Source organism: Pipistrellus hanaki (assembly GCF_964339955.1).
Source record: "Pipistrellus hanaki genome assembly, chromosome: X".
NCBI lineage: Eukaryota > Metazoa > Chordata > Mammalia > Chiroptera > Vespertilionidae > Pipistrellus > Pipistrellus hanaki.
In genome coordinates, this window is record NC_140524.1 from 13,518,214 (window position 1) to 13,806,571 (window position 288,358).

The following is a 288,358-nucleotide window of genomic DNA, read 5'->3' on the forward strand; positions in this document are numbered from 1 at the left end:
ATTAGGGCGTCATCAACTTCAACTGGACGACCAGAGCGTCTTTCATCTTTGAGTGAAAAATTACCAGAACGAAATTTGGCAAACCAATTTTGACACTGCCGTTCTTTTAAGGCTTCGTCACCATAAACAGCACATAACTTTTTATGAGCTTGTGATGCGTTTTTCCCTTGCGGAAATAAAAAAGCAAAATATGACGAAAATGTTCCTTTTGATTTTCCATTTTTCAACGAACGCCAAACAAAAACTACAAAACAGATCAAAAAACTTTTTTTACTGATTAACAGCTGAATAGCCAACTATCAAATACAAAATGTGTTTTACATTTGTACTACGTCTGCAAACCTAAAAATTCAACTGAAGCCATATATGTGTGAAACCCGCAATTACTTAGTTGCCGACCCAATATATATATATTTCTTGATTTCAGAGAGGAATAGAAAGATAGAAACATAAATGAGAGCGAATCATTGATTGGCTGCCTGCTACAGGCTCCCACTGGGGATCAAACCCACAACCCAGGCATGTGGCCCAACTAAGAATTGAACTAGTGACCTCTTGGTTCAAAGGTCCATGTTCAGCCACTGAGCCATGCCAGCTGGGCCACATGCCTCTTCTCTCAGCTACCTGAATCCTGGATGGAGCCCAGGCTTACCAGAGCTAAGGCACTGGGGATGAGATAACACTGAAGGGTTGAGGGAGTGAAGAGGCCCCAATAGCGTGGAAAGTGGGAACTTGTTACATTTTAAAAACAGTGTTCACCAAAATACACAAATGCTATGGGGTGAATTATATCTCCCTCACACCTTTATGTTGAAGGGTGACTTTATTTGAAAATGGGGTCACTGTGGATGGAATTTGATATGTTAAGATGAGGTCATAGTGGAGTAGATAGTCCCAAATCCAATATTACTGGTAACCTTATCATTTGGACACAAATTCAGGAAGAAGATGGCACTGTGAAGCTGAAGGCAGAGATTGGGGAGATGCTTCTAACAAGCAGGAATGCTAAAGATTGCCTGTAAAACACCAGAAGCTGGGGGAGAGGCATAGAACAAATTTTTCCTCACGGACCTCAGAATGAGTCAATCATGCCAATACCTGGATCTTGAACTTCTAGCCTCTAGAAATGGCAGACAATACATTTCTGTTGTTTAAGCCACCAGCCTATGGTACTTTGTTATGGCAACCTCAGCAAACTTATACATCTGAATGCATGCAAGCACATACCTGCACATCTCACACCATGCCTACAGTACAAATTCCCTTTTCCAGGTCTGCAAAAAAGAGGAGACTTATTCCTGGAGAAGCAGAGCACAGCATGATCTGTGTGAGTGCAAATCATTAGTTGGATTTAAATCAATTTTCCATTTATATTTTATGTTAATGGAGATGCATAATAGAAACAAACACCTATCTTTTTATAAAATGTCCTGTGGACTTAAAGGCACTTTCACATTCATAATGTTGCTTAAGCCCCTAACAGCACAGAGTGGTGGGTGCTACTATCCTGAGTTTGCAGACAAAATGACAACCCTGAAAGGTGGAACATAATGTGACTAGAAAACCAGGGGCAAAAAGCAGTCTCCTTTCTGCCAGCCCAGCCCAGCATGTGAATATTCTTGAGCCCTGGTGTGCATGCAAAGGTAATGGGCACTTGCTAAAAGATGGAAGGACTCATTGTTGAAAAAAAAAACAACCCACTTGACTTCTTAGTATTTCTCCCTTAGTGTCCTCCTTGCCAGCATGATGGCATTCTGTCTATTTCAGTTGTGATCATTTCTTGCCATCTTGGCTCATTACGCATTTTTTCCCACTGTGTCCAATAGTCCTAACTTAATCCCATTGGGGCAACACTTGATAAGAATCAAAGCTTTTCGTGTTCTTTATTTAATTTTCAACTCACTGGGTTCAAAGGATGGAGGCAGAGTGTGTGCTATTTCTCCTTCCTATTGAACTAAAAAAGAAGAGGGGAGTGCCCTAGCTGATTTGGCTCAGTGGATAGAGCATTGGACTGTGGACGAAAGGGTCCAGGGTTTAATTCTGGTCCTGTGTTCGATTCTGGTCAAGGGCATGTACCTCGGTTGCAGGATCCTTCCCAGCATGGGAGGTAACCAATTGGTGTGTTCTCTCACATAGATATTTTTTTTTGTCTTTCCCTCTCTCACTCCCTCTAAAAGATCAATGGAAAAATATCCTCAGATGAGGGTTAACAACCAAAACAACAAAAAAAGAGGTATGATTTGCTTCTCATTACTGAGGTAGTTGGGGCTCCAAGTCCAATGTTATTTTTACAACAACGAGTTTTGATTACTATGAGCAAAGCACTGCCATAGGTGCTTTGTGGATAGTTTTATTTACTGCTTCCATTTCCCATATGATAAGATAAAGACTGAGAAAAAGGAGGCAACCTGCTCAAAGTCAGAAGGCAAGTAGGTAGTGAAACCAGGATGCAACTGCAGATCTTATTGACTCTGTAGCCTGGCTTGACAATCACCCAATGCTATACCCTGAGTCACCTCCATTGATAAAGACTTGAACAAGCAGCCAGGCTGACAACTTGTTCCCACCCCTGAGTAGATGCTCATAAGAAATGGTCCCAAATGTCCATCACACAGCTGGTAGGCTAGTAGTCCATGCAGAAAGTCCCCTGGCTCAGGTCCCAATTTCTGGGGACTATTTAGAGAAAATTCCATTCTCTTCTTATAAATTCTGAAATCAAAGGGTCAGACCTGGTGAACAACAACCACCCAGAAATGCTCCAGTAGTAATTTCCCTCCTGTCCAGAACTGACCTGGAGCCCAGCTGGCACAAACCATTACTCAATGTAGGTAACAGGACCCCTTGCAAATGAGTCATCCTTGGAACCATTCTGGGTTTGACATAAGAGGGTCCAGGGAAACAGCAGTCACTCTGATCTAGGACACCTCCCTCTGTTGAGGGGAGGGGGGCACTCAATGGCCCCATTGCTGGAGTTGGTAGCACAGCTCACTCACCTGTGGCACAAGAGTTTAGCCCTAAAAGATAGTTAAAGGGATAGAGGAAAAGCTTCCTAGAGATAAAGAAACAATTTCCTCTAAGAATTGTAATCTCTAGAGATTTGCAAGGGAACAGCACAGATGCTAAACTAACACACTGGAGAAGAAGGCAGGTGCCAGGCTAAATAAAGAAATGTGAGTACATACACAGAGAACATGCACCTTCATATCCTCAGGGAAGCACACATGTATATTAATGAGGATGATGAATGCCAAGAAATCAAATAATGACATAACCATCACATTAAACACCAAAGCCACAGAGTTGGCTGCAATAATTTACTATGGAAAGTGCAGAGGACTTTGACTGTTTGCCCTTCTCTGCAGCCTTTAAAGCTTCATAAGAAATAATGACTCTGCTTGTAGCACTAGGACTTGATGCTCTATAAATAAGAGCAGCTCCTGGTTTAAGCCCTTGTTAGTGGAGACAAACCCTAGAAAAGCACTGTGTGGGCTAAAAGGCAGGGATTCATGCTATAGGCAATGAGCTCTGTATTAAGACTTGGGATAAGTTGACTTCCAAAACCCAAGAGGCACACATATCCAAAGATGTGGTAGGAAATGTGGTGGGAAGAGGAAATTTAAAGAAGACAGCCCTTTTGTATGATCCCCACACAAAAAGGAAAGATTCTTAGTGCATGGAATGGGAAGGCATAGATATGAATGGCTGCTCCCATCTAGGCCTATGGCCACAAATCCTGATTTAGGCTTGTAGTGGATATTCCTTTTTGGTTGCCCATCTTAACACCATTCCCAAGTTTGAAGAAACTCAAAGCACCAGTTATTTACTCTTCTAGCTTCCATTTGAATCTAGGGTACAGTATTTGAAGCTTGGACCATTAAATTCTGGGTTGATGCTAGTGATGAAGAGAAGCAGGGCCGATACAGCATCTGCCACAGCATCCCATTTACTAGAGCAGTTGTACCAGTGGTGCCAGAAGCAATCAATGGTGATGTTAGTTGACAAACTAAAAAGTTTACCTTTCAGTGGTGCCAACAGAGGTTTCTAACCAGATTAATTCTCTACCATGATGGGGAAATCAGAGTTAAAAAGTTGGAACTTTCATTTTTGATAATGGAATATTAGATATTGCATTAAAGAGAAATCAAAAATTTAGTTAAAACATTAAAAATAGTCTCTCTAAAATATTAAAAGTCTACTAAGATAATAAGGATTATGGCAATAAGATCAGTAGGAACACAAAATCAGAAAAACGATTGCAACATTTAGGGCCTTTAGATAAAAAAAAAAAAGTATAGGAAAGATATTGGGTAGCTCACTGGCTAGGAAAATTAGAGAATTAGGCTTATTGGCCATATGACCAAATCCACAGACAAAATCGTGGTACATAGTCTTATGTATTGGTGATTAGAACTTCAACATATGAATTGGGAGGAACACCATTCAACATAAGAATCAAGGTGGAATTCCCTGAAAGTTTTTTGGATGAGTTTGGGCTATAAGTTGGGAGGGCAAGATATCATCTGTGAGGTCAAGTATATAAGAAAAATTTTACTACACATTTAAGAAACCATAAAATTGTAAAATAAGTAGTTAATTGAAACCAAATCCTAGATGGTCCAGATGTTGGATTTAGGAAAGGTTTTAAAACAACCATGAAAAATATAAGAATAAAAGAAAAATATGATGAGTGAACAGATAAGGAATCTAAGCATAGAAATGAATCTAAGCAAAGAACCAAATGAAACTCTAAAAATGAAAAGAACAATAATTGAAATGAATAATTCACTGAATGGGCTTAATACTATTTTGAAGAAGGCAGAAGACCAACTCAATAACATTAAAGAGAAATTAACAGAATTTATCCAATGTGAAGAACAGAGATAGAGAAAAAATTAGGGAAAAATAAGAGAACTTCAGGACCTGTAAGTATTATACAATATTCAAATAGTACAATATAAATGCCATTGTAGTCTCAGAAGGAGAAGAGAGTGAGAATGAAGTAGAAAAATATACTAAGAAATAAAGGAAAAATTTTCCCAACTTTGATGAAAGTTAGAATTTAACAAACAAAGAAGCTCAGTGAATCTCAAACAGACTAGATACCAAAAAATTATGCCTAGCCACATCATAGTCAAACCATTGGAACCCAAAAATAGAAGAGAATCTAAAAAAAATAAAAAATAAAAAAAAAATAAAAAACCACCACACAAAAAACATAATATACAAAGGAAAAAGAATACAAACAATGCTGGAGTAATTGAATATCCATAGGAACCCCCACCCCAAAATCTTCATACATATCCCTCATGTTTTGCTTTTATAGCCACATCCATTTCCCTCTTTCCCCTACCCCTCCTTAACCATGAAAACCACCAATTTAGTCTCCATTTCCATAATTTTGACATTTTAAGAATGTCATATAAATGAAATAATACCGTTTCCCTGAAAATAAAACATCCTCCGAAAATAAGACCTACTCACAGGGTTCCTTCTGAGTGAAATATAAGGCATCCTCCCGAAAATAAGCCCCCCCCCAGGCTCTGTCTCAGAATGAAAATTAATTTACCGTAAACTGGTCTCTAGGGCCGCCCTGACTGGCGTCTAGCAACCAGTGACCTTACTCGGAGTCCTGACATCACTGCTGTGTGGAGGCTGAGCGGAGGTCAGAGTGAGCTGTGAGCATGGGGCAGGAGAGAGGAGGAGACTTTCGCAGATGCGTGTAGAAGAACAGGAGGATTAGAGCGGATGGACTCAGCGAAGGTGGTGAATGCTGGTCTTTCTCTGGTGATGCTACCTGATGCTCGCAGCCACCCTCATGATGACTGAAGGTTCTCAGTCAGTGGCAGACCCTGCTCCAGCCCAGATCCAGGCCCCAGCAAACCCAATGACAATCCCCAGGCAGGCCCCAGGGGTAAATGTCTGATAAAGGCATAGGGGGGATGTCTGGTGAAGGTGTTCAGTGGCACAGGGCTGGGGGGAGGGGGATCACTTAAAATGACACAGGAGGATTAGAGGGGGCAATCAAAATGACACAGGAGGATCAAAAGGGGTTACTAAAATGGTAATCCCCCCTCTGATTCTCCTGTGCCATTTTGATTCCCCTCTTTGATCCCCCCCCTGTGTCATTTTGAGTGATCCCCTCCCCCCACTTTGATACCCCAATTCCTTTTCTTTACCCCTAGAAATGAGCGCAAAAAGAAAAAGCTACTCCATGGAGTACAAGAAAGGAATCGTGGAAGACTCTTGGGGCCAAAATCTTACTGCTTTCTGCAAACAGAAGATGTTGAGTATCTGATTGGTCCGAAAATGGCGAGCAGAGTATGGTAACCTCATTGAACAAGTGGACAAGGGAAATGCTAAAAAGTGCAAGTGTGGATCAGGTTGGCAACCATTATTTTCCGAGCTGGAAGACCTGATCTGTGAATGGGTTGTTGACAGGAGAGCAGAGGCTTTGGTTGTGAATAGGGCTCAGATTCAAGTATTTTCCCTTGCAATGGCACCACAGTTTGACATAGCCCCCGAAGTCTTCAAAGCATCACAACACTGGCTGGATAATTTCCTTCAGCAAAGTGAATTGTCTTTAAGAAGATCTATTATACAACATTGTTTAGGTTGGAAGATACTCAAGTTATTAAGCGAGCACTTTCATTCAAGTCCTTTATTGATGATGCTGACTTCTCTAAATACAATCTTTCCAACATGATTGCTATGGATGAAACTACAGTGTTTATGGGCCAATCATCTCAAACAACAATTGAACAGTGGGGTGCCTCTTTAGTGTACATTCCCTCCACTGCTTACGAAAGTGCACGTGTTCCCTGTATTTTGGCAATTCGTCTGGATGGCACTAAAATCCCACCTTATTTCTAAGGGCAAGAAAGAAAAGATTGAACATGTTTTGGGCGTTTTTATTCTTGAAACTGAAAAAGCCTGGGCCACACAAGCAGTTATAAGGAAGTGGGTAGATTTAATGTTGCCGCTTGTTATGCAAGGGAGCCATTGAGGTCTGCTAGTCTGGGATGCAGCCAGCACTCACCGCACTAAAGACATAAAGACATTTCTTCACGAAAGAAAAATAGATCAGATAATGATTCCCGCAGGAATGACAGCCTATCTCCAGATTCTTGATATTGCAATAAACAAGCCATTCAAAGACAATTTGTGCATGAAAATTAATGACTACATTGAAAATAGAATGGAGAGAAATCAGCGTGGAAACTTTGTGAAACCTAAACTGCAAGAAGTTGTGACTTGGGTGAAGAATTCATGGGAGAAAACCACTGACAGTTGCATTGCAAATGCACTGCGAGCAGGATACCTTGACAAGAAGTACTCATTTAAAGACAGTGCTATTGCTAAACATGAGAGATTTGGTCCACTGATTCTCAAAGAAATGGAGTCACAAGAAATTCACCAGGAAATTCAGGAATTGGATTGTTATGATGATGTTCCAGAATATGGTGACATGATTGTCATTGAATAAATGAGTAAATTCTTGATACTGTAGGATTCACAGTTTGTCTGGTTTGTGTTGACAACTACTGTACTACCGTACACAGGTAATAAATTTCCTTTATTTTCATTTAACAATAAATGTGTACCGTATTCTTCTTCATGGAAAAATAAGACATCCCCTGAAAATAAGACCGAGCGCATCTTTGGGAGTAAAATTAATATAAGACACTGTCTTATTTTCGGGGAAACAGGGAACATAAAAAAAAAATCAAATGGGATCGACAGTTTTCACTTAGCATAATTCTCTAAAGATTGACTCAGGTTTATTGTGTGCCTCAAATAGCTTCTTCTCTTTATTGTTATATAATATTTCAGGGTATGGATCTTCTGTTTGTTTAATAAATAAGCTGCTATAACATTTGTGTATAGGTTTTGTATGGATATAAGTTTTTATTTCTCTGGGATAAATGTCAAAAGTGCAATTGTTAGGTTGTATGGTACTTGAATGTTTAGGTTTTTCTTTTTTAAAACTGACAAACTATTTTCCAGAATGTCTGTACCATTTTATGATTCCACAACATGGAGTGATCCAGTATCTCTGTATCCCCCCACCCCCCGCACTGGTATTGTCGCCATTTTTATTTTAGTTATTATAACATGTTTGTAACAATATTTCACTGGGGTTTTAATTTTGTATTTTCCTGTTGGCTAATGATGCTAAATGCCCATTTTGATTCACCTGTAGTCTCTTACTGTATCTTTTTAATATATTTTTAGGTAGTTGCTCTAGGTATTACATTATACATATGGTAATATAATGACATTATATAGTCATATAAATAGGCAAAAATGTATGTACACATATATATAATATATTAAATATATACGTTAAATATATTTACATATAAAAAATATAAACTCATAAAAATATATAAATTAAATACATCTATATCAAATTATGTATATAATTAATCAGAATCTGCAGGTGTCAGTATTATCAGTTTGAGTGAAGTATAAACACTTTATTTTCCTTTTTTTTAAAAAATCCAAGCTTTGCTTTTTTTTTAAAAAAAAATATTATATTGATTTTTTTACAGAGAGGAAGGGAGAGGGATAGAAAGTTAGAAACATCGATGAAAGAGAAACATCAACTACTTGCCTCCTGTACACCCCCTACTGAGTTTGTGGCTGCAACCAAGGTACATGCCCTTGACCAGAATTGGACCTGGGACCCTTCCGTCCGCAGGTTGATGCACTATCCACTGAGCCAAACAGGTTATGGCAAAACTTTATTTCCCTTTACACTCCTTTATTGTTCCCCATTCATAATGTCAAATATTTCCACCACATGCATTTAGCACCACATCAGACTATTATAATGGTTGCTTTAACTATTTAACTCTATCACTAATCATTTGATAGATGCAAACTAAAATGACAATGAAGTATCACCTCACACCTCTCAGAATGGCTATCATGAACAAATGACAAGTGTGGGTGAGGGTGTAGAGAAAAGGGAATCCTAGTACATTGCTGGTTGGAATGCAGACTGGTGCACCCACTATGGAAAACAATATGGAGTTTCCTCAAAAAATTAAAAATGGAACTCCCATTTGACCCAGTAATCCCACTTCTAGGAATACATCTCAAGAAATCAGAAACATCAATCAGAAAGGACATATACACACCTATGTTCATGGCTGCACAGTTTACAATAGCTAAGATTTAGAAACAGCTCAAGTGCCCACCAAGAGATTATAAAAAAGCTGTAGTACATCTACACAATGGGATACTATGCAGTGGCAAAAAAGAAGGAACACTTACCATTCGCAACAGCATGGATGGACCTGGAGAATATACTAAGCGAAATAAGCCAGTCAGAGAAAGATAGGTATCACATGATTTCACCCATATGTGTAATCTAATGAACAAAACAAACTGATGAATAAAATATATGCAGAGATACAGAACCAAGCAACAGACTAATGAATTTCAGAGGGAATGTGGGAATGGGGGAGGGGGGAGAGATTAACCAGGGATCTTATATGCATATACAGTAATGTGGTGAAGGCTTGGGAGGGGTGAGTACAGGGAGGGTTTGGTCAAGTGGGAAAAAACAACCACAATCTGTAATACTTTTAACAATAAAGATACTTAAAAAGAAAAGAATATATATATTCTTAAAGGCTGAATTTTGATGCAGATGGATATATATATATATATATATATATATATATATATATCCATCTGCATCAAAATTCAGCCTTTAAGAAGGGCCAGTGCAGTTAAGTCTTGAAGTAGAAACACAAAAGGGCTCAACTTAAGGCAGCCAATTTGTCCACCCCAACCTGTGTGTCCCTGGGTGTAACTGTTTTTGAGTATGAATTAACATGATGATGTGAGGGATTGCATACTAGCTAGTGCAAGCCGAATATCTAAAAAAGTGCCAGTTACAAAGGGAGTATCAGAAATCAGGAAGTGGGGAGACATTAAAGCCAAATGCTTTGAATATGCTAACTTCATTGTACACAGTCTCAAGGTATAGTTACCTATGTGTCAAGGTTGGAGGTGGAGGTAAGTGGCCCAAGGCTGATATCTGTCAGGCCAAGCAGAGCATAGCACCAAAGGTCTGTGCATTGCATATGTATCACATCTGCTGCCTCTAAAACATCTCTGTCACATACTCTGCTACCTCTGAGCTAAAAAGGGCCCTGTTTGTAACAGTGGTTGGGGAGCTCTCTTGCCAGGTAACATGACAAAACCAATGGACATTCAAACTTGGAACTCTGGAACTTCTTTCTCCTGTTTGGGGAAGAGTGCCCACATCCTTTTGTTCATCAGAGAGAAAGGTTCGGGATTTACCCCCATTTACTGATAGGCAAGTGCTACTTGCTAATTAAAGACTTAAGATGAGGGCTGACTGGCAATATAAGAATGGCAACAATGGAGCAGATGCTATAGCCTTATCCATTTCAAAGGTTCATGAATAGCCAGCTGTGCCATGGAAGGCTCCTCTTTAATAATATGCCATGGTTCTGATCTTCTGATCATGCATCAAATGGTGCCAGCACCTGTTTTTTCTTTTTCTTATCCCTGTTCCATATATATATATATATATATATATATATATATATATATATATATATATATATATAATTCTCAAGTAGGTGTAGGAATCACTGCAAGTAGAATTATCTTTGGGGGGAAATTATGTGCTGACCCCCCCCACATATACACACTTCCATTAGGAAATATGAAAACAATATAATTATGATCAAAACATTTTAAAAAAAGAAATCACCCACATCCCATCACCCTAACAGAGCTCTTTATATGTGGGTATTTACTGTGCACAGAGTGTTTGCAAATTGCAAGATCACAATGTAAATACAATGGCACCTTTCCCTTTACAAAACCTTCTGTTTCTTGTATTTATTCCTTAGGCTGCTTCAGATTTCAGAATGAGCATATTAAATGGCTTCATAATATGCAATGTAATGGATAGGGCATAATTTAATTAACCATTCCTTATTGTTGGGACATTCATTTGTTCCCAGTGTTATCTTACTACAGCCAATCACAGCATGAACATCTTCATGCATGCATCTTCTCAATTCCATTGAAATGCTTTCTAAGGAATAAAATATCAGGAGTAGGAATTATTGAATTAAAAGGGTAGGAATAGCCCCAGACCTCCTGCTTCATTCAACTGGGATGCCTTCCACAGGGGTGGAACCCTTTTTGAAATGTGCACACCCTCAATACTAGCCAGCCTTCCCCGTTGGCCCCCCAAAGCTGTCCCATGCACCCTTGGGGCCTTAGTTACTGCCTGTTGTGTGGGGATCAACTTCTATTTGCTCTCTGAGTGCCCTGCACCATGGTTTCAAAACAATGGAGACTTGTTTTGGGAAACAGACTGAGCCAGTGTGGAATATGCTCTGAGCTACAACAGCTGAGAGCCCACAGTAATTATCTTTGGGGGGTGCCAACCTTGGGAACTAAGGAGCAGATGCACTTGCTTCTCTGAGCCTACATGGGAGAGAACCCTCCCTATAGCCTTGACAAGGGAACATCAATGATCTAAGGCAGATAGTCCTGCACTGACTGCCAGGCTCCCATCAGCATAATGCAACAGATCCTCCCACTAAACAAACATAGCTCTTGCCCTAAAAGAGCCCACCACATCTGGTAGAGCCAAACAAATAAACAACTAAAAAGGATACAATGTGATATCATTGTAGTAGTCAAGAACAGGTGCATTGCAAATCAGGCTGACTTGGGTTGAATTCCAAGCTTTGCCATCTTCTTGCTGTGTGACCATGCACAAGTTAATTTATATCTTTTTTTTTTTTGCCTTGGTTTTGCCATCTACAAAATAGGGATAATATCAATACTCACCCCTGTTGGGTTATTATGAGGAGCTAATGAGCCAATACATCAAAACCATGCAACATAGTGTCTTACATGTAGTAAAGTAACTGTTCAATAAATTTTAGCTACTAGTAGTGACATTGTATTACTAAAACAGGGTAGAAAGTGAAATGCTTCCTAAGAGAAACTCCAATAAACAAAGCCCCAGTCTTCCTGGTTGGGGAATCAGGAAATGCTTTGTGCCTCCCTCTCTTCCAAGCAGTGAGAGGTGCTAGGAGACAGCTGCAGGCAAGAGGATCCAGTCTCTCCTACCAGCTCCAGGATAGAAAGGTCTATGGGTGAACCTCAGTGAGCAGCCTTGGAGTGGCTGGAAAGGAGAGGGCCTCAGTAATGTGAGGCTGCCTATAAAAATTTGCAGAAGCTTCCACCATCTCTGCCTACCTTATTTCTACCAGGAAGAGAAATTAATGTGGTCCAGCTGACCAGTCTTTCCGAAGTATTAGACTGGACTCCTTGATTAGAAAAACACAGCCTTGGACCAACAGTCTTGCCAACAATCACTGCTAATGTAAGGCCCAGCTGAGGAATACAGCAGGTCAGGCCCCATGCCTAATGCCACGAAGCCTAGTGCCTTGTCCAAAATGGTTCAGAGGCATAAAAGAGCTTATTTAATAGTACAGCTACTTAGAGTCAATATTTACAAGTACCAGCAATGCCTTATATGCAATGAAAGAAACATGAGTGGGATAGCTTCTCTTCCTGTCACCTCAGAGTCCCTGGGTAAACTTTCCCAGAGGAACTGTCAATTGAAAATGCTCTTGAACTGACAAGGCCAGCAGCACAGCAGATAGGCCACAGAAGTGTCCATCATTACCATGGTTAGCATGCTTTCCCCATCAAGCCTGGCATTCATTTTTTTTTTTTTTCTGGGAACAATCTGCTCTCTTCTCATAGCTGAAAATCTATTGTCTGCATCCAAAACTAGCTACTCTTTTTTGTTTGTTTATTTTGTTTTGTTAATCCTCACCTGAGGATATTTTTTCATTGATATTTTAGAATGAGTGAAGAGAGAGGGAAAGACAGAGAGAAACGTTGATGTGAGAGAAACACACAGATTAGTTACCTCCTGCAGGCACCCTCAGTAGGGTCCACGCTTGGAGAAATCTGCAACCAAGGTACGTCCCCTTGACCAGAATCAAATCCAGGACCTTTTGATCCGCAGGCTGATGCTCTATCCACTGAGCCAAACTGGCTAGGGCTAAATCAGTCACTCTTTTAATCCAATTATTACAACCCCAGTTTAATATCCATTGTCAGAGCACAAACTGTGGCAGAGGCATACCTGAGGCAGATATTAGTGATCATTTCCCTCAAATAGTAACTTCAGTGGAATCACCACCTATCAAAGCAAGGTGAATGCTGGGTAATCATCCACTCCAGCATTTCAGAAAGCATGTTCCACAGATGGTGGTTCCAAATAATCTAGTATATTCTTAGCTCCAAAAAGGCTATGTGGTGACAAAAGTTACAGTAAAGCTGAGTAGAGGAAAGTTAGTGAGGCTTTTTTGATTGTCAGACTTCCTAGAGCCTGTGACACTCCAAGGTACATTGTGATTCTCTGGTAGGGGCTTGAGAACCCAGCATGCCTCAAACATAATAGTCTCCAGACCCATGTGGAAAAACCATTTCATGAGACTATCAGACCAAACAATACCTCTTGGAAAACGCAGAACTATTCCAACTTGTGTTTTAGATAAAAAGACTGAGGCCTTGTAAGTGAAAGAAACTTGTCTAAGCTCACCCAGGGAGTCTGGTAGGTTCATACTAATTCAGCTTGTAGTACTTTTAAAGAGCTATCTCAAAAAATCTCCAGTTTTTCAGATTGGGATGCCTTTAGAGAGCTTTAAGCATGGGGGTGATGTGGTTGAATTAGCATTTTAGGTAAACTACTGGCTAATGCACAGATAATGAATTAGACAGAGTCAGTGAGGGGACAATTAAAGTAATATAGGCGAGGGATGATAAAGACCCGAATTAGAGCAGTGGTGGGAGTGCTTTTGAGGAGAGAAGTTGAAAGAGGTATATCCAAGGTCTGAGGTACCATGAACTCTCAAGCAGGTCTATGAGGAGATGATGAGAAATCTGGTCTGGAAACTAGGTAGATGCTGGTGCCATGTGCTTAAGAAAGAGCTAGTCAGAGTTAGTTAGAAGGTGCTGGAGACTTCCATTCTGGTGGTTGTGGAATGTTCACTGTAGCTATTCAACAAGCATTTGACTTTAGGGGAAAGGTTCAGGCTAGAGGCAATGATAAGGGAGATAAATGTATATAGATAAAAGTTAAAGCAGAAGAATGGAATAAATGGCCCAGGGAGGACCTGTACAGGGAGTAAAAACAAAGGGTTGGGAAACTCAATCTGGCCTCCTCCAAAGAGCTCACCATCTGAACTTGAACCATTTTATTAGGTTCCCCTCAAGTAGCACCTCTTCTAGGCAAAAAATGTTACCAGAAGATAAATACAAGGTGCTAAGTAGATTTATGGACAGACAATTTGTATTTTATTGACAAGATTAAATGTCTTGTGATGGCACACTGGATTCTGAGGAGGGGCTAAGTAAACTTATAGGAAGAAAAGATTCTCTCCTGGTAGATGTGTGTGTTTATCCCTTTCCTCCCTGGAGTCTAGTTATATGCACATGTCTTATCTTCTCAATAGACAGTTGTATCCCTGAAGGGAAGGGATAGTAAATCCTTAGAAGCCCCCATGGGACCTGAAGAGTGCCTGGCATGTGGTACTCAATATTAATTTGTTGAACACTTCAATGGGAGTGGAGGTAGGGAAGGCATCCCTGGCCAAAGAAACATTGTGAGCAAGTGGCCCATGAATGGGAAACTTCTAGAAAAGCAGAATGATTAAGTGTGGCCCATGCATAAGGTGTATTAGTATTGGATAAAGTGAAACATGGGAGACTAAAGAGATAGAGTGGGACCAGGCACTGTGGCCTTAAACACCTCATTGGAGAAGCTGAATATCTTTAAGAACCATGGAAAGTTGGACAGGTGCCAAAGCTCTGGAAAATCTGAGCAGAGCTGAGATTCCCCCAAGAAGCTCTTTCTGTTTTACATCTCACTGTCAAGAAAGCAGTGCTAAGGGCTTTGTCAGCTCCTCCCAGCTTTCTCTTGCTAGAGTTGCATGCATTACTCAATGAAGTCACCATGAGCAAAGTCACTATCATTTGCAGGAGCCAACCTATCCCTTTCATTTAATTACTACTGTACCCAAGAAAGAAAGAGGCATGTCCAAGGTCTGAGGTACCATTAACTCTCAGGCAGGTCTATGAGAAGGAAACTTAATGAGAAACAGTCTCATTATGTCATATACAAAGTTGTGAGTTTGTCATTCCAACTACTTTTTGTGGCTCCTGAATACATAGGCTTGATTCAACTTATTCTCAGAATCCATTACCTTGAGATGATTTTTTTTTTAGCATCCTCAACATCTGTGGTCTTCTACTTCTGCATGGCCAAATCCTCTTCAGCCTATAAGGCTTAGTGACAGAGTCCCTCTTACAGGAAGTCTATCTGCAGAAGTTCTTCAGCGGAAAATGATTATTTCTTCAGAATGACTGTATCACGTTAACTGCAGTACTCAACCTTATTTTCTAATTACATGTTTTCTATCCTGCACTCCCTACCCCCAAATATGTAAGGGCCTATAGGGGAGAAATTATGGTTGAGTCAACAGGAGACACCCTGTACACCAGACTCAGGTAGACATGGATATAAAGTCCAGCTCTACTACTTCCTAGCTTCATTACCTTAGGCAAGTCCCTTAACTTCTCAGAGACTCAATTTCATTATCTGTACACATGCATATACAATAGAGTGTTGATATGATTGTTGAAATGATTAAGTAAGAAAAAAGTAAATAAAACATCTATAATAATACCTGACATGCATTTGGCCTTAGTAATCCTTCCTTCCTCCCCTTTGCCTTTAGTATCTTTCACAGTCTAGTACAGAAGTTTCATTCATCAATCCAGCCTGTTACTAATCAAAGCATTACTGTGAAATAAAGATATTATATAAAAATTAATGGAAATAAATCTAATTTATTATTAAATAATTAAATAGGTCTATGTAAGAGGAAAAATGTACCATGTTCATGAATAGTAAGATGCAATATTATAAAATGTCAATAGCCTCCACACTGATTTATTAATTCAATGCCATATCCCAAGAGTTGTGTGTGTATGTGTGTGTGCATACACAACTTGGCAAACTGCTTCCAAAGTGTATATGGAATAGGTAAGGAATAACCATGGTTTTTTTGTGGTTTTTTTTGGGGGGGGAGAGATTGGAGAACTTGTTATACTAGGCATCAAGTTTTATTATAAAGCTATAATAAAACATAAAACAAAATAAAAATAAATTTCATGAGAAAGATTTCAGACAAGCTCAAACTGATGGATAATTTACAAAGTACATGAATAATTCACATAAAAACGTATAAGGTCATGCAATGTGGCACCCTGAATGAGATCCTGAAACAACAGAAAAGAACAAGTTAAAAACTAATAAAATATGAATAAAGTATGAATTTTAATTAATAAAAATGTATCAATATTGGTTAACTGTGACAAATGTACTATACTAATGTAAGATGATAATAGATAAAATTTGGTGCATGTTAACATGGTAATTCTCTGTCTATATTTCACTTATCTGTAAATCTAAACATTTTAATATTTTTAAAAGTTTATTTTAAAATAAGTTAAATATCACTTCAAATAGAATTAAATAAACTAAATTTATAAGGCAAATTATATGAAAGATCATACAGAACAATGTATGAATGACCTTGGGTTTGGAAATGCTTTTTTATATAAAATATAAAAGAAATTATTCATAAATGAAAAGATAGATTTCACTACATTCAAATTAAGATTTCATGTTAATAAAATAATGGCTAAGAGTAAAATAAAACCCATAGATTCTATTTTCAGCAATGGACAAGTAAACTCTTACTTAACCAATCCTATTGCAGGTAAAAATTAAAATCTATATGATCCTATTAACCCAGTGGTCAGCAAACTCCTTAGTCAACAGAGCCAAATATCAACAGTATTTGTGGCTCCTGAATACATAGGCTTGATTCAACTTAGGCTTGATTGAAATTTCTTTTGAGAGCCAAATTTTTTAAACTTAAACTTCTTCTAATTCCACTTCTTGAAAACAGACTCACCCAGGCCATGGTATTTTGTGGAAGATCCACACTCAAGGGGCCAAAGAGTCGCATGTGGCTCACAAGCCAGTTTGCTGACAATGGCATTAACCAATGTCACCCCAATAGATTTAAGAAAAACATAAAATAATAAAGTTGGAAAAATAAAAATAATAAGAGGCAACTGCGTAAAAGATATATGGGAATATTCTGTATTATCTTCTCAATTTTTAATAACTTTAAAACTGTTCTAAATAAAAAATTCTATTTTTAAATAGACATCATTAAGAAAATGTAGATATGAGTCACAGATTGAGAAAAAGTATTTTCAAAATATGTATCTGACAATAAACTATTACTCAGTATATTTAAGGATATATTCTTAAAACTCAATAAAAACAACTCAAATAACTCAATGAAATGGACAAACTACTTAAACAGATAGACTATTAAAGATGATATACAGTTGGTCAATAAGGATGTAAAAAGATGTTCAAAATCATTAGTCATTAGGGAAATGCAAATCAAGACCACAGTAAAATATCATTATGTCTTCATGAACAGCTAAAATTAAAAAGAATAAAGATAAATGTTGACAGGGATATGGATCAACCAGAGCTCTTACGTAGTGTTGATGTGAATATTAAATGTTCACACTTTTCACTATGATCTAGCTCACATTTTCTTATAAATCTAAACATGCATCTACCCTATGACCAAACAATTACATTACTAGGTATTTATCAGAGAAATGAAAATAAATGTCCACAAAAAGTTTAATGAAAGAATAGTCATAATAGTTTTATTCACAAAAGCCAATACTTGCTAACAGCCCAGATGCCCATCAATAGAATAGATGAACAAATTATAATTTTCTCTCATAAACTTAATTCATACAATGGAATACCACTCTACAAAAAGAAGAAGAAGAAGAAAAAGAAGAAGAAGAAGAAGAAGAAGAAGAAGAAGAATAAGAAGAAGAAGAAGAAGAAGCAAGTCAATGGTATATGGAACAACATGGCTGATTTTCAAAATCCTTATGTTGAGTGAAATAAGACATGAAAAAATGATATACTGTATGAATCCACTTACATCAAATTATAAAATAAGCCAATCTAGTCTACAATGGAAAAAAATTAGAACATTAGTTGTCAACTGAATGTGGGAGCAGGGATTGACTTGAAAAGAACATGAGGGAACTTGCCAGGATGATGGGAATGCTCTAATTCTTTATCAAGATTTGGTTACACAGGTGTATGTATTTTCCAAACTTATCAAATGAAACACTTATGGTTAGTGTATTTCATTATATGGAAATTTTATTTTTGAATTAAAAATGAACTATAAGCAAATATTAATGGTATTTATACTAATGCTAATTTGAAATCCATCAAAAATAAGATGGACTGACAGTTAGGTAGGATGATAAATAAATGGTAAACCATATAGAGTAAAATCTTAGTTATCAAATCTAGAAGGTACACAGATGAATATTGACTGTAAAAGTCAGCTTTTCTGTATGTTTGAAATTTTTCATAACAATGTTTTGAAAAATAAAAGTCAATCCACAGTTTGGAAGAACATATTAAAGGAACAAAGAGTAGCATTCCAGAACATATAAAAACTCCTATAAATTAATAAGAAAAAGGCAAACAACTCAATATGAAAGGAAGCAAAACAATGTAAAAAACATATTACAAAAAGAGGGTATTAAAATGACTAACACACAAATGAAAATATGCTGTGGCGGATCCTGTGATGGACTGGAAAGACTTCTTCAGGAGTTATTCCTGCAGCTGCATGGGTGCTGCTGGCAGACATTTCAAGTATGAGATTCTCAGCCCAATTCAAATCCTACTGAGGGATCCAGAGCAGAGCCTTAAATGTCACTCCCTCACCTCACTACAACTCCAGCTAGAAAGCAATGCATAATAGAAATAGCCTTGTTCTACCTGCTGCCCAAACTGTCCTGAGGGTAAAAAAACAATGCTGGAAGTTTTCTCTGACCTGTAGGGTGCTAGCTACATGTAAGTTATGTTCAGTAACAAGAGCAGCAAATGACAGAACTGGAAATCAAAGCCAAGACTCTAATATACTCTCTAGCACCACTGTCCTTAGAGCAGATCCTCTGATTTATCTCACAGTGGCTTCTTAAATGCTACCTTATTGAAGTTGTTATGATAATAAAATCCGTTTCCTTAATAACGGAAATTATATCAAAGACAGAAAAATGTTACAGTTCTTTCTACCCCCAGATAATGATGCATTGTCATGTATTCAGAGTGGAAAGTTGTAGCTAATAAGGAATAGATAAGCTGGAAGCCCTTAGGTGGTTTTAGTTATGGGAAATTCTAGAATGCTACAAATATGCATATATAGGTGATTTGATATATAGGTGTGTATACGATATATACATATATAGGTGATTTGATAGATACACAAAGCTCATGATTATATGAAGAAGCCTCTATCACCCCACTAGTTAGCAGGTGAGTTTCCCAAGTTGTGGAATTCTGTTTGTGACCAGGGTTGGGAGAGTCTTCCTTGAAGATATTTCCTTGTGCTTGTGTCACTCATTAACTCATGATTATAACAATAATTGGCACAATTGCATTGGTGACATCTCTGAGGGTGAAACATGCCATAATCAGACTGATCCAACATTTCGCCTCTGGTGTAGTCCAAGAATACACTGGGTTACATATACCTAATATGCAGGAATCAATTCTCAAAACAGCCCAAAGAGAGAGTTCTTATTATTCTTACTCATTAAATAAGTAAATGGAGGCTTGGGTAGGCAAAGAGTTACCCAAGTTCACAAAGCTGGCCAGTGTCAGGGCCAGGACTTGAATGTGCTTATGGTCTCCCTCTTTAATGTAGAGCAAGTGTTCTTTCTCCCATACTATGTAGCAAACACGAATATATTCTGCTGAAGGCAAACAAGATGAGCTTGGCCTCAAAGTTTGTGGTTAAAAGGGACCAAATGCTATCCATTCACTCACTGACCCCATCTTTAGGTAAACTCTGGAAGCACAGTGTTGTCCTGCCCTTTCTGGGACTACTGGCAGGAAACATGGAAAGATACTTGTCTTGCATCTTTCCCTAGGTCCCTGCACATGTTTAGCAGTTTGATTAGTTATTCATGGAGGTCATGCTAATCTAAATGGAGAAGAGTGGCAAGTCACAAGACCCTGTTGCATTCATTAACAGGCTCTCAACTTTGGAGTGCTTGCTGCATGCCAGCCAGCTAGTGCAATAAAAGCTGTTCTGAAGCCAGGAAGGCCACCTGCCTGGGACAATGGCCTGGGAGCTGGTGCCCAGAAATGCTGGGTATGAGGCCAAGGAACCAATGTAGCAGCCTATCAGCTGCCTCGTTTCTTTATTTCAACTTCCATTCTCATTCCACACAAGCTGAAGCTACAAGAACCCTCAAATTGATCAGAATGGAGAAATGCTAATGCATAGCACAGAAGAAAAGTCCAATAAAAGACTCCCAGCTAAGTAAAGGTGGGTGAGTAATGGACAAAATTTAACCCTTTTACTTCCCTTATATGCCCTCCTAATTGCTAACCCTGTCTGTTACTTTCCAGCAATGAGCCTCCCCCTGAGGGACCAGAAAGCAGCAAGGACTAAGGATTGGCTCAAGAGTCAGACCAAGGCTACTTCCAGGTTCAGAGCAGTCTAGCTGAGGAAGAGATAAAAAGAAGTCAATAAATACATAAGAATTTCATAATGTGCTATGAATAATTCTATAATAAATGTTATTAAGACAAAATCCAGGATAATATGATGGTGACCATAGGGTGCTGGGTGTTGGCAATCCAAGTAAGGAGGTTCAGGGAAGATGACACAGAATCAACACACTTACACATCCCCAGCGCACAGGTAATATACAAACATGCCAGAATATATCACACTCTCTCCCTCTAACATACACACACACACACACACACACACACACACACACAATGCACATGCACATGCATGCACAATCATGGGATATCAGGGATGGAGAGGCCCTTGGAAATCATCCAGTTCAGTGACATTCAATCTTCTAAAAAGGAATCTTTTTCTTAAAAGAAGACAACCTTAGCATCATCCTTGCACCCCCAAGATACTACCCGTGTGAATGCAAGAAAACATGGTTTGAATACCACTGCTCTAGTTCAAGCCCCTTGATTTATACAACCACACTCCAAGGCCCAGGACTGAGAACGGCCCTGGCTAAGGTCAGGTCAGGATTTGGTGACAAAGCTGGGGCTGAGGGTTGGGGCTCTAATTCTTCCCCTCCATGCTCTGTAAAGGCTTCTCCAAACTCTCATCTGTGGCTTCCTGACAAGTGTTTTGTCTGTACCTAGGATAATCAATGTCCCCCTTAAGGAATGAGGGAGTCTATGGGCCTCAGGTACCACTGAAAGCAGAAAAGAAGCTAGATGGGAATTGGAACTTCCATACCAAGCCTCCACCTCTACTGTGGGTATAGCACTGCAGCTAATAAGCAAGGAGAGAAGGTAGGGAGAAGGGTGATGTGTGTGTATGTGTGTTGTGCACATGTGTGCACATGCAGAAAAAGTCCATGCTACCCAGAAGCCTGGCACCAGCTTCAAGGTGGGCATAGACTAAGGGTGTTCAGAGACAAGGGCTGGCAAAGACAAACTTCTCTTGGGGAGCTTCTGTTGGGACCAATACATACTTTGAAAATTAATGATACTAGCAAATCTTTAACTGGAATGAGTTTTTTTTTTTTAATTTATTTATTTCAGAATCAATCTAAAGTAATGTAGAGCCCAATGGTATGAGGAAAAGTGCATTGGGTCAGAAGTCAGTCCAGCCTGATTGAGAATCTGAGTTTTGCCATTGTTTCTTTGTGATCTTAGACAAGTGACTATAACCTCATTGGGACTCTATTGTCTTATCTGGAAAATGGAGCAAATAAAAGCTATCATTTGTGGAGCAGCTGCTTGGGCCAGGCTCTGGACATATAAAGAAATTATCTCATTTCAGCCCACAACAGTCTTGCAAGGTGCATTGTTTCAATGCTGCTTCTCACTTTAACCTCACAGCCTGAGAGTCTCCAGCAGGAATAATATTCACATGGCTCCTGCTTAATCCTGTCTCCTCACGGTGTTTGTCTGTGCCAACTTCTGATGGATGTATAAGCGATTTCTGCACTCAGATCAGAAACATCTAGTTACTGGGCACTTTATAGAGATGACTGTCAGAGCCCAAGGTACATATGCAGCTTCCGGATGCTTGTTGTACATGCCAGTTGGCCCAGGAAACTCATAACTAACCCAATGCTGGCATAGAGACCACTTCAATAAATGTATGTTGAATTGATAATGATGTACTCTTGCTCTGTTATAGATACTTTCTTTGGTGGATCAAAAAAGTTAGGATTGCCTCAGGTCCCTGACTGAGGTGGGAACAGAGATCCTAGAATTAAAAATATCACAACTATTCCTTAGCTGGTTTGGCTCAGTGGATAGACTGAAGGGTTCTGGTTCGATTCCAGTCAAGGGCACATGCCCAGGCTGTAGGCTTGATCCCCAGTAGGGGGCAAGCAGGAGGCAGCCAAGCAATGATTCTCTCTCATCATTGATGTTTCTCTCTCTCTCTCTCCCTCCCTCTCTCTCTCTCTCTCTCTCTCTCTCTCTCTCTCTCTCCCTCTCTCTCTCTCTCTCTCCCTCTCTCTCTCTCTCTCTCCCTCTCCCTCTCCCTCTCCCTCTCCCTCTCCCTCTCCCTCTCTCTCTCCCTCTCCCTTTCTCTCTGAAATTAATAAAATATATTTAAGAAATTGTCACAGCTATAAAAAAACATCATGGCAAAAAACAACAATGAAAACACAACAATCCAAAATCTATGGGACACAGTGAAAGCAGTCTTAGGAGAGAAGTTCATAGTTCTACAAGCTATTGAAAAAAAAAACCCACAAGAAATAATGGTAATAAATTACCTAATCCTACAACTCAAAGAGTTAGAAAAATAGCAACAAGGAAAACCCAGTGTAAGCAGAAGGAAGGAAATAATAAAAATCAGAGTGGAGTTAAACGACATAAAGAATAAAGACAAAACAAACAAACAAACAATACAAAAGATCAACAAAACCAAGAGCTGGTTATTTGAAAAGATAAACAAAATTGATGACCCTCTAGACAGGCTCACCAAGAAGCAAAGAGAGAGAACCTAAATAAACAAAATGAGAAATGAAAGATAAATAACAACAGACCTCACCAAAATACAAAAGATAAAATTAAAAATTATTATGAACAACTCTATTCCAACAAACTGGACAACCTGAAAAAAATGGACATATTCCGAGAAAAATACAACTTTCCAAAACTCAATCAGGAAGAATCTAACTAGCTCAATAGGCCAATCACTATGGAAGAACTTGAAGCAGTCATCAAAAAGCTTCCAACAAACAAAAGCCTGGAGCTAGACGGCTTCACAGGGGAGTTTTACCAAACATTCAAGGATGAACTAAAACCTATCCTCCTCAGACTATTCCAAAAAATCCAAGAAGAAAGAACTCATCCAAGCTCCTTCTGTGAAGCCAGCATCACCCTAATACCAAAACCAGATAAAGACAACACAATAAAAGAGAATTACAGGCCAATATCCTTCAAGAACACAGATGCCAAAATCCTCAACAAAATTCTAGCAAATTGGATCCAGCAGTACATCAGAAAGATCATACACCATGACCAAGTAGCATTTATCCCAGGGATGCAAGGGTGGTACAATATCCGCATATCAATAAACGTGATACATCACATAAACAAATTGAGAGATAAAAATCACATAGTCATATCAATTGATGCAGGAAAAGCATTTGACAAAATCCTACACCCTTTCTTGATAAAAACTCTCAACAAAGTGGGAATAGAAGGATCATACCTCAACATAATAAAAGCCATATATGACAAACCCACAGCAAACATCATACTCAATGGCCAAAAGCTAAAACCATTTCCCCTAAGAACAGGAATAAGACAGGAATGCCCACTCTTACTACTCCTGTTTAACATTGTACTGGAAGTATTAGCCATTGCAATTAGACAAGAAGAATAAATAAAAGACATCCAAATTGGAAAAGAAGAAGTAAAGCTGTGCTTATTTGCAGATGACATGATACTGTACATAAAAAACAAAACTCGAAAAACTCCATCAAAATACTATTAGACTTAATAAATGAATTTGGCAATGTAGCAGGATACAAAATTAATGCCAAGAAATCTATGGCATTTCTATACACCAATAGTTAACTTACAGAAAGAGAGACCAAAAAAGCAATCCCATTTACCATCTCACAAAAAAAAATAAAAAAATAAAAAAAATTAAGATACCTAGGAATAAACTTAACTAGAAAGGTAAAAGACCTAAATGTAGAAAACTACAGGACACTGAAAAGAGAGATAGAGGAAGACATAAACAGATGGAAAAACATACCATGTTCATGGATTGAAAGAATCAACATCATTAAAATGTCCATACTACCCAAAGCAATCTATAGATTCAATGCACTCCCCATTAAAATACCAATGGCATATTTCACAGACCTAGATAGAACTCTCCAAAATCATCTGGAATAAAAAAAGACTCCGAATAGCTACAGCAATCCTGAGAAAGAAGAATAAAGTAAGTGGGATCTCAATACCAGATTTCAAGCTGTATTACAAAGCCACTGTTCTCAAAATAGCCTGGTACTGGTACAAGAACAGACATACAGACAAATGGAATAGAATACAGAACCCAGGCATCGACCCAAACCACTCTGCTCAATTAATATTTGACAAAGGAGGCATGAACAAATAATGAAGTCAAGACATTCTCTTCAATAAATGGTGTTGGAAAAATTAGACAAACACAAGCAAAAAAAAAAAAATGAAACTAGATCACCAACTTACACCATATACAAAAATAAACTCAAAATGTATACAGGACTTAAACATCATATGGGAAACCATAAAAATACTAGAGGAATCCACAGGCAGCAAAATCTCAGACATATGCTGAAGCAATTTCTTCACCGATATTGCTCCTAGGGCGATGGAAACTAAAGATAAAATAAACAAATGGGGCTGCATCAAAATAAAAAGCTTTTGCACAGCAAAAGAAACCATCAACAAAATAACAAGAAAGCCCACTGTATGGGAGAACATATTTGCAAATGTTATCACTGATAAAGGTTTAATCTCCAACATCTACAGGGAACATATACAACTTAATAAAAGGAAGATAAATGATCCAATAAAAAATGAGCAATGGACCTAAATAGAATCTTTTGTAAAGAAGATAGTAGGAAGGCCAAGAGACATATGAAAACATGCTTAAAGTCACTAATTATCGGAGAGATACAAATCAAAAGGGCAATGCAGTACCATATCACACCTGTCAGAATGACAATCATCAACAAATCAATAAAGGACAAGTGCTGGTGAGGATGTGGAGAAAAAGGAACCCTTGTGCACTGCTGGTGGGAATGCAGACTGGTTCAGCCACTGTGGAGAACAGTATGGAGTTTCCTCAAAAAACTGAAAATGGAATTCCCATTTGACCCAGTAATCCCACTTCTAGGAATATATCCCAAGAAACTAGAAACACAAATAAGAAAGGATATATGCACCCTATGTTCATAGCAGCACAATTCACCATAGCTAAGATTTGTAAACAGCCTAAATGGCCATCAACAGATGAGTGGATTAGAAAACTGTGGTACATCTACACAAGGGAATACTATGCTGCTATAAAAAGAAGAAATTCTTACTATTTGCAGCAGCATGGATGGACCTGCAGAGCATTATGTTAAGTGAATTAAGCCAGACAATTAAATAAAAATACCACATGATATCACTCATTTATGGAAAATCAAGATTATAACCTGATGAACAAAAAGATAGAATCAGAGGCAGTAAAGCATTGAACAGTCTGTCAAATTACAGCGGGTAGGCTGGGGAGTGTTTGGGTGTGTGTGGGGGGAAAGATCAACCAAAGGACTTGTATGCATGCATATAATCACAGTCAATGGACACAAGACACTAGGGGGCAGCGGATGAGGGCATGTGACAGGGGGTAGGGGAAGCTGAGGGAAGGTCAATGGGAGGAAAAAGGAGATATGTGTACTACTATATGTAATATTTTAAACAATAAAAAAATAAATTAAAAAAATGTCACAGCTATGGAGAGGCCCTTGGATATGGCCTACTTATTGTACAAATAGAAGCCTGCAGCCCAGTGACAGGAAGGGATGGACCAATGTCACCCAATAAGTTAGGGGTAAAGCCTGACCCAGTCCTAATGCCTCTTGATCTTGGGTGATTTTGTACCCTGTCTAGTCTGCTGACCTCCCTCAATTCAGCCAAGATAACTCCAGCAATGCCAGAGTCAACAAAGGCCACAGCCCTTCCCTGGCAGTTGTGTGATGGGTGTGGGGCTGGAAGAGTAGAGTTTTCCCCAATAAGACCCCAGATTCCGCCCTGGCTTCAAGTCCTCCACACTGACCTGGCAGGCACCTCAGGAAATCCCATTCTGTTCACTATCTGCTTCCTCCCAGCATCCGGGTCCCTCTGCTCTGAAAGGCTTGCTGCCAGCCCATCCCCCAGCCACTCTACCTTTGTGCCAAAGCTCAGGATCAGGGTCTCTAGTGTCCTGGCCAGCAACCAGCATTGCTTCCCAAATTGCTTCCCAGAGTGCTGAAGAGATAGCCAGGGTCACTACTGTTCTGTTGTAGCCAATTCTTCATTTGCAGGGCCCACGTCTCTAGCTTGTCAGCTTCTAAAGCAAGAGCTATGGAAAACAAGGGCTTTCAAGATTGAGGGGAAAGGCTACCAGTGCCCACCAGCTGTGTAACTTAGAACACTCTGTGAAAGGTCTGCTTCCCGATGTTCTGAGAGAGTTCAATGAGACAAAGTATTTAAAAGGCCCTGACATTAGGACTGGCTCCTGCAAAGGGTTTTGTAAGTGCTAGCTTTCCTTCCCGGGGGAGGGCTTCTTAACAAGGGAACCAAGATAGGCTTCAGGCGTGCCCTGAACCTTCATAGATTATCCACAATGTAAGTGCATGAGTATTTTTTCTGGGGAGAAGCTCCCCTGGCTTTCATGGGAGACTCAAAAAGGTTTCATGATCCACAAATGTTTTAGAAACTTTGATAAAGAGGGTTCCCTCTCAGGTGGACATGTGTGGAACTGAGTTGAGAATCTGCTACCTTCTCTTATGTGAGCCAAGCATTGAGCCAGTGCAGCAGGTTATGAGGCTCTGAGATATAAAAATCCAAATATCCACGCGGCTCCTGAGCTCCAGAGACCCAGACGGAAGTAGCTCAAGCTGAAGTGCAAAATGACCCAAAGATGCACTGACTGTGAGGACCAGAGGAAAAAACAGTGGGGTTAGGGGTGGAGAGAGTGAAGGCAGAGGTGACTGTACCTTTAAAGAGAAACTGGCTCCCCAAAGGTCAGAACTGCAAAGCAAAGACAAAGTCAACAGAGGAAAGAGAACACAGAGGCAAAATATATTTTAAGAGGTGGTATAATGGTTAAATGGTTAAAAACCATGGGCTCAGAAGCTAAACCACCCACATTGGAATCCTGGCCCTGGTTGCTGTTAACTCGCCATGAATCGGGGTAAGTTACTGCACTGCTCCACTCCTGTTTCCTTATTTATAAAATGGAGATGATCATAGTACCTATCTATAGGACTGTTATAAGGATTAAATGAGTTAATATAGATAAAGCCCTCAGAACAGGGCCTTGAACTTGGCAAGCACCCTGCACATTAATTCTACTATTATTTCTATTCAATTCAGTGAGGCTGGAGGGTGGGGCTTATGGATTAGTGCAGAGTAGTGAAGCTGGACCAGTAAGCTGGGGCATGATAGGCCAGGCAGAGGAGTCTGGAATTGAATCTGAACATTCAGCGTTGCCACTGACTATTTCTGTAGAGAGAACTAATATGTGAGATGAGTGTTACATGAAGGTCACATGAATATGATGGATGTGGCAGAAGGGCACTCAGTCAGCCAGCCAGTCATTCATTCCTTAAATTCTTACTCAGGTCAGGTCCATACTAGATCTAAAAGAAGAGTTTCTAGAAACCAGAATCCTCAAATACCATGTATGTGGCTGATTATGTGCTCTGGAGTTGCTTTCACTTTATTTCCTTCCCCTTTGTAGTGCAGCACCACTCTGTGAGGAGAAACTGGCGGCTAGGTGGGCACGGGTGTGTGTGTGTGGAATCTCTAGGTAAATCTATTCACGGTCAACAAAGCCCATCTTGCTAACATCATGACCTTGCAGGCAGGAGTCTGTGTGAGGCAGAATAACAACCCCCTAAAGATGCCCACATCCTAATCCCTTCAACCTGTGAATATGTTGCCTTACACAGAAAAGGGTATGTTTCAGAAGTGATTTAATTAATGATCTTGGCATGGGAGATTTTCTGGATAATCTGGGTAGATTGAATGTAATCACAAGGCTTCCTAGTAAGTGAAAGAGGGAAGTAGAAGAGTGGGTCAGAGTAAGATGTCATGATCAAAGCAGAGTCAAATAGAGAGAAGATTGAAATTTGAAGATGCTATGTTGCTGGACTTGAAGATGGAAGAAGGGGCCATAAGCCAAGGAATAGGGGTGGCTTCTAGAAGCTGGGAAAGGCAAGGAAGCAAACTCTCCCCTAGAGCCTTCCAAAGGAACACAGCCCTGCCCACACCTTGAATGTAGCCAGGTGAAACCCATTATGGGCTCTTGGCCTCTTCATCTATCTATCTATCTATCTATCTATCTATCTATCTATCTATCTATCTATCTATGCCAAGCAACTGGAACGATGGAACAACCGGAACAACTGGTTATTTTGATGCACACTGTGGTGGCCAACTGGCCTGATCAGGGCCTGATTGCCCTCCCCAACCTCCTATGGCTACTACCCCCTGCCAGCCTGGCCCCCCCAACCTGACCAACTGCCCACAGCACCTTCCCTAGGGCCAGCTAGACCCCTAATCGACCCCCTTTGATCAGGGACAGGGTCAGTGGCCATCAGGGTGGGCAGGTTGGACCCCACCCATACACAAATTTGTACACTGGGCCTGTAGTAAGATAATAAATGTGTGTTGTTTTAAGCTACTAAGTTTGTGGTATATTGTTACAATTGTCATGGGAAATTTATACAGAATCTGAGGGAAAAAGGGAAACATAAGCCAGGTATGAAACCTATTTTATTTTATTTTTAAAAAATAAATCTTTATTGTTCAGATTATTAATTGTTGCTTTCTACCCAATAGCTACCCTCCACCTGGTTCCCAGCCCACCCCATGCCCTTACCCCCCCTCATTGTCCTTCTCTGTAGGTGTAATATTTTTGTCCAATTTCTTCCTGCATCTCTCACACCCCCATCTTGTCTGTGAAGCTCTTCATCTCTCCTTCAATTCTGAATGATATCTTTGCTGGGTAGAGTAATCTTGGTTATAGGTTCTTGCTATTCATCACTTTGAATATTTCTTGCCACTCCGTTCTGGCCTGCATAGTTTCTGTTGAGAAATCAGCTGACAGTCGTATGGGTACTCCCTTGTAAGTAACTAACTGTTTTTCTCTTGCTGCTTTTAGGGTTCTCTCTTTGTCTTTTGCCCTTGGCATTTTAATTATGATGTGTCTTGGTGTGATCCTCTTTGGATTCCTTTTATTAGGGGTTCTCTGTGCTTCCTGGACTTATAAATCTATTTCTTTCACCAGGTAGGGGAAGTTTTTTGTCATTATTTCTTCAAATATGTTTTCAATATCTTGTTCTCTCTCTTCTTTTGGCACCCCCATAATTCTGGCACCCCCATAATTCTGATGTTGGTACACTTGAAGTTGTCCCAGAGGCTCCTTACACTATCTTCATACTTTTGATTCTTTTTGCTTTTTGCTTTTCCAGTTGGGTGTTTTTCACTTTTTCGTATTTCAAATCTTTGACTTGATTCTTGGGATCCTCTAGTCTGCTGTTGAATCTCTGTATATTATTCTTTATTTCAGTCAGTGTATGCTTAATTTCTGATTGATTCTTTTTCATATCCTTGAGGGTCTCACTAAATTTCTTGGAGGTTTCTAGAAGATTCTTGACTAACCTTATAACTATGGTTTTGAACTCCATATCCAGTATTTTGCTTTCATCCATTTCTTTCATTTGTGACTTGTTTCTTTGTCTCCACATTTTGGCTGCTTCCCTGTGTTTGTTTCTATGTACTGGGTAGCTGCTAAGTCTCCTTGAGTTGATAGAATGGCCTTGTGTGGTTGGTGTCCTACAGGTTCCAGTGGCTCAGCCTCCCCAGTCACCTGAGGTGGACACTCTTGGTACACCCCTTTGTAGGCTGTTTGCAGTCTTGTTGTAGTTAACCCTTGATTGCTATTGGCATCACTGGGAGGAATTGACCTCTAGGCCAATTGGTTGTGAAGACCAGTTGTGTCTTCACTGGAAGATCTGTTGCACAGGATAAGCCCTTATGGGGCAGGACTTGCTTCAGTAGGGCTTTGGTGCTCACTGAGTCTGAGTCTGTCCCTTGAATGTGTCTCTTATGGATGTGAAGAGTTGTAATCAGGTATGGTATCACTCTGACCACTGGGTACACTGGTTCTTTGATCTCCAATGAGGTGCAAGGTCAGGCAAGGAAGGAACTGGAAGAATACAGATCCACATCAAGTTTAGCCCTGACCTTGAGCCTTGTGGTATAGCAGAGGAGACAAGGCAAAGACTTAAATAATCAAGTGGAATGTGATCACAGTGCCCAGGAACATCAGAACATCAGGCTGGAGGTTGCAAGGAGGAGCAGAGGACTGGTAGCTAGAAAAAGATTTTAAGAGATCTGCCCAACTCCTGGCTTCTCATGATGGCCAATAAAGGAATTTATGCCTGCCAAGCAACATGGATCAGAAAGAGACTGGCTTTCTAGTACCAGCTTGACAGAGGGTAAAGTGTGTGGCCTGGGGTGAGTCCCTGTTTTTTCAAGTATGAGCTAAGAATTTTTATTTTATTTTTTTCTCACAAGCCCTATAGGTGTTTCCAGTGTTAGGTGCCTGTGATTCAAGTTTCTGGCCTCTCAACCATCCTTTTGTTCTTTCCAACTACATACCAGCTCCTATTAGCTTAGCCTTTGAGTGGGAACCATGGAGCCTACGAAGGAGGGCTGAACTTAGTAGGTGACCCTCAAGTTTTGAGAATCAGTCAAAGACCCCTGTCCCCAATATATACCAAGGTAAGAACAATGACACTGCCAATAATGTCAGCATGTCTAGCAAACAAATATACTCCTCTCCAATACTCCCTCCTTTCCTCCCCTTCCCCTTTAACAATTTCCAAATAAAATATTACAGAAGAGATGAAATGCAGCTTAAGTGAGCTGAGCGGTAAATTAACTGGAATGCAGGAGCCCTCTTGAGAGCCATTATGACTGGCCTCTCATGGGGTTTCCTGGATACTGCTGGAAACCAAGGCCTCTCTTGAGTAGCTCAGCAGACAGATGGCTATGCCACTCATCATGGCCTCTGAGCATTGGACTGGAATCCTCTGAGTGGAGAGGGCTATAGGCCCTTAAAGAGCCAATCTCACTCTCTACAAATCTTCTGGGCACTTCCAAAGGGTTTGTAGTAGTGATGCCCACCCCCTTAATGGACCATCAAATGCCTTTGAGGAGCGATGGTGCATCAAGACTCCTCCTAAGGGCTCACACCCTATATTTGTTTCCTGGGGCTGCCATATAATTTGCCACAAACTAGATGATTTAAAACACAGAAATGTATTTCTTCAGTGTAGGTTAGAAATACAAAATCAAGATATAAGCAGGGCCAACTCCTTCTGAAGGAGTAGAATCTAGTTTCTGGTGACTATCAGCGATCCTCGGCAATCCTTGATTGTAGCCACATTGCTCTAATTTCTACATCCAATTATCACATGGCCTTCTCCTATGCATATCTTCTCTTCTGTCTCTCATAAAGATATTTGCCATTAGATATAAGGCCCAACCTACATCCAAGATGTTGCCATCTCAAGATCCTTAACTTTATCCCCAATGACCCTTTTTTCAAATATCACATTCATAGGTCCTAGATGGATATATCTTTGGAGGGGCACACCACTTAAAGTACTATTCCACACTCAGAGCTGTTGTATTTTCAAGAGCCAAGGGGTAGCACTCAGAGGGAGATTCTGGCCTGGACAATTGGTGCTCTCATCATTTCTATTGTATTAGATCATTCTGGAAGAATCAGCTCACAATGCCCCCTACAATAGAGTAAATCATGAATTCTGGAGCCAGGGTCTCTGAGTTTGCATCCTGGCTCTACCACTTCCTAGCTGCTATGTGACCCTAGGCCAATCATTTCACCTCTCTTCCTCAGTTTCCTCATCTGTAAAATAGGTATTATAACAGCATCTACCTCTTGGAAAGAGTAAGGCTGTATTATTCCCAGTATTTTGTTGTGATCACTACTGAGGCAAGTTCGTATCAGCCCACCTAGAAGCAGAAGCAGAACTGGAACACATAGCAACTCTGGAGGCCATTGACTCCCCAACAGCCTCAGTGAATTGAAAAATGGAGGCTCACAGAATACAACTGACTAGGCATTTACAGTAGATGCTCTTTTATACAGGAGCTCATGTAATGAGAGTTTTTAAACAAACGAACCAAAATTACACCATCAAGAAAATGTCTGCCTTCAAAGTCATCTACTTAAGAAGCTTTACACATTTTCTCACAACTGCTATTGCTTAAACTCTGTGGGGCTGTGGAGGTGACCCTTAAAGACAGTTTATGAATCACACCACCCTTTTTAGCCAAATCCAGCCTTTCCTGATGTAACCATTCACTTTCTCCATGTTGTCTCAGAAAAACCTTTGGATTACTGATAATCAAACCCACCCTCAATTGATAAAAAGCTGTTCCAGGAATGGTTGGCCATTTCTAAAGGCAGACCCCCAAAACAAGTCCCACAAATACTGTGAGCTCCAAGAACCCACCTAAAGCCCCACATGGGAGGTTTGATGATGGTGAGTCTGCTGCCGTTTCCCAGTATTGCCACATCTCTAACTTCATGTTTTTGTGGTTAGATGCTTTACCATACCTTTTCTAATAAGGTAATGGAGGACCAAAGAGAGTGACTAGTCTTCCTAAGGTCACACAGCTAGGCCATGGTAAAGGGGAGACTTGAACACAAACATTCTGCCTCCAAATTTATCAAACCTTTTACCATACAGGAATGAACAAAAATGAGTCATATTATGTTAGAGGCATTTCTAATATATTTAAAGTGATTTTATGATTATCTACTATGTCCTTATTCAAAGTCTGAACTTGGAAAAAAACAGGAATAGGCCTGCTGTATGCTCCAAGCTGATCCCAGCACTTTATTTTGCAATCAATAACAGTGTGTGCAAATATTGAGATCTGGTGCAGTTTGGTGCCACTGGCTTTTCAGATGTCCTGGTCTTTGTGACTGGAGACTTTCCTATAACTACCTGTAAAACTGGAACAGTAATAACAGAACAGAGAGGGCTGGTCTCAAATGTATTTTGTGGATGCTTTGTTTCCTAGGACCAGCAATTGGAAGTGTTCTCCAGTGGGTATACACTGGGTTACTTTTGTGCTCTCCTACAAATTAGAGCACTGACCCAGGAAGGAGTTTGCTCTCAGGGTCTTGCCAGCCAAGTAAATGGGCCTGCATGAGTCACTAGCAGAAGATTCTAAAGAGCAGATGGCCACAGAGTTGTGTGTGTAATTCCTGAGGCTGAACCAAGGCTGCTCCTCACAATGGCCTTATGAAACTGGAACAAAGTGAGACAGGGAGGGAGGCAAGAGGGAGAGGGACAAGTGAATTTTCTTATTCTATATAGAAAAATAGGACATTTTAGGATGGAAAGAGGCCAGAAAGCCCACTGAGAGCTCTATGTTCTTTTCTAAGCCCTAGGTTCTGACGTATAATTTTCCTCCCAATACTTGTCGTACCATTTTTAAAAGCAAAAACAGCCATTTCTACTAGTGACCTCTATTACAGCGTTGCCTTTGGTGAGGAGATGTCTGCTTTTCCTTGGATGCTAAGCTGCCCTAGTGATGCTATTCTTCCACAAGAGTCTGAGCTAGGGTGTTACTGTCCTTTCCTGAATTTCTGGGGCCCTGTGGTTCTCACTCCCTAGCAAGCTATGCTTGCCATTCTCCATCCCACTTCAGAATAAAATACTTGTCATCAGATAATTAAAAGGGAAATCTTTTCTCCCAGAAGTATCTAGGGCCTTGGCATATCCTCCTGAGGAAAACTCCCCTTTACCCAGGGGGGAAAATGGGACTATGTCTCCCTGGGAGTTTCATTTTCCCATGAGGCTTTGTTGCAAACTTGGAGAAAATTCCTTAATTCCAAGTGAAATTAGCTAATTCTATTTTCCCCCTCCAAGTTCTTTCCCATCCTGCTAGTTTCTGACCTGTGTTAGAACTAGTCCATAAAGACAAATTGTTTTTTAATCATCAGTTATCTTTTGGAGTGTTTGGGGTTACTTCCTTGTCCAACCCATGAAAATTAAATCAAACCAGTCATGATGAAGAGTCTATAATTTCTGATACTTTGCCCTGACATGTCCACCCCTACCCCTTAAAGTTCTGTGTTTGAGAAGACTCTGCAAAGGTACAGATCAACTTCACTACTTCATTATGGCCAGAAGTGTGCTGGTGAGCTGTCGCTTGTCCCCAAGGTGCCTCTCCCAAGTTGGGCATCCTCTACTGCACTCTAGTGTTGCCCTGTGCAAACTGTAATATCACCCTTGCCACACTGTGCTCTGTCTACTGCCAACCCCAGTAGACAGAAGGAGGTCTCTGAGAAGAGAGCCATGGTCTCAATGTCACTAGTCTGCTCAGAATAGAGCAAAGGGACTAACTGAAGCAGGTGCATAGTAAATAAGCACTGGTTGAATGAATTAAGAGAAATGTAACCAAGTAAAAGCTAATGTGGTGATAAAAATGAAAAGAAAACAAAGTGAAAATAAACAAAGAACTAACACAAAATTTGGCCATCTAGTCTATTGGTCCCTGCCAGGACTTGCCCCTCATAGCTAGGTTTCAGAGCTTCTCCTCATAGTTCCAGCCATGACCTTACCCTATCCTAGCAGAGCCCACTTAGCATCTTGTATCTCGCTGCAAAGAGCAGGCAATCAATGGGGCTGGGAGAATCCAATTCCCCTGTGCCTACAAAGCCACAGCCTTTTCCCCCCATCCCAGCCATATTAATCAAGTACACATAGATGGGCTTCTGCCTTGGTTTGTCTGCTGAGTACTTCAGCTCTTTGCTGGATCTAAAGCCCTGCTCTAAGATACAGTATCTTTAGAGCCAGTCCTGTCCTGCTTTTGTCTGGCCCTTCCACTAGAGGCAATAGACAGTCCCCTCTTCTTACCAGCTGTGAGCAGGCTATGAATGGCTGAACTGTTCAGCATCTGGCCATGTACCTACCTCCAAACCCCAGACTCCCATTGACATGCTGCCCTAAAAAGATGAACCCTGCCTCAGATACTAGCACCCGCAAAATCCATACCCACAATTTCTTGCCACTTTTGACAATGCCTGAGCCTTCTCAGCAGCTTTTGAATGCTCTACAACTCCAGGTCTCTTTGTCTTCACCAGTCCAACTTGCTAAGGAAATAGTCCAGCCCACAACTGAGTGCATTTAGGATGCTTCCAAGGGACTGGAAATGGGCTGGTTCCAAAAATCCACAGAGGACAAAGCGCTAAGTTTTATGTGGAAGCTCTGCCAAAATTGTCCCTATGTCAGATTTAATAGGGCACCTAAAACCCTCCTCATTGCCTACTATCACCATCCAATCATACTTGTCAAAAGCAGCTCTATCTGGAAGAGATACACTTTTCCTTACACACTATTGAGATCTGAGCAGACAGCTTTCACCAGATTACTAAATGCAATAATCTCAAACTGACTTCACATCAATATATCCCCACTCATGCCACTGTTTCCAATATGGCCTCTCTGAACTGCTCTACTCAGGGCCCATGTCTCATGGTAGACTAGTGGGAAAAGGCTTCATTGTGGAAAAAGTATTTAGCACTTCAGGATATAAGTTCTTTTGAATGGTTTCTCTGCTGAGTACTTCAGTTCTTTGCTGTATCTAAAGCCCTGCTCTATGACACAGTATGTTTAGAGCCAGTCCTGTCTCCCAACGCTGCTTTTGTCTGGCCCTTCCACTAGAGGCAAGAGACAATCCATATAGGAAAACCCTTCTATGTTGTAGTACCCTCGCTGGTGGTGGGACAAAAACCACTAGTACAATAATGACTTTTTATTGACCTATCATGCACTTCACCCTGTGCATGGCCCTTCCCATTTATTTCTCAGAAACACTTTGCAGCAAGGTGAAGTGACTTGTCCTAGGTCACACAGCTAGTAAGGAGTGTGTGTGTGTGGGGGGGCGTTGGGAGTGAAAGAGAATCAGGATTATGACCCAGGTCTCTTTGACCCAAACATTTTAGGTCTCATTGCCACATAGATTATGTCAATGTCCTTGGGTTGGCTCAACCTGTCTGAATTAGATGCTTCAAAACAACATAGAAAGATAAAGTCTGTGATTATTTAAGATGTTGTAATATGGGGAGAAGGCATCCCTCATAGTTTCTGGCTTCCCCAAACAGGACAACTTGTGGGTCTTTCTGTGAGTAGGCAAGCATGAGGCATCTACTTAGCATCCAAACTTAGATATGCTGCTAGCAGTAGCCCTGTTTCAACAGACTGAGCTCCTTAAAGATAGGTACAGGGTTGTATTCACTTCAGGAATCACTATAGCACTAGTACAGGGCTTGAAACAGAGTAGTGGTTTTGGCTGGAATTATGATTACACCACAAGGGAGGATTGAAGGGCTATAAGGACTCAGAAGAAAAATTATCACCTCAGGCTGGAGGTCCAGATGGACTTTCTTAGGGCTGAAACTTGAAGTATAGATCTTATTTTAGACAGGTGAATACAAGGGGGAAAAGTTCTAGGTGAAGGTATGAGCATAAGCAAAATCATGAAGTCAAAGCAAAGGCTCAGACAGTCTTAGTTAATAGAAAAGTGTAAATATGGCTGGAGCACAGTCTGTGTGGAGATGATAAGATGAAAGGTTGGAGGGGAGGTTGGGGCCAGATTGTGCATGATAGAATTGCAGTGTTCATGGCCACTGACAACCGAGCAGCCATCATGGGTCAAGCACTGGGCCAGATGATCTGATTTATTATTATCTCATCAATTTTCATAACAGCTCCATGAGGTATTTTTACCTCCCTTTGACAGATGAAAAAACAGAGGCTCAGAAAGAAAAGTACAATAATTGTCTAAGGTCAAATATGTGATAAAGCTGGCACTCAAACTCAGATCTGCTTGGAACTAAAGCCAACCATCTTTCCTACTGTTCTACACTGAAGGGGTGAATTGAAGAAGGCTTTGGCCGAGACCTGTTTGGTTCAATGGATAGAGCGTCTGCTTGGGGACTGAGGGGTCCCGGGTTCGATTCCGGTCAAGGGCATGTACCTTGGTTGCGGGTATATCCCCAGTAGGGAGTGTGCAAGAGGCAGCTGATCGATGACTCTCTCTCATCGATGTTTCTAACTCTCTAGCTCTCTCCCTTCCTCTCTGTACAAAATCAATAAAATATATTAAAAAAAAAAAGAAGGCTTTGAATGTCAGATGGCGGAGATCCTGATCATGGGAGGTGATAGAAGGCGGAGTAGTAGGTTGAAAGAGTGAAATCTCAGAATGGGGAGACTCCCAACTTTTAGCAGTGGCAACTGTTCTAACTGCACCATCAAAGTGGCTTCACCTTGGGTAACATCTTGGATCCTGGGTTTTATGAGAACCTGGAGGATATGAAGCGCACAAGCCTCTAGGAAGTCAAATTCAACAGCAAGGATAAGAGGTGTCCCAACATAAAAGTTCTGTAGAACTACCTGTTTCTAGCATGGTCTAATAGCAGCCAAATAGAAGAAAAGAACATAGATCCTTAAGACATGCTTCACAATGGCCAGCAATGAGTTTCCTGCATAATTAAATCAGGCCTAGTGGAAATATGTCAATTTTCATCTCAATGCCTTGATCCTTCTAAGATCTTCTTTGAAAAATTGTCTTGAGTCTGTGGCATTGTACCTATTGGATCTCAGGGCTGTTTGGGCCAGGAAAACTGCCTCTAGAATTACCCCAGGCAGAGGCCCCCATGTGATGGCATTTGTTTATCCTGTGATCAAGATGGTTGAGGCTTAGAAGACTGTGGGACAGAATCCCATGGCAGCTCTTCCTCCAGATCTCATGCTATTCACCTACAACACTGGTTTATTCTCTAGCAAATGCTATTGTATTTAGGCTCAAGTAGACCAGAGCTACAAATGAACCTGCTATTCAAAAGGCTGGGCCTACAAAAAAGTGGAAGTTCCTACCAGTAAATGTCCTTTGAAATGTGAAATCTGTGGAGACTGTGTTCAATCTGCACCATAGTACAGACTGACTTAGACTAAAGGGGCTGGAGAGAGTGTCTAGGTCAACCACACATGGTGCATATGAGAAAAGTGAGAGGGTCCAGGGAGGGCAAAAGCCCCCGCCCCAAGTCATGGATATGTCAAAATACCAGGGCACATAAGTTCCAAATACAATTCTACATGTTCCAAAAGACTTCCTTCAGATGAACTGTTTTGAGTCCAAATCACCTAAAAACAAAACTATTGACTTATGTTTTCTATTGACATTTTCTAGCTTCCTCACCTAATAACAATAATCATCATAATAATACCTCACATTCCCCAAACATTTGACAAGAGCTTGCATATGTATTTTTCCCTGAAATTGTCACAACAACCCTATGAGAACAGGTATTTTTTAAAATATATTTTATTGATTTTTTACAGAGAGGAAGAGAGAGAAGATAGAGAGTCAGAAACATCGATGAGAGAGAAACATCCACCAGCCACCTCCTGCATACCCCCCACCGGGGATGTGCCCACAACCAACGTACATGCCCTTGACCGGGACCTTTCAGTCCGCAGACCGACGCTCTACCACTGAGCCAAACCGGTTTCGGCAGAACATGTATTTTTAAGTCAATTTTTAGCAAGGAGAAAACTGAGGCTCCAAAGAGCTAAGAAACTCACCCAAGTTCAAGTAGTAGTACTCAAACTTGAATTGAGTAATTCTCTTCCAAACTCAGTTCTCTTTTCACTCCCATGGCCTTCTCTGTGAGAAGCATCAGTGAAATGGTTTTCTACAAAACTAAACTGTGATCTTTTCCAAGCTGCTCTCAGTTGAGATAAAATATTTGCCTATGACATTTTTCCTTCAGCAGCTTCCTAGTGACCACACCTCCAGCTACCCAAAGCCCAGCATAAATGCTCTAAGTCTCAGCTAATGCCTCATTCTGCTCCAAGACCACTTGGGACTTGAGCTGGCTCTCCCACTGTTCCCTCTGTGGAAGAAAAGATTCACATGCAAATAAAATGGGACATTTGTATTTGCATTTGGGGACATGTTGCCAAATCAAATATGATGACCACATTAACTAAATATTATAGGCATTTCCTTTCCAGTTTTCCTTCCTGTCACCCACTTAATCTGGTGTAGAATGGCCATGCAAGAATGTGATAAATATTTTTTTCCTTCCTAAACTTGGATTTAGCATGAATAGAAAAAGATTGGAGTGAGAAAGTTAACTCTTGAGAGATTTACTTTCACTGGGCCAAGTATCTGTGGGAAGGAGTTAGGGTCATTCATAATTGAGCTATCTTGCATAGGAGCTGTGGGATCTGAGCATGATGCAGATTTTTAAAGCAAGCTTAGTTCAAAATCCATGGCTGTGCCACATACTATCTTTGTTATGCTTCAGGTTACTCAGAAGCATATGGGCAAAGAGGTGGAAACTCTATGTAAAGAAGTAGGTTTGTGACTAGTTGCTGCTTGGCTTCTTAAAAACAACATATATTTCCCACCTGAATTTTGTCTCTCAGGACAATGCATGTGCATCTGCTCTGGGCTTATGAAGTGGTTGATCAGCAGTAGGTATGAGGCAGGCATGGGCAAGACCCACATTAAATCTTTAAATGGGCTGGCAAAACAAAAATCCCTACCCTGGCCAGAAGGACCAAGCTCAAATTATAGTCTTGGATGCAAGGAGATTTTGCGTGAGAAGGGAGCTCAGAGATGGGATGGTTTAACTCTCTCAGTCTGAAGCCAGAAGAACCAAGGCCCAGAGAGCAGTAGGGAGTTGTGCACAACCAAGATAAAGGCAGGGCAAAGCTGTGGCCAAACACTGGGGCCACAGTTGTTTTTGCTGCACCAAGCTCCTTCTCACCACTTGGGCCACAGAGCTAGGGATGGACAAGCTGCCTCCCTTAGCTCTTGCAGCTTGCCTGGGGGTGGGGGGGAGCTCTTTCCCAGGGCTTAGGAAGAAGAAACTGATGGCACGGATGACAATGTCCCCAGCAAAGAAGAGTTCTGTACATATTTATAACTTGTTTGCAATAGAAACAAGAGAAGAGACACTTCTTGATAAACCCTTTCCCACTAGACTGGCTCTTCTTTCTCAGATTTTGTTCTATTCAAAGTTCATCAGTTTGGCTCTTCACTAATGGGACCCAGCTTAACCAAGCCTTTCAGTTGGTATTTTGGTATCACGCAGCCACATTTAATTCCAGTTAACAACCTTCTAAGAGAAGAGCAAATGGGTGGCAGTTGGAATGTTGTTTTTGACTTAGTAACTGACAAACTGGGCCTATATTTCTGGAGCACGCGCACGTATGTGTGTGTGTGTGTGTGTGTGTGTGTGTGTGTGTGTGTGTGTGTGTGAGAGAGAGAGAGAGAGAGAGAGAGAGAGAGAATGAGTATGAGTATGAGTATGAGTATGAGTGTGAGTGTATGAGTATGAGTATGAGTATGAGTATGAGTATGAGTATGAGTATGAGTATGAGTATAAATGAGGTAGAAATATAGGCCCAGTTTGTCAGTTACTAACTCAAAAACAACATTCCAACTGCCACCCATTTGCTCTTCTCTTAGAAGGTTGTTAACTGGAATTGAATGTGGCCCCATAATACCAAAATACCAACTGAAAGTTTTGAAGGGAAAACCTGACTGAACTCTGAGAGGGCAGGGGTTCTCAGGCTTTCTAGTATGAAGTGACTTAAAATGAGGTGGGACTTTCACAAAAGAAGTTAGGTAGCACCTGAAAGTTTCCCTGTGTACCAATAGGGCACAGGGCTGTGGGTTAACTTGGGGAATGTACACTTTACAAAGTACTTCCTGACATGCTACCTCATTTACTTTTCCCAGTGACCATGAATGGATGTACATGCATGTGTGTTGGAAGGTATTACCCCCACTTACCAGATGATGAAACTGAGGCGCAGAGTATTTAAGTAACTCTCCATGGTCATGCAACCAGTGTGTAGCAGAGCTAGGTATTCAGCCTCCCTTATCCATTCTCTTTTCATTACACAGGGTATAGCTTAAGAGATGGGAAGCAGGTTCTAGAATCCAAGAGACCTTTCTAAGGGCAAGTCAGAGAGAAGTATGACTGTTGACGCTACCTTCAGCCTTCAGCCTCCCAGCATGTACAATCTGGCTACTCTTTGCTAAAGCACGAGGTGGGGTTGTAAATTGGGGAGATAGCTCTTGTTACTCCCCTTTTTCCCTTAAAACCTAAGCCTTCTGCTTGCCTTACCTCTGACAGCACCCTGAACTGCAGGCTCCTGGCCTATTATTCTGCTCCCTCACCCCCAGCCATGGCCCAATGTTCAGCTCTTCAGACTGACCCTGGTTGGGCCACTCCACATGGACACTAATGAGAAGCAGGTCAGTGATATTTCCTGAGCTTCTTCTACCCACATCCCACACCCAACCTTTTGGTTTTTTCTGTTCCTTTCAAAAAGGAAGGAAATCTTTTCTCCTTCAGCTCTGAGTATAAAAGAAACACCTAGACTCTCCCTCTGAATATATGGGCACAGCTGGAAGAAGAACTTGCAGTGGAAAAACACTGCTCCCCTTGAGCAATTTATTCAGTCACTTACACACCATCCATTAGACCTTTATTGAATGAGTGCGGTCCCAGACAAGTCCTACATACCAGGTTCTGCCAGAAAACAAAGATCAAGAAACCCCAAGCTAGGCTGGCTCCTCTTTCCCCAGATGTTCTTGTTTTAGTTCCATAATCACACCTGACAAGAATTATTATCCCATTTTAGGAAAGAAGGAACTGAATCTAATGGATGGATGTTACTTATCTGTCCATAACCACAGAGCCAGTAAGTAGCTGAGCTGAGATTTGAATTCAGTTCTCCTGGTGTCCTAAGTCTATTTTCCTTTGACTCACCAAATTAGATCTGTTCCAGCATCATTCCCTCACAACCCTCAAAAGGAAACTCCTCTGCCAACATTTTTGTTTTGGACTTCAAGCTTCCAGAACCAGAAGACAAAAAATTTAGTTGTTCAAAATACCCGGTATGGCCATAGCTGGTTTGGCTCAGTGGATAGAGAGTTGGCCTGTGGACTGTAGGGTCCCAGGTTTGATTCTGGTCAAGGGCATGTACCTTGGTTGCGGGAACATCCACAGTAGGGGGTGTGCAGGAGGCAGCTCATTGATGTTTTTTTTTTTTCCTCATCATTGTTTCTGACTCTCTATCCCTCTCCCTTCTTCTCTGTAAAAATCAATAAAATATAATTTTTTAAAAATACCCGGTATTTGGTAGTTTTTTTTATGGTAGTCTTAGCAAATGTGCATACCCATGTACAGAGCTATAGCTTCCCTACTATACTGTAATCTCCTTAAAGTCCAGTACTAACCAGCCTGGTGCCTGGTGCCCAGTAGATGGTCACTCATGAGTTGCTGAAGTGACTTTGCCCAGAGTGGGCAGGGAAGGTTATTAGCCTAGGAACCTGGCTGTCCCATTCCTCTCAGGTCAAGTCTGGGGGGGGGGGGGGGGGGGCTGCCTGCTGGCCCTTTCCTCCCTAGATTTTCTGCCACTCAAAATGGACATCCTTCCTCATAGAAGAGGTTGTGAGAAGCTGCAGCCATCTGTTGAACAAGCAGCCTGCAAAGAGCTTGGTATCTCATATTCCTAGAGATTCAAGGTCACTGTGGGAAATATTCAGTGCCAGTTGTCTTCATCAAATAACATGGATTGAAGGTCTTGAGAATTAGGTTCTAGTCTCTACCCTAAGCTGAAAGGATGCAAATTCTCCAGCTATTGAAGAAGGCTTTAAAATTTTTCATGATATTGGAGCTGCAGTGTGAAGAAGGCATAGGAAAGGAAGGGAAGAATAATTCCAGACAATAGGAATTGTATGGACAAGGTAAAGCAATGTGCAGGTACATGGGATGCTCAGGAACAGAAGCAAATCTGGGATTGTTGAAACAAATGGATTTTGTGAAGAGTGTGGCCAAGACCTTAGAGAGCTAAGTTGGCAGTAGAATAGAATGTTGAGGTGAAGTTCCAACATCAAGCCTAAGTTGGAACTTCATTCTTAAGCTAGTGGAGATCCAAGCATTCTTAATGGGATGAATGACTAAGGGTAGTGTAAGGTACAGTCTGGAGCAAAAAAGATATGCAAGGGAGCATCTGCCAGAACCCTTGTGAGACAAACTTGTTTGAACTTCAGAAGTCAAATGGTGAGTGGTGGCCAAGCGAGAGTGAGAAGTTTCTAACTGGGCAGCTGGGTATATAGTAGGCCTCCTGGCCAAGACCTAAAAATGCCCAGCCCTGCCTGTGTGCCCCCCAAGTTCAGAGGAACCTCCATTTTCTCCACAGAGCCCATTGTCAAGCTTATCCCAAGGGCCCAGCATATAATGAAGACTCTCTCAGGAAAGGTTTGTGGATCAAATTAATTTTCAGAAGAAACAAATGCTAAGCTTCTGTTTTAACACTATAGAAAGGCTCTCTGCCCCACAAAAGTCACAGGAAATAAAGAGTGGGGAGACTTCATTTTGAAAAACAGCTAATATTTAAATTCAAAACTTTAGAAGCACTCGTGGAATACAGTTCCTGATAGCAAAGAAAGGGTAAGCTTAGGAAGTGCAATAGCTCATTGTGATTTACACCGTCATGTAGAAGGGGAGGAGAGTTTATCTAAAGTGACCCAGCTTCATCTAGCAGCATTAATCATCAATGGCTTTGCATACATTTTGGCCTAATAATACAGGAAGAAAAGGCTTTTTCAGGGCCAAGGAAAATGCTGATTCAAAATGTCACCTTTTGCCTATCTCCAACTGGCCCCAAGATGAGTATACACCTTTCTCTGTGAAAGTTCTCAGGGGCATGCATCATGAGCTCCATACACATACAAGAAGTTAAGTCTCAGCAAAATGCACACAGGACAAAGGGTATATCTATGAATCCTTGGTCTTGTTGCCCTAGTATAAATGTTATGACATATAAATAGCATCCCATGCCTCAGATGAGTGCATTGGTCAGTATGGAGAACTTGCAGCTATTCTGACATTCATGCTCAGTAGAGTATGCAAAGCCTTCAAAAACTGGGGTTTTTGAGGGGAGTAGCTAGCACAGATTAGTTAAAAAGCTGAGAGTATAATCCAGAGCTCTTGACTCCTGGGCTCAGTCTCCTTCTGATGGACCATGTTGTCTGCCTCTCAAGCTAAACCCATTGATGCAATCAATTTGAAAATCTTGATAGAACTGTCTGGACAAGTCAGTGAACATAAATTTGGCTTATGCCTTTTCTTACCCAAATAATCAGTTGTTTGCATTGGCCATGAAATGAGTATAAATGGACTGGTTGTTCAAACAGGTTCTTGACTATGACTGGCATGAAGGGTTCTGTGATTTAGAGTTGGGGTTGTCTGCCACAGTTAAATGGTCCATCAAACAGTAAGAGATTCAGAATAGACCTAAGTTGTACATCCATACAATGGAATACTATTCAGAAATAAAACAAAATAAGCTATTAAGCCATGAAAAGACCCAGAGGAGAGCACTTCTCCCAGGCTCTATGGGACACTGGGGGATGGCCTTCCTTTTCCATGTCAGAGGGGCTTGCACTGACCTGGGCACTGGGAGTCATGCAGAAGGAAACCATGCCATATTGAAGGGGAAAGTGGATGATATTGGATGCCTGAAAAGCCCAGGGAATCTACAAATACGGCATCCACCAAACAGCTATGAACCTGAGAACACTGGTCCCCAATTGTCACAAGCATGCGGATTCAGAGGAGCTCTACACTCCACCACGGAAAGGAGAGAGAGAACTACATAACCAGACACCAGGAGAAAAGAGACTATGGAAAGACAAAAAAACAACAAAAACAAACAAAACACACACACACACACACACACACACACACACACACACACACACACAAAACACACACACACAAAACACACACAAACAAAAAACAAACAAACAAACAAACAAAAACAGTCTGCGTATGAAAGGAAAGCAGGCATCTCCAGAAAGGGAAGTAAATGAAATGGAGGCAAGCATCATGTCAAAGAAAGAATTCAGATAAATGGTATAAGGTGGATGAAAAGAATGAAAGACAAATTACACAATATGTGTAAGAACCAAGAGGAAATGAAGAAGAACCTAGATGAAATGAAAAATGACATTACTGCTGTAAAGAAGTCAATAGAATGCATCAAGAGTAGACTAGAAGAAGCAGAGAAACACATCAATGAGCTAGAAGACAAGAAAGGAAAAAATAACCAAGTAGAGCAGCTTCTAGAAAAAAAAAATTAAAAAACAGGAGGAGAGTCTGAGGGAACTTTGGGACAACAGGAAAAAAACCATCTGCATTATAGGGGTTCCAGAAGGAAAGGAAACTGAGCAAGGAATAGAAAACCTGTTTGAAGAAAAAATGACAGAAAACTTCCCTGATATAGGGAAGAAAAACCCACACAAATCCAAAAAGCTCGCAGAGTCCCAAGCAAAATGAACCCCAAAAGACCAAAACCAAGGCACATTATACTTAAATTGGCAAACACCAATGACAAAGTAAGAATCTTAAAAGCAGTCAGATAGAGACAGGAAGTTACATACAAAGGAACCTCCATCAGACTAGCAACTGATTTCTCAACAGAAACTCATCAGGCCAGAAGGGAATGGATTGAAATTTACAAAGCCATGCAAAGGAATGGTCTGAATCCAAGAATACTGTACCCAGCAAGGCTATCAATCAAAATTGAAGGTGAAATCTCAAGCTTCACAGACATAAAAGGACTAAGGGAATTTATTACCATCCAACCAACAATGCTAGAAATGTTAAAGGGTCTGCTGTATAAAAAAGGAAGCGAAGAAGGAAAGCAGGGGAAAAGAATAAAAATAGCAACGAATAAGTACCTATAAATAATAACTTCAAATGTAAATGGATTAAGCACCCCAATCAAAAGACATAGGATAACAGGTTGGATAAGAAAACACGACCCATATATCTGTTGTCTACAAGAAACCCACCTCAGAAAAAAGACGGAGACAGACTGAGGGTGAAGGAATGGAAAAAAGTTTTTCAGGAGAATGGAAATAAAAAAAATTAAAAAAGCTGAGGTAGCAATACTTATATCTGACAAATTAGATCTCAAAGTGAAGGACATAAAAAGAAATAAAGAAGGCCACTTCATAATACTAAAGGGAGCAATCCAACAAGAATAAATAACTCTGGTAAATATGTACACACCCAATACAGGAGCACCCAAATACATAAAAAAAAAAACCCTGGAGGATATTAAGGGAGATACTGACAGCAATACAATAATAGTAGGAGATTTTAATACACCCCTATCACCATTGGACAAATCCTCTAAACAAAAAATCAGCAAAGAAACATGAAACCTAAATGACTCACTAGACCAGATGGAATTAATTGACATCTTCAGAACATTTCACCCCAAATCCACAGAATATACATTCTTCTCAAGTGCACAATGGTCATTTTCAAAGATAGACCATATATTGGGTCATGGGCAAAGTCTCTTCAAATTCCAGAAGATAGAAATCATATCAAGCCTCTTCTCAGATAACAATGGCATAAAACTGGAAATCAACTACAATAAAAACAATCCAAAAAAAATCGAACATATGGAGACTAATCAGCATGCTATTAAATGATGACTGCGTTACCAGAGAGTTCAAAGAAGAAATAAAAAACATCATGGCAACGAACGACAATGAAAATACAACAACCCAAAATCCATGGGACACAGCCAAAGCAGTCCTGAGAGGGAAGTTCATAGCTCTACAAGCCTACTGCAAAAAACAAGAAACAATGGTAATGAATTATCTAACCCAACAACTCAAAGAGTTAGAAAAAATAGCAACAAGAAAAGCCCAGTGTAAGCAGAAGGAAAAAAATAATAAAAATCAGAGCAGAGATAAACGACATAGAGACAAAAGAAAAAAGTACAAAAGATCAATAAATCCAAGAGCTGGTTCTTTGAAAGGATAAACAAGATTGATGAACTTCTAGCCAAGCTTATCAAGAAGCAAAGAGAGAGTACCCAAATAAACAAAATGAGAAATGAAAGAGGAGAAATAACAACAGACCCCACTGAAATACAAAGGATCATTAAAAAATACTATGAACAACTCTATTCCCACAAACTGGACAACCTGAAGGAAATGGGCATATTCCTAGAAAAAATATAACCTTCCAAAACTCAATCAGGGAGAATCTAAACAGCTCAATAGGCCAATAACTATGGAAGAAATTGAAACAGTCATCAAAAAGCTTCCAGCAAACAAAAGTCCGGGGCCAGACGGCTTCATGGAAAAGTTTTACCAAACATTCAAGGAAGAATTAAAACCTATCCTTCTCAGACTATTTCAAAAAATGAAAGAGGAAGGAGCACTTCCAAGCTCATTCTATGAAGCCAGCATCACCTTAATAACAAAACCAGATAAAGACAAGCTGATGAAAAAGAATTACAGGCCAATATCCCTCATAAACATAGATGCCAAAATCTTCAACAAAATTCTAGCAAATCATACTCCATGGGCAAAAACTAAAACCATTTCCCCTAAGAACAGGAACAAGACAGGGATGCCCACTCTCACCACTCCTGTTCAACATAATACTGGAGGTATTAGTCATTGCTATCAGACAAGAAGAATAAATAAAAGGCATCCAAATTGGAAAAGAAGAATTAAAGCTGTCCTTATTTGCAGATGACATGATAGTATACATAAAAAACCCCAAAGGACTCCATCAAAAAACTATTAGTCTTAATACATGAATTTGGCAATGTAGCAGAAAGGTGTCAGAAAAGCAAAAAGAAATCCAAAACAGTTTGGTCTCAGAGGTTAAAGAAGGAAAGAATTTCAAGGAAAGTGTGGTCAACAGTGTTAAGCCCTAGAACAAAACTGAGGAGGATGAAGCCTCAGAAATGGGACAGTGTCCAAATCATATGACCTGGAAACTGTGTGTGAGAGGAATGGGTGAGGGAGAGAGGCCAAGGATAAGGTGACCAGACGTCCCGCTTTTGGCGGGACAGTCCCGATTTTTAACAATTTGTCCCGTGTCCTGAGGCATTTTAAAAACTCCTGATTTTTGGAAAGAATGCACAACAAGCTAGGGAACAGCGGGAGAACGGGAAGGGAATATACGGTTTTCGGCGGTCATGTGGCTATTTAGCCAGGATATGAGTTTTATATTATTTTTGTTAATTTTATAATGTTAAACTTTAATAATAACAAATAATTGTTGAGAACTGATTATTGAGAACTGCTTATCAAAGTTCACAACGACGAAACATTTTGTAACTGTACACATCGTACTGCGTGCTAGTAAGCTAGTTAAACAAGTGATGTCATTACAAATCAGCTATTCAGATAATTTAGGTAAGTAATTTATTAATTTATTTCATAAATACATAAATTTTCTTGAATTTAGCAGACAGTACTCATATTATTTATATTTTATAGTGGCTGCAAAAAGTCTAGCGCTGGCCTTGAAAGTGACACTTACGACTTACGTTACAATTAAATGTTGAGACTTTGAAAGCCATTTTATGTGTGAAATATAATTTAACAAATTCTTGTGAAAAATTTCATGACCTTTTAAACAACGACAGCAATCTACTAAAAAAATTTTCACTCAAATGAGAAATATGCCAAAGAATAAAATAATACTATACATATTTTTTATTTATTATATTTGTAAATTGTACTTATGTTGAAATTAAAAAAAATATTACAATACTATTTTTGCGTTCTATGAAAATTTTTGTTGCTCCATATAGACCAAATTTTTAATCAAGAACCATCCCCCCCCCCCGCTCCCCGCCACGTCAATGATGTCCTGCTTTACCAATGTTAAAATCTGATCACCTTAACCAAGGAGGAGGCTTGCCTGGATGGGGCTAAAAGAGAGGCTCTCTTTGCAGACACTGTCTGAGTCAGCCCAGTCAGTAAAAATACCTGTGGAACAGCCTAAGTCCACAAGCCAGAGAAAATTCAAGTGCATTTCTCAGACCGAGGGGCCAAATACAGCAGGCATTAAGGTGATGATGGTGTTTGTAGAACAAAGCAGTGAAAACGAGAGTAAGTCTATGGGGCCAGGAGGGAGTGCCCTGGGCCAGTTGCCAAGTCTTGCTATTCTTTGAGTCTAGTTTTGAAGTGCTGCTCATGGCCTGGCATGTGAATAGGCCAACCCCACCTAAAGATTCAGGCAAAGGGCAAAATAAGCCCCCTGCTTGCTTACCTGTAGAGGAAATGCAGTGGGCTAAATGAGCTCTGAGTGCACCAAGTCAGCAGGTCTGCAGAGCTGGGCTCCTCCACGACTCTGAGCAGCAAAAAACTGCTCTTGCTAAATCATTGTTCTCTCTAGAATGTGACCCTCAGTCACTGAGATGCTAGCTTTCTATTTTTATTAGGTCAGGAGCTGCAGTCTCTCCTGCCTCACCACATTCCTCTCACCCCCAATGATGCAAACTGCCCAGTTGCCTTCCTGCTCTCTGCAAATGCTTGCCAGGGTGGCTCTACCATCAGGGAAAGTGGTATCTGCAGCCTTTGGAAGGTTGTTCTACCATGCACAGTTCCAAGATTTTTGTGCCTCTGCTTTATTCACCCAAACCTGCTGCTTTTCTAAACCATACCAGTGCTTTTCCCTACCTCTGCTCATTCTTGGAACTGCCCAGCCCAAGAGAGAATAGTCTGCTTTTTCAAACTTCAGTTGTTAGAATTGGATCCTTGTACTAACATGGGGCTTGTGCACCTGAAATAATGGGTTCAATGGCAGAAGCAGACCAGTCAGTGAGGAGAGGGACTGAGCATTAGTATTAGGTATGATTATTGGGCCAGAACACATGCTTGGGGAAGTGGCTTTGATATGGGCAGAGGCAGGTAAATGGGTAATAATGGTCTCTAAGCAGGCCTGGGTGCCACAATGACATTCTGGGAAATTATCAACACTGTGCTAAGCCCTTAACATGGATTCACTCTTTTAATATTCACAGCTATCCTATGAGGTAGCAATTCTTTCCCCAGTTATATATAAGGCAACAATGACACAGAACTGTTAAGTAACCTGCTCAAGATCATACACAACTACGGGGTGGATATATAAGTATTGCTTGGATAATGAGCCAATCATAATCAAGACCTCTCTTTAATTGCCAAACCATTACTTGGTTAAGGTGCCAGTTCCAGAGAGAAGGGTGAACAAGAACAAGTCAGGGCAGAGTGGTCATCCACCTAGCAGTCATGCATAGAGGACTATCCTTTATGCCATGTATTGGGGAAAGAGACACGTAAAATACTATGTCATTCAGTCAGGGCCCAAATTATAAAGGAAGTTGAGCTAGTAGGCAGGATAACATATAGGATTTAGGAGTTGGGATCAAGGCACAAGGCCAGCTGTTAAGAATGGAGAGTATAAGAGATGGGTTTGTGAAGTTTGGGTCTGGGAGCATCACAGCTTCTCAGTTGTTCAGGGGATACTAGATTCAGGAGGGCTGAGGCTATGAATTGATCCTGGGCCTGTGGATGGATTGGTCTGGGAATTGGATTGGGCCTGTGACTCTGGATGAAAGGATCAGTGATTCCAGCTGTGAGGATCTGATTGGGGTGGGGGAATTGAATTAGAGACTAAGAGAACAGAATTCAAGAATGATATCCTAGTTCCTATGGAGACTGTTTTCCTCCTACTATCCCTCTGAAAGCATTGGCCCTACCCGGGGTAGAAAGGGAAATGAATTTAGAGCCATGAGATCTGGGCTCCATGTGTTAGTAGAAGCTGTGATGTGTGAACATTCTTATTAGGATAGCTGAAATTCTTAGTAGAAATTCCAGGAAGACCAGTGGACATCTGGGAAATATATGTGAATTAAAGTGGAGAGAAATACTTAATCTTCTGGGGAAGATCTCCAGGTTCAAGAACCAGCTTTAAAAAGTATATTATTTCCAAAGTGACATGTTAATCAAGTAATGTATGTGAAAGGCTCTGTAAACTATAGGGCTGGACCCCTGTGCAAGGCCTTGTAATATTTTCATTGTTAGAGATCAGGAAATTGTCAAACTCAACAGATCACAAGAGAAGCCTAAAACATTGTCCCTCCTGTCCCCAGTACCTTCTCTCTGAAACCCAAAAGAATCATTTGGAGCAGATATTTAGTTCTCCACTGTGCCCACTAGTATCCTGTGTAGCCATCAGGTAGTGCAACTGCTACCTGCAGGCACAGCTTGAATAGGTACAGAAAGATGAAGGTAGCGAGCTTAGTTCTTCTCAGTAAAACACTGAGACTCATTAAAATATAGTGGATTACAGCACTGACTGCAGTGGGTGGAGGTCAGGCTGCCTAAGTTAAAATCCTGGCTCTGTGTTCTCAAGTACAATAAGTTACTTAACATCTCTGGGGAATATCTATTGTATGGGGCAGTTCATATGAGTAGCTGACTCATAGAATAGTTGTGATGGTTATCTGACTGCCTATAAAGCACTCAGCTCAGCACCTGGCCCACCATCAGAATTTGGTAAATGTTAATTGCTACTATTCTTCATTTCCCCTATTCACTTTGTATTCTCTGTCATCTACACCTCCTCCTTCCTTCTCTCCCTTCCTTCACCCCCTCTTTTTCCTCCCCTTCCATATTGATAGGGCTTTATGGAGCCTCAAGCAAATGGCTTGGCTGACTCAGGACCAAGTTGGCCTGATGGTTGTTGGTATTTTACCTGGTGGCTCAATTTAAGTAACTAGATCTGGATCTCTAAACCCCTGCATTCAGAGCATGAGCACTCTAGGATTGTAACTTTGCCTGGCTCTTTCCACTTCCCCTCCAAGCCCTTGTGACTGAGGCTCTATATCCTGTTTTCAGAGCTTCCTGATGCCAATCATACTTATACCAACACACAAGTTGGACATGTCTTCTCTTGTGGTAATAGTGGCCCATACAGCATAGATCCTCTGTCTTTACCTGCCACCCTACACAGTGACCTCTAATGAGCCCAGTATTCATCTCAGTGAACCCTTCCAACAACCCTGTTATGTTGTATAGTTTATTAATTAATTCAGCACTCATTGAGCACCTGTGTTGTGTTCCTACAGATGGGACCAGGGTAGTGTTGAGGAAAGAGAATGGAGAGTCTTGGAAGAAGTATTAGGCTATATAACCTAGTGGGTCAAACACGAACTCCTGAGTCTCACAAACCCAAAATTGAATTCTGGCCCTGCTACTCACAGTTGCATGGTTTTAAGCAAGTCACCTCACCCTTCTATACTTCAAATTCCTTTTATGTAAAATGAGTGTATGAATAGTCCCTATCTCACAGGACTTCCTCACAAGCTTCATTTCCTGCTCTGTACTCTCACATACATTCATTTTCTTTCTAGTTCATATCACAATACAATGTAATTCTGTCTGCCTTCTAATCTATATTCTAAACTCCAGTGAGCAGGAACCAGTTGTTTATGTTTGAATCTGTAGTGTCTTTCATATTTTCTGGCCCATGATATACAATCAATAAGTGTTTGCTGAAATATTAACAGTATATGTGGTTATTATTTTTCCATGTCTGTCTTTCTCATTAAGATGTGAAGTTCTAGTGCAGCTGGTGTGGTTCAGTGGTTGAGCACTGACATATGAACCAGGAGATCACAGTTCAATTCCTGGTCAGGATACATGCCTAGGTTGCAGACTTGATCCCCACTGGGGGACGTGCAGGAGGCAGCTGATCAATGATTTTCTCTCAACATTGATGTTTCTATCTCTCTCTCCTTCCCCTTCCTTTCTAAAATAAATAAAAATATTTTTAAAAATCCATAATTTAATCTTAAAAAAAAGATGTGAAGTTCTAGAGGGAAAATACTCAGTGTCCCCAAACATGTACATATAGTTTAATAGCTGTTAAAATGAAATGATTTAATGAACACTGCCTTTATAATTATTCAAAATGTGTGTATACATTTGTTGGGACACCCTATATTTTGCCTCAGTTTCTGCACAATGAAACAGAGGTTTGGCTTGAAGCAGAGACTCAGTGAATGGTGGTTAAATGAGTGGCTAGATGAGTGGATAAGGGAGGAATGAAGGAAGGAACAGATGGAGAATGATAATTAAGGCAGTTTCTTACAGGCTCACTGTTATTAGTGAGGTCATTATGTTCAGCTCGAAATTAATTTGTGCAAATAGTAGGAATGTGGGATGTTTTTAACTTTTAAAATAAAGAACAGAACTCTGATACAAATCTGGGTGTCAGCTCTCTCTAGCTACATGCTCTGGGCAAGTTGTACAACCCTCTTGAACTTCAGTTTCCTCATCCATTAAATGGAAATTAAATGGGATATTATACAACTGCCTGGCAATAGGAAGAGCTCACTAAGTTGTAGCTAATACTGGTATTAACAGAAAATCTAATAACCTCTACATCTTCTCCATCTATTAATCTGGTGCTCCAGTGCAATTGCAAGTAAGTGCTGAGTCAAAAAAAATATTTCCTTACCTGATCAGTACAACCACTAGCTGAGGAAAGTAGAAAAGACACTGGTCTTCCCATAGATGGAGACGTGAGGCTTGGTGGTTAAGTGACTTGTCTCAAGTCACAGTTAATAAGCAGCAGAGCCTGAATGAGGAACTTCTATTTCATGACTGCCTGTTTTATGTTTACTGCTTTGATGTCGCCTAAGCAAATTCAGGGCTGGGAAAGTATTTAAATGATCTTGTATCATTCTATCACTTCAAATTTGAACACTAAAGCCATAAAAACCAAGAACATTTCCCAAGGCCAAATACCTAGTCAGATAGAAAATATAGCCCAAGTCTCCTGACACCTAGCTTAGTGCTCTATCAACAACACACAAATTTATTTTGCAAAAATCACCTCCATTTCTACTTCAGCAAACATAGGCATCTTAGGTTCAAAGCCACCACAGCTCTTCAGAAAACACCCAAGTGGTAAGTGCAAAGGCCTCCCCCAATGATAGGCTCACCCTCAGAGTACCAGATTCATCTTTACAGAGGGTACACTTCTCATGTGATTTAAAAGAATGTGCCAATATGAAGTGGGTGATGATCAAGAGTGAGCCAAAAATCACAAGCTTGGTGGTGTGAAGTACCATCTTTGAAGTGGACATTATAGTACTTCTAGAATGTCAGCCATGAGTTTTGAGAAACAACCTACTTAGCCTTTTCCTTCTAAAGCAACAAAGACAGTTAAATGAGGCAAAAGTAACATAGGATACTATTATTACACTAGAGGCCCAGTGCATGATTAAATTGTGCACAGTTAGGGTCTCTGGGCCTAGCTGCAATCAGGGCCATGTCGGCTGTTCAGCGAAGCTCCTCCACCTCCGTGGGCCCTGCCCCATGAACCTCCATGCTCACAGCCCCAGTCCCACAAGGCTCCTTGGTCTCAGCCACCCCCACCCCGCGAAGCTTCATGCTCACAACCCCCACCCCATCACAAGGCTCTGCTGCCACACCCTGTGACACTCTTCTACCTCAGCAGCCTACAGAGCTCCAGGCTCACAGCTCCCGCCCTGCCTCTGCCACCCTGCCATGCTCCACACTCACTGCTCCCGCCCCGAGACACTCCTCTGCCTCAACTAACCTGAGAAGCTCCACACTAACAGCCCCTGCCCTGAGAGGCTCCTTGGCCTCAGCCGCCCCTATGCCATACTGCTCCTCTGCCTCAGCAACCCTGCGAAGTTCCACGTTAACTACTCCCACCTTACGAGGCTCCTCAGCCTCTGCTGCCCATGCTCTTCCACCTTAGTAGCCCCGCAAAGCTCCACACTTGCCGCTCTCACCCCATTATGCTCCTCCACCTCAGCCACCCTGCAAAGCTCCATGTGAATGGCCCCTGCCATAGCCTCACTCTACCATGCTATGAGAGCTGGACCGGTCCTTTGGTCATTTGGGCCCACAGCTCCCTCCTCTGGCTGCCATGCTGTGGGCTGCCAGAGGTCCACAGCTCCTGCTCCCTCAGCTCCCTAGCCTGCTATTTGGTCGTCCATCCAATCACTTAGGTTGTGACACCACCTGGCTTTTTATATATTAGGATATGACTCTTATTCCATGGCTGTGGGAAATGGAGCCAAATTCTATAATCTCATTTTTTGCAAGAGATGCTTCACAAAACATAGAAGACCAGCATTGCTGCTTAGTCTGCTGTTCTTTCTTCAAGTCAGCATTATTTGAAAATGAAAAATGATGTCCTCAGAATTTAAGCTCAAATACTAGGGAGATGTATTAGGTTGTTCCACTTGTAGTTAATCTGAGGATGCAAAAGTTAAATGAGCATTGTGTTTGCCTCAAATGAAGAACATAATGAGGAGGTGGCAGAGGTGAATAACTCATTCATTCATAAATGTAACTAAAAAGGCATCTCTGATACTTCTAATTTAAAAAGGTCTCAAAATTCAAAGTGTTTCTGATGAAACAGAAAGAAAATCAACATCTTCGAGTCTAATAGCACTTTTTTCCCTCTTGAAAATATCACCAAAACATGTTTGATATCCGCCCCTGAGATGTTGGAAAACAGTGGCATGTGATTGATGGAACAGGCCTATCTCCATGCCCATGGCATGACCTGGCCAAGCACACAAATCAGAACTATTTTGCTTTATTCCATAAGCTCAAGCAAGTTAACACCAGCATTCACAGGCTCAGTAAATGCCATACTTTTTGGTTCCCTCAGACAAGCATTCTGTCTTAGTATGCTTGCTTTGGTCTTAAAAGCACCATCTTTGTGGCCAATCTAAAAAATGTAAACATTTCCATTTGTTTTACTATTATTGCATTCACCTAACATTTACTATAGGCAAGGTTTTAGGTTAGATGTTAGAGAATAATAAAATAAAGGAAGCAATCAATTCTGTTTTGTAGAGAAGGGATTGGCTTGGATAATATTTATACTGGTTCTGGAGGACATGAATGGTGTTTCAAAAGGCATTGGGGTGGGGATGAAGTACTAATGAGAGAACAGATGTAAGAAGGAAAGAAGCTTTCTAATGGCTCATGTACTCATTTGCTTAAACAGTTGGAATTACTAGATTGTAAATGGTTGGAGCTGTTTTCTCAATGTGAATTGGTATATTCAGAGAACACATAAGTGTTATTAAAATGATGCAATGTCTTTTGCAAAGGATTGCATGGAGTAGAAAGCAATGAACTCCATAACTATGTTAGCACTCATTTATAAGACTTTACAAGCTTCTAATAAGCAGGAATTTGCTCTGTGTCTAATTGGGTTTTAATAGCTCAGACAAAATTAAAAACTAGAGGAATTTGATATGGCTTTTTTCATTCAAATTTTCTATCATCCTAATCTCTTTTAGAAGCTATAAGTTATAGCTTAATCTCATAAAACTATAAGTAAAGCTCACAGCAAAGAAAAAATAATTAATCAGAAATCATTAGTTTTTATTAGATAACAAATATTTCAACTAAAGCCCTATATCTAATCAATAATGTCACAGAATAAGCCATTCATTACTTTACAGACTATTGATTAAATGTTAGTAAAAATAAAAACTGTCTCCTATCCTGTTAGAATATATATCTGTAAAGGTGCATTTTAATTTATATTCTGGATGATAATATTATGTCTATGTTATTACTGATCCTGATGCTCAAGGAAGCACCCAAAGCTGAAGATCAATTATGCCTCATTGTTTGAAATTCTCAAGGGTTCAGGAGGAATCTCTAGTTCTTCAAGTTTCAATGCCCTGAAATATGTACCTACAGGATTTTAATTATTTTCATTTTTTATACAAGGAGTATTATCCAAGTTCTTATTAAGTTGAAAAATTACAAACTAGACCTCTTTCTAGGACCCAACCCTGGATATTCCTCATAGAATCCAGCAATGGATGGTTCTATCAAAAAAGCAGTGGAAAAACCTCCTGGAAAACAAAAGGCAGATGAGTCAGGGAGATGGGTAGTGTAAGTATTAAGTGAATTAGATAGCCCAATAAAGTACAATAACAATGAATAAGAGTTAAGGGGAAGTTTGTATAAATATATTCCCTGTTCTCTCCTTATCATTGCCCCTAGAAGACCATTTATTTGCCCCTTTGCCTCTGGGAGGCATATAAATGGTATACAAGTGCCCACAAAGGGTGGCTTGGTAACTTCATGGCTGGCTGAGATGATGAATGCCAGGTAGCAGGTGCATGTGAATTGGCTGTACCTTAAGAGTTTTTACTTACCTGCATCCACACACACCAGTACCTTGAAAGCTAGAGGACTACACATGGGGAAGCTTCTCTTGAAGGACAGCAATGCCAAGGCTGAGTTACCATTTGTAACACTAGAGGTTTCCTCCCAGAGGCATATCTTTTCCTTCAAACTCATGGACAGGGAACCAGCCAATGCTTAAGGTTTAGTTTTTCCCTCATAATTATATATTACAATACAAGATAGCCAATAACTCTGGTAGAACAGGAACTGACAAGGAAACACTCCCCATGGGTATTCACTAGAAAGCACAGTGGAGAAATTGAGAATAGCATTTGAAAATGGGGGTTGTATATCAAGTGGGTGCAAGGGGCCTGAAGTAAGAAGGACAGAAAGGGTGGGATAAATCAAGCCCCCATAAAATCTCAAAGCTGACCTTCCTTGTCTCCCATCCAAGAAAAAATCCCACATTATGAGCAAACTGGTGAGAGTGAAATCAAAATTGAGCTGGATAGTTTCTTTTGCTTCTTATATGGCTGAGTAAATTATTGATTCTGATGCTCCAGTGGACAGCAATTATAAACTGGAAAAAGACATAAAGAAACAACTATATAAATGACTAGAAAGCAAACAGAAGCAGGCATATTCACAAGAGGAGTTGTCATAAAGTGAGTTACTCATTTTTACAGATTTTAGACTGAGGGCAAACTAAAACTTACAAGTAGTTAAGGCACCAAGAGTAAGACACCAATAATAAATCCACAATCTTCCTGGTATGAAGAACTCTAGGACAGAGCTGAGGAAAAGCACTATCATTGTAAATTAAATGGGGGAATTCTGGAAAAGAGACAGCCAGAGGAGATCCAATTTGTATAGCCTCTGTCTCAAACCCAACTGAAACCTGCACCACACATACATGATACAGATCAAAGCCCTGAACTAAGATTTCAAATACCATACAAGAGGCAGAGTTTAGAATCAAATCTAACCACAATCTTCTAAAACAATAAATTCAATATTATAGGTGAGTAAATTTGAATCCAGAGTCTCCATAAGATAACATTTAAAATATCCAGGATATAATCCAAAGCTAACCAACTTCTGAAGAATTGGGAAATTGTGACCCATTAGCAAGAGCTAAAAAATTAAAAGAGAACAAAACTGAGATGATTCAGATGTTAGAATAAGGCAACTAGAAATTTAAAGCAATTATTATAACTATGTCCAAAGAAGTAAGAGAAAATATGCTCACAATAAACGAAAAGATAGAAAATCACATCTAATAATAGGCACCATTAACAAAATATCGAAATAAAAATTGCAGAATTAGAAAATATGTGAATTTTAAAAATATATCACTGAATAGGCCCGACAGCAGAGTGGAAATGAAAGAGGAAGAGTTTCAATAAACTTAAGATAGAATAATAGAAATATCCAATATGAATAACAGAGAAAAAATATTTTAGAAAACAAAAACATAAATAAAAACTCAGAGACACATGGTACAATACCAAAGGTCTAACATACATGAAATTTGAGATCTAGTAGGAGAGGAAGGAGAGAAAGGAATAGAAAAAAAAAGTTTTCAATGTGCGTGTAGGCTAGAAAGAAGATGACTGCCAATCAGAAGGCAGACTGCAAGATAGTGTGTGAGTGAGAAAACAAAGAGAGAGTGTGTGGATGCATGGGGAGTGTTTTTTGGAGAGAGATAACTACATAACCAGACACCAGGAGAAGAGAGACCACGGGGAGACAAAGAAACAGCCCAAATCAGGCATCCTCAGAAGAGGAAGTAATGAAATGGAGGCAAGCAACCTGTCAGAGAAAGAATTCAGATAAATGGTCTAAGGTGGATGAAAAGAATGGAAGACAAATTTGATAATATATATATAAGAACCAATAGGAAATGAAGAAGAACCACAAAGAAATGAAAAATGACACCGCTGCTGTAAGAACTCAATAGAAAGCATCAAGAGTAGACTAGAAGAAGCAGAGGAACACATCAGTGAGCTAAAAGACAAGACAGGAAAAAATACCCAGGTAGAGCAATTTCTAGAAAAATAAAAAATAAAAAGCAGGTGGAGATCCTAAGGGAAATTTGGGACAATAGGAAACAAAACAACATCTGCACAATAGGGATTCCAAAAGGAGAGAAAACTGAACAAGGAATAGAAAACCTATTTGAAGAAATGACAGAAAACTTCCCTGATATAGGGAAGAAAAACACACACAAATCCAAAAAGCTCACAGAGTCCAAAGCAAAATGAACCCCAAAAGACCAAAACCAAGGCACATTATAATTAAATTGGGAAACACCAACGACAAAGTAAGAATATTAAAAGCGGCCAGAGAGATAGAAAGTTACCTACAAAGGATCCCCCATAAGTCCAGTGACTAATTTCTCAACAGAAACACACCAGGCCAGAAGGGAACGGAATGAAATATACAAAGTCATGCAAAGGAAGGTTCTGAATCCAAGAATACTGTACCCAGCAAGGCTATCAATCAAAACTGAAGATGAAATCAGGAGCTGAGAAATAACAACAGACCCCACTGAAATACAAAAGATCATTAAAAAATACTATGAACAACTTTATTCCAACAAACTGGACAACCTGGAGGAAATGGGCATGTTCTTAGAAAAATATAACCTTCCAAAACTCAATCAGAAAGAATCTAAACACCTCAATAGGCCAGTAACAATGGAAGAAATTGAAACAGTCATCAAAAAGCTTACAGCAAACCAAAGCCCAGGGCCAGATGGCTTCACAGGGAAGTTTTATCAAACATTTAAGGAAAAACTAAAACTTATCCTCTTCAGACTATTCCAAAAAATGAAAGAGGAAGGAGCACTTCCAAGCTCATTCTATGAAGCCACCATCACCTTAATACCAAAACCAGATAAAGATAACACAATGAAAAAGAATTACAGGCCAATATCCCTCATGAACAAAGAGGCCAAAATCCTCAACAAAATTCTAGCAAATAGGATCCAGCAGTACATCAGAAAGATCGTACACCATGACCAAGTAGGGTTTATCTTAGATGTGCAAGGATGGTACAATATCCACAAATCAATAAATGTGATACATCACATAAATTGAGAGATAAGAATCACATAGTCATATCAATTGATGCAGAAAAAACATTTGACAAAATCTAACACCCTTTCTTGATTTAAAAAAAAACAAACCTCTCAGCAAGGTGGGAATAGAAGGATCATATCTCAACATAATAAAAGCCATATATGATAAATCCACAGCTAACATCATACTCAATGGGCAGAAAGTAAAACCATTTCCCTTAAGAACAGGAACAAGATAGGAATTCCCACTCTCACCACTCCTTTTCAACATATTACTGGAAGTATAAGCCATTGCAATTAGACAAAAAGAATAAATAAAAGACATTCAAATTGGAAAAGAAGAAGTAAAGCTTTCCTTATTTGCAGATGACATGATATTGTACATAAAATCCTGAAAGATTCCATCAAAAAACTATTAGACATAACAAATGAATTTGGCAATGTAGCAGGACACAAAATTAAAGCCAAGATATCTATGGCATTTCTATACACCAATAGTGAACTTACAGAAAGAGACTAAAAAAGCAATCCCATTTACCATCGCACCAAACAAATTAAGATACCTAGGAATAAACTTAACTAAAACGGTAAAAGACCTATATGCAGAAAACTACAGGAAACTGAAAAAAATACACAGAGAAGATGTAAACAGATGGAATAACATACCATGTTCATGGATTGGTAGAATCAACATCATTAAAATGTCCACACTACCCAAAGCAATCTATAGATTCAATGCACTCCCCATTAAAATACCAATGGCATATTTCACAGACCTAGAAAGAACTCTCCAATAATTCATTTGGAATTTAAAAAGACCCAGAATAGCTACAGCAATCCTGAGAAAGAACAAAGTAGGTGGGATCTTAATACCAGATTTCAAGCTATATTAAAAAGACACTGTTCTTAAAAAAGCCTGGTACTGGCACAAGAACAGATATATAGACCAATGGAATAGAATATATAACTCAGATATTGACCCAAACCACTATGCTCAATTAATATTTGTCAAAGGAGTCATGAACACACAACGGAATCAAGACATTCTTTTCAATAAATGGTGTTGGGAAAATGGGACAGATACATGCAAAAATAAAAAAATAAAAAAGGAAAGAAACTTGACCATCAACTTACACTATACACAAAAATAAACTCAAAATGGATAAAGGACTTAAACCTCAGATGGGAAACCATAAAAATACTAGAGGAATCCACAGGCAGAGAAATCTCAGACATATGCTGAAGCAATTTCTTCACCGATACCACTCCTAAAGCAATGGAAACTAAAGATAAAATAAACAAATGGGACTACATCAAAATAAAAAGCTTTTTCACAGCAAAAATAAAAATCAACAAAACCACAAGAAAGCCCTCTGTATGGGAGATCATATTTGCAAATGTTATCACTGATAAAGGTTTAATCTCCAACATCTACAGGGAACATATACAACTTAATAAAAGGAAGATAAATGATCCAATAAAAAATGGGCAATGGACCTAAATAGAAACTTTTGGAAAGAAGACAGAAGGTAGGCCAAGAGACATATGAAAACATGCTCAAATTCATTAATTATCTGAGAGTTGCAAATAAAAAAGACAATGTGGTACCATCTTACACCTGTCAGAATGGCTATCATCAACAAATCAAGAAGTGACAAGTGATGGGTAGGATGTGGAGAAAAAGGAACCCTCCTACACTGCTGGTGGAATGCAGACTAGTGTAGCCACTGTGGAGAACAGTCTCAAGTTTCCTCAAAAAACTAAAAATGGAACTCCCATTTGACCCAGTAATCCCACTTCTAGGAATATATCCCAAGAAACTAGAAACACAAATCAGAAAGGATATATGAACCCCTATGTTCATAGCAGCACAATTAACAATACTAAAATTTGGAAACAGCCTAAATGGCCATCAGCAGATGAGTGGATTAGAAAACTATGGTATATCTACACAAGGGAATACTATGCTGCTATAAAAAAAAAAAAGAAGGAATTCTTACCATTTGCAACAGCATGGATAGACCTGAAGAACATTATATTAAGTGAAATAAGCCAGGAAATGAAAGAAAAATACCACATGATCTCACTCATTTATGGAAAATCAAGATTATAACCTGATGAACAAAAAGATAGATACAGAGGCAGTAAAGCACCAAACAGACTGTCAAATTACAACAGGAAGGCAAGGGAGTATTGGGGAGGGATGGAAGAGATCAACCAATGGACTTGTATGAATGCATATAAGCACACCAATGGACACAAGACATGGGGGGGATGAGGTCATGGGACAGAAGGTAGGGGAGGCTGGGGGAAGGTCAATGGGGAAAAAAGGAGATATGTGTACTACTACTATATGTATTACTTTAAACAATAAAGAAAAAAGAAATAAAAAAGAAAAGAAGAAAATTAATAATTGTATTCCAAAGAGAAAAAAAGAAAGAATGTGTATGCAATGTTTTAAATTTCCCTAAATTTATAGAAAGACATAAATTTAAAGATTTAAGAAGCTCAACAAATCCCAAGTGGATAAAAAATGAAATCCTTGCCAAAACCGGTTTGGCTCAGTGGATAGAGCGTCGATCTGTGGACTGAAAGGTCCCAGGTTCGATTCCGGTCAAGGGCATGTACATTGGTTGCGGGCACATCCCCGGTGGGGGGGGTGCAGGAGGCAGCTAGTCGATGTTTCTCTCTCATCGATGTTTCTAGCTCTCTATCCCTCTCCTTTCCTCTCTGTAAAAAATCAATAAAATATATATTTTTTTAAATGAAACCTTGGAAGATCACAGTCAAACTGCTGAAAACCAAATATAATTAGAAAATCATAAAAGTAGCCAGAGAAAAACAATTCTTATATGAGGAGGGAGGGGAGTAAAATATGGCCAACATCAAGAAACAGTGGAGGTCAGAAGACAAATAAATGATCAACATATTTAAAGAATGAAAAAATGCCAACCCAGAAATCTATACTCAGTAAATATATTCATCAAAAATGAAGGCAAAACAAAGACATCTATATATATATATATATATATATATATATATATATATATATATATATATATATATATATATATAATAGCCTAAGCAACTGTAAGACAGAAAGACTGAACAACCGGTTGACAGGTCACTATGATGTACACTGACCACCAGGGAGCATATGCTCAATGCAGGAGCTGTAGTATGCTTTCATAGCCAATCTCTCACAGCTCCCCCCCACCCCGGCTGGCTGGCCTGATGGCCCCAATCTACCCTGTTTCCTCAAAAATAAGACATCCTCCGAAAATAAGACCTAGCACAACTTTGGGAGAAAAAATTAATATAAGACACTGTCTTATTTTTGGGTTAACAGGGTAGGTGGCCAATCTCCCTCAGCCCCTCCACCCAGCCAGCTGGCCTGGATGACCCCAATCAGGCCAGCTGGCCAATCTCCCGTGGCCCCTCTCCTCAGCTGGCCAGCCAACCTCCTACTACCCCAATCAGCCGTGATCACTGGCCAGGCAGAGGGACCCCACCTATCCATGAATTTGTGCACCGGGACTCTAGTTTTCATATAAAACAAAGTTAAAAATAATTTGTCACCAGAGCAAAACTACAAAAATTTCTAAATGTGAAAGAATACCTGCTCCACACAGTAACCTAATGACATTCTTGACTCCATATGGGCCACTTTGTCAAAGCTTGACCATAATTTGTCCTCAGTCTAGGGAGATCACCCTGCAATTCCTTCAGGAGAAAGGAAAATAAGCAACCAGGTGAGGAGCTATCACAATACTATTCTCATTCATTTCCCTAATGTCAGTTGACCACAGGAGTTTCCACCTTGTCCCCCCAAATTAATGTGCAATTCAATGCTATTCCAATTAAAATTCTAGCATTGCTTTTTAAAACTTTTTCTTTTCAGATAATTATAGACTAACAGCATCTATCAAAATAGTTCATAGAGTGCATTGAGTGCATCCCCCTGTTTTTCCCAATGTTGACATCTTATTTGACTACTAGTACCCTGTGCAGGAACCTATGAGCCAGTAGCTCGCCAGTAGCTCACTGCAGCCCTCCAGTAGCTCTCTGCCTGCTGCCACACCCACCTGAAGCTCCCTCCACCCCTCTCCCCCCTTCTCACAGCTGGCTGTCCTGCCCCCTCCTGTAGCTCTCTGCTGCCCTCTTGTAGACAGTAGCTTGCTGCCACCCTCCTGTAGCTCCCTGCCCACTGTCCCTCCCTCAGGTAGCTCCCTCCACCTTTCACTCCCCTACCTTCATAGCTTGCTGCCTGCCCCCTCCTGTAGCTCTCCACTGTCCACTTGTAGCTCGCTGCCCCTTCCTCCTGCTGATCCGTGATCTGGTCATTACGTGGTCGGTCATTACGCTTCACAGCGTAACGATCATTTGCATAATATATCTTTATTATATAGGTTAGCAAAATAAAGTTAACTAGATTACACACTTATTGAGTTTTCACCAGTTTTTATAAGCACTCACATGTATGTGTGACAGGATTATAGTTCTATGTAATTTTATTACACATGCATATTCATGAAATTGTAATCACAATCAAGATAAAAGACTGTTACATCACCATGAAAGTACTCCTCATGCTACTCATTTATGATCACATCTACCTCTCACTCCTGTCCTGTACCCTAGCAACCACTAATCTATTTCTATGTATATATTTGTTATTTCAGGAAGGTTATGTAATTGGAATCATACATTTATTAACCTTACGAGATTGGCTTTATAAACTAAGCATCAAGTCCTTAATATCCATACAGCATTTCGTATATGTAAGGTTCCAGCTGAGAGGTTTGGGATGCAGAAGCAAGACAGAATCCAGGCGATTAAAAAAAGGGGGGGGAGGGGAGGTTTTAATCTGCGCTCCTCACTGTGGGCTGGGGAAGTTGGCTCCAAAAAACGGAATAGGTATTTCTTTTATACAGCTGTTTAGTGAGGGGAGGGTGGAGGGCATGAGAGGTGTGGAATTCCTGCCTAGGGCCAGGGGTCTAGGAAGGCGCCAGCTAGCCAGCTATCTTTGTCACCATCCACCTTGCAGATGCTTGCATCAGCTCTGGGCTTCCCCGCTGCCTCTAACAGTATATATCAGTGTTTCATTATTTTTATTGCTGAGTAGTATTCCATGGAATGGATGTACCATAGTTGGTTTATTTATCACCCTTTGAAGTACATTTGGGTTCTTTCCAGTTTGAGGTTATTATGAATAAAGCTATAGTAAGTTCTCACTTAACATAGCTATTAGGTTCTGCCACTTTCCATGGCTAAAGTAAGTAAAACAGATTTGGGGCGAAAACAGCACTTGCCTGGGAATTGGTAGACCTAAGCTTCAACTACAACTCTGTTGCTAGCTGTGTGATCTTGGACATATAACCTTATTCTCTAGATTTCAGTTTCCTCATTTGTAAAATTAGGTTTGAACTACATGATCTCTAATATCCCTTCAAGTTGAACAAATTTATCATTCAGTTTCATAAGGATACACTCCAAACATCTGTGTAGAAGAATCTATTGCTTTAGAACAAACAAACAAAAAAGTAAATAAATGTACTTTTACATGTAAAACATGCAATCTCATACAGATCAAGAAAAGCAGAAAGCCTAAATGCAGAGTCCAATTTATAACTTACTCTGCAATGAAGGTGTTTCTAACCATTTCCTATGTTAATCTTACTCCAAACCATAGGTTGCCTCAGGGCATTTTCACAGGATTTACCAATCTGTTCCTGTTTAGTTTTAGCTGTTAAATCTATAGACTCCAAGTGCTAAATACTAGATTAATAGGTCCTTACTGAGAGTTTCAATATCTCAGCTAGCTCTTGGGCTCCCAGATTAATCTTCTCTCTTGTATTCCCCAACAATCAGCCTTTACATAGTTCCCAAATATCAGTCCCTTTCTCCAATTCCCATTATTTTTCTCCTTGCAATGGAGTTTCTGAGCTGCCTTTTATGCTAGAAGCACATGATGTCATTGTGTCTACCCCCAGCTGTTCTTAATTTTCTCTCAGATCAGCTCTCAGCAGGCCCAAAGACACAGCCCTCCCTTTCTAAGATGCAGATGAAAAGCTGGGGTGGAAGGGAGAAAAGGGCAGTTCACCAACCCATAATGACTAATCCTAGCAAATAAAAGGCAGGGCCCTTTTAATAAACAGAGCACTCCAGGAAGAGGGTGGAGCCAATGGAATAAGCCCCAGGCTCTGATGAGACAAGTGTGATTTGGAAGCTGTCATAGCAACAGGAATTTACTATCCAAGATGTTGACTATCTCTACCTAAGGCAGCTCTCTGAAACCTGATTATCACTCTCTGAGACCACTGTCTTGAAGCACCTGGCTCTAACCACCCACAATGCCAGCCTCCTGCCTCCAACCAAGGGCTGGCCTTCCCTGTTTTTCTGGAAAGAGTTAAAGTGGATTATGGGGACTCAGACAAATTTAACTCTCTTCTCCACAGATACTCAATGTTTCATAGTGTTACAAAAAAGGTCCAATATACTAATTCACAACTAATAATTTTTATTGAGTGAATATTCCCACATCCATAAGTGCTGCTTGAAAAATTATGATGTAATGGTGCTTTATGCAAAGGAATGAATCTCTGAGGTGGAAATTCTTACTATAGATTGGCACCTGGTTAGAGCAGATAGATAGTGTCTATGCTAGTAACTTTGGAATGAGTTTCCCACTGAGATAGTAGTAGAAACATTTTTTTGTCTCATCTTATTTATGCCAGCAGCCAATTGAGAACAAATCCCTTCAGAGCAGGGCAATTTTGATGGAGAAAGGGCGAGCTAGCCTTGGCTGGTGTGGTTCGGTGGTTGGAATGTCAGCTTGTACAGCGGAGAGTTGTGGGTTTGATTTCTGGTCGGCGCATAGGGGCAAGTACCTGGGTTGCAGGTTCCATCACTGGCCCTGGTCAGGGGTTGCATGCGGGAGGCAACCAATTGTGTCTTTCTCATGCCAATATTTTTTCTCTTTCCCTCTCTCTTTCTTTCTCCCTCCCTCCCACCCATTGTAAAAATCAATGAAAAAAAAATCCTCTGGTGAGGATTTTAAAAAATAAAAAAAGGGCAGGCTAGAGAGTATGGGAATACAGTAGAAAACCATGAGACAGGACTTAATGGATGAATTAGCAGCAGTTCTCAGCCCTGGTATCACATTATAATCTCCGGGGGGGGGGGGGGAGGGGGCGCTTTGTTTTTTAAGTTTATTCTAAAATAAATTTAAAATCACAAAAAGTTGCAAAAAACAGCACAGCCAGCTGCCATGCACATTGCACCCATGACTCCACATATCAAAAACTTACATAACCACGGTATAGTTATCAAAACTAAGAAATTAACTTTGGTACAAAACTATTTACTAAACTATAGATTTTATTTGAATTTTCTGTTCCAGAATATATTCCAAGAAATCAGAAACACCAATCAGAAAGAACATATCCACCCCTATGTCATAGCAGCACAATTTACAATAGCCAAGATTTGGAAAAACCTAAGGGCCCTTCAGAAGATATGTGGATTAAAAACTGCGGTACATCTACACAATATAATACTATACTTCTGTAAAAAAGAAGGAACTCTTAATGTTTGCAACAGCATGGATGACCTGGAGATCATTATGCTAAATGAAATAAGCTAGTTGGAAAAAGAAAAATATCACATGATCTCACTCATTTAAGAATACTATGCTGCTGTAAAAAAGAAAGAACTCTTAACATTTGTAACAGCATGGATGACCTGGAGAGCATTATGCTAAATGAAATAAGCTAGTCCGAGAAAGAAAAATATCACATGATCTCACTCATTTATGGAATATAATGAACATAAACTGATGAACAAAAATAGATCCAGAGACATAGAAGCATTGGACGGTCCATCAATCTTCAGAGGGAAGGCAGGGGAGTGTGGGGGTGGAGGAGAAGAGATCAACCAAAGGATTGATATAAGCATAACTAATGGACACAGACACTAGGGGGATGAGAGCATGTGCTAAAAGGTAGGGGTGGCCAATGGGGAAAAAATGAGACATATATAATACTACTATATGTAATACTTTAAACAATAAAGAATTTAAATTTTTTTTTTTAAAAAATAGAGATGGCTGAAGCCCTATACAATTTCAATAAGGTTGGATGAATCTATATGTTTTAAGTATACATACAGGCAAGATTGGGGGCAAAATTTGTGAAGTACATGAAAAATGAAAATGTGGGCCGGCACCAGTTTGGCTCAGTAGATAGAGCCTCGGCCTGTGGACTGAAAGGTCCCGGGTTCGATTCCAGTCAAGGGCATGTACCTTGGTTGCGGGCACATCCCCAGAGCAAGAGGCAGCTGGTCGATGATTCTCTCTCATCGACGTTTCTAACTCTCTATCCCTCTCTCTTCCTCTCTGTGAAAAATCAATAAAATATATATTTTTTAAAAAAAATGTGGGTTCCTTTATTTAAAAAAGCTGGAAAATATGTCTTTAAAGAAAAAAAATATATAAAGACTTTTCCTTTTTAATGCAGTCTCTCATTCAATTTGTTATTGTGATTTCTATCGATATTTGCTGTTCAATGACATTATTAGTCAAGAAAAAGTAAGATTTTAAATTGTTAACATGCATTTTACAATTCATCTTTATGCTGTTCAATGTCACTTTAATATAAAAATATCAGAGCATTTAACTCATATGCAGAATTGCCAAAGGATTAGCAAACAAATAATTTTGAACAAGTTATTTCACTACACTCTGAACCTAAGTTTCCACATTTGTGAAGTGAAATTCATTTAACAAATCAACCCTAGCAGGATTAACTAAGCTTCTATTATGTGCTTGGAACTCTTCTGAATAGTGAGTTAAGACTATCTGTCTTGCCTACTTCATTAAGATAAAAAAAAGACAATGAGTCTAGAAATATCACAAACTACTAAAAACCAAGATGAAATATACTGGAGTGCTATAATCATTAAAGAAATTAATTTTGTAGATGTAACCTTGAATTAATAATCTTCAGGTTCAGATAATTTGCCTAGCAAATTCTACAAAGCATTTAAAGAAGAAATAACAAACTCTTCCAAAAAAATAAAAAGGAGAAAATGATTCCCAAAATATTTAATGAGGCAAACCTAATACTGATAAAAAAACAAAACAAAACAAAACAAACAAAAAAAACACACAGATAAAATCAGGTAAAAAAATAGTTCCCCAAAAAAGCAAATTATAGATCAATATCCTCATGAATATAGACATGAATCTGGTAATGAATATTATCATATAAAATTCATCAATATATAAATAAATGATACACCACAACCAAGTAAGATTTATCATGAGATTACAATGTTGGTTTAATAATAGAAAAATGAATCAATTTAACCCATCATATTAACAGTCTGGAGAATAAAAACTAAATGATTATATTAATTAACTAGAGACATGGTGCACAAATTTGTGGACCAGTGGGATCCTTCAGCCTGGCCTGTGGGGATTGAGCTGAAACTGGCTCTCTAACATCCCCTGAGGGGATCCTGGAGTGCCAGAGAGTGCAGGCCAGGCCAAGGGACCCCATCAGTGCACAAACAGGGCCAGAGAAGGATGCAGGAGGTTAGCCAGCTAGGGAGGGACCACAAGAGTGCTCCAGGGCGTGTCTTGCTCAGTCTGAATTGGCAGGACCCCAGCAGCAAGCTAACCTACCAGTGGAGAGTCTGCCCCTTGATGGTCAGTACACATCATAGCAAGCAGTTGAGCAGCCTTAGCATATCATTACCATATTATGCTTTGATTGGTTGAACGGCTGACCAGACGATGGGACACTTAGCATATTAGGCTTTTATTATATAGGGTACAGAAAAAGCATTTGAGAAAAGTCAATATAAATTAATAATAAAAATTCTCAGCAAATAGGAATAAAAAGAAATTTCCTCAACCTAATAAAAAACATTGCCAAAAAACCTACAGATAACATCAAACTTAATGGCAAAAGACTAAATTCTTTCTCCCTAAAAACAAGAAAAATGCAAAGCATCCTCTCTCACCAATCCAACATCATACTGAAGGTCTTAACCAATGCAATAAGGCAAGGAAAATACTTAAAAGGCAGAAATATTGAAAATAATAAAATAAAATTGTATTTTCTGTAAATTTAACCATGTACTGAAAATAGCAAAGAATTTACAAAAACAAAACCTTCGTGGAAATAAAAGTGATTTTATTAAGGTGGTAGGCCACAGGTTCAACATATAAAAATTAATCATATATAAATATAGAACAGATTGACAGTTTTCAGAGTGGAGGGTGTTTGTGGGGCTGGGTGAAAGAGGTGAAAGGATTGAGCAAAAAGAAAAAACTCATATACATAGACAATTGTATGATTATTACCAGAGGGAAAGGGATTGAGGGAAGGTAGAGGTGGTTAAAGGGGGAATAAATGGTGATGGAATGAGACTTGACTTGGGGTGGTGAATAGAATAGAATAGAATAGAATAGAATAGAATAGAATAGAATAGAAGACAGATGATGTATTATAGGACATCTGACACCTACATAATATTACTAATCAATGTCATCAAATTACAGCGGGAAGGCTGGGGAGTGTTGGGGAGGGGGGAAAAGAGATCAACCAAAGGACTTGTATGCATGCATATAAGCACAACCAATGGACACAAGACACTGGTGGTAGGGAGATGAGGGCATGCAACAGGGGGTAGGGGAAGCTGGGGGGAAAAAAGGAGATATATGTACTACTATATGTAATACTTAAAACAATAAAAAAAATTGGAAATAAAAATGTGAAAAAATACATTCAATTTATAATAGCTAAAACAAAATGAAATACTTAGTGTAAATCTAACAAAATATATATAGACACTATATACCGAAAACCATAAATCGCTGATGAAATTTTAAAAAGATCTAAATACATAGATATACTGTGTTCTTGGATTAAAAAAACAGTAAAAATGTCAATTATTTTCAAACTGATCTACAGATTTAATGCAATTCTTATGAACATCCGAACAGAATGTTTTGTATTTTCAAATAAATGGGTTTTTAAAAAGCAAAGAAATTAAAAGAGCTAAAACAATTTTCAAAAAGAAAAATATAGTCGAAAGGTTAACACTACTTGATTTTAAGAATTATTGTAGACCTACACTAACCAAGACAGTGTGGTATTGCCAAAGGAAAGGAACCACAAATCAATAAAACAAAACAGTGTCCAGAAATAGACTCACATAAATATGACCAATTGATTTTTGAGTACTGTGCAAAAACAAGTCAATGGAGAAAAGATATTATTTTCATCAAATGGTGCTAAAATAATTTTACACGCATAGGTACAACATGTAACCTTGACCTAAAGCTCACAACTTACACAAAAATTAACTCAGCATGGATAAATAATCCACATGTAAAACATAAAACTGTATTTAAAAAAAGACATAGGAGAAAAATCTTCATGACTTTGGATTAGGTAAAAGGTTCTTAGATATGACACCAAAATAATGATCTATACAAAATAAATTGATAAATTGGACTTAATCAAAATTTAAAAGTTTTGTTTCATGAAAGACACTGTTAAGAGAATGAAATACACTGGGAGAAAATACCTCTTGGTCAGCCCTTTTTCCCCCTAACCATAAGATCATTCTGATTCTACCTGATAATGTGTCTGGACCAGATCTAGAGGTAGATACTTTCACATCCCATGTCTCACTAAATCCTTATACCAACCCTTAGAGGTAGCTAATGATTATTATCTCCATTTTAGAATGAGAACACTGAAACATCAATTGTAAACAGAGAATAAATAATAAACTCGATGTGAAATTGAATAGTAAAGCACTTCAATCTTAATCTAAGCTTACAACATTTTGATTTCTCAGTATGAGGCCAGGTTATGATTCATGAAGTTAGAGTTTTTAGGAAAAAAAAAACAAAAAAACAAAAAAACTTTTTTTGGACTAAGTAGCACCCTAGATAGGAGCCAAAAGATATAGGAGGAGAGACATTAGGTGATTAACTGAAAGACCTACTGACTGACTAGGGGCCTCTATGTTCCAAAGTATGGGCGGGTTAGCTCATGGGTAAGCTCTGAAGGAGAAGAGAAGTCTCAAGAGTTTTTTATTTAGTGGTAAGAGAGAGTGGGAAAAGAAAAACAGAAAAGTGGAAGAAGGAAAATATATTCAAAATGCCATTTCTTCTACCTTAGCAAGTTTAGCTCAATATGCTATCTTGTTTTACCTCTTGTCTTCTTCCTAATTACACTCTTTAAAGAGTTAGCTTCATTACTTTCCTTAAGATACCCTCATTAGTGTGAACCACAGGTTCAAAAGGCCCAAGTGCCCATAGGGAAATCCAACTAAACCAGGTTTTTCTTCCTCAGCTTCATAATATCAACATTGGTGGGGTGATGGATAATGTCTATTCAGGATCAACTCCACCGCACCTTTTAACCATCTATCAAAACTTGATAAATGAAAATACTGTCTTTAGTTTTAAATAGACCATATGGCTAAAATAACCCAACATCAGATGTCATTCTAGTAACCAGAAGTCAAGCCAAATGGATGATACAAATATAAAGTAGGCTCCTGTGTTAGGAAGAATTTAAACCACATATCATTCAGTGCTTAGGTTTCCCATTTGACAAGAGTGGTTTTAATACCATCAATTCAAAACAGTCTCTGCAGCTAATTGGGCACCTACTGGTAAAGAAAGATGAAAAAATTTAAACAGACACACTTCATTCTAAAAACCCTTTGTTGCACACCTGTACACATACAAAGACAGCAACCAGTAGCAAGAATAAAGGTTTTATCTCATTTCCACAGTACATTTGTCTTAATATTCCTCCAATCACCAGTGCTCTACCTCTGGAATTCCAAGCTCAATTTGTATCTAAGCACATCAAATGAAAAGGAGATAATAAAATTACTAGTGTGTTGCAAGGTGATTAAATTTACATAATGACTCTGAATTTGATTAAATGCCAGATCCTTCCTCCAAAAAAAAAAAAAAATTACCTGTAGAGGCATTCAATCTTACAGTCACACACACTTCACTGTGTTTACACTTTATTCACAGAAGCACCAAATTATCTTAGCAGAGGTTACTGCCATCCCTCCATAGGAACATGGCATGCAGGAAATGCCTGGAAGCTTATTCAGGAGTGCAGTAGGGGCTCATGGAGCTGATTTGCAGAATAAATATTAGAAAAATGTGAGAAAGACAGTCATTGTGTTCATCTTGAAAAAAAAAAAAAAGGCTCAGAGGTATGAATTTTCTACTCTACCAAAAATGGAATAGCTTCTTTAAATGCCATCTAAATACTTTATCCCAGCTGAAACTGGTTTGGCTCAGTGGATAGAGCATCAGCCTGTGGACTGAAAGGTCCCAGGTTCAATTCTAGTCAGGGGCATGTACCTTGGTTGTGGGCACATCCCCAATAGGTGGTGTGCAGGAGGCAGCTGATCAATGTTTCTCTCTCATTGATGTTTCTAACTCTATCTCTCTCCCTTCCTCTTTGTAAAAAATCAATAAAATATATTTTAAATACTTTATCCTGAAACCTATGGCTTTCCTTCCACTAACAAACTCTAAGTTGTCCATCATGGTCTTGCCCTTTAGGAGCATGAGGCCATGGTATGTCAGATTTGGAATCCATTCCTGTCAAGCTGGTAGATAACTTATGCATGTTCTCTCATCCTAAATATTATCCCAGATTGTGATTGAATAGTAGGTGATTTTCTCATTTCTCAGTTGCAGTCTTTGAAATAAAAATATTCACACAAACAAGTAAAAAAACAAACACCTATGCACTATACTATGACAGGCACCAAAGCAAAACACACCATGATACAGCTTCCAGAATACCTGTCATAACCATTGAAAAAGATTATACAACAAAATTCTTCTTAAACACAATTTGCCTCTATACCAACATATTGGAAAAAGGCTGGTACTGGCTCAGAAAGGAGAGTGTCTTACCACTTTTCAATGAAACATTAAGTAAAGGGGGACTATAGCATCAGCATGTTGCTCTTCATTGGGCCCAAACTGCTTTAGTTGGAGAAAATCATTTATTTCTCTCCCATGACTCATGTAAACTAGTCATTCCACACATTCTTAGCTGCAGTAGCAGGCAAGTCTTGGCTGGGAAACTACAGAAATCTAAACTTGACCAAACTCTTGGTGTTGTTTAATGTTCTATGCATCCACCCCCTTCAAAGCACTCTACAAATTGCTATCAAATGTGCATCAATCCCTTCCCAGTCATTTCCAAATTCTGGAGGTAGCTATGGTCAACCCACAGTGCATTGCACTATATTCAGTGAATGTTAAGACTCAGGTCACAGGTTAGTGCATTGTAGTTAAATTGTAAATAGTTAACCACAATAGTGGCAAGCAGGTTGCCTCAGAAACCTGAAACAGTACTTTAGCATATGTCCAACCAACAGTACTTAAAAAATAACCTTTTAAAAAAGTGCCATTATTGAACTCTCCCTCCTACGGGCATGCTCCTGATTGCCCCCTCTTTCCTCTCTCAAAGGCATGCATCTCCTAAATGCTAAGGGAACCCACAAGATTTGGCGGGCAGCAGGAGCTAATCCTGGGCTAACCCCCTGAACCTGTCTTCAAGGCCCCCGTTTTTCTGACTTAGTGAGCCAAAGCAGCCCAGTGTCGGCTCATTTCTCCCCCTAGTCCCTTTCCTGTTGCCTCCTCTATCCTAGACCCTTCCTTGTTTCACTGTCCCCAGCTTTCATAAACATCCTCTAAAAAACAAACAAAATAATCTGTATGTATAATAGTAAAAGGCTAATATGCAAAGTGTCCCCTTGGGAGTTTGACCGGGAGACCGGGAGTTCGATCATTCGCTATGATGTGTGCTGACCACGAGGGGGTGGTGCGGAATGAAGGAAGACTCTGACTGGCAGCCCTATTGCCAGTCAGGCCTAGGGACCCTACTGGTGTACGAATTTCATGCACTGGGACTCTAGTAGTAATAATAATAATAATAATAATAATAATAATAATAATAGCCGAAACCGGTTTGGCTCAGCGGTAGAGTGTTGGTCTGTGGACTGAGAGGTCCCAGGTTCGATTCCGGACAAGGGCATGTACGTTGGTTGAAGGCACATCCCCGGTAGGGGGTGTGCAAGAGGCAGCTGGTCGATGTTTCTCTCTCATCGATGTTTCTAGCTCTCTATCTCTCTCCCTTCCTCTCTGTGGAAAATCAATAAAATATATTAAAAATAATAGTAATATAATAATAGTAAGTGCCATTATTGTCCAGCCAGTGTAGCTCAGTGGTTGAATGTTGACCCATGAACCAAGAGGTCCCTGGTTTAATTCCCAGTCAGAGCACATGCCTGGGTTGCAGGCTCAATCCCCAATAGGGGACATGCAGGAGGCAGCCGATTGATGTCTGTCTCTCATTGATGTTTCCATTTCTCTATCCCTCTTCCTCTCTCTCTCTAAAATAAATGAAAACATTTTTCATAAGTGCCTTCATTGGGCTATTTTTAGATGTGTAAAAATATGCCTAAGCTACCATCCGACCATTCAACCATCTGACTGGTAGCTATGACATTCAATGACCACCACGGGGCAGATGCTCTGACCAGTAGCTATGATGTGCACTGACCACCAGGTGGCAGACACTCAACGCAGGAGTTGCCAAGCTGTGGTGACTTGGCAGCTGTGGTTCTCAGGTGATGCACCCGGAACCAGAGAAGTGGGAGCCTGATTCTGGGTTGCATCACCCAAGAACCACCCTCTCACAATCTGGGACCCCTCAGGGGATATTGGAGAGCCGGTTTTGGCCCAATCCCCACAGGCCAGGCTGAGGGACCCCACTGGTGCACAAATCTGTGCACCAGGCTTCTAGTTTGAATATAAAAAGACCAAATTTCACAAAATAAGGACTTTAAACTAGTGGATAAGCATTTTATAACCATTTATTATGGTCCTTAAAAATACATGTAAGTACAATGAATAAATAGTTTTAAAGGTCACAGGACGCCTTTTAGTATTTCAAAAATTTGTAATATTTGTTAATCTTTATAATAATAATTTGGAAGGCTAAACCTGAAATTTGTCTCCTTGCAAAATGTTTTTCTTTAGCATACTGGCTTATTATAGAAGAGTTGCTGTGAGTCACGGAACTGTCTTGTTCCATTTTTCTTTAAAAGAAAACCCCAGGGAACTCAGAGAATTAAACTCATAAATTTAATTTCAATATCTGGTAAGCTGTGATGACAATTATTAAGGCAGTCATTTATGAGTACCGAGGGGAAACCCAAATGATAAACAGTAGTCAATATGAATTCTTCAAACACAAATCGTGCCAAACAAAGATAATTCCTGTTTTTGATAAGATGACAAGCTGAATAGTGAAAGAGGATGGTGCAAAGTTAACATATCTTAGAGAGAGAAGCATCTGATATAATTTAATCTGTCATTCTTATAAGAATACCAGAGAAAGATAATAAATAGAGCTAGTAAAAGAGAAAACTGATGGAATAGCTAGAATTGGTTTGATATAAGCTCAAAATGAGTGGAACCTATGACAGAGTAGGATACACTTAAAATGCAATACATCTCAGATCATGAATAATTACATTTGGATTATAGTAGCATGTATGGTAATTTTAGTCAATATAATCAAAATACCTGTAGCTACATATACTATTAGGGAAAGAAATAAATTAAATGCATTATTATTATATTGACATGGTTTAAATCAATCCCATGTGGGGTGTTTTTTTAAATTCAAGTATTTTTCATATAGAGTATCTTCATAAAATGAGTAACGAATGTAAATGGAATGTAAATCTCTTCCTCATCATCACATCACCAGAGGCTGTGATGATGAGGAAGAGATTCCTCTGTGATTTGGGGATTGGGTGCTAATCCAAGACTTCTTTTAGTCTACAGAGCAAATCCAAACACTTAGCCTAGTATCAAGGTTCTTCATAAGCTGGGTCAGACTCTCCCCTCCAGTTGTATTTTATACTGCTATTCACCCTATCAAAACAATCACCATTCCCTAAGCTTTCACATCTAGAGTGTATGTGGCTGAGCAGCCTAAACTATCTTTCACTTAAATGTCTTCCTGTAAATAGTTTCATCAATACTTTAATACCAAACTCAAATTATTTCTTCAAACATAATCTTTCCAGACCTCCTAATTAAATTAAATTTTCACTCTTCCAGTACTCCCATAGAAACCTCTTTAAATTTCTATATATACCGTATTGTTGTCTTCCTTGTATGAGAATTAACATTGTACATATTGATTTCCCAGTTAGATTGAACTCCTAGAGGGTGAGTCATGTCTTATTCATTCTTAACCTTTTCAACAGGACACATTCAACAGATATTTGTTGGATTGGAACTGAAATAAACATACCATCTAGATACTTATTATTGAGAAAGCCCTATAATTCCAGGGAAATGACTATTGGTTTGGTCTTTCCCTTTCCAGAATTTCATGATTATTTTTCAGTGCTGGGAATAAAATAAAACAGAACAAAACTAAAAACCTGAAAATAAGTAAATACATAAATACTCTCCAAACTATTCAATTTCTATCAGATAGTGAAAAATAAAAAACATTTGCCTGACATCTGGAATGACCTTTCTTTTGGATTCTGAAGGATTTTGCAATGCTCAATTCAGCAACTGGACTATGGCCACGCCCATATTCTGAATCCCTAAAGCATTAAGGCAAAGCCATTGGAGAATCAGGATTGAAGACCACAACAAGGAGACTATTATGGAAATCATTTCCTAGTTACCATGTACCTTCTCTTAGACACCTCATTCAGATAAATGTGAATTCAAAGAGGAACAATTCAGGGAGGGCAGGAATGACAGGGAACTGGAGGACCCTGATCTGGAAAATAATAATAAAAGACTGCTTCCTTCTAGAATATTGGTGTTTTGGGTCAAAATAGAGGTTTCAAGCCTGTATCTGAGGTGGAACATGAAGATATTTTTTCTTTTTTATTGCTTAAACAGCTTTATTATAGTATACTTATATTTATAAACATATATAATATCTACAACTAGTTGAACTTAGACATATGCATACACCCATAAAATCATTTTGGAAATTCAAGCTTCCAAGAGACCAATGTAGAGTTGCCAGTATTCTTAAAGGCAAATATTACTTTTGCCATAAATTGATGATAAAAGCAGTTATAGGACAGACCAACTCAAGGGGAGAGGAAATGAAAATCAATTTTCTATTGGAGTCTTACAGAATTTAAATTTGTCTCTTTTTTTATTTGTCGGTTTATTTTGTTCGTTAGAGTCTCCATTCTTTTTTCCAAGAAAAATTATTTTAAAAGTAATAAAGTTACATGCAATAAACCTTAATATTTCAAGAAAAACCATTTTAAATATAACAATATTACCAAAACTGTACTAACATAGTATAATATCACAAAAGTTGTAGGAAATATTAAAAATGTAAAAATAACAGGATTACTTCTATTATATTCTAAAATATATTTTTCCTCTGGCCCTATTTTGGTTCATCAGTTCATTATATTCCACAAATGAGTGAGATCTTGTGATATTTTTCTTTTTCCAATTGGCTTATTTCGCTTAGCATAATGATCTTCAGATCCACCCATGCTGTTGCAAATGGTAGGAGTTCCTTCCTTTTTCAGCAGCATACTATTCCATTGTGTAGATGTGCCACAGTTTTCTAATCCATTCATCTGCTGATGGGCAATTAGGCTGTTTCCAAATCTTAGCTATGGTAAATTGTGCTGCTATGAACATAGGGGTGCACATATACTTTCTGATTGGTGTTTCTGATTTATTGGGATATAGTCCTAGAAGTGGGTCAAATGGGAGCTCCATTTTTAATTTTTTGAGGAAATTCCATACTGTTTTCCACAGTGGTTGCACCAGTCTGCAATCCCACCAACATTGCAAAAGGGTCCCTTTTTCTCTACATCCTCGCCAGCACTTGTCATCTGTTGATTTGTTGATGACAGCTATTCTGACATGTGTGAGATGGTACCTCATTGTTGCTTTGATTTGCATCTCTGGATGATTAGTGACTTTGAGCATGTTTTCATGTCTCTTGGCCTTCTGTATGTTTTCTTTCACAAAGTGTCTATTTAAATCCTTTCCCCATTTTTTGATTGTTTTTCTTCCTTTTGTTCCCTGTAAATTTTGGAGATTAAACCCTTATCAGAGATAACATTGGCAAATATGTACTCTCATGCAGTGCACTTTCTTGTTGTTTTGCTGATGGTTTATTTTTCTGTGAAGAAGCTTTTTATTTTGCTGTAGTCCCATTTGTTTATTTTATCTTTAGTTTCCATTGTCCTAAGAGCTGTATCAGTAAAGATATTGCTATAACATATGTCTGATATTTTGCTGTCTATGGTTTCTTTTAAAATTTTTTATGGTTTCCCAGTCTTATGTTTAAGTCCTTTATCCATTTTGAGTTTATTCTTGTGTATGGTGTAAGTTGATGGTCTAGTTTCATTTCTTCCATGTATCTGTCCAATTTCCCAACACCATTTATTGAAGAGACTATCTTGACTCTTGCCTCCTTTGTCAAATATTAATTGAGCATAATGTCTTGGGTCAACTTCTGGGTTCTCTGTTCTGTTCCATTAGTCTATATGCTTGTCCATGTGCCAGTACCAGGCAGTTTTGAGAACAGTGGTTTTGTAATATAGCTTGATATCTGATATAGTGATCCCTCCAACTTTGTTTTTCTTTCTCAGGATTGCTATGGCTATTTGGGGTGAGATTTTTTTTTAATGCCCAATAGCTATTGATTCTGCCTAAGGTCTTTTCACAGTACTTTATAGGAAGGACTGTGTGCCTTCATAATGTGGAAATCTCTTCTCACCTTGAATTATAATATAAGCAGGAAGAGCTTCTTTCCATCCAAGACCCCTCCGATGGTTTAGCTTATAATAAAATGTTATTCCAGCATGCGAGAACTCTCAATAGAACCCTCTTACAGAGCCTGTCATGTACCACATACTCGGGAAGTAGCTGTTGTGGCATGACCTTAGAGAATCATAGGCTCACAGAAAGGCTAGGGCTGCTCTGTGTGGTTGGCTAACTAACAAACACTTGCTGATTTAAGGGAGACAGTACATATGCTGGTTAAAAACACAGCTTCTAGGCTCAGATAAACTTGGGTTCAAATTTCAGCTCTTCCAACTACTAGCTGTGTGACCTTGGACAATGTCCTTAACATTTCTGTGCCTCATCTGTCAATAACTATGAACATAGGTAATTATTATACCACTCTCATTAGTTTTTTGAACTAAAGGAAATGAGGTTCAAAATATCTAATGTATATTAAATGCTCAAATAAGGGTTAACTAGAATTAAAGCTCTTTGAGAGAGGAGTCACAACACACAAAGGCAAATGAAATCTATTGAGGGCAGAACATTCTATCTAATAAAAGAGTAATATACAAATTAACCTTCACTCCACACACAAGATGGCTGCCCCTATGTGGTCAAAGATGGTTGCTCCCATGTGGACACAACATGGCCATCACAAGATGACCAGCAGAGGAGGGCAGTTGGGAGGGACCAGGCCTGCAAGGGAGGGCTGTTGTGGGTGATCAGTACAGCAGGAGAGGGCAGTTGGGGGTTACCAGGCCGGCAGAGGAGGGAAGTTCCGGGCAACCGAATCTGCAGGGAAGGGCAGTTGAGGGAGACCCAGGCCTGCAGGGGAGAGTAGGTGGGGGGGACCAGGCCTGCAGGGGAGGGCAGTTAGGGGTGACCAGGCTTACAGGGGAGGGCAGTTAGGGACAAACAGTTTGGCAGGGAGTAGTTAGGCATTAATCAGGCTGGCAGAGGAGTGGTTAGGGGGTGATCAGGCTGGCAGGCAGAAGCAGTTAGGGGCAATCAGGAAGGCAGGCAAGCGAGCAGTTGGGAGCCAGCAGTCCTGGATTGTGAGTGGGATACCTACCTGGATCGGGCCTAAACAGGCAATCAGACATCCTTTGAGGGGCCCCATATTGGAGAGGGTACAGGCTGGGCTGAGGGATACACACCCTTGTGCATGAATTTCATGCACTGGGCCTCTAGTGTCCAAAGAAGCAAGAACTTTATAGCCAACTAGAGGCCTGGTGCACTGATTCACATACCAATGGGGTTCCTTGGCCTGGCCTGTGGGGATTTGGCCGAAACTGATTCTCCAACATCCCCCGATGGGTCCTGGATTGCTAAAGGGCACAGTCCAGGCCAAGGGAGCCTCCCCCCTGCTGAACCATCAGTGCCAGGGAGGGCCCACAGTAGAGTTACAGGGCATGTCTGGCCTCTCTGGCTCAGTCCCCTGGTGGTCAGTGCACTTCATAGTGACTGGTCAAACAGTTGAATGGTTGGACACTTAGCATATTAGTATTTTATTATATAGAATGAAGCCAGACTAGAAAACTAGGCTAATTCTATAGAAGAAAACTTACAAAAATGAGAAAATAAACTGTCATCAAGTGTTGGGACAAGCTCTGGAGACTGTTTAGGAAGCTACCTTGAGTGGGCCAAGGCCAGAGCAGATACATGGTGTGTGGGGAGGGAAATTGATCAAGCTAATTTAGATTTCCCTGAAGCATTTGTAAGCCACTGGAATCCTTCAAATATCAAGAATATATAAGCAGGTAACATCCTCAACATAGAGACAAGGTAAAAGAAACCTGAGGACAGTGAATGAAAAATGAGTTTATATATTCACAATTGGCCATTTTTAGTGCCCTCTATAAAAAACTCAGGACTTTCCTAAAGTTATATTTCAATCTTAAGAAGCCTTAAAAGTAATCAGCAGGACTATATATGCCAACATGGACAGCAACCAAGATATACGTGGAAGTGGATTACACAACATTGTTTTTAGCATGTTCGAATTAATACTACCTGAAAAAGCATATATGTGTATACGTGCATATATATGACTGTACATACATTTATATGCCTAAGAAGTGAGAAAAGGGGCTTAAAGGGGCTCTTCTTTGTTTTTAAAACCTTTTGTACTGTTTGTATTTTTACCATGAATATATATCATCTTCGTAATTTAAAAAGAACACCAGAAAAGAATAATCCTAAAAACTCAGAATATTGCACAGTTCTTTGTACAAAGTAGGACTCAGTAAATGCTATAATGAATGGGGGAAAGTTACTTACTTGCCCATCAGTTGCTACATGAGAAGATAGGAAGGAATATAAAGAAGTGAAAGAAAAAGAAGGGGAGAATACAGAAATCACAGAAGCTACCTGGAGTAATTTTCACTTCCTCAAAAAAGAAAAAAAAATAGAAGGGAAGCTGTCAAAGAGCTGATAAGCATCTTCCCCACTCCAATGTTAGGATTTATATGATGGAATATAGTCTGTGGCCTTTTAGCCAATATTCCAATGGGCTTTGCAAATATGAGAGCTTGTAAACAGAAGGATCTTTAAGGAGCTGATCAAAGCTCTGTTGTTGGAAGGGGAAGAGCAGAGGTTAATGTTCTCCTTTTGGTGATAAAATATGTTTTGCTATGAGAATGCATCTCAGTGAGAAGCCCAGGGATTTAATGGAAAGTGCAGTAAAACATACCATATTAGTAATAATATATGCCATTTTAAGAACACTGCTTTCCCAAATATGACAGTTTGTTATGAAATGCCTTTCCATGAAGAACAGAAGAAATTAAAGTTGTAAAACCCTAGTAGGTAATCTATTCTCTCCTAGAAAGTCTAAAGCAGAATGTATTTCATCATATAAATCCTAACATTTTTAATGATGTATAAGGAGGATTTATGCTAATAAATCCTAAATGAAAAACACAGACACAAAGCAACAATACTGAATGCAAAGGAGAGACACCTTTCCTACATTCCAAAGTGATTATGAGTTGCCAGCATGTTTTTTTAATTTATATATTTTTAAAAAATTACAACTTCATTGAAAGCTTAATAAATGAAGTTATCAAGTCAAGTTAAAAAAAATGAACACAAATGCCATTTTCATTGATCATTTTAGAATGTTCGTGGGAGATAACCAAATTCCTGAACAAATATGGGAGATCTGGTCCAGTAGCAATCCATGTGTACTTTTATTTTTACAAGGAAAACACTCTTGGCCAAGGTAATAGGGTAATTGAACCGAATGCAGTGACTTTCTTGCTATTACAGCCAACTTGCCCTTCAATGAAATCCATTCATACTGATCATCTTAATTTTGTGATTTAACAAATGAGGACCCTTATAAATATGTTATCTATTTTATTTCATTCTAGTGTTCAGATTCTTCTATTTTCTTCCATTTTTATCTATCTGTGAAAAAATAGGATGCTTTATAACCCTGTGATAACTAGTCACTAAATGGCCCATAGGAAAGCACAATGGGAATCCAGGCTTCTTTTTATCAAAGAAACTTTCTATTTCCTTCTACCTTTTTCTCTTTCTTAGTAATTATCTAGAAATCTGAATGCTAGGTCTGGATGTGCAACCAACTTGTTATAAGTGGCTCTTCCTCTCCTGGGCTCATTCTCCCAATCTGTATAAAGAAGAGCTAGATCAAATGAGTGCTAACTTTCAATGACATTGACTCTATTAAGTCTGTGTTACAAGACACAGAGAAGTCTTTCTTGACCCTATTATTAGCCTCACAGAGATGAAGACTCTCTCTAGTTGGATGCCCACACCCTGGTGGAGCATGCTTAGCCTTCAGTGCTCTCCTCAGGGTAGTAAAACTGCTCTTAAATTGAGGGCCTTCCACTCAGACTCTGGCTTGACTTCTCAGGGATCTAAGTTAATAGGGGTTATGCCAACCAACTTCTGTGGCACAATAGATACTAATTTGGTTGATATAGTAGAGATTCTATTAATACTTTGTGGCCTACTGAGAACTCCAGTAAAAGAACTCTTAATGAGGCGAGGCCATTTCTTTTGAAGCACCATAGTCAGTCTAGGCTCTGTGAGTTTACCCCTCAATCCCAAACCTTTCCTCAATGGATTAACAGGAAAATCAGTAATGGTGAAACTTAAGTGGTCAAGGAAGACAATGGCTACCTGGTATCTGTAGATGGCTATATTAACAAGCAGCTTTCAAACACAGGAGAATACATAGATGGAGCCTTGTCTGGACACCTGGATGAATTTTTTTTTATTTAATAAATCCTTATTGTCCAGGTTATTTCAATTGTTCCTCTTTTTCCCCCCATAGTTCCACTCCACAAGGTTCCTACCCCATCCTCTGCCATTACCTCCCCCCCCCTCACTGTCTTCATCCATAGGTGTATGCTTTTTGTCCAGTTTCTTCCCGCACACCATGCTTTGGAATCCCCCAGTCCCCTCAGTCCCTCAGCCACCCAGGGCTGGCCCAAGGCACAGGCAAGCCTTGGATGGTGGCTGCCCAACCACCCAGGGCTGCCTGAGGCTCAGGTAACCAGGCCAGCCAAGGCTTGTGCTGCCGGCAGTGGCAGCAGCAGAAGTGTGATGGGGGCATCACCTTCCCCTGATTGCCTGGCTGCCTCCTGCCCCTGAGGGCTCCTGGACTATGAGAGGGGGAAAGCCAGGCTGAAGGACCCCCCCTCCAAAGCATGAATTTTTATGCATTGGGCTTCTAGTATATATATAGAAAAGGCTAAGCAACCTTCAGACCATTCGACTGGTAGCTATGACGTGCAATGACCACCAGGGGGCACACACTCAAAGCAGAAGCTGCAGAACTGTGGTGACTTGGCAGTGGCAGTTCTTGGTGACAGCCACAGAATCAAAGAGAAGGGAGCCCGATTCCGGGGTGTGTCACCCGAGAACTGCCCTCCTGGAATCCAGGACCCCTCAGTGGATATTGGAGAGCCAGTTTTGGACCAATCCCTCTAGGTTAGTCAGAGGGATCCACCTGCTGGAGGAACCCCACTCACTCCACAGATGAACTTTGAGCCATGTTGCTGTCCTAGGTGCGGCTGGCCTGGGAGGGACCGCAGGAGGTTGGATCTAGGGTGTGTCCAGCCCATCTTGCCCAGTCTTGCCCTGCCAGCCACCTTCTAATTAATTTCCTTTCAATGTGCACAAATCCATGCACTAGTCATATATAACAAATTAACTTACCTTCCAAACCCTAACTTACTTTGTAATTTGAAAAATAAAGACCTATAATATGTACCCCACCACAAAATGTGCTATATATAGTAACTTTCAGAAGCATTGTTAATCTCAAAATGCCAATATTTCCCTGTTGCTATAGTTATGGCATCTGGTTAAATCAGAGTTCAGCAGCAGTAAGCAATGCTAATATTGATCCCAGCCAATTTTGTGCTTCTAATACAGGATGAGGAAAATGGGAACAAAACAGTCACTTTCTCCCCACTCCATCCCAGGAGCAAAGTCCCTTAGCTAGTCTGGATTAGACAACATATTGACAACCCAACTAGCTCCAAAAAACTGAAATCGTGAGTACCAAAGTATTGACTTAATGGTACAAGCAGCTCCGGGTTTATAACTGGGAGTTACGTGTTCAGGAAGTGCTATTATGCCAAAGTTGCAATCTGCTCAACCAGAGAATTTTGATGCTTAATATAGTTGAAAACTTAAGTATCAATTCCTTTTACAAACATACCATTTGAGGATTAGTGGATAGCAAAAAAAATGAAGGCTTTCAAATGGATTCATCACTTTGGGCTTCATAGGTTTCCATGTTAAAATTTTCATTTGAACTCCTATTATTTGAGGGCTTATTTCATATGTATTTCAAAAGACATTGTCTTAGGTTTCTCAGGTTTATATACTGGCCCATTAATGGGCCTCTCTGCATAGCGCTCTATCTCCTTTACTCTTAAGAGTGATTTGGTCTCCAAATGTTATTCTGAATATTTATGAGCCATAATAAATATACATAACAGAGTATTTCTAAAGTTGTGACAATAAAATCAATACTGTATAAATTATGGCATGGACTTGTAAGGGCAGGCTACCCTGTAGGATTGGAACACAGACCTAGGCCTATTATTTTTAAAAAGGACATTTAGCAGATTTTCTGTACCACTTTTTCTCAAATGTTAATTTTCTCTTGAAACTTGGTATGTTTTATGGGTAAAACATAGAAAATTCAATCTATATGTGAGTTTAAATGGGCTTTTCAAAAAAATTATTTATACACAGCTACTGAGCTTGTTCCATTGATGTTTAAACAAATTGATAATTGATACTTCCTTGTAAAGAAGTCTTAATAGCCTTTCTGACAGGTGTGAGATGATATTTCATTGAAGTTTTTATTTGCATTTGCTTAATAATTAGTGATGCTGAGCACCATTTATTGTGCCTGTTGGCCATTTGTATGTCTTTTTTGGAAAAATGTCTATTCAGATCCTCTTACACATGTCAGAATGGCTGTTATAAAAAAAAAAAAAAGTAACAAGTATTGGTGACTATTTGGTGCAGCCATTATAGAAAAATATATGAAGGTTCCTCAATAAATTAAAAATTGAGCTACTATATAATCTACCCTGTTTCTCTGAAAATAAGACAGTGTCTTATATTAATTTTTTTCTCCCAAAGTTGTGCTAGGTCTTATTTTCAGGGGATGTCTTATTTTTGGGGAAACATGGGGTAGTGATTCCACTACTGGTATCTATCTGAAGAAAACTAAAACACTAATTTGAAAAGATATATTCACCCCTATGTTCACTGAAGCATTATTTATAATAGCCAAGATATGGAAACAACATAAGTGTCTACTAATGGATGAATAGATAAAGAAGATATTATATAATGAAATGCTATTCAGACACACAAAAAGAAGGAAATCCTGCCATTTGAAAAACATGGATAGACTTTGATGGTGTTATGCTAAGTGAAATAAATCAGTCAGAGAAAGGCAAATACCACATGATTTCACTTATATGTGGAATCTAAAGAACAAAATAAAACAAACCAACCAACAAACAAAAAAATAAGATAAAGCTCAGACTCACAGATACACAGAACAGATTAGTGGTTGCCAGAAGGAAGGGTAGTTGGGAGGGGGACAAAATGGAAGAGGAATAAGAAGTACAATCTTCCAGTTATAAAATGAATAAGTCATAGGAATGTATTTCACAACACGAGGAATATAGTCAATAATATTGTATTAACATTGTAAGATGACAGATAATAACTAGACTTATTGTGGTGACCATTTCACAATGTACACAAATGTTGAAACACAATGTTGTACACTTGAAACTAATAAAATATTGTATGTCAATTATCCTATACTAGAGGCCTGGTGCATGAAATTCATTCACCCTCTCCAATCTGGGACCCTTCAAGGGATGTCCAACCGTTCACTGGGGTCGGGCAGAAACAGGCAGTTGGACATCCCTCTCACAATCCAGGACTGCTGACTCCCATCTGCTCACCTGCCTGCCTTCCTGATTGCCCCTAACTGCTTCTGCCTATCAGCCTGATCACCCCCTAACCACACCCCTGCCAGCCTGATTGATACCTAAGTGCTCCCCTGCCAGCCTGTTTGCCCCTAACTGCTGTCCACTGCAGGCCTGGTTCCCCCCAACTGCCCTCCCTTATGGGCCTGGTCCCCGCCATCTGCCCTTCTCTGCATTCCCGTTCACCCCCAACTTCCCTCCTCTGCCAGCCTGGTCTCTCCCAATGGCCCACCCCTCCTGGCCATCTTGTGGTGGCCATCTTCTATACACATGGGGGCAGGATCTTTGACCACATGGGGGCAGCCATCTTGTGTGTTAGAGTGATGATCAATCTGCATATTACTCTTTTATTATATAGGATAGAGGCCTGGTGCACGGGTGGGGGCCAGCTGGTTTGCCCTGAAGGATGTCCCGTATCAGGGTGGGGGTTCCCTTGGGGCGTGGGTCGGCCTGGGTCAGGGGCCTGTGGTAGTTTGCAGGCCAGCCACACCCCTTGGCGACCCAAGCGGAGGCCCTGGTATCTGGGGTTTATTTAGCTTCTATAATTGAAATTTTGTAGCCTGGAGTGAAGGCCTGAACTGGCCAGGGTGTGTGGAAAGCTTGGCTTCCTCCATCGCCAGGGGCAACCTAGCCTCCTGCTCTTCCGGTTCAGTGGCTGCCGCCATTTCTGTTAGAATTTATTTACCTTCTATAATTGAAACTTTGTACCCTTGAGTGGAGGCCTGGGCCCACCCGGGTGTGTGGAAAGTTTGGCTTCCTCCATTGCCAGGGAAACCCAAGCCTCCCTCCTGCTCTCTGTGGCAGCAGCCATCTTGGTTGCAGTAAATTTGCATAGTCACTCTGATTGACTGGTGGGTGTGGCTTGTGGGTGTAGTGCAGTGATGGTTAATTTGCATATTACTCTTTTATTAGATAGGATGACTTTGATCTGGTGATACAGGTCAGTCCTCATGTTTCGGAAAGTTCTTCACAGAGACAGAACCAAGCTTTAGTCATCTTCATACAAGGCCAATTGCTCATCTCAGTTACTATAGTTCTCACTTGTAAGCTCTCAGCTTGAGAGGGTTTTAGATTCATGGGAGGTCTGTGACTATGGTCTTTTAAAGAACTATGTAAATATAGTCAAAATCAGTTTGGCTCAGTGGATAGAGTGTCAGCCTGTGGACTGAAAGAGCCCAGGTTCGATTCTGGTCAAAGGCATGTACCTTGGTTGTAGGCACATCCCCAGTAGGGGGTGTGCAAGAGGCAGCTATTCAATGATTCTCTCTCATTGATGTTTCTAACTCTCTGTCCCTCTCTCTGTAAAAAAATCAATAAAAATATATTTTTTAAAAAGACCTATATAAATATAATCTCAGAGATTGGCTTTCTTTATTTTTTCCCCCAAAATGTGTGTGCCATGTCTGCAGCACACCAGAATCTTAGCAACAGCTCCTCATTTCCAAAACTTGACAACTCTTATAAACTGCTCACATGTCAGGAGAAATTCTGCCATTTTGAATTTCTATTTATACTGCTGTAGCAATATTATCATCACACATATGCATTATTGGCCAATATGTCCATTCTTATTTCTAAATGTCTTATCAACATTACTATGTGATTAAAACACTCAGAGTATAACTTCCTTGCAATGATAATTGGTGATGCTGAGCACCTTTTCATGTGACTTATCCTATTGGTGTTCACATCAACTCTAACTCAAAATGGCATTAACTACTTTGGGGTGAATATAGCAAGGATGCTTTGAAGAGCAATTCAAGAACCTTAAAAACTCTTTTATATAATTCCATACCATTTGAAATACATTTCAGAGTGAGGTATAATTTGTTGATAGTAATTAGAGAGAAGGTGGTAAAAGAATATTCTTTATTAGCTGACTCTTGATTGTATCTCAAGTTAAGGAAACACATGGTATAGGAGAAAAGTACTGAACTGGAATCAGAAGACCTAGCTTATTCTTTGCTCTGACACTTAGTAGGTGTTAGATATTGGGCCTGTACCTTGACTCTTTGATCCTCAGTCTTTCCATCTGTAAAATGATGAACCTGAATCAGCTTTTAAAAGTCCTTTTTCATACCAGAGTCTGTGGTTTTGTAACATTTTCATTCTTCAAATCATCTCTAGTTTTCTGATATCCATGTTAATGATATCAGTACCAGCTCTAACTGATTTAAGACTTAAGCTTCTGAAATTGTATTACTAGACTGACCTTCATTACCTCATTCTCAAATACTTCCATATGATCCTTTTCCAAGTTGCTTTTAATTTGAGGTTCCTTTCATATGTTTTATTGATCTTATCTGGACCAATAAAAAGTCACAAGAGAAGAAACTGACATATTTTACTCCATAGGAAGCCTTTTTGTGAGTGGGAAACAATGTCATTTGATGAACAGCTGAGGAACATTAACATTTACTCTACATAATAGAAGACATACCAGTATATGAAAGTTGCTTTTAAATATGTGAAGAGCTTTCACATTGGTAAAAGATTTAAATTTGCCTGTTTGGCCCTAAAGAGTTTAATCTAGCATCAAGTAGTAGATGATATTAATGGATGGATTTGGGTGCAAACTAAAGAACTTTTCTGATAGAGCAACTTGACAATGAAGTAAGCTGCCTTGAGATATAATGTGCACTCTGTCAATGAGGTATTCAAAGAAAAGGCTAGACTACCACAAGCAGGGATGCAAACGAAGATACTAAGCCTAAGCTAGCTGATATTTTAAGGCTCCTTCAAACTCTGAAATTCTACAGACTCATTTCTACTCTCACTCCCTCTCTTCCACCCTCTCATTTCCTCTATTTGACCTCTAAACCCACCCCAAATAGTCATGTTAGACAGGTCACCTAAATTTACCCCTAGCCGAAACTGGTTTTGCTCAGTGGATAGAGCGTCAGCCTACGGACTGAAAGGTCCCAGGTTCAATTCCAGTCAAGGGCATGCACCTTGGTTGCAGGCATTTTTCCAGTGGGGGGTGTGCAAGAAGCAGCTGATTGGTGATTCTCTCTCATCGATGTTTCTAACTCTCTATCCCTCTCTCTTCCTCTCTGTAAAAAAATCAATAAAATATATTTAAAAATATAAAAATAAATAAATTTACCCCTATTCTCTATCCCCCACTGACTGTGTTCTAGTTCCAGCTTCCATTCTTTCTCACTTGGGACTAACAAAACAGCTGATAACTGGTAGTACAGCTTCTAGCCTCTCTCCCTCTATCAAATTTCCACATTGCTGCCAGAATAAACTAAAATAAAAAACTTATAACATTGCTTCCATTTTTAAAACTTTCCAGTGCCCTCATATAAATTTATAGGGAGGAAAGTCCAAATTTCTTAGCATAAAATGCAAGTCTTGCAAAGGCTGTCTTTAGCCTATCTTTCCAACCACACACTCCAAACCTTAGTCAAAATGGACTGCCCACCAGTGTCAGAATATCCCAAGGCACTTTTACAGTTTCACACTCTTCTTTTTTCCTCTGTTTCTCTATTGTGCACTTGAAAACTCCATTCAGCTTTCAAAATCTAGCCAATGTTCTGTAGGTTTGTTTGTATCACCTCCACAGATAGAATGAGTTTCACCTTTACCTGTGTGATGCTATCATTTTTTAAGTACCTTAGCACATCTTATTCTATGATGATGCATTTGGTGAACTGTTTATGTGGCCATGTTTGGAAGCAAAAAATGCAACCATGCCCTTAAATGAATTCCCAAGCTTTTGGATTTAATCTTTAATGTGGCGTTGCTGAATTTGTAAACTATTTAGCTTCTTTAATAATACTTCCTTATGCCTGAGTCTCAACTCAATTCTTAGATGCTTAGAGTAGAAAGGTTTTATTATTATAATTTTTTCTTAGAATTTTAAAACATTAGTTGCTACAGCATCCTGAGGAGAAAGATGTTGTTGTGAAGAAAAATGCAAATGGCTTGCTTATGGAATACAGTGAGTCAGTAGCAGATGAACAGGAGTAATTTAGTTTTGCAGGGTTAGACACTATAGAATGGAAATTGATTCTAAAAATGCTTTTATCTTTCTAAATGATCAATTCTACTTCTTTCTGTTCCAGATTAGGGTTTTATCAGGTCATGGCAACAGGCTGAGAGCAGGTGAGAAGTAAAGAATGATGAAGCCAAAAGAGAGTAGTAGAGAAGGCTGGTTCTGGAGAAATGAACAGAAAGCAAAGGGTTACAAACATTAGTGGGCAAATGGGAAGCCCTGAGACCATCTAAATATCTACATTTATTCTTATGTGTGCACAGTCTCACTCTGGAAGGAACCATAAAAAGGTGGCTATAGCAGTTGACTCTGGAGGAGGGAACTAGGGACCATTGGACCATCTAGGAGAGGGGGGCTTACATTTCACTGAATATACTTATTTTATTTGTATTTTATCATATATGTCTTATTTTACCAAAAAAGCATATAAAATGAAGATAAGTCAGCAACTGTGGATAATGAAAATGTTTAAGGAATGCACAAGATACTCAAGGTCCAAAAACCAACAAGGCTGTCCTGACCTAAGCAAACAAGGCAGGCCCAAAAGTAAGGCAATGCCCCTTGACCCTGATTCTGAAGGTAGCACTTTGCAAATTGCAAGTATCTATATTTATTCCCTTCCTACTATTCTGTGCAGTAATTCCAAGCAAGCCTGATATAGATAACTATAAGTATAATTGAAAATACTTGGCTGACAATGGCATACTACTCTTGTGGTAAAAAAAAAAAAAAAAAAAGGAATTCTTACCATTTGCAACATGGAACTGGATGGAACTGGAGAGCATTATGCTAAGTGAAATAAGCCAAGCAGAGAAAGGTAAATATCACATGACCTCACCCATTTATGGACTATAATGAACAACATAAACTGGTGAACAAAAGCATCCATAGACAGAGAAGCATTGATCAGACAGTCAAACCTCAGAGGCAAGTAGGGGAGGGTGTTAAGGACAGGAGATCAACCAAAGGACTTGTAAGCATACATATAAACCTAACCAATGGATACAGATACCGGGGGGGGGGGGGCATTAGTGGAGGGGTAGGAGGGCAATGGAGCAATAAGGACACATATGTAATACCTTAACCAATATAGAAAAAAAATTTAAAAATAAATAAACAATGTTGTGAAAAAACAATACTTGGCTGGACTGAAGATAAGACAGAGAGCAAATAAGGTTTTCTAGCAATATGATGGTTAGTTTTCTGTGTCAAAAGACTGAGCCATGAAATGACCAGATATTGGATTAAACATTATTTCTGGGTGTGCCTTGTGAGGGTGTTTCTGGAAGAGATTAGCATTTGAATTGGTAGATTGAGTAAAGCTGATAGCCCTCTCCATATGGGTGGGCCTCATCCAATCTATTGAGGGCCTGAATAGAACAAAAAGGCAGAAGAAGGTTGAATTTGATTTCTGTATGACTGATGGAGCTGGGAGGTCAATCTTCTGCCTTTGGCACTCCTAGTTCTCAGGCCTTCAGACTCAGGCTGGAATCTACACCATTGTTTTTCTGGTTCTCAGGTTTTCAAATTATATCACAAGCATTACCCAGTATCCAGCTTGCAAATGGCAGATCCTGGAATTTCTCTTATTAGTTATATTTCTCTGTAGAACTCTGACTAATATAGACTGTTTTGATAATTGGGTCCCTTAGTGTACATTAAGCATATATTCTTGCAAAAGTTCTGATACAACTTTCTAAAAATCTATTTTAACAATGGTCATTTAAATGATGATGGCCACTTATGCCCTATATGATAACTCAACTGCATCTTAGTGATAGATAAAATATATACCATGTGACCAGAGTCCAGAGCTCCGGTAATGCTGTAGTCAAGACCCGCTCTATAAGTAAATCACCATCTAGGAAAACACCCTAATGTAAATAACATACCGAAGGGAAAGGCATCAATAATACTTTGAATACAAAGTCAATACACTGTCATGGAACATGAGCAGGAACTACCATTTTTTTAGCAATTACATTGCAGGCACCACACTTAAAATAACTCTTATCAGGGTAATGATTATTATCCCCAATTTTATAGATGAGAAAATTAGACTCAGAGGGATAAAACTAGAAAGTAGAAGAGTCTCTTCAAAACCAATTATGTCTAAGCCCAAAGACTATTCCCTTTTTGTTATAAGGACCTGGGACCTAGGAATCATATTATGTGCAGAGAAAGCCAATACTTAAAGGAAAGCCTACCACACAGGATCAATATACCTGTCATCTAAGTACACCAGAAGGTGGCAGAGGACAAGGCATGTCTGTCCAGGCAGGACTAGGTCACATGGTCCCAGTTAAGGGCTGCTACAAATTATTTCAAAGATAGGACTTGAGCAGCAGGGAACGGAAATTCATCAATCAACAGGGTCATGATAGCTGAAGTCAAAGGTGAACACTGAAGAAGACCAAACCTTGATATAAGAGGTACCACCCTGCATCTTCAGACATTAGACTGATTAAGGGTTGAGCAGAGGCTAGCATAATCTGTCTGGAAGGAAAGGGGTTGGACTGGGCCAAGATGCTGGACCTTCTCCCTTTGTTGCTTAAAGAAAGGGATCATGGTCCAGCCTGGTAAAATCTTTAGAGGGAGGGCTCTAGCAATAAAAGAAATAATATTCTGCCGAAACTGGTTTGGCTCAGTGGTAGAGCGTTGGTCTGCGGACTGAAGGGTCCCAGGTTCGATTCCGGTCAAGGGCATGTACATTGGTTGCGGGCACATCCCCAGTAGGGGGTGTGCAAGAGGCAGCTGGTCGATGTTTCTCTCTCTTCAACGTTTCTAGCTCTCTATCTCTCTCCCTTCCTCTCTGTAAAAAATCAATAAAATATTTTTTAAAAAAGAAATAATATTCTGCTGACTTAACTTTATCCACATGTTCAACTAATCTACCATCAACATTTACTCATGCACTTAATACACATTATTGAGGTGCTATTATATGCCAGGAACCATGGCAACAACAGGAACAAAATGGCACAATCATTATCACTACTTGACTGAGAATTTGTGGGGGAAGGACACTAAATTCATTTATAATGATTCTTGCCTGCACCTGGTCAATGCATTTGTGTAAGGAGTGACCATATCGGTCTGAATCGCCCCAGTATCTGTAGCTCCCTCAGAGATAGGTTGGTATATAGCTGACATTGCCATTCTGGACATGTCCTGTTGTATCAACAATACATTTATTGGGGAGGGGCATTTGGAAAGTCAAGTAAATCAAGGATTACAATAAAATATGATAAGTATAGTAATATGGTGATAAAGTAGGGGTGAAGGTGGTTAAGGGAGTCCAGAGGAAGGCATCTAAATTTAATTGGGGTGAGGGTGGTCAAGAAAGCTTTTCCAGGAAAAAGGAGTTCCTTACACTTAATTCAAAAAACAAGTACAAGTTTGCAAAATAAAGAAGAGGGGGAACTATCCCGGTAGATGGGAACAGTGTCAATATGCTGACTGAACAAGCCTAATAATTAGTAATCAGTTAGTAAACTCTCCGTTAAGTCAAACAATTCTATTTTAACCAATTAGAATAATGGAGACATCTGTGTGTGGACATAAGGCTGTATAGTGTGCCCTGTGAATATGTGTGAGCCAGCAGAGTTTGTTGTTTTCTGGTGTGTAATGGAATGCTGAGCAAGAGGTGAGGGTATCATAGGAACCCTCCAAGAAAGTACAAGGGAACAACCATAGGCTCTCTGCTGCATAGTCATGAAAGAGTATTCACTGTACAACTCAATAGGCTTTCTGGTCATCTTTTCAAGGTCACCTAGGCATCTTGTTATGTGTTGACAGTCTACCTACTGCTCCAGTGGCATATGATCTCCCCAAAGGGAGCAACTCTGTCTATATGTGATGTGAAAGCTATATCCCAAGTCACAACTGTTTCTTTCATTGAGAGATAGAATCTAATCACCCTTCCCTTGAATATGGGTTGGCCTTTAACATCTTGTTTGGTCAAGAAATGTAGTAGATATGCATCTTCCTCCTGGATCATTAAAACAATTAGTTATTGGAGTTCTGACTGCCACATGATAACTGCAATCACACTGAGATCACTATATTGGTAGGTGCTTTGGTTAACAGAGCCAGCTGAGCCTAGCCTTCAAGCCATCACTGCCAAGGCACCGGACTTGTTAGCGAAGCTGTGGTGGGCTCACCAGACCAGTCTATCCTCCAGCTAAATACTGCTGAGTGATCTCTGTTGAGAACAATAATCATTCAACTACTGAGCCCTGCATAAATTCTTAAATTTATTGTAAGATGGTTTTTGCATTGAACCAATAAGTTTTGAGGGTGTTTTACCACATAGCTATACTTAAGAGGAATACTGTAATAGCCACAATTATACTCACTGGGACTGTGTCTGGCACATAATCAACCTCTCTAGAATGTATCCATTGACCAAAGTAATGAGTGCTAGAGAGGATAGGAGAAAGGACTAGCAGAGAAAGGCAAAGATGACTTACAAGTGCCAGTTGTTATATATTGAAAGAACTTCAGATAAATGGGTATACTTTTCTAAATAATATGGTACCTACTATTGGAAGCTAGGCAGAGTAGACACAAATTATCTGGAGGGGGCTGTCATAAAGGAACAACTGAACCCTTACCTCATGTTCCCTACCATAAAATTTAGCTGTCCAATGATTTTTCCTTTATCCCAAGATCGTGGGTTTTTCCAGTTCTCATGATATGGATCCAGTCCAGTTATAATTAATATGCTTTTTTTTCTTCTCTTCACTATAAGACTTTTGCACTTTCCTGGTCAAAAAACTTGATAATTACCAAAACAAATGCACTTCCAAGTTTGAATTTAGAACCAGACCTCTCTTGCAAAATATACACACAGACTATGCCTCCCAATAGAACTATATGAATTTTGATTCTAAATGTAACCAGCTTTTACTTCCCTCACCTTTAACTGCCTGAAGTTTAGACAGAAATTCAATCAGTAGACTATTGTTTTCTCTTTCCTGGGAAGCAAGTCACAGCTGAAAGGAGAGCTGGGGGAGAATTGGGTGGGGTTAGAAATCTGAATCTTGGAATGAGTCTTACAAATTTTCTTTTCCATTTTGCTCACCTCCTCTGACTCTGATGTTATCAGTAATTTTCCAAGACAGAGAAAACCCAGACTTCCTCAAAGAGTTCAACTACCTGCCCCAGGAAAACCTAAAATGGGGAAGACTAACTATTCCATAGAAACTCCCCTCCTGTGTTTGTGTCCAAGGAAACACACACAAAGTAAACACTGGCAGGCCCTTTTCATTTATACTTTCTTCTAGTTGGTTATGAAGAAAAGTCTATGGTGATTCTTGATAGCTCACCCACAAGAATGGATAGGACATTCTTGAAGCTGATCAGTAGAATCAAACGTGAGAGAAAATCAAGCTTCTTCTGATGTGTCCAAAGGCTAACCAACACTAATAAAATACATAATGAGCTGTGCAAAGGGCAGAGCAGAATTGATTAACCAAGCTCAGGGTGTTGGTCAGTGTTATTTCCAAATGGCACAAATGTTACAATACTAAACCTGATTTTTTTTTCTACCTAGAAGTGAAATTGAAGTCAAGAAACCTGCCTATGCTATTGACTGTGTTATCTGAGCCCCTTCCCTTCTCTGGGTTTAAGTTCCCTCATCTGCAAAATGAAGAACATGGATATACAGTATTTAAGGACTCTAAATAACAAATGCAGTCAAATAGTCATTAGCCAAAAATGAATTCTCATGGACTCTCTGTGGGTTGCTTTGCCTTCAAACTTATGGGTAACACCACTTTTGATTAGTACCTTCCCTGCTCTTCATAAAGGCTTTGCTGCCATTTCAATGTCTTCTTTATTTGTGTTCTAAAATGCCCGTTGACATCCAAGCACTGAACTACATCCCATGTTGTAAAGGAAGTCTTAAAGAGCAATGCTTATATCATTATTTGAGAACTAAAAGATGAGGGTCAGCTATCCAGATGTAAATACAAAAGCACAATAGCCAAATAATGGGGACCTCGCATTCATTAAATGCCCACTATGTGCCAGGACTTGACATGGATCATTCCAATCCTTACAAAAGCAATAAAGGTACCAGCAACAGTTGTTGATGAGAGCCACACACTGTGCTGCACACTTTGAAATATATGCCCTCTAACAATAAACACTGAATAGCACATACCACCTGCCAGGCCCTGTTCTAAGGGCTTCATGTATATTAATTTATTCAATACTCATAAATATTCCATAAGGGAGGAGAAATTATCAACATTGTGCTACAGATGAGGAAACCAAGACACAGAAAGAAAAGTTAAGTAACTTGACCAAAGTAATACAAGTTAATAAATAATAACTTGGAATAAAATCCAAAAAGTTTGATTCATATAACCCTTCAAAAAAAGTATCCTATGCTCACAGGGATGTTTTCAGTTATGGATTAACTTATAAATTAACTTTAAAACTCCATTGGTTTTGTGTCAGATGGGTACTAATGACTTACCAGGATGATCCCTTAATAAGTTATATAACTAATGGCTATATTGCTCACGTGAAACTAATGTAATATTGTATGTTAACTATAACTATAATAAAAAATAAATTTTAAAAATTTCATTGGCTTAATTCTAGAACACTTTATTCTCATTCATGCCACAGGTTCATGGCAAGTTGAGGAGGGTCTATACTCCACACAGTCACTTAGGGGTTTTAACTCATGTAGGCTTCTCTACGCAGACTATCATTAGTTGCCATGGCAGGGAGAAGACAGCCCAGGGAGATTGTATTAGGTCTAGTAATAATTAATGTCGTTTTCTAATACATTTTTTAAATCGAATTTATTTAAACAATACAACAAAATTTAATCAACAATATATTGATAGTTGCCGTTGTTTTCTACTACTTGTGCCCAACGCTCAGGAAGCATTTTAATCCCTCTGTTGTAAAATTCTTGTGATTTTGATGCAAAAAATTCGGTCAATGCATTTTTGAGGCATTCTTCATTATTAAATTTTTTTCCAAGAAGAAAGTTTTGCAAAGAACGAAACAAATGGTAATTGGAAGGGGCAATATCAGGAGAATATGCAGGTTGAGGGAGAACTTCCCATTCCAACTGGTGCAGTTTTTCAGCAGTGATTCTTGAAGTATGCGGTCGTGCGTTATCGTGGTGAAGAATTACGCCCTTCCGATTAATCAGCGCGGGTTCTTTTTCTCTTAAAGCTTGGGCTAACCTTTCCAATTGGGCACTATACACTGCACTTTTAATGGTTTGGTTAGATGGTAAAAGTTCATAATGAAGAATTCCTTTAAAATTCCACCGAACACACAACATCACTTTTTTCGCATGCAAGTCAGGTTTTGGCGAGGGCTGCGGAGCCTCATTTTTGTCCAACCATTGAGGCTGCCTTTTCAAATTAACATACAGCACCCATTGTTCATCTCCGGTAACAATTTGCTCTAAAAACGGCAAACGGTTTTGACGAGAGAGGAGCGAACTGCAAATTGTGACTCTTTGATTACGGTTGTTGTCGGTCAACTCATGAGGAACCCATTTTCCAAACTTTTGGACTTTGCCAAGTGCACGCAATTGATTGGAAATTGTTTTTTGTGAACAATTTAAAGTTGTCGCAAGCTCTTGTTGGGTAATTTGAGGATTTTGCACCAAAAGAGCTTGAAGAGCTTCTTGATCAAAATTGGACACACGGCCTCGACCACTCTTGTCATCTAACAAAAAATTTCCCTCGCGAAATTTCTCAAACCAACGCTGGCATTTTCTGGCGCTAACTGCATCTTGACCAAGAGCACTACAGATGTTTTTTGCAGCCTCACTTGCTTTTCTTCCTAATTGGAACTCGTAAAGCATGCAGTGCCGAATATGCTCTTCATCCGCCATCTTCTTAGCCCTAGTTTTGCAACAAAAACCAAACCAAACACAAACTTTTTCAAGCAAAACTTGTTAATTGCACTTCACACGTTCTGTAGATACCACGTGTTTGAAGGTTATGTCAATACAAGTCAACACCAAGCAAGATTTTAAACGAATGTTTAAAAACGACATTAATTATTACTAGACCCGATATACTTGCTCTTCTCTGCTTCAGCCCAGATGTGACACAGGTCATTTTCCCTCAGCTCATTCACCAGACTTAATCACACAGCCCCACCTAACAAGAGGACTTGGTAGTCTTTCATGTTCCCAGAAGGAAAGAAGCAGATGTTAGTAAACACTAGTAATGTCTACCACATGCTGCAAGTATCAAAACACGCAATTAAAATGTTAGCTCCATACTTAATAGAAATCAGTATTCTTTCAACAAAGAAGAAGAAAATGGTTATTGGGCAGGTAACAAGGAATGTCCACTATATACCCTCATCTTAAGATGAAGAACCTGGGACTTGGAGAGATTTAGTGATGTACTCAATGTTACTCAGTAAGAAAGTAGCAAAGCCTGAATTTGAACCCTGGTCTTACTTCCAAGTTTGTACTCTTTTCACTTTAGCAAACTGCCTCCCAAAGGAAAGAATTGTTTTGTGATCATCCACCACTCAGGATTATCCACAATGATCCACAGAGTCAAAGGGAGAGAACTACAGCTAAAGCTGCCAAGTGACCACTGCTGTATCACATAGACATTTGGATGGCAGAATTGGAAGAGGATCTTAGACAAAAGACCAAATTCCACCCTTGGAAAACTCAGTACTTTTCAGATACAGAAACCATGGCTCATCAAGTGAAGTTCTTTTTCTAAAGTACCTGGATTGTGATGAAATAGCCCTATTAAATCATTTGTGTCAGCCAGGATCCTGGTGTAATTTAAGGTGTAGGCTGGATGAAGGGGACCACCAAGGATGGTGCAACAGGGAAAACTGTTACTAACCTTAGGCCTGAAGTAGGAAGAAGAGCAGAATCTGGTAAATGCTGAGGCTTTCAGAAAAGAACAATCCAACAAAAGGTGTGGCACAAGGAAGAGAAACAAAATTACTGCCAAATGTGAGCTGGCAGAGAGGGAACTGGAGAAATACACATACTTCTCTTTCCCTCCTTCTTTGATCCTCTTCCCTCCCCCCACTGATACTTTCCATTGGCCAAATCCACTGGAAACCAGAGGACAAAGGAACCTAGATGATACCATCTGTAGCAGTAAGTCTCCAGAGGCCCAGAGGAGGATAAAAGGGTAAAGAGAAGAACTGAAATGGTAAACTGAGAATATTCATTATAATTTATTTCCTTTTTTAAATACATTAATACACAAATATATTATGGCAAATAAATACATTAATGATTCGTTAATGTATTTATTTACCATACTCAATGTCAGAAAGTGCTAAACACATTTTAATTTCCATCAACATTCAAGTTTTATCTTAAAAATTTGGTAATGAAAACATCTCACCTATATAAGTATAAAACTAATTTTATTTATAAGTTCCAGGGCTAATTTTAAGAAAATGTTTAGTTCAGCATGAGTAAAGAAAAGTACATTTTTAAAATTCTTCCAGTTTGACTTCTAGTTAAACATAGCAGATTGACCACATGTAATTCTCTCTCTCTCTCTCTCTCTCTCTCTCTCTCTCTCTCTCTCTCTCTCTCTCTCTCTCTCTCTTTCTCTTTCTCTCTCCCCCTCCCTCCCTTCTTCCCTTCCTCCCTCCCTCCCTCTCTCTTGAAGCCCCATTAAAAACAAGAGTAAAGAAAATATAACAAAACAAATAAAAATAAGACAGGAGGCTTTTCAAAATGGCAGCCCTGTCATGCGCCATCTCATAGAACAGATAGAAGGAACAACTAAGTCAAATAATATCCACCCGGAATTGGCTAATTAAGCACAGCTGGTGAGACAATATGTGGCAGTAAAGGACAGAGGATGCCTGGAGAATGATAGGACCAGGGAACTGTGCTGGAGAGAGAAACATGCGACCACCAGGACAAGAGGGTCAGAAGGAACCTGCATTGCACCAAGTCTGCATCCCGTGGGAACACACATAACACTCAACTGTGGAAGGGGTCCACAGGGCTGCTGGCAGCCTTGGAATTTAGATCCAAATCTACAGCCGGGAGAGGCCACGCCCAGAAAGGCAGCCTGAAGAACTGCCCTAGCTGCACAGTACCAGTGGGGAGAGAGGCTCCCAGTGGCATGGTTCTTTTGCCTTTATATTTTTCTTGCTTTTATTCACTAAACTCAGTCCATAGGACCTTTCACTTACACTCACTGAAGCTGAGGTGCAAGTAGAGGTGCAATTTGTGGAGGTTTGGGAGAGGCCGTGTAGAGGAGAAGGCCGGCACTGGGACATTCCGGACCCTCCAACCCTAAGAGGCCATTTTTATTTTGAAGAGCCAGCCTCTCCCTGCAGCACCCATGGGGCAACTACTGCAGCCATGTTCAGCCTCAAGCTTTCCACGGGAAACAAAGAATCTGAATAGCCCCAGGGAGCCCTGGGGGAATAGGTTGAGGGGCTGTTTGGAAACCAATAAAGCAACACCCCTATCCAAAGCCTGTGTCAAAAATAGACGCTTGTGTAAATAAGACTGAAAGCAGGCAGATAAAGTGGGCATATTGGTCCAACCTACATGCAACCAAGGCTGTGGAGACAGACAGAGGATTGCTGAACACAGTTCTGACTAACAGGAAACTGAGACATGGCAGACAGAACAGTAAAGAGGGGTCTTAAACCAGCCCCCATGGGACATTAAAACTCGGCTGAAGAGAATGACACTTCACTCTTTTTTTTTTTTTTTTAAATCTTTTACTTAAATTTTTTCTTTTTTTTCTTAGCCTTTTATTTTTTTGTATTATTTTTCTTCATTCTATTTTTTATAATTATTTTATTTTATCTTATATCTTCCTTTTCCCTTCCCTTTTCTTCCTCACTTCTCCCTTTTTCACCATGTTTCTCTTCTCCTGCCCCAGCTTTAGTTTTCCTCTCTCCTTTATTTTTCCCCCTTGTTAAAAATGAATCTTCTTTATCTGCTTTATTGATGCATTATTATTACTGTAGTTTCTGTTGGCTTACTCATATATCTAATTTCCTCTGCCCTGCTTCAAGTCCATGCACTCTTCTCTTTTCTCTTTCTTCACTAGCCAATTTTTTATGCTTTTGTTTTTCCTCTCTTCTCTTGCTCTCTTCTTCTCCTAATTGCTTAATTAGTTTCACTCACTGAACTCATGCCTATCTGCTCTCTCCTCTGTTCTCCTTTTCCAAAAACAGATGAATATACAGATAGATAAATTTTTTTAAATGATTGTTATTTTCATTTTTTATTTTTTAAATTCTTGATTATTTTGTTTTTTAATTTTCTTCTTATCCACTCATTGCCTTTCTACCTCTTCTATACTGAACCATGGCCATTCCCCTATTAATTCAATTTCTTTACCTTACTTTCTGGAAATAAGCTCTGCCTCTACAGATTCTGCCCCCCCTCCTTTTTTTTTTTTTCCTGGGTGTTTGTTGTTTGCATTTTTTGGGTTTATTTGTTTGTTTTGTGGAGTTTTATCCTCCTATATGTATTTTTACCCTTCTTTTTTCTTATTTTTCTTTTCTCTATTACCTTTTTCAGTATTACTTTTGCTCTTTTTTTCTCCTCCTAATTCTATTTTCTCTGGTGGGCACTTTTATTTGGGTTATTAGTGTTGTGAGTACTTTCATATTTTGTTCCCTTTGTGTCATGTCTTGTCAATTTGTATTTTATGCTGTCCAGTCAACATGGTAGAGAGTGAGCCACATAACCAGACAGCCTAGGACCCAACTAAACCAAGAGAACCCGAATATTCCAAGTTGGGGGCAACCCTAGAATACCCAGCCCAGAAGACCTGAGATATTGCACCACTGGGTTCCACAAAATATCTACTATGTAAGACAAACTTAAAATAATCTGGGTGACACAGAAGTTTGATCTAATACATAGGAACAACCACAACATAACAGAAAAAGATGGGGAGAAAAAAATGAACAGCCCCAAATGAAGGGAAAGAAGAAATCACCAGAAAAGAGAGTAAACAAGTTGAAGGCAAGCAATTTGTCAGAGAGAGAAAAAAAATCAGAATAGTGGTTATAAGAACACTGAAAATGATAGAAGACAAATTCAACAACATGTATAAGAATCAAGAGGAAATGAAAAAGAACCAGGAAGACACGAAGAAATACATAGCTGCAATAAAGAACACAATGGAAAGTATCAACAGGAGACAAGAAGAAGCTGAGGACCACATCAACAAACTAGAAAACAAGGAAGGAAAAAAATACCCAAGCAAAGCAGCAACTGGAAAAACAAAACAAAAAAACTTAAAAAGCAGAAGGAGAGCCTAAGAGAGCTTTGGACAACACAAAATGAAACAACATCTGCATAATAGGGGTGCCAGAAGGAGAGGAAACAGAGCAATGAATAGAAAACTCATTTGAAGAAATAATGACAGAAAACTTCCCTGAAATTGGAAAAAAGAAAAACTCACACAAATCCAAGAATCACACAGAGTCCCAAATAAGAAGAACCCAAAAAGACCAACACTAAGACATAATTAAATTGGCAAACACCAACAATAAAGTAAGAATCATAAAGGCTGCCAGAGAGAAACAGAAAGTTACCAATAGGGATCTCACATTAGACTATCTACTGTGATTTATCAACAGAAACACACCACACGAGAAATGAATGGAATGAAATATACAAAGTGATGCAAAGCAAGGGACTAAATCTAAGAATACTATACCCAGCAAGGCTATTATTCAAAATTAAAGATGAAACCAGGAACTTCACAGACAAAAAATGGCTAAGGGAGTTTATTACCACCTAGCCAGCGATGCAAAAATGCTAAAGGGACAACTGTAAAAAGAGGAAATAGAAAGGGAAGAAGGAACAGAAGCATAAAGAAAAAAATGCCTACAAACATGCAAGCATCAATAATAACTTTAAATGTAAATGGATTAAATGTTCCAGTAAAAATACATAGGGTAGCTGAATAAGTAAGAACACATGACCCATATATCTGTTGTCTACAAGAGATTCTCCTCAGAACAAAGGACTCACACAGACTGATAGTGAAGGGATGGAAAAATATTTTTCAGGCAAATTGAAATGAAAAAAAAAATCTGAAAGCAATACTTATATCTGACAAAATAGACCTCAAAGTGAGGGCCATAATAAGAGATAAGGAGGGCCACTTCATAATATTAAAGGGAGCAATTTATCAAGAGGATATAACTCTGGTAAACATATATACACCAAATGCAGGCACACCCAAATGCATAAAAAACTTCTGAAAGATAACAAGGGAGAGATCAACAGCAATACAATCATAATAGGGGACTTTAATACCACATTTACACCACTACATGAATCTCTAAACAAACAAACAAACAAAAAACAACAGGAAAGAAACAGCAATCCTAAATGACTCACTAGATCATAAGGAATTAAGTGACATTTTTAGAACATTTCACCCTAAAGCTGTAGAATATACATTCTTCTCAAGTGCACATTGGACATTTTCAAAGATAGACCACATATTGGGTCACAGGCAAAGTCTCTTCAAATTCTCTGGTCAGACAGCTCCAAAACCTCCAAACCCCAAGCAAAGAGAATAAAACTGTAGTTCTCACTGTAACTCCTGCTGGTTGGCCTCAGATAGCTTACCTGCACCCTATTGTAGATCCAGAAGCCAGTGTATCTAGTGGTCAGTGTGAGATGCCACTAGATTTCAACTACTCACACCCATAAATGACCCATTCAAGAGGCAGACTCAGTGAGCACCAAAGCCCCACTGAAACAAGTCCTGCCCCATAAGCATGTCTCCAGTGCAGCAGTTCTTCCATTATAGACACAGTGGGTCCTCCTAGCCAATTGGCCTGGAGGTCAATTCCTCCAAGTGACACCAACAACAATTAAGACTTAACTACAACAAGGCTGTACACACAGTCCACAACTGGGTGCACAAAGAGTGTCCAGCTCAGGTAACTTGGAGGCTGACCCACTGGGCCATATAGGACACCTAGCACACAAAGCCACCCTACCAACTCAGGGAAGCAGTGAAAAATGTGGAGACAAAGAAACAGATCACAAACAAAAGAAATGGAGGAAAACAAATGACTAGATATAGAGTTCAAAACCACATTTATAAGGTTTTTCAAGAATTTCCTAGAAAAGGCTGATAAATTTAATGAGACCCTCGAGGATATGAAAAAGGACCAACTAGAAATTAAACATGCACTGACTGAAATAAAAAATATTATACAGAGACCCAACAGCAGACTAGAGGAATGCAAGAATCAAGTCAAAAATTTGAAATACAAAGAAGCAAAAAAAACACTCAACCAGGAAAGCAAAAAGAATCCAAAAATATGAAGATAGTGTAAGAAGCCTCTGGGACAACTTTAAGCATACCAATATCAGAATATTGGGGGTCCCAGAAGAAGAGAGAGAGCAAGATAATGAAAACCTATTTGAACAAATAATGAAAGAAAACTTCCCCCACCTGGTGGAAGAAATAGACTTACAAGTCTAGGAAGTGCACAGAACCCCAAACAAAAGGAATCCAAAGAGGACCACACCAAAACACATCATAATTAAAATTCCAAGAGCAAAAGACAAAGAGAGAATATTAAAAGCAGCAAGAGAAAAACTGTTAGTTACCTACAAGGGAGCACATATATGATTGTCAGCTGATTTCTCAACAGAAACTATGCAGGCCAGATGGGAGTGGCAAGAAATATTCAAAGTGATGAATGGCAAGAACCTACAACCAAGATTACTCTACCCAGCAAAGTTATAATTCAGAATTGAAGGTCAGATAAAGAGCTTCACAGATAAGAAAAATCTAAAGGATTTCATCAACACCAAACCAGAATTATATGAAATGCGGAAAGGTATTCTTTAAGAAGAAGGAGAAAAAAGTAAAGATAAAAATTATGAACAACAAATACATATCTATCAACAAGTGAATCTAAAAATCAAGTGAATAAAAAACCTGAGAAACAGAATAAACTGGTGAATATAATAGAATCAGGGGCATAGAAAGGGAATAGTTTGATAATTCTGAGCGGGAAAAGGGTGTGGGGGTTATGGTAAGACACTGGACAAAAATCGTACACCTGTGGATGAGGGCAGTGTGGGTGAGGTAAGGGCAGAGGATGGGGTGGGAACCAGGTGGAGGGGAGTTAATGGGTGGGGGAGGAGAAACAATTGTAATAATCTGAACAATAAAGATTTAGCCCTAGCCGGTTTGGCTCACTGGATAGAGCATCAGTCTGGGGACTGAAGGGTCTCAGGTTTGATTTCGGTCAGGGGCATGTATCTTGGTTGCAGGCACATCCCCAGTGGGGGGTTTGCAGGAGGCAGCTGATCTCTGCTTCTCTCTCATCAATGTTTCTTGCTCTCTATCCCTCTCCCTTCATATCTATTAAAAAAGTCAATAAATATTTTTTAAAAGATTTATTAAATTAAAAACATAATAAATATACATTGAATACTTTATTTATTTATTTATTTATTTATTTATTTATTTATATTTTTCTTTCCTTGACTAAGTCTTAAAAGACACCACAACCCATTTGCTACTTAAAGTAGTAAATAGTAATTGAAGCATAATGCACCACATGATGTTTCAAAATAGCCAATATCAAGATTTATACACTGCCAGAAGCCAATTCCAGCATGTCAGCAGGGCTGAATCATCTGAGATGGCTGAAAGGCATTTCCCCAAACCTGAGAAGCATGATTGCTTGTTGCTAGACAGCTCAGGGCATCTTAGTCTACATGTTATTGCCTCCTCCTGGCCAAACACCTAAACAGCCAGAGGTAATTCCCCAATCTGACAAAGGAGTCTACCCTTTGATGTGTATATCTCCACCTTGCCTTAGGACAAATTGTGTTAATAAAAAGCAAAAGGTCCTGAGACAAGGAGAACTTACTAGTTCCTTTAGCTAAGTTTCCTCTGGCCCCCAAAATGCCTTTCAAAATACGTTTTGTCTCTGTACTCTTATTTAATTTATGCATAGCACCTTCTCCAGGTTCCTGAACACTTCTAGATGCTGGATCAAGACCACTGGCAATATACCCCACATATAAGCTAAAGAGCCAAAATAAAGTAAATAACTAAACTGAGATGATCTCAGATCTCATCTTATAAAAGGAAAGGAAAAACATCATTTCTCAAAATACTATTTCAGTTTGGCCAGAAGGTACAAAGGACTCACAGAAGTCTTCCAACTCAAAAACAGAAGTGCAACATATGTTTCTGGACCATCCATGTGTTCTGAGTCTGGGGCAAATGACTCTACTCTGAAAATGATTCTGTTTTTCACCTGGGCATTGGGAAATAAGAAATGTGGCAGGAGAACATAGCCATACTTCCTAATTAATGGAATTTTTTTGCTAATTGTGTTAAAAAATGCAGAATAAAAGGCAACAAAACATAACTTCTCCTCTAAACACAAAACGTTGGCCCCAAAATTCAGGAGGTCCACAATAACACTGAAGGATGGCTCAGGAGTCAATTTAAAAACACACACACACACACACAAATGGCAAAAATGCACCCACAGGGCAGAAATGCTACAACAGCTAAAGCCATGCCCCCATGAATTGATTTGATAGCTTAAGCACAATATATGTCATTTAGAACTTTTAAATTAGATATACTGTGGAGAATCCTACCTAATGAAAGAGTAATATGCAAATTAACCATCACTCCACTACACCCACAAGCCACGCCCATGAGCCACACTCACCAGCCACAGCCACCAGCCAATCAGAGCGAGTATGCAAATAAACCCAACTAAGATGGCTACAGCCACAGGGAGCAGGAGGAAGACTTCGGTTTCCCAGGCAATGGAGGAAGCCAAGCTTTCTGCCTGCCCTTGCCAGCCTAAGCTTCCACTCAAGGCTACAAAGTTTCAATTATAGAAGGTAAACAAATCCAAACAGAAATGGCTGCCAGCCACGAATCGAGCAGGAGGCTTGGCTCTGCTCCAGGCTACAAAGTTTCAATTGTAGAAGGTAAATAAATTCCAGATACCAGGGACTCTGCTTGGGTTGCCAGGGGGCAGGGCTGGCCTGCAAACCACCACAGGCCCCTCACTCAGGCCGCCCCACACCCCAAGAGAACCCCCACCCTGATCTGGGACACCCTTCAGGGCAAATTAGCTGGACCCCACCCATGTACCAGGCCTCTATCCTATCTAATAAAACAGTAATATGCAGATTGACCATCACTCCAACACACAATATGGTTGTCCCCATGTGGTCAAAGATCCAGCCCCTATGTGGACACAAGATGGCCACCACAAGATGGCCAGCAGGGGAAGGAAGTTAGGAGAGACAAGGCCTGCAAGGGAGGGCAGTTGGAGGCTATCAACCCTGCAGGGGAAGGACAGTTAGGGGTGACCAGGCCAGAAGAGGAGGGAAGTTGGGGGCAAACAGGCTGGCAGGAGAGCAGTTAGGCATCAGTCAGGCTGGCATGGGAGTGGTTAGGGGGTGATCAGGCTGGTAGGCAGAAGTGGTTCGGGGCAATCAGGAAGGCAGGCAGGCGAGCTGTTGGGAGCCAGCAATCTTGGATTGTGAGAGGGATGTCCGACTGCCCGATTAGACCCAATCCCAATCCCAATCCCGGTAGGATCGGGCCTAACCGGGCAGTCGGACATCCCTCGAGGAGTCCCAGATTGGAGAGGGTGCAGGCTGGGCTGAGGGACACCCCTCTCCCCCGTGCATGAATTTTGTGCATCGGGCCTCTAGTCTACATATAATAGAAAGCTTGTTACTATTTAGATTAAATGCCACTCACGATGTCAACCAAAAGTGCTGATATGGTCCTTTAGACATAATTTTTATCTCAAAACATGTAGTTCTAATAGAAAAATGATACCCTAAACACTATGGGAAAGCAGAGGGGGGTACAGGTAGAGAAAGAAATGTGTGAGAGAGGACAGCAGGTTGATAGAAATCAACAATGATTTCTGTAATTGGATTTGTCTAGCCTTCCCCAAGATCTTGTAGTAAACCCAGCTGCCAGTAGACAGAAACAGTAGCAATTCAAGTCTGTTTGCCAGAAGGGCAAGGACAGATTATACAGGCAAGGAAATAAATGCCTTTTTTTGGGTTCTAAAGAGGGACCAGGGCACAGTGACTACTAAGAAAACAAAAGGAGAAAACTATTTTTAAAAAGATACAAGATAGTGCCTCTTTAATGACCATGATATCCTATGCTCAAGGTGGGAGGTATTTGAAAAATAATCAGTTAATCTCAGCAAATCTTCCCTAACAGATTTTGGGGGAAATGGTGGTAATCCTTTTGTTGGTTTCTCTTTGGTCATGTACCAGTGACACATGGCAGCTCCAAATTCCTCCTAATAACAATTCACCCGGAGAGTTATTTTACACTGGACTACAGAGGAAAAAGAAAATTATCAAAAAGCTAGAGCAGCCAGATTTTGCTAATAAATCTCAATGGTTAGCTTGTTTGTTACCACATAGCATTTTATTTCATAGGAAACTGGAATATAAATCCCCTGTGGCTGGCTTCTTTGTTTAATGATTCCTATAGAGAGCAGGCAGGAACTGTGAGTGGGTTTAACCCCAAGTGAACTGTGATATACTTACAGCTTCCCACCGATATGTAACCAAACTGTAAAATAAAGTAGACTATTTCTCATATTTTTCAGCAAAACTTTTATAGTGATCGTGGAAACTCTAAATACTTCAATGCCAGGAGAGCAGGAAAAGAAGAATGAACACAGATCAGGCAAAGTAAGTTACAAAGACCAAACACCATAACAAAAGCAAGCTGGCTATTTACTATGGCAATCTGGTTAACAAAAACCTAGCAGCATAGGCAATACTAGTCATCAGGCAGATGGAAGCACCATGTTTCTTCAAGGTTTTATTTTGTTTGGCCCCTAGCTGGTGACCAGGTAGAGAAAGAGAGCCAAGCATCCCCAGGAAAAGGCCAAACAAAGCCTAAGCTGGATGTCAGCACCCCAACCAACCAGGATAATCTGCAGTGGGTTCTTGGAACAAGTCCCAGCATCACCTACACCATAATGTATAAAGGAAGGCTGGAGATTAATGAGCCCTCATGGGTCTCAAGGACTTTTCCCAAGGGCACTTAATACTTGAGATATCAGATTAATTCCAAATGCCATCTACTGGTGATGGCAGGGACTTCTATCCTGCCAAGCTTAGTTCTTGATGCTTCAGGTACTGGGAGTCACTGAGTAAAGGTCTAGCTGCTGACCTTTACTATATACCCCTGATTGGGGCTGGGGTAACCAGACTCTAATTATAAGGTGGCAGGACTAGTATGTAGGGTCTGTCTTACAACTGTGCTCTACCAAGATGGTCACTAATACACTATGCAGGGCATCCAGTACCATGTAAGGGAATGAAATTCAGCTTTTGTTAATCCTCGACTGAGGATATTTTCCCATTGATTTTTAGAGTGGAAAGGAGCAGGAGAGATGAGAAAGAGAAAAACATTGATGTGAGAGAAACACATCTATTGGTTGCCTCCCTCCTGTGCCCCAACCCAGGGCCAGGGGTTGAACCTGGCACCTGAGGTATATGCCCTTGACTGGACTCTAATCTGGGACCTTTCAGTCCACAAGCCAACACGCTATCCACTGAGCCAAACCAGCTATCGTGAAATTCAGCTCCTGATTGAGCAATCTAGGGCATCATCTCACATTATATCAATACCTAAATACCAGTAGATAAAATTCTAGCATTAACATTTCAGTGTCAGTGGCCTCAGAGAGAGCTTCAACATATGTACCAGATGGAATTATTCTTTTAGATTTAGTTCCTTCTCCCAGCAAACTCCTGCAATGCCAAAGGAATAATTATGGCTCAGTGGAATACTGCAGAGCACTAGCCAAAAATTAGTCACATCAATTTAAACCAGCAAATATGAATTTTTGTAAGCTAAATAATTCTCTTCCCAGAGGTAATTATTTGTCTCAGAGAAATGTTTGCCAATACAAAATGCCCTTTCCCACCTGTGGTACAAAAAAAAAAAAAAAAAAAAAAAAAAAAAAAAAAAAAAAAAAAGAAAGAAAGAAAAGAAAAGGAAGAAATTAAAAATAATAATAATCACAGCAGAGTGTCTGCATGGAAGGAGCTGGGAGGCATTTGGGCAGAGGGGTAGAGATGGTTTTGCATGAGGCCGTTTGCATTGCTAAGAGGAAGATAACCTAAACCTAAAACTCATGTGCAGCTGATGGCACACTCACAAGAAGGGACAGAAAATGGTAGGATGATCATCATGTGTGCCCCACTTGACAGATTACAAAGCACTTTTGCATTCATTATCTCACTAGTGCTACCCAACAACATTTCTGCCAGGTAGGCAGGGTAAGTATTGTTATATCCATTTTGCAGGTTTGATGGCTAGAATAGCAATCTAATGAACTTCACACCTGCTTCTGTCCCACAACCATGGCATCATCCAGGTGGTGGTGAACACAAAATGGCATATTTCACCCCTTCACCACCTACCTTACCCCAACCACATCAGCCACAGCCCTTAATTCATCTAGAAAAACTGCCTACATCCTCAGTTTGGAGTCACCATTCAAAGCCCTTCACTCTCACATCCAACTGTCTCCTGCTGGAGGCCAACAACTGATCTAATTGAATTATCATTTGGTACCAAAAGAGGCACTTTTACTTTCTATAGATAAATCAACAAATGGGTCTCCCTAGCTACCAAAGAGGTTTTTTTTTTTTTTATAGTGTTTTTTATTGATTTCTGAGAGAGGAGGGGAAAGGGAGAAAGAGATAAAAACACCAATCAATGATCATTGATTGGCTGCCTCCTACACATTCCCTACCGCGGATCAATTGGTAACTTGGGCATGTGACCTGCCCAGAATCGAACTGTAACCTCCTGGTTCATGGATCAACACTCAACCACTGAGCCACACCGGCCAGACCCTACTGAAGAATTTGCTTAGAACAGTTAACTTTTCCTCTTAAAGCAGTAATGGCCACACCACTACTACTTCCCATACCCCAAAAAGCCCCCAAGCACTGGCCATTGCTTAGAACCTCAAGGAGCCATGAACCAAGCCCAATCACATGAACAACTAGGACACCGTTCAATAGTATCACTCTTAAAATAGAACAACCAGGTCCTGCCCCTAGTACCTATACCTTACAGCGCCTTTCTCTGGCTCTACTCTGCTACACTGCTCCCAATAGAGCAAGGAGTCTATGGGGCTTTGGGATCTTGCCCACCCTAAATCTATGCTTCCCTCCCTTAGGATACTCTCATATCCAAGACCTGGATATTCCCTGCCCATATGCCCCAAGCCTGTGTCCCTGACCTGTGCAATCATTTCCCCTAGTTCTGCCTTTCTAAGAATGGACCAACCCACAGGTGGGCACAACCTGAGGCTGGAGGGGTAAATGAAGGCTATCATAGGAAAGCTGTTCCCCTTCCATTCAGTGATGATGGAGTTTCAACATGTGGGCTACAACAGTATATCTCAAACTTTGATGTGCTGTGAATCATCTTGAATCTCATTAAAGTCCTGGTCCTGGTTAAGTAATCCTAGAGTGGGCCTTGAGAGTTTGCAGTTCCAACAAACACTCACACAATGCTGATGCTCTGAACTGGGGTTCATGCTTTAAGGAGCGAGGCTGGTATCAATAGGCATGTGGGGAAGGCCCCTCAGGGTAAGGGAAAGAGCCAAGAGGTTAAAGAGAAGGAAGAGTTGGCAGTGAGCCTGCATTTTGCACCCCTAAGCCAGGCCTGCCAAAGGTAGGGTTGGCCTTGCCTTTCATCATGCCAAGAAATATCAAGAGTATATCAACCATCTGTGGGCACCAAAGGAAAACATTCAGGGGGGACATACCATTTGTCCTTCCTTCAAAACTGTTATACACCTCCTTCCATCACCTCCCATGCCAGAAGCTGGAAGACTACCCCTGGGATACTTCATAATGACACTCCATTAATTTTCTATACATTCACACAGTGTTTTACTACTCCACCATAGTGTCTAGCTCTCAGAAATCATACATTCCACATTGCTCACCACTGATCAGCATCAAAAACTGAAGATATGAAACTCAAGTAAGCTGGGGAAGAGACATTAGATTTGTAATGGCAACACACCTTCACCAAGCAATCCCATGTAGTCCTTGGCCTGAGAGGAAGGGCAGGACCCTTTAGGGTAGACCTGACTCATCCATATTAACACTTAGCTGAGAAGCCACAAAATCCCGTACACTGGTCCACTAACTTGTTACAAATTACCGGACCCATATGAGCAAGCCTGGAGTTTGTTATTTTATCATTGTAATAAAAGGGTAAAAAATAATAAATAAACACAAAATCACATGAATATTTAGTTGGAATATTCAGCTGAGGGAGCAAACCACCAAATATATTCCTGAGCCACAGTATTCAAAACATTTTCAACATGAACTACCTTAAATCCAATAGTAGTGTGAGCCCAGATAAAACATATGAAGACAAAACTTCACAAGGAGTATGAAATGTATTTGGCACCCCAGAGCCCTATTTACTTGGGACACAATTGATATACACAGAGGTATCCAAGGCACATGTAGTGCTTCAAAGTGCCCCTTTACAAATCACCACTGAAGCATATGTTACATTACTAAGGTCAGGTTGTCTTCCTAATACTACTGATTAGCACTTAGGCACAAGAGAAACAAAAAAATTAAATTAAATTAAATTATTTTGAATTAAATTAAAGGAGAGATAAAGAAAGTCATGCCACAGTGGTTTGAAGAGTGGGTCATAGGACTACCAAATGTTTTAATAATACATCCAAAGGAAGCCTCATGATCACCTGAGAAATACAGAGAACTAGATCTGAATCTTAATTCTCCAGCTTACACACTTTGTGACTAATAAGGCCCTCCCAAACTCTGAGCCTCAGTTGAAGAATCCAGACGGTCTTTGTCCAGCTCTGACACTGGGATTTTATGATATTTCAGGATTCCATATTTATGAGAATATTCATGGCCATATCATCCATCACAGATAGATGCTAGAGGGGGAAAATAAAGAAAGGAAAGCTTTATGTTCTTCTCTTGGCATAATTCTGTGCTTTTGTTCAGAAGTTCAAAAACATTTTAATAGCTTATTCCATTGGATATATAGCAGAAAAACAAAAAAGGAAATTAATCTTAAAGAAATAACATGAGTATGTCTGCAATCTTTGAATATCTCTAGCTCAGTAAGGTTTCAGCTGTTTCTGCACATTGCCAGTCCTTACTGACTTCTGGATAGAGGGAGAGAGAACAGTAAATGACTTTTGTGTGGGAGGAAGGTTGTCTTTAAGGTATAAAATCAAGTAAGTAGAGAGACAATTAGGAAGTATCTGCCATAGTTTAAAAGAGTTGTTAGGGACCTGAACTAAAGTCATATCAATGGAGGTAGAAAGGAGAGGACAGATCCAAATGGCATTCAGGAGGGCATACTGACAGGCCTGAGTGAAGGAGTTGAAGAGGAGTGAGGGGTAAAATAAATACCAGATTTCTTACTTGGGTGATAAAATTCATGGCAGTGCCATTATCTAAACTATGGCTTTGAGAAGATAAAAGAGCTTTGAGAGGCAACATGAGAAATTAAAAATTGTAATGTTGACTATGAGATGCTTGTGAACCACCAGGTAAATATGGCCAGAAGCATGTGGGTATACTGATGTAAAGTCTTATGGGTCTAGGCAGGATCAAATGCAGCCATGAGATTAATCTGGAAATTCTCAGCATATAAAACCCCTGCAGCCCTGTAATTTTGTCACGTTGGGTTATCATTTATTCATTAAAATATTTAGAGTTCTCCCAAAATATTTAGGGTTCCCATTCACTTTGCTAAGCAAGGGAATATATAGGTAAATAAAAATAGAGAGCTAGCCCAGTATCTGAGTTGGTTGGAGTGTTATCTTGATAAGCCAAGGTTGTGGGTTCAATCTCTGTTCAGAGCACATACAAGAATCAACCAATGAATTCTTAAATGACAAATCAATGTTTCTCTCTCTCCCTTCCTATCTCTATAAATAAATTTTTTAAATAAATAAATAAATAAATAAAGTAATGAAGTAATTAATTAATTAAATACACCGTCTCTGCTCTTGCACAGCTTATGGTCTAGCAGGGAAGACAATTAACAAGAAAAAAATACAAATAACATCTTAAATTGTGATAAATATTATGAAGGAAACAAATAGGTACAGTGATCAAGAATACCAGAGGCAGGAAGGAGGACATCCCAAAAAGGCCTTTAAACCAAGACTGGAAGAATATTCCTGGACAGAACAACAGAATATGTGAAGACCAAGCAGGAGGAAGAATTTAGTCACAAAGCTGGCATACCCTCTAACTTGGCTTCTATGGTATGCCTGTAATATTTGCTGCTGATGTTACTGATATTTAAATGATAGTAATAAAGTAGTACACTAAGGCATGATCATAAAATTATACCCAAGCCAAAGCAGTTGATGCCTATAAAATAGTGTTTAACAATTTTATGTTGTCACTGATGGGACTGGATACAGATGGTTACATTTGTCTGTTGTAATACTAACTTAAACAAAACTACAGAGCTCTATATTCCATTACTAATAGCTCCAATTGCCTCAAATCATGCCAGCATATTGAAGTCACACTCAGGGCAAAGTCATCATTCTGTAGTATTTCAGTCAAACACTATTATTGAGGAAGCAATACTTAAAATAACATTCTTTTTAATGATTAAATACAAGGTTGGCACAGGCTGCAGAACAGATAAAATAAAATTCTCTGTAACCCTTGGGTAAAGGATAAGTAGGTTGTGTTTTGCAATTTCTTCCTCATGGGTTTACAATTATTCCACTGCACAACAGCTAAATGTCTAAGAAATCACTTACTTGAATCACAAAAATAATTAGTTCTCTACTATTGGTGTGTTCACTATTAATTCAGTTGACCTTGACACATGGAAAGACAAAGTTTATCCAATTACAGTTCTAAGTATATATTTCTTTCAGGCAAACAAAAGTCTGCTTGGGGTTGAACAATTCTTGGCCAGCAGTATGCATTTTAACCAGATGTATAAGATGGATCAATTGAATAAATTAATGTGTAAGTCTTAACTGGCTGGGTAACAAAAATAAAAACAAACTTTGTTATAGAAATATAGATTTAGCTATATTAAAGTTTCTGATTTTAAGATGAAGCCTCTATGTAAAAAAAAAAAAAAAAAAAAAAAAAAAAAAAAAGGCAAAAGAGCCGAAACCGGTTTGGCTCAGTGGTGGAGCATCGGTCTGCGGACTGGTAGGTCCCAGGTTCGATTCCGGTCAAGGGCATGTACGTTGGTTGCGGGCACATCCCTGGTAGGGGGTGTGCAGGAGGCAGCTGGTCGATGTTTCTCTGTCATCGACGTTTCTAGCTCTCTTATCTCTCTCCCTTCCTCTCTGTGGAAAATCAATAAAATATATTTTTTTAAAAAGGCAAAAGACAGAAATACTCCTCTTTGTAGTGCAATTAAAAAGGAAATTAACAAATTGTGTTAATTTGTTGTGCTTGTAACTTGACTGAAAATTGTGGCATTGCAGTATTACAATTTGAGTGTAGGACAGCATGCAAATGAATTCACCAGCACTTACCAATTATTCTTCTGTTTGTAAAACTATTCTGAAATGAATGGCTTGCCTGCTGTAAGCTATAATTAGGGCCATTTAAAAAAAATAATTGAGGACTATTTTTAAATTAACTTTTTAAAGTACACTGACAGCCCTTATGTCTTTTGTCTCAAACCAACAGGACAAACAGGATGGACTGTTCAGAAAAGGCACTAAATCTTATCCTGTCCCTCAGCAAATGAGCCATGTGTGATTTTGTCAAAGGACTTTAGGTCTCCAATTTGCCAGTGGTAAGTGCATTAGTCACTAAAGGGCTATCAGCCCCATCATTGTCCCTGGAACACAGCAGACCTCTGGTTTAACACAGGTATGTGAGCTATTGCATCTGCACAGACTGAGCATAACTATTCAACCCTATTCATTTGTCTTCATGACATTTCCACAAATGCCAAATAGCCCAACAAAACACAGACTGTCTTCACCATCCCTGGCTCTGGCAAATAAACTCTGGAAAGGATTTGACTATTTATAGCTTGATTTTGACTTTTGGGGTTTCCATAGGTTCAGCACAAATGTAATGTTTAGGATGTGTTTCTTTTCTTCAAGTTAAATACAAGCCAGATGCCATAGGTCACAGAATTCTTTTTATGCTTTAGGAGCTCACAACTGATGGATGAACTAATTTATCCCTTCAATCCTCATTTTATATATAGGGAAATTGAGACTCTGAAAGATTAGATGACTTGCCTCGGGATTCATGGCCAATTAGGGGCAGGCACTGGCTAAAACTCAAGAGTTTTGTCCTCTCACAGCAAGACTCTAACACACTGCATCACCCACTAAAGTCAACTTGCTAGAAATTATCCAACCAGTGAGTCATATGGAGTAATTTACCAGTATAAAGAGATACACATGAGGTTTTAAGTTAACATCAACTCCAATGCTCTTACAGAATGACCTGGTTATTGAGCTGCTCAGGCTCCCTTGGGTTCAGATCAAAGTTTAACAACTTGCTGGGACACCATGGTCTAAGCAGAGTTTCACTGGCTTAGACTTAAACTATGACCCATTGTTTCTTGCATATGTTACCCTTAACTCTGACACATCTTTCTGTGGTGTGGCTTGTAACTTAACACTCTATCCCCTTCCTCTCAACTTCCATCCCATCATAATCTCTGCCCTTGCATCTCCTATCCTACTGCTACCCCACCTAGCCCTGTTATTTCAGGATTTGAAGTCCAGGCCACTACAAGCAGAGTAGTCCCGCCCTCTCTTGGTCCACTAGTTCCTGTGAATGAGGACCAGGAGCAGGGAATGAGGTGGGGGATACAGAATATTTAAACATTTGCTTTTTCAAAGTGTCAGCTAGAAGCTTTTCTCAACAACCCCTTGGCCTAGCTGCAGTGAAATTAAAAAGGATAATCAAAAGTTGACTCGAGGTCTTGCAAAGATCATGAAAGGCCTGCTGAATGAGAATATAAAACTAGATTCTACCCACAATTAAGACTGAATTGCATTTCTTATATTCTTGGCTTTTCAAAATTGCTCACATCTATTTGGTTTATAGTAACTTCTTCCTAGCTAGAATGTTTGCTAGGTATGAAATTACTATTATTTTAGGCAATTGCTTTGGTGATATTTTTAAAAGAGTCAGAAGGTTACCTAAATTGTCATAAAGATAATTTCTCATCAAACAGCATGGGTGGAGATATTTTATTTAGAGAAATAATGTGTGTAGAGAAAATTAGCAAAAAAAATTAGGCCTCACTTAGCAAATGTGTATTACACTAGTGATTGGCAATAAAATAAATATATGTATAAAAATAAAATTTAATTCAAACTATTGCTAAATTTGTGATAATTTGATTATGGGCTGGCTCACAGATTTTATATTTTCTGTATTTAAAAACAAAAACAAACAGCAACCACATGATTCTGAGTAAATTAAAACTATAAACCTGAAATCTTAGAGGCTGTTTAAACCAGTTCAGAGAACAACTTGTTTCTAAGCACTTTTAAACATTTATTCACATATAATAATTAGTGTGCTGATTTCAAATGATCTTTACCTACTCATTGGAGCATACTTTATCAAGACTTCTATTTGGAAATATTTTGTTATCTGTTTATAATATCATTTCTGCTTGCAAATAATGAAAATCAATAATTTTAAAGAGGCCTATAATTTGGGATTGACAGGATATGTGGATGTCCATCTCTCCTTGCTTTGTCCCATTCTGTATTAGCGAGGTTTAACTGCACTATACAGACACATTTCAGTATCCATTGAAGCCTCATTAAAGAGTATTTGGAATAAAAATGATTATAAATGCCCATCCAGTTAGATCTGAAGCAGTTTGCCATTAGAGTTATATAAACCAATACTCTATTTAAGAACCAAAAGGCCAGGACTATAAGATATTTTAAAGGAAAAAAATACAATCATATACCTCTATTGCTTTGACAATTAAAAAAAATCTAAATAATGTAAAAATTTCAGGAAAAGATTAAAGAAGTCTTATAGTAACTGAAACACTATCTGAGCCATAATGAGGCTCAGAAGTCATTCAGGGTGAACCCATCCCTGGCTAGAAAACTTTTAGCAGAAGCCCAGAAACCCAGATTTTGCTTAAAGACCTTCAGAACCTCAGAGGTTCCCATATCTCAAAACTCTTCTCATCATCCAACAGCTCAAGACATTAGATAGTCTTTCCTTAGATTGGGCCAAAATCTACCTCCCTATAATTCCTACACATCTGTCCAGGTTTTTTGGGGACAGGGAAATAATGTTTTGATGATTCTTTACATAACATTTTTCACATATGTGTTCTCATTGGATTTTATCAATAACCCTGTGAGGCAGACATTCCTACTACCCATGTTCTATCAATAAAGACATGGGGGCTAAGAGAGATTCACTTACTGATGAGGGTTGCAGAGTGGTGAGGTGGCAGAGGCAATGCTTTTTAACTCAGGTGCCATTATTTTCATGACCTCAGTTGGCTTTGGTGAAACATTAAAAAATATTCTGTTTTCCCATAAGAACAAAATTGGAAGATAGAAAGGGATAGAATAATTGAAGGGGCACTCTCTACATACACTTTCTTGGAGATTTCTGCTACTCACATAACTTTAAATCCTCCATACAAAGGAATAAATACATATATATCAACAATTGAATCTAAAAGAACAAAATAAATAATCAAGCAGAACAGAAACAGACTGATACAGAGAACATTTTGATGGTTGCCAGACTGGAGGGCATTGGGTGAAAAAGATGAAGGGATTAAGACCTACAGACTTGTAGTTACAGAATAGTCATGGATATGTAGAATATAGCATAGGGAATATAATCAATAATATTCCAGTAGCTATGTATGATGTCAGATGGATACAAGAATTATTGTCATCATCACTTAGTAAGTTATATAATGACATATACTGACATATACACCTGAAACTAATATAATATTGTATATCAACTGTTATTAAAAAGTAAAAATAATTAAAAAAAGAAAAGACTTCCACATCATATGTTGTTAGGAAATTGCAAATTAAAAGAACAATGAAGTACAATTATACAACTATTAGAATGTCTAAAATCTGAACAACTGAAAACACCAAATGCAAGCAAGTATGTAGAACAACATTAATTCTCACTCAGCACTGGTGGGAATGCAAAATAGTACAGCCACTTTTTGGAGAATAGTTTGGCGTTTGCTTACAAAACTAAGCATGCTTTTACCATATGACCACCAATCACTCTCCTTGTTATTTACCCAAACGTGTTAAATACTTACACTTCACAAAAACCTCCTCATATATATTTATAGCACCTTTATTCATAATTGACAAAACTTGGAAGCAACCATATCTTTCAATATATGAATGGATAATAAACTGTGGTACATCCAGGTAATGAAATATTATTCAGCACTAAAAAGAAATTACCTATCAAGCTATGAAAAGACATGGAAGAATGCTGAATATACATTACTTAGTAAAAGAAGCAATCTGAAAAGGCTGCATATACTGCACAATTCCAACTACATGACATTCTGGAAAAGATAAAACCATAGAAATAGTAAAAAGATCAGTAGTTGCTAGAGGTTCTAGGGGAGGCGAGTACTTTCCTAAAAATTTTGTTTTCTAACTACTCATGAAAACTCTTCTTTATTACGCTTTTGTCAAAACACATAGAAGTATACAACACAAAGAATGAACTCTAATGTAAACTATGAATTTTATTTAATGACTAGAGGCCCAGTGCATGAAAATTGTGCACTTGGGAGGGGGTCTCTCAACCCAGCCTGTAGCCTCTCAGTCTGGGTACCCTTGAGGGATATCTGACTGATGGTTTAGGTCTGCTCCTTGCCTAAGCCAGCAATTGGACATCCTTAATGCTGCTGTGGAGATGGAAGCACTCACCAGCCATTAGTCCGGCTTCTGGTTGAGCAGCACTCCCCATGTGGGAGCACGCTGACCACCAGGGGGAGACTCCTTCATAGCTACTGGTCGTTCCACCATTTGGTCAATTTGCATATTAGCCTTTTATTATATAGGATAGTGTATCAATACTGATTTATCAATTGTAACAAGTCTACCACACCAAAATAAGATGTTAGTGGGGGAAACTATATTCAAGAGAGGGGAAAGGTGACTATATGGGAACTCTTGCACTATATGCTCAATTTTCTGTAAACCTAAAACTGTTTTTAAAAATTAAGTCTATTAATTAAATAGAAAAATTTAAGAGAGAATGAAGTACTAGTATATATTACAGCATGCATGAACCTGGAATCATTATGCTAAGTGAGAGAAGCTAGTCACATAAGGCTACATATTATGATTCTATTTATATGAAAGGTCCAGAGTAGGGAAATCTATGAAGACAGAAAGTAGATTATTGATGTCTAGGGCTGGGGAGAATTAAGGAGCAATAGAGAACAATTGCTAATGGCTCTAGGGTTTCTTTGGGGGATTTTGAAAATGTTCTAAAATTTATTGTGGTGATTGTAGTTATGGATGGATAGTTCTGTAAATATATTAAAAACCACTTTAATGACTGAATTAATAGTAGTTTTATTATACCTCATAAAAGCTTAAACATACTAATGAATTAGATATCTCAATAAAATGGATAATTTTCTAGGAAACTTAGTAAATTAGAATTACAAAGAAATAGAAAACATGACTAAAAACTATGCTGTTAGAAAACATTTCCTCTAAAGATTATTATCATGCCCAGATAGTTCTTTGAGCACATTTTTTAGCTTACAATAAACTGATAATTTCCATGATCTCAAAGTAGTGTCCAGTGTAAAGGAAAAAAAAGGAAATAAGCCCCATTCGTTTTATAAAACTAAAATTATTCATAAAACATGATGGATACACACAAATATGCAGAGAAATAAAACTGAAGACTAATGTCAGTTACAAGTATATATGCAAAATAAAATACCAGCAAACCAAACTCAGCAAGACAAAATGAACACTACACCACAAGAAAAGATTCCAGGAGTGCATTTTAATATTAGGAAATATAGACATATAGTATAGTTCATCACCACAATTACCTGTATTAAAGGCAAATATTAATGTATTAAACTCGTTTTTTAAATCCCTTAAAATAAGAAAAATATCCCTACTAGAATAGAAATTTGGGCAAAAGAGTAAAGAAAAAAATGTTCAGTTTCACTAGTTATTAAATAATCATAAATTGTAAAAATAAGATATTAATTGTTTGCAGTCAAATTTGCAAAAATTCAGTAATACCAAATTCTCAGACAAACAAGGAATGCCCACATTCTGCCTCTAAGATGAGAATTATTTCAAGGCTATTTAGCAATATCCATCAAAAGCCTTAAAAATGGGCATACATGTGGAACCAACAATTGCACATTTTTAAAAAAAGTAATAAAATATTTTCACAAACAATTAAGCCACAGAATTGTTATCTCTGCATTGTTTATAGTTGGGGAAAAATAGAAATAACCTAAATATCTAACAATAGTGAGTTAGTCAAATAAATTGTGGTATTTTCATACAATGAAATACTATGTGAGCACTGAAGGTTTGGAAGAATAATGAACATAAAAGAATGCTCAGAATACACTAAGTAAAAAGCTTATGAAAGAACATATCTAATATACTAGTAGAGAAAAGTAGACTGAATGGTTATAATAAAATGTTAATACTGATGACCTCTGAGTGGTGAAAATATGGGAGACTTTTTATATTGATGTAATCCCACTTGTTTATTTTCTCCTTAGTGTCCATTGCTTTAGGAACTGTACTGTTAAATATATTGCTACAACAAATGTCTGCTATTTTGCTGCCTATGGCCTCTTCTAAGATTTTTATGGTTTCCCATCTTATGTTTAAGTCATTTATCCATTTTGAGTTTATTTTTGTGTATGGTGTAAGTTGGTGGTCTAGTTTCATTTTCTGCACAGAAAGAAAAAACAAAACAAAATACACACACACACACACACACACACACAAAAAAACCCAACCAAACAAACAAACAAACAAAAACAACAACAAAAAAAACCATCAACCAAACAAGAAGAAAGCCCACCACATGGGAGAGTATATTTGCCAATGTTATTTCCGATAAAGGTTTAATCTTCAACATTTATAGGGAACTCATACAACTCAACAAAAAGAAGATAAACAACCCAATCAAAAATGGGCAACGGATCTAAATAGATACTTTTGAAAGAGGACATAATGAAGGCCAAGAGACATATGAAAACATGTTCAAAGTCACTAATCATCCAAGAGATGCAAATCAAAACGGCAATGTGATACCATCTCACACCTGTCAGAATGGCTATCATCAACAAATCAACAAATGACAAGTGCTGGCGAGGATGTGGGGGGAAATGGAACCCTTGTGCACTGCTTGTGGGAATACAGACTGGTGCAGCTACTGTGGAAAACAGTATGGCGTCTCCTCAAAAAATTAAAAATAGAACTGCCATTTGACTCAGTAATGCCACTTCTAGGAATATATCCCAAGAAAACAGAAATACCAATCAGAAAGGATATATGCACTCTTATGTTCATAGTAGCATAGTTTACAATAGCTAAGATTTGGAAACAGCCTAAATGCCCATCAGCAGATGACTGGATTAGAAAATAGTGGTACATCTACAGAATGGAATACTATGCTGCTGTAAAAAGAAGGAATTATTACCATTTGCAACAGCATGGATGGAACCAGAGAGCATTATGCTAAGTGAAATAATCCAGTCAGTGAAAGAAAAATACCACATGATCTCACTCATTTATGGATAATAAAGAACATTATAAACTAATGAATAAAAATAGACACAGAGGCAGAGAAGCATCAAACAGACTGTCAAATAATAGCGGGAAGGCTGTGGAGGGATGTGGGTAGGGGGTAGGTAAGAGATCAACCAAAGGACTTGTATGCATGCATGTAAACATAACCAATGGATACAAGACACTGTGAGGAGGGTGAGAGCATGTGCCAGGGGCTAGGGGAGGCTGGAGGAAGGTCAATTGGGGGGGTGGGGAGAGGAGACATATGTACTACCATTTGTAATACTTTAAACAATAAAAAAAAGAAGAAAAAGGGGGCAAAAAGAATATGAAGACTTTAATGTCCTTTCACTTTCCCCTTTTTATATGTAATTATTTTCTACATGCTCTATAATAAAGTAGTATCACTTTTGCTAAAGTCAATTTCAATAAAAGAGTGTTCTTTGATGCTTATATATATTTTTTTAACTCAAAAAATCCACTTCACAGCTTTAGCCAGTGTGGCTCAGTTGGTTGGAGTGTCCTGTGCACCGAAGGGTTGTGGGTTTGATATCCAGTTAATGGCTTGTACCTGGGTTGCAGGTTGGATCTCTAAGCCTGTTTTTAGTGCATATGAGAGGCAACCAATTAATGTTTCTGTCTCTCTCTCCCATCCAAGCATTAACCAGGCCCACCCTGCTTAGCTTCCGAGATCATACAAGATCAGGCACATTCAGGGTGGGATGGCCATAGATCTCTCTCTCTCTCTCTTTCTCTTTCCCTCGCTCTCTCCCTTCCACTCAATAAAAAAACAAATGGAAAAAATATCCTAGAGGGAGGATAAACAAAAAAGAAATGAGGTAGAAGGGGAGATTATAAAACATTTACAATATCGATACAAAGCTTATTTTTTTTAAAAGTTGTAGAAAAAAGACTGAATGGAAATATACCAAAATGAACCTCAACTATGGTACTCTCCAAGTAATAAGACTGCAGATGATTTATTTTCTTCTTTGTGCATTTTACATTTTTTCACAATATATCTAATTCTAAACTCCAAAAGCAAATTTGTTTGCATTTGAGGAGCAAGGAGAGAGAAAAGACAGATTACTGTAATAATAAGTATAAACATAGAAAACCCTGGAAACCAATATGTCAAAAATGGTTAATTCTTTTTATTATTTTTTTTATTGATTATGGTATCACATAAAAATGGTTAATTCTTATTGGTAGGGACCTCGGCAAATATTACTTTTGTGAATATGATTTTTTTATCTTCCAAAAAAATAAAAACAATAAGATAAATAAAATCAAATGAAATATATTCCTACTCATTAGTAATGGGACAGTGGGGACATGTTTTATCTTCTATATCTGAGACTATGAGAGACCCCAGTCAGTTCCTGAAATGGGAGATAGATCCATGGCCACTGCTTTCCTCCCCTGTCTTCCGGGGCAGAACTTTGAAGCACTACCAGTGAAATAAAGCAACTATGCTAGTTTCTCTATTCCACTATATGCCAGAGAGCCCCTTACCCTATACCAACAGCCCCCCAAGTCAGTGTAATGTACCTCTAGTCCTTCAGAACCTCCAGTCATGCAGAGTGTCCAGTCAGAAACATTTGATCCCTGCCATGCCCCTCTACTCTAGCTCTTATGCCATCTTCTCACTGTGTGTAGACTGTGAGCTCCTGGAGGATGGAACTGTGGTTTATCTCAAATCTTGCCTCTGTGCCTAACACAGCACCTTGCATAAAATAGAGTGGGTATTTTATTAGCATTTATGAGACTTAAAGGCAGGTAGGTATAAAACAGCATCATGGTGCCTGACTTAGGAGTCAATGAACAAGGATACCAGCAACCTAGAAGTGTTTCATCTTAGCAGGAAAGCATAACCCAGCCCACTGCTTAGCCACTTATAATGTGCAAGACTGCAGTAGTTTCATGGGTAAGAATGCCACCTAGTGGAATCAACTAGGCATGGGCAGTAATGAAAATGGATCAAAATAAAAATAAAGTGGTTCAAACAGACTTTAGAAATAAAAAAATAAAAAACACACAAAACACATCACAAATAAGTGGAACAGTGGGAATCAGATGAACTCTCTGTGAAAGGACATGGCAGCATAAAGTCAATATGGTGTCAATATACAAACTTCCCTGTGATGTGATAAGTTTCCTTTGTTTCAAAGGGAAGTAACACATCCTATCTCACTACCAAGGGTTTATAAAGTAGCCATAAGGGTCAAATTTTATAATGCTTACTCAAGATTTCTGGGATGCTATTGTATTTGCATAATTTTAAAGTTATTCAAACATTTTCAGCATTATTTCTTAGTGGGGAGAAGATGAAATTTATCATATAAAGTATATAAAGGGAGAAATTGCCTTTCTTAAAGTTCATACAATGGAAGATATGAAAAAAATAACTTTCATTCATTAAAACAAATTACTAGTCCTTTAAATATTTGCTGGGTGTCCCATGCCACAGACTAGTGTTTTAGGGGGGGGGGGGAAAGACTTCCAGTAACAAAAAAAAACTCAGGTCAAAATTGTACAGTTCTGCCCTGGCCAATGTGGCTCAGTTGGTTGGAGCATCGTCTCATACACAGAAAGACTGTGTGTTCAATTCTCAATCAAGGCACATCCTAGATTGCAGATTCAATCCCACCTTGGGGCGCATATGGGAGGCAATCAACATCGATGTTGCTCTCTTTCTCCCTTCTTCTCTTCCTAAAAAAAGTCAATAAACATATCCTTGGATGAGAATTAAAAGAAAATTGCACAGCCCTTATATTTCTCTTTCAAATATAAGCTAAATAGTGGCTATAAAACTGAGCACAGGGAAATTTCTGCATTTCCTCTAACATCAGAATAGAATAAGGGCCCATTCCTCAAGCTTACACATAACAAGCCTAAAAACAGGTGTAGGTTAAATACCTCAGACTTGGTCTGTGTCAAGTGATGCCCTTTTTCTCAATGCAATAAACGAGACAGTCAATCAGGACTCGGGGTTTCATGGAACCACATAGACTTCATGATGCCAAGAGTACTATACAACTAGCATACACAGCATGAGAAGTTCATTCTGGACAAGTATCTTTGAATGGAAAGGCATACAATATTTTTTGTTGATGTCACTCAGCCAAAAGAAATTCTAGTTGATGTCATTCAGCCAAGAGAAATTCTAGTTGATGTCATTCAGCCAAGAGAAATTCTACTTGATGTCATTCAGCCAAGAGAAATTCTAGTTGATGTCATTCAGCCAAGAGACATTCTAGTTGATGTCATTCAGCCAAGAGACATTCTAGTTGATGTCATTCAGCCAAGAGAAATTCTAGTTGATGTCATTCGGCCAAGAGAAATGTCATTCAGCCAAGAGAAATTCCATGCAAGTCTATGGAACTCGAGAAGTAACACCTCACCTGCCTCTAAACACCAGCACAATAACAGAACTCACAAAAATGGGACAATCTTGATAAAACCTATCCTCCAGAATGTTTCAAGTTTATGACTGAACTCTCTGTCTTTATTTGTCCTAATTTGGCCACCTACACATTTTAGCCATATTAATATTCTTAATGTCTAACTCTGGGCATTTCATATTTCTTCTCCAACCCGTGTACAAAAACATTTAATGTTTCCCAACTGGCTATTGAAGAAAGTCCCACTGTCCTATTACTAATAAGTAGAAATATAGTATTCAAGGCCTTAAAAAATGTGGTCCCAATCTAACTTTCTAAACATATTTCATGTAATTCTCCTATGATAAGCCTATACTCCAGTCAAACTAAATTGCTCACTGTTCACAGAGATCTAAGGTGGCACAGCATAAGTGGAAGTTACATTCATCTACTCCCAAGATTAAAGTGGAATTACAATGAAAATGTAGAACAATCAACCTGAGAAACCAGAAGTCTTATAACCAAAGATTTACAGAAGCCACACTGAGACTGTGAGGAAGGTCTTTTTGCAGAGATGCAAAAAGGGCTGGCCCCACACCCACACCCACTAAAAACAAGAAGTCTCAACCCCACACTGGGCTCCCAGCCCAGAGCACCAGAGCCAGAAAGAGGCACCCACATAACACCTGGCTGTGAAAATCAGAGGGGATTCCAACTGCCAGGGAGAGACAAAAGTCTGCTAAAGACACAGGCAATCTCTTAAAGGGCCAGTGCAGAAAATCTCATTATCAGACACTCAACCTAGGCTCTGGCAGACAAGAATCCTGTGAGGACAGACTGGGGTTTGTGGTTCCAGAGAGTGATCTGAAGGCACAGCCATCAGTGTCCCTGTACTGAGTCCCTCTCATACACCACAAACACAATCTTTCATGAGTTGAGTACTCCCTTCCAAAGGTATCAGCTTGGGGTGCGGGAAGCCACCCACTGCAGATACTATCATGAGGGTGCATCAAGGAATGCGGAAGGCCAATAAGACCTTGGGTGTTGGCAGGGCTAACGCTAAGCACCATAGCTCTGTTGAGATAGCGGTGGCTTGAAGCAATTTTCTGACCTATAGCCTCCAAGTAAATGTTTACTGGACCTTACCGATCTTTATTGATCTTTATTGACCTTAGAGACGGTCTGTCTGCAACCTGTTTGTTGTGCTTTACTGAGGGCACGATGTGTATCTAAAACTGAATAAAAGAGGATAAGGCCAAGTTTAGGTGTGCCTCTCCAAGAGAGAGGTCTCCACCTGGCCCCCCATGCCTTCTAAATTCATATTTCTTGTATAGTATTTTCATTTGGGTGTTGGCCCCTCCTTCAGATTTTGAACCCTAGCTGTGCAGGTCGCAGCAGTGGGGAAATACAATAGCCCCATCCTTTGGACTTCCTGTTACCCCACACTGCAGAGATCATGCCCTGAAGAGGAGTCAGCTGCCTGGACCCAGTATATAGAGGTCTGAGCAAACACAGGGGGTAAGTGACTGAGTTTTGTGGCTCTGGAGCAAGGGCTATTTCCCCCACATTCCCATGAGCCTGACCAGCACCTCCCCCACATGGGAGATACACTAACCCCACCCTTGAACTGTTGGCAGCCCCATCCTCTGTATTCCCCGTGGATATGTACCAATCTAGGTCTCTCCAGGAGGTTCAGGAGGAATCCAGAACAAACTGAGTTGTGTGGCTCTAGGACTGAGGCCGTTTTTGCCTTGCACACCTGACCAGTGAAGACCTTCCTTTCATACGGCCAAATCTTGGTCTGTTTGTGTCTGGTTAACTCTGGTGGCCACATTCTGGCAGCTCCCTGAGAACCTGCCCTACAACAAAAGATATTTCATGCAAATGGAAACTTTAAAAAAAAACTGGGCTAGCAATACTTACATCAGACAAAATAGACTTTAAAAGAAAGCCTATAATAAAAGACATAGAAGGACACTGTGTAATTACATCCTGTTCTGATGTTGTATGAAGCTTGCCACTAGGTGTGATGGTTCTGGGGCCTCTTGGTAGGAACTAGGTGACTGGCTCTGGCAACCTGTTTGGAGTTACATGCAATACACAGTTTGTGTCTCCCTCTGCTGGGCCTGTGTGAGCGTGGGAAGAACCAAGCTGCACACCAAGGTTGGCTTCCACCAGCACTGAGTCCAGGGCAGATCAACAAAAGACCCAAATCATCATGAGATCTACCTCCTCCTGTCTCCACTGGCCTTTATCTGTCGGCTGCCTGTTATGGACCCAACATAGGAGAACCTAAATATATAAAGCAAATTTGGATAGACATATAAGGGGAGATAGGCATACAGTTATAGTAGGGGATTTAACACCCCATTTACATCAACAGATAGAAAATAAACAAATGAAATAGCAGCATTAAACGACACATTAGATCAGATGGATTTAACATATCTTCAGAGCATTTCACCCCTAAGCAGCAGAATATACATTTTTTTCAAGTGCACATGGAACATTTTATAAAATAGACCACATGTTAGGATACCACAGAGATTTCAGAACCTTTGAAGGGTGCCTTTCTCAAGGCCTCCACACTGTCTGTGGACTGTGAGAAAGTTCTCTGTCTTCTCCATCTTTATAGACCCAGTGCCTGGTACAAAGGTGGTGCTCAAACAGAGTGAAGGGATCAAGAAATAAAGGAAGGAATGAGAATCACCAATGGCAGCTGATGTTAGTATTGATGGACCAGTCACCAGACTGTCAGCTTTTGGAAAAAGAAAAGGCCTGGCACCTCCTTTTGTGTTCCTCACATGCTGGATACTAATTGAGTCCATTGACAAGCTCCTTGAACACACATCTACTACAATATTCTCCTCACCAATCAAACACAAAAGGAATACCTTTGTGTTAGGATTTCACCTACCCAGCATTCATTCTTCCCCCCCCTTTCTCAGATAGTGTACAAACAACCTCTTCCCCCATGGGAAAACATTCATCTTTCTTAATGAAGTGTTGGGACAAAGCCACAAAAAACACTCAGTTATTATGCCACATTCTATATAGGACAAGTGACATTTAAACACATTGGCCACTGTAGTAGTTGGGTTGTTTGTCTCCTTGTCAAAGTGGGCTCCCCATCTTAACTATGACATTACTGAACTGAATCAAAGACTAATGGGCAAAGCCCTATAGTCCATTAAAGCAGCAGCTGGTCTTCTGGACACACACACAGGACATGCCCCAGCAAAGAATGCAGAAGACAGAGCACTCTACCAACATTGAACTTAACACACCTCCCCAATATGGGAGATATGCTAGCCCCTCCCTTGGACTGTTGCCAACTCAACATTGGGTAGAAATGATGGAGGCCATTTACATGAAGGCCCATTTCTAGATGCCACAACATTGCATTAAGATTATCAAGAAAGCACATTAATGCCAGATACACTGACAGTTGTCCACAATTATAAATCTTTGCTTTAGACTTAGCTCATGGAGGCAGATCTTATCCAGGGTCTGAAAGCAGGTTACATTTGTTTCTGCAAGAAGCTCTCTTGGAAAACTGCCCATTTCCTCTTATAATAAGACCTCCTTAGGATCCAGATTGCAATCAAACCAAAGTGCAACTCTCACTAACTCCATGGATAAGTCAACAGCTTCTTAGCCCAAATTGTTCCTTTACTAAATATTTCATGGATGCCTCACTCACTCAAAGTTGGGAGAGAAACAAATACTTGCTGTCTTCTTCATATTCCAGAAGGTCAGTTTCCACATCTGCATAATTGAGGATTTGTCCTCAATAGATTCATTCTACCCAAATTTTCAATTTATGATATAATCAGAGTACCAATAGGTAAAGAATTCAAAGTCAATGGCTGTGAAGGGTAAAAGGCATTCTGAGATCAGACCCTTGCTTTCCAAAAACTACCCATGGACCAGCCACCTGGGCATCACCTTGGATGTGGTTAGAAATGCAGAATCTCAGGTCTACCCCAGAACTATTGAATCAGAGCTGCATTTGACAAAATGACTAAAGGATCTGAATGCACATTCAAGTTTGAGAACCATGGATCTAGAACACTAGTTTTCCGATTGTCTCATGTGGCATGTTTTATGACCTTCTATGAATAATGGCCATGAAGAGATGGGAAGAGGTATAGGGATCGGGCCTTGCTTTAGAAGAAGAGTAGCCTGTCTTGATCTGTTTGGGAGATTGAACCTACAGCCAGACCAAGATGTTCCAAGACCACAAAGGTTTGAGAAGCACTCTTCTAGATTAATTATCTCATTTTTTTATGTTGTACAACTGAAATTTTCAAAAACAGGATAAGGGACTTTTGCCAAGATCACATCATAATCTCTTGAACACTGTAGGAAAACTCTAAAATTTATAAAGCCTGGGAACCAATAAAAACCTTCATAGAGAGTGTTACTGGAATTGCCTCCAACCTGCAAAAGTAGAAGCAAAGACTGAGAACCTGAACCCCACCAGGAGAGGACATAATGTGTAAGGCTATGCCTTAGCAAATGCCCTATGAGACGTGTGGCATTTATGCCACACGACTTACAAGAGGGGACAGAGAGACCTGGAAATAGAAAGTGCCAAGGCCACATAGGAACAGAGGAGCTGATATCCAAACCCAGGTTACTAGGTCCCAAAGATCAGGCTCTGGATCTCATCATTCCACCATCTTACAGCCACACATCCCCTGATCATCCCCACTGTGTCCCCTATATGTTGGTTCATCTTATGAGATGCAGAGACACATGTTCATTCAAACAATGGAGCCTTCTATCCTCATTCACCCATTGGATTCAAACAATAGGCTCCTGTGCCAACGCTTGGGATGCTAGTAAAGGCTCTTATCAAGGAAAATGCAAGGTAGTTTGCTATACCTTCATGGTAATGGGTATTAGGAATCTGTTTATTTTAATATCCATCATTCTATTATATATCTGCCATATCTATGTCTTGGGAAAATTAGATCAAGAGGCAGGAATGGTCAGAGGAGAGAAAGGAGAGAAGAGATATTGTACAATGTATCAACATATTCATATTAGCACCTTGTTTTTACACTCACACTCCCTTCCTCATCTCCCCCCGCAAGCACTGCATGGAGCTTTCTGCTATGGAAGCTACTCATTGATCAAGCTCTGATCACCTACCATATTTAATTGAAAGTGAAGTTGGATGAATCAGCCAGCAGATGGCACAATGAGCAAGCAGCACATTACTATTGTCAAACACTAGTGTCATTTACTAAAGCTTCCTGAAGTATCATTTTTGGGAATATTTTAGTTGGGTGATACAGCATGTCAAGGAGATTGCTTCATTGTCTTTTCTTCACCACCTATGCTCCTCCTGCAAAGGCAGCATGTTAAGAGGCAGTGAGTGAGGGGCCCGCACCGCCAAACTCCTCCCATCCTTGGACACTGTTACAGTTCAGGCCATTGGAGAGCCAGCTGGAGCAAACCCACATGAAGCTTTCTTTCTATGATTCATCAGCAGTTGATCTGCTCAGTTTGGACTACTTGGGGTTCCACACAAGGCAAATAAACTGTCTAGTGGGGGCCAAGAGGATCTGGGTCCCAACACACATACCCCCCATAATAATCCTCAAAACCTAAAGACCTAAAGTCATCTCTCCATATTTCCTTCTAAATTCAGGAACAAGAATTGGAAACCTCATCAAGTAAGAATAAGAACATGCTGATGGAATCACTGTTCATCTGTGGAAGGCTGCTCCTGGGCCACGCAGGGCTGCAGCATAGTCACCTGTGTGTCCAATCTCTACAGGTTGCCTGTCCATCAGAGATACACGAAGTCTTGACAAATGACTGACCAACCAAATAAATTCTTCTCAGGGACAGAGGCAAAAATTTACCATTAAAACTGCAAGTGAGGGCCCTGGCCAGGTAGCTCAGTTGGTGTCCCAAAAGGTTGTGGGTTTGATTCCCAGTCAGAGCACATAGCCAACTTGTGGGTTTGATCCCTGGTTTGGGCACATATGAGAGGTAGCAACCAATCAATATTTTTCCCTCACATCTATCTCTCTTGCTCTTAAATCAATGAACATATCCTAAGGTGAGGATTTAAAAAAAAGGCAAGTTAAAGTGTTGACCAGCTGCATTCAAAGCACAGTCCAGACTCCAAACAACACACAGATCCTAAATATTGTTTCTTCCAGGTGGACCAAAGCTAATTTCTCAGACTCAACTTCCATGACCTCATTCCACAAATGCATCTGCTACAGCACTAACCTTCTCAGTTCCCTGAACATATCTGGTCTCTTTAGGTGGACCTTCTGATATTTCCCAGCTAAGGAGACACTTTTCACCTTTAATACACTGTTGAAAAGGCCCTCTTCTCTGAAGCTTTCTGTAGCCTCTCCCAGCAGTTCCTTCCTCTCCATGTTGACCAAACCTCATTCTGCCTGATTTCACACTCTGTAGTTCACAGGTCGGCTTGGAAGGTACACCCTCCCAGCCCTGAGTAATGTAGAGAGTAAAAGGGGAGTGTGCACTTATGTACCTGTACCATCAAGGAGACTCTACAAAGCGGGTACCTTCTGACTTGTAGGGAGCAGTTATAGGGTTAAGCCTCTCACTGACCTGTTGGCAAAGCCACAAACAAGCCCCAGCTTAGAGGCCACAGCTTTTTTAGCATAATTAAGCTTGATCTTGTGATGCTCCCTAGATCTTTCCTGGGTAGCTAATGGGTTTTGGGAGGTGCAGCAAGTGCTACCAAAACAAGTGAAACTTATAAGAACATTGTAAATTACCTTATTTACCTCTGACTATAAAATAAAGCATCAGCTTGCCTTCTGGATCTTTTCTGTGGATTCAGCCAGGCACAGAAGATCTATCCAGTTTATTCTTTTTGTCTTTTCTTCATCCTTCGCCAGCCTCCCTCAGGCTTGCCAAATCCTTGGCAGTGCTGGCCACAGCACACTGACTTTAATCTGCTTTGTCTTAGGTTGTGTACCCATAGCTGCCCTCTACATTCGGGGGCACTCCAGCAAGTGCCCTGGAAAAATATCCACTTCCTGGTCCAGCAGAGGCCTGATGCACAAGATGCCAACCACAAGATGTAGCAGGTTCTGCCTATGCAAAGGCAGCTGCTGACCTATGTGTACTACTTAGCATACATCCACTCCTAGGGTACCAATCTCAGATGTTGGTTCACCCATTCCATCAGTATCTGGTATAAGGATTCAGGCACATTGAGGGTCTGACCTCTGGGCCTATTACAGGCCTCTGACAGTGACCCTGGCTCTGCAGGTACCTGAGGGGCTAGTAGAGACTGTCGGATTGACGTTGCAGTGTGAAAGGACAGACTGCCCAACCCTGCCTCCTCCCTCCTCCCTTAGTGAATATTAGTACCCAAGAAGCCTTTAGACTCCTCCTTCTCAGCATTAGCTGAGATGGTGGGTTCTAAAATGGTCCCAAAAGATTGTGGTAAGATTGGGGCCTTGGTGCATGATTACTCCTCATCCACTCAATTGGAAATGAGGAACACATCCTGGGGGCAGGTGGTGTGCAGATAGCCATGACACAAAGCAATAGCCTGGTTACTGGACCTGCAGGTTGAGAGGAATGTCTTGGCAGGTGAGAAGATACAGCTAGGTGCAACATGTGTGAATGGGTGGAGGTGACTTCTGTGCATTCACCCACAGGGTGATGAGAAGCTTAGGGAGACTAACAAAAAGAAAACAAAGGGAGAACCCCTGTGTCTCCTCCATAGCTTATAAAGTAGTCCCCATTTCAGGCAATGGACAAAGGTCAAAGCCAAGATTTGACTGGAGTGGCTGAACTTCAAGGATGTTCAAAGTCCACTGAATATTCAATCAAGGTAGTTCTTCCATTCCAACATCAGAAGCTCCCTTGGGAAAACCTACATTCCTGACATAAGGAACAGGGGCATCTGGGAAAAGGCCTGAGAAGATTTGATTTCTCTGGAAGGTCTGAGTCTATTGCAGCAGAGCCCACCCCTTCCCAAAAAGAGCTAGTGCACCCACCCCACGCCTGGGGGAGGAATTGAGGTACACGTTATTCCCCATAGGGTCCCTCCATCTGTTCAGAGAGGATGTCTAACAGTCCCAGTTTGCTGAGGGACTGGCAGTGCTACAATCCAGTCAGTTCCAGAAAAACCAGGGAGATGTGGCAGCCTACTGGCAGGCAGGAACCAACCAGAATGAAGTCACCACACAACACAGGGAGGGCATGCAGGGCCTGGAAAGGGGAAAAAAAGGGGACTACACCTTCCCTCTCCAGAAACTGCAATAGAGATCCCAGGGACACTGAAGGAAAGGATCCAGGGGCTCATGATGAGAAATACCACTGACAAGGAGTTCACCATAGGCAGGTGGTGGTGGACAATAACATGGCTTCCCTGAGGGCACAATGGATGGCCAACTGACCCAGATACAGCCTGAAATAGAAACTCAAAAGAGCACATATGGACAACAGGGGGCTAAGGGCAGCACAATAAACAAGTCATGATGCCTTGCCAAGGTTCTGCTACTGAACCATGGACTAGGGAGGTGCCTGGGTCCCCATAGAAAAGAACCTTGCACCACCATGGCAGGAAGACACTGGAATGATCCCCCAGCCCTTCCCAAAGGGATCACCAGCTATGTATTGGGTGAGTGAACATTGGAAAGTGGGCAACCCAGACAGTTGGAGGCTGGGGAAACTCTGCCCAATTTGACAATGAATTGGGTGACTCAGTGAACTGCATTGGTGTATGATTAAGGAAGGCCTCCTGTGCTGAAGTTTCAGAGCAGAGGATGTCACTGGGTCCAAGGTATAGTGGGGCCAGTCCTGACGATTTCAGTGGTCTTGTGCAGGGAGAGACTTGCATCAATATACTCCAGAATGAGGTGTTGAGCCTAGTGAGATGTCTTCTGAGGAATCTTTCAGAAATAAGACAAAATGGCAATTCAGCATAAACTCAACTGGGCAAAGAGAAAATGCATAGAAAAAGAACTGGGAGAATACTCACAAATTGTGAATGTTCTCACCTCCTGGTAATGCCTCACAAGCATTCTTCATGCCCTTTCTGTCCTTTCCATAGTCGCCACAGTAAGTATGCAGATACTCAAGAGTCAGTGGAATAGGTCTTCTGCACATGGCCCATTAAGCTAACCCTTAGTGCCCTGTAACCATGGTCCTGGGCTGGCAACACGTGCTCCAGGTCCCCCATACCCGAATCTCCTAAACACAGCACCTGGAATGCACAGTATGATGTTTGTAAGCCCACCCAGGAAGTAGGGAGGGCCCGGAGCCTGGGTCGTGGCTTATTTGCTCAGAGACTGAGAACACTAAAGAACATAGAGAGGAAGAGACCAGAAATGATGGACACACATAAATAAGTGACTCCTAGCCCCACCCCCAATTAAAGTTAATATAACCATTTGTAATATGAATGTGGATGAATGGGTGCCAGAAGTTCACAGAAACTCCTAAGGTGCCAACTCTTCTGTGCCACGTTCTGTGAGCAGGCCCCGCACCTAACCAGGGAGTCCAAGTCACCTGTCCGTATCTGCAAGATCCCAGTAGTGCAGCTTCTTTCCACAACCTTGGAGTGCCAGGAAGAAAAAACCAGAATTAAGTACTGCTGCCAGGATGGACCACTTGATCTGGACTGTGCTGAGGGGGACACTGCCAACCAGAGCTACCCAGGGGGCAGAGAGGAAGGGGGGTAGGGGACTGTGCATTTTGGAAACAGGCCTGAGGCTCAGGAGTCCAAATGGGAGAGTCGGGGAAGAAGTAAGAAGGCTGCTGTCCTCCCACACAGCCAAGGCTGCCCTGGTCTTCTACTGCTGCAGTCCAGGGCATGGAACTGAGGCCAAGTGCTGGCCAAGTGAATTAGAGATAAGGAGCTCTTTGTCACAGGCAGACTGCTGGACCCAAGGGCACTTCCTCTCAGGGGACATCTCCTCCCAGGTGGCAGGCAGCCTTCAGTGGGAGTGGAAGAAGGACAGTTCCTGACCTGTGGGGTCGCTTACAATTTGGAAAGTCTAGGTAAGTGGTCGGCAAACTCATTAGTCAACAGAGCCAAATATCAACAGTACAATGATTGAAATTTCTCTTGAGAGCCAAATTTTTTAAACTTAAACTTCTTCAAAACAGACTCACTGCTGTCTCATTGTCACCTGGCAATGAGAAATCAGACTGCTTTAGGTTTCTGTGCCAAGGTTTTATTTGTACTGACAATCAGGATTGAGTTGCAGGCCGTGGTATTCTGTGGAAGAGCCACACTCAGGGGTCAAAGAGCCACATGTGGCTTGAGAGCTGCACTTTGCCAACCACGGGTCTAGGTGAACAGTGCATCCAAAGCAGGCCTGCACGGAGAAGGAAATCAGTCCCTGAGAGGCACAAGGAGGGATCTGAAACAGAAACAACCATTGTGGGATTAGCATCCTAATCACAACATCTGCCCACAACTTGACACAAAAAAGACAATCAGCTCAGGAGAAGGACGGACCACAGGGAGTTCTTGGAGGAGGAAACAAGAGATGCTGAGGAGGGAAACCAAGGATTTGGGACAAGCAGTTCTGAGCAGGGTGGTTCAAAAAAACCTGTGGCAGGAGCAAACTGGAACGCCCTCAAGGCCTCGGAGCCAACTGATGCACACTGGGGTGAAGAGGGACAGCAAACTGCAAAGGCAAGTGCTCAGAGGGCCACGGGGGACAGAGAGTTCTCCAGGGTGTCAGCAGGGGGACAAGAAAAGGGAGGCTGACTTTTGGCAAGTGCTCTGGGCTCTAAAGAGGTGGCTGAGTTCAGGAGCACAGCCCCCTCAAAGAGCTGGGTCAGAAATGGCACGGACTTCCTAAAAGGAAGACTGGGTGAGTTATGGTATGGCACTGCAGGCTGGGGATGAAATGGGGCTTGAGGAGGAGCCTCTCTTCTGCCCTGGGAGGCAGTGAGCACTGTACTAGTATGTGTGGGTGGGGGTTCTTCAGAGGTATGGCAGGTGGCTAGGAAGTAGCAGGAGGAGTCCCGAGAAGGCCTCACTATCCCCTGAGAACTGCCAGATCTCCAGGGTACCTGTGCAAGGCCAAGTAGTAGAAGGCAGGAGGGGGCCTGGTCTGCCAGTTGAGATGGACGTACCTGCCTTCACTGAGCTCTTACCTGCCAGGACTTTGTTCCTGAGAGGGTATGGGCAGCAGCTGGTAAAGAGAATGTCACCTGGCAATGAGAAATCAGACTGCTTTAGGTTTCTGTGCCAAGCTTTTCTTTGTACTGACAATCAGGACTGAGTTGCAACTGGGTCCCTAAGAGAGTGGCAGCCAAGACCATCCCACCCCCACCTGCAATGTGGCCAGGCCACTCTTCCTGACCCCACCAACCGGGCATGGAATTGACCTTGCAACCACCACCCTTGCAGGTCCCCATCATTAGACCACCCTCCTCACCTTTACTGTTCTGCTCCAAAAAGGATCATATACCCTATTCTCTGTAGTGCCATCACTGTCTCCCACCAGGAGCCATAGAGTATCTCTAGCTCAAGGGCAAGTTCTATTTCCTCAAATAAGAGGATTTGGGAGGAACACCACAAGCTGGCCAGTCGAGATACCCTCCTTCATGTCTTGAAACTCCCACACGAGGGTCTGGGTTCCTCAGTGACAGTAGCTGGGAACCATTTTGGGGATGAGGAGTTAAGGAGGGGAGGCCAGCATGGATGGAGCTGGACCTGGTGGTCATTAAAGCTCCTTGCAGCCCTGAAGCCTAAGTCTTATGAAGGTAACCTCTGTCCCTCACCTCATGGCCAGCATTCATGTCACCGCCATCTTCTGCAAGAAGAGAGTAGGTGCAGTTCACTGGAAAAGAAAGGCCTCTGTTGAGTCAACATTTATATGCAATTACTGTGGCCAGGGAACCCAGTTTACAGAAACCAGTAAGACACAAGCCTTGCCTTCAAAGAACTCAGAGCCCCTGAACATCTCTCAACAGCAAGAGTTACAACCCTGGAATGTAAAAGCCCAGTGAAAGAAGGTATGTGGGAAGGTACAGGGCGCTACCAGAACTGGGACACAAGAGAACCTGATGCTTGGTTGTGGGGTGAAGAAGGGATGCTAAAGTTGCACCTGGAAGGACAGGAGTTTGCCAGGACAGGAGGAGGCAGGTGCTCCATGCCTCAGGAAGCACAGGCGCCAAAGACAGAGTCCTGGTAGAAGGCGTGCAGATGCCCAGGATGCAGGGATTCCACAGCACTATGACCCAGATGGCGATGAGGGAAAGCTGGGACCACTGGAAGGACCTCCTATGACCCCCAGGTGTTTGCCCTTAAACAATAAAGGACTCCACAGGGTTTCCTGTCTGGGGTTGATGAGAACAGATGTGCAGTGTCATGGCACCTTGGATGACCCACTGGAGAGGGAAAGACAGGGTTGTCCAGGCCAGCGGGGGGACTTAGGTAATAGCGCTGGCCCCAGACCGTGAAGCCTGACCTCAGGGAGAAGCAGCGGGGACAAGAAAGTGTAGCAGTTTTTCTGATTAGGCATTTTAGAGGCAGGGACACGGGCCTTGGTCAAAGTAAAACTGAGGAAGCGGGTGGGTCAGTGGATCGGAGGAATCAAGTGTGGTGGCACTGAGAGGGTTAAGCCTGTAACTAAGAGCTAGAAGAGAAGAAACAGCCAATAGGGAAGATGGCTTTGTTTGAGACATGTCAGCTCTGAGAGACAGCAACAAACACAGTGGGGATTTTTATTCTCACATGCAACCAAAAAAAAAAAAAAATGCTAATATGAAGATCTTAGTTCAAGGCATTACCAGTGGCTGGGATGGGCTGTATAGAGGCGTGGATGATCTTGCAGAAAGCAGAGCTGGCCTGGCCATTCAGACCTCAGGTGCAGGACTCAGACTTGTCCTGTCTGGAGCCTCCATATCCCCCGGGGTCCATTCTCAGGGTCCCCTTAGGTCATTCAGGCCCTGGGCTGCCACTTTGGCGCATGCTCACTGGTGCAGGGCAGACTGGGGGCAGGGGTCATGGCAATCAAAGGGGCACTGTCTGGCCTTGGCCATTGAGTGGGAAGCCACCTGCCACATGGTTCCCAATGCCCAAAAAGAACATCCTTGCCAGCTCTGCCCCACTCTCCTGGTGGCTTCCCCCCTCCCCACTAGAAGCTAATCCTCTTCAGCTCCCTATAGCCAACTATGTGCAGTTGAGCCCTAAACCTCCACAGCAATCCACCCCCTCTGCCCTGTTCCAACCCAATCCACCTCCATCCTGCAGCTCCACCCCATGCTTTCTCACAGTTCTGCCCCAGCTACTCCTGTAGCTCTTTCCCACAGATCATCTCCCCCTTGTTCTGCCTCTGCCACAGTTCTTCCCATCTACTCCCAGAGCTATTTGTCACTGATTTGCAGGCAGACACTGTCCTCCAACTCCCCCCTATCCTCCTCCGCCTTCACTGCCTCTAAGCTCCGCCTCCCCAGCTTCCCTCTACCTCGCCCCTCAGATCCTCCTCCACTCCTACAGATCCTCCCAGGTTTCTCACAATTCAGACCACAGCTCCGCTGCCTCCTCCCCCTCCCGCAGATCCTCCTCCACCAGCTTTTCCACAGCTCCCTCACCACCATCCCATTTATCATCCGCCACCAGCTTTTCCACAGCTCCACCAACCCCATTCCACAGCTCCTCCCCTGCTTTCTCACAATTCAGGTCCCTGTTACTCCCCCTGGCTTTCTCCAATGGTCGCACCCAGATACTCCTCCCCCAGCACTGCCTTCACCCCAAGCCCCGCCCTTCTTTTTGCCTAGCCCTGCCCACTGTCCACTGGTCAGGAGGTCCCAACCTGTCCTGGTCATCTTGTGAGCCTCTGTGTCCGGTGAGTCCAACAATGTCTCCTAGCAACCGTGGTCTGCATGTGTGTCTAAGTCTCTACCCGACTGCTTACCTGCGCGCCAGCTAAGTGTCTGCAGAATCCCGGCACGTGTGCTGCTACGTCATGGAGTGCTGCTGTGTCCTGGCCTGCTACTTAAGGATGTATGTGTCTATGTGCCTTTGTAATCCAGCAAGAAAAAGGGGTTTTTGTCTCAGCCAGTGCAGGGTAGATCACCCACGCCAGTGGGTGTCAACAGTCACCTGTTAACAGTCCTGGAGCAGCTGAGGAGAAGCCAGGATGCTGGCCTGCTGCTCTGTGGTGTCAGAGTCCCAGAATCCTCTCCTCATCAGGTCCTGGGAGGGCTCTTCTCCGCACTGGCTGTCTCCCTGGGCTTTGGGGAGGGGGAGGACTGTCCTGTGTGGTGGCCTCAGCTGGGTCAACCTAGAGCTTAGCCACCTCCGTGGCCAGTGGGGCCAGAAGACCTGTCTCCAGAAAGGAGTGGGGATGCTCAGTTCAGCTGAGGCCTGCTGGGCCCTCTGAAAGATAGTGCTCCAGGGTTGTGGTTTGCTGTGTAGATGGAAGCACTCCTTCCCCAGCTCAGGCCACATTTTTCTGTGTCTTCCTCTGGCTACTTTCACTTGCCCACCATCATCCGTGTGTGTGTGTGTGTGTGTGTGTGTGTGTGTGTGTGTGTGTGTATGGGCATCTGCTCACAGGAATGACTGCAGTAATCCACACTCACAGGTCTGTCCTCCCTGCTTCGTGCTTGGCCCTTAGGCTGTCACCACCTCAGCCAGACCCAAGGCAGTGTGTTGCTTAGCTGGTTGCCCATGACAACCCTCCCAGTGGGCCTACCCAGGATTACTTTGAGGGGAATGAGAGTGTAGGATCCCCAAGTCCTTCCCATTTGATGATGTGATGGGAGGGGGAGTTTTCCTGGAAAGGGGGCTCTGCTGGGCTATAATGAGCCACTTACATTACATAGTTTTGTGTGCAGCTGGCTGGGCCATCATGTGGTCCCTGAACAGGTAAGGCAGGAGAGAGTCACTGCTATGATTAGCAGAACCAAACCCTGAGTAAGGTGCCACATCTGTTTCCCACCAGTTGAAACCTCCTTGGTCCTGGTGGTTTCCAATTCCTGCTGAGTAGAAGACTGTTTTGGTATGTTAACCAACATTGCTGTCTTGTCCCTAATGACCTTGACTCATTATCCCTCTTGTCCTCGTGCAGGTGAAGAAGCAAAGGCAAGTGGAAGAGTGTGTCTTCCTCAGGCAACAAAGCAGGTACTCTGCATTGTGAGGCAGGAGGGCACTCAGCCCCCTTCGTGCCTCTACAGGGGCCTCAGCTCTCCCATGCAGATCAGATCTCCTTGTGATTTTGTGGCTTTGATGAGAAAAGGGCCCAAAACCCCATGGAGGAAATGAGGCATAAACACCAGTAGAACAAATACAAATGGCCAGGCCACAAGGGAACATAAATAATCCAAATCCAATGAATAGAGAGACCCTTTATCACCTGTCAACTGGGCAAACATTAAGCATATAGATGATGCTCACAGCCGATAAGCCTATGAGGAAATGGTACCCTGGCCTGTGTTGGCAAGGCATACAAGGTGAACTTCTGTGGAACACCATTTGCTGAAGTGTATTTGCATCTCAGATGTGAGTGCATGTGACCCAGGCTTCCACCTAACAAGTCGATAGTTAATGAGTGTTTGTGGTAGTGTCCCTTATAGTAGCAGAAAACGCAAAGCAGTCTGTGACTCTTCAACAGTAGGGGAACGTCAGTCAGTCTTGGGGACCACAGTGGGATACCATGCAGACAGCAAAATATAGGCTAGAAGACAATGTAGACATGAAAGAATGTATTTGATGAGCTGTGGATGGCGAAACCATCTTCTACCCTGTGGAGAGGTGTGGGAAAGAGCTATGCCTCTGTGGTCATTTGCTGGGGTGGTCACATGAAAGCACCAGAGCTCCAGTGGGTTAAACAACAGACATGTATTGTCTCACTGTTGCAGAGGCTGGAGGTCAGAGATGGAAATGTGGGCCCAGTTTGCCTATATTGAGGTCTGAGAGAGAATCTGTCCATCCTTGTCCCCAGCTTCTGGTGGTTTTCAGGCAAGATTTGGCACTCCTTGCTTGTAGGTCTCAGCCTTCATCTTTACAAGGTATTCGTGTGTGCATGTCTATCTATAAATCCCCTCTTTAGGTCATTGGAAGTGGGTCTCATTTAAACTTGATTACCTCTTTAAAGTCCTTTTCTTTATGGATAAGGTCCTGGGGTGAGCAAGAGGTGGGATCCAGAGATTAGGGATAGGAGACCCTGCCAGAGAGAAAGGGAGTGAATGCAGAGAAGCTGGGCACAGGGACTGTCAGGACACTGGATTGGGAAGGGAGTGAACAAGTGGCAGCTTTTGTCTCCCCGGCCTTGTCTTTGAGAGTGGGTGTGTTTCATAAACATGAGGACATAATAGCTGACGTCAGGTTTATGTCCTTTAAAGACAGGAGGGGAGAGACATGCTGAGTGGGGGTGCTCATGTGGAGTGCGGTACTGAGGCCAGGCCTTACAATGATGATCTGTAGCCACCAGTTCTGACTATCCTGTTAAGGGCCAGGTACTCACAGCTCTGTGGAGACTGAGCTCTGAGAGGTACTAGGATTGGGCTGAATCTTCAGGCTGTGTTTCTGGTCCTGCCATTGCACAGCTCTGCCCTCCAACGAGGAGGACAAGGAAAGGAGGCAAGAACAGGGGTGAGGCAGTCAGGGCCCCAAGATTGTGGGCCATCTTTTCATCCCTAGGTGCCACCTTCTCAAATGTAGAATGGGGTGACTAGCACTTATTTGAGGATTGAATTCTAGGATCCCTGGATTATGCCCACCCCAGGGCCTGATATGGGCATGGAGTGTGGGTACCAGTGCCAATTCTTCCTGCTCCTGTTATTCCTTTCTCTAGGCTGCAGTGGGGCCAGGAGTGCCTGCTGACAGCAGATGGCAGTGGTGCAGCCAGGGGATGGAGGAGGGTGGCTCCCAAAGGGGCCGAGGGACCAAGTTCCCAGCTGAGGTTGGATTATAAGAATTTACAATCAGGAGTCCTGGGAGAAGGACAAGGATTCTTAGGGACCTCTCTGGTGTTGGGATGAAAGGATGATGTTAACTTACTGTGCTGGGGTGGGTGGGGGCGGGGTGAAGAGAAGAAGCAAAGCCCAGGAGGGTCTGCGCTGGACTAGAACCCACTCCCACTGTGTGAAGGCAAAACACCATTTCTCCCTCCTCCGTGCTCCCCTGGCCTCAGTGACCTCCTTTGTGGAACTGACCACATCCTGTGCTGAATGCCTCTCTTTACCTGTCTCCACCTTCTTCCTTGAGTCCCCCAACACTCATCTGATGGACGAGGCATCTGCATTGCCACCCCTTTCCATTGGGCCTGGCCGCTGACTGCATGGGGAAAGGAAGAAGGAGCCAACACTCTCTGTTCTGCTACCACCCCTGTCAGTGGGGTTCCAGGGCCCCAGGGGACATTGCGGAGAGGTCAGCCCACAGACTATGAACATGGAGGGCTGATGCACGATGCTTATGGACAGTCACACTTGTGGGTTTCCCCAGGCCACGTGGGGCCCACGGATCTCTAGGGAGATGGAATTCTCCTTCCTGCAGCCTTATGCAGGTTTTGTCTTAAATGCTGTGAAGATTCTGCATTTGGCAACCCTAGTGAGCAGCCAGGGGAACTGTACCATCGCCACTCAATTGCTCACAGGGACTGGGAAGACGCCCTCTGGTGGGAGCTGCTGTTGGAGAGGCTGTGGTGGAACCCCAGGCAGATTCAGGCCCTGCTCTGGGAAGGGAGAAGTATGGGTGAGGAGTGATCACTGGCAAGGCATGACACCCTGAGCGCAGCTCACACCCCTCCAAGAGTACCCCCAGGACCGTTTGGGGCTTGTTTTCTTTTAAACCTGTGGTGGTGAGGCTGTGGCTTCTGTAAGCAGCACACCTTCAAAGGGGCAGCATGGGGCCCAGGCTGGGGTTCCGTGGGCCGAATTCCTATGACCTGGGTGAACCCTTCTGTCCACACTGGGCTCAGTTCACATTGGTGAGGGGCAGAGGCAGGTCCAAGTCTGCATGTGCTGTTGCCTGTGTGCTCACATGTGTTTATGCATGTACATACATGTGCTTCTCTCATGATGCACGTGTGTGTGTGTGTGTGTGTGTGTGTGTGTGTGTGTGTGACAGACCAGGGGAAGCTGCACAGCACACAGAGGATATAGTGTGGCCTCCAGACTCAGGCTGTCTGCCTACCTTCACACACCTGCCCCACCCCCACTGCCCCACCCCCACTGTCTGTGACATCCTGGGCCCATTTGCTCACCCCTCAGTGGTTGAGATCCCACACCAGCTCCTTTCACCTAGTGAAGGGCTTGGGACCTGAATGCTGGTGGGTTCCCCACAGCAGTCAGGGCTCTTCTGACCTGTGTGTGCTGCCCACAGCAGTCAGGCTGGAACCTGCCTGTTAGTGGACCAGGCTCTGTCCTCTTCTTTTCCCTCTCCCCCTTGGCCTCACCGAGAATTCCCTAAACAGTGTTTGACACATTGGAAGTGCTCAGCCAGAGGGCCCCAGCTCACTCCGTGTCCCTTTGGTGAAATCAGCTTGGCCTCTCGTGGGCATAACGTTGAAGAACCCTTTCCTCTCACAGGAAGCCTTTGGTTTATTGAAGAGAAAATATCTTAGTGCTTCTCTCATGGTGCACAGGGCTCCCTGACATTGGGGAAACTTTGCATGCCCCCAAAATTTGGCTCCTGAGGAGGTTGTAGAACTGGAACAGCAGGCTGTCCTGACCAACCTGAAGCAGAAGTACCCGATTGCATGTTCAAGCCCCAGGTGGTTACTGGAGTGCATACCCAAGAAAGCGGGGAAGGCTATCTTCCAGGTAGGCATCCCACAGCTCCTGATCCCCTAGGGGCAGGGGGATTCCACAGGAAGGTTACTGAGAATCCAGATGAATCATCACCCTCAAAGGCCCATAGACATAGAAGTCAGGTTCAACTGAATTGGCATCACCATAGAGAGCACTACCCACCATCTGTTGTTCACATACACACATTTCTGTGCTCAAATGTAGGTGACTGTCCTTGTGAGATGCCTCTGTGGGCTCATTGCCTGTCTCAAGCACTCTGTCTGACAGTAGGGAAAAGGGAAAGCTGCCAGGACATATCTTGGTGCTATCACTCTTTTTGGTCCTGCTCATTACTGGGTTTTACAGAGAAAAATGTTTTAGCAGAGCTGGTTATTGTTTGGGATTCCAGTCTCTTTGTTCTGGTCAAACTCAAAGAACACTTCAGCAGCACCCAGGGACCCTGTGGGAGGTCTGGGAGCGGGCACTGAATGGTTGCCGGAGGGTGACCAGCCAAGGCATGGCTTCATTCATGGTGGAAGGGACATCAGACTTTGAAAGAAAGCACCTGTCTCTCCTGGCAAGTGACTGGTCTGCTGTAAGTGTCCCTTGGCTCACGAGGGCTTGTGTTACACATGTCACATAGCTACCTCGGGACCCAAGGACAGATCTGAAATACAGCTCTGATGGAAAAGTGATGGGTAGAGTTTTTGTTTTCCAATGTGGGCAATCTTTAATTTATTTGGATCCCTTCTAGCAGGGTTACTAATGGTTGTTAGTTGTGAGGATGATGGGCTATCTCCCAGGCATTGACTGGAATGGCCCATCTTTTAAACCAGACTGGCTCTGTTGTACACCACTTAGCAGATGGGGTGGCCTGAATTCTAGGTGTACCTCTCTGGAAGGCCCGTGGAACTTGGGCTAGAGACACTCAGATGCTGATCAGAAACTTCCTGGCATCATAGGGGGACCTGGGAGTAAAGACCCTCCTGTTTCAGGATGCATGACTAATGTAAGGTGATTCCCCCAAGGTCAGGAGTCAGGCAGTTCTGTCTCCTGTTCAGTAGGCAAGGCTCAGGGGACCAGGTCTTCCTGGGTTTGCCTCAGGACCCCCCAGCCAGATCCTTGGTTGAGTGTGTGAAATGAAAGAGGACAACAGGGACAAAAGCCTATCAGGCCAGGATTTCTATCATCCTCAGGCTCATCTGACGAGGTGTGTGGCATGGAAACAGAAGAACACGGACTCACAATTCTCATTGGATTGTTTATTTTGTAACATGTAGTTTTGCCTTTCTATATTATAGCAGAAATGGATTTGTGGTTACAAAGCCTGTGATATTATGGGACTGTATTGTCCTTGAACTGCTCACAGAGTGTATACTTGTTATCTGAGGAGCCCTCATGGTCTTCCTCCTCGGCCTGGTCAGGGTCCTCAGGTGGAGCCAAGTCTAAAAGTTCAGCTATCAGAACTGAATAGCATATGTTGTATAAAGACATCACTGAACCTTGTGGTGGTTTATTTGGGAGGGTGGGGAACAGATCCCCTGTGTCATCGGTTCCGGCAGTAGCCGTGGGCACAAACATGAAATTACCAGAAGTGTCCTCCCCACTTGAACCACTGGCTGCACTTGGACACTGGACCTCCCTGGCACTGTTCAGGGGCTGAGGAGCGGAGAACTCGAATGCCTGGGTGGCAATGGATCCCCATTCATTCTTATCTGTCTCCTGAGCCTTTTGTTCAGCTTCTTTTTTGCTGTCCTCCTGGTGTAGTCTTGGAGAGCGTCTTGTGGGGGCCATCTTCTTTCTCTTTGCAGGGCTGGCACTGGTACCTGAACAAACTCGAGCCATTTGATTGCCTTTTGCCTTAATGTTTAGGAGGTGCCAAGGCTTGTCTCTCTGGAAATTTCTGTTTTGGTAGACCTGAAACAAAATTAACTAATTTAGTCATTTGTGGAGAAAAGATATCTATTTGACATTAACTGGCCTCTCAGAGTCTACTCATCCCTGCAGGTTATCTCTAAGGGGGTTATAGTTTCAAATAAAAATCTATACTTTCTCATCTTTTGATACTGTATCATGTGAAAAAGGTTTAGGCCCTGAAATGAAGCCTTTTCAGTATATCATTCTTCTGGGTCCTCTAGGAAGATGTTTGAGTAACAGGGAACATGGGAAATGGGAGGACTTTCTACTTTACCATTATCTTATTCCTTGGAGAGCAAACTGAAGAATCACCAGGATGTATTTTGCTGAAACCATGGAGGTTCAGCAAGCGGATAAAACTCTTCAGGCTGTTCAATTCAAATATTTGCTCCTCGCCCCTTCGGCAGAGAATCTCCCTCTGGAAAAGGTTTGCCTTGATGATCACGGTGTCTCCGTCTTCATTCCAGTGCACAGACTGGAAGGCATCCTCCTCCACTATCCTCCAAAGCTTTCTTGGGAAGGACAGTCCATAAAGAATGTTGTTTCCCTCCACATTGGTGGCCCTTTGGTTTGGGGCCTGTGGTTGAGGGTTGTCTTGTGGGCTTGGATCTTGGCTCTTTTCTTGGTTACTGTGCCTCTCCAAAGCCTCTCTGGGACCCACATGGGGGTCTGGGGATGTATCATATTGGACCAGTATTGGTGGCTGCCCATCCTCTGATGGAGCCAGCCTGGCTTCCTGCATCTCATAGGTACTCTGACTAGCCATGTTGATGCTCTACATCAACAAGCATTTGGCACTATGGATCCTATCACTTCAAAAGTGGGGTCAGAAATGCCTGTGGTCACAGCAGCGATGCCCTATATATACTGTCCTCAAAATTCTAGAGTCTCGGTCGTGGGGCAACCAGCAGCTTAAGTCATGTGATGTCACAAAGGTGACTTATGGCTGCTCTGGAGAGTGGGCTCTGGCCAAGTGTGGGGGAGTGGATATCTTTAGAGCCCCCATCTTCTCTCTTTTCAAATAGTACAAAATATAAGAGTCAGATTAATAGAAAATGTGCTCATCTGCTTCCAGAAAGATTGTTTCTTGTTGCTAGTTCACTGGATGTGTGTTGAAAGGTCCCAATCCTATCTCTACCTCCATCCCTACAGAGAGGAGGGGGGACAGTTGGTGGCCTCTTTGTTGCTCAAGGGCCAGGTCCTGGTTAGTCCTAACTTGGGCAACCTCCAATACTGCCTGGGTCAGATGGGCCCCTGGGGGACTGTTCCTCCCAGAAAATGGTGGTTCGCCTAGTCTCAGTAGGTAGCCCCCCTCTTCAATGCACCCCTCACAAGCTTCCTGCTTTGGTCTCTTCCAACTGTGCCTATTGGTTAGTAAGTCCTGCTAAGATGAGCCCAAAAGAGAATCTTATTTTCTTAGCTCTGGGTCGAGTTGTCCCTAGAATAGGGCTGTGCTCCAGCATAGGTGGGAATGTTCCTCTCTTTCCTCAACCTCAGTGCTACCCAAAGCACCTGAGAGAAGACATTAAACATGGGGTTATAGTGGGAATGGACAGCCGCACCCTCTGGTGTCCTATGGAGCCCCCTCTTGAGCTTGGCTTGCCCCCAAATCTCACCATTCTCAGGTCACAATGGCATTGGCTTTAGTTTCTATGTCTTCCACATAGGAACTCTTCTTACTACCCAAGATGGGTTCACTTTGGGAAACCTGCATTAGTCTTCTCAAATCACCCTCCCCAGACCCTCAGATTCAGACTCCCTTGAGGCCTCCCCTATGCCCAGTGAGGTGGGTGGACTTTGGCTTTCTAAGATTTCAGGCCTCCCACTTGCAAATTGGATCTACTTTGGTACTTTCCCTTTTCATTACTGATTTGGGGGTTAGGTATACATTCAGTTCTGTGGAAACAAAACATTCATTGACGCACTCTCATGCCAGCCCTGTTCTTCTTGCCAGAAGTCTACCTGTGTTTTCCTCTCCTTCCATAGCCTTAAAGATAGGAACATTTAATAATTTTGTTTGATCCTGGATTCAATACTTTTCATAGACCATACTTTACACAGCTCACTACCAAGTTAAATTCTAACCTGTTTAGCTAGCTGTGACTGAAGGAAGTTGATATGAAGATAATTGTAAATATGTAGTTGAACATAGATGAGAGTCTGGGTGTGGGATGGCACAAAAGCAAAATTCAAGACATCTTCACCATAGAGTAAAGGATACTATAGTGTTTTTGGTGATCCATGTTCTGTAGTTGTTGTGGACAACTTTGGTCTTAATAATCACTCTGTATTGAGAAATAAAGTGGAACTAGGGAAAGGCTCCACCTGCACAGATCCTAGGTCCTTTTCCCAACTCTGCCACTAAGTGGTATTATTGTCCTCTCTGAGGGTCAATACTTTGTTCTGAAAGGGAAGCCAGAGGCATTGGGGAAGAAAATACTTTATCCTTAGTGGGGCCCCTAAGTCTAGATTCAGGTTCAGTTCATGGCCTTTGTGCTTCTAAACAGGTTTACAAGCATTCATTCAAGAATCAGTCTATTCTTGGAGGACATGGCCCTAGAGGCTAAGAGTGGGTGGATTTTCAAAGGTAGGCCCCTAAGTGTTTCTAGTTAAACAACCAGCTCCCTTCAGTTGCCTACCAAAGTATTGTTCCTTAAGTGAGTTCTTTTTTTTTTTTCAATAATGCTTTATTGTTGAAGTATTACATATTCCCCCTTTCCCCACTGACACCCTCCAGCCCCCCCCCTGCCCCCCCCACCACAGGCCTTTAGCAATCTATTGTCTGTGTCCATGGGTTATGCTTAACGGTATATGTATACAAGGTCTTTGGTTGATTACCTTCCACCCACCCACTCTCCCCTGCCTTCCCTCTGAGATTCCCATACTGTTGTATGCTTTGAGTCTCTGGATCCATTCAGTTTATCAGTTTATTTTATTACTCAGATTCCACATATGAATGCAATCATGTGATACTTGTCTTTCTCTGACTTATTTCACTTAACATAATATCTCCAGGACCCTCCATGCTGTCTCAAAGGGTAAGATATTATTCTTTTTTATGACTGCATAATATTCCATGGCATAAATGTACCAGTTTTTTGTGTTTTTTTTTAATCCACTCATCTACTGATGGGCACTTGGTCTGTTTCTAGATCTTAGCTATTGTAAATTGTGCTTTTATGAATATAGAGGTGCATACATTCTTCCTGCTTGGTAATTCGGGTTTCTTAGGATATATTCCTAGAAGTGGGATCACTGGGTCATATTTAATTTTTTGAGGCAACTCTATACTGTTTTTCATAATGGTTGCACCAGTCTGCACTCCCACCAGCAGTGAACAAGGGTTTCCTTTTCTCTACATCCTCACCAGCTCTTGTCATTTGTTGATTTGTTGATGGTAGCCATTCTGATAGGTGTGAGATGGTACCTCATTGTTGTTTTGATTTGCATCTCTGGGATGATTAGTGACTTTGAGCATTTTTTCATGTCTCTCGTCCATCTCTTTGGAGAAGTGTCTCTTTAGGTCATACGCTTTTTTAAATTGGATTGTCTTCCTTTTGTTAACTTGTATGAATTCCTTATATATTATGGATATTAACCGTTTATCAGATCTATCATTGCCAAATATGTCCTCTCATACAGTGGGCAGAGAGTGTCAGGAACCTGCCCAGAGTCAGTGTGGGGACCCTGAGGGAGATTAGGAGCCCTGGACCCCACAACAGTGTCCACCGGGCAGGCCTCCCAAGGTAGGGGAGGGGTGACCTCACACATTGTGCTTTATGATTTCTCCATTCAGACTGAGAGACACTGGGGGTTTGGTAGAAGGAGCTGGACTTCACGCAGAAGAGGGGGCACCCCAGGTCTTGCTGATGAAGAGTTGAGGACCCTGAGGGAGATTGGGGGCCCTGGATCTCAGAACAGTGTCCATCCGGCAGGCCTCCCAGAGAGGGGGAGGGGTGACATCACTCATTGTGTTCTGTGATTTCTGCTTTTGGTCTGAAATACATGGGGGGGAGGGGGAGGGGGGCAGAAGGGAGGGAGTTGGTAGAAGGAGCAGGGCTTCAGGCAGAAGAGGGGGGGACCCCAGGTCCTGCTGATGAAGAGTTGAGGACACTGAGGAAGATTTGGGTCCCTGGACTCCAGAACAGTGTCCATCGGACAGGCCTCTCAGGGTGGGGGAGGGGTGACCTCACACATTGAGCTTTGTTAGTTCTGCATTCGGTCTGAGAGACACTGGGGGTTTGGTAGAAGGAACAGGGCTTCAGACAGCAGAAAGGGGGACCCCAGGTCTAACTGCTGTCAAGTTGAGGGTACTGAGGAAGAAGTAGGGGACCCTGGACACCAGAATACTCAGTCCTGGGAGGATGAGAGGGCGGGGTCACCACAGGTCACCTGACTTCCACATCCAGGTTTAACAATCTTGAGTTTGGTGTAAGGAGCCGCACCACAGGTAAGCTAAGGGAGCATTGAGGGCACCCTGGTCCCTGCAATGTAGGGAACACCATAAAAGCCCATCCCTGCTCTCAGCCCTGGAATGCTCCAGGGAGAGTGACCTTTTGTGGTATCCCCTGACTTCAGCATGCAAGTCTGAGCAAAATTGGGAACTTGATAAAAAGTGTACAGCCATGCTTCTGTATCTCTGGATCTATTTTGTTCATCGGTGTATTTGTTCATTAGATTCCACATATGAGTGATATCATACAATATTATAGCCCATGGATACAGACTACACAATGATGAAGGACTTGGAGGGGCAGGTGCTGGGTAAAGGGTGAAATTGGGGAAAAACAAACAAACAAAAAGGATATCTGTAATACTACTTTTTATTCTTTACTACAGGCCTGGTACACAAATTCATGCATGGGTAGGGTCTGGCCAGCTGTGTGATCTAATGCTGGAAGCTATAGCTTTCTCCCAGCAGGATCTAATTATACCTTAAGGATGGCCAAAAGAAAGCCCACAACAGAACTGTTTTGCATTTCACATGCCGTGAGATGAAGTTGTTTATGTGTTGTTTGCAAATGTGTATTAAGATGAATGATGGACTTCTAATGATTTTTGTTTTCTTCCCAGGTCTGTGCCCTCAGTATCCCAATATGATCTTCATGTCTGTTTAAAAGTTTTTCTGTTTTTGAATGTGCCTACCCTTCGCTGTTGCTCCTGGCAGCCTGCGGGTTCTCTTCGCTGCCCATTTTAAAGAGAGATTGAAAACTCACCTAATCTTCAAGGCAACACAATTTCACAAATTTCACACCTAGACTCTCTACATTCCCCAGCAAAGGGCCACCGTCCCTTTAATGCTTGGGTAGCCTTTTTTACTAACTTGGAAGGTCCCCTGGGGCTGTGGGCCATGGAAGGAGAATTCTATACCTTGGCTGCATTATTAGCAGAGCCCTCTGGAGACTCTGGTCAGAGACAGAAGGGACTGATAATTATTTTCTTGTGGTTTCACTAAATGTACATGTATCAGGGAGTTAGGCAGTGATTTAGGGGTGTTGAGGGCTGATCAGGGCTGATTGGGGAATGGGTCAGGCTGGCTGGCTGCCACAGTGCATGTCATAGCCACTGGTCATTCTACTATAACAGTTGCTGGGCTTTTATATACATACTAGAGGCCCAGTGCACTAAATTCGTGCTCTGGGGAGGGTGTCCCTCAGCCCAGCCTGTGCCCTCTCCAATCTGGGACCCCTCAATGGGGTGTCCCACCCCTGTGGGATTGAGCCTAAACCTGAAGTCAGATATCCCTCTCACAATCTGGGACCACTGGTTTCTAACCGCTCACCTGCCTGCCTGATTGCTCCCTAACTGCTCCTCTGCTGGCCTTATTGCCCCCAACTACTCTTACCTGATTACCTGATCACCCCCAAGGCTTTTATTAGTATAGATATGACCCTTCACAGAAAATTTTACTAACCCTGCTTTACAATAAGGGCTTGACAATTGAATCATTGGGACCAGACACCAAGCTTTCCTTTCTTTGAATAGTAGAGGGAATAATTATCTTGTATTTAAGTTGCCCTGAAATTAAAATGAGATAAAGACTTTAAAAAGTATAAAAGCACCATATAAAGACAACTGTCTTTTTCATGTACTGAAAAGACAATAAAGTGGTAAAATGAAAAACACTATTTTTTATTCTGCCCCTTTATTTATTTAAATTTTGAAATTTATAAACATTTATAAAAATTTCACTCCAATTTTCATTTCTTTACATTCAATTTTATTTTGTATTGGTTTAGGGCTTTATATTAGTTGCAGAATAGTGGTTAGAGAATCATATACTTTACAAAGTGTTCCCCAATATTTCCAGTACCCACCTGGCATCACACCATCATTACAACATTATTGACTATATTCCCTATTTAAGTGACAATGGGTTTACAGGTTCCTTTCAGTCTTTCTTTGGTGTTTTTCACCTTTTATTTTTTTTATCACTTCTTTCCTCATTTTCCTTATATAGTATCTCAATTGGCGATCAAGGCTCAGTGAAGGCGCTGGGACTCTCTTAATCCATTTTACAGACCAGGACACTGAGGCCAATTCCAGTTGGCTGTGGAACTTGACTCAGTGTACAGGGAACCCTCAGAGCCATGCTCTCTGCCTTTCCTAAGTGGCAGCCACTGGGCAAACAGAACAAACTTTCGAGCCTCTTAAGCACCTTTTCATTGCAGACACTCCACATTCTTTCCTCTCCTCAGTCCCCTGCCCCCATTCTTTACTGCCGCCCCCCCTCCCGGGGTCTCTGGAGCAGGTGGAAGGCTTTGCACTCACCGCCAAAGCATGCTCTGCTGTGGGGCATACAGGCGTGAGCTTGTTTTTGGGTCAAGGAGGGATCAGGAGTTGCCGCCTCTGAAGTGCGAAGGCCACTTGGGCGAGGCCTAGGCAGGTTAGCACTGTGAACTTCTCTGAATCAAGTCAGTCAGTCCAGTGCCCTACAGTGCAGTATCCTCCACTGAGGTGGCACCACCCCTTAACCCCTGCCTCAGAGATGCAGGTCCTTGCCCCTCCCCCCAGCTTCCTTCCATGCCCCTTGATCCCTGGCCTGGCCCACCCACGTCTTGGGGCCACTGCAGAACCTCTCTCTCTCTGCAGTTAGGCAGATCCCTGCCCTTGGTCTTCACAAAGCTGTGACTCTGTGGCCAGAAGCCTGGTCTGGATCTCAGCAACCCCATGCCTGTGATATTCCCAGGGTCCCAGTCATGCCTCCCTGGGCAGCTATGTTCCCGGGGCCTCACAGGAGTGTCTAGGCCAGCCCAGCTACTCCCTCCCAGGGCTTCGATGTTCCTAGGCCCCCGCAGGTGTGGCTAGGCAGGTTGCTGCCCCTCCTGGGGCCTGCAATGGACCCGGACCCCTCAGGTGACATCTGGTGCTGCCCACCCCATCCCCCTCCCTGGCCCGATGGACTGGTACCTTGTGGGTGGTGTCTGGCACTGGCCTTCCTCACCCAGATGGACCCGAACCCCTAGGAGCTGGCCATGGTGATGCCCGCCCTGCAGCATATGCAAATTAACCTCCATCTTTGTTGGGTTAATTTGCATACTCTGATTGGCTGTGAGCATAGCAAAGGTAAGGTCAATTTACATGTTTCTCTATTATTAGATAAGATAGATTGTTTAAAGCAGCAGTTGCCAACCTTTTGGATCTTACCACCAGTGGTCGGTGGACTACCAGTTGGCAATCACTCTTCCAAAGGTTTCCTTAAACCAGTGGTCACCAGCCTTTTAGACCTCATGGACCAGCAGTGATCCCTGGACCACCAGTTGGAGACAGCTGGTTTAAAGTATTACATGTGTCTCCTTTTACCCCATTGACTTCTCCCAGGCCACTCCCACCACCCACCCAGCACATGCCCACACCCCCCTAGTGTCTGTATCCATTGTTATGATTATATGCATGCATATAAATAAGTCCTCTGGTTGATCTCTTATCCCTCCACCCCCACCCTGTCCTACTTTCTCTCTGAGGTTTGACCATCTGTTGGATGCTTCTCTGTCTCTGGATCTATTTTTGTTCATCAGTTTATGCTGTTGATTATATTCCACTGATATTTTGCTTTCTCTGACTGGCATAGTTCACTTAGCCTAATGCTCTCCAGATCCATCCATGCTGTTGCAAATGGTAAGAGTTATTTCTTTTTTTCACAGCAGAGTAGTATTCCATTGTGTAGATGTACCACCATTTTTAAATCCACTCATCTGTTGGACATTTAGGCTGTTTCCAAATCTTAACTATTATAAATTTTGCTGCTATGAACATAGGTGTGCATATATCCTTTCTGACTGGTGTTTCTGATTTCTTGGGATATAGTCCTAGAAGTGGAATTATTGAATCAAATGGGAGCTTCATTTTTAATTATTTGAGGAAACCCCATACTGTTCTCCACAGTGGCTGCGCCAGTCTGCATTCCCACCAGCAGTGCACAATGATTCCTTTTTCTCCACATCCTTACCAGTACTGGTCATTTGTTGGTTTGTTGATGATAGACATTCTGATAGATGTGAGATGGTACACCATTGTCGTTTTGAGTTGCATCTCTCAGATGATTAGTGACTTTGAGCACTGTTTCATATATCTCTCAGCTTTCTTTATGTCCTCTTTCAAAAAGTGTCTATTTAGGTCCTTTGCCCATTTTTTAATTGGATTGTTTATCTTCCTTCTGTTAAGATGTATGAGTTACCTATACATTTTGGACATTAGGCCCTTACCAGATATAATATTGACAAATATGTTCTCCCATGCAGTGGGCTTTCTTCTTGTTTTGTAGATTATTTATTTTGCTGTGCAAAAGCTTTTTATTTTGATATAGTCCCATTTGTTTATTTTCTTCTTAGTTTCCATTGCCTTAGGAGCTATATCAGTAAAGATATTGCTACGACGTATGTCTGATATTATGCTGCCTATGGATTCTTCTAAGATTTTTATGATTTCCCATCCATTTTGAGTTTATTTTTGTGTGTGCTATAATTTGGTCTAGTCTCAATTTTTTGCATGCATCTGTCTAATTTTCCCAACACCATTTATTGACGAGACTGCCTTGACTCCATTGTATGCTCTTGCCTCCTTTGTCAAATATTAATTGAGCACAATGGCTTAGGTTGATTTCTGAGTTCTTTATTCTTTTCCATTGGTCTATATGTCTGTTATTGTGCCAGTACCAGGCACTTTTGAGAACAGTGGCTTTTGAAATATAGCTTAATATCTGGTATTGTGATCCCTCCAACTTTGTTCTTCTTTCTCTGAATTTCTATGACTATTCAAGGTTTTTTTTTTTTATTCCATATGAATTTTTGGAGAGTTGATTCTAGGTCTGTGAAATATGTTGTTGGTATTTTTTTTTTGAATTTTCATTTTTATTTTTTAATTTATTTTTTATTAAGATATTATATGTGTACATACCTTACCAATCCCCACCCCCCTTTCCCAAATATGCCCTCCCTCCCCATAGTTTTTCCTCCGTTGGTTATGTTTATATGCATGCATACAAGTCCTTCGGTTGATCTCTTATCGCCCCCATAGCTCCCTACCCTCCCCGCTGTAATTTGACAGTCTGTTTGTTTCTTTATTGTCTCTGTATCTATCTTTTTGTTCATCAGTTTATAATGTTCCTTATTATCCATAAATGAGTGAGATCATGTGGTGTTTTTCTTTCATTGACTGGCTTATTTCACTTAGCATAATGTTCTCCAATTCCATCCAGGTCGCTGCAAATGATAAGAATTCCTTCTTTTTTATGGCAGCGTAGCATTTCATTGAGTGGATGTACCATAGTTTTTTTATGCAATCATCTGCTGATGCACACCTAGGCTGTTTCCAAATCCTAAATGGAACTACCATTTGACCCAATAGTCCCACTCCTAGGATATCCTAAGAAACTGGTAACACCAATCAAAAAAGATATATGCACCCCTATGTTCATAGCAGCACAATCTACAATAGCTAGGATGTTGTTGGTATTTTAATGAGGATTACATTGAATCTATAAATTGCTTTGGGTAGTATGCACATTTTAATGATGTTGATTCTACCAATCTATGAACACGGGATGTTATTCCATTTGTTTATGTGTTCCTCTATCTCTTTTTTCAATGTCCTGTAGATTTCTAAGTACAGGTCTTTTCTGTCCTTAGTTAAGTTTATTCCTTAATTTTTTAATTAGGTATCTTAATTTTTTTTGTTGTTGCAATGGAAAATGGGATTTTTTTTTTAGCTTCTCTTTCTGTGAGTTCAATCTATCTATATTGGTGTATAAAAAAGCCATAGATTTCTGGGTGTTAATTTTGTATCCTAGTACATTGCCAAATTCATTTATTAAGTCTAGTGGTTTTTTTTTTTTTGTTTTAGGCCTAGTAGTTTTTTGATGTAGGCTTTCAGGTTTTCTATGTACAATATCTTGTCATCTGTGAATAATGGCAATTTTACTTCTTATTTTCCAATTTAGATGCCTTTAATTTTTGTCCTCTCGTCTGATCACTATAGCTAGCACTTCCAGACTTCTATGTACAATCTTTTAAATAGGAGTGGTGAGAGTGGGCATCTCTGTCTTATTCCTATTCTTAGGGGAAATGGTTTTAGTTTTTTCCCATTGAGTATGATGTTGGCTGTAGGTTTGCATATGAGACTTTTATTATGTTGAGGTATAATCCCTCTATTCCCATTTTCTTGGGAGTTTTTATCAAAAAAGGGTGTTGGATTTTGTCAAATGCTTTTTTCTGCACCAGTTGATATGATTATGTGATTTTTGTCTTTCAATTCATTTATGTGATGTATCATGTTTAATGATTTGTGGATATTCTACCAGCCTTGCATCCCCAGAATAAATCCCACTTGGTCATGGTGTATGATCTTTCTAACGTAATGTGGGATCTGATTTGCCAGAATTTTGTTGAGGATTTTAGCATCTATGTTCATCACAGATATTGGCCTCTCTGATTCTTTGTAATGTCTTTATCTGGTTTTGGGATTAGGGTAATTCTGGTTTCATAGAAAGAGCTTGATAGTTCTTTTCTCTTGAATTCTTTGCAATAATCTGAAGAGGATAGGTTTTAGTTCTTTGAATGTTTGGTAGAACTCCCTTGTAAAGCCGTCTGGCCCAGGGCTTTTGTTTGATGGAAGTTTTTTTTATTACTACTTTGATTTCCTCCATAGTTATCCATAGCTATTCACTTTTTTATGATTTCTGATTGAGTTTTAGAAGGTCATATTTTTATAGTAATATGTCCATTTCTTCTAGGTTGACCAGTTTGTTGGCATAGAGTTGTTCATAGTATTTTTAAAAATCCTTTGTATTTCTGTGGGGACTATTGTTATTTTGCCTCTTTGATTTATGATTTTGTTTATTTGGATCATCCCTCTTTGCTTCTTGGTGAGCATGGTTAGGGGTTTATCAATCTTGTTTATTCTTTCAAAGAACCAGCTCTTGGTTTCATTGATCTTTTGTATTTTTTTATTTGTTTTTTATGTCATTTATTTCCACTCTAATCTTTATTATTTCATTCCTTCTGCTCACTCTAGGCTTTTCTTGTTGTTCTCTTTATAATTATTTATGTTGCATAGTTAGATAATTAACTATTTTTATTATGTTTTATTTATTATTATTATTTTTTTTAGGTAGTCCTATAATGCTATAAACTTTCTTCTCAGGACTGCTTTCACTGAGTCCCATAGATTTTAGATCATTGTGTTTTCATTGTCATTTGTTTCTAGGATGTTTTTTATTTCCTTTTTATCCCAATCATCTGATATAATAAAAGCTCAGCATCCAAACACTGGAATGACCAGAAGGACTGGTTGACCAGTTTCTGTGATGCCCAATTGACCATCACGGGGCAGATGCTCCATGCAGAAGCTGCCTCCTGGTAGTCAGTGCACTATGCTCGGCTGATCAGGATGAGTGGCTTCTCCTGTTGTAAACCCTGGGCCTATGGGCAGGAACCCGGGCAGCAATTATAGCCTCCTTGCCCCAGGCTCCTCCTCCTCCTCACTCCCTGCTGCCTCCTCCAGACACCAGGAGGCTACACAGAGCCGCTGCTGGGCTTGCAGAGCTGGCCCCAGAGGCTGGGAGGCGGGTTTGTGGCTGCTGCGTAACTGAGGCCCATTCTGCTGCCTCTCAATGCTATTGTCTCAGGACCTGGCCCCAACCAGTCCACCGAAGAGGTGAGTGTTAGGCTCCACAAAAGATGCTGGACCAGGGAGCAGCCACTCAGAGGGCAGGCCCACAGCAGCTTGGATGACCAGGATTAGCAATGCTCCCACAGCAGGCTGATCCCTGCAGGCCACACCCCCCACCAGTGCATGAATCCCATGCGCCGCACCTCTAGTTATTTAATAACATGCTATTTAGTTTCCAAGTGTTTGATTTTTTTCATTGTTTTTTATTGTAGTTGATTTATAATATTATGCCATTGTGATCTGAGGAAATGCTTGATATGATTTCAATCTTTTTGAATTTGAAGAGAGTTTACCTGTGTCCTAATATGTGGTCTATCTTCAAAAATGTCCCATGTGCACTTGAGAAGAATGTATATTCCATAGCTTTGGGGTGAAATGTTCTGAAAATATCAATTAAGTTCATCTGATACAGGGAGTTATTTAGGACTGCTGTTTCTTTGCTGATTTTTTTGTCTAGAGGATTTATTCCAATGGGGTATTAAGGTCCCTTACTATGATTGTATTACTGTCCATCTCTCCCATGATATCTTCTAGAAGTTTTGTTTTATTTGGATACTGCTGCATTGGGTGCATATATGTTTATCAGAATTATATCCTCTTGTTGTACTTATCCCTTTAGTATTATGAAGTGGCCTTCCTTATCTCTTGTTATGGTCTTCATTTTGAACTTTATTTAGTCAGATATAAGAATTGCTACTCCAGCTTATTTTTCCATTTCCATTTGCCTGAAAAATATTTTTCCATCCCTTCACTTTCAGTCTGTGTGAGTCCCTTGTTCTGAGGTGAGTCTCTTGTAGACTGCATCTATATTGGTCATGTTTTCTTATCCATTCAGCCACTCATTGTCTTTTGATTGGAGCATTTAATCAATTTACATTTAAAGTTATTATTGACTAGAGGCCCATTGCACAGATTTATGCATTGGTTGGGTCTCTCAGCCTGGCCTGCAGGGATCGGGCTGAAACCGGCAGTCCAACATACCCTGAGGATGTAATAGTGCCAAAGTGGCAGGCAGCCATGGAGGAGGCCAACCCCAGGCTGGGTGTCAAGCCACTCCTGCTCATCCAGGCCCTGATGGACCTGCTGCTGTCACCACTTGGTAGGCTCGCTACCGCTCCATTGCAGTCTCCGTGTGCTCATCCTAGGGTAATATTAGTGTGCCCATTACTGAGAAGCAGCTGTGGGCTCACACCCAGTCAGTCCCAATGCTGGTCCCAATCTTGATCCTGATGGGGGAGGGGGGGGAAGTGGGAGTGTCTGAGGGAGAGGCTCATGCCACAACAGCTGTACTCATCAACCATGAGCCCAGCATCTGGTGCCCATTGGTCAGCTGAGCCATGTTCAAACTGTGGGAGCTCACTGAACACCAAAGGGCATCTCCTGTGTTGAGCATGTGCCCCCTAGTGGTCAGTCCACATCATAGTGATCAGTAAAAAGGTCACTTAGACTTTTATATATATGTAGACAGGTACTTCTTTGTAGACATTTTTATTCTTTTTCTTTCCCCCAAGAAAAACGATTTTAAATATAATGTTACATACAATAAACATTAATATTTCAACAAAAATGATTTTAAATAAAATAATATTACATGCAATGAGAACATTTCAAGAAAAAAGATTTTAAATATAATAATATCAAAACTGTACTAACATAGTATAATATCACAAAAGTTGTAGGAAATATTAAAAATCTGAAAATGACAGGATTACTGCTATTCTAAAATATTTTTTCCTCTGGCTCTATTTTGATTCATTGGTTTATGTTGTTCATTATATTCCACAAATGAGTGAGGTCATGTGATATTTATCATTCTCGGACTAGCTTATTTTGCTTAGCTTAATGCTCTCCAGGTCTGTCCATGCTGTTGTGAATGATAAGGGTTATTTTTTTACAGCAGGGTAGTATTCCATTGTGTAAATATACCACCGTTTTTTAATCCACTCATCTGCTGATGGGCACTTAGGCTGTTTCTAAATCTTAAGCTATTGTAAATTGTGCTACTATGAACATAGGGGTGCATATATCCTTTCTAATTGGTGTTTCTGTTTTCTTGGGATATATATCCTGAGTCCCCAGTTCTGGTTCCTGCCCTCACAGCTCCAGTGCAGTTCACCCTTCCTTTGCAGGAACACAAGGTGGGTGGCTCCACAGGGAATTTTGTGAACTGCCCCCTTAAGAGGGTGCTGAAATTTTCAGCCATCTCTCCCTGGAAAATAGTGCCTTGCTGTTTTTCACAGCCAGATGATATGTGGGTACCCACCTCAGTTCTCTGAGTGAACCCAGCTTGGGGATTAGATCCCAGAGTTCTCAGTGGTAACCCCCCACAGCTGAGATATCTCTCTGGGACTTCAGTTGCTGTCTGTGGGTTCCCTGCCAGCCCTTTCACACCTATGCCCCTCCTACCAGTCTCTATGTGATCTCTGCTTTCGGTCCTCAGGTATCAGGGTTCTCTGCTGCAAGTTTTCTTTGATTATTCTGGAAGTTTTTCTGTATTTTAGTTGTGATATCAGTTTGCTCCTGGAGGCATGTTTGTGCAGCATCCACTTACTCTGTCACCATTTTTAATCTCCAACAGTATGGTCTTGACCCATGTTTATTCTTTATGCCTGTGTCCCTTCTTCCTTTTCTATTTATTCTTTTTACAACAGTCCCTTTAGCATGCATTGCTTCTTGACTGACTTGGTAGTGATAAACTCCCTTAGCCTTTTTTTTTTTCTGAAAAGCTCCTGATTTCCCCTTCAATTGTGAATGATACTGTTGCTGGATAGAATATTCTTGTATTCAGTCCCTTGGTTTTCCTCAAATTGTATACTTCATTCCATTCCCTTCAGGCCTGATGTGTTTCTGTTGAGAAATCATTTGATAATCCAATGGGAGATCCCTTGTAGACTTTAAGATTCTCTGTCGTTAATGTTTGCCATTATCATTACAATGTGTCTTGGTGTATGTATTTTGGTTTCATCTTGTATAGGATTCTCTGTGCTTGTGTTACTTTTTTTCTTCCCCAAATTAGGGAAGTTTTCTGTCATTATTTCTTCAAATAGGTTTTCTAATCCTTACTCATCTCCTTGTCCTTTTGGTACCCCTAGTATATTTATGTTAATTCATTTCGTGTTGTCCCAAAGACCCCGTAGGCTCTCCTCCTGATTTTTAATATTTTCTCCAATTGCTGTTCAGATTGGGTGTATTTTTATGCCGTCTTCTAACTCTTTAATTCAGTTCTCACCTTCTTCTATTCTACTATTGAAACCTTCCCTTGTTTTTTTTTTTTTTTTTTATTGTAGCCATATCATTCTTCATTTTCTCTTGATTCTTACATAGGTTGTTTGCTTTCTCATCCAGCTGGTTTACGAATTGTATGACCCTTACTCTGAATTATTTTTCTGTAATATTGCATGCTGCCATTTCATTTAATTCATTTTATAGCTATTCCTCCTTTTCTTTCCTTTGGGGGTTGTTTCTTTTTCTCCCCATTTCTGCTCTCACTGAGGAGTCCATGTACTGAGTCATGTGGGGCCTGTTTCTGAAGCAGTGGGATTGGCGGGAGAGTTTCACATTGCAAGACTCACCAGAGTGCCCTGGCATTGGATAGCTGGGTAGGGTCTGTGGCTGAGTGGTGGGCTTGGCAGAAAGGGGGGACACTCCATGGCTCACAGGATCCTGTGACTAGGAAGACTGGAGTCCCAGTATCTGTGGGTCTGAAGATGAGGTAACAAGGCTTTGGCTGGAGTTGCTGTAGGGACCTGTATAGTGTCTGATGCCAGTCTAGGTGGTGGTAAGGCTGGGGTCCTAGTCACAACAGCTCTCCCCTTCAAGATGGTGTCATTTCTGTGCTAAAGCTAGCCACCCCAGGAGTGCTTGCAGGGGTAGCAGTGGCCCCCGTCTATTATAGCCTGGTCTATAAGCACCCGAGACTCCGGCAGGATCTAACTGTCCCTCACTCTCACACACACATTACACACATCCACACTCTCCCCTTTTGTTCCCTCCCTCTTTATCTCCCTCCCTCATTCACACTCTTTCCCTCACTGCCATCCTGCCAGCTGCCATCTTGACTCTCCCATCTACAATACTTTCAACAATAAAGATCAAAATTTTTAAAAAGTGTAGGGATTCAGGTCCTCAGAGCATAGGGTAGAGATGCTTCACAGAGCCAAGTGGTATTTCATGACTTCACATCTGGGCCCATGAAACTCTGGGTTTTATTGTAACAAATAGGGCCTCAGGGATGCAGAGGGAGGACCCAGAGCCTGCCAGAGTTAAGATGAGGACCTGGATGGAGGACTGAGTGGATCCAGGAATCCCAACTAGAGGCCCACAAAAGCATGTTCTTGCTTTAGCCCTGGTAGGCACCATGAATGCTTTACATGAATAATGTTCACTGACTTTTACCTGGGAAGCCTGAGAGAGGTGAGGGCCACATCAGGGAGGCTGGCTATAGGCCCATAGAAGAAAGAGGCCCAATCTTGCACATAATTAAGTTATTACCGTAAAGGGGATAGGGGGGTTCCCACAGAATCCAGATTTGCCTCTGCTGTCAGCACCCTGGGTCCTGGAGGCTGGGTTGTCTGGCTGAGTACTATTTCCTAGGAACCACCAGCCCCCACCACTTCAGAGAACTCTGGAGTCAAGGACAGGTCAGAAAGCAGCAAGTTGAGGTTTGTAGAGTCATAGTCCAAACTATACCTGGAAACAAAGTGAGTATGAGAGGAAGGGTTAAACACTCCAAGGAATTTTTCAGTCCCCTGATGGGAGCCTGGCTCTATCCCCTGGCTTTGTGGCCTGATGCAATATCCCCAGACTTCACTCGGGATATATGAGAGGCCTTGATCTGTAAGGACCTGGGTCTAAGAAAAGTGTGAGGTCAATGGAGAGAAGTATTTCATGATCTCCCATATGACAATGTGCTGACCCTTTGTGAAACCTTAATGTGCACAGTCTTTTCAGAAAGGGAAGGATGACACAAAGTCCAAATGTCCTCTGTTCTCAGACCTAAAAGAAACATGTTGGCTTTAAGTGGCATGCTCTTTTCTATCATGGGCAGGAAAGTGGGGAGTCATCAAATTGGAGAGGTTTTGGTAGGAAAGATCAAGAGTTCCAAGAGGAGGACCTGGAAGAAGGGCAGGTCCTGGCAGGAGTAAAAGTGAATACTCTACAGGGGTACTGGGGAACCCAAACAGGATAGAGAGCCCTGTCTCTGTTGCCAGACTTTTGTGATGTTGACAGGGCTTGGAGTGATTTGGGGCACAGATATGAAGCTTCCTCACTTTACTCTGTAGTCTTTTATGGAGGTGAGGACCTTGTTCTGAGAGTACATCAGGTCTTTTGAGGAAGTTCTCATGTTCAACTGAGAGCAGAGTCCTACGTCCTGCCAAGAGTCAAGGTGAGATCCCTAAAGGTGGAGGGAGTGTAGCCCAATCTCCAGAATGAAATGGGGTTCCCTAAAAAAAATCTTGTCTTTGCCTATTGTCAGCCCTAGAGACCTGGTGCAGGGCTTTCAGGCTGGGCCTCTTTCCATTTTCACCTCCATGGACCCAGAAAGGCTAGGGCCTTGGTCTGATAATCTGGACTCAGGCTAGATGATGCAGGAAGCCAGGCTCCAGCAGAGGCCATGGTGAGGACTGAGGGAACCCTTCACACCAGGACATGTGGAACCCATAGGTTATGGCCACACATTCTTGTCCCTTAACAAAAACGATAAAGAGAGGGAACCCGAGGACTTTGCTGGCATGGTTCAGTGGTTAGAGGATCAGCCTGCCCACCAGAGGGTTTAATATATACAGGTGCTTCCAAATATGGGGACGTCTCACTTCTCAAGTTTCAGGGGTATGTGTTCTTGTAAGAGTGTGATCTCAGGAAATCAGGGGCTGGTGTGGGAGAAGCAGGCCCTGAGTGGGCACAGGAGGATCCTTCCCCCATAAATAGACTTTATACCACCCCACCCTACAGGACCACTGTCAGACCCAATATCTCCAAATGTGCTAGCTTCATCCTGAGGAATCTTTTTACTTCCACCTTCAGGATCTTAGGGGAAAGGTTGCCCAGGAGGAGAGACCCCTGTGAGATCTAAGAGCACCTTATAGAATAGCCCTTAAAGTCTCCATTTTCAGAGCCACTGAGAGTATGTTTCTCAGCTAGGATATTCACATTGCCCCTCTTCTTTTTTCATCCTCACAGGCGTGGTGATACTTTCCATAATTGATTTTAGAGAGTGGAAGAGAGTGGGTAGAGAAAGAGAGAGAAACATCAATGTGAGAGAGACACATCGATTGGTTGTCTCCCACAAGCACCCGAGCCTGGGGCAGGAATTGAATCTGCAACCCCATATATGTGCTCTTGAGTAGGAATTAAACCCTCTGATCCTCTAACCACTGAACCATGCCAGCAAGGTCCTCGGGTTCCCTCTCTTTATCCAGTTGGGTGTTCCCCATGGCCCATCTCCTGCCCATAGTCTGGTTGACATCCAACATGAGTCATCATGAACTCTTGGTTAGAAAGTGAGCTCTAATCTCAAGGAAGACTCAAGGGAGAATCAAAGCCTGTTTGAGGTGCAGCTGTTTGGGGATAAGGACTTGGTCATGTCTGCCTCCTTATCTTTGTCCCTCTCTGCCTTGTTCCCACACAGCCTAGAGCAGGTGTGTGCTGCTGAGACACCAAGTCCTCCCCAGAGCCCTCTGGGTTCCTGACTCTGTGCCCCTGCCATGGCAGCCCCTGCTTGTAGCCAATCTGAAGATGAGGGCTTCAGCAGCCAAGATGAACAGGAGACAAGCAGCAGAGAGGACTCTGGAGATGCTAAGTCAGCGCTTCATGATGCCATATATTTGAAGATGACTGAACTGGTGGAGTTTTTACTCCTGAAGTATCGTGCAAAGCAGCCAACTACTAAGGCAGAAATGCTGAGTAGAGTCATAAAAAACTATCAGGACCACTTCCCTGTGATCTTCAGCCTAGCCTCTGAGTGCATGCAGTTCCTCTTTGGCATTGATGTGAAGGAAGTGGACCACATCAACCTTACCTATGTCCTGGTCACCACTCTGGGGCTCACATATGATGGGATGGTGTCCCATGGGCAGTCCATGCCCAACACTGGCCTTCTGGTCATGCTCCTGAGATTGATCCTTGCAGAGGGCGACTGTGCCCCTGAGGAAAATGTTTGGGAAACACTGAATATCATGGGTGTGCGTGATGGGAAAGAGCATTGGATCTATGGGGAGCCCAGGGAGCTCCTCACCAAAGTTTGGGTGCAGGAAAAGTACGTAGAGTACCGGCAGGTGCCTAACAGTGATCCTGCACGCTATGAGTTCCTGTGGGGTCCCAGGGCTCACGCTGAGACCACCAAGTTGAAAGTCCTCAAGTTTTTTCTCAGGGATTATAGAAGGAATCCCGGTTCTGTCCCATCCCTATTTCAAGAGGCTCTGAGTGATGAGGAAGATGACGCCTGAGCCAAGTTTCCCCAAGGCATATTTCAGACCCACATCTGACATGATGTGAGGCCAATTCTTCACTGTGTTTAAGAGGATAGTCAACATTCTAAGTAGTGAGGCCCAGGGAAAGTTGGAGGAATAAGGGCTTTAGTAAATTTGGATTTAGAAATTTATCCTCGTTTTGTGTAGAAATTTTCAAATGTTGTTCCTTTCCATCAAAGATTTCATAAGCTTCAGTATCTGTTTGTGAATGGCATTGACCGTACATGTATTTGTACTATCCAGTTCAAGAGTTTTGCTATTGTGTAATGCAAATTGAGACACCTTCCATCCTACTCTGTGATCCCAAACTAGATAATATGGCATTGGAAAAGGATTTCCTTAGAAATGTGAAAGAACTCATCGGTACATTCAGTGGGTTCAAAAAAGAAAAATAAAAGCAAAAGGTTATTAATTATTGCTTCTGATCCCTTTTTGTCTGTCTTTCTATGAAACAAACTGTATAAGGATCATTGGATTTTCTTGGTTCATTCAAGAAAGTAGAGGGATTTCATCTGAATAAAGATGGCCCCTGCTCAATGGTTCATTTAATCCCCAGACATTTACCAAGCCTATGTCCTCTGGAAGGTCCTGTGTCAGTAGTGGGCACAACCACCCACAGGGTGATAGTTTAGGATCCACAGTCATATGAGGAAGGTGGTGAAGTGTCCCCTAAGTTCTGTAGAACAAGTAAAAGAATGGGATGGGTAGTGGGGTTCCAGGGGACAGCACTCAAGTATAAATGGCCTGAGCTGGGTGGTGGCAGTGGCTAGGCTCTGCAGATGGTGTATCTTGAATGTAAAAGTCTGAAATGGAGAACTTCTCTGAATTTCCTTCTGAATCATGTATAAACCAGAGAGAAAAATCCACCCCAGTCAGGAAGAGAAGGGTGTCTGTCCTGTTCCTCTGTCTCATTGCAGGAGAACACAGTGAAGAGATAGCTGTTTTATCCCCATTACCTACAAGGACTTCCAGAGGAATAAGGGTATTGCTCCTTGAAGCAATGCCCTTAAGTTACTGGACATGCACTCTTCTCCCTGGCTGGGGAATGCCAGGGCTGACTCCATTGAATTGAAAATGTATTACAGTTACCTTCAGTTTACCTTTGCCAACTGTAAACAAATGCTGGATATTAGTGAAATGACATTAGGAAAATAGGTAATTTTAATGGAAGGTAGCTGCAAAGAGGAAAGGAGTTGGTATTGGACTGGAACTCTAGGGGCTTTGTGTCGATTGCACTCTGTTGTTGAGAGTCCACACCCAAAAAGAATAGTCTATCCTTTAGGAGGGAATTTCACCAAGCAGCCGTTTTGGCTCATTTTTTTTACTATTTAGTTTGTAATTGAGCTGCAAGATCTTTGATTGATCAGAGAAACACATTTTCAAAGGAGAGATTGTTAGAGTCTGGTGTCAAAAATTATACTAGAAATTACTAACCACTGTAAATCCAATATACACCAGTTTCCTTCTTCATGTACATTCAGAAATGTGGGAGGCAGCAGAGATTCACAGATGGATATTGTGATCTTGCACAGGAAGAAAGGAAAAAATCCACAGCCATATGAGATTTCAGGGAGTATTGCTATGGAAAGTGCAGAAAGGTCCTCTGGAATGAAGGGGGTGAGCCCTATCTGCTGAGAAGTGTAGAATGGTTTGAAAATTCATGTGATGGTGGATTTGAAGCACCTTTCACACAGCAGGGAGGCACTGGAAAAGGGTGGAGAATTTCAAGAGAAATGTGACTTTCTGAGAAAGTCTTCCCAGAAATGAAGGTTTTTATTTTTTTCTTCACTACAGATTATAGCAGCTGCATTTTAGATCCTCTACCATGCAACTGTCGACTGGGAGATGTCAAGTGTTCATCCTCACCTTATCTTCCTCTTCCCTGAATGAATGGGGACCCTGCATTGCCAGGTCTCTTGTACTTAGCAAGGGTTGTGTGACGACCCTTTGCCACTGAATGTTGATCAGCAGTGTTGTTTGTCACAACCATTGCTACAGAAGGTGGCACAGGGTCCGTGGATTCATTCTCAAGCCATGAGAATGAAGACACAGAGCGCTGTGCTAGCTCACCCAGGGACTTAAGCCATGCAAATTTTCCCTTGAGAAGTGAGATGCCAGATTGTGTTCTTTTAAGGCCCTGGACAGGGATGTGGGTGCTCAAAAAAGGAGCCGGCCCACTGGAAGCTAGCTACAGGAATTCCTTCATTCCTCCTGCATCCCTAGGCTCCTGAGCCACTCCAATCTACCCCTCAGTGCTGTGATGAGTGGTGGTAAGGAGGCCAACAGCCAACTGGCCCTGTTGGCATGGTGGTGTCCTTCTTCTGGGGCCCTCATCATTGCCCCCATCGCCACTGCTGCTCACTCTCTCTCCACTCTGGCCCCAGTATGCACATCTTGGTTTTACTTTGCCTGTGTCCCCACAGACAACCACCCAGTTTCCAGTAATGATGTTCATATGCAGTTATCTTTACATGACGGCCCTTGGAAGAATATCCCCTTTCAGCCAGTGTGGTTCAGGCAGAGCTGCTAGGATGTGAGGTATCAACCTGGTGAGTGCCCTAGTGATTGATAAATAATAATCACTGTCATGTGACCATGTGACTAATCACTGTGACTGCAAGTTATTTTCTATATATGCAAAGGGCTAATATGCTATGCTAAGTGTCCATCCAACTGGTTTTATGATACACACTGACCACTAGGAAACAGACACTCAGTGCAGGAGCTGCCGTGATGCACACTGGCCACTTACAGAGAAATGGCACCACAGACCTGCCTCCCACAAAGCAACACTCAGCTTCCCCCGTGTGGGACACAGGTCCTACCACCACCCCAGAACAAAAGCCCACCAAATTACAGCCAACATTGCTGAGACCCCATGGTGCAAAATGTGGTCCACAGCTTAGCCCAGCCCAGCCAGAAAACAGTGGCTGTGGGCACCGGGTAATGACATCACATAGCAACACCCTGCTTCCTCTCCATAGCGATGACTAGCCTTCTTTCATTTCTTCAGCCCAGGAACACAACATGCTTTATAGCCAGATGCAAACATTTCACATTTTAACCAAATGTCTGTGAAGCATTTTCCTGTGCCTCACCTCATTTGATCTTCACAGAAGTCCTGGAGTAGGTAGATAGGAGACTGGGTGGAATCCTATTTTCTTTTCATTAGCCAGAAAATGGAGATTTAGTAAGCTTAGAGACTGACCCAAGTGAAAAGAAGAAAGAAATGGTGGATCTTGAAAATGACTTCAGGTTTTGTCACTGTGAAGAATTTAGTCACATACTGCTTCAGTTAAATATTTTACTCTTTGGTGCCTGGACTTGCCGGCCTTTTGCCTACTTGGGCACCGCTGGGCTTCAGATTCCTGTTGTAGTGAATGGAAGTAGTCTCCCAGCTTGCCCTGCTCACCTATAGGGAAGCTACTGCTGCTACAAAACATCAATAGGATACCAACTTCCAGGCGAACAGCCTCACTAGAGAGCCCTGAGTTCTGGAGCCAATGAAGTTGGGAGTCTCCTGTCACTGCTACTTCTCAGCTCTATGACTTGGCAAGTGACCTCCCACTTGTAAGCTCGGGAAACCCTGCAACAGCATTATTGAAGGAACAGAGCCCATGCCTTTGCTGTTCCCTGGAGCCAATGCAGGAGAGAGAGCTACATAACCAGACACCTAGAGAGGAGCAAACATGGGAAAACAAAGAAACAGCCCACATATGAAAGAAAAGAGGCATCACCAGAAAAGGAAGTAAACAAAATTGAGGCAAGCAATATTTCAGAGAAAGGGTTCAGGGAAATGGTCATAAGGTTGCTGAAAAGGTTAGAAGACAAATTCAACAATATGTGTAAGAACCAAGAGGAAATGAAGAAGAACCAAGAAAAAATGAAAAATGATATCACTGCAATAAAGAACTAAATATAAAGCATCAAAAGTATACTGGAAGAAGTGGAGGACCACATCAGTGAGCTAAAAAACAAGGTAGGAAAAAATACACAAGCAGAGCAGCATCTAGAAAAAAAAAAAAACAAACTTTAAAAACAGGAGGAGAGCCTAAAGGAACTTTGGGACAATATGAAACAAAACAGCATCCACATAATAGGTGCCCCAGAAGGATAGGAAACTGAACAAGGAATAGAAAACCTGTTTGAATAAATAATGACAGAAAGCTTCCCTGATATAGGGGGGGGGGGGGAAACTCATGCAAGTCCAAGAAGCTCACAGAGTACCAAACAAAATAAACCCCAAAAGACTGAGGCCAAGGCACATTATAATTAAATTGGCAAATACCAATGACAAAGTAAGAATCTTCCCCTAACTGGTTTGACTCTGTGGATAGAGTGTCAGCCTGCAGACTCAAGGGTCCCAGGTTCAATTCCAGTTAAGGGCATATATCTTGGTTGCAGGCACATCCCCAGTAGGGGATATGCAAGAGGCAGCATATCAATGGTTTTCTTTCATCAATGTTTCTAACTTTCTATCCCTCTCCTTTCCTCTCTGTAAAAAAATCAATAAAATATATATATTTTTAAAAGAATCTTTAAAAGTGGCTAGAGCAACAGAAAGTTACCTACAAAGGATCCCCCCTCAGACTAGTGACTGATTTCTCAACAGAAACACATCAGGCCAGAAGGGAACAAACTCTCCAAAAATTCATCTGGAATTTAAAAAGAAAAAAAGACTCCAAATAGCCACAGCTACCCTAGAAAGAAGAACAAAGTTGGAGGGATCACAATACCAGACTTTAAGCTATATTACCAAGCCATGTTCTCAAAACTGTCTGGTACTGGCACAAGAGCAGACTTATAGACCAATGGAACAAAATAGAGAACCCAGAAATTGACCCAAGCCATTATTCTCAATTAATATTTGGCAAAGGAGGCAAGAGCATACAATGGAGTCAAACAGTCTCTTTAATCAACGGTGCTAGGAAATTTGGTCAGATACATACAAAAAACTTAAACTAGATCACCAACTTACACCATACACAAAAACAAACTTAAAATGGCTAAAGGACTTGTATGTAAGATGGGAAACCATAAAAGTCCTACAAGACTCTGTAGGCAGCAAAATTTTAAACATATGTTGTAGCAATATCATTACAGACACAGCTTCTAGTGCAAGAAAAATAAACAAATGGGACTATATAAAAATAAAAAGCTTCTTCACAGCAAAACGAAACCATAAACAAAGCAACAAGAAAGCCCACTGCATTGGAGAACATATTTGCCAATGTTATCTCTGATAAGGGCTTAATCCCTACATTTACAGGGAACTAATAAAACTTAACAAAAGGAAGATAAACAATCCAATCAAAAAAATGGGCTAAGGACCTAAATAGACACTTTTGAAAGAGGACATTCAGAAAGCCAAGAGACATATGAAAACATGGTCAAAGTCACTAATCACCCAAGAGATGCAAATCAAAACAACAATGAGGTACCACCTCACACCTGTGAGAATGGCTATCATCAACAAATCAACAAACGACAAGTGCTGGTGAGGATGTGGAGAAAAAGGAACCCTTCTTCACTGCTGGTGGGAATGCAGACTGGTGCAGCCATTGTGGAAAACAGTATGGCGTTTCCTCAAAAATTTAAAAAATGGAACTGCCATTTGATTCAGTAATACCACTTCTAGGAATATAACCCAAGAATAAAAAAATACCATCAGAAAGAATATATGCACCCTTATGTTCACAGAAGCACAATTTACAATAGCTAAGATTTGGAAACACCCTAAATGCCCATCAGCAGATGAGTGTATTAGAAAACTATGGTACATCTATACAATGGAATACTATTCTGCTATAAAAAAGAAAGGAATTCTTACCATTTGCAGTAACATGAATGGAACTGGAGAGCATTATGCTAAGTGAAATAAGCCAGACAATGAAAGAAAAATACCACATGATCTCACTCATCTATGGATAATAAAGAAAATTATAACCCGATGAACAAAAATATAGATAGAGAGGTAGAGAAGCATTGAACAGACTGTCAAATTGCAGCAGGAAGGCTGGAGAAGGTTGGGGAGGAGAGGTAAGAGATCAACCAAAGGACTTGCATGCATGCATATAAGCATAACCAATGGACGCAAGATCTGGGAGGGGGGTGAGGGCATGTGCCAGGGGGTAGGGGAGGCTGGGGGAAGGTCAATGGGGGAGAAAAGAGGACATCTGTACTGCTATTTGTAATACTTTAAACAATAAAATTAAAACAAAAAAATTATTTTACCCTTTGTTCTCCCTGAATAATCTACAATAATAATCTGCTTCATATTGATATTTACTGCTATGTTGCTGACAGTTACCTGAAAGAGAAGTCTTCACTGGGCTGGAAAGAGTTTAGCTAAAACAGAAAGCAGGTCAAATTAAATATATATATATATATATATATATATATATATATATATATATATATATATATAATCTTGCTGAGGCCAATTGCACATGTGTTTCCATCTGTCGTTGTTGATTAAATTTGGTTGACATTTCTATTATAGAGAAAGGGTGAAAAGTGATATTAAAATATTTATTCTAATTAATTTTCTTTCAATGTGCACAAATTCATGCACTGGGCCACTAGTTTTCAAATAATTTCCTTTGTTATGCTCAAATGCTTGATTAAACTGATGGTCTTATTCAGGTGATTATTAGGGATTGATGTCAGAGGATAAGCTTGAGGCAGAGAGGGTGGCAGGGGTGCCTTGTCAGTCACCCACAAAACCAGCTTGGACCTTGTGTTCCAAACAGGCAATTTGAGCAGAGGAAGGGCTGTAGCACATGGTCGTCAGGATGCCTCCACCCAGGCCACAGATACCTGAGAGCCAAGTGAGGATTTGAAAAGGACCTGGGAAAAGGAGAGCTTTGGGTCGAGGGATGCAGGCTTGGAAGAGGCTCAGCATTCCCAGGAGAGTTGGAAAGAGGAGTACCCGCCAGATTCCATCTGATCTGCCCTGGGCTGGCCTGTGGAAGAACTGAGGGAAGCGGCAGCAGGAAGTGAGCTGGAACCCTTGGGATATCATAAAATGATTGCCTTTGGGACAAGTGCCAGGACCAGAACTCTGTGGGGCACTGCAGGATGAAAGTAGGAAAACCAAATGCCCATTACTGGAGGAAACTGATTGCTGTGAGTTAGTGCTCACACAAGGAGGCTATGGACCACAGGGCAGGAACAGCTTGGACATCCTGAGAATTTCCTAGGTCCTTCAGGGAGGCCTTTTTAAGGTACAGTAAACTATAATGTAACCTCTACAAATGCACACTACCCAGTTGTATGGCCAGTCCTAATGAAGGTGGGGCAAAGCACACAGGAATTCAACTGCCTATCAGTAGGAATGTTCTGAAATTTTTTAGATGCCCTGAGCCTGCCCCATGAGTGGCTGGTGTGATGGATCTCAGTCATGGTCCTGCTCCCATGAGAAATCACCATTCTTCTGCCAGGACTATAGCCTGTTCTGAACTCCAGGCTTTTGGGCAAGGCGCTGACCTCCTGCCTGGCTCTCACATAAACTCCTCTGCAGGAACTACCGTGTTTCCCCCCAAATAAAACATCTTCCGAAAATAAGACCTACTTACAGGTTTCCTTCTGAGTGAAATATAAGGCAACCCCCCAAAAATAAGGCCCCCCCTAGGCTCTGTCTCAGAATGAATATTAATTTACCGTAACCTGGTCACTAGGGCCGCCCCGACTGGTGTCTAGCAACCAGTGACCTTAGGCGGAGTCCTGACATCACTTCTGTGTGGAGGCGGAGCGGAGGTCAGAGTGAGCTGTGAGCACGGGGCGGGAGAGAAGAGGAGACTTTCAAAGATGCGTGTAGAAGAACAGGAAGATTAGAGCGGACGGACTCAGCGAAGGTGGTGAGTGCTGGTCTGTCTCTGGTAACGCTACCTGATGCTTGCGGACGCCCTCATGATAACTGAAGATTCTCAGTCAGTGGCAGACCCTGCTCCAGCCCAGATCCAGGCCCCAGCAAGCCCAGTGACAGTCCTCAGGCAGTCCCCAGGGGGTAAATGTCTGATAAAAGAGTAGGGGGGATGTCTGGTGAAGGTGTTCAGTGGCACAGGGGTGGGGGGACGGGGATCACTTAAAATGACACAGGAGGATCAGAGGGGGCAATCAAAATGACACAGGAGGATCAAAAGGGGTTACTAAAATGGTAAAAACCCCCCCTCTGATTCTCCTGTGCCATTTTGATTCCCCCCTCTAATCCCCCCTGTGTCATTTTGAGTGATCCCCCTCCCCCCACCTTGATACCCCAATTCCTTTTTTTTACCCCTAGAAATGAGCGCAAAAAGAAAAAGCTACTCCGTGGAGTACAAGAAAGGAATCATGGAAGACTCTTGGGGCCAAAATCTTACTGCTTTCTGCAAAGAGAAGATGTTGAGTATCTGATTGGTCCGAAAATGGTGAGCAGAGTATGGTAACCTCATTGAACAAGTGGACAAGGGAAATGCTAAAAAGTGCAAGTGTGGATCAGATCGGCAACCATTATTTTCCGAGCTGGAAGACCTGATCTGTGAATGGGTTGTTGACAGGAGAGCAGAGGCTTTGGTTGTAAATAGGGCTCAGATTCAAGAATTTGCCCTTGCAATGGCACCACAGTTTGACATAGCCCCCGAAGTCTTCAAAGCATCACAACACTGGCTGGATAATTTCCTTCAGTGAAATGAACTGTCTTTAAGAAGATCTACAACATTATTTAGGTTGGAAGATACTCAAGTTATTAAGCGAGCACTTGCATTCAAGTCCTTTATTGATGATGCTGACTTCTCTAAATACAATCTTTCCAACATGATTGCTATGGATGAAACTACAGTGTTTATGGGCCAATCATCTCAAACAACAATTGAACAGCGGGGTGCCTCCTTAGGGTACATTCCCTCCACTGCTTACGAAAGTGCACGTGTTTCCTGTATTTTGGCAATTCGTCTGGATGGCACTAAAATCCCACCTTTAATCATTTCTAAGGGCAAGAAGGAAAAGATTGAACGTGTTTTGGGCATTTTTATTCTTGAAACTGAAAAAGCCTGGGCCACACAAGCAGTTATAAGGAAGTGGGTCGATTTAATGCTGCCACTTGTTATGCTAGTGGTCTGCTAGTCTGGGATGCAGCCAGCACTCACCGCACTAAAGACATGAAGACATTTCTTCATGAAAGGAAAATAGATCAGATAATGATTCCCGCAAGAATGACAGCCTATCTCCAGACTCTTGATATTGCAATAAACAAGCCATTCAAAGACAATTTGTGCATGGAAATTAATGACTACATTGAAAATAGAATGGAGAGAAATCAGCGTGGAAACTTTGTGAAACCTAAACTGCAAGAAGTTGTGACTTGGGTGAAGAATTCATGGGAGAAAATCACTGACAGTTGCATTGCAAATGCACTGCGAGCAGGCTACCTTGACAAGAAGTACTCATTTAAAGACAGTGCTTTTGCTAAACATGAGAGATTTGGTCCTCTGATTCTCAAAGAAATGGAGTCACAAGAAATTCACCAGGAAATTCAGGAATTGGATTGTTATGATGATGTTCCAGAAGATGATGATATGATTGTCATTGAATAAATAAGTAAATTCTTGATACTGTAGGATTCACAGTTTGTCTGGTTTGTGTTGACAACTACCGTACTACCGTACCATATACAGGTATTAAATTTCCTTTATTTTCATTTAACAATAAATGTGTACCATATTCTTCTTCATGGAAAAATAAGACATCCCCTGAAAATAAGACCTAGCACATCTTTGGGAGCAAAAATTAATATAAGACACTGTCTTATTTTCTGGGAAATAGGATATGTTTGGAAGCTGTCTTGGGAGAGTAATTGGCCCCAGGTTTTAGCCTGCCTTTGGTCCCTTTGCTGGGATTTGTTATAAGGATAGGGGTGGGCTCGTGGCAGGGTGGAAGGATGTAGTGTGTGACACAGAGGGTATCCACAAGGCAAATCAGAGGCAAAGCCATGTTTGCCCAGCTCCCAGAGGACCTATCAAGGACTCCATAGACCCATAGACACCCACATGTGGATGCAAGAGAGTACAGTCCCTGTTGGTACTTTGTAGGAGACTGCTGACCTGCCATGTGCCTGACCTCCAGCCTGCCCAGGGGCGTGAGCCACAGGACAACTTTGCTTTCCATAAATCGCAGCTAATTTGAAGCAGAGAGGTACAAATACTATGGAAAATTCGGTATGTGAGGCTTTGGTTAAGTCCTATTATTGTCATACTAGGGGCCTGGTGCATGAAATTCATGCACTTGGGGAATGTCCCTCAGCCCAGCCTGCCCCCTCCCACAGACTGGGAGCCCTCAGGGGATGTCCTACTGACAACTTAGGCCCACTCCCATGGGGAAAGGGCCTAAACCACAGTCTGGCCTCCCTCTGTGGGAGGCAAGAGGGCTTATCAGGGGAAGGCGCCAGCCCCATCACCCCATTGCTACAGCCACTGCCAGCCACCACAGTCTCCAAGGTGTTTCTTTCAACACGGACTCCAGTCCCTTAACCATGAAAAAATTACAACTTTCTTTAGGCATTTTCAAGATGTGTCTTTCATAGTATATGACATTTCTTTTGTTTGTTTGTTTGTTTGTTTGTTTTTGTCTTTACCTGAGGATATTGATTTTTAGAGTGTAGAAGAGAGAAAGAGGGAGAGACAGAGAGAAACACCATTGTGAGAGGGACACTTTGATTGGTTGCCTCCTGTATGAGCCCTGATCTGGGCCAGGGAGCAGCCTGCAACCTAGGTACATGCCCTTTATCAGAATTGAATCAACACCCTGTGGTTGGCAGGCCAAGGATCTATCCACTGAGCCTAACTGGCTAGGGCAGGATATGACATTTCTTAGCTCTTCCAGCAGTGGACCTTGATTATTTTCTCCAGGAGTGAGGTGGAAAAACCCTAGATCACCTTCTTGGATTCTTATTAACCAAGTTACCAAGAACACTGCAAGTGGTGGTATATAGGGGAGCTTAGCCAATGAGCAGTCAGAAAAGTTGTTTACGCTCAAACTGGTTTGGCTCAGTGGATAGAGCATCAGCCTGCAGACTGAAGGGTCCCAGGTTTGATTCCTGTTAAGGGCATGTACCTTGGTTAGGGGCACATCCCCAGTGGGGAATGTGTAGGAGGAAGCTGATCGATGATTCTCATCAATGTTTCTGACAGTATCACTCTCCCTTCTTCTCTATAAAAAATCAATAAAATATTTTTTTAAAAAAAGAAAAGGTGTTTCCTCTGCATCCCATGCACAGAGGATTCCATGTGTTGTGTCCACTGGGCTAGCAGCATGTCCCCAGCCACTGGGGGCATGCCAAGCCCTCCAGCCATATGTTTGCTGTGTCCGCCAGGCTTGGGGGCGTGGACCCAGGCTACTTGACACAGGTGCACATGCAAGTGGCCATGGGGCAGAAGTTCTCACCCCACCCTGCAGTCACTTGTGCTTAGTGTGCCCGGTTGCTTGTACCGGGACCCTGGCTGCTTGGTGCTAGCGACTGTAGGCCATTCCTGGCCAGGGTGTTCTGGGACCCCAGCCACTCAGGGCCTACATGCTGGCTTACAGGCTCGAAGAGGCTTGAATCCCAGGATGTTCCCCAGACCCAGACCACTAGGTGCCCATGTATGCAAATTAACCCACTATCTTTGTTGGATTAATTTGCATACTCACTCCTGATTGGCTGGTGGGCATCACAGCGGTACAGTCAATTTTCATCTTTTTCTTTTATTAGTGTAGATATCCTCATGGACAGGGCTCTCCTTGGCAATTTGGTTTGTCAGAGCAAAAGAATACATGGGCAATTTGTTGTGTATGCATGTCCTATTCCTTAGGCTAAACAGTACCCCCCAACCTGGTCATCTCTGGGCTTACTATGGTCCTGAAGAGCAGTCGGTTTAGCTGTGTGAGTCCCTGTGACCTCATCAAAGTAGTACCTGCCATCAAGGCTCTGAGGACACTGAAAGCTTTCCTGGTCTCTGTGAAACTTTTGAAAGGGCAACAATGCCTGTTATTTAAGTGTCTTAACAGACAATTTTACTCCTTAATGCCTTTTTAGGGTGAGTCCGACGGTAATTAAGATGGTGCTAGCCACTGTCATGTACTCTTTGTAGCAGAGTGTGGGTTGCAAGTTCAGCCAGACCCCATTTGCATCTTTAATCCTACATCCCTACTAACTGGGTGGCTCAGGGCACATTCTACAAGTTTTTCTGTGCCTTGGAATTCTATCTTGTATTTAAATGTTTATTGGGAACCTCCTCAGGGTTGGTTGACTCTTCCTGAAGGATAGGCAGGGGAGGTGGACCAAAAACTCTGGTGCTTCAGCAGCTGACAAACTTGATTCAGATTACTCATCCTTAAAACAAGCTCATATAATAACACCCATTTCCCAGTGGGTTTGGGAAGCCAAATTACTACCTGTGAAATGTTTTCAAGTTCTCAGAAGAAAGGTTATACATCACACCAGAGTATGACTATCATCATTGTGATCTTCTGAAGCTGCCTCAGGGCTAACCTGTATAAAATTACCATTCATGGAACTATAGTATTGTAACAACGGCTATTATCCATAATACCAGAGTAATGTCTAAAGTATTGCTATGCTTATGGAAAACTCTTAAATCACCCGGAAGGAAATGAAGAAGGTAGGCTAAGTGACCTGCTGTGAGTTTGTCCTGATCTCCAATTCCAAAAGTAAATAGACTCCTTGAGGAGGCAGACAACTGTAAGAGCACCAGACAACAATAGCATTCTTAGTGCACCTAGTGTATATCACACAGTGAGTGTGTCCTGCAAGTTGTTGTGGAATGTTCCCAACAAGTTTAGAAAGTAGATTTTATTATCTCTGCAGAGGAGAAAAATTGAGGCTCAAAGATGTTGACTGGTCCAATGAAGATGAACCTAGGAGTTTAAATAGATGGTCTGCAGTGGTGAAAGAGACCAGACGTAAGGTGACCAAAAAGTCTAGGCAGGAGCCAAGGAGTCTCTGAATTAGGTTAGCAAAGCAAGGATGATTGCCAGATTTCCAGTTCGGGCACCCCCCACCCCCACCCGTGAATATCTGCTTCTAAAGGAGAGGCAACCCAGTAGGGGAAGGCCTTAGAGAGGGAAGGTAACTTTGGTGCAAGGTAACCTGAGTTTGAGTAAGCCAGCATATCCCTTTGAGCTGGTCTGCGCCTTGGGAGGGAAGTTGAGAAGCAGACTTTGGAGTTACTGACCCATCTAAGCAGTGCAGCCTGGGATAAGATCGCCAACATGCAACTTTCACCTTTGGCCACTTCTTCCCTTCCCCCAGGAGCCTGAGTACTCACTAGAGGAAATGTTCAGAAGGCAGCATGGGTCAAGGCAGGTGTCCTGGAAGACCTCACTGTAGGCCTCCTAAGCTGCCGCTCCTTCCCCGCAAGTCTGCGTCCTCCTTGGGCTCTCCGCCCCTCCCTAGGACTCCAGCCTCTAGACCCCACAGTCTCCTCAGCCTGCCAGTAAGGGAAAGGGTCAGGGACTGGCATAGCTCAAGACCCAGGCTCTTCGGGCGGGGCCTAGAGCGCATGCGCGCCTGCTGTACGGCAGCCCGGAAGGAGGGGCAGGAGGCGGTGGCTCTGGTTTCTCAGGGTGGCAGGCGGCAGCAGCGGGGACGCGGCTGGCGCGGGCACCATGAACCCGTTGTAAAGCACAGGCTGCGAGGGAGGGGGGCGGGGGGAGGAGGAGGCCTCGCGGTGAAGTTCTCCGCCATGAACCTGAGGGGCCTCTTCCAGGACTTCAACCCGAGGTGAGGCGCTGCGGGCTCGGCTCTAGGGAGGCGCAGCGGTGCTCAGCTGCAGCGAGAGGCAGGGCACCTGCAGCCCCGGGCGCCTGCCTGAGCTTCCCTGCGGGTGCGAGAGACTCTCTGGGAAAACAGTTTGTCTGGGCTCTGGCCCGATTCCTCCTCCCGAGCCCTGTACTTTCAATCCTCTGGCCTGCGGCACAGTTTAGACTCTCCCGGCTAGGTCCCCTGCCTGGCCCCGAGGGATCCCCGCTCTTCTTAGTATGCCCTCTCTTATTGCTGTCCCAACTTCCCCCTCTCAGTTCCAGCTTTTCGCACTGCTCTGCCTCCCCCCTATTCTCACAAGGGCCATTTCACTTGCCGGAACACCCCTCAGCCTTTGAGGTTTCCTTGGAGGTAAGCCCATTTCTCCCTTGTTAGCTTCTTTGTGGGGCCGATATCTGATATCTGAAACGTTGAATCCTTGGAGTCTGTGCCAGAGTATGGCAATACCTTACATAATGCCTTTGGGGGTGAACCTGACAGTTTTCCATGCGGGTTTGCTCATATGTTCACTATAAGTTTATTTGCAGGAAGTAGATATTGCTGTTCTATTTCCCTGCAATATTCCCCCAGATAGTGGGGGAATAACAGTGGACAATATGGAGAGAACACTGGCTAAAGAATCAAGCATCTGTCCCTCCACTTGCCCAAATGTTCTGTAACTGTTCCCTCCCTCAGGCTATGAGCCCCCGAAAGCAGCGACCATCTCCTGATCCTCTCACTATCCCAGCACCTCCCATCATGTCTGACAAATAGTACCCACTTAAGAAATATTAGGGAACTAAATCAGACCGGGATTGGAGACAAAGCCATATGTAACTAGGTGATTCTCTGCTCATCTGAAAAATAAGGGGTTGGCCTAATTGATCTCTAAAGCCCCCTACTCTATGAAGGGTGTACTTATTTCTCTTATTTGTTGGTGGGAAGCCATGCACTCAATAAACCTTTTGTATGCTCGGTCTTATGCCAGGTGCTTCAGATGCTAGGAGGTTCCAGCTTGGGGGTGGAGAAAGGCATGTAAATACTAGTAGACAGTTTACAGCACTGTTCAATATTATACTGTGGGAGCCCAGTGGAACTCACTATCTGGGCCTCTTGTGAGGGATGAAAGAAAGTCTGAGGTGGGAGGGAGAAAGACATAGAGTGTGTTGGGAATGGGAATGCTGTCTTCTTAGGGACGGAAACATTTTAAGCTGCAAGCTATTGTGACTTCCTAGGTGCTTTTGTTCCTCTTTGAGCACTGCTGAGTTCATATTTGGGTCTGTAGTGACAAAGTCCCAGTCACTGTAGTCATGGTTTTTTTGGCTCGAAGGCACTCTACATAGAGGGTCTTGTTGAGAGCAGGTTACTGAAAACAAACTGTAGTGTCTTCCTCTGCTGCTTGTAGGAGCTAGGGCTGGGTTTCAGGATTGGTGCTGGAGTTGGACAGGCCTTGTGTGTTTGCATTGTTTGGTGAAGGTGATAAAATATGTCAAACCTGAATTGTTTTGCATCCTTGGACCACTCGTTTATCTGTCCATTTTATCTGTATAATGAGTGTAATCTCTTAGCAGGATAGAGAGGCCAAATTAATGATTGAGTACAAAGTGCTGTACAAATAGAAAGATTCAGGACTATTTTATAAGCTAATAGATAATTCAAAAGCCACAAAGAACTTTGAGGAGTAATCTAACTGGCTTTCAGAGTTGCCAAAGCAAAATAGTGCTGCACAGATACTATCTTGAACTATTTTTTCCTCTAGCATCTTCCCCCCTCAAAAAAATTGGTATATGAAAATTACAATGAAAGATTAGGTATCTAAACAGCTTTGTAGTAATCATCAGCATATTTGTCAACACTTTAAATCTACTTGAAAAGTTTTAAAATCTTTTATAGGGTGCCATTTTCCTGAATCAGTGGGACTGAATGGTGTTACCCCACAGTGGTGACTGCTAAGACAGTGGCCAGGGAATATCAGCAAGTCTGATATATATTATTTTGGCTGGTGGTGTGTCATGTCTTGTGGGCACATCTAGTTTTTGACATTGTTCTTTAGTCTTGATCCATGAGGAAGAGGACCCTCCAGACAGCTAGAAAGCAAACTGAGGTGTTTAGACAAGAGATATCTTGTGCTAGGACCCCAAACCTTATCATTGCTGCCTTGCTTTCTGCCTCTAATTCAGAACCAGTTATACATCTTCTTAGCCCATGATTTTGGCACATACTGTACTCTTTGCTGGGGATGTTTTCTTCTCCTCTCTTCTCCTATCCTCCTGACCTAGTTAACTCCTATTTATCCTTGAGATATCAGCTCAAACCTTATCATTGCTGCCTTTGATTCCTCTTGGTACTACTTGTGTAGCATGCTGTATTCTTCCATCATAGTACTTATTTGTACCCTTATATTTGTGTGTTTATTTGAGCAATGCCTGTCTCCCTTATTAAATTATCCCCTACTGTAGTCCTCTCATATAAGCTCCATGGGGCCAGGCCAGAACTTCATTCATTATGGTACTATGCATACCTGGAATAGTACTAGTATCTGGCTCAATAAATATTTGTGGAATGAACGAATGAATTACTCTCCAGAGCCTATGAGAGAAGTCTAGAACTGCTTCTTTCAGTCACTGCTTTCCTGATGGTGTGTGGCCTGGTTCTCTTTCCTCTCATTCTCTTCCCTCCTTTAAAAAGCAGCCATTCCACTGCAGAGATAGGAAAGGTGATGACACTAAGGAAGGACGTGACTGCCTTTGCTTCTTGGATTATGTGCATCACAGAAATATCAATAGTTTAAGGTAACCAGATGTCCTGCTTTTGGCGGGACAGTCCCGATTTTTGGACTTTTTTTAAATGCAGAGGGACGCGGGACAAATTGTTAAAAATCAGGACCTCTGGTCACCTTAAAATAGTTACTATCATGGTTTGGTGGTCCCAATTCATGGGATATGGCTTCAGATCTCCTTTCTTACCTTTTGATCTTGGTCAGTCTGAACTCACTGTTGTATTGCCAACGCTCTGAAAAACTACATTGATAGAGAATGATTCACAAGTGTCAACACTCAATTGCATAAGACTGATGACCCTCTGCCTATTTCCATCTGGCATAGAACTGGTTGGTCATGAACTACTTCTTAAGTACACAGGTTAGGACTTGCTGAAACAGATTCACTGGACTCACCAAGTCCTTCCTTGCATGCCTGAGGCTTCCTAATGGCTAGGGAGCCTATTCATTGAATTAGCAAACTGTTAGAAGTATAGGCAAACTGACTCCAAGGTGTTCCTGAGAGATAGAGATCTGGAAGTAGGTGACATTAAGTTGGCACACTGCCCTCCCTATGAAGCACTGGGATTTTCTTCTGTCTTGGTGGAATTGCTGGCTCAAAGAAGGACCTTCAACCCTGGTAGCCAGGCAGTGCTTGAAAGCTGTGAGGACTTGGCTAGGCATTCTGTCATCTGCAGTGAGCTCCTGACAAAGAGTGGTGTATCCTACAGGTGTGCTGGATTGAGAAAAAAGCAGAGGAACCTTGCTCTAGGACAGTGGTCGGCAAACTCATTAGTCAACAGAGCTAAATATCAACAGTACAACAATTGAAATTTCTTTTGAGAACCAAATTTTTTAAACTTAAACTCCCTCTAACACCACTTCTTTAAAGGAGACTCGCCCAGGCCGTGGTATTTTGTGGAAGAGCCACACTCAAGGGCCCAAAGAGCCGCATGTGGCTTGGGAGCTGCAGTTTGCCAACCATGGCTCTAGGGATTTCTTCCAGTGGGTGTGAGGTCAGTAGTGTTTAAAAACTTCCATGTGCTTCAACTTATAAAGTTATTCTGGAGTCTAAGTTATCTTGTCTCATATTTGAAGACAGGAAAAATGAAATGTGATTGCTGGTAATTGTTAACAAAAGGCAGCTACCTGGCCTTTAACAGTCTGTTTATAAAGGATTCATATTTAAAGCATTCATTACTCAAATATCTCCCGAGTTCCTGCTGTGTACCAAGACATGTGCTATGTGCTCTGAGTACAAAAAGAAATGGGACATAGTCCCTTTCCATGCTCAAGCCCAGAAGAAGCAGAAATGGAGAGAGAAATTAAAGTTCAACACAGGATGAGACATTCCAGAGACAGGAACAAAATGCTGTGGAAGCACAAGGGGCAGAGCCACTAATTTTGTCTAGAGCATGCTGGGAAGGTTCCACAGCTTGATCTTGAAGGATATAATTATAGGGTTTTGTCAGCCCAGAGGGCAGGAAAGGTGCAAAGTATGCAAAGGCATGAGTTCATGGGAGGGCATGGTATGTTCAGAGAGTGGTGAAAGGTCAGTGTACTGAGAACACTGCTAGTAACACGTGTCATGTAATTTAAAAATATTGTACACAGTGTTAACAATTACTTAAAATATTATTTACATATTATTTTTAAAAAACACAGCATTGAGTGTATGTCAGTACTGTGAATGAACTACTCACCACCCAAATGTCTGTTTACCTGTCATTCTGTCATCTCAAAGCACCTGTAGTAAAAAAAAAAAAAAAAAAAAAAAAAAAAAAGTATTTTGATTATACTGAGGTTATTATTAGTAACTTGAGATCGAGTGCACGAATTCGTGCATGATGGGGGGTCCAGCTGGTTCTAACCCTGATCAGGGTGGTGGTGGGAAACTGATCTGGGCTGGGGCCAGCCAGGGAGAGAGGCTGCAGGAGGTTGGCCAACCAGCCCCGCCCCCCACAGTGTGCATCATAGCAACCCGTCATTCCAGTCACTTAGGATTTATATATATATAGATAGCTGTGACTTATGGGCACCTACCATATGCCAGGCACAGTGTCAGTATTTTGTATCTATTGTCTTGAATCTTTACAACAACCTTGCTAGTTAGATATCAGCCTTATTTTACAGTCTTAGATAGCTTGTGACTTCCCTAAAGTCACACAGGCAATAAGGGGCCAAGTCAGGATTCTAACACAAATAGATCTCCTTCTGAAGCCTGTGTTCATTCCTGTATGCCATACTAGTCTCTAACTTAGTGACAGTCTCCCCACCCCATGACATAGTATGTTCAATATACTAAGGAGCCTTCTGTTTTGAGTTGCAACTGATTAAAGGCAACCTTATTCAGAGTTTACACATCCAAATGTGTATCATCCTTCAAAGAAGCTACTTAGGGAAAAGAGAAATATATACAGAATGGGGCAAAAGTAAGTTTACAGTTCATATAAAAAATAATACAATAATCCTGTATAATAAAAGGCTAATAAGCAAATTGACCAAATGGTGGAACAACCAGTCGCTATGATGCACACTGACCACCAGGGGGCAGATACTTAATGCAGGAGCTGCCCCCTGGTGGTCAGTGTGCTCCCACAGGGGGAGCGCAGCTCTAGTGAGTGCAACGCCCACGGTGGGAGCCTCTCCAGCCTGGGCTATAAGGAGCGAGGGGTCCCAGACTGCGAGAGCCCAGGACTGCAAGAGGGATGTCTGACTGCCAGGAGCGGGCCTAAGCCATCTGTCGGACATTTCCTGAGGGCTCCCAGACTGCGAGAGGGCACAGGCTGGGCTGAGGGACACCCCCCCCCCCCACTGCACCCCCCAGTACACAAATTTCATGCACCAGGTCTCTAGTTAGTAAATAATGATACAAGAATAAACTTTTTAATGTACTCACAACTGTAAACATACTTTTGCCCCACCCTGTACATATATCTATTCCATTCCTTATACCCTTGTTACATATCTGAAATTTCCTTTTGAGTCAGATTACAAATCATATAAGGAAATGGTTTATTGTTCTGTAATCATATATAATTTTGAACTCAAATAATGCCACCTAGTTTGATCATGCATCTTATTCATTAAACTTGACTCTGACTTTTGGTTGTTTCCAAAAATTGAATATCCTCTTGGTCAAGTTCTGACAGCAATGAAGTTATTCAGAAGGACAGACTGCATTCTCTCAAGTGATTCTAGGAGGCATACTCTAAAGATGGTTTGAGCCCTAGCTGGCTTGGCTCGGTGGGTAGAGCATCAGCCTGTGGACTGAAGGGTCCCAGGTTCAATTCCAGCCAAGGGCACAGCCTAACTTGCAGGCTCGATCCCCAGTACGGGGAGTTTGGGAGGCAGCCAATCAATGATTCTCTTTCATCATTGATGTTTCTGTCTCTCTCTCCTTCTCCCTTCCTCTCTGAAATCAATAAAGAAACATAACAAAAAAAAAATTTAAAAAAAAGATGGTTTGAGCCAAGAAGTGGAATAGTGCATTGCATCCCAGGGGAATTGTTTAAAGGAGACAAGTCTAATTTGAATGCATAATTTCTGGTTTCAAAAATATTTTTCTTATACTTGGCAATTACACACATATTTTTCTTGGCTGTGAGTTCTTTGAAGGTCGGGTGTTGAGGCATTCAACAAATGTACTGATGAGTGATGTTAAGTATAAATAGACATGCACCACTGGACACTTTGTTGTAGGGGAGAAAGAGTGGGTTGGAGGAGTTTTAGATGGTTTCCTTGGACTCCAAGGTTAAGCTTGCCAATATTGAGCTTTGGGTTTCTAATAGCCTTTCCTGATTATAGTTCATGTCCATACAAGGTGACTAGAATTTAACATGAAAGCCTTGACTTAAGCTCTGGAGATGGGGTCTTTATAACTGATTATTTGTACTGTGTGCTAATAGGGAGAAAAGTCTCTTGGTTATACTAAGACCTGACAGTGAGAAAAATGATTGTTACAACTGTTCTGTTTTATAAAAATCTAGGGTCCCAGTGCATGAAATTCCTGCACTGGAGGGGGATCCCTCAGTCCAGCCAGCTTCCCTCTCACAGTCCAGAAGCCCTCAGGGGATGTCCTAAACCAAAGTCTGGCCTCCCTTTGCCTTTGCCAGAGGCGACAGGGCTGATCAGGGGAAGGCACCACCCCCATCACCCCGCTGCTGTGGCCATTGCCAGCCACTGCAGCCACCAAGATGTTTTCATCAACACAGACTCCAGTCCCTTTACCATAAAAAAATGCCTGTGTCCGCTCTGGGCCTGCTCAAGCTGTGTTGCAGCAGCTCGGGCATGCCCCCTGTCTATGTCACCACCCACCAGCTCCTGCCTCCTCCGTTGGAAATGCCTCCACCTGAGGCAGTGTGACATTAGCACTGGGCAGGCCGGCGCACACCTCTGCTAGGGGCGGAAGTCCCTGCCCCCATCCCCACCCACCAGCTCCTGTGGCTCCTGTGCATACACAGTCTGTTGACCAGTCATGACTGGGACACCTTAGGACCAATTAGCATATTATCTCTTTAGATAGATAGATAGATAGATAGATAGATAGATAGATAGATGATAGATAGTAATAGAAACTAAACTAAGTAAGATTGATTATAGGCTCAGGGCTTTTACTTTCCTTATATTAACACATTGATTGATATATTATATGAGCAGCCTGATGAGGAGACAGGCTTAGGCCCAGGTTGTTTCACCTATGACTACACAGTTTTGTGCAGTCCTTGGCTCCTTATACTTCTCTTTAAAAGTGATTTGTTTTTATTTGGCTTTTTTGCTTCCTTATATCTATTGGTTAGATGTTCTTAAATATTTTTATCTTTATAAAAAGTTTAAATTGCCACTAAAAGACATTAAATTTGGTTAGTAAGATTATGATCAGTGTGAGAGGTACAGTCCCTTTAACAGTTTGGGACAGTGTCAGCAGATTGTCAGTTGGGGTCATTGTCTGAAGTGTTAGACATAGAAGTACTCACAGGGATGTGTCACCCAGAGCATTCATGTGTGTGCATGTGTGTCTGCTCTAATTAAGCCAGCAGCTTTCACTGGAGAAAACTGAAGGGTCTAAGAAGAGTTCAGTTGATTCTTTGGATTTGCAGAAAAAAGATACTAGAACACTTATACTCATAGAGTCATCTTTTTACTAAGTATATTCCCTTCCTTCTTCTCTCCCTCTCTCAATTCCTTTCCCCTCCCCACAAAGTGGAGAGGGAACTTGAGCCTCAAGCCAAAGCTCCATATAGACTTTAGAGAGGATACTAACTTTATAGTCTGATCCATGTGAGGCTACTAATGATCACATGCTATCATTACTGATTCAGATGAAGAGTGGAATAAATCTATTTTAAAGGTGTACTTAAAAAAGTGAAATTTAGGAAATGGTGGTTAATGCCAGAATACTCATTAGAACCTCCATTTGCTGGTTTGTGGAGAACCAAGCAAAGTTTATTTTATACTTGTTCTCTGGTCTGAATGTTTCCTGCTAAGTAACACAGAGTAGTATTGGATTTGACCATGATTTTTTTCTTAAAAGAAATAATTTTCTTATTACTGTGTTATTGCTGTATTGTATTCTCTTCTTGCCTGCCAGGTTTATAATTTTCTATTTAGTATGCTGTGTTTTGTTGTTGTTATTTGTTTGTTTGTTTGTTTGTTTGTTTTAACTTGGTTCTGGCCGGGTAGCTCAGTTGGTTAGAGAATTGTTTCCATATGCCAGCGTTGCAGTTTTAATCCCTGGTCAGGGCACATACAGGAATCAAGCACTGAATGCATGCATGAGTAGAAAAACATATCAATGTTTATCTCTCTCTCTTTCTCTAAAGTCAATGAATAAAGATTTTTTTAAAGGTGATTGTATTGTTTTTTCAATCAAATGTGTAGTTTGTTCTTTTTTTTTTTTTTTTTTTTTCAAAGAACCAGTTATTGGAGTAACTTAATTCCGATTTTGTATCTATCTTTCTACTTTTAATTTTATTATTTCTTTTGCTTCTCTGTGTTTCCCCCCGCCCCCCCAAATTTCTTAGAAACTCAGTTCACTAGTTTTTCCTTTGCTTCATTTTTCTTTCTTTTCTTTTTTTGCTTTTATTTACACTTTCGGAGTGGGGCCATGTATTTTATTTATCATGGTAAATATAGTTACTGTTGATCGGCAGTTCCCCTCTGCTCTTATTAGTCTTTGAGCATCTTCAGGGCAGAGACTGTTTTCTCATCATTTTTGTGTATCTCACACATTGCAGGCACTCCAACAGTTTTTTTAATTTTAAATTAGATTTGTGTTTATTGTATATCAGTACCCCATGATTCTTTTTTTTTTTAATGTAACAGATTTTACTACTTCTTTTTTTTAAATATATATTTCATTGATTTTTTACATAGAGGAAGGGAGAGAGATAGAAAGCTAGAAACATCGGTGAGAGAGAAACATCGACCAGCTGCCTCTTGCACACCCCTACCGGGGATGTGCCCACAACCAATGTACATGCCCTTGACCAGAATCGAACCCGGGACCTTTCAGTCTGCAGACCGACGCTCTACCGCTGAGCCAAACCGGTTTCGGCTATCCCATGATTCTTTATCCCCTTCTGGAAAAATCTGTATGCATATAAAGAAAGCATGTTTTTGTTTTTGTTTTGTTTTGTTTTTTTGTCCTGCTACTTAATTCTCTTGATAGAACCATGCTATTTTTTATCTACTTGAGTGTTCATGTCCATAGTTTCGTTAGGAACTGTGTCTACTTTATCTATTTTGATTTAACGGTAGCATGTAGAAGCCTGCAATATCTCTATATATTCTAAAATAAAAATTGTCAGGTTATTTTCATATTCTATGGCCATGTTGTTAGTTTATTATTACTTGGATTTTCCTTATTAATATTTTTATATTTTAATTCTTTTTCTTTGAAATCTGATTTATTAAATTACTGTACTAATAAACTGCTTCTCTTTCCTTACCCAGGCATGATACACCTTTGTCATCTCTTTTCTTGTAGTTGGTTTAACATTTAACATTGATTGCAAGTGTGACTCAAACGCAATAGATTTAATCTAGCAAGTGACCTTCCTTATTATTGAACTGTGATAGGCAGAGCAATGACACCCACCCCCCAATATTCCCTCATCATAATCCTTAGAACCTGGTAGCATGTTCTGTTACCTGGCAAAGAGAAACTAAGGTAGCAGATGGAATTAAGGCTGCTAATCAGCTTACGTGAAAATAGGGAAATCATTCTGGGTCATCTGGTTGGACCCATAATCACAGGTCTTAAATGGAGAAAAGGGAGGTAGAAGAGTAAGGTCAGGGTGAGTCAGTATGAGGAGGACTGGATTCTCCACTGCTGGCTTTGAAATTGGAGCCTAGGGCCATGAGCCAAAGGGCTGTGAGGCAACCTCTACAAGTTAAGACAGGGAAACCCTCTCCTAGAGTCTCCAGAAGTTCACAGCTCTGGTGACGCCTTTATGTTAGCCCAGTGAGACCCATTTCAGATTTTTAATATCCAGAACTGTAAAGTTAATAACTTTGTGCTTTTTAAGGCACTAGGTGGGTGGCAATTTTGTATGGCAGCAATAGAAAACCAATAAAAGGACATTCCACCCTATTTCTATTTTACAGCCCTAGAATTTGAATTGGGAATTATATTTTGTACTACTATTTTTATCCTCTTGTAAGTTCTTTTTGTATCATTCCTATTTTTTATTTTATTTTTATTTTTTCCTTTTATTTTTTTGTTATGCAAAATACAATTTTTTGAAATAAATTTTTATTGTTCATATTATTACAAATGTTCCTTCCCCCCCCACCATTGCTCTCCTCCACCAGGTTCCCACCCCACCCTCTGCCCTTTCCCCACTCCCCATTGTCCTCATCCATAGGTGCACAGTTTATGTTCAGTCTCTTCCCACATCCCCCTCTCCCCTTTTCCCCAAGAATCGTCAGTTCACTCCCCTTCCATACCTCTGATTCTATTATATTCAACAGTTAATATTGTTCATCAGATTTTTTTTTTAAAATTTCCTTGGTTTTTAGATTCACTTGTTGATAGTTACGTATTTGTTGTTCATAATTTTTATCTTTATTTACTTTCTCTTCTGAAAGAACCCCCTTCAGCAATTCATATAATTCTGGTTTGGTGTTGATGAACTCCTTTAGCTTTTTTTTATTAGTGAAGATCTTTATCTGACCTTCGATTCTGAGTGATAGATTTGCTGGATAGATTATCTTTGGCTGTAGGTTCTTACTATTCATCACCTTGAATATTTCTTGCCATTCCCTTCTGGCCTGCATGGTTTCTGTTGAGAAATCAGCTGACAATCGTATAGGTGCTCCTTTATAGGTAACTACCTTCTTTGCTCTTGCTGCTTTTAATATTCTCACTTTGTCTTTTGCTCTTGGAATTTTAATTATGATGTGTCTTGGTGTGGTCCTCTTTGGATTCCTTTTGTTTGGAGTTCTGTGTGCTTCCTGGACTTGTAAGTCTAATTCTTTCACCAGCTGGGGGAAGTTTTCTGTCACTATTTCTTTCAGTATGTTTTCGATATCTTGCTCTCTCTCATCTTCTGGGACCCCCATAATTCTGATGTTGGTTCGCTTGAGGTTGTCCCAGAGGTTTCTTACATTATCTTCAATTTTCTGGATTCTCTTGCCTTCTAGCTTCTGTGGAGGAGTGTCTTCTGGCTCTTTATGTTCCAAATCTTTGACTTGATTCTTGCGATCTTCCATTCTGTTTTTAGGACTCTGTATAATATTTTTTATTTCAGACAATGTATTCTTTATTTCTTGTTGATCCCTTATCATTTCTTATTGATCCCTTATCATTTCTTGTTGATTACTTATTAATTCTAGTTGATCTCTTTTCATATCCTCAAAGGTCTTATCCATCTTTTCTAGGAAATTCTTGAAAAACCTTATAAGCGTAGATTTGAACTCTATATCCAGTCGCTTTTTGTCCTCCATTTCTTTCGTTTGTGATCTATTTCGTTGTCGCATTTCGCAGCTACAGGTGGGGCGGAGTTTCAGGGTGGAGCCACAGCCTTGGCTTCTGTCAGCCCCGCCCTATGCGGCTCCTGGGTCTCAGGGTCCTTCAATACTCGCTGCTAATGCCTATGAGAGAAAGGTGCCCTCGATTTTCGCCTGCTACCAAACAGTCTAGGCTCTCCCCCAATGAGCCCGGTATTGGGGTTCAGTTCAGTTGGAAGTGAAGTTGGAAGTGGCGTTCAGAGCAGTCTGGAGCCCCTGTCTCCTTCCCACCAGGGCAATTCCGCGGCACAGCCAACCGTCCCTTCTCTGCGCGAAATGTGCGCGCTGCCAGGACCTCCTTTCACCGCTCCCCTGGGGCTCTGCCTTACAGCCCAGCTCCCTATGGATGAACCTGGGTCCCTGGGGTCTGGCCTAGAACTGGGGTTCAGAGCAGTCAGAACTGTGGCCCAACACAGTCAGAGCGTTTATCTCCTTCCTGTTAGGGAACGCCAGCCAGGCACTCAGCCGCCCTCCTCTCCGGCTCAGTCCTCCGCGTGCGCCGTGTGTCTCCGTACCTTAGGCTTTTACAGCTCCTCCGCGCTTCCTTCTGGTTTTCTCCTTGCTTCTCATTGTAGAATTTCCAGTCAGTCGACTTTCCTGTAGTTCTGGGTAATGTCCATTTTATATTTTATTGAAAAATTGTTGTGTGCAGCTGCGGCTAGGTGTTTACCTGGGCAGCCATCTTTAACTATCCCTATTTTTTATTTTCATGTAATATGCCCAGAACTCTTACTTTTCTTTAGACTATCTCAAAAAATAATATAGTAATCACTTTTACAACATCTTACATATTTAGGTACTTTTATTTTTATTATTTCCAGTATTCTTTTATTAAATGAGAAAACTCTCTTTTAGGGAAGATAGTGAATTTAGCTTACAGGTTTTATCTCCCCCTAACTCATCTATTTTTTTTTTTTAAGTCTGAAACTCCTTTAGAAAACTTTTACCTTTACATATTATCTAATTTACTTATGCATCCTATGTTTATCATTCTCCTTTCATTTAATGATATTATAAATCATTTCTTTCTTTTTTAATTTCAGGATCCCACAGTGATTTAATCTAAAATTTGAAGGGAGAGGTTTGTTTCTATATAAAGTTAAATAGGATTGCCTGGATAGGGATTTGTGCCCAGAAAGAAAAATGGAATGGAGCCACAGGGAACAAGAGAGTTAATGACATCACCAGCCCACAACTTCCGTTCTAGTTACTGAAAAGAGGACTGGGGCTCCACTTCCAGCTCCATATTCACTTCCAGTCAAACCTCGGTTCTCAGTTCTTCAATGTCTCCCATCTTGAACAATTCAGTTCTCAACCAAGTTGTTCATGGAAAAAATGTCTTCATTCTTTTGAACAAAATTTCAGTTCTGACCTGACAATCCTTTAATGTTGACATATCAGCATGACAAAATGCATCTCTCAGGCCACTAACAAAGGAGAGAATGTGAGTCAGTTTACAATGCTGTAAATATTTGTGTGTTGTCTTCTTGTCTTTCTTTCCTTTTCTTTCTTGTTGTTGTTGTTGTTGTTCTTCTTCTTCTTCTTCTTTGCTTTTGTTGTTGGTGAAATGGACAGTTAGCACAATTATAAAACATAAAGAGGCCATTAAGAGTGCTAATGTGCTAATGGTGTGAAAGAAACAATGTTCACAGGCAAACGAAGAGGTGGAAAAACTTGTTGATTTGATAAAAGGAAAAGCAATAGGGAGGTGACAGCATATCTGGGACAATTATATGTGAAAGAGGAAGATGCTAACACCCAGTGCTGAAAGTGATTTGTTTAAGACTAACAGGGAGTGGTTCCATAAATTTAAGAAAATAAGTGTTTGTTTATAGATTTAACAGTGCATTAGACATGTACTATATATAAGAAAGGTTAAACTAGAGAATCAGCTAGGGGTCAGGAATGGATTAATTCAATTTACATTATTTCAAATGGGAAAAATTATTCCGTTTTCTAACAAATAGCTTCTGGGAACAGCCTTCTGGAACAAATTATGTTTGAGGACCAAGGTTCCACTGTGTTTCTTTTAAATATTTGTTTTTAAGTTCATCATTTCTGGCAATGATATGCATTGCTGAATTTGGTTGACAAATGGATTCTGATTTTCTAGACTTGGTAATTTCCCCCTGTACTTTCAGAGAGAAAAAAGTCATCTCAACTGGCTATTTCTCTATTTGTGGTGCTCACTCCATTTTTATTAGTTGTGGATCCTCCCTTTCTTCTCCAAAGTCTAGGGATGAAATCGTTCCGTTGGCATCTTTCAGTGGTAGCTCTCTTTTTCTTTGCAGCAGCGTGTAAAAGCCTCCCTTTATCTTTGAGCATTAATAATCACAGGTAACATATATCTAGTGCAGCAGTTATCAAACTGTTTTCCACAGACACCTGGGGACCCTTGAGAACCTTTCCAGGGGTCCACATGTCACAACTATTTGCATAATAATACTAAGACATGCTTTGCCTCCATCTCTGGGTTGACATTTACACTGATGGTACAAAAGCATTGGTGGGTAAACTGCTGGCATCTGAGCACAAATCACACTGGTGAGAAGAAACTGTACAAGTCCTCTCTGGATTATTCACCAGTGTGCTTGTAGTTAAAAAAAAAATTAAAGGTAGCTTTACTTAGGAATGTTCTTGATAAAACATTAAAAAAAATAATAATCTTATTCAATCTTAGCCCTTGTATATACATTGTTTTCCTATTCAATGTGACAAAATAGAAAGAATACATAAAGGCCCTCTGCTGTACACTGAAATACAGTAGTTGACTCAAGGAAAAACACTTGTGTACCTTAGTTGCAAGCTTCTATTTTCATGGAACATCAATCTGGGACTGTAGTTGTTTGTATTAGGGTATTTGATAGAAACTTACTCAAAAAATGCAAATGAACCTGTCACTTCAAGGAAAACAGCTGATGGTGTTTTTGCGAATGGTAAAATTTGAGCTTTCAAGGGAAAATTAGAATTTTTGAAATGTTATATTCATCACCATGAGCTTAAGAGTCTCCTAATACATAAAATATTTCTGATAAAGTGGGTTGTGATAATAACTGATATATTTTACTATTGTATGGTGAAATATGTCAACATTTGAAAGTTCTTTATTACTCAGTGAGCCAGTATTTTCTAGAAGCTCATTGATAGAGTTTAAAATTCCACACCACAGTCAACCTTCAAGAAATTATCACTGCTTCAGTTTTGGTGTTTGATCAAAGAAAAATATCTACCATTATCTGAAAGAGCTATTAAAATATTTAGTTCTTTTCTAACTACATATCTCTGTGAGGCCAGATTTTTTTCACATGCTTGAATAAAACAACATATTGCAACAGAATGAATGTAGATGTTGATATTAGAATCTAGGAGTCTGAAAAGACACTTAAAAATATTGCAAAACTATAAAAACAATTTTGGAAAGTTGTTTTTAAAATTATTTTACTTGTACTAATATATGAATTTATTATTTATTTTTAAAATATTCTTTTTATTTTTTTGTATTTTTAAATATGTTTTTATTGATTTTTAGAGAGAGAGGGGAGGGGAGAGGAAGAGAGAAAAACATTGATCTGATGCCTCCAGCACACCCCCCACCAAGGCTCAAGCTCGCAACCCGGCATGTGCCCTGACCATGGGTCGAACTGAGGACCTCTTGGTGCATGGGACTACACTCAACCATCTGATCTAGGGCTATTATTTATTTTTAATTAATTTTTTTCAACAAAAGTTTAAAAATTTGATAGGTATGATGCATAAAAACAAAGCTGTTTGGGATCCTTATTGATTTTTAAGACTGTAAAGGGATCCTGATATAAAATATGTTGAGAACTACTCATTTAGTGCTTTACACAACACCCTTTTCATACTCATGATATTACATTCAAAATCACCTATGGGGTACATATTATCCAGATTTTGTAGAGCAGAACACCACAACACAAAATATATATATATATATATATCAAGGGCATGTACCTTGGTTTCGGGCACATCCCCAGTAGGGGGTGTGCAAGAGGCAGCTGATTGATGTTTCTCTCTTATCGATGTTTCTAACTCTGTATTCCTCTCTCTTCCTCTCTGTAAAAAATCAATAAAATATATTAAAAATAAAAAAAAGAAGAGGGCTCTTTAATTTACAAGTTTTATGAAAATTTTCCATATCTATTTTATATTCATTTTTTAGTTTAATTTCATTGTGTTTAGATGTTTACTTTGTCTTACTTCAATCTTTTTAATTTTGAAGAGGCTTGTTTTATAGCCCAGAATTCAGTCTGTCTTGGTGAATGTTCTGTGTATACTTGAAAGGAATTTGTATTCTGCTGGTATTGGAAGGAATGCCTTATCAATATAAATTAGATGAGGTTGGTTGATAATGTTATTACCATCTTGTATAGCCTTAATAATTTTCTGTGTGTTTTATCAGTTATTGAGAGAGAAATATTAATTTCCAATAATAATTGTGGATTTTTCTATTCTCCTTAATATTTTACTAGTAAATATTAATATTTTCTACATGTATTTTTGAAGTTTTGTTATTAGGTACATAAATATTTACAGATGTTAGCTCCTTTTTGGAAAATTTATCATTATGAACTGCCCCTGTTTGATACTATACCTTGTCTTATATTGGGGTAGGTAGAATGTCCCCCCAAGGATATCCAAGCCCTAAGCCTTGGAACCTAAGAATATGTTATGTTACATGGCAAAGGGGATTTTGCATATATATTTAGTTTTGCAATATTAGTTTATATTGCTTCCAGAACAAATTACCACAGATTTATTATCTTAAGACTACAAAAATTACAGATACAGTGTGGCTCAGTTGGATATTCTGCTTACAGCCCTTCTGACACCTTGATTTTGACCTTGTGAGGCTTTAAGCAGAAGATCCAACTGAGCCATGCTATATCTGTACTTCTGACTACAGAACTGTTAGATAAGTTTTTGTGTGTATACATATTTAACGTATTAAATTAATTAAAAAAAAAACTCATTAGCTCTTGTTTATATCAGCCTATAGTAAAATTGGTTTTGTTTATATATTTTTGCTTAAAGTTACAGAACCTATTAATATTAACTGAGGACTTACTATATTTCTTTCTGGAGTCTCTGGGGATTGATTTGTTTCCAGACTCATTCAAGTTGTTGTTAGAATTTAGTTCTTTGTGGTTGTTGGGCTAAGGAACCTATTTCCTTGCTACATGTCAACCAGGATTCATTCTCAGCTTCTAGAGTCTGCCTGCATTACTTGGCTCATGGACCTCTTTCTCTGACTTCAAAGTTAGTGAAGGCAGGTCAAGTCCTTCTCATGCTTGAAATTTTTTATTTCACTTTCTGTATCATCTCCCTGACTTATCTATATGCAGCCTTTTGCTCTTAAGTGCACATATAATTGCATTGGACCCACTTGGATAATCGAGAATAATTTCCCTATTTTATGGTGAGCTGATGACCTGATTAGTAACCATACTTCCATCTGCAAAGTTACTTCAAGGTAGTACCTAGATTTGTGTTTGATTGAATAACCAGAGAACAGGAATCTTGGGGAACATCTTTAGAATTCTCTGCCTACCACAGTTACAGACTTTACAATAGGAATAGTACCATGGATTATCCAGGTGGACCCAGTCTAGTTACATGAGCTCTTAAAAGCAAAGAACTTTCTCAAGAAGCAGGAGCAATATGGCAGAAGGAAGTGTCAGAATAATTCCAAGCATGAGAAAGATTATTTGAAAACTATTCTTATTTCAGAGAAGAAGGGATAGGGACAAAGGGATAGGAAAATCAATATAGAGAATCATTGATTGACTGCCTCCTGCATATTCTACATTGGGGATCAAGCCAGCAACCCAGGAAAGTGCCCTGACAGGGAATTGAACTGTGACCTCCTGGTTCATAAGTTGACACTCACCCACAGAGCAATGCCAGCCTGACAAGTTTGAGAAAGATTTGATGTGCTGCTGCTGGTTTTAATATTTAAAGGCATATGTGCAGGAATCAGAGGGAGAGAGACCTCTAGAATATAAGAGTGACCCCCACCTGACAACCAGCAAAGAACCTGGGATCTCAGTACTACAACCACAAGAAACCACAATGTCAACAACCTGAATGAAGGAGATCCTTCCCAGAGTCCCCTGATAAGAGCCCAGCCAACTGGCATCTTGGTTTCAGCCTTATGAGACTCAGAGCGGAGAAACCAATGAAGCCTGTCTGGACTTCTGACGTATACAACTGTGAGATAATAAATTTGTATTACTTTAAGCTTCTAAGTTTGTGGTAATTCGTTACAGCGTAATAGAAGACTAAAACAGATGTTAATGTCATTCACTCTCACTTTCTTTTGGTTAGTGTTTGCTTGGTATAACTTTTTCTGTGTTTTTGTTTTTACTTTTAGTGTATATGTGACTTTATAGATAAAGTGGGTTTCTTAATGATAGCATACAGTTGTCTTGCTTTTTAAATCCAATCTGACAGTCTTTGACTTTTAATTTGTATTTACATCATTTACATTAAATATAATTGCTCATTGGGTTGGGTTTTAATTACTACTTTCTGCTACAGTCTGGAAACTGCCTCCAGACAGTAAGCTGGGACAATAATAGAATGTGTTTATCTTCTTTGTTTTCTTTCTTTCCTTCTGCCATCAAGGTCTTTCACTGCCTATTGTCTAGTATCTGAAAACAGTTTTTTTCTCTCTTATATTTTGCTTAGTTTCTTATATAAGGTGGGAAGGAAAACCCTATAACTCTTATTACATGAAAAATAGAAGTCATCAACAATGTAATTGCTAATTAATATTTGAAGGATATACTCCTCAGGAAGTTCCTTTTATGTGGGAGATGGAGAGAGAGAGAGAGAGAGAGAGAGAGAGAGAGAGAGAGAGAGAGAGAGAGAGAGAGAGAGAGAGAGGAATTTACTTAGTCATTAAAAGTATAATACATGTACAAAAATGTTACTGTATATGATCATGACAGATAGCAGCCTCTTAAAATTTATTTTTAAATTAAATTAAATCTTTATTGTTGAAAGTATTACATGTCCCCTTTTTCCTTCATTGACCCTTTCTAGCCTGCCCTTGTCCCCCACCCCAGGCCTTCACCACCATATTGTCTGTGTCAATGTGTTGAATCAAATAATTGAATCAAATAATTAGCAATAGAACTTGACCATTCCTAAACATGTTATTTTTTCCCAGTCTCCCTGATTTGGTATGGCTAGTTCCTTCAGCTTAGCATGCTTCCTAATCTCACATTCTTTCCTGCCTGGCAGCTTTCCACATATCCCCAGGAACCAGTTCTTCAAGGGTCATCACCTCTGCTTCCCAGTGCCCATATTTTCTCTTATGGGCTCCCATCCACACCCTGTTCCATAGCACCATCATAGCATATTTCATGCTTTATTACAATGATATGTTTCTGTATGGACTCCTTCAACATGGGAGCCCTGGAAAGCAGAGAACTGATTTTAGTCTTCTTTATGTATTTCTTATCTCTTAACATAGTATGTCTTCTACATAGAACTTTTCAATAAATGATTGTTGAATTAGTGGTTCTTTTCATGTGCTGAAAAATACTGCTGTTATTATTCCCAATTTCAGTACCACATATTTGTAAATATGAATCATCTTTAATAATTTTACTTTTCTCCTAGTAAATTCCTCATCTATGCATGTCTGCTGCTATTCTCTGTGCTACTGGCCCTTCGTCTGGATGGCATCATTCAGTGGAGTTACTGGGCTGTTTTTGCACCAATATGGCTGTGGAAGTTAATGGTCATTGTTGGAGCCTCCGTTGGAACTGGAGTCTGGGCACGAAATCCCCAGTATCGGTAATACTGCTTTATAAAAACCATCGGTCTCTATCCTGAGGGAGCAATATCTTGTTTTTCACTTTGAATAAAATAAAGACTATTTTCTTATCTACCTATCCAAGGTTTTATTAGAACTATTATACAGGCACACTGAGTTCTAGTCTTAAGTTTTTAAAAATTAAGTATTCAACATGCATTTTTCTTGCAAAAGCAGTGTTATTTTGGGTAGTTCATTTCCTAGCTAGCCCACAAAAGTCTATGTGATCTAAAGTTCATGCCAAATATAGAAGAACTGTTATAGCCATGCTAGACTAGGAAGTATGAAACCACCATATTTGTAGGAGCAGTTCTATAAACCAAAGTTCTAACTCTGATCATCAGGGATATATCTTTCTCCAATTCAGTCATGGAACTGGGGCTATCCTTGTCCAATCTCTTAGTCCTGGGGTTTTAGGACTGTAATCAATGTGGAGGAGCTAGTTTGGCCAGGAAACAGTGAGTCTTGAAACAGGGAGAGATGAGGCCCAGATGCTGTGCAGGAGAGCAGAACCTTTGAGAGCTGGGCAGGTGTGTGACCTTTACCTTCAGCTCTTTTGTGCCTTTCTTCTTGGATGGCTCAGCTGATTCAAGTGCCTGGACTTGATTCACTCCAACATGTAGCCTGGAGCTGCTGTGACCTGTTAGAGTCTCTCTTTTCTACTTTGTAGATACTGGAACTTCAGAAAGGGAATTGAGAGGAGGGCTATTCTGAACTTACCAGGATGGTGAGAAGTGAAGGAATGCCTTATAAGGGAAGAACACATGTCGCTGCTCATGTGAGAAAAGTGTAGACATTGTGACATCTCAACTTGTTTAATTCTTGGTTATTGACATTAAAATAAGATTTAGATTATGTAAAACATATTGCCACATACATGTCCAAAAACTTAAACATAGCCACACAAAGAACCTTGATAGATCAGGGACATTCAAGTGTAGCTGTTTTAATGTTATTGGGGTGGGTTTTTTCCCCAGATTATTTGTGTGGCTGCAACTTTTTTTTAATGAGATACTTTCCAATATCTACATTTACTATCCCCAAAATAATAAAAAAATCACCGAACATGTTAGGCTCCACTAATTGAGATTTAGAAGCTATTTGAACTTTTCTATCTTTATTCAATTTAATATTTTTAGAGAAAAGAAATGAATTGTTTGTGTGTATTTGAATGTACTGAGTGTACTGAGTATACAGATGTGGTTGTTCTAGTGTCAACGATAGTCAAGGAAACATTGTTGGGTCTTATAGAAATAACTTTATTTTCTCTGTGTCCTAAACTCAGTTGTATTTATCATCATCGAGACACTTCATAAATGTTCATCTATATTTTGAATGAAACATTGTAGGCCTTCCAAATGTATTATGAAGCATTTTCCTGATTAGTGGCCTTATTATTTTTCTGTTGTTCATCTGGTAAGTTCATGCATGATACTTAGACAGCTAATTAAACTGATTTTGTTTAAGAACAGTTTTAACTCTTTTGCTCTTCTCTCTTTCATCTGCAGGTGTTAATTCATCCTATTGGAATAGAAAGGAAAATAAAAAGGCATTAATACTTTTTACTTGCATTTTAAAATAGCACCTAACCATAATTAATGTATTTTCTTAAAATATAACCCACAATTGTTCATAAAGCTAAGGTTGTTTTTATAGCATTGCATGAAATGTGATGTACATGGTTTTTAATTTGTTAAGAAATGAGGATCATAAAATTTAAGGAATATTTGTCAGTTTTTAGCAATAGACACAATCAGCTTCAGTAATCTTACAAGTAGTTCAAAGTTATGAACAAAAGTGTTTTGTACCCTTTCAGGGAAATAATACCTGTGCTGTTACTTCTGATAATATCCTTATATAGTTAAAACTTTGTATGGTTTGATTGTAATGTTTATTTCTTATCATGCAGTACTATTTCTGAAAGATCGCCTATTAAATATTAAGTTTAAGTTAGCCTTCTACCTGATATTTCCTTTGCTTTTTGTCAAATTTACAAATACAACTCACATTATCAACCTAAGTTGGTATTTTCCCTGGACTGCTTGCTTATTATGGAGTCCGAACTGAGGGTGTTTTTCTTCTTCTTCTGTCCCTTTTTAGAGCAGAAGGAGAAACATGTGTGGAATTTAAAGCCATGCTAATTGCAGTGGGCATCCACTTACTCCTGTTGATGTTTGAAGTGCTGGTCTGTGATAGGATTGAGCGAGGCAGCCATTTCTGGCTTCTGGTCTTCATGCCTCTGTTCTTTGTTTCCCCGGTGTCTGTTGCAGCTTGTGTTTGGGGCTTTCGACATGACAGGTCATTGGAGGTAAGATTTCTTATATTTAAGAATGATTAATCATTATAATGTAAATTTTTACCCTTTGTAATGGAGAGATTAATCATTAACTCTAGGTCACAGTATATAAGGAGACAAAAGACCAGGGAAATAATCACATTCTACTTTCTTGAGTTAAAACACTGATTTTCCACCCAGGTCATCAGCCTTTATCCAGCTTCACATCTTTGCCTATCTACCTGTTTCAGTCAGCTTCTTGTGAGAAACAAAACCAACAGGATAGATGCAGATATAATTGTAGTTATAGATACAAATATAAATGTAAGATTTAGTTTAAGGGCCTGGCTCATTCAGGGAAGGATCAGGATTGCATTTCAGTTCATATTAATTGAAGTGCATAGAAGCTGTGGGTCCTAAGTCCTATACAGATTGGTTCAGGGGAAAATTGGACATTGTTTTGAGCTTCATGGGTAAAAAGTGGAAGAAGGAGATGGCAATTGGGTTGGAAGGGAGCTGGAGAGTGGCTTAATTAGGATGTGTGAACCTGGAGAACAAGGTGCCTACGGAGAGGGAGAGTGATGGAATGTGGGTCTGTGACAAAAAGAGGTAACAGGGTCGTAATCACCAGGAAGAGCTTGATCTTGAACATGGAGAGTGATTCCTCTACTGCTGGCTGGACTGTGAAGGCAGAGTACCCCTGAAGGCCGATTTTTACCCTCCACTTCTTTCCCAAGATGGACCAATCCAGACACTTCTCTGCACTGCCCCTATGTGGCTGCTTGCCATCAGTATTAAAATTTCAGGAGGGAGTATGATTAAGAAAAAAATGTCTAAAATGACTCCTGGGGAAACAGTAATTTGAGCAAGGTTGAGAAGCTATAAGTGAAATTCTCCTTTCTCCCCTGTAACCTGTTGCCTGGTCATCTCTGTATGGCACCCCTCCCTTGTTCCCCAGGAGTCTCATTGGAGACCTTTGTCTGTTCTCTCTCTTCCCTGCCTGTCCAGTCCATCCTCTCTCCTAGGGAAAGCCAGTCATGCTTGTGCTTCAGCACTTCTCCTGTTCTTGTTCCTCTAAGCATTTGCTCCTGAACTTATCCACAATCTCTCTGGTAACTGGTCTCTCTCATCTGAACAAGAAAACAAAATGACAATTGCAAAACCCTCTCAGTCCTCTGGCTATTGTGCCTTTTCCTTCAATTTTCAAAAAGGCCCCCTGAAACAATTCTGTTCTAACCTTGCACTCCCTATCCAGCTCCTGCACACCCTAAAACTGGCACTAAACACCCTCTAGCCAAATCCTCACTTTATTTTTTTTCAGGCCACCATCCACTCTGCAGCTCCTGGTCCTTTGACCATTCGGCCACCTCTATATTCTGCTCCATTGCTGTTTCTTAGGGTTCTGGTCTTGGGTATTTTCTGTCCACACTCTGTATACTTTGTCTGAATATCATGTGTACACTTCTTGTTTCCACTGCCACTTATGTGCAGTCAGATCCTAAATTTATATTTCTAAACTTAGATTTTCCCTCTAACTCCAGACTCCATATTCAGCTTCACCCAAATATGTATTCTCTATATTGGTTAAAGGCACCATTCCTACCCAGTAATCCTACCTTTCTATGTTATGCCTCTCTTGCTTTGCACATTTTTCTATTACCAGAGAAAATGAAGTAAAACCAAGCTTTAAAAATCACTTGCAAAAGATTACATTAAATAAAATCACTGAGCTAAAATATTCCAGATATTGCCTATTTGGTTCAGTATTTCTCAGTGGCAGATGGGTACGCAGTTGGCTTTCTGGATAGGAAATGTTTTGTTGAACAGGACTGTCCTATGCATTGCAGGACCTCTTCCCCTAGTCTTTGTGACATTCAATAGTACCCCTGCATAGGCCTTGCCCCTTCAAGGGAGTAGCTGTCGCCTAGGTTGAAAAGTACCAAGTTGGATAGAGGCTGAGAAGGAGGTTTAAGAAAACTAAAAATTTGTTACTTTGTTTCTTAAAACTAAAAGCATATATGAGGAATGCATTGAGCATGAAACAATATTTTTCTAATGCAGAGTTATAGAAAGTCAGTTGTTCATATAGTCACACTCTTGGCATTCCTGCCTACAAGAGAAAGCATGATTTGGAGAGTTGATCTCCCCGTTGGTTCTTGGGTCCCGAAGAACCCTTAGCCTACATTTGCTAAGGGTTGTTTGGGAATAGGCTCACACAAGAATTGTAAAAAAAAAAAGAGTTAGGATTGGCCCTATGCATGTAGGGGAAGAGATGGTATTTTCCAAGCAGAGAGAATAACAAAACATATAAAGGCAGAGGCAAAAGAAAGTCTGTCATATTGAGCGAATTATGGTAGCTCCAATATGATTGGAGCACAGTGTTGTAAGCTGCAAAGTTTTTGGAGATGAATAGTGGTAATATTTGCACAACAATATCAATGCAAAGATGGCAAGTTTTATACTGTATGTATTTTACCACAAGAAAAAATACATGCCTGGAATATAAAGTGGAAAGGAAGACATTGTGGTAATTGGCAAAAAGGGAGGCTTCATAGAAGGATTAGGCTGAGTCGGGGCCAGATCTCCAGTCCTCAAAGCATGTGCTGAGCTACCCTAGTTCCATAGTGAACTCACAGGGTACAATGAAGTAGTGATCATTTTTTAGGGAAAACCAGTGATAGGGGACACCATAGAAACTACTGGCTCCAAATAGTTTATGGTTTTAGTCACATGACATTCCTTTTGATAACATCACAGAAGAAGCTGGGTTGTTGGCTGTTTCTGTGATGAGAAGGTATTAGTGTACAAAACTTGGTATGGGGAAGAGGTAACAAGGGTGGAAGTTGTTGAGAAATCATTCAGTACGCAACAGACACACCTATCCCATTAGCAATTAGTTGTGCTTATTTAAGAATGTTTTTGATTTATGTGAGTTTTTTTAAGTGTATAGTCACCTTTATTATAATTCATAAATATATTAGAAATGGACCTTAACAATGGCATCTAGGTTCTCATGGGCTTCTGCTCTCTGTTCATCAAGCTATGCAATTAGAGAACCAACTTTGAGGATGAAAAAGACTAAGTACCATTTTAGTCTCATTTTTTTTTGCCTTACACATTCTGAAAAGTTATCTGGTCCTTCTAGGTCCAGGGACCATACTATCTTAACATACCTGTCCATGCTCAGTGCCTTCTATAATTACTTATAAATTTCAATGGGCCACCTGGCCAATGGAACATTCTTATTAGTCTACCAGTTAATGTAGACCTGGGGCTATTGACTGAACATTTGCATCTCTGTCCTGTTCCATTTTTTATTCCAAAGGGTAGTTACTTATCTTCAAAAAATAGCTATCACTTTAGAGGACCCCAAAAGCATTATCAACTGCCAAAAAAGGTGAGGCAGCTTCTCTTCTTTCCCCAAATCAAGTTATTTGGAATCTTGATTGAAGGCAAAACGAGATACGCAAAGCAAAGGTCTTCCCCTAAAAAGCTGTGTGAGATTTTTTTTAAATGGCTACTTAGTATATAGATACTAATTTTAGATCTAATTACTTAAATAAATGGAACTGTTAGGTACTTTTTTTGGTCCAGAAGCCTACTAAAGAATTTCTGAGTCACTAAATGTCATATGAACTGCAAACTTTTGAGAAGCCCTGGCCCAAATCAAATTGCCTATATGATTTTACTTTGGTAGGCACTGGTGAGTCACTGAAGAGCAGTGAGCACTACAGGCAGAAGGCAGACAATCTGGCTGGGGACCAGCGGGCCTTCAGGTCTGAAGGCTGGGCAGCTTATTGGAGGGCTGTTGGAGTACTTTGGAAGGTTAGGGATGAGGAGGGCCTAACTAGGCAATAGCAGTTGTGATGGAAAGCAGGCAGGGGATTCAAGAAAAGTCTGGATAGTAGAGAAAACAAGATGTGGTGACTGAAGAGAAGAATCTGGGAAAAGGAATATAGGGTGCTTTATAGCATCATGCTTTGGATAATTAGGCCACTGTGGTATCTTACAGCAAGATGGGAGGCTATCAAAAGGGGTGGGGCAAGGTAAATGGGTAAAGATATGGGGAATAATGAACTCAGTTTGGGACTGACTTCATCTGAAGTGCCTCAAGGAGAGCTGGGTCCATGCAACAGCATGAGGACTAGATTGAAAACAGATATTATAGGACCAACCAATTGTTGGTAATGCAAACCAAGGGTATGGATGACATTTCTTCTCCCCAACCACTAGGGCAGAGCAAGTGAGTGAAAACATGTGTTTGTGTCTATGTCTCTAGTGGAGAGAGAAGACCAAGTTTAAGGCTCTGGGAAGCATCACCATTTGAGGAGAGGAAAAGGACTGAAAAGAACTGTCAGAGTACCAAGAGGTGGGCAAGACTGTGCACTGAGACCCTAGAAGGAGGAAGGGGTGGTCAGCAATATCAGATGCTGCAGAGATGACCAATAAGATTTGAACTGAAGTGGTCTGATGCTGCAGAGGTTATTGGCCACCTTGATGAAAGCAGTTTTTGGGTGGTCGTCAGGGTGGAGGCCAGGTCACAGTGTGTAGAGCTTGGAATGGCAGGGGAGGCCATAAGGCTTAAGTATCCCTGATGTCTCATAAAATTGGATGGTCATGGAAAGAGAAAGCTAGAACTAGGAGGACATACTGGATAAAGGGGAGGGTGAGTGGTCTTTGGGTTCCTTTGGGTTCCTTTGTGTGTAATGGAAATAAGTTGAACTTGTTTCTGTGTTTCTGGGAAAGATCAGTGGAATGGGCAGACTTAAAGATGCAGTAAAGTATTTATAATTGATGTCTTGATGTGACAGGTGCTGAAGGAGCCAGAAAGAAATGGGTGGATACAGAGATGAGTTCTGGGTACAAGAAGGAAATGTAGGTGTGGTTAGGAATAGAGGTGTTTGTGGATAGGGGCAGGGAGGAAGGTTAGGGAGTCCCATAGATTGCCTCTATACTCAGCGATCCTGGAAACAAGGTTATTGCCTTGGGGGAGCATAAAGGACAGGGAGGGCACTGTGCAGAGGGGTCAAGGCAGGAAGCCAGGGGCAGGTTTCTCCTAGTCATAGCACTGCTGTGCTCTTATGTGCTGAAAACCTGGCAGTCCCAGTGCAACTTAATATAACTTTTACTGCATTGTAATTTTCATTGCCTTTTAGTATATTAGCCAAATAATTGCAGTATTTACTTTTACTTTGTTTAACTGATCTTCTCTTGACTTTTAGTTAGAAATCCTGTGTTCTGTCAACATTCTCCAGTTTATATTCATTGCCTTAAGACTGGACAAGATCATCCACTGGCCCTGGCTTGTATGTAACATTTTAAATCTTTAAATAAACTTTTTCATTATGAAAATAATTTGTGTTCATTGTAGAAAATTTTGTCGTTTATTGTTTCATAATGATAGTTGAGAACATACCTTCTGTCGTTTATTGTTTCATAATGATAGTTGAGAACATTTCCTTCAGATTTACCTAACACTTAGATTTTGGTCTTACCAAAATTTGTTTCCTCCATATCACAACAAAAAGTCTGAAACCCAATTATTGTTGTCTAGATACAGTACCCTGAATATGTAGGATGTTCTCTTGACTTTTAGTTAGAAATCCTGTGTTCTATTTTGTATAATTTTGTATCTTACTATTTTGTCCTAATGTATCATAAACATTTTCCCATGTCAATAAAAGGTCTTTAAAAACATAACTGTTGCCAAAACCGGTTTGGCTTAGTGGATAGAGTGTCAGCCTATCAAGGGCATGTACCTTGGTTGCGGGCACATCCCTGGTGGGGGGTGTGCAGAAGGCAGCTGATCAATGATTCTCTCTCATCGATGTTTCTAACTCTCTATCCCTCTCTCTTCCTCTCTGTAAAAAATCAATAAAATATATATTTAAAAAAAACTATAACTGTTAAAGTTCAACTGGTGGAAAATGTTCTTCAAATGCATTTATCAAACCATCCCCTTATTTCTGACTATTGAGGTTGTTACCAGTGTTTCAGCATTGTAAATCATGCTGTAGCATATATTTTTGTGCATAAAATTTCTGCCTATTTTTTTCATTGTTTTTGTAGGAAAAACTTCAGAAACAGTATTAGTAGACCAGAGGGTAGGAACTTTTTGAGATTTTGAAATAAAAACTGAACTGCCAATTTGCCTTTCAAAAAAGTGATGCCAATTTATACTCCTGCTAAGGGTGAGGTCTAAGTTATGCTTATAACCTGTGGCTTCAACTAATATATATTTGGTTAATATTAGTTGTGCATAGATAGATAGGAGGACTAATGAATAGATACATTCACATACACACACACTCACACACACACACATACATCATACATATGTGTGATATATATATATGTATATATATATATATATATATATATATATATATATATATATCCATCCTACCTAATAAAGAGGGAATATACTAATTGACCTTACTGCCCTGCCCTCAAAGATGGTGGCACCAAAGCCAATAAGGAGGAAATATGCTAATTGACTTTTCAGCCTCATCTTCCACTGCTTGTTGTGCATTTTTAAAAGTTATATTTTTATTGATTTCAGAGAGGAAAGTAGAGGGAGAGAGAGATAGAAACATCAATGATGAGAGAGAATCATTGGTCGGCTGTCTCCTGCGCACCCCCTACTGGAGATCAAGCCTACAACCCAGGCATGTGCCCTTGACCAGAATCGAACTTGGGACCCTTCAGTTCACAGGCTGGTGCTCTATCCACTGAGCCAAACCAGCTAGGGCTTGTTGTGTAATTTTTCACACAAGACATTTTCTTAATTCACATGGTTTACCTTTAAAAGAAAAATCAAAAGAAAAAGATAGAGAAAAAAAGAGAAACTATTTATTAGGTAACAGGGAAGAAAATAAGGGAACATATGTTACCTTCACAATGACTAAAGACAAGGCTCATCATTTCTGCCCAAAGTCTTTTTTTTTTAATATATATATTTTATTGATTTTGTACAGAGAGGAAGGGAGAGAGATAGAGAGTTAGAAACATCGATGAGAGAGAGTCATCGATCAGCTGCCTCCTGCACACCCCTACTGGGGATATGCCGCAACCAAGGTACATGCCCTTGACCGGAATCGAACCCGGGACCTTTCAGTCGCCAAGCCGATGCTCTATGCATTGAGCCAAACCGGTTTTGGCTGCCCAAAGTCTTTGATAAAATATTCAAAATAGAAAATATTGTCCAGGCACCCATCCTACATATTCAGGGTACTGTATCTAGACAACAATAATTGGGTTTCAGACTTTTTGTTGTGATATGGAGGAAACAAATTTTGGTAAGACCAAAATCTAAGTGTTAGGTAAATCTGAAGGGGAAAAAAAAGAATAGGAGTTGTGAATGTTTTCTGGATGAACAGAAGAATTTTTCTAGGCCCGATCCTGTGCAGGTCCCAGCAGATGAAGTAGTCTGCTTGCATATTTACCACAATGATCAGGGAGAAAAATTAGGCTGTTAGGACCACTAATATTTCACGCACAAGAACATGCCACTAAGTGAGAGTCTGTCACAGGGAAGAGACTGTGCATAGGCTCTATAGTAAAATCTATGATCAAGAACTCCACTCAGGAGGACTAAAAAATCATACAACAACTCAAGTCATTGGTCTAAAAAAATAAAATGTAAACCCAAAGAACTGTTAGAAGAAAACATAGGAAAAAATCTTTGGGACTTGGAATTAGGTGAAGAGTTTCTGGAAATAACACCAAAAACATGGCCCATTAAAAAGCTTGAAAGCGAAATGAAATTAATGAAAAAACAGGTTGCAGGCTAAAATAAAATATTTGTAAAGCACAGGTCTGACCAGGAATTTGTATCCAAAACTTCTAAAGAACTCTTAAAAATAAAAAAATTAAAAAAAAACCAAACAACCTAATTTAAAAATTGACAAAATACTTGAACAGAACATTCACCAAAAAAAAAAGATATACATATACTGAATGAGCACATGAAAAGGACACTGTTACCCATTAGGGAAAGGTAATAAAAACCAGGATAAGGTACCACAACACACACACACACACATACACACACACACACACACACACACACACACATCAGAATGGCAAAGATAACAATTATCAAGTGCAAAGGAACATGGACACTCACACATTACTGGGGGAATGCCTAATTGTATACGTACTCTGGAAAATGGTTTGACAGTTTCTTATAAATTTACCATGTGACTCAGCAGTGCCAACCCTGGCTATTTCCCATAGAGAAGTGAAAATGTACAGCCACACAGAAACCCATGCAAATGAGTTTATAGCAGCTATATTTGGGATAGGCAAAAATAGGAAAATACCCAAATCTTCCATGAGTGACTAGATGAACAGACTGTGGTATATTCATCCAGTGGAACATAACTCAGCAATGAAAAGGAATGACCTGTTGATACACTCAACAACTTGGTTGAATTTCAAACACATTTCACTGATTGAAAGAAGGGAGTCTCAGAGTGTGTCATGCTATGTGCTAATCTATAGCATGTTTTTGAAAAGACAATAGTAATACAGAACAGATCAGTGGTTGCCAGGGTTTATAGGTAGAGTAAGGAGGTGACAGTGAAGGGACAGCATGAGGGAGTTTTGTGAGGTCAAGGAGCTATCCTGTATACTACACGTATATGCATGAAAAATCATAGAATGTACACCAAAGAAAACAAGTTTACTGTTTGATAACACAAGTTAGAGGGCTAACGGACGTGTCCAAGGGGGCAGTACAGGCAGAGAAGAGATCATGGGGTCCCCCCAGAACTTAGCCTGTGGGCTTGTATGGACATTAAACAAGGTCTTTGTGGTATGACAGCAACAGACACAGAACCCACATGAGAGAGGAGGCAGGGACCTGGTAGCAGAGTCCTCCCAGCATCAATGTGCAAGTTGGCAAAGGACCTGTGCACCCTGGGCAGCTGAAGCTTCTAGGGCACACATTCCCCAGTCTTTGGCTATAGTACCTCTGGAAGGATGGAGAAATGGCCTGTGAAGAGGGCACATTAGGGGGAGATGCAATGAGTGTGCATGAGGATGATGTTGGCAGAGCAGGTGCAGACTGAGTTAGATCATACCTTAGATCAAGCAGCTGCAAAGCTCTTCACTCCAAGAGTAACCCATGGTGGAGCACTTCAGGGCAGGTAGCAGGTCCCACATTGAGTATATTGCGTGTCCTCTCAGCATTCCAAACATGTAACGCTGTCCTTGTTCATGCTTGTACTGTCTTCACCGCAGTGATCCAGCAAGGGATGCCTTCCCTCGGATTCTAGGGCAGAAACTAGAATACTATAAAGACATTTTTTTCTCTCCTTCCCTTAGGTTGTGTGTGTCCCCCTGTGGATTCTCATGTCCTTTCTGTGCCTGGTGGTTCTCTATTATATTGTGTGGTCTGTCCTATTCCTGCGATCCATGGATGTGATTGCAGAACAGCGCAGGACACACATAACAATGGCACTCAGCTGGATGACCATTGTTGTGCCTCTTCTTACATTTGAGGTAAGCTTTTGGCAGCAGAATTTCTGAGATTCTTAAGACCATCCTTTCCTATGACAGCATCCTGCATACCTATAAGAGCAATCCACTCTTTCTAAATATCACTATGAGCTATAACTCTAGCTAACTCTTGGAGAGTACACCAAGAGAGAATGACAGTAAAATCAGAATGTAGTTTCTTTGGGAAGGGCTAGGGACTGACAGTAAGAAATGTACTTTTCTAGGTATGATGCATCTGTATGCATCAATTTGTCTACTTCTAGGAAGAAAGTTGGATGTTGTATTTCATGTATGATTCTGTAGAGAGTTATAGGATGGGCACTGTTGACTCCTCAAAACCAGCACCAGGAGGAAGCCCCCTTAACAATGCTGTTGTTGGGTACTTTGCAGGTGAATGGATATTATTTTCCTCAAAGTAGAGAGCTTCTATAGTTTCCTGTGGAGATGACTTTTCCCTTATGAGACCTTGTGAGGGAGGAGCATTATGGCTTCAGACATTGTCCATTTTCAGATGCTGTGTCCAAGAAACTCAGCTCTTTCTCTTTCTTTAGATCCTGCTGGTTCACAAATTGGATGGCCACAATGCATTCTCCTGTATCCCAATATTTGTCCCCCTTTGGCTTTCCTTGATCACTCTGATGGCAACTACATTTGGACAGAAAGGAGGAAATCACTGTATGTACTCAGTATTTCAGAAATCCTTAATGTGTGTGTGTGTGTGTGTGTGTGTGTGTGTGTGTAAGCATGAGCCTGAGGGCACCAATTAAGAAGCTTGCATGGGAAAGCTAACACTGAGGAAAATCTAGAATCTTCCAATGGAAGGGCATGCTGTCAACCTTGCTTTCCTTGCCCTGTACTACAGCCTCCATAGCAGTACACTATAGATAGCAGTACACTATAGTTTGAGGTAGGGCTGACCCTGGCAGGTGGCCTGTCTGATCCCATCCCCTCCACTGCAACATTAGAATCAAAGTAACTCCTTTTCAGGGGACCCTAGGATTAGAGAAAAATCCACATTGCCCATTGACTCCCAGGAATGCTCCTAGGTTTGATTTCCTTCTAACTTTCCCCAATGTAATTCCTGACATTCCTAGGTCTTGTCAATGGTGCCCTGCTAGCTCTCTTTCCTCTTCGCTATGTGCTGTGATCTATGGAAAGGGTCCCTTCCTCACTAGACTGAAAGCTCCTTTGCATGTAATCCCTGAACACGCCCTTCTGGAAGCCAATGAGGGAGGATGTTGTGCCTAGGAGAGCCAGCACTACTCTGATGGTCCTGTGGTAAATAGACAGGAAGAGTGAACCTCAGAGAAGCAGTTTTGAGGTGGCCCTGTGAGCTCAGGCTGCTTCCTGGCCTGCTCTTCTCCTGGATTCCGGAGGATGACAGAAATGCTTTCCTTGGATGTCACTCTGGGTAGGGGAGATTAGAGGATGTCTATAGAGTCTAGACTCCACAGGTATTTGGGATTTACTAGAATAAGTACTCAGACTGGAGGACCCCTCAGAATCATTGAGAGGGCCTGTGCAGGCAGACTGTCCCAACTTATGATTCTGACTCAGTCTGGGCTGGGCCAAGATTGTATCCCTACCAAGACCCCAGGGACACTATCAGAGCTAGTCTGGGAGCCCCACTCAGAAAACCATGACTTTCAGATCTGACTTCTTATCCTTAGTGGATATTTAGGCCTCGCTCAATCTTCATTTCTAAGACATCAGGACAAACTCATTCAGGATGGAAAAGTAATTTGAAATTCAGTGCGTTCTAGTATTTGAAAGATTGTGTTCTTCTTTTTCAGGGTGGTTTGGTATTCGCAAGGATTTCTGTCAGTTTCTCCTTGAAATCTTCCCATTTTTGAGAGAATATGGAAACATTTCCTATGATCTTCATCATGAAGATAATGAGGAAACCGAGGAAACCCCAGTTCCTGAACCTCCTAAAATTGCTCCTCTGTTTCGAAAGAAGACCAGGGTAGTTATCACCCAAAGCCCTGGGAAATACATCCTCCCACCTCCCAAATTAAACATTGAAATGCCAGATTAGACACCACTTCCCGGGGCAGAACGCAAGTGCACTGGGACGCATGCACTCCTCTACCTTCCTCTGCCTCTTTGTTCACCCCCCAGAACTGGTACTGGAGCTGGGGCTCCAAGTACTTCCATCTCATGCCTTGTTTGCACTCAATGCCTGCCAGTGACTCATCACAATGGGACACACAGGTGGCAGGTGACTGGAACATGTGGTGTGGTTTGGGGTGTGTCAATGGATGTGGATGCAATGGAGGGAGCATGTGTGAGAGGGAGAAATGAAACTGATTTCTGACCAGTTGGCGATGGCTGATTAGGCCAGAGAAGTAACATCTACAGAGCTGGTTTTCAAAGTGCTAAAATGCCTATCAAAAGTGTTATTTGAAAATGTATTTTTAAGCCCAGCCAGCCTCGCTGCTTAGCTCAGATTCTCCTGTTGTGGCGTAGTCAGTAGGAACTGTAAATAATCCTCTCTGGCACCATGTGTGTATCCACACAATCATTACTGTTTGTGTTCCTGCTGTGGAAGTAGTTTCTCTTTGGGCATGCTGACAGCAATTTTTAATGGCCCTATCAGTGAGCCCTTTCTAATGGAGTGACTTTGTGCTTGTATAGTATTTATACAAATATTTTAGCATTGTAATATATCGTGTTAAATCCTAGTTCTGTACAGTATATTCTGTTAAAGTATTTTTTTACAAGCTTGTACTGGAGACATACATCTTCTGTTGCAGAAATAGAAGTCGGTGGCGCACCTGTCCCACCCACTGTGGTGCCACCCCTTAACAGGACATCACCATTTCCCCTTGAATTTCTGCACATACATAGTAGCTGCTACTGCCAGAACAGCCAAAATAAAGCAAGAAATGATCTGTGCTTTTCTAACAGTCTGGGAATATTGGCTTGCCAGAAAATTATCAAGCATGACAAAACTAGAATACTGGACAAAGTTGCTGAGACTAGGGACAACCAGTAGAATTGTGTATATGAGAAGATCTGAGGCTTTCTGTCTGCCTTCAACAAGAACGCTTTTGGCTGGGCTTGTGCTTTTAACTTGGAAAGCAGTTGCTCCAAGAGCTGATGGTAAAACCATGAGTCAAAGCAGATCCTATAGGTAAGAGCCTTCTGCCTGGGAACAAGTAGGGAATTTTTTGAAAGGAGGGTAAAGCAACACTGGCATTCTCACCCAGGAAAAGTGTGGACGGTTTAAGGTGGGCATCTGCTAACTTGTCTAAACTGGGCTTTACTGATGTCTACAATATACGTGACTCTAGCTGCACCCTGGCCTCCAGCCAGGCTATTCTGTCTTGGGAGAAGGGAGACATTTGGAATCGTGTAGATTTTCCTGCTTGGTGTGTAACGAGTGTTGATCAGCCCACTATTTTTGCTCCCTTTAGCTGTTCAATAAATTGGTTCCTCATTTTCTATGCCCTCTCTATGGCTCTTGCTTTAGATATGGTCCAGGACACTGAAATTTTCTGATCCATAGGGAAGGAAACTGCTAGCTGCCACAAGTGGCTGAGAAAAGTGGTGGTGGGTGAACATCCCTAATGAGTCTTCTGGCACAGTGTGAACAGAGTTCTGCAATTGTTACACTCAAGAGCCTTACAAAAGTGTTCTGTGGTTCTAAGACAATCTTAAAGCTGAAATTGGCTATTTGGTGGTCCCAAGGCAATGCCTGGTCACATCAAGTGGTTGAATATTACTTATGAAATAAAATAGTCTATGATTTCTGTCTAGCTCACTCTAGCTGCCTGTGTGGTTTAATGAGCATTTAAATTGTGTGGCTTTTCAGCCCATGCTTCACATCAACCATCAAGGAAGTACACCATTTGCTGGTGATAGATTATTTCCTGTGGGAGCCAAAGGCCACGGATTTAGCATTTTGAAAGCTCAGTAGGTTTTAGATTAGTTGTTAGACAAAACACAGTAGCTATGATCTAAGTATCAGGTACTTTGCTACCTAATGTATATCCATTGAATCCTTGGGACCCCATGAAGCAGGTGCAACTACTATTATCCCCATGAGTAATTAGAACTTCAAAGAGGTCAAGTAACAGGCCCAGAGTCTGCAACTAGGAAATATTAAGTCCAGCTGCCAGTGTTCCCCAGACAATAGTATCTCCATGACACCCTTCTTTCTCTCTGCATATTGCATGTTCAGACTATACCCAAAGACTCATTAGGCATGGTGACTCTCCCCTGCATGCCTTGGCCACCTAAGTCCTTAGCATAATCTGAACAGAGCTTGTTGGGGCAAGGGTGAAGTCTTCATGTTCCCCACCTGGACTCAGCAAGACCTAGGCCTGTGCCCTCTGCTATCTGACTGTGTGTGTCCTTCAGACCAAGGTTCTGACTCCCACAGATTTCCCCAGGCATGTGGAGGCAGGGGGCATTGCTCAGCCTTGGAGTCCAACCCAGGCTCCTGTACATCTGACAGGAACACCGGGAGTTGGGTTCTATAGTACCCTCTGTTCTGAGAATAATGGACCCCAAAGTCCTCACTCAGGAGGGTCTCACAACCCTTGCAGAGATAACTGCAGTACCAGGACAGATGCTAGAGGGTGCGCTGCTGGGCCCAGTATGTGTCAGGAACAGAGTAAGATTACTATGAGTAAGGATTAAACAGTGAAATCAGCCCTAGCTGGTTTGGCTCAGTGGGTAGAGTGTCAGCCTGCAGACTGAAGGGTCCCAGATTCAATTTTGGTCAAGGGCACATGCCTGGGTTGTGGGCTCGATCCCCAGTGGGGAAGGGAAGGATGTGCTGGAGGCAGCCGATCAATGATTCTCTCTCATCATTGATGTTTCTATCTCTCTCCCTCTCTCTTGCTCTCTCAAATAAATAAAAATATATTTAGAAAAAAAAGTACATTGGACAAAGAAATGTAGACAGACAACCACAATCCCACAACACCTCCCCAAATTATTGCTCTGCTCAGCATCTTCAGTAGTAGCTAACTTTTAGAACCCACAGTGATAGCTGAGCTGATAAAGAAACCCCATGAGAAGGGGGGGCAATTATACAAGTATACTGATAGATTCAAGTTAATGAGTTCCCAAATAAATAGAGCAGTATACCATATACATTGAAGGAGAATAGAATATTGCAAAGATAAGAAAACATCCTTTCTTTTTTAAATGTTTTTACAGATTTATAGATCTAGTGCCTTAAGTTTAGGGCCAAAATGACTAACAATCTTGGGCTTGTGCATTCTGTTCCCAAAATCAACAGTGGCAAACTATAGAATGGAGAATGAAATTGTAAAATATACATATCAGAAGAAAAAAAAAACATGAAAAAGAACCAAAGAGACAAAAGAAGAGAAAATGAAATGTATATATATTAAAATATATATATTTAAACAATAAAACAGAAGAAACTGCTGGGTAAGACTGAAGGATGTAGTGAGCTGTTACTTGTGTTTGGGGTGGAGGTAGTGGGAAGTTGGGAGGGTCCGTAGCCTGCATAGATGCAGATGACTGGATGGGAAGAAGGAAAAGTGTAAACTTCTACCTCTACTGCATTGTGGAAATCAGAGGCAGCATAAAGGCCACAGATGCCATTAATTCTCAGGTAATACCAGCACAGTATGAGTAAAAGGCGGGAAGAAGCCAATAGTGCTCCAGAGTCTGTATTAATAACCAACTGAAATCACCTTAGTGGGTGAGGCATAACTTTTCAAACTAATGCTATATAAAAAGAGCTAATATGCCAATTAGACTGAACAGCAGAACAACCAGACTACCTTCTGGATAACGCCGGGTTGCAAGATCTGGCAGAGCTGTGAGGGCCAGCCAAGGTAGCAGGGGCTGTGAGGGCTGAGCTCCTTGCCCAAATTTCATGCATTGAGCCTCTAGTAAATTTTAATAAAAGATGCAGACAGGACTAGAAATAAAGTGTCAAAAATCAGAGTAAATCAGGCAGAGTAAGAGTGAGTATGAATGCAATTCTGAAACTGGGCAAGATGTAAAATTTATTTCTGACTCTGACTGAGAGTTTGAAAAAACAAAAATTAGACATCTGGACTATAAAACATTAGATAACTTCAAAAGAGCAGAACCCCCTTTCCACCTTCATTTCTTGCTGCTCATGGTTTTCCATGTAGAAAACAATTCTTTTAGAACAAAATGTTTCAAAAGTAGGTTGCCTTGTAAAGAGACACTGAGAAAGGGAGCTTCTTCTCTGATGCCCCCCAGGGCTCTTGGCTCTGCAGCGCCCCCTGTGGAAACTGCGATGTGACCACAGTGGTCTGTCTACGCCAGGGTTGTGAGGACCCGCCCAGTGAGGACTGAGGGCTGTACCCGCCCCACAACAGAGGGCCCACCCCTGCACCCAGCTCTGGGTCTCCCTTCAGATCAGGGTGCCTCAGGCTGAGGGTCAGGCTGTGCACTCCCGCCCCACCTCCTGGGGGCCTGGGGGAGGACCACACTTGGCCTGAGGGGCACAGACCCAGGTCAGCACAGGGTGGGGTCCCAGCCGTCCAGCCCAGGTGGGAACCGGTCGGTGCTGCTGAGCACCCTGGGTGCGGAACCCCGCCCCTGACAGCGTCCTGGGGAACCCCAGAAGTGGTTCCCGGAAGTGACGTCACTGACGTCCACCTGAGAATCCAGGGAGCTGAGCGCCATCTTGAGAAGCCAGCGGAGGGCCGGCGGAGGAGACAAGCTGAGCGGAGCGGTCTCAGGTCAGCGGGGCCCACAGTCTGCCTGGAACCGGGGTGAGGACCCCACGGAGGGCCCCGGGGTCTAGTTCAGCCCCTGCCGGGAGCCCTGGGCAGTGAGGCCCACGGACCGCCCTTCGGGTGTCGGGGTTGAGGCCTCCGTGTGGGGTCCGGGCTCTGGTTCACAGAGGGAGGCCCAGGGCCTGCAGGCCTCATGGGGACGGCCGTCCGTCCCTGGGGGGAGACAAGGTGACTCCGGGCCCCAGAGCAGTCAGTCCCGGGAGCCCCAAGGTGCGGGGTGACCACCAGCTGCGAGGACTGACTTCCGCCTCTTCCGGGAGGAGACACTCGGGGGCTCCGTGTCATGGCCGAGTGTCAGGTCGGCAGAGGGTGTCCGGGACATGTCCGGAGTCAGTGGGGGGACCCTGAGGGAGATTGGGGGCCCTGGACCCCAGAACAGTGTCCATGGGCAGGCCTCCCGGGGTAGGGGGGCGGTGACCTCACACTGCTTTGTGAGTTCTGCATTCGGTCTGAGAGACATTGGGGGATTAGTAGGAGGAGCAGGGCTACAGGCAGAAGAGGGGGCACCCCAGGTGCTGCTGATGAAGAGTTGAAAACCCTGAAGAAGATTGGGGGACACTGAAAACCAGAATCATCAGTGCAGGGAGGACCAGTGGGATGACCTCTGCATCAGGTATGAGAGACTCTGGGTTCGGTGAAAGGAGCAGAACCACAGGTCCGCTGAAGGAGAACAGAGGGGAGCCTGGACTACACAATGTAGGGGACCCCATAAAAGCCCTCCCTGACTACAAGCCGTGGGAGACCCCATGTCAGATGACCCCTTCATTTGTCTCCTGACTTTGGCATGCAGGTCTGAAATACGCTGGGATTCACTGTAAGGAGCACAGGATGACTGGGGGCACCCTGGGCCCCAAAACTAGGGGACCCCATAAAGCCCTACCCTGCTATCAGCCTTGGGATGCTCCCTGGTAAAGACCAAGTGCAGACTTTCCTGACTTCTGTATCCAGGACTGAGTGAGACTCAGGACTTGGTATAAGGTGGAGGAACTCAGGTCCATAGAGGGGAGGGCGGAGGTACTGCCCAGACTCAAGTGGCATTTGATGGCTTCAAATCGTTCTGAGGGACTTTGGGGTTTCGTATAACAAGACCCAGGTCTGCAGAGGAAGGACCTAAGATCTGCCAGGGCCAATGTGAGGACCCTGTTTCAGAACTGAGGGGACCCAGACTCCCAACGTAGAGACCACACAGAACCCCACCTTGCTCCCAGCCTTGGAAGGCCCCAGGGAGGGTAACCACATGTTGTGTCTCCTGGCTTCAGCATTCAGGTCTTAGTGAGAGTGGAAACCTGATAAGAAGTGTAGGGCCTCAGGTCCACAGACGGGATGCAGAGGCACTGCCCAGACTCAAGGTGATTTTCCTGAGTTCTGCATCCAAGTCTGAGGTTTGGTGTAAGGAGCTGAGTCTCAGGTGGGCAGAGGGAAGGGTCAAGGAGGGCCCCAAAGGAGGACTGAGGGAATCCAGCAACCCTAAGCAGAGGACAGTCCACAGAAGTCTGCCCTGCTGAAGGTCTTGGGAGGCCCTGAGGTGGGTGGCCATGCAGAGAGGAAGCACAGAAGCCCATACCTGTTGTCCACCCAGGGAATTCAGGGGGAGCAACATATGCGGCAGAGGGGAGGATCGGGGTCTTGCCCAGTCAAGGTGAACATGCAAAGGGAAGACTGAGGGACTCTGGACCCAATAACAGAGATGCCCCATGCTACCCCTACTGTGAAACCTTGGAGGCCGCTGATCGATGACCACATGCTTTCTTCCTAACTTGGGCATCTCAGGTTGACAGAGATAAGGTTCCAGATCCAGCCAGGAGTCATGGTGAGGATCCTTCAAGAAGAAGAGGGTACTCCACCCCCTGAGGGATGAGGGGTCAGCTCCAGGAGGGAAAAGAAGGGCTGCAGGGCTCTCCCAGGATATGAGGTAAGGACTCGAGTTAGGGCTCACTTGGAATTAGGCCTGAGGTTGGGCCAGTGTCATAAGTGTCCTCAGTGTGCCTGTTCCTGCCAGCAGCACCTGAGAGCCTCATGCTAGGCCTGTGGATTTGGGTTTCTTCCAGACTTCTGCCTGAGGAGTGGCAAAGGGAGGTGAGCGCATTGTCCTGAAGGTGCTGGATTCAGGACAACAATGGGAGGTGTCACAGGCACTGCTGGTATTCAAAGTGTGGGTCTTGAGGCAGGAGGATGGTACCTCCCACCCCAACAAAAACAGGGGCCAGCTGGCATAGCCTCTGCTGGCACAACTGGGTCACTCAGGCGTGATAATCAATGTGGTGTGTCCTCAAGTTCACCTTGGAGGTCTCAGAGAGATGGTGGACATGGCCTGCAGTAGTCATTCTCAGTTCAGCAGAAGAGAAAGTTCCCAGGCACTCCACGAGTGAACATGGGAAGCTAGGGCAGGAAGGAGGATGCCACACTCCAGACAATGTGTGCCCTGAACCCAGTCTGTGCTGCTGTCAGCCCTGGGAAGGGCCTGGCATGGGTTTGTAGAGGTGGTTCCTCCTCACATTTGTCTCACGGCACTCAGGAAGGACAGGGCCTTGGTCAGAGGGGATGGCTTCAGTTCATGAAAAAAGGAGCTGAGGTTGTGGAAGGGTCGTAATAGTCTGAATGTTTTCTTATGGAAAACTGGCCTTTCCTGGGTATGCGCTCCAGTAACCACCTGGGTTTGAAAGTGCAGTCGGGTACTGCTGCTTCAGGTTGGTCAGTACAGCCTGCTGTTCCAGTTCCACATCTTCCTCAGGAGCCACGTTTTTGGGGCACTGCAGAGTTGCCCCAATGTCAAGCAGCCCCGTGCACCATGAGAGAAGCACTGAGATGTTTTTCTTTCCATAAACCAAAGGCTTCCTGTGAGCGAAAACAAGTTCTTCAAAGTTGTGCCCACTAGAAGGTAAGCTGATTACACAAAAGGGACACAGAGTGAGCTGGGTCCCTCTGACTGAGCACATCCAATGTGTCAAACTCTGTTCAGGGAATTCTGGGTGAGGCCAGGGGAGAGATGGACAAGAAGAGAACAGAGCCTGGTCCACTAACGAGCAGGTCCCAGCCTGACTGCTGTGGGCAGCACACACAGGTCAGAAGAGCCCTGACTGCTGTGGGGAACCCACCAGCATTCAGGTCCCAAGTTCTTCACCAGGTGAAAGGAGCTGGTGTGGGATCTCAACCACTGAGGGGTGAACGAACGGGCCCAGGATGCCATGGGCAGTGGAGGTGGGGCATCTGTGTGAGGTCAGGCAGACAGCCTGAGTCTAGTGGCCACCCGACATTCTCTGTGTGCAGTGCAGCCTCCCATGCAGACTTGGACCTGTCCCTGTCCCTCAGATCACTAATGGAAACTGAGACCCAGTGTGGACAGAAGGATTCACCCAGGTTGTAGGAACTCGGCCCATGGAACCCCAGCCTGGGCCCCTTGCTGCCCCTTTGAAGGTGTGCTGCTTACAGAAGCCACAGCCCCACCACCACAGGTTCAAAAGAAAATAAGCCCCAAACTCCTGAGCAAGGTCCTGGGGGTACTCTTGGAGGGGTGTGAGCAGCCTTCAGGGTGTCACATCTTGCCTAGGATCACTCCTCACCCATATTTCTCCCTTCCCAGAGCAGGGCCTGGATCTGCCTGGGGTTTCACCCCAGCCTCTCCAGCAGCAGCTCCCGCCAGAGGGGGTCTTCCCAGGCCCAGTGAGCAATGTGGGTGGCGATGGTACAGTTTGCTCACTTGACAGGTAACAAAAGGGTCTCTGTATTCATTGGGTTTGGATTATTTATGGCAGAGGCTGGATATTCCCCAGTGGCCTGGCCATTTGTATTTGTTCTACTGGTGTTTATGCCTCATTTCCTCCATGGAGTTTTGGGCCCTTTTCTCATCAAAGCCACAAAATCACAAGGAGATCTGATCTGCATGGGTGGCATCCTTAGGGAGAACTGAGGCCCCTGTAGAGGGATGAAGGGGGCTGAGTGCCCTCCTGCCTCACAATGCAGAGTACCTGCTTTGTTGCCTGAGGAAGACACACTCTTCCACTTGCCTTTACTTCTTCACCTGCATGAGGACAAGAGGGATAATGAGTCAAGGTCATTAGGGTCAAAACAGCAGTGTTGGTTAACATACCAAAACAGTCTTCTACTCAGCAGGAATTGGAAACCACCAGGACCAAGGAGGTTTCAACTGGTGGGAAACAGATGTGGCACCTTACTCAGGGTTTGGTTCTGCTAATCATAGCAGTGACTCTCTCCTGCCCTACCTGTTCAGGGACCCATGATGGCCCAGCCAGCTGCACAGAAAACCATGTCCTGTAAGTGGCTCATGTTCTTACAGCCCAGCAGAGCCCCGTTTCCAGGAGGAGAAAACTCCCCCTGCCCTCACATCATCAAATGGGAAGTACTGGAGGACCCTACACTCTCATTCCCCTCAAAGTAATCCTGGGTAGGCCCACTGGGAGGGTTGTCATGGGCAATGAGCTAAGCAACACACAGCCTTGGGTCTGGCTGAGGTGGTGACAGCCTAAGGGCCAACCAAGAAGCAGGGAGGACAGACCTGTGAGTGTGGACCATTACAGTCATTCCTGTGAGCAGAGGAGGCAGAGGCCCATACACACACACACACACACACGGATGATGGTGGGCAAGTGAAAGTAGCCAGAGGAGGACATAGAAAAAATGTGGCCTGAGTTGGGGCAGGAGTGCTTCCATCTCCACAGCAAACCACAACCTTGGAGCACTATCTTTTGGAGGGCCCAGCAGGCCTCAGCTGAACTGAGCATCCCCACTCCCTTCTGGAGACTCAGGTCTCCTGGCCCCACTGGCCACGGAGGTGGCTAAGCTCTAGGTTGACCCAGCTGAGGCCACCACACAGGACAGTCCTCCTCCTCCCCACAGCCCAGGGAGACAGACAGTGTGGAGAAGAGCCCTCCCAGGACCTGATGAGGAGAGGATTCTGGGGCTCTGACACCACAGAGCAGCAGGCCAGCATCCTGGCTGCCTCTCAGCTGCTCCAGGACTGCTAACAGGTGACGGTTGACACCCACTGGCGTTGGTGAGCTACCCTGCACTGGCTGAGACAAAAAAACAAAACAAAAAAAAAAACACCTTTTTTTTCTGGCTTACAAAGTCACATAGACACATAAATCCTTAAATAGCAGGCCAGGACACAGCAGCACTCCATGACGTAGCAGCACACGTGCCAGGATTCTGCAGGCACTTAGCTGTCAGGCAGGTAAGCAGTTGGGTAGAGACTTAATCACGCAGGCAGACCACAGTTGCTAGGAGACATTGTTGGCTCACTGGCAACAGGCTCACAAGATGATCAGGGTAGATTGGGTCCTCCTGACAGTGGGTAGGGCTAAGCAAGCAGAGGGGCGGGGCTTGGAGCGAAGGCGGTGCTGCCTGAGGAGTATCTGGGTGCGACCATTGAAGAAAGAAAGCCAGGGGGAGTAGCTGGGGCTGGAATTGTGAAGAAGCTGGGGAGGAGCTGTGGAATGGGGTTGGTGGAGCTGTAGAAGAGCTGGTGGAGGAGGATCTATGGGAAAGCCCGGAGGCGAAGCTGAGGGCTGAGCTCTGAGAAAGCTGGGGAGGATCTGTTGTCTGGGATAGGGGAAACTGTGGAAAAGCTGGAGGAGGATTAACCTGGGAGGTGGTGGAGGATGCGGAACTGAGAACTGAACTGTGAGAAAACTGGAGAGGATCTTTGGGGAGAGGGGAGGGGAACTGGAGAGGCAGAGCTCACAGGTGGTGGAGGAGGAGGCAGGTAGTGGGGAGAGCTGGGGGACAGAGGGGGCAGACCAGTGGGAAATAGCTCTGGGAGTAGATGGGAAGGAACTGTGGCAGAGGCAGAACAGAGGGAAGATGATCTGTGGGAAAGAGCTACAGGAGTAGCTGGGGTAGAACTTTCAGAAAGCAGGGGGAGGAGCTGCAGGATGGAGGTGGATCAGGTTGGAACAGGGCAGATGGGGTGGATTGCTGTGGAGGTTTAGGGCTCAACTGCACATATCTGGCTTTAGAGCAGGGGAAAACGGGGGGTTGGGAGCTGAAGAGGATTAGCTTCTGAGGTGGGGCGGGGGGAGCCACGGGGAGAGTGGAAGCCATGTGGCAAGTGGCTTCCCACTCAATGGCCATGGCCAGACAGTGCCCTTTTGATTACCATGATACCTGCCCCCAGTCTGCCCTGCACCAGTAGGCATGCGCCGAAGTGGCAGCTCAGGGCCTGAATGACCTAAGGGGACCCTGAGAATGGACCCCAGTGTGGTCAGGCTTCATGGTCTGGGGCCAGCGCTATTACCTAAGTCCCCCCGCTGGCCTGGACAATCTTGTCTTTCCCTCTCCAGTGGGTCATCCAAGGTGCCATCACACTGCACATCTGTTCTCATCAACGCCAGTCAGGAAACCCTGTGGAGTCCTTTATTGTTTAAGGACAAACACCTGGGGTCATAGGATGGCCTTCCAGTGGTTCCAGCTCTCCTTCATCGCCCTCTGGGTCACATCGCTATGGAATCCCTGCATCCTTGGCATCTGCACGCCTTCTATCAGGAATCTGCTTTTGGTGCCTGTGCTTCCTGAGGCCTGGAGCACCTGCCTCCTCCTGTCCTGGCAAACTCCTGTCCTTCCAGGTGCAACTTTAGTATCCCTTCTTCACCCCGCAACCAAGCATCAGGTACTCTTGTGTCCCAGTTCTGGTAGCACCCTGTATCTTCCCACGTAACTTCCTTCACTGGGCTCTTACCTCTCAGGGTTGTAACTCTTGCCACTGAGAGCCCCTCAGTGGCTCTGAATTCTTTGAAGGCAAGGCTTGTGTCTTATTGGTTTCTGTAAACTGGGTCCCCTGGCCACAGTAATTGCATATAAATGACTCAACAGAGGCCTTTCTTTTCCAGTGAACTGCACCTACTCTCACAGAAGATGGCGGTGACATGAATGCTGGCCATGAGGTGAGGGACAGAGGTTACCTTCATAAGACTTAGGCTTCAGGGCTGCAGGGGGCTTTAATGACCACCAGGTCCAGTTCCATCCATGCTGGCCTCCCCTCCTCAACTCCTCATCCCCAAAATGATTCTCAGCTACTGTCACTGAAGAACCCAGACCCTCGTGTGGGAGTTTCAAGACATGAAGGAGGGTATCTCGACTGGCCAGCTTGTGGTGTTTCTCCCAAATCCTCTTCTTTGGAGAAATAGAACTTGCCCATGAGCTAGAGGAACTCTATGGCTCCTTGTGGGAAACTGATGGCACTCCAGAAGGACTCCCTTTTCTGTCACTCTTGTGTGCTGAGAACAGGGTGTATGATCCTCTTTTGTGGAGCAGAACAGTAAAGGTGAGGAGGGTGGTCTAATGATGGGGACCTGCAAGGGTGGTGGTTGCAAGGTCAATTCCATGCCGGGTTGGTGGGCTCAGGAAGAGTGGCCTGGCCACATTGCAGGTGGGGGTGGGATGGTCTTGGCTGCCACTCTCTTAGGGACCCAGTTGCAACTCAATCCTGATTGTCAGTACAAAGAAAAGCTTGGCACAGAAACCTAAAGCAGTCTGATTTCTCATTGCCAGGTGACATTCTCTTTACCAGCTGCTGCCCATACCCTCTCAGGAACAAAGTCCTGGCAAGTAAGAACTCAGTGAAGGCAGGTACGCCCATCTCACTTGACAGACCAGGCCCCCTCCTGCCTTCCACTACTTGGCCTTGCACAGGTACCCTGGAGATCTGGCAGTTCTCAGGGGATAGTGAGGCCTTCTTGGGACTCCTCCTGCTACTTCGTAGCCACCTGCCATACCTCTGAAGAACCCCCACCCACACATACTAGTACAGTGCTCACTGCTTCCCAGGGCAGAAGAGAGGCTCCTCCTCAAGCCCCATTTCTTCCCCAGCCTGCAGTGCCATACAATAACTCACCCAGTCTTCCTTTTAGGAAGTCCGTGCCATTTCTGACCCAGCTCTTTGAGGGGGCTGTGCTCCTGAACACAGCCACCTCTTTAGAGCCCAGAGCACTTGCCAAAAGTCAGCCTCCCTTTTCTTGTCCCCCTGCTGACACCCTGGAGAACTCTCTGTCCCCCGTGGCCCTCTGAGCACTTGCCTTTGCAGTTTGCTGTCCCGCTTCACCCCAGTGTGCATCAGTTGGCTCCGAGGCCTTGAGGGCGTTCCATTTTGCTCCTGCCACAGGTTTTTTTGAACCACCCTGCTCAGAACTGCTTGTCCCAAATCCCTGGTTTCCCTCCTCAGCATCTCTTGTTTCCTTGTCCAAGAACTGCGTGTAGCCCATCCTTCTCCTGAGCTGCTTGTCTTTTGTGTCAAGTTGTGGGCAGGTATTGTGATTAGGATGCTAATCCCACATTGGTGGTTTCTGTTTCAGATCCCTCCTTGTGCCTCTCTGGAACTGATTTCCTTATCCATGCAGTCCTGCTTTGGATGCACTGTTCACTTAGACTTTCCAAATTGTTAGCAACCCCATAGGTCAGGAACTGTCCCTCTGCCCCTCCCGCTGGAGGCTGCCTGCCACCTGGGATGAGATGTCCCCTGAGAGGAGGTACCCTTGGGTCCAGCAGTCTGCCTGTGAAAAAGAGCTCCTTGTCTCTAATTCACTTGGCCAGGGCTTGGCCTCAGTTCCATGCCCTGGACTGCAGCAGTAGAAGACCAGGGCAGCCTTGGCTGTGTGAGAGGACAGCAAGCCTTCTTACTTCTTCCCCGACTCTCCCATTTGGACTCCTGAGCCTCAGGCCTATTTCCAAAATGCACAGTCCCCTACCCCCCTTCCTCTCTGCCCCCTGGGTAGCTCTGGTTGGCAGTGTCCCCCTCAGCACAGTCCAGATCAAGTGGTCCATCCTGCCAGCAGTACTTAATTCTCTTTTTTTCTTCCTGGCACTCCAAGGTTGTGGAAAGAAGCTGCACTACTGGGATCCTGCAGATACGGACAGGTGACTTGGACTCCCTGGTTAGGTGTGGGGCCTGCTCACAGAATGTGGCACAGCAGAGTTGGCACCTTGAGAGTTTCTGTGAACTTCTGGCACTATCCACATACATATTACAAATGGTTATATTAATTTTAATTGTGGCTGGGGGCTAGGAGCCAGTTATTTCCATGTGTCCATAATTCCTGGTCTCTTTCTCTACATGTTCTTTACTGTTCTCAGTCTCTGACCAAATAAGTGATGACTCACACTCTGTGCCCTTACTATCTCCTGGGTGGGTTTACAAACATCATGTTGTGCAGTCCAGGTGCTGTGTTTAGGAGATTCGGGTATGGGGGGCCTGGAGCACGTGTTACCAGCCCAGGACCATGGTTACAGGGCAATTAGGGGTGGACTAATGGGCCATGTGTAGAAGACCTATTCCACTGACTCTTGAGTATCTGCATGCTTACTGTGGCCACTATGGAAAGGACAGAAAGGACATAAAGAATCAGGTCAAAGGATGCTTGTGAGGCACTACCAGGAGGCGAGAACATTCACAATTTGTGAGTATTCTCCCAGTTCTTTTTCTATGCATTTTCTCTTTGCCCAGTTGAGTTTATGCTGTAATGCCATTTTGTCTTATTTCTGAAAGATTCCTCAGACGACATCTAACTAGGCTCAACACCTCATTCTGGAGTATATTGATGCAAGACTCTTCCTGCACAAGACCACTGAAATCGTCAGGACTGGCCCCACTATACCTTGGACCCAGTGACATCCTCTGCTCTGAAACTTCAGCACAGGAGGCCTTCCTTAATCATACACCAATGCAGTTCACTGAGTCACCCAATTCATTGTCAAATTGGGCACTGAGTTTCCCGAACCTCCAACTGTCTGGGTTGCCTACTTTCCAATGTTCACTCATCCAGCACATAGCTGGTGGTCCCTTTGGGAAGGGCTGGGGATCGTTCCTGTGTCTTCCTGCCATGATGGTGCAAGGTTCTTTTCTATGGGGACCCAGGCACCTCCCTAGTCCATGGTTCAGTGGTAGAACCTTGGCAAGGCATCATGACTTATTTATTGTGGTAGCTGCCCTTAGCCCCTGTTTTGAGTTTCTATTTCAGGCTGTATCTTGGTCAATTGGCCATCCATTGTGCCCCCGGGGAGGCCATGTTTTATTATCCACCACCACCTGCCTATGGTGAACTCCTTGTCAGTGGTATTTCTCATCATGAGCCCCTGGGTCCTTTCCTTCAGTGTCCCTGGGACCTCTATTGCAGTTTCTGGAGAGGGGAGATGTAGTCCCTTTTTTTCTCCTTTCCAGGCCCTGCATGCCTTCCCTGTGTTGTGTGGTAACTTCATTATGGTTGGTTCCTGCTGGCCCGTAGGCTGCCACATCTCCCTGGTTTTTCTGTGACTAACTGGATTGTAGCATTTCCAGTCCCTCAGCAAATTGGGACCATTAGTCACCCTTCCTGCATGGATAGAGGGCCTCCATGGAGAATGACGTGTGCCTCATTTTCTCCCTCAGGCGTGGGGTGGGTGCACTAGCTCTTTGTGGGAAGGGTGGGCTCTGCTGCCATAGACTCAGACCTTTCAGAGGAATCGGATCTTCTCAGGCTTTGCCCAGATGCTCCTGTTCCTTGTGCCAGGAATGTAGTTTTCCCAAGGGAGCTTCTGATGTTGGAGTGGAAGAACTGCCTTGATTGAATATTCAGTGGACTTTGAACATCCTTGAAGTTCAGCCACTCCAGTCAAATCTTGGCTTTGACCTTTGTCCATTGCCTGAAACGGGGACTATTCTATAAGCTATGGAGGAGACTCGGGAGTTCTCCCTTAGTTTTATTTTTGTTAGTCTCCCTAAGCTTCTCATCATCCTGTGAGTCATCAAAGCACAGAAGTCACCTCCACCCATTCACACATGTTTTACCTACCTGTATCTTCTGACCTGCCAAGTCTTTCCTCTCCACTTGCAGGTCCCTTGACTGGGCTATTGCTTTGTGTCAGGACTATCTGCACATCACCTGCCCCCAATATGGGTTTCTCTATGGGAATCCCTTTCACGTTCCGAATGGTTCAGTGTTCCGGTTAAGGGTTTGGGTTCTGGAGAAGGGCCACATGCATATTAAAGAGAGTAGAAGAAATTTAATTTGATGATATGCAGTGCCAGGTGGGAGTCCACCTCTAGGGGAGGACTATTGCCAGGGTCTGGCCTTGCTATCCCTTTTATTGAGACTATGGGATACACCCATTACTCTTAAGCAGGTTTGGGATACACCCATAGCCCTTAGGCAGGTAATAAACGGATTATCATATTAGTAAGGATTTACATGATTACAAGATGGGGAAGTTGCCTCAGTTACCATTGTCTCAGATAGGGAGTGGTTGGCTCTGACCTTTCAGAGCTTCAAGGTTGACCAGCCTTTTAAATCTGTCTATTAGTGAGACCATGGTTGGTTTCAGCATTTCTCATTTCCAATTGTGTGGGTGAGGAATAATCATGAACCAAGGCCACCATCTTACCACCATCATTTGGGACCATTCTAGAACCCATCATTTTTGGTTGGGTCTTTCAGAAAGCTGATGCTGAGAGGGAGGAGTCCAAATACCCACTGAGGGAGGAGGGAGGAGGGATGGTTGGGCAGGCTGACCTTTCACCCTGCAATGTCAACCTGACAGTGTCTACCAGCCCCTCAGGTACCTGCAGAGCCAGAGTCACCATCAGAGTCTGCAATGGGGCCAGGGTCAGACCCTCAGTGTCTTAGTCCTTGCAACCCATAATGATGGAATGGGTGAACCAACACCTGGGATTGGTGCCCCAGCAGAGGATGTATGCTCAGTAGTACACATAGGGTAACAGCTAGCTTTGCATGGGCAGAACCTGATCAATCTTGTCAGCATCCTGTGCATCAGGCCACTGCTGGACCAGGAAGTACATATTTTTCCAGGGCACTTGCTGGAGTGCACCCAAAGCTAGAGGGCAGATATGGGTACACAACCTAAGACAAAGCAGATTAAAGTCAGAAGATGCCCTCCCTGTGAGAGTCTACTTGATGGTACAAATACATAAGAGCATACTCCCCCACTCCCCTCTACATTACTCAAGGCTGGGTGGGTGAACCTTCCAAGCTGACTTGTGAACTGCAGAGTGTGAAACCAGGCTGAATGAGGTTTGGTCAACATGGAGAGGAAGGAACTGCTGGGAGAGGCTGCAGAATGCTTCAGAGAAGAGGGCCCTTTGAAGAGTGTCTTAAAGGTAAAAAGGGTCTCAAGTGGGAAATATCAGAAGGTCCACCTGAACGGACCAGGTAAGTTCAGGGAACTGAGAAGGTTTATGACTGTAGCAGACACTTCTGTGGAGTTTCCCCAATCTGATACCATGAATTCAGGTCCTCTGTGTAATTGTTGACATCGCTTTAGAGATTTTGAAATGCTGTGAAGTTTCATGCACTGCTTATAAAAGGAATTGTGGGGCGTGTGTGGTCTTTGAGCATGCTTAAGTGTGTCCTTAGCTACCCAGAGGAAGCTAGTTAGGCTCCTGCCCTCCACAGAGGGAGCATGGCAGCAAACAGAAGCTTTGCCCGATGGTTCCAAACCTGGTACTGATCCCTAAAACCATCACTGCTGTAGAATGATTCTAAGCAAATATCTTTACTTCTCTGAGCCTCAATTTCCTCATTTGAAATATGGGAACAATTTAAAAATCTCTCCCTACAGAGTTATAATTTTCAGTCTCTCTCATGGGGATGACATGAGATGATTCATGTGAGAGCAATCTATAAACGGTAAAGCACTGTGCTACTAACAGTGGTTCCAAAGGTATCTCTGTTTTCTCCATAAAGGTAGGAAAAATTGGAGTGCTGGCCTGTGTCTTGAAACCTGCAGTTGGGAGATAGGCAGACAGTGAAAACCCTCCAGGTTGGAAAGGGGGAAGAGCATTGATACCATTGTACCCCAGTCCCAAAGGTCCTAACAGGGTGTGGTCTGGTTGGGGTATCAGATTCCATCCATGTATTTTGACCAAAGATGTAGAGTGTTTCCTGGGGCCAATTCGAAGATAGTGTAAACCTACTCAAAGTGAAAGAGTTTGAGAATTGAGGCCTTTATCAGAGCTAGGAATAAATAAAGCTTAAGCCTCTTATAAGTGTGGAAATCAATGTCAGCCAAAATTTTCTTTATCCCACATGGTGTTAATAGTCATGTGTTTAACTGTAGAGATATCAGTGTATTTGCTATACCCTGCAGGAATGTTACCGATGTATTGTCTGTGTTCCTTGTGATTTTTCTGAATTGTAAAACTCACCTGGCCCCAACAATTTTGGGTGAGGCATTGTGCACATTTGAAACTAGCACCAATAAGAGCCAACATTGGTTGAGAACTTTTACAGAAGGCCCAGATTTCTATAGGTGTGTCCTTTCTCTAGTCCTCAGCCATCAGGGATGCTCTTTCTGGGAGAGGCAGGGCAGAGGTCCTGCAGGGGACTAGACAGGGTGTGGTCTGGTTGAGAATTGAGGATGGTTAGATACCCTACCTTCTGTGGTAATGCATCAGGATGTGAAATCTCATTTAGTACTGTGAGAATCATGCCAGATATGCCAGATTCTCAATGCCAATTGGAGTGTGAAAGGCCTTGTTTAGAGTACACTGGATGGACAAGGCCACTCTGAGCATGGGAATCTTAATCAGGGTGTCCAATGACTATGCACAGATGCAAGGTCACAGCAATCTCATGGTACACTGTGCCCTTCTATAACCCAAATGAGTGAGATCACTACTTGGAAAGAAGCCTCTTTTGTCTAAGTAGTATAATACATGTTACTGACCAGCCAGTGTGCTAGAGAGAGGCTGGAGAGGCTACTGAGACTATTGAGGTTACAGAGCTTAGGTGCTGCTGCTATGTAAGGTAATGGGTCTAGAGGCAGCACATGGCTGCTCAGATAACAGCTATAGGTACAGAGGCTGCTGCTGCTGCTGCTGCTGCTGCTTTGTGGAAAATATGTATTTGTTAACCAGCCGGTGTGCAGTTGCCTGTATGGGACTGATGTGAATAAGTGTTTTGTAAGATGGCTCCTTGTTAGCAATGGACACTTAGCCTGTAATACAGACTCATACTTATACACCCACAACTTCTCATGGCTTCTCCTTCTACCATTTGGATTCCAAGAAAGTCCAGCCCCCAGCAGAGGGCCTCAGACAGGACAGCATAGTAGGACAGAATCAGGACCTGTGCTCTCACACTTGGACCAGTCAGCAGGACAGAGCAGTGAGTGCTTCCAACAATGGCAGCGAGCATATGATAAAGGAAGAACTTGGACTGAGTTCCCCACAGTTAATACCAAGAGCAGGGTTCAAAGAGGAACTTGCTCCCATACCTGGCATTGTGAGCAGGATTTAGGAGTAAGTACGCCATTGTATGCTCATGCCTCCTTTGTCAAATATTAAGCATAGTGGTTTGGATTAATTTCTGGGTTCTCTATTCTATACCATTGGTCTATATATCTGTTCTTGTGCCAGTACCAGGCTGTTCTGAGAACAGTGGCTTTGTAATATAGCTTGATATCTGGTATTGAGATTCCCACCTACTTTGTTGTTCTTTCTCAGAATTGCTGCAGATATTTGGGGTTACTTTTTATTCCAGATGAATTTTTGGAAAGTTCGTTCTAGGTCTGTGAAATATGCCATTGGCATTTTAATGGGGATTGCATTGAATCTATAGATTGCTTTGGGTAGTATGGACATTTTGATGATGTTGATTTTACCAATCCATGATCACAGTATGTTCATCCATCTATTTATGTCTTCTGCTATCTCTTTTTTTCAGTATCCTATAGTTTTTTGCATATAGGTCTTTTAACTCCTTAGTTAAGTTTATTTCTAGGTATCTTAATTTTTGTTGTTGTTGCGATGGTAAATGGGATTTCTTTTTTAGTTTCTCTTTCTGTAAGTTCACTACTGGTGTAAAGAAATGTCATAGATTTCTTGACATTAATTTTGTATCCTGCTACATTGCCGAATTCATTTATTAAGTCTGTTTTTTTAATGGAATATTTAGGGTTTTCTATGTAGAGTATCATGTCATCTGCAAATAAGGACAGTTTTACTTCTTATTTTCCAATTTGGATGCCTTTTATTTCTTCTTGTTGTTTAATCGCAATGGCTAGTACTTCTAGTACTATGTTGAACAGAAGTGGTGAGAGCGGGCATCCCTTCTTGTTCTTGTTCTTAGGGGAAATGGTTTTAGTTTTTACCCATTGAGTATGATGTTGGCTGTGGGTTTGTCATATAAGGCTTTAAAAATGTTAAGATATGATCCTTCAATTCCCACCTTGCTGAGAGTTTTTATCAAGAAAGGGTGTTGGGTTTTGTCAAATGATTTTTCTGTGTCTATATGATTACGTATGTGATTTTTTTAAATATATATTTTATTGATTTTTACAGAGAGGAAGGGAGAGAGATAGAGAGCTAGAAACATCAATGAGAGAGGAACATCGACCAGCTGCCTCTTGCACAGACCCTACTGGGGATGTGCCCGCAACCAAAGTACATGCCCCTGACCGGAATCGAACCTGAGACCTTTCAGTCCACAGAGCCAAACCGGTTTCGGCCGTATGTGATTTTTATCTCTCAATTTGTTTATGTGATGTATCACGTTTATTGATTTGCAGATATTGTACCATCCTTGCATCACCGGGATAAATCCTACTTGGTCATTGGGTATGATCTTTCTGATGAACTGCTGAATGCGATTTGCTAGAATTTTGTTGAGGATTTTTGTATCTATGTTCATGAGGGATATTGGCCTGTAATTCTCTTTCATTGTGTTGTCTTTATCTGGTATTAGGGTGATGCTGGCTTCATAGAATGGGCTTGGAAATGTTCCTCTTGAATTTTTTTTGGAATTTTTTTTAGGAGGATAGGCTTTAGTTGTTCCTTGATTGTTGGTAAAACTCCCCTGTGAAGCTTCTGGCCCTGGGTTTTGTTTGCTGAAAGCTTTTTGATGACTGCTTCAGTTTCTTCCATTGTTATCAGCCTATTAAGATTTCTAGAATCTTGCTGATTGAGTTCTTAAAGGTTGCATTTTTCTAGGAATATTTCCATTTTATCTAGGTTGTCTAGTTTGTTAGAATATGTTTGTCCATAATATTTTTTAACAATACTTAGTATTTCCGTGGGATCTGTTGTTATTTTGCCTCTTTTATTTTTGATTTTGTTTATTTGGGTCCTCTCTCTTTGCTTCTTGGTGAGCCTGGCTAGAGGTTCATCAATCTTGTTTATCCCTTTAAAGAACCAGCTCTTGGTTTCGTTGATCTTTTGTATTGTTTCTTTGGTCTCTATGTCATTCATTTCTGTTCTGATCTTTATTATCTCCTTCCTTTTGCTCACTGTGGGCTTTTCTTGTTGCTCTCTTTTAATTCTTTGAGTTGAAGAGTCAAATGATTTATTACCATTTTTTCTTGTTTTTTGAGATAGTCCTGTAGAGCAGCGTTTTTCAACCGCTGTTCCGCGGCACACTAGTGTGCCCCGAGATGTTGCCTGGTGTGCCGTAGGTGCAGACAAGACAAGAATTTTATAATTTTTCACTATTTTGTTTACTTAATATTTCATAATAAAGTAATTATAAAATACTTTCTTTGTGTTTATTTGATTCCTATTCAAGAGAATTACTTTATATATAGTCAATATAGGCACAGAGTTAAATTTTTTAACATTTTCTAATGGTGGTGTGCCTCGTGATTTTTTTCATGAAACAAGTGTGCCTTTGCCCAAAAAAGGTTGAAAAACACTGCTGTAGAGCTATAAATTTCCCTCTCAGGACTGTGTTCATTGTGTCTCATAGATTTTGGATTGTTGTATATTTATTATCATTAGTTTCCAGGGTGTTTTTAATTTTCTCTTTGATCTTTTTGGGAACCCAATCATTGTTTAATTGTATGCTATTCAGCTTCCAAGTGTTTGAAATTATTGGATTGTTTTTAATGTAGTTTATTTCTAATATTATGCCATTGTGGTCTGAGAAAATGCTTGATATGATTTCAACCTTCTTGAATTTGGGGAGACTTTGCTTATGACCCAATATGTGGTTTATTTTTGAAAATGTCCTCTGCACTTGAGAAGAAAGTATATTCTGTGGCTCTGTTGTGAAATGTTCTGAAGATGTTAATTAAAGTCATCTGATCTAGTGAGTCATTTAGGATTGCCGTTTCTTTGCTGATTTTTTTGTTTAGAGGATTTATCCAGTGGTGTCAGTGTTGTATTAACATTCCCTACTATGATTACATTGTTGTTGATCTTTCCCTTGATATCTTCCAGGAGTTTTTTATTTTTTATTTTTATTTTTTTATGTATTTGGGTGCTCCTGCATTGGGTGTATATATGTTTATCAGTGTTATATCCTTCTATATCAGTCCCTTTAGAATTATGAAGTGGCATTCCTTATCTCTTGTTATGGCCTTCACTTTGAGGTCTATTTTGTTAGATGTAAGTATTGCTACTGCAGTTTTTTTTTTGTTTGTTTGTTTGTTTTTCATTTCAATTTGCCTGAAAGATATTTTTTCATCCCTTTACTTTCAGTCTGTGTGAGTCCATTATTCTGATGTGTGTCTCTTGTAGACAGCATATATATGGGTCGTGTTTTTTTAATTCATTCAGCCACATGATGTCTTTTGATTGGAGCATTTAGTCCATTTACATTTAAAGTTATTACTGAAAGGTACTTGTTTGTAGTCATTTCTATTTTTGTGCTTGTGTTATTTCTTACCTTTTTATTCTTTTTATAGCATTTCCTTTAGCATTTCTTGCATTGCTAGTTTGGTAGTGATAATGATATTCTACTCTGAACCTGCACATAATAAAGATCACTTCTAACTAATTGGCTCATTAAGGCATCTCCTATCTAGCCGATTTATGGTACAACAAAATACTTTGCCATCTCAAGATATTGAGCCTAACTCAAGACAACTCTGAAGGGCTATTCTATCTCTAGACTGTCCTGTGTGGTTCACCAAGTCCTTGTCTGACCAGTCTGTCCAGTCTTGCTCCCTTCTCAAGCTTTCTATGGATCTCTCTCCCAAAGGCACTTCCTAATAAACATCCTCCTGCACACTTAACTGTTTTAGTGTCACCTTTCTGATGAACCTAATTCATAAGAGACAATAAATGCTTATATCTGGTCCATTGACTAACTAGAAGTTTAACTAATCATTATTTATTTAATTTTCCAGAAATGTACTTAATATTTGTTCTTGTTTATATAGCAAGATTGGGACTGTTTATTTTTGTTGTCCCTCTTAAATCTCATGTAGGCTCTGAGCTACAGAGCAGTGCCAATCTTGAAACATCAGAGGCCTGATTTTATGATGCTCTCAGCCAAATATTTTAGTTATTAGTGAAATTAAGTTACTCCCTTAAAAACTGTTCAATAACTTGAAAGTACTGTATGACTGTACCTGATATTTTGGAAGGTATTTCATCATCTGGTCATTTGGGGTGTTTAAATACTTTAGAATATGTCATCTTTGAAATTTCAGTAGTGGAAATTACTCAGATCCTCAGATCTAGGGTGTCTATAGCAACCATCGCTGTGTGTGTTCCTTAAATTAGATTATGTGTCCAAAAAGTCAGTCTTCAGCTTTCACTTTCACTTCCCCTGCATCATCATGTTCTACTTCTGCATGTCACTTTTTAAGCTCCTCTCGTTGCCCTAAAAGTTCAAGCTCAGCCGTGTCTGTGGCTCTTTGAAGATATTCCTTTCCCCCTCAACCTTTTCTTTGATTATGGTGACCTGAGAACAGAGATGCCATATTTTCTCTCCAGAATTGTGTAGCCATCACATGCCCTGGGGAGCTTGTATTAATGGGTACAGTTTCTGTGGAATAATATGGCTTGCATGAATTCTTTTATGGCTTTAAGAACTATAAGAAGCCATTTCCATGTCTACTTGAGTTTTGTTGGCTCACTCTAGGAAGTGATCTGACCTTGGGGTCAAATATCTATTCATATTATGAATTATTGATATTGTGCCCATTTTTTTGATTGTTGTATAACAAGTTACTACACATTTAGTAGCGTAAAAGAACACACATTTAAAAAAAAGAATACACATCTATTAGTTCACAGTTTTGTGGGCCAAAAGTCCAGGAACAGCTTAGCTGGATCCTTCACTCAGAGTCTCACTAGGCTGCAGTTGCAATGTTGACCAGGATGCATTCTTTTAAACAATATATATGTTTTTACTAGAAGCCTGTTGCACGAAGAGACCCATGCAATAGGCTTTCCTTCTCTTGGTTTCCAGCACCAGTTTTCCTCTGGCACCCAGGACCCAGGCCTTTGCTCTGGCCAGAGTCTGCTTTCTCTATCTTTGCTACAGACTTTGGCCGGAGTCTGCCATCTTTGGCTGTAGGCTGCCATCTTCGTCTTTGCTGCAGACTCCGGAGTCTGCAGTCTTGTCTTCACTGCAGCACTCGACTCCTATAGATCCCTTCACCCCCCATTCTCCCTCTTATAACAGGCCTTCTGCCCCAACTGGCCACTCCATGCCTGCAGCAGCTGGGCAGCTACCATCTTTGGCCTTGTAATTTGCATACTCACTCTGATTGGCTGTGGGCATAGTTGGAGGTATAGTCAATTTACTTGTTTGTCTATCATTAGGTAAGATTGATTTCAGAGAGGAAGGGAGAGAGAGAATGAGATAGAAACATCAAAGATGAGAGAGAATCTTTGATTGGGTGCATCCTGCACACCCCCTACTGGGGATTGAGCCCACAAACCGGGCATGTGTACTTGACTGGAATCCCCTTTGGAGCTATTCTAGGCTGTCAGTTTCATCAATCTTTTAAAAAATTTTTAAATTTATTTTATTTTTAATTTATCTTTATTGTTGAAAGTATTATAGATGTCCCCCATTCAATTCACAGGACAACACTCTATCCACTGAGCCAAACTGGCTAGGGCCAGGCTGCATTCTTTTCTGGAGTTTGAAGTCCTCTGCCAAGGTCACATGGCTGTTGGCTGAATACATTTCCTTGTGGTTCTAGGACCAGTTCATGTCTTTTTATTGGCTTTTTGCCAGAGGCTGCCCTCAGGTCCTTAAGGTCACCTACAGTTCCCTGCCATGTGGCTCTCTCTATGAAGTTACAATATGGCTTTTCAAATATCAGCAAGAGGATCTCCCTAGTGTTTTCTAGCGCAATGGACTCCTATCTTCATCATAATGTAGTCACAGGTGTGACATCCTGTGTAACCTTCATATTTTATTGGTTAGAAGCGCATATTCCACCCCACACCCAAATGGAGGGGAATATGCATGGGCATGACTCATTGGGGTAGGCTTAGAGGGTGTGTCCATTACAGCTGTCAACGAATACTAGCTGTTCACCTTTATTCAAATCTGAAAACTCTTCCAGAAAGATACAGATAAGATTCCATGTCTTGTCTGTCATCTCTAATATCTATCCTTAGAAGCCTGGCTATTGTTCAGAACAGGCTTTACAGCTAACTCTTCTTGATGGACTCCAACACCTCAGCAATATGTCAGAGGTGCTTGAATCCATGTTAGATTAGGTGAATTTGTCTTCATATCTATTGCTTCCTCTGGGGAAACCCTTCTTTTTGACAAATCAAAAGTCCACCTGTGTTACTGTGATCAAGTTATACTTCTGCCTGTCCTTCCCACAGACAGTGCACTCCTGAGGGAGGGTAGCAGGCAACGACCAGTGTGCCTCCTTAATCCTCATGTAGTCCCCCCCCCCACCCCGGGCCTAGATAAGATGGGACTCAGTGCATTTTTAGAGGCAGGAACAGTGTGTGGCTTAGGCTCATTCTTCACATTGGTCAACCCTGGGGTATACTGAATTATTTTTTCTTAATGGCTTTTTGGTAAGGATGAGAATATAATTAGGTCCTTAGTTTACAAGCACATAGGAGGCAACTGTTGCTATGAGAAAGTATTACATATCCTAATGAAAGAGGAAATAAGAGTAAGAACAACTTTCTGAACACCCACTGGAATATTTATTTACATTGGGCTCAGACTTCCTGAGATATTAGGCCATAATTTTGGGAGGAAAAGAGCAAGACTATGAGTAGCCACCAATACAAGGGGAAGGGTCGGGATGAAGAGGGACAGCTGAGGGGCCACCTGGAGTCTGGCAGCTTGGGCCCTGGACTGGGGCTGACCCACCTTGAGGGGCTCACTATGCTCTGGCCTAGGGATAGCAGGCATAGGCTGGCCCTTCCCAGTGGGACACCAGCCAGGCCTCAGTGTTAATAGCTGCCCATTTCTGGGGCCTGAAGAAACAGCAAAGCAGGTGCAGCAGCAGTGGTGGCAGGCCACAGACAATGACCATGTTATGCCTATCGCTTGAGGATGCAACCTCTCATTGAGAGTCACCTTGCTTTTCTTTTTTTCTTTTTAAAAATTTTTTTATTGCTGAAACCGGTTTGGCTCAGTGGTAGAGCTTCGGTCTGCGAACTGAAAGGTCCCGGGTTCAATTTCGGTCAAGGGCATGTACTTTGGTTGCGGGCACATCCCCAGTAGGGTCTGTGCAAGAGGCAGCTGGTCGATGTTCCTCTCTCATCGATGTTTCTAGCTCTCTATCTCTCTCCCTTCCTCTCTGTAAAAAATCAATAAAAAATATATTAAAGAATAAATAAAAAATTTCTTTATTGATTAAGGTATCACATATTTGTCCTCATTCCGCCCATTCTCATCCCAAACCCCTCCCCACGCATGCCCCCATCCTCCTGTTGTCTGTGACCACTGGTTAGAGAGATCAACCAAAAGACTTTGTGCGTGCATATGAGCCTAACCAGTGGTCACCTTGATTTTCTACTTCCTGGCTGTGTGTCTTTGGTCAAGTGATTCAGCCTCTTTGAGTTTAATTTCTGGATTTGTAAAATGGGAATAATCGCAGCATCTACTTCACAGCATTGCTGTGAGGAGAAAGTTAGCATATTGCCTGGGTCATAGGAAGCCCTCAATAGCAACATTGATATTTATGTATTTCTTCACACAAAAAAATTTACCTCTAATCTACCTGGCATCATATTAGGTTATTTCACTGGGGATTAGTGGTGGGTTAGAGGGAGCATGGGGACTGTGATGTCTTTCTCAACCTTCAGTCCCAGGGAGACAGTGAATGATTCTTGACAGGGAGTTATGATCCTCACTCCTCCCATCTCCTGTTACCAGCCTCTGGGATCCTCTAACACTGTCAATCATCTTCCACACAATGGCTGCTCCCTCTGCCTGGATCACCCTTCTTGCAGACATCCATGTAGTTTGTACCCTCATCACCTTGGGGCTTTTGTTAAAATGTCACTTTATTAGCTACTCCCACAGAAAATAACAAGCAAATCCTCCCCTCCAGACCATACATGCCACTGCCACTCGTGTTTATTTGGTTATTTAGTGTCTGCGAGGTCCATAAGGGCAGGGACTTAAAAACTCCCAAGCCACCAAATGTGTTTGGTATATATATCTGTGGCACTTAGTATTTGTTGAACAGATGACTAGGAAAGGGAGTCAGAAATGCTGGTTCTCAAAGGTTCTCACTGAAGGAGAATGGCATTTGGGGTGCTCTGTAAGGAAAAGTGACTTTTATACAGAGAAGAGGGAAGGGGAAGGCTGCAGGTTAAAAGCACAGTAGGAATAAGGGCAAAGAAGCAGGAAAGTGCTTTTTAAAAACAGTGGTTGCACACCTTGAAAGACTCCCTGCAGCAAGCAGCTCTCAAAAGAGGATCTGAAGCAAGAGCCTGTTTCTCCACCAGGCCCCGCCCCCAGAGAGGCGAGGCTAGAAACAGGCGCGCAGGCGCACTAGCGCTGCGGCGCACTGGCCTTTGGTCCCAGAGGCCCTGCCGGCATAGTCCACGGTGGTCGCGGCGGAGGCGGAGGTGGCTGTACCCCGCCCTCCCGCTGCGACTTGTCACCTTGACCCTGGAGCAGTCGCACTGAGGCAGAAATGCCGTCGGACCGGGGCCTGGTCTTGCTAGGCCTGGTCCTGGGCTCCTTCTGCACCCCTCTAGGATCCGTGGCGCCAGGCAACTATTCCAAAGGTGATGCCTGTGCCCCTGCCCTGATTGTGGGGCTCTCTTCCTCCCTCCCAGCTTCCCTTCGTTCTTCCCTCCCTACATTCATCCTTTAGTCTCTCGCTCCCTCCCTCAGTTTTCCCTCCTTCCTCCTTCTTTCCCTGCCTTCCTCCCTGCCTCCCTGCCTGCCTGCCTTCCTTGCTTGCTTCTATCCATCTTTACATTCATCCTTTCTTCTTTCTCTTCCACTCACTGTCTTTTTCCCCTCTATCCATACTTCCCTCCTTCCCCAAATTTTTCTTTCTGCTTTTTTAATTTAAAATATATATATATATATATATATATATATATATATATATATATATATATATATTATTGATTTTTTACAGAGGAGGGAAGAGGGATAAAAAGTTAGAAACATCAATCAGCTGCCTCCTGCACACCCCCTACTGGGGATGTGCCCACAACCAAGATACATGCCCTTGACCAGAATCAAACCCGGGACCCTTCAGTCTGCAGGCCGATGCTCCAACCACTGAGCCAAACCGGTCAGGGCTTATTTCTTTTAACCTTTCCTCCCTCTCCCTCTTTATCCCTTGTCTCTTCCTCTCTCATCCAGGCTTGAGGCCATGGCCAAAGCCTAACCCTACTACCTGGGACTGAGGCTTCCTCTGTGCACCAACTCTCACCATCTCTGGCTTGGTTAGCCTTGTTTGTCAAGGTGCAGGGTACAGTTTGGGCCTTTCAGTACCCTAGCACCTACCATGATCTGGGTTCAGTGTCTGTGCAGGTCATCTTACTGAAGCTGCACCCTCCCGTGCAGATGCTTTGAATGTCCTTCTAATAATTGTGGATGACCTGCGTACCTCCCTGGGTTGTTATGGGGACAAGCTCATAAGGTCTCCAAACATCGACCAACTGGCATCCCACAGTCTCCTCTTCCAGAATGCCTTTGCCCAGGTATGTCTGGGGTCCTAGGTATATATGTGTGCCTTGTGCACTGAGGGGTGGAGAGGAGGGTCACCTTAGCAGTTGTTAGATAGTCCTGATTGTGCCAGGCATCTCTTTATTAGAGGGAAGGATCATCTGGAAAACGGCAGTTGTGATAACCTGGTTGTCCACTAACAAGGAAGATTGTACTTTCAAGGTTCCCCTCCTCTTTGGGCCCAAGTAATATCCTGGCCCTAAGATTCCCAGGATGGTTCTGACCAGCCTTCTTCCCCATAGGTGCTGAGAAGGAAGAGGTGCTATAGAATGGCACCCTCAGACCTGCTGGCTAACTTTGAGTGAGAGCAGCCAGCTTGCCATGGTTGCACTTCATCTCATTAATTGAGGGCACCCCAGGACCCTTGTCTGCTCTACGCACCTGTGAGATACTGTTGTGTAGAAGGACATAATCATCTGCTGGTTTGAGGGGCTGAGTCCTTCCCTCTCTCTTTCTGGTGACTGAGTGAAACCCAATTCCCACTGGTTGGCTTTGAGATCTGCATGACTCAGCTGCCAAGCTGTTTGCTGAGGACTCAGTAGGTTGCCTGGTTACATTTGAGCTCCCAGACTTGTTTTTCTCTGATGATGTTTCCCTCTGCTTCTGCTCCCTAACAGCAAGCAGTGTGTGCCCCGAGCCGAGTTTCCTTCCTTACAGGGAGGAGACCTGACACCACCCGCCTGTATGACTTCAACTCCTACTGGAGAAAAAAGGCTGGAAACTTCTCCACCATCCCCCAGTACTTCAAAGAGAATGGCTACGTGACCATGTCGGTTGGAAAAGTCTTTCACCCAGGTACTGCTTGCTGTCCAAACTCTGGGTTATTTTTTGTTTCATGTCCAAGCACTGGGGATTCTGTCCTAGGGTTGGGTCTGTCCTTGCAGAAACTTATTGAGAATAGGTGGACACCTCATTATTCACTACTTTTTATAAAATCTTCTCAACCTGGCAGAAGTGAAAGGGGGTAAAAACAGTAGAAGTAACAAAGGGTAGGAGGAGTTTCTCTTCCTTACAGAAATTAGTCATGGTGCGGTTTGATTCCTTCAGCTCATGGGGTGGAGGGACGTGCACTGGATTGGATGAGATTCTAGCTCTGTGCCTGACCTCTGTACTCCAGGGTCCTTGTCAGTAAGTTGGAGATTAAGGATTAGAACATCTGAAGTTGCCCCATGTAGCCATAACTGTTGTTTCTGTCTTGCCTAAAGAAGGGGCTGCTGCTTAGGTCTGTGAATTAGATCAGCAAAAGCAGTGTAAGCTGGCATCTAGGATCTATAGAGTGTCAGGGGCTGCTAGTCTTGATATTCAACACTGCTTGATAAACTGATTCTCTTTAATGCCAAAATGAGAATGCTGAAGCACAGACAAACTTTAAGACTTTTATTTTAACTTACAGAAGAATTGCATGATTATTGGACAAAAAAGAAAGTATAAACTAAATGTAAAACACTTGTAATCACATCACCCTGTGGGGGAGCTGTATTTTGATATCCACCCTATTATAGGCACATTGTTTTTCTGATTGGAGATTATTTATTCTATACATATAATTTTTATCATGATTTTTTAACATAAAAATTTCCCATATAGTTACTCTCCATGCAAAGTTTTTTTTTTAATGACATCCCAGTAGTCATTTAGTCCTACTGTACTTTAGTCCAAGTTGTTTTCAGATCTTTGCTGTTCCACATACAGCTGAGATGAGCATCTCTGGAGGCAGAGTGAACTACTGATGGGCAGTGCCACCAGGAATCCAGGCCCCTCGGTTTCAGTCCCAGCTTTGCCACTTCAGCTGTGCAGTTGATCTTGAGCAAATCATTCACCCTCTGAGCCTCAGATCCTTCTCTGGGAAGCTGAAGTCATAACTACCTTAATTACCTAGCAGGGGAGTGTTCCAGTACAGGTAGTTCGGGATTGTGACAGTGCATTGAAAAATCCAAGCCCTGTATAGAACACAGTGCTTATCATGGGCTGCTGCTTGAAAGTTTTCAGTAGTTTTCCTTTTGTTCACTGCTTACATCAGCAGGATCAGCAACCTTCATCTGGAACCCAGTTGGCCAGTCCAAGTTGAGGGTAACTTTAGGGTAGACTAAGTCAGGCCCAGTTTTGAAGGTGAATATGTCAGGAATATTTTGTGTAACCAAAAGCCCACCATCAGGAGAACGTCCTGTAGTCGGTACTCATATTATGATACCCCTTGTCTGAGTACAGCTGGAAGGAAGAGAGAGTTTTGGGGAGATGAGGAAGTAAAGCAGAGGGGAGATTGTGTTTCAGGAAGTGAGGCGAGATATGGCCTGAGTGGTGGTGGTTGGCCTCCTTCCTCCTGATGGTTAGATTTTGGGATAAGGCTCCAAGCAGAGTGTTAGCCAGAGAATAAAAGTGTTGCCTGCAGTCCCTGTGGAAATACATTTTTCAACTTGTTCTTTGTTCTCAAGACCTTGTTCTGTCAGGGAAGAATCTGTCAAAGATGACAGCAGCCACCTTTGATTCAATGCTAGCTATGTACCAGTTACTGTGCTGGCTGCTCCATTAATCCTCTCCTCAACAGCAAGCAAGGTGGGTTTTTATCATAGTCATCATTTCCTGAGGAAGAAATTGAGGCTTGTTGGAGGTCAAGTAGCTTGCCCACGGTTGCACAAGTACTAAGGAGCAGTGCGGGGATTTGAATCCAGGTCTGTCAGTGGTCTCTGGTCTACCCACTATGCTTATTGTGCTGATGAGCCCCCCACCCACTGCCTACCAAATATTTCACTGTGCTGGTAATGCTCTTTCTCCTGGGATTCTGACTGCACTACCCTCTCTGCTCTTCCTGGCTAATCCCCTCAAATCCAATTGGTAGCACTTCCCCTAAGACTCCTTGCAAGCCTCGCTGACTCAAAAGCCCTCACTGCAAACCATCACCAGACCCACATCACCTCTGGGCATGGGGCTTCTCACACATAACACAGTACGTCTACTCTAGATAGCTGGCACTGATTCCTTGGTTTCACATGTTGTTATTTTGTCTTCCCAAATAGACTGTTAACTACTGAGCTTAGGATGGGTTTATGCTTCATGAATGAGCACTGAGCCTGGAGTTCTAGGACTTGGGTTGGAGTCCTAACTCAATCATGTAATATCTGGTTGGCATCAGGCATAGCACCAACCTTCTCTGAGCCTCATCTCCCCCCCCCCCCCCAGCCAATGGTGGTGTATGTGCCTTTGCCACCTTCTTCATAGGACAGGTGAGAGGCTCCAGTGAGGGCTGCAGGGCTCTGTTGCTGTAACAGATTGGCTTATCTCACCCTTTTAGGTTTCTTCTTAAGAGCCTAACATGAGTCACGAAGTCTTTATAGACTGGGAAGTCAGATGCTTAGTGCTCAAATAGAAACCTAGAGAGAGTTGGCTTTAGGGGGATTTATCATCATGTGGCCTAAGCTCTTGATTTTATAGATTAAAAAACTGAGGCCCAAAAGGGGGAGATGATAATTCCCCAAATGTTTACAAAGTTTTAACTTAGGGTGAGGAGGGCATTGAAAAACCCTTCATGTTTTATTTAGTGACTTTCTTTTTTCCCGCCCCCCTCAAGGAATATCTTCTAATCATAGTGATGATTCTCCATATAGCTGGTCGGTTCTACCTTATCATCCCTCCTCTGAAAAGTATGAAAATACTAAGGTAAGGATGTGACCAGGGGTTAACTATTGTATATGCTATACCTTCTTTCAAGCTGGTTATCCATTGAGGTTTGTGGGTTTTGTTTGTGATTATGACTTCCTGGCCTGGTTGCCCCCAACTACTCTCCCCTGCAGGCCTGGTCACCTGTAACTGCCTCCCCTGCAGGCCTAGTCATCCCTAACTGCCCTCCCTTGCTGGCTTGATTGCCCCCAGTGACCCTCCCCTGTAGGCCTTGTCCCCCCAACTGTCCTCTCCAGAAGGCCTTGTCTCTCCCAACTGCCCTCCCTTGAAGGCCTGGTTTCCCCCAACTGTCCTCCTCTGCAGGCCTGGCCTCCCCCAACTGCCCTCCCCTGCAGGCCTGTTCAACCCCAATTGCCCTCCCCTGTAGGGCTGGTCCCCCCCAACTCCCCTCTTCTGTAGGCCTGGGTCCCCCCAACTGCCCTCCCCTGATGGTCATCTTGTGGTGGCCATCTTTGACCACATGGGGGTGGCCATCTTGTGTGTTGTAGTGATGGTTAATTTGCATATTACTCTTTTATTAGTTAGGATGTTTAACTTTTTGCAGAATTGTCAGAGTGTTTTTCTTTTTCTTTTTTTTTTTTTAAATATATTTTATTGATTTTGTACAGAGAGGAAGGGAGAGAGATAGAGAGTTAGAAACATCGATGAGAGAGAGTCATTGATCAGCTGCCTCTTGCACACCCCCTATTGGGGATATGCCCGCAACCAAGGTACATGCCCTTGACCGGAATCGAACCTGGGACCTTTCAGTCCCCAAGCCGACGTTCTATTCATTGAGCCAAACTGGTTTCAGCCTGTCAGAGTGTTTTTCAAAGTAGCTGCATCATTTCACATTCCCACCAGCAATGTATGAGAATTCCAATTTCTTCACATTCTTGCCCAACACTTGTTAATTTCCATTTTTAAACATTATATCCACCCTCGTGGTATTTTTTTTTAACAAATTTTAAATTTTTATTAAATTATTACCTGTGTACATATTTTAACATTCCCCCCCTTCCCATACATACCCTCCCTCCCCAGAGTTTTGTGTCCATTGATTGTACTTATATGCATGTATACAAGTCCTTTGGTTGATCTATTATCTCCCCCAGATCTCCCTACCCTCCCCGCTGTAATTTGGCAGTCTGCTTGTTGTTTTACTGTCTCTATATCTATCTTTTGGTTCATCAGTTTATAATGTTCTTTATTATCCATAAATGAGTGAGGTCATGTGGTGTTTCTCTTTCATTGACTGGCTTATTTTACTCAGCATGATGTTCTCCAATTCCATCCAGGTTGCTGCAAATGATGAGAATTCCTTCTTTTTTATGGCAGCATAGTATTCCATTGTGTAGATGTACCATAGTTTTTTGATCCAATCATCTGCTGACGGGCACCTAGGCTGCACCCTCGTGGTATTGATTTGCATTTCCATGATGACTAAAGATTTTAAGCATCATTATATGTGCTTATTGATCATTTGTATATTTACTTTGGAGAAATATCTATTCAAGTCCTTTGACCATTTTTAAATGGGCTTATTGCTTTATTGAGTTGGAGTCAGAATTTTTTAATCATTAGTTTACTTGGGTTTCCTTTAATTACGATATATAGACAGAGGATTAACAGCAGGGAGGTAAGTGCTGGTAGATTTCTGACCCCACTCTGGAAAAGCGAAAACACTTCTCTGTTTAAGTTCTACTTCCTGTGTCTCTGTCCTGAATGACTAATACTTAATGGGCTGGGTTGCTGATATGAATGTTAAATACATTGTGTATGTAAAATACATGACTTCTATTTCTTGCACTTAACAAGCTGACTTTATATATTTTTGTTTTGAAAGACATGTAGAGGGCCAGATGGAGAACTCCATGCCAACCTGATTTGCCCAGTGGATGTAGCAGATGTACCCGAGGGTACCTTGCCTGATAAACAGAGCACCAAGAAAGCCATACAGTTGTTGGAAAAAATGAAAACATCTACCAGTCCTTTTTTCCTGGCCGTTGGGTATCACAAGCCACACATCCCCTTCAGATACCCCAAGGTGAAGAGCTGGCTGGGGGCTGATCCAACATAGTCATGGCAGCTGTGCTGTTTGTTAAAGAAGGGGTTTGTGTAGTGAAGGTGGCTTTGTCATGCCATCCCTGATCACTAGGGGTGCCTGATGACACTAGTATACTTGGTGGTGTGAAGACGGGATTCAGAAGTCAAAGCTAAGTAGTAGAATTTGTACATATAAGAATTTTGTTGGAAATGCTTGGCTTTCTATTTTCCTCCATTGGAGGGTTTTATTTCCTTTCCTTGAACTCAATGAGCAAATGTTGAGTTGGTTGGTGAGATCATCATAGAGAAGCGAGTCAGAGCTGCCAAGGCCTGCAAAAGGGGATGGCCCTTGGAACACAATTCCAGGCAATGTGAATCCCTCTTCAGTAATCCCCTTTCCCCCAAAGCCTGTCAGCTCAGACTCCTTATACACACAGCACTGCATTTCTTGTTGGAACCTCAAATCCTGTGCTTGCATGTATATCATTTAGAGCTTGTAATATCTTTTAAAAAATGTTTTCCCTATTATTGTTAGCTTTTCTTTATTGTGTTTTCCCTGGGCCTGAGCAGCCCATTTTTAACTCCTCATCCCTTGCTCATGAGTAGAATTGAGACTAGAAGGCATGTTCTTTGATGCTGCTGGTATCTCTCTTAGATTGGCCCAGGGGATCTCACCTTCCTAGCAGGAGCTATCAGGTCCCTTGATGGAGTGAGTCTCGCTTTTGCTTTTTGTGAAGAAGAATTAACCTTGCAGGCCTCACTATCATCCTTTAGAAGTTCTGCTTATAAGCTTAACCCTGGCTGGGAACCTGAATCTCTGGAGTGTTCCTACCATTCCAAGAACTGATGAGAGGGTCACTATACCTGTACTGTTTATGCAAACCCTTACCACCTTCCTGCATGACGTCTAGAAGTTTGGTATGTGTAGGCAGAGGATGCCAGGGTGACAAGCCCTAGTAAAAACCCTTGACTCTAAAGCTTTAATGAGCTTCCTTGGTGGCAGCATGTCATGCATGTTATCACACAACTCACTGCAGGGGGAATTAAGGACATCCTGTGTGACTTCACAGGGAGAGGACTCTGGAAGCTTGTGCCTGGTTTTTCTCAGACTTCATGTGGTTTTCCACTTTGCTGAATTTGTTTGGTCTCCTTTAACTGTAATCAATCATAGCCATGAGTATGACTGTGTGCTGAGTTCCAGTGAATTACAAACCTTAGGGTGGTTTGGGGAACTGACAATACCTCTCCACACCTTTTCTAGTTGCAATGGAGGGAGGATAGGAACAGGAGTGCATGATTTTATGAGGGAAGAGAGCTGTCACTACTCCGTCGAAAACAAGTCACAGGATTTCATTACCATTGGCATCTAGTGAGAGTGACTTAAGGTCCAACTTTCAGGTGGGGAAATGTCTGAGCAGTGTTAGTGAGTCACCATATAAATGCATCACAGGCTTAGAAAAAAGGCAGCATAAATACTGAGAGTCTCAGTCCTGTGCCTTTGCTAAAAGAGTGACAATCTGGTGGCTTTATATCTTTTTCCTCAAGGAGTTTCAGAAATTGTATCCCTTGGAGAACATCACCCTGGCTCCTGATCCTCAGGTCCCTCCTGGCCTCCCTCCTGTAGCCTATAACCCCTGGATGGACATCAGGCAGCGGGAAGACGTTGAAGCTCTAAATCTCAGTGTGCCCTATGGCTCAATTCCTGTGGACTTTCAGGTACCAAGAATATATTTTGGAGAAGTATGGGACACTTATAGCATGATGTCACTTTTCTCCGTAGATACTATGTACTAAGAACTTTCTCTGTGCAAAGCATATTACAAATTGCTGGGGTTGGGAGTAGTCTTGGGGCATTTATGACATCGGAAGTGCTGGATGGATAAAGTGTCTCTCAATCAGTGTCTCCACTTCCAAAGAAAGAGGCATGTGGAGATTTGGTAACTCACTGGATGTGGGCATGAGGTGAGGAAGAGGCCTGGATGACCATCAGTAACTCATGGAGAAAGCTAATTAATCCAAGTGATAGTTATCAGTTATAGGGTGGTGGGCAACTCCTGTGATGCCCAGAATACTCATTTTGCTGGCACTTTGGGGTTCCCTCTGAGGAAAACGCAACACGGGCCCATGTCACTCTCAGGGGGTACCTTGGTGAGCAGGGTCTTGGAGCAGAGAGAGCTGGGGCACCAACATGGCCAGTGCCATCCAGCTGCAGTGCCTGGTTTCATCAGCTGAAGGAGAAATCTAGAGTTACCCTTGGATTCCTCGTCTCCTTCCCTTGCATGTTCCCTCCCCTCTCCCACTCCTACTTATTCTCCCTAATCCTTCTCAAATCTCTACTGGCTTCTTGCTCTTTCTTCACATCTTTCCCAATCACTGCAGTGGGTCTGGATGTATTTTTTTTATTTAACAAGTATCTATTGAGCCCTGCCTGTGTGCTCAGCACTAATATAGTATAATTTTTTCTTGAGCCCCTGGAATCTTCTCTGGGCTGTTGCCTGAGGAATCATGCTGACCTGTAGCCCAGAATGCATCAACTCCTCACCCTAAACATCCTAAGTGCCTCCCTTTGCCTCCAGTGAGGGACCTCCCCTCCTTTGATGGACCCACCAGGTCTGGATCCTCTGACCTGCCTTTCAGCATTCTCCCCCACCCCCTTGGCCCTCTTTTATTTTTCAAACAGAGCAGCCAGCTCATTGGCCCCAAATACACCTTGCTCTGGTGACTCTGCTCCATCCTGTGCTCTGTAGCCTCTGTTTAGTGTGTCTTATTCCAAATTGTCTGCCAGTACCCTTTCACAAATGCTAACTCTTCTGTGAGGTCTTCCCTGATTTCCCCAGGCTGACATGAGGGCTCATTCTCCTATGTCATCCCTGGGCCCCAATAATAATGTGCACTTTCATGTCTCCAAGCCTATGTTCTCACTGGACGGGTGACTCATTAAGGGTAAGGACCACATCTGTTTCTTCCCTATTTCCAGCAGCTGGCATAGGAAGGCAGACATAGTCTTGAATAGGACACAGCCATCCTGACAGGAGTCTTTGATCCCCAGGAGGATCAAAGTTCCCCAAGCTATAGACTGAAGGCTTTTATCTAGTAGAAAGCTGAAGTAGGCCACGGTTCAGCATAATCCTCTTAGAATGTTGTTAGATGGATATCAGTCATTTTTTTACCTCATAGGGAGAACAGGTGAGTTTCATGATTGCCCTCACCTGGCAGTGAGAAAAGACACCAGAAGGTCTAGCCGATAAGATGGCTGGGCACATAGTGGAAGCTGTGGCTGCTATGATAGGTCAGTGGCCCCCTTATTTCTCATCCTTGGTGGGGGTTCATCTTTTTCTTTAATATTTCTGAACAAGGATGGGAGGGGAGTCATCCAAGAAGGGGCCATGACACTTTGACATCAGTGCTGCTCCAGAAATCCCTCTTGGGTTTAGCAAGCATCGGGGGTGTGATGCTCTCTTGTCCCACCATTGCTCTCTGGCTGTTGGGGGTTTGTTAGAAATGAGCCTCACATGCCAGCCGGGGGCAATGAAGAAAAGCAGTTGCCAGTCTTCTGCTGTGTTAGAAAGTAGTCAGAGGAAAGGCCCCTCCACTCCTGTTGTTATAAGTTGAACTGTGTTCCTCAAAAAGATATTTTGGCCGAAACTGGTTTGGCTCAGTGGATAGAGCGTCGGCCTGTGGAATGAAAGGTTCCGGGTTCAATTCCGGTCAAGGGCATGTACCTTGGTTGCGGGCACATCCCCAGTAGCGGGTGTGCAAGAGGCAGCTGATCGATGATCTCTCTCATTGATGTTTCTAACTCTCTATCCCTCTCTCTTCCTCTCTGTGAAAAATCAATAAAATATATTTTTAAAAAAAGGAAAAAGATATGTTGAAGTCCTGACCCTCAGTAACTCAGAATGTGACCTTATTTGGAGTTAGGGTCCTTGCAGATGTAACAAGTTAAAATGAATAGTCTTACTGGAGTAGGGTGGTTCCTGACTCAATTTGACTGGGAAAAGGAGAGAGATACATAGGGGAAAATTCCATGTGAAGACAGAGATGTGAGTGCTACAGCTGCAAGGCAAGGAATGCCAAGGACTACTGCCACTGCCAGAAGCTGGAAGAGGCAAGACCTTCTCCTCAAGCCTTCAGAGAGAGAATGACTCTGTAGACACCCTGATTTCAGACTTCTGGATTTCAGAACTGGGAGACAATACATTTTTGTTGTTTTAAGCCCTCCACTTTATCATCCTTTGTTACAGCAGCAACAGGAAATGGATACAGCTTTAAAGTATACTTGGAGTGACCCTCAGCAGAGTTTGGAGGGACTGAGGGATCAGTTTCTGTGTACATGTTCATCTCCTGGGTCCTGTAAGAGTATGTGAAGGAGTCAGAAAGGAACAGTAAGTGGCACATCAATCTGCTGTGCCCTAAGTGAAAGCTGATCCCCTTAAAAAAGAATCTTACTTATAGACCTGCATAATCGCTGTGACTATGGGGTGAGGGATATAGATAGTATAGAAATGAATGATACATTTTGATTGAGAAAATCAAGGGCATCAGCACAGGGGTGGTGTTTGGGAGGAGTGTTCAGGTGAATACTGTCTATGCTACAGCAATTTAAATCACAGTCACATTATTACTATTATTTTTTAATTTTGTAGAAGAAAATACGTCAGAGCTACTTTGCCTCTGTTTCCTACATGGATACACAGGTTGGCCATCTTTTGAATGCTTTGGATGACCTTCAACTGACCAACAGCACTATTGTTGCATTTACCTCAGATCATGGTAAGCATTTAAAAATGCTCTGGTGAGTCACTCATTTGAGGTGCTTGTATGACCACCTTGTTAGTCCTGTGACCTATCTCCATGTCTCCATGGCTCAGAGGAGCATATTGGAAGCTGGGATGGTAGAAGTAGGTGGGTGGGGTGAATCTGTAGCAATCTTTTATTTTTTTTTTTGCTAGATAAAGTCAGCAGGAACCCTCCATTTGGGTGGGAATCCTTTTTATCCCCCATTTCTATTGTAGAGGGTTTATCTTTGGAGGATCCAGAACATTCTTGATAGAACTCAACAAGGCCTTCAGATCTGCCTCTACTCCTCCACTCCATCCTTTCTGACATGAGCCTGGGATTAACAATTATCTCTTTTAAGGCAGTTTCCCATTTTTTAAAAAAATAGAAACATGTTTTTTTTTTAAATTTCTTTTTAATTTGAAAAATTTTAAATATGCCCAAGAGGAAAGGATAAACAACTCCTTGGTTTCCATCCATCTTCCTGCTACCCAGGTATGCACTCATGGCAGTCTTGTTCATCTCATCCTTCCCCATACCCCACCTCTGAATTGTTTTAAAGCAAATCCTAGTTGTTCAGTTTTAATAATAGAATTGCTAAAAAAAATTTTGGCTTTTTTTTAAGTATAATCACATTATCATTACATACCTCGAACCAAAAAAAAAAACACACACAATAATTTAATATTATTCTATCTAATAAAAGGGTAATATGCAAATTGACTGTCACTCCAACACAAATTGGCCGTGGTCAAAGATAGTCAAAGATGGGTGGTCAAAGATGGGTGGTCAAAGATGGGTGCCCCCATGTGGACACAAGATGGCCATCAGGGGAGGACAGTTGTGGGCGATCAGGCCAGCAGGGGAGGGCAGTTGGGGGGGCCAGGCCTAGAGGGGAGGGCGATTAAGGACAATCAGGTCTGCAGGGGAGGGCAGTTGGGAGTGACCAGGCCAGCAGGGGAGGGCAGTTTGGTGGGACCAGGCCTGCAGAGGAGGGCAGTTGGGCAGGACCAGGCCAGCAGAAGATGGAAGTTAGGGGGGACTAAGCCTGCAGGGGAGGGAAGTTGGGGGGAACCAGGCCTGAAGGGGAGGGCTGTTGGGGAGGGGGGACCTGGCCTGCACGGGAGGGCAGTTAGGGGCAATTGGGCTGGCAGGGGGAGCAGTTAGGCATTGATCAGGCTGGCAGGGGAGTGGTTGGGGGTGATCAGGCTGGCAGGCAGAAGCAGTTAGGGTAATCAGGCTAGCTGGCAGGCAAGTGGTTGGGAGCCAGCGGTCCTGAATTTTGAGAGGGATGTTTGCCCATTTAGGCCCGATCCCACCCGGATGGGTGGGGCCTAGATGGGCAGTGGAGCATCCCTTGAAGGGTCCCAGATTGGAGAGGGTGCAGGCTGGGCTGAGGGAGATTCCCCCTATCTCGTGCATGAATTTTGTGGACTGGGCCTCTAGTCTAATATTAGAACAACAATATTAGAACATAATATGTGCTCATTGTAAAAAGGAAAAAAAAACAAACAAGTTTATGGAGCATATCACATAGGGGCAGAGCATCCTACCCTGAGCTGTCACTGACAGATAGGGGGGCATTTGCAGTCTTTGGTTGTGCATATGCATGTGGCTATGGGTTATGTGAGTGCATTTATATAATATACTAGTAATGAAACAAGGCAGGGCTGATTGTGCTATGTGTATTATTTTGTTCCCTGGTGTTTTGTTTTTTTCATGACTTAACAATGTCATAGACAGTTTTCTGTGCCATTTTTTCACAGACCTAGCTTATGCCTTTTAAAGGCCTGTATTCCTTAAATATGGTGGTGTTGTAATTTTTCGCTATTTCCCTAATGAACTTCCATCCACTTCCGAACTCTCTTCTCTATGCCAGGTTTCCTCTTGCAGTGCTAACACAGCCCTTTGTATCCCATGATGGGAAGCCCCACTTGGAAGCACTCTTTGCTCCGAAGCAGCTGCAGTTGATTACAAATTGCGCTTCTCAAAGGGCTCTCCCAGGACTTCCTACATCTGAACTCCAAAAGTCTTCTCAAATCCATGCATGGCAACGCTTTTGGCTTTGATTATTTTGTAACACAAAATACTCAGTGTACAATCTCTGTCTTTTATGTACTTTTTATATCAAAAAGAATACTCAAACTTAAAAAGGTTGGAAATTTCCAACTTGGAGTATTCAAGTTACCTTTTTAAGGGATGTTTTAAATCAGAATTAAGGGTAGTTTTTAATCAAGATTAAAGATTTGAAATCAAAAGTTATATTTTTTTAAATCTATGCTGTGTCCTAAAAGTTGGACAAGCTGTCCTTGCCTTTTTATTTTTTTATTTTATTTTTTTAAATTTGAGTGATTGTGCTATAGTTTCACAGCTTATTTTTATTTATTTATTCATTTATTTTTGGTGGTACATACCCAAATGTAAAAACTAGAGGTTTGAAACTTGAATCAAGATAGGTAGGTGTAGGATAAGGCAGTGCTGATACTACAGCTGTCCGAGTCCCTGCCCAGTCAAGAATGAGCCCATCTTAGCAGGGGAGGTGGGTTTGGAGGGTGGGCACCGATCCCTTGAGTCTAACCGGAGTGCATATTGCTAGTTGCTTACTGAAAAGAAGATATTTTAGTTTGAGAATTTAGTATTTTTTTCTTTTTAAAGGTTTCCTCATTCAAGATAAATGTGGTACTTCAAATAAGTAATATTCAGGTGAAATCACCCTTTTTCTGTTAATTTTAGAGGAATTTTTTGATAGTTGATGAGTTTTTGCTTCCTCTGGTTTTTAATAATAACAGGAAATGAAATGGTGTCTAAAATGAACAATTTTAGACACTGTAATGTGATTATTTCATTTTCTGTCATTCTGTGTTTTTTTTATGAACCAGGGTGGGCTCTAGGCGAACATGGAGAATGGGCCAAATACAGCAATTTTGATGTCACTACTCGTGTTCCCCTGATGTTCTATGTTCCCGGAAGGACGGCTCCGCTTCCAGAGGCAGGCGAGAAGCTTTTCCGTTACATCGACCCTTTTGATTCCATCTCAGAATTGATGGAGCCAGGTATATAATATGCTAAAATGATATAGCTTGACAGTAATAGCTTCTTTAGTTTATATAAACCACTTTACCAAATCATAGGCTAGGGGCTTACTCAGTCCACCTTCTTGTCCAGTGTTGGCATTCCTACACATGTTTCCTGGGTATTTTCCATGCTCTGGGTAAGGGAGGACTGGCATGGTCAGAGATGACAAATATGGCTTCTGTCCTCAAGGAGCCATGAATGGCAGGTGGGGCAAGGCGAGGTTGGAGACAAAGGAGCAAAAGGCATCTCTAGGATGGGGAGGGTTATCTTAGGGATGGCAGACAGCAGCAGCCTACTTCAGAGCTCAGAGGAAGTGGATAACAGATTAGGCTGATGCTCTATCCGCTGTCCCCCCCTTCCCACATACACAAACACAGATGAGCAAAACTCCAAGTCTGGCAGAAACTTGGCCGTTTGTGAGAGAGAGGCATTTGCCATTTTGGTAGCTCACCAGTCTGGTGCTCCACTAGACCTGTAACATTACCAGGTGATTCTCCTTCTGCCCTCCCCAACAATGACCGTCAAGTTTACTTTGATTTCCATGTGCCAGTCTTTCCAAGTTTCAAAAACAACATAACCTTCTCTTATCTAGGCTGAAATTCCCAGTCCATTAACTGTTCCTCTCAAGACAGTGTTAGACCCATGGTTATCTTGGTCTCTGTCTTCCAAAATGCTCCAATTTGAGAAAGCACTGCCAGAATGTCTTTTGGACTGGATCCCCTCTCTGCCACACAAGGAGACCTGGATGATGTTTTTGAGAGTTGTCTCATGACTTGATCTGCTCAGTGCAGAGATGAAGCATGTCCTTTAAGACAATATTTGCTCATTTTGGGAGTCCTTTTTCTATGATTCTGCTAAAGCAGGTTGCGCCGCCCCCCCCCCCCCCTTTTTGGAGTCCTGCATTTAATCCATCTTTTAAACATCTACATTCTGTACTTTATATTGATTCTCTTTTAATTTTTTTTTTTTTTTTTTTTTTTTTTGGTCCTGGACCATCATTCTGGCTCTTTTAGATCTTTCCAAGTTTGCTTTCTACTGCTCATTTTTATTTCCTGCACATTTGATTTTTGTGTGCTGCATGCTCTTCTTTCATGTCATTGATAAAAAGGTTAAATAGTTTAAAGGCATGAATCTAGCTTTTGTTTACTTGGAGAAATCTGACAGGTTGAGGATTTTTAAAAATATATTTTTATTGATTTCAGAGGGGGAGAGAGAGATAGAAACATCAATGATGAGAGATAATCATTGATTGGTTGCCTCCTGCATGCCTCCTACTGGGGATCGAGCCTGCAACCCAAGCATGTGCCCTTAACTGGAATTGAACCAGGAACCCTTCAGTCTGCAGGCTGATGCTCCATCCACTGAACCAAACAGCTAGGGCAAGAATCTTTTTTGAAACTTTTATTGGGAGGTTTTTAGGCAACTTATAAACTCATAAAACTGCACTGTCATCTAGTTTATTTCCAAATCTTATCTCTAGCCTGTATCTCCTGAACTTTGGACTTGGATTTCCAACAGACTGTCCTACCTAACCAATCTCACGTGCTCAGCGCTAAACTTCTGACCTTTTACCTCAAGTGTTGACACTCTTCCATATATGATATGCAGTGCAGCAGCAAGCCTGTCACTCCCCATTCAGAATTGGTCCATTGCATTTCTCACCATTTCACTGCCATCTCCATGGACCACACTGCCACCATTTCTTGCTGGATTACTGGAATAACTTGCTAAATTCTCCTGGATGTGCCATTGCTCCCCTAGAGTTTTTCTTCCTCATAGTAGCCAAAGTGATCCCATTAAAACCCAAGTCAATTTGTAGTATTGCCCTGCTCTAGAGCCTCCTATGTTTTCCTGTCTTACTCTGAGCAAAATGTCCTTACAGTGGCTAAACAAGGTCTGATGTGATCTGGGTGCTCCTTATCTTCCTAACCTCATCTTTTTTCAAGCTGTCTTATGCAATGGCCCTGTTTTCTCATGATGAGATTCAGGGTAAACATTTTTTAACATGTACACTACATATGAGGTAGTGTGCTCTCATTGTATCACATTTGGGCACTTTTTGGAAGCCTGTGCCATTATTAGTGATGCCAGGTTTGATCACCTGGTTAAGGTGGTCATGTCATCTAGTTCTTGCCATTGTAAAGGTTATCTGCAGTCTGTTCTTTAACAGACTTTAACTCAGTGGTTTGGGCCTCCATTAATGATCCTTGCTTGAACTAATTATAAACTGGTGGTTCCAAAATTCCAGTAGTTTTTAAAAGTGTCAAGAGGGCTGAGGGCACCTTCATTTTGTATCCTGCTATTGGATGAGGTGCTAAGTTGGTATTGTTTGTACAATTCTTATGCTAAACATAGATATTATTAAAAAAACACACAAAACTTGTGGAGTCCAGATGGCCTCCTTTACTTATTCTGCTTTGCTATGACAGAATTCTGTAATGTAACCCATTCTGATGGGTCTTTTTCTCCTTCAGGACGGCAAGTCAAGGACCTCGTGGAACTTGTCTCTCTCTTTCCCACACTCACAGGACTTGCAGGATTGCATGTTCCACCTCACTGCCCCAGACCCTCATTTCATGTGGACCTGTGCCGAGAAGGCCAGAGCCTTCTGAAGTATTTTCAACTTCATGACTTGGAAGAGGATTTGACTCTCCGTGGTAATCCCCGTGAGTCCATTGCCTATAGCCAGTACCCCCGGCCTGCAGACTATCCTCAGTGGAATTCTGACAAGCCAAGTTTAAAAGATATAAGAGTCATGGGATATTCCATACGCACAATAGACTACAGGTATACTGTGTGGGTTAGCTTTAATCCCCATGAATTTTTGGCTAATTTTTCTGATGTCCATGCAGGGGAACTGTACTTTGTAGATTCTGACCCTTTGCAGGATCATAACATGTATAATGACACCCGAGGTGGCGATCTTCCCAAATCATGGACACCTTGAGTTATGCCAACCACAAAGGGGGCATTCATGTGTGGGTGTGTGTGTATATATACACACACACACATACATATATAGTGCTCCCTTCAGGCTGGTGACAGAATGAGTTAGAGCTGGTTATTTTGTGATTACCCTTAATATTGGAAGAGGTACCAAGGGGTATGCAATGAAAATATGCATCAATAATTTGGCCTAAATTATATAGCAGCCAAACATTTTTATTTGGTCTTTATTAATTTCTAATTGTTAATTAAACTGGCGATTGGCTGATCCTTTTCTTTCCTTTTTTGAACAGTCATAGCTTATTTATTGAATGAATATGTACATAGTAAGCAAATTAAAATTATTATACCTTTAGATATCAAGAACATAATAACCAAACATAGCACTATATTCAAGAAATACTTTGTGGAATTTAGTACATTTCGAAAAATAAGCATATATCAAATTAGGTTTAACACTAAGTTCCTGGTTCTCTTGTTTATAATTTAACTAGATGACCAGTGCACAAAATTTGTGCACTGGGGGTGGGTTGGGGTGGTGTGTCCCTCAGCCCAGCCTGCACCCTCTTCAATCTGGGACCCTGTGAGGGATGTCCAACTGCTCGTTTAGACCTGATCCATGAGACTTCTGGCTCTCAACTGCTCACCTGCCTGCCTACCAGCCAGATCATCCCCTAACCACTCCCCTGCCAGCCTGATCGATGCCTAACTGTCCCCTTGCTGGCCCAATTGCCCCCAACTGCCCTCCCCTGCCAGCCTGATTGCCCCTAACTGTCCTACCCTGACAGCCTAGTCACCCCTAACTGCCTTCCCCTGCTGGCCTGGTCTTCCCTAACTGCCCTTCCCTGCTGGCCTGGTCGCCCATAATTGCTTTCCCCTGCTGGCCTGGTCATCCCCAACTGCCCTCCCTTGCAGGTTTGGTCCCTCCCAACTGCCCTTCCCCGCTGGCCTGATTGCCCACAACTGCCCTCCCCTGCGGCCATCTTGTGGTGGCTAGCTTGTGTCCACATGGGGGCAGCCATCTTGTATGTTGGATTGATGGTCAATTTGCATATTACCTCTATATTATATAGCATAATTTGCCTTAGTTAGCCCAATATATCAAAAGCATTATGTCAATATGTAATCCAAGCTTCTTTTTAAAATGTAAAGTTAAATAATAATGTTAGATGCCAAGGTCTTAAAATCTTATCTTAAATTTTTGTTTCTAAGAACACAAAATTTCAAAATCCAAAGATAAAATATATATGAAGTGATTAATGTGGAATTTTTATATCAAATAATAAATAATACTCATTAAACTAGAGGCATGAGATGTATGAGTTAATTTTTTAGAGACTTTCTGACCCAAATAATAATTTGTTAGTAAATAATATGACCCATGAACCCAAAGGACATCTATTAAAAGACTGTTATATACAATGGAAATATTTAAAGGCATAACTATCCATGAATTGCATATCCACAACCTTATTAGTGTTCTTCTTCAAGGGTGTTTTGTTGCAGGCATCCATTTATCCAGGAGCTAAGAAATAGTCTACTTTTAAATACTGATTAAAGAAAATGTTAACTTTATTAAATTCTAATTTATTTTGAGAATTGTGAAAACTTTTTATTAGTATAACATTAGGTAATTTCTAATCCTCAAGAATGTAGTTCTGTATTTCCTAAATATGAAAGTAACCAAAAACACGGGTGGGTGGTAGTGATAAACTTAGCTTATATCATTTTAAAAAAGGATGAAATATTCAAAACTCATATTTTACAACATGTTGAAGCTGATTATCATTAGTCATAACAAGTCTCAACCACTTTCCAAATAAACATCTAAATTAGCCCTGTATAAAAGTGAGTAATTTTTAGTATTTCTGTTTGTACACTGCATCATTGTTTAAAGGTAAATGCTTATGAAGCAAAATACAGCAAATTAGGGTAAGTTACTATAGTGTAGTAAATGATAACCAAAAATGGCAAGATATTATATTAAAAGATTACTTCAAATCAGTAAAATTTCAGAATTTTATGATTATCTTTTACTAAATAGCCTACAATAGAGGTATTTATGGTAACACAACGATCTTTTAAGTGATGAAGTGACTTCAGTGTTCTGGCAACAATTTCTACTTCAGGAGCGAAGACCTTATTCATCTCCCCAATTCTGAAGCATTTCTCTCTGTGGAAGTCTCAGCTTCACATACAGATGGTTTCCCTCAGCCTTTCTTTTTATTCTTCATCCACTTTATAGATCTTATTACTTCCACTACGATTTTTACAATCCAGTCTATAAATTTCTCATGACATATTTTCAGTGTACTTAGCTGTATTTCCTATCTACAGTTACAGTAAGTTTTAACGCAGTTTTATTTCACATTCGTCACTCCTGTTGACTATAATACATACACGCATCACTTTTCCTCACTTTATTTCTTGAAGCACAGTTTTATTATAAAAAAAAATCTCCAAATTCTGCTTTTTTTTAAAAAAAAAAATCATAAGCTGAACTATGCCATTTTGGGAGTAATTTACCTGCATTACCAAAGAAACATCTGGGTTTTGCATGTTAATCTGTCTTTGCTGGAAGTGCTTCTGTCTTATCTTTGCTGCATGAGTGTGTAGCCTCAGAATGCTTCAGCTCCCCTTGGCCTCCCTTTACAAATCTCTCTTTTTAGAAGTTCTGCATTTCACATTCAGTGCCATACTCTTCTAAAACATCTAACAAGTTATGGTTGTTTTTTGTTTATTTGTGATACTGAACTCAATTTAGAGCCCCTTTGGTTTCCTTTTATTTATCTCTAACATTCAGTGGGATGAGGAGCCACTTCTAGTTTTTAGATATGAAAGTCAACCTTGTTCCTTATCTTGACTTAGTTTAGATAAACCACATCTTTGTTGTCTCACAACCTCACTGATCAGTACATATTTTCTTAATGGTTCTCCACTCACTTTGTTTGTAGAAAGTCCCATTTCACTTGGCCAGGGGTTCTTTTATACAGTTCAGTTGAAACTAGAACAAGTGATCCTAGAAATTTTGAATGGTCCTAATTCAGTGGCTCACAAATATGAGGGTACATCAGAGAACCACCTGAAGGGCTTGTTAATATCCAGTGTGCTGGGCCCTGCCTGTAAAAGTTCTGATTCAGTGCCTCTGGGTGAGGCCTGAGAATTTGCATTTCTTACAAATCATTCTGCTCCTCTAAAGACCACACTTTGAGAACCACTACCCCAATGTGTGTGCTGTCCAGTAGCTACTAGGTACATCTGACTATTAATTTTAAATTAGTTAAAATGAAATAAACATTTCAAAAAGAGAATCTCAATTGCACTTGCCATATTTCAAGTGCTCAATGGCCACATGTGGTTGGTTAGTGGTTACCATGTTGGACAACACAGATCTAGAACCTTTTTGTCATGACAGAAAGTAAATTGAATGGAGCTGCTGTCCATTAACTCTGAATTTGAGCTGGATCCACGTGGTTGCTAGCAAGTTCCTCCTATGGGCTCATTCTCTACCCTGGGTTTGCCTATGAAGCCATGTCCAGGAGTGAGTGAAGTATGTTTTGTTTAAGCATAGCATAGGGAGTTCACTCTGGCGGTCAGCCTCTTTTTCTCCATTACCATGGCCATCGCCTCAGCCCTTCTCAACTCTTTCCCAAGTAGTTTGCCCGCCCCTCTTCTTTCCTCCCTCAGTCCCTAAAGAATCCATGTGTCTTCCTGAAATCCCTCTTTGATCCTGCCCTTTGAGAACACCATTAGTGCCTACTACTGGGTCTACAAAGACCTCCGCTGAGCAGTCAGAGTCTTCCCTGACTCCACAAAGCCCCTTTCCTCGGTTGACCAGTTTGTATACTGGTCCCTCACTCTCCTTTGCCAATCCCTACCTCCCCTCCACCCTTAGATTTTTCCCTCCCCCTTTCACCATCCATTCATGATCATTCTTCATACCCTACTCCCATGCTCCCACCTACAAGAGGGTGAGGGTTTGTGACTCTCTAGACTACATCTTGGGATGAAATCAACATCGCTAAAGAATCTTGTGGTCCCCTTACTTAAAAAACAGTTATTTTCTTGATTACAAAATTGTGGTAATTAATAGAAAAATTGGACAACAGAAATATAGTAAAAGATAAAAAAAATACATCAGTATTTTACCCCAAGATAGTCACTTAATATCTTGTCTTTTTTGGGGTGTGAATTTTTACTTATATATGGTTGTCATCATACTATTATTGTACAATTTTGTATTCTTGGTTTTCCCCCCACTAAATATATGTGGTTACTACAGATTTTTGTAAAGATGCTTTATACTGGTGGGAATATATTTTATTGGGTAGTTTCTATCAATGTACACAACCTTCTTTCAGTTATTCAATGTTTAGGTTACTTCCAAATTTTAGTATTTCAAATAATGCTATGGTTAACAACTTTTTGAATAAAATTTTTATGTATTTCAAATTAGTCTCTTAGGATAGTCTTTCAGTGCCACATTGTCAAAAGCTTCTCTATTTTGCTATTCTTCCCACTCTCCTGTTTAAAGAAAGAGGGCAGTGAAGCTAAAAATAAAGCAAATAAGCATGCAAATAAAAACCATGAAATCAATAAAACCCCTAAACACCCCCCCCAATGATAATAGATAAAAGTGGTATTTTATTTTACCTTCTAATTATTTGCTCATTAAAGACTTTGATCATGCTTTCTCTGTATGATTGTTGGACATCTGTATTTCTAGTATGTGAAGTTGCCTTTTAAATTTGGTTTTGGGTTTCACTTTTTAAGTAATTAAACACATTATTCTTTTCCTATGTGATGTTTTCCCTCTGTCTTTTCCTGTTAAACCCGGAGACCTCTCTCATTGTGGAGATTGAATAAATATTCATATTCCTTTAAATTTTTGTGGTTTGGTTTTATACTTGATTTATCCTGTCTTTTCATCCCATTATCAAAGTAACACATGCTCATTGTGGAAAATGGTGTGATGAAATGAAGCCCACCTTCCAGAATATAGCCACTGTTGGCATATACATCTCTTTCCTTTCTTTTCCCACATACATATGTACAGATATGGACATTTTTATCTTTACATAGCTGAAATTTACTACATATAATCCTGTATCCTGCTTTTTTACCTAAAATAACATTAACATGGTTGTTTTTTTTATGTCATTTACAATTCTTGGTTAGCAGTTGTAATGACTACACCACCCTTCCTATACTAATCTTTCAACTGAAATTCTCAAATTTTTGTATGCATTTTTAAAAGTGTTAAATACAGGTAACATAAAATTTGCCATCTTAAACATTATTAAATGTGCAGTTCTGTGGCAATAAATACACTCACATTGTTGTGCTACAGTCACCTCCATCCATCCACAGAACCCTTATCCTCTTGCCAAACTGAAACTGTTCCCATTAAATACTAACTTCCCATTCTTCTCTCTCTAATGCTTGACTCCCACCATTCTAATTTCTGTCCCAATGAATTTCATCACCATATGAACCTCATATAAGTGGAATCATGCAGTATTTGTCCTTTTGTGCCTGGCTTATTTTACTTAGAATAATATTTTAAAGTTCATTTATGTTGTAGCATATTGCAGAATTTCCTTCTTTTTAAAGGCTGATACTACATTGTATGGATAGGCCATATTTTATCTATTCATCACTTGATGGACACTTTGTTTCTGCCTTTTGGCTACTGCAAATATTGTTGCTATGATCATGGCTATAGGGCTATCTGAGTCTGTTTTTAATTCTTTTGGGTATATACCCAGCATACGTTCATCTTTAATCACTTATAAATGTTGGGTGTGTGCTTAGAGATGAGCAAGGTGACTCAGAAGGAGCCTCACCCAGTCTACAGAGGACATGATTTCTCTGAATGATGACAAGGGCTGGCTCTTACCCCCGCTAGGGCCCAACCTCACTGATGCCTGTCAGGTTCCCAACTCACCATGTGAGGGGACTTTGGGAATAAATTCACAAATTGGGCTCTGCCCCTTCTCCTTGCCCAAGTCCAACCTGAAGTTATAGCTCCTCTGAGAAGTCTCTTGAATTCTGACCTCAGATCTAGTGTTGAAATAGAACCCAGCTCCCCCTTTGACCTTCACCTATTTTCTTTTTTGGCTTTAGGTGTAGCCTGTTGTGGTTGAACCTGCTGTCAGCCTAGTCTCTCCCTACCCCAATGCACTTGGTGTCCCCTTGACACTTCTGGGCAGGCCCTCTTCGGATTAGAGAACTTGAAGCTGAGAGAAATGTCACTAATTGGTGTCCTTGGATTGCCCATAGTGATGCCATGATGGGTAAGAGCCCTCTCTGCTCTCAGGACTTGCCTTACCCATGCTATGGAAGCTCCTGCTGGCATCCCTGTCCATTTGCCCACCTGGTGGGGTAGGTGCCACTGTCCTCTCAAGTGTTTGCTGAAATATTTACAGGCTGATGTGGGGAGTCCACCTTCAAGGGCTTTTCTTTCTAACAGTTTGCTAGCTGTTATTCCATGTCCCAGTCAAGATCACTGGCAGCCAATGGTGCTAGCCTTGAAAGATGCCCTTGTTTGACTCTGATTCCTAGGTCTCTGATGGGGGTATGTCCAGGCTGGAGAAAAAACAAAAACAAAAACATGGCTTGTACTGGCTCTGGATGAGGTGTCTGGAAACCACTTGCAGGTGCCTGCACAGAATTATGTGGCAAAGCCCAAGCAAGAGGAGCAGTGCCTCACTGCCAGCAGGGTAAAAAGGCTCAAGGTCTAGTGCAATGGTTGGCAAACTCATTAGTCAACAGAGCCAAATATCAACAGTACAACGATTGAAATTTCTTTTGAGAGCCAAATTTTTTAAACTTCTAATGCCACTTCCTCAAAATAGACTTGCCCAGGCCGTGGTATTTTGTGGAAGAGCCACACTCAAGGGGCCAAAGAGCCACATGTGGCTTGCGAGCAGCAGTTTGCGAACCACGGGTCTAGTGTATTTGTCACCTACTAGGAAGCCAGAGTTAGGATGTGGGCAAAGAGAGGAGCAAAGGCCAGTGGTCAACTGCTTTTGATTTATTATATCTGTAAAAGTCAAGAACCATTGATTTATGTTGGTAAGATGGTTGAGCAGGATTGAAGTTGACTTTTACACAGCTTTTGCCTTAAATTATTGTAATTTTGTGTGCTTTAGAAAGAAACTTTTGCAGGTGATTTGTATTCAAAACTAATTATCTACTTAATAGATTTTGTTATAATTTTACCTCCTCCAGGCTATTAAAAAGGTTCCCTTGTATTTGTGTTAAGGGAAGCATGAGCTATTGTATAATTAAATAGTAGTAAATTTGCCATTGTCATTGTGTGTGCTATTCTTGCTGCTGTTTTGGGACTGCTTGATGCTGCCTTAAAATAAGTGAAGCCATCTAACAAATCCTGACACTGCAGTATAGGTTTGTTCCTTTCCAGTACTCAAAATGTTCCCACAAATGTGAGGACAGGGCAAGTGTGGTGTGGGTTTTGTGAGGGAGTAGAATTCTTTCTTGATGGTTGGGTGAGCTGCTCTTGAGTGTAGCAGTGTCTTTGTGGACAGTGATATTTCTCCCAGCTTGCTCTGAAGTTAGAAACTCCCCAGAAAGAAGGAAGTGGGGTGATCAATCACGTGGGCCTTTGTTTAAGGAAACCAGATATGCAATAGCAACCACTTAAAAGAGGGCTTGTCTTCTTGAAGGAAATGTGTGAGTTCCTGGTGTTCCAACTGGAAAAGTCATTACTTGTTGTCTTGACTTAAATATGCTTTGATGAATCTGGACTTATCTTTTCCACCTTTCCTCATGGATTACTTTGAGTGAATGCATCATAAATTACCAGATGGGTCAGGACAGGCTAGAAGGATTGGATGAATCAAAGCAGGTGAAACATATCCAATGTATATATTTGCTGACTTATTTATTGTGTCTAGATAACATATGCACACAGTACAAAGTTTGAAAGGCACACACACATGTCCCCAGCTACCCTGCTGTCTTCAGAGGCATGCACAGTTACCAGTTTCATGTGAACTGGAGAAGTTTGAGAAAGATTAATGTAGGCCAAACAGGTAGGCCTCAGAACCAAGGAGATAGGAAGGGTGACCAAGGGATCATTGTCATACATACAAACCTTTAACATTTTGGTCAATAGCTTAGTATGAAGACTTAGTGTGACATGGTGCCAGGAAGGAATTTTGGGCTACATAAATGGGTATTCAGGAGGAGGGCGGTGGTCAGCTATTCTTCCTACACAGTTAGCCAGCACCTAGGGAATTGTGTTTAGCCAAGGACCCAGAGTTGTCATAGAAATATGGACAAACAAAAGACCCAACATGGCATGTGAGGAACAGCCTAAGGATGCATGTTCAACTTGGAAAGAAAAACATGGGAGCATGTGGGGGAATGATGGGAGGCAGAGCATGGTGCTATCTTGAAAGCTCTGCAGAACCATCATAGGCAAGAGAGATTGGACATGCTTTCTAATGGCCTCACGGAAAGAACCAGCACTAGAGGCTGAAGGAGACAGATGGCAGTTGAGTAAAAGTTTGAGCTTTAACAGCAGCTCATGGTTGAAAGACTCTGTTCCTAGTTGTGGTGAGCTCTCTGCCACCTGAGGTATGTAAATAACATTTAGGCTGGTGATTCTCAACAGGGGCAATGTCTCAACTCCGTTTTAGCTGTCACAACTGGGGGCAATGCAACTGGCATTGAGTGGGGTAGAGGCAAAGGGTAATAGAAAGCATACACAGGATAGCCCCCACAACAAAAACTATCTGGCCCCAAATGGCAACAGAGCCTAGGTCGAGAAACTCTGACACAGGCAATTATTTGACAGAGTAGGACTAATTACTAAAACCCCTTCTATCTCTGAGACTCCTGATTCGGGGAATACACACTCAATTACTAAAATAATGTGTTGACTACATAAAATGAGTGTTCCTTTGCACATAGCCCTGAAAAATCTTTAAGGAGGACAAGGAGCTTACAAATTAAGATAAAGATTTTAAAACAATAAAAAATTTTCTATAGTAGTAGTTGATTGGATTTTTCCTTTCTTCCTATGCAGAGAGAATCTTCCATCTCAGTTTCTTCCCTATAGACAAGGAGTTATGTATACTCAGTAATTTCTTTTAAAGTATAATATTGGATTCCTCCCTTAATTGCAATAGTATTTACATATTCGTCACAGAAAAATATTAGAAAACAAAGCCAATAATGTACCACTGTTAACCTGGCATAGCCTTTCCTTTGTGTGTACAATTTTACATTCTGTCACTTTTTCTACATCCTATTTTACAATCTACTTTTCATGCTGCACAATTTCTAAGGGGTTCTCAACTCTGATTTTCTATGATATTCAGATATGAAACATTTGCAAGTGAGTATGTGATACTGTTTCCTGGAGGGCAAAACTGGTTTCCTTCCTCTCCCATGAGAACTTACAAATGTGAATAATTTTATAAAGTTTAACACCAAGACTGCTGCTGTACTTCCCAGCCTTGACCTTTATGGCTATGATAGCTGCAGGGCCTAGAAAGCCCTGCAGCCCCCTGAGGTATAGACATTCACCAGAAGACAATGTGGATTTCACCTCCTTCAGTATATCCTCAACCCGTCCAGGCATCTATCTCTACCCATATCATTCCATGCCACCATCTCCTATTGCTTGGACACCTGACCATTTCCTAAGGGGTCTTTCACTCCTGCTGCATTGCAGTCCAGGTCACACAGTTCTGAAGATGATCTTTGCAAAATGCAAATCTAATCATATATGCCCCACCCCCAAATACAGTGTTCAATGGCTTCCCATTTAAATGACAACAAGCAGAAAACACTTTAGCCTTCATGATTTGGCCCCTACTGACCTGCTACACTTCGCTGATCCTCCCTTCCCAAGGGCATCCTTCCCTAATGCATTTTACTAGATAAGGTTGTAGCATACAGACCACTTTTTCTTAGCCCTCAGCTCAGTTGTACTTTCATGCTCATTTACATAATTACTTCCCAGGTATGTGTTTTCCCCAAGTAAGCTCCATGGGGGCATAGAGTGCCTGCTTTTACACTATTATTTCTCAGTACCTAGCACTTGATAACCCCACAACAAATATTACTGGAATGAATGAGTACTTGTGTGGGTATTAACATCACTCTAAAGGATTAAATTATAGAAATGGCCCACCTGGTGTGGCTCAGTGGTTGAGCATCCACCTGCAAATGAAGAGGTCACTGGTGCGATTTCTGGTGCCCATGTTTGGGTTGCAGATCCCCAGTAGGGGATGTGCAGCCGATCAATGATTCTATCTCGTCATTGATGTTTCTATCTCTCTTTCCTCCCTTCCTCTCTGAAATCAATAAAAATGTATATTAAAATTTTATTAAAAATCATAGAAATGGGATGTCCAGGTCAAAGACCTATATAGAGGACATTTGTCATGATTTTGGCCACCAGAATCATAAATGTCTTCCTCTGCTGGGGAAATTCCCCATGCTATTATTTTGGGTGGGAAGCAGAGTCCATTTGCCACTATAAAGGCACAAAATACCAGGTGACCAGTTTTCCTGTGGCTCCCTTTTGGCTAGAGAGCAGGTATGTGATCCTGACACAGCTAAGCAGCTACCCTCTTCCTTGATTTGTGAGACAGGAACCATGGTGACTCCATCGTTGTGGTAGGAAGCAGTGGTGGCATGACACAACACACAGACTAGGTGAGCAGTGACCACCAGTGTCCAGCGGTGGCAATGGCAGTGTCAGAGCCAGACTGTTTTTGTGGTGTGATTTCAGAGCTGTGGTTGTGGCAGCTGCCTTGCTTAGTATGTACCTACCTGAGTCTGAGATTGCAGTTTTCTCTAGTATTTTGACTTACTCAATAGCCTTAAAAAAAATACACCCACAAATTCACATCCTTTTCTGCTTCAGTTAACTGGAGTTAGTCAAGCAACGAGAACTGCTGATTAATGTAGTATGTACATTGGACAATTTGGAAGCTGGCGCTAAAATGGCCTCCAAAGGGGCTGCACAAGTTGACAGTCCCATCAGCAGGGCACCCAACTTTTGGGTTTCGGTATAAATCTCTCTTCTAGTACTTCTTAAAAAAATAAAAATTAAAAAATTATATATATATATATATATATATATATATATATATATATATATATATATGATATATATATATTGATTTTTTACAGAGAGGAAAGGATTGGGATAGAGAGTTAGAAACATCAATGAGAGAGAATCATCGATTAGCTTCCTCCTGCACACCCCCCACTGGGGATGTGCCCGCAACCCAGGTACATGCCCTTAACCGGAATCGAACCTGGGATCCTTCAGTTCAAAGGCCGACGCTCTATCCACTGAGCCAAACTGGTTTCGGCTCTAGTACTTCTTTATAATGATCTACTTTTAAGGAAGGGGCATTTCTTATTCATCTTCTATGATGTCTCTAACCCAGTGCCTGGCATATTTTAGGTACTTACATATTTAGTAAATGAGTGAACAAAATTTTTTTGAAACAGAGTTTGAGGAAGACCAAAGTAGAATCAGACTGAGAGTTGGGTAGATGCCATGTAGTTCCTTATTCCATGAGGGGAGCTGAAATTCAGAGGAGGGAAGCCACTTAGCCAAGGATTTGCATCTAGCCAAGTGACAGCAGACCTCAGACTCAAGTCCTCCAAGTCTATTCTTTGGCCACCTGCAAGTTCAGTTCTCTGTGGCAGTTGCTGCAAAGGCTGTGGCTTGGGCAACCTTCCTCTTCTTGGGTTCCTCAACAAAGGAGGTAGGTTTCAGCTGAAACAATGAGCAAATAAGCCAACTGAAAGCTGTGGAGCTGCCAGAAAATCAACTTGTGAAAGAAGAAAGGCTGGTGACCACCCATTTAGAAGACCACCTTTTTATGTAAGTGAAAGGCTCAAGTGTGTATGTGTTCGTATGTAAGGATCAAGCTCAAACCCCTTTTGGCAATATTTTTATAATTTCCCTTCATTCTTTTTAAAAAATATATATTTTATTCATTTTTTTACAGAGAGGAAGAGAGAGGATAGAGAGAAACATCGATGAGAGAGAATCATCGATCAGCTGCCTCTTGCACACCCCTTACTGGGGATGTGCCCGCAACCAAGGTACATGCCCTTGACCAGAATCAAACCTGGAACCTTTCAGTCCGCAGGCCGACACTCTATCGAACCCGGGACCTTTCAGTCCTCAGGCCAATGCTCTATCCACTGAGCCAAACCGGTTTTGGCTCCCTTCATTCTTTGTATTGCTTTCAAATCAAAGGGAAGCTGTGGCAGAGAACCTCTTACCCCAAGCTACATATATAAAAATGAGCAAGATTATGTGAGTACTGTGTTTTCAATAATCAATTCATGGTCCCTCCCTTTGTCCAAAATGAAGGGAGATGGCTGCTTGGTTGGAGGTAAGAGGCAGAGGGTGAGGTAGGGGTCCTAGTTCAATGGTTTTACCTTTCTCACATCCCCCAACTATCCATTTAAGCATAATCATTAGGTAGAAGAAGAATCAATTCCAAGTCCAATCATTTCTCATTCTATAGATAGTAATGCATTTGTGTGTGTGTGTGTGTGTGTGTGTTGTTGTTGTTGTTGTTGTTGTTGTTGTTAACCTTCATCCGAGGATATTTCCCCAGTCATTTTTTTAGGGAGAATGGAAGACAGAGGGAAAGACAGAGAGAAACATCGATGTGAGAGAAGCACATTGATTGGTTGCCTCTTGCACAAGCCCTGACTAGGGCCCAGGCCGGGGAGGAACCTGCAACCATGGTATGTGCCCTTAACCGGATTCGAACCCGGGGCCCTTTGGTCTGCAGGCTGACACTCTATCCAAGAACCAAACTAGGACAAGGGTTGGTTGTTTTTTTTTGTTTGTTTGTTTGTTTATTAACGTTTCCACCACCACAGCTTGATAGTTGAAGAAAAATATTCACAAAACCGAGTCTGTTTTAAAGAGAACATCTCTAAAATTGGGTCAGCAGATATGTTACACGTTGGCAGGCAAGATGAAATACAGCCCTGATCTGGTCAGAGCTTCACAGTGGCTTGGTTTTCGCACAATTCATTTGGACTTGTGCTTTCAGGCTGTGATCCTTCTACACCTCCCAGGACCCTGGGAAGTGTGGGGCGCCAGTGCTAGCTAAATGAGCAGGCAGTTGTAGCCTGAGGCTGAGACAGCATGCGGTTCCCCGACAAGCCAGTGGAGGTCGCTGTGGCACCAAGAATGCGAGGAGGGTGATCAGCTGGCGGAAGGGGCTTCTCCTAGGAGTAGTGACTGTTACACTCACACACCAAGACTGCTCTCGAATTCTAGTCCAGAATTTTAAAAACACTATTATGAATTAACGAGGATAAAAGACTTGGCAGATGAAACGCGGATCTCGGATCCCCTGAGGTTGTTTTCTAACTCATTTTTTCCCCCCTCCAGGACTGGGTCTCTCATTTGCATCCTCCAGATGCACGCTTTAAATATGGTGAAGACAATCCTCCAAAAATGACAGGAGAGGAAGAAGTGTCGTGGCTGCAGCCTGTCGTATTAATCCCCAAATACTTTTGCAAAACAGGATATTACATTGTTTTCTCCGTTAACTACTGGCAGCAGACGCAAGGCATCAACTGGGCTTTAAGAATAGGGCTGCGGGATAAAATCTGGACGCCTAGATAAATATAAATTTTAGACGAACAATGAATAATTGATTAGTATAAGTAATGATTTGTTGTTCCCTGGAAATTCTAATTTAACTGGATGTCCTGCGTTTTGATTCACAAACTCTGGATACCCTATACAGGAGAGGTGACTCTAGACAGGTAGCATTGAGCTGCCCCAGGGAAACCTGTGGACTCTGGCTGGTCAGGGCTGAAGCCAGGCAGAGAGTTCTAATTCCAGGTGGGTGACAATAAATGCCATATGTTCAGATAGAGAACGAATGGGCTCACAGATCTGCCTAGTGGTAAGGGGCCTCAGAGGAAGAGGTTTGCTCACTGAGAAGTAGCAACTAGACTTAATGTTCTATTTTTCTCTTTTTGGTTACCACCCTCCCACTAACACCTGCACAGACACACCAACTTCGGAGGACTTGATTCCCATACTCACTGAATTCAATCAATGGTCACATGTGTCCTGGCTGTGGGAGATTCTGTGCACACACATTGTACTGATATAGGCCTGCCCCTGGTATGGTCACCACCGGCCCCACAGTGGGACTGGAGCTGCAGGTAAGATTAGCAGTAGATTTAACTCTGGGCAGCCAGAGAAAAAGGTAAATCCAGCAAAACTACTTTGCATTGTATTATAGACTAGAGGCCTAGTGCATGGCATTCCTGCACCAGGGAAGGGGGGCCCTCAGCCTGGCCTGAGCCCTCTTGTAGTCCGGGACCTCTTGGGGGATGTCTGCCTCCCAGTCCAGGCGCAATTCTTGGGTGATCAGGCCTAAGCCGGCAGTCAGACACCCCTCTCACAGTCCCGGACTCTCACAGTCCCGGACTCTCACAGTCCGGGACTCCTAGCTCTTTACCAGCCGCCTGCAGTGGAGGCGGGAGAGGCTCCCACCACCGCTATTGCACTTGCCAGCTGCAATATATGTAAACAACTCATACAACTCCATTGCAAATCCATAAATAACCTGACTAAAAATAGGCAATGACCTGAATAGAAATTTTACCAAAGGCATACAAATGGCAAAGTTATATGGAAAGGTGCTCAATATCACTAATTATCAGGGGAATGCAAATCAAAACTGCAATATGATATCACCTCATTTAAATGGCTATTTATATAAAAAATAAGAGACACCAAGTTCTGGCATGAATGTGGAGAAAAATAAATAATTTTATACTGTTGGTGGCAATGTAAATTGGTACAGCATTATGGTAAGCATTATGGAGGTTCCTCAAAAAATTAAAAATAGAACTACCATATGACTCAGCAATCCTACTTCTGAGTATTTATCTGAAGGAAGTGAAATAACGATCTTAAAGAGATATTGTACCCTCATGTTCACTGCAACATTATTTACAATAGCCAAGGTATAAAAACAACTTAATGTCAATGGATGAATGGATAAAGATGTGATATACGTATATGTAATGGAATGTAATTCAGCCTTAAGAAACAACTGAGTTCTGCCATTTATGAGGGCATTATGCTAAGTAAAATAAATAAGACAGAGAAAGACAAATATTGCATGATCTCACTTATATGTACAGTTTAAAAAAGACAAACTCACAGTAATAGAGATCAGAATGGTGGCCACCAGAGGCTAGACCATAGAGAGAAAGAGGAGAGTAAAAAAATAAATTAAAAAGTAAGTAGAATGGTGTTTTCTAGGAGTTGAGGGGAGAGGGTCATGGGGAGCTAGTTTTTAATTGGTATAGAGTTTCAGTTTTGCAGGATGAAGAGTTCTGGAGATATATGGTGGTGATGATTGTCCAAAATTATGAATGTAGTTAATATCACTGAAGAGTACAGTTAAAATGGATGAGAAAATAAGTTTTATTTATTTTTGGAAAAACATTTCCCAGAGGAAATGTTTATTTAAAAATGAAAAACAAATTTATACTTCTTTTATTATGAAAATGAAACCAATGATGGGAGAAATAAGATGAGTTGTACAAGTATATATGTGTCTATATTTGAAAACTTGGCTATAATCAGAACAATTGATGTTGCATTAGGTTCCAATTATAAATAATATTAAAACAGTGGAAACAAATTAAATCCTCTTGTTTTTATAAGTTAGGGTCCAAAATTGAAATTTCTCCTCCTTATAAATAAAATCCAAAGCTTAGAATTCTTCACTCCAAAGAAATTTAAGTCAAAATTTTATTCTAATTTTTTATTCTGCTCAGTCTCAGCTATAGGTATCCTCAATGTTAACAGTATCTGCCTAAGCTACCTTCCCATGGGATAGGCATTGCTCTAGGGCACATGTGTCAAACACAAGGCCCGCGGGCCAAATCCTGCCCGCCAGGCCTTGCAATGTGGCCCGCACCGCGCTGTCGTCACTGCACTCCGCTGTCAGTTTATGACATTGTCAGTTTATGACTGTTCAGTAAACCATTCGGCCCGCGATTTGGGCTGGATTTTAGATTTTGGCCCCTTCTCTGATTGAGTTCGACACCCCTACTAGGGAGTTGTGCCCTGCTTTTAAGAGTTTCATGACTGTGGTCAGCCATACTGGTCTTCTACTTTTCTACAGCTCTGATTCAGCATACATCTTTAATCTGCCACATCATGGTAAGGAGTTTGGTCTTTTCCCCCATGTGTGATGGATTAAAAAAGATATTTTTAAAAAGAAGGGTGCCATGATGATTAGATATAATTTTTTAATAGAACCCATTGACAGAGGAGTGGAGAATAGCTGGAAGGGGAATTTAGATAGGTGGAATTTAGGAGACTGAATAGTCCAGGCTACTGGATTGATGATGGGTGGTAGCAGTGGTGACAGAGAGAAATGGAGGAATGGCTTTAAAGATGTTAGAAGGTAAAATCAGAGGTATTGTTTTGATGTGGAGGATGAGTGAAAGTTCCTTCTTTTCATGCAATGCCTATATAGTGCTTTTCCTTCCTTCCTTCCTTCCTTCCTTCCTTCCTTCCTTCCTTCCTTCCTTCCTTCCTTCCTTCCTTCCTTCCTTCCTTCCATCCTTCCTTCCATCCTTCCGTCCTTCTTCCTTTTTCCCTTCTTTACTTTGTTGGAACTGTGTAGCTTTATACAGTGAGAGAAGCCAAGAGGTAATTACTTTCAGGGAACTCAGTCCAGTGGTAGAACTTGGGCACAGTTTCAAACAACTATGTAATAATAACAGTATCTTTCATGTGTTGACCACTCTGTACTGTGCCAGACACTTTACATAGGTAGTCCTTTTGTCTCTGTGTGTGCATTTGTTATATTTTTCCAGTGATCATTTTACACCATGGAGGAACTGGAAGGCTGGTGTGTAAAGAATCTAGCCCAGTACCCAGCATCCTCATCTTTCCATGCATTTGCTCATTTTTACCCATCACTGTACATAAGAAAGCTCTAATTAAGGGTCCATAAATACCCATTAAATTTCCTGATGATACTTCCTTTTGTGAGGATCTATGTGATAAAATTCTCTAAATCCTAAATCAATAATTTCAAGTATTCTGAGAGTCAGAGGAATCCATCTTCACTTCCAACTTTCCATTCTTACCAAGTGAGAGACCAGGGCCCTGAAAAGGCTCTAGTTCAGGACATTTGCTGGGCAGTAGGAGGTGACACCATTCTTCTTTATTATCCCAATAACACCCTTCAGATACTTCAGTGCTTGAAAAAAGAATGGCATTTATTTTCACAAACTCCTTGTGGATCTGAGTCCATTGTTCTGGGCCTCCAGAAATAACGGTCTCCTTCTTTGGGGCCCCGATCCCAATTGACACAGCTGCTGAGAGTTCTGGTCATCTCATCTTTCTCCCTGCCTCCTCTCAACACAACTTTCTCCCCTCTTCTCTTAATGCCCTGAAGCTCTGATATTTATAAGGTAAATCTGAGTAATGAGGTTTGGTAACAACCAGCCTTGAGGGGAAAGAAATTTTTCTAAATGGCTTTTTTTCTTTTAGGTCTTCAAAGGAACTGGTACTGTACTATTCATTTTACACATCACAAGTTTTGATCTTCAAAAGCTGGAAAGCATCAACATCTCAGGAAAATATAGTGTAATATATGTGGACATCTGCTCACCTGGAGCAGCAGTAATCACAGAGAATATTGTAATCTCCTAGGCTGGCCATCATTAGGCTTTAGTTCGTACCATCTGACTTTGGGCCATCTTCAACCTTATTAGACTCATATAACATAAAAGCCCAGACAGCACATTTGCTGAATTAGGCTGCTAGTAAAACCAAAAACTTGTTTCTATAGAAAGTCAACAATAAAGCCGTTGTGTTTCACTGGAGTGAGACATGCTTAGAGGAGCTCAGCTTTCCACTGTGGTATAACACCTTCAATGGGGCCTTCCTTTCCAGCCCAGGCCCACTGAGATGGGAGTCAGCAATTCACAGGTATTTCCTGAGGGCCCCTCTCACAGTTCCCTCTCAACGGGTGCATTCATGGCCAGGTCATTTATCCTGCCTGCCACGTTGGACTGATGAAAATGTTACTTTGACTTATGGCTTGAGCATTTCCTCAGAAAGTTGGGGACCCCAAGTGAGTCCCACTCCTGACTTTCTTCATGGAAAGGTTTTCATTGTTTATAGTCTGTGAATTTTGGATAGCAGCCAATTCTGAAGTCAAGATGAAGGTTTGCTCTGTAGGATTTTGCCTGAATCCGCCACTATGATAAATATGTAATGCTGTTTTCAGTGTATTTGACTTTATGCAATAAATGCTTTCTTTGTCTGAGAGGACTTCTGTGTAGTTTTCAAGTTCATACATTGTTCGCTGCTGTTAATTGGCAGTCATGTTTTCATTTAATTATTATGAGATTAATGTAACCTCTTTTATTTTTATTTTTTATATCTTTATTGTTTAGATTATTACAGATGTTCCTCTTTTCCCCCCCTAGCTCCCCTCTACCCCAGTTCCCACCTCACCCCAGGCCTTCCCCCTACACACAGATCTTGGCCATAGGTGTAAGCTTTTTGTCTAATCTCTTCCCACACTCCCACAACACTTTCCCCCTGAGAAGTGTCAGTTCTGTTCCCTTTCCATGTCACTGATTCTATTACATTCACAGGCTGTTCTGTTCATCAGGTTTTTTATTCATTTAATTTTTAGGTTCACTTGTTAATAGATATGTATTTGTTGTCACTTTGTTGTTCATAATTTTTTCTTCATCTTTTTCTTCTTCCTCCTCTTCTTATAGAATACCCTTCAGCATTTCATATAATACTGGTTTGGTGGTGATGAACTCCTTCAGCTTTTTCTTGTCTATGAAGCTCTTTTTTTTATTAATTTAAATTCTTTATTGTTTAAAGTAGGGGTGTCGAACTCAATCAGAGAAGGGGCCAAAATCTAAAATCCAGCCTAAATCGCGGGCCAAATGGTTTACTGAACAGTCATAAACTGACAATGTCATAAACTGACAGCGGAGTGCAGTGATGACAGCGCGGTGCGGGCCACATTGCAAGGCCTGGCGGGCAGGATTTGGCCCGCCGGCCTTGTGTTTGACACATGTGGTTTAAAGTATTACATATGTCTCCTTTTCCCCATTGACCTCTCCCCAGGTGCTCCCACTTCACAGCACATGCCTTCATTCCTGTACTGTCTATTTCCATTGGTTTTGCTTATATGTATGCATACAAGTCCTTTGGTTGATCTCTTACTCCACCCCACCCGACCCCTCGCACCTTCCCTCATATGTTAGTTTGATACTTCTATGCCTCTAGATCTATTTTTGTTCATCAGCTTATGTTGTCCACTATATTTCACAAATGAGTAAGATCATGTGATACCTATCTTTCTCCAACTGGATTATTTCACTTAGCATAATGCTCTCTGGTTTCATCCATGCTATTGGAAATGGTAAGAGTTCCTTCTTTTTACAGCAGCATAGTATTCCATTGTGTAGATGTACCACTGTTTTTTAATCCACTCATTTGTTGATGGACACTTAGGCTGTTTTTAAATATTAGCTATTGTAAATTGTGCTGCTATGAAGATAGGGGTGCATATATACTTTCTGATTGGTATTTCTGGTTTCTTGGGATATCATCCTAGAAATGGGATTACTGGGTGAAATGAAAGTTTCATTTTTAATTTTTGAGGAAATTCCATATTGTTTTCCACAGTGGCTGCACCAGTTCTTTATCTGCCATTCAATTCTGAATGATAACTTTGCTGGGTGGAGTAATCTTGGTTGTAGGTTCTTGCTAGTCATCACTTTGAATATTTCTTGCCACTCCTGTCTGGCCTTCATAGTTTCTGTTGAGAAATAAGCTGATAATCATATGAGTGCTCCCTTGTAGGTAACTGTTTTTCTCTTGCTGCTTGTAAGATTCTCTCTTTGTCTTTTGCTCTTGGCATTTTAATTATGCTGTGTCTTGGTGTGGTCCTCTTTGGATTCCTTTTGTTTGGGGTTCTGTGCACTTCCTGGACTTGTAAGTCTATTTCTTTCACCAGGTGGGGGAAGTCTTCGGTCATTGTTTCTTCAAATAGGTTTTCAGTGTCTTACTCTCTCTTTTCTGGCACTCCCATAATTCTGATGTTGGTATGCTTGAAGTTGTCCCAGAGGTTTCTTACACTATCTTCAACTTTCTGGATCCTCTTCACTTCTTGCTTCTCCGGAAGAGTGTCCTTTGCCTCTTTGTATTCCAAATCCTTGAGTTGATTTTTGCGTTCTTCTGGTCTGCTGTTGGGTCTCTGTATAATATTTTTTATTTCAGTCAGTGTATGTTTAATTTCTAGTTGGTTTAATTTCTTTTTCATATCCTTGAGGGTCTCATTAAATTTATTGGCCTTTTCTAGGAAATGCTTGAAAAACCTTATAACCGTGCTTTTGAACTTTATATCCAGTCTTTTGTTCTCCTCCATTTCTTTTGTTTGAGATCTCCTTTCTTTTCTCAGCATTTTCGCTGTTTATGCAAAAACAGCTGTGTGGAGCCTGGGAAGGTTTGTAGAATGTGCAGGGCGGGGCCTCAGGGCGGGACAGGGTCTCAGGATGTCACTAGGCTGGGGCGTGGCAAACAGCGATGGCTGCCATAAACCTTCTCTGCCTTTCAGCGTTTCCAAGTCCCCGTGCTCCAGTGCAGTAAACAATGATTGCTGCGTGCACCTTTGCAAAAAAGTCACCCTCACTTTTGGACCCATTGGCTGACAGACCAGCTTCTCCCCGTAGGGTATGGGTCCCCTGCGTGACCTCAGAAACTGGATTTCAAAGTGATCGGGAGCTTCTTTCCCTTCTAGTTGAAAAAAAGCCATGTGCCCAGTCTCCCACCACCAGCCCAATTCGCGTGCCTCCGTACCTAGGCTTTTTAGCTTTTCAGTACTTGTGCTCCTTTCTCTTTCAGCCAGCTTTCCCATGGTTTTGGGTGATAGATGTTTTGTCTTTTAGTTGTAGTTTTGAAATTTTTGTGCAAGGCGGCAGATTAGTTGCTCACCTACACCGCCATCTTGGTTTCCTCCCAAAACATTGATATTTGAGCATTCACTGGAATCCAAAAAATCCTCATTGACATGTAACCTAAGATAGTAGAAGTACACCTTCCTACCCAATATGAAGACTCTGTTGGCCTTTTCTGAACCCTACTTGGGCAGGGTTGTTTGGAATTGCAAAGGCACCTAGGATAATTTGTATAGCAGTGACGGAACTCCCAGATCAGGCTTTTATTCAGCAGTAGGTGAGTCAGACATCTGGAAAGATAATAAGTATCTTAGAATAGTTATTACCTCCCTGTCAAAAGTTTGACAGTTGAGCTGAGGCCAAATATCTATAACAATAAGAGGAAAATGTTGCAAACTAATGACTGGTCCTGGAGAGAAATGAGTGTCCATGGCACAGATCACTTATCCCTTGGGCACTGCCTTGTATTTTCATTCTTCAGACTAGACTTACACCTCATAAATCGGTCAGTCATTTCAAATAAAATTTGTTTGTGTTGGGCAAACCATTTCCAGAATTTTACATAAACTATCTGGTAAGTCGGTGAGGCAATGAAGACCATATTCCACATTGAAATATGGAGAGAAAAATCAACTGATAATTTCTTTGCTACCTCTAATGCTGTATACCTATTAAAAAGCTAGTGTCACATTTCCTTCAGTTTGGAGAATTTAAGTTTAATCTTCTCATTTGGGTTGCCATCTGGTGTGCTACTAACAGTCTCAGAAAGAAAGAGGCCATCTGTTAATACTTTTTCCAGGAAGCTTTTTACAGAACACTGAAGTGGCAACTCTCAAAAACACATTGTAATGACTTACGCGATCTTGGGTAGTAGGTACAAGTTGAGGCTGATATTTCATTTCTACTAACAGTACTTTCTTCCATTGAAGAGAGAACAATCAATATGACATATTTGCATGGTAAAAACACTTATCTCTGAAATGTGGGGAGCCATAAGGTTAACAAATTATTGGTCCTATGGTATTTCACAAAGAAAATTGTAAATACATACTGAGAAGTAATAATGATGATGATGTTGACAATAATTTACTGAACACTTGCCATCTTCTAGCCACTGTGGCAAGTGCTTTATATCCATTGTCTTATTTTCTCTTTACAATAACTCTGCAAAATTATTGCTGTTATTATGCAACCTAAAGATGAAAAATAATAGGTTCTCAGAGACTGGACCAAGCCAGGACTTGAAAACAATTTTCTTTTCTCTTTTCGGACTCCATGCCCGTGCTATTAATTACAAACTATTCTTTCTTACTGTTCTGTGAAATTTAGAACAGTCTACTTTTGTAAGTAGATGAATACTAGTAAATAAACTTTCTATTATGAGAAATAAAAGTTTAGATAGATTTGATTCAAGACAGTGAATGATCTGAATAACAGTATGCGTTAGCATGAGCTAGATTTTGATATAATTATAAATAACCCCCAAATCTCAGTGTGTTAGCATAAAAACATACTTATTGCCCATGCTATATGCCCAACAGTTTACTGGAACTATGCTTATTATGATCACTCACACTGCTGGAGGTTCCATCTATAGGCTTCTATAATCACAGTGGCACCAGCCCCTCCTTGTTTCCTTATACATTTAATTGACCAAAGCAAAGACTTGGCTACCCAAAATGGGAAGATGCAAGTTATATTCTCCAAATGTGTTGAGAAATTTCAATCCTAGCATGTGTGTACCCAGAAGGAGAATAATAAGAATATTTAGAAGTAGCTCTCTTTCCCACCAAAGCAATTTTATAGCAGTTGATTGAAAACTGCCTGATTTTTGGCCCTTTGCATTTCTCAATTTGAGATTAAGATAATAATCCTAAAAACATATGTTGGCATTGAATGGGCCATGGTATGTTTCCTTTTTTGTTTGTTTGATCTGATGTCATTAAATGTTCTGTAGGGATCATACCTTGTCTGAATTGGCCTTCTTTCTATCCAGTGTCTTTCAGATTTCTCTTTGAATTTACATCCTATAAATGTCAGAAAATACTGCTATACACAAATCATCCCAGCATGTTTTTCATCCAATGGGAGTTTACTCCCAAAATGATTTCAAATCATATAATTGAATTTTCTTTTTTTTTGTTACTATCACAGTATTTCAGTATCAAGTATGTTAGAAAAATTTTGCTTTTATAAGGCTCCCACTATGTACTTTCCTTTTGTATTTGAGGTAAGCCAATGATGGAAATATTTATGTCATGACAAAGTTTAAAAGATTACTTGAAGAGCAGTTTGAAAAGTCTATTACTTAGGTGTATCTTTGTGTTAATCTGGCCACAGGGGTGAAGTGTTACACAAGGACTTTTTCTGTCCCTTCTGATTGGACAGTGTGACTTTTAGAGGACTGGCAAACTGAACAGTAATATTTAAATATATATTTTATTTTATGTTTTTCTTTTGCCCAGTTGGTGTGACTCAGTGGTAGAGCACCGACCCATGAACCAGGAGGTCATGGATCAATTCCTGGTCAGGGCATATACCTGGGTTGCAATGTTTCTCTTTCATTGGTGTTTCTATCTCTGTCTTCCTCTCCCTTCCTCTCTAAAATCAATAAAAAATGTTTTAAAAAAATAAATATATTCTCTTTAATAATAATAAAACCCCCACAAGACTTTGTACCTTTTTCCAAGTTTGCTCCTCCCCACAGCCTCTGGCAACCACTGTCTTACCCTCTGCTTCTATGAGTTTGACTATTTTAGATCCCTCATTATAAATATGAACATGAAGTACTTGTCATACTGTGCCTGGCTTATTTCATTTAGCATAATGTTCTCTAGGTTCATCCATGTTGTTACAAATGGCAGGCTTTTCTTATTTTAAAAGGCTGAATAATATTCCATTATATATCTCTATATCTCTATATATCACTGTTATGAACCAAAGGTCTGTATGCCCACAAAATTTAAATGTTGAAATGCCAAACCACCAATCTGAAGTATTAGAAGGTGGGTGCTTTTGGGAGATAATTGGGTCATGAGGGTGATACCCTCATGAATGAGACTAGTGCCTTTATAAATATAACCCCAGTGAGCTCTCTTGCTTTCTCTCTGTCATGTGAGGATATAAGGAGAAGTTTACTGTTTGATACTTAGAAGAAGCCTCTCACTACTATCCAATCATTTTGGACTCTGATCTTGAATTCCCAGCCTCCCGAGTAGTTGCTTATGGCACCCAGTCTATGGAACTGTCATAGCATCCCAAACTGACTAAGCCCTGAGGATCCCCTTTCACATTTTTGGATCACGCCAACCCCAAGGGCCGGGACATTTCTGGGCAAAGACTTCCCCAGATCCTCCAGCTCCTGCAGTGTGCATTTCTCTCTCCTGCCTGGCTCACAGACCTCACCTTATCCCAGGTGAAATCTGACCTATCCATGAGAGGGTGCAGAGCTTCTCTGAATCTGCCTGCTCATGCTGCTTGGGGACCCGTGTTCCCGGGTTCACAGCTGTTTACTGGGTGCCATTGTTGTAAATTCCCCGGATTTTCAGGCTTCCAACAACACCCACACTCCCCTTCAAGATGGCACGACCTCCACTCTCAGAGCCTGTGGTTCTGGGAGTGATCCCAGCAGCAATGGAGGCTGCCTGGTCAGGAGAAACCCATCTGGCAATCCCCCACAGTCCCCTGGAATTTAGCTGTCCCTTAACTCACAAACAAACACTCCCTTTGTTCTCTCACGCTCTATCTTGCAGTCTGCTTTCCCGTTGTCAGTCATCTTTCCTCTGCGGGGACACTTGTGATATATCCTTGGGATAATTGAAATTTCTAGATCAAAGTGAATGCATTTTATTAAGGCTCTTATAATATTATAAAATTACACTTCAGAAAAGTTGTGCTAATTTATATCCTCATCCACAATACATTATGGGAGTGTCTGCATACTAACCATCCTCACATATTCCTTTTGTTTAATGCTGAATTTATATATAAAAATATTATTTCATTTTTATTTATTTGTTTATGAATGAAGTCATGCATCCTTTCTCTCGTTTTCTTCTTCCATTCTTCCCTCCTTCATTCACTCCTTTCTTCTCTTTCTCTGCCCCCCCCCATCCTTTTGTAGTTTGTAGGTTTTCTTTCATTTCTACCCTATCTATGTCTCTTGCCATTTTGTTTCTCTGTTGGGGTCATTTTCCCTCATTTGTAAGAGCTCTTTACAGTAGTAGGCAGTTAGACAGGCGTGATCAGAGTAGGAACCATAGGCCAGGTACTGAGGGTCATCAGGGTGGACATCCCCAGGTACCTAGCTATCAGCAAAACTAGGGTGGTACCCCACCCCCAGGGTGACCTTTTCTCCCCTAGTATATTGCTGGTCATGTGGTTTTGATGCTTTGACTTTTCATATCACTGTTCACGTAGTTCAGACCTTTCACTGACCCTTTCCCCCTAGCATGTCACTAGTCATGTAGCATATCCCTTTAGAGGAGGAACAAGGGGGCTTGAGAATAGCCTCATATGACTCCCTTTGCAAGATCACTCACTTAAGCATTGCACTCTTGGGACAATCATGTTCTAACCCACATAAAATAATCTTAGGAACAAAACCTTAGGTTTGTTGACTACAGAGGCAGAGTTTCGGTCAAACTAGAGATGACATCTAGGCTTCAGTCGTGTTTCAACTCCAGGCCCAGAAAGGCAGAAAAGGTCAGGTGGGGTTATGCCATTGTTGACTGATAGATCCTCCCTTCCTCCAGTTGATGGGCAGACTTAAACCCCACCTGCTGTTAGACATACCTGAGCACTGAACCACCAATCAGCACCTCCCAAATACCCTAACTGCCCCCCCCATTCCTAAGTCCCTAGGTCCCTAATCACCAATCAAAGTGCGCTGAGTGCCCTAAGCCCTGTCCCCTATCCTCCCCTTAAAAGTAGACCCCCGGGTTTTGGCACCAGCATAAAAGATGAAATAAAGAGTTACGGAGACTGGGATGCCAGGATATAGGCTTTTATTGGAGAGAAGGGTACCCCCACCAGCTGCTTCCAGAGAGAAAGAGGCCGGAAGAAACCCTCAGTACCTGGCCTATGGTTCCTACTTTGCTCATGCCTGTCTAACTGCCTACTACTGTGCTTAAAGAGTTATTTCTTCTCCTAAGTTTAAATATTCACCTTAATGATATCTGACTAGCTTACTTTTCCCCAGTGATTAAAAATCCACATTTCACTATTTAATTCATAGGGTATTTATAATAGTGTACAGGAGGAAAACTAATTTACCCTCTATCCATATAGTCTAGGTTCTTGGTTGGGACCACCCTGTAATAAAAGACAAATTAGCAGAAAGACATTTTAATTATGTTCCTAAGCACATATGGGAGCTTCATGGAGATATGAGACTAAAAATGTGACAAGACCATTGAGTTTTACCCTGAGCTATAAAAAGAATGGAGCTTCAAAGGGCAGGGAGGCAATTCACAGCAAGGTGAGAAGAGGACATGTTTGGTAAACAAATATTTTCCTTTCTATGCAGGTAAGTCTTTTGCATGAAAAATGATCTCTGGTAATAGCTCTCTTTCTGGTACAGATCTCCTTTCTAATGTAAATCCCCCTTATAAAAGAGTAAGCTCTATTTTCAGAGCTTCTGTGTCTACAATTTCTCAAAATAATTAGCTCAAAATAGTCTTTATGGTAAAGAGACATATTTTGGGATGGCACATTCTGTTACTCTTCAATGGCATAGTCACTTTATTTTATCCCCAAATTTAACCAATTGTACCAGTCTGTCCAAACTGCTTACTAGCTTGAATTTCAAATTCCTCTTACCAAAATAGAAGTTTATTCTTAGTGTTCTAAAGGTTTTATTTGTGAATGGGATTAATGGGAGAGGGGTTATAATCTGATAGAGTACCTGAATTAATCTGAAAAAAAAATCATATTATTTTAAATCTTAGAATGCATATACTTCTGTGAATAGGGAGTTAAGTTTCTCATATGTGAATAGGAGGTTAAGTATTTATTGTTTTTTTTTCAAGGCCTGTTTGAAGCTATTAAGATGATGACTCAGGCCCTAACTGGTTTGGCTCAGTGGAAACAGCATCAGCTTGCAGACTGAAAGGTCCCAGTTTCAATTCCGATCAAGGGCATATACCTTGGTTGTGGGCATATCCCCTATAGGAGGTGTGCAGGAGGCAGCTGATCGATGTTTCTCTCTCATCGATGTTTCTAACTCTCTATGCTTCTCCCTTCCTCCCTGTAAAAAAATCAATTATATATATATATATATATATATATATATATATATATATATATATATATTTTTTTTTTTTTTTTTAAAGAAGATTACTCAGCTGTGAATCCAGCAAGCAGAACCAATAAGCATGGTCAGACCTACCCACCAGGAGCCAAAACATCATCTCATCACCTAATAGTTAAGGACAATAGCTGATGTCTG

The 288,358-nt window shown here is 41.7% G+C and overlaps 5 protein-coding genes and 1 pseudogene across 11 annotated transcripts; 4 read left to right on the plus strand and 2 right to left on the minus strand.

Annotated features, from left to right (window-relative positions):
• Positions 1-98,950: 98,950 nt before the first annotated feature.
• On the minus strand, positions 98,951-154,913 carry LOC311615561 (histone-lysine N-methyltransferase SETMAR-like; the record flags this gene model as incomplete). Its single annotated transcript, XM_084870905.1, has 2 exons — positions 154,875-154,913; positions 98,951-100,179 (listed from the first exon to the last, which is right to left on the minus strand). The coding sequence occupies exon 2, from the start codon at positions 99,980-99,982 to the stop codon at positions 98,951-98,953; it is 1,032 nt and encodes a 343-aa protein (XP_084727031.1). The 5' UTR covers positions 99,983-100,179; positions 154,875-154,913.
• Positions 142,044-169,031, plus strand: LOC311615775 (melanoma-associated antigen 10-like). Of its 3 annotated transcripts, none has more exons than XM_084871216.1 (3): positions 142,044-142,171; positions 143,399-143,451; positions 167,773-169,031. In XM_084871216.1, the coding sequence occupies exon 3, from the start codon at positions 167,849-167,851 to the stop codon at positions 168,587-168,589; it is 741 nt and encodes a 246-aa protein (XP_084727342.1). In that variant the 5' UTR covers positions 142,044-142,171; positions 143,399-143,451; positions 167,773-167,848; the 3' UTR covers positions 168,590-169,031. The 3 variants fall into 3 exon arrangements, with proteins under 3 accessions (XP_084727342.1, XP_084727343.1, XP_084727344.1); XM_084871217.1 differs by lacking the exon at positions 142,044-142,171 and adding an exon at positions 142,207-142,329 and having other exon boundaries at positions 167,773-169,024; XM_084871218.1 differs by lacking the exons at positions 142,044-142,171; positions 143,399-143,451 and adding an exon at positions 156,995-157,094 and having other exon boundaries at positions 167,773-169,024.
• LOC311615562 (EOLA-like protein) lies at positions 145,804-147,122 on the plus strand (annotated as a pseudogene). Its single transcript has 2 exons — positions 145,804-146,022; positions 146,915-147,122. The product of its transcript is annotated as an EOLA-like protein (transcript).
• Positions 148,395-149,742, minus strand: LOC311615563 (heat shock transcription factor, X-linked member 3-like; the record flags this gene model as incomplete). The annotated part of the gene is made up of 2 exons (XM_084870906.1): positions 148,395-148,976; positions 149,251-149,742. 2 exons carry the CDS (start codon positions 149,740-149,742, stop codon positions 148,395-148,397), a joined length of 1,074 nt encoding a protein of 357 aa, XP_084727032.1.
• Positions 169,032-182,217: 13,186 nt separating the features above from the next.
• Positions 182,218-217,229, plus strand: TMEM185A (transmembrane protein 185A). Of its 2 annotated transcripts, XM_084871211.1 has the most exons (7): positions 182,294-182,369; positions 201,808-201,984; positions 204,104-204,311; positions 209,501-209,584; positions 213,609-213,785; positions 214,334-214,457; positions 215,576-217,229. In XM_084871211.1, exons 1-7 carry the CDS (start codon positions 182,332-182,334, stop codon positions 215,818-215,820), a joined length of 1,053 nt encoding a protein of 350 aa, XP_084727337.1. In that variant the 5' UTR covers positions 182,294-182,331; the 3' UTR covers positions 215,821-217,229. The 2 variants fall into 2 exon arrangements, with proteins under 2 accessions (XP_084727338.1, XP_084727337.1); XM_084871212.1 differs by lacking the exon at positions 209,501-209,584 and having other exon boundaries at positions 182,218-182,369.
• Positions 217,230-243,227: 25,998 nt separating this feature from the next.
• On the plus strand, positions 243,228-265,783 carry IDS (iduronate 2-sulfatase). Of its 3 annotated transcripts, none has more exons than XM_084871208.1 (9): positions 243,228-243,440; positions 244,204-244,373; positions 245,016-245,193; positions 247,964-248,052; positions 249,899-250,099; positions 251,644-251,814; positions 254,745-254,871; positions 257,757-257,930; positions 260,427-265,783. In XM_084871208.1, the coding sequence occupies exons 1-9, from the start codon at positions 243,347-243,349 to the stop codon at positions 260,897-260,899; spliced, it is 1,677 nt and encodes a 558-aa protein (XP_084727334.1). In that variant the 5' UTR covers positions 243,228-243,346; the 3' UTR covers positions 260,900-265,783. The 3 variants fall into 3 exon arrangements, with proteins under 3 accessions (XP_084727334.1, XP_084727335.1, XP_084727336.1); XM_084871209.1 differs by having other exon boundaries at positions 244,237-244,373; XM_084871210.1 differs by having other exon boundaries at positions 243,340-243,440; positions 244,193-244,373.
• Positions 265,784-288,358: the final 22,575 nt, after the last annotated feature.

Coding starts and splice junctions, on each gene's coding strand:
- LOC311615775 (XM_084871216.1), top strand. CDS start 167,849: ATGGCAGCCCCTGCTTGTAGCCAATCTGAAGATGAGGGCTTCAGCAGC.
- TMEM185A (XM_084871211.1), top strand. CDS start 182,332: ATGAACCTGAGGGGCCTCTTCCAGGACTTCAACCCGAG. Junction 182,370..201,807: donor TTCCAGGACTTCAACCCGAG/GTGAGGCGCTGC, acceptor CTTTTCTCCTAG/TAAATTCCTCATCTATGCAT. Junction 214,458..215,575: donor ACAGAAAGGAGGAAATCACT/GTATGTACTCAG, acceptor CTTCTTTTTCAG/GGTGGTTTGGTATTCGCAAG.
- IDS (XM_084871208.1), top strand. CDS start 243,347: ATGCCGTCGGACCGGGGCCTGGTCTTGCTAGGCCTGGTCCTGGGCTCC. Junction 243,441..244,203: donor GCCAGGCAACTATTCCAAAG/GTGATGCCTGTG, acceptor GTGTCTGTGCAG/GTCATCTTACTGAAGCTGCA. Junction 245,194..247,963: donor TGGAAAAGTCTTTCACCCAG/GTACTGCTTGCT, acceptor GCCCCCCTCAAG/GAATATCTTCTAATCATAGT.